This window comes from Bos taurus, chromosome 4, assembly GCF_002263795.3.
Source record: "Bos taurus isolate L1 Dominette 01449 registration number 42190680 breed Hereford chromosome 4, ARS-UCD2.0, whole genome shotgun sequence".
NCBI lineage: Eukaryota > Metazoa > Chordata > Mammalia > Artiodactyla > Bovidae > Bos > Bos taurus.
Genome location: NC_037331.1, coordinates 29,980,232 through 30,224,765, shown reverse-complemented (window position 1 = coordinate 30,224,765; position 244,534 = coordinate 29,980,232). Strand labels below are relative to the sequence as shown.

Below are 244,534 nucleotides of genomic sequence, written 5' to 3'. Positions count from 1 at the left end.
GCCGCCGCCTCCTCGGCTTCAAGCCGCTCCCCGCGGGGCGAGCTCACACCCGGAGCGCTCGGCGATTGAGCGGGCGGCGGCGTGGGGAGGCGGGGTTTGCTGTCCTCCGGGTTTGAATGAACCCGGCTTCTTGGAGCTGCGCCTTCGCCTTTCCTTTCTTTGGTCACCTCCCTAACTCAGGCCTCGCGAGTCAGATCCGAGGCCTGCTTTCCCTAGGAGAAAGATCTTCCATTTTGTTGTCTCTGGCTGGTTGCTGGAGCAAAGCAAAGACCCTCCCTTTAAGGTTGCGTTGCGTCTTGCCAAATAGGACGCGTGGTTGTCGGACTTCTCACTCTGTGAGTCTCAAAAGATTCTCGAGTGGAAGAAAAGCGCAGCTCATTGGGTCAGCCCTGATCACGGTTCTGCATAAGCTTCTGGGCAGGTGAAATTCGTATCTGGCTGCACAAAGCATCTTGTTAAATTAACTTGAACAGCCTCCTGACCCAGCTTTCCTCCAAAGTCCTGAAGTCAAGATGATGCCATGCATTGGAATAATGCCTGATTAAATGTACCAAAGGTGGAAGTGAATCGCTAATATAAACACTGGCCTTGGGACTAGGCGCCCTTACATACCTAGACTCACAGCCACCCACTCCCTCTTTACCTGGGCTTCACACACAGCCTAGAGCATTTTTGTCTCCTGCCTGAGGCTTGACGTGTCACAAGAGTGAGGAGATCCCAGGTGCTTCACTTGACTGGCATTTCCTTTGCTTGTTAAAGTTATTGCAAAACTGGCTGATGACAAAGCCAGCAGTGCAACAAGACAAAGAATTCGAGTAAAGAATTAAATAGTATTGTCTACCTCTTCCTAAAAATGAGCCTAAGATCCTTAAATCACCTGCCTTTCCCCCACCATATACAATTTAGAAAGCACAAAAGTGCTTCTCGAATTTACAGATACATCGTCTATCCTTCAGTCTTTTTTTCCCCCAATTCACTGAGATGAATGAAGGAAGACATTTTGTAATCTTATGAATTAGGGCATTCCTGGTAGTTTTTCTTACCTTGCAAAACCTGCCTCAGAGGGGCAATGTCACTGGCTTTAAATATGAGTTAAATAATTGTTTATCCATTCAGTATAGATCTAAAAAGTGTCCTAAATATTCTGTGCCTAATTAGATAAGTGGTAATGGTAATTCATGAAACATCGTGTAGGGGAAGAAAAATCATTTTCCCCCACCCTTGTTTTCGTAGCTGAAACACAACCCCCGCCCCAAGTAAAAGATTAACAAGAGAAAAACATTGTTATTAACATGTATGCCTCAAGTAAACATGTGAGATCAGTTCAGTTGAGTTCAGTCGCTCAGTCGTGTCTGACTCTTTGCGACCCCATGAATCGCAGCACGCCAGGCCTCCCTGTCCATCACCAACTCCTGGAGTTCACTCAGACTCACGTCCATTGAGTCAGTGATGCCATCCAGCCATCTCATCCCCTGTTGTCCCCTTCTCCTCCTGCCCCCAATCCCTCCCAGCATCAGAGTCTTTTCCAATGAATCAACTCTTTGCATGAGGTGGCCAAAGTACTGGAGTTTCAGCTTCAGCATCATTCCCTCCAAAGAAATCCCAGGGCTGATCTCCTTCAGAATGGACTGGTTGGATCTCCTTGCAGTCCAAGGGACTCTCAAGAGTTTTCTCCAACACCACAGTTCAAAAGCATCAATTCTTCTGCGCTCACCTTTCTTCACAGTCCAACTCTCACATCCATACATGACCACAGGAAAAACCATAGCCTTGACTAGACAGACCTTTGTTGGCAAAGTAATGTCTCTGCTTTTGAATATGCTATCTAGGTTGGTCATAACTTTCCTTCCAAGGAGTAAGCGTCTTTTAATTTCATGGCTGCAGTCACCATCTGCAATGATTTTGGAGCCCCCCAAAATAAAGTCTGACACTGTTTCCACTGTTTCCCCATCTATTTCCCATGAAGTGATGGGACCAGATGCCATGATCTTTGTTTTCTGAATGTTGAGCTTTAAGCCAACTTTTTCACTCTCCTCTTTCACTTTCATCAAGAGGCTTTTGAGTTCCTCTTCATTTTCTGCCATAAGGGTGGTGTCATCTGCATATCTAAGGTTATTGATATTTCTCCTGGCAATCTTGATTCCAGCTTGTGCTTCTTCCAGCCCAGCGTTTCTCATGATATACTCTGCATATAAGTTAAATAAACAGGGTGACAATATACAGCCTTGATATACTCCTTTTCCTATTTGGAACCAGCCTGTTGTTCCATGTCCAGTTCTAACTGTTGCTTCCTGACCTGCACACAAATTTCTCAAGAGGCAGGTCAGGTGGTCTGGTATTCCCATCTCTTGAAGAATTTTCCACAGTTTATTGTGATCCACACAGTCAAAGGCTTTGGCATAGTCAATAAAGCAGAAATAGATGTTTTTCTGGAACTCTCTTGCTTTTTCCAGAAGAAATGGAGTAGCCATGATAGTCAACAAAAGAGTCCAAAATGCAGTAGTTGGATGCAATCTCAAAAACGACAGAATGATCTCTGTTCGTTTCCAAGGCAAACCATTCAATATCACAGTAATCCAAGTCTATGCCCCAACCAGTAACGCTGAAGAAGCTGAACGGTTCTATGAAGACTTACAAGACCTTTTAGAACTAACACCCAAAAAAGATGTCCTTTTCATTATAGGGAACTGGAATGCAAAAGTAGGAAGTTGAGAAATACATGTGAGATACCCAACAGCAAAATGAATACTTACTCAAAGTGTCTAAGAATTCGAACTTAAATGTCATCTTAGCAGGGAAAGGGGAGAGGGAACGTAGACCTCTTAGGGGAGAATAAGTAATTTTTAGGGAAGATGAATGGGCTCATATCGAAATCAGATCAGATCAGATCAGATCAGTCGCTCAGTTGGGTCCAACTCTTTGCGACCCCATGAATCGCAGCACACCAGGCCTCCCTGTCCATCACTAACTCCTGGAGTTCACTCAGACTCACGTCCATCGAGTCAGTGATGCCATCCAGCCATCTCATCCTCTGTCGTCCCCTTCTCCTCCTGCCCCCAATCCCTCCCAGCATCAGAGTCTTTTCCAATCAGTCAGCTCTTTGCATGAGGTGGCCAAAGTACTGGAGTTTCAGCTTTAGCATCATTCCTTCCAAAGAAATCCCAGGGCTGATCTCCTTCAGAATGGACTGGTTGGATCTCCTTGCAGTCCAAGGAACTCTCAAGAATCTTCTCCAACAACACAGTTCAAAAGCATCAATTCTTCGGTGCTCAGCCTTCTTCACAGTCCAACTTTGATATCCATACATGACCACAGGAAAAACCACAGCCTTGACTAGATAGACCTTTGTTGGCAAAGTAATGTCTCTGCTTTGAATATGCTATCTAGGTTGGTCATAACTTTCCTTCCAAGGAGTAAAGATCAAGTAAAATTAATTTTCTTATTATATTCAAATAATTTGAGAATTAAAAACTGACCATGGAGATCTGAAAAATGGATTTGAAGGATGATGAAAAAAAATTGTGAGTTTAATTAACTGAATGTTAACTGAAATTCCAAAAATCTGTACATTCGTTGTTCCAAAATGTCAATAAGGGTCCCTTGGACATTTAAAACAATCATGCTAACAACCTTAAGATAACTAAATGAATCAACTCAAAACCAGATATCTAAGAATTTCTGTCAATGCCAAAGATTTTAGTTTTTAGATTTAGTTTCCTTCTTTCTAATATTGAAGCAATTATCTGCTAAAGCTACTCTCTTTTGTGGTAACACCAAATCCTAAGTCTACTAGCCAAACAGGGCTCAGGGGAACAAATGGCCAGTTTATCTAACAGTGAATTCAAAGTTTAAAAATACAGTATAAACCAAGTTCTTGGGTTGGGAGAATAAATATTGTTAAAATGGCCATACTGTCCACGGCAATCTACAGATTCAATGTAATCCCTATCAAAATACCAAGGGCATTTTTTATAGAACTGAAACAAAAAACTTTAAAATTTGTATGGAAACAAAGGAGACAGCAATAGCCAAAACAATTTTGAGAAAGAAGAACAGAACTGGAGGAATTACATCCCCTGATTTCAGACTATTCTATACTATAATACAAATTTACCGTCATCAAAACACTATGAAACTGGCACAAAAACAGACACATAGGTCAGTGGAACAGGATAGGGAGCCTAGAAATAAACCCATGCACTTATGGTCAATTAATCTACAACAATGGAGACAAGAATATACAATGGAGAAAAGACATTTGCTTCAGTAAGTGGTGTTGGGGAAAATGGACGGCTACATGTAATATAGTGAAACTAGAACATTCTCTGGTATGAAACTATAGCATCCCTGGTATCTCAGCTGGTAAAGAATCCACTTGCAATGCCAGAGACCCCTGTTCGATTCCTGGGTCGGGAAGTTCCCCTAGAGAAGGGATAGGCTACCCACTCCAGTATTCTTGGTTTTCCCTGTTGGCTCAGATGGTGAAGAATCTGCTTGCAATGCAGGAGACCTGGGTTCGATCCCTGGGTTAGGAAGATCTCCTGGAGGAGAGCATGATAATCCACTTCAGTATTCTTTCCTGGAGCATCCCCATGAGCAGAGGAGCCTGGCAGGCTATAGTCCATGGAGTCACAAAGAGTTGGACACGATTGAGTGACTGAACTGAAGTGACTGAGTGTATGAGTATGCGTGTACCTCCCCCGCCACACTACCTACGGGACTGAATGAAGAGTTTGCCCAACACAGGGAAAGGACATAATGGAGATGTGAGGGTCTCTTTGGTAGATACAAGGCAATGTGGAAGATGAGTATGGGGAGAGGCAGGGCAGAGAGAGTAACAAGGCTGAAACCTGCAGGGAAAACACTGTTTGTCTTCTTTCCAAAGGGGATACGCTCCTTTAGCATAGCAGAGGCATGAGCTTTGGGGTGTTTCTCTATCTCTACATTGCTTGAGAACATGATGAGCTTTTAGACAGGACAAAGGGAATACTAGGGAAAACAAAGACAAAGCAAAAGGATTGAGAGGACATTCATGTAGAAAAGAGTATAAATAGCAAATGCGATGAAACAAAGAAAAAACATAATAATTATCCTGTTCAATGAGCTCTTCCCATGAAGTTTTTTTTCCAAATGTTTTAAGTGTCTTGAGAAAACTTAGATTAAGAGTGTGATCATGGAGGGAGTAATGCCCACCATGGGGTGTAGACATGGTGGTGTGTTATATATAAGGATAGCTGCAGATGAGCTGTCTTCCTATGGCACTTGTCTGCAATGTGTAGGAAGCCTTCTTGCTAAGTCTTGACAAATCCACCTCCTAACAGATCATTTGATGTGCATGACATCATCACATGAAGAGTAGAGAGCATCTCTCAGGACACTGAAGTCTGGGGCAGGAAAAATATGAGCACAATATGATTGGGCAGGCTGCAACAGTGACTTAAATATAATAGCAACAATCATTTCCCACAATGATAAATGAATGCAAAGTCCTCAGCAAATAAATAGAGCAAATGAGTTGTTTTGCTCTCTGTCAGTCAAGTCAAACATGGAATACTATTTAAGAAGGATATCCACAACTAGAGGAGAAGGTGATCCAGGATGGAAGAGCTGAGGAATGGTCATAAGCATTGTGATGATTTGGGAAAAGGTCCTGTAACAGCCTTCAAATACTTTCAGACCTGTTAGAGGAAGAGGGATTAGGTTTACTTTATGCGGTTTCAGAGGGCTGAACTTTAATCAATAAGTGCATGTTGTTAGGAGGTAGATTTTGGCACAGTCTAAAAAGAACTTCTGAAGAATTAGAACTGTCTGACATGAAACAAACTCCCTGTGGGGTGGTGAGCTCTTCTTAAGTGGAGATTTTCAAGCACAGGCTGAACTACTCCTCATTGGGAACATTGGAAAAAAGGGTTTACATACCTGAAAGCAACAGAAGCAGATCTAGATTTTGCAAAGCCTAAAGTTTTCAAATTTGGGGAGCTCCTTTTAAGAACAAAGAATACAAAATTATGAATCAGAGTGCCTTTGGAAGGCACATTTATAAATAAGAAATCCTCTAAAACTTAGGCTTCATTAGCTGTGTCATAAATACATGGCAAGGGAGTCAGTTGATATCAGATAAATGTGAGATTTGAATTCGTTTTTAAATAATGAATACTTTTTCTAATTTTAAAAATGGTCATTCTGTTATGTATGGCACAACATGGAGGGAGTAGAAAGAGAGAAGTGAAACTAGATTCACATGGGTTCCTAGCTAGCCTCTGTTTTCATAGCTGGGTAACCTTGGACAAATTACTTAACTTCTTTGAGTCCTAATTCCTTCATCTGTAAAATGGAGGTGATGATCTCTATATTGTTAGGGAAAATCTAAATGAAAATGTATATAAAGCACTGGTATACAGAAGTTGTATACTTAATGACAGCTAATTTGAAGGACTAATAAAATTTGAGTAATCAAAAGGAAAAGGTTTTTAAAATGTCATATGGTGTTATCTGTCATTATCTGAAGATAATAAATGACGTTGTTCCACAATCCCTAATTTAAGGCATAAGGCAACAAGGTTCATGAAATGTTTGCAATATTCACATTAGGTTTATTTCAAACAATTCTTGCTTATGAACAGATAGGAAAAGTCTCCCACAGAACTAACTGACCAAGATAAACACCTTTATCCTCCTAGCCCCCATTTCACTTACACAAAGTTTGAGGTCAGAATCAAGGACTAGGACATTTCTTGTCACCCCACTTCCAAGAAGCAGACTGGCCAAGTTTAAGTGTATAGAGATGGACTACATGGTTGACAGGGGAGTAACTTAGCAGAATTCCTGTGCATCACACAACGCCCGGTCACCAATCATCTAGAAGATTCTTGCTTCTCTAAGTGAGGTTCTAGCCAGCAGCAATGGGATAGCCAGATAGCTTGTTAGAAATGCAGAATTCCAGACCTACCCTTGTATTTTAACAAGATTACTGGGTCATTTGATGCACAGCAAAGCTTGAGAAATGCTGATCAGATTACAGTGTAACTCACTTTCCCACATGGTGCCCTGCAGTTGAGGTTCTTTCCTTTGGGCTCTTGGGATGCATTTTCTTTTATGAGAAAGGTAAAGAATGAGGGATCTGTCTGCTACTCCTTGAGAGAGGGCCCAGTCCACCTAATTCTCATTGATCTTTCATTCTCTGGCTTCTTTTCCTATCATGTAACTCATGAGGACACTTCAAATTTGAGGCAAGTTAAACCTGGCAAAAGGTCCAGCCATCTTTCTCCAACTGCCCCATCTCTTCCTAAGAGGTGGAAGACAAAAGATGGGACCAGGGGTTGTATTGCACTTCAGAGAGAGGCCAAGTTCTCTCTAAACCACTTCTCTCCCTCCTCCTTCCCTTCTCCTCCTGTCTGCCCTTGTCTTCCCATCCCTCTTCTCTATTTGATGTACAAAATACACCAAGGGGCTAATTCTATGGGAATGTCTCCTCTAGCACTAGGGAGATCCAGGCCCAACCAGCATTGGGACTCACTCTTTGCATTTTTTTCTATCTGATTGGTATGTTCAGAATCCACCTTTCCTAGCCTTGACTGTGGCTTTACAGAAAAGGGTAAAGAGGAGGAGAAATCTATTGAAGTGAAAAAATGAAAGTTTGAAAAAATGAAAGTTTTAGTTGCTCAGTCATGTCTGACTCTTTCTGACTCTGGGACCCTACAGACTGCAGCCCACCAACCTCCACTGTCCGCAGAATTCTCCAGGCAAGATTACTAAAGTAGGTTACAATTCCCTTCTCGAGGGGATCTATCTTCCTGACCCAGGGATCAAACCCACATCTTCTGCATTGGCAGGCAGATTCTTTACCATGTGAGCCACTAGGGAAGCCCTTACAGAAAAGGGTAAAGAGGAGAAACCTATTAGGCCTATATTACTTTTAAATCTCTAGCCTAGACAAAATGAGTCTCCATCCATCTCAGAGATGCACTGGCTTTTGGGAAGTTTATCTAGTACCTAATGACATGGCTTTGCTGGCAATGACTCTATGCATATATTAATAGAAAGTAATTATTTAGCGCTCTGAAAGACTAGAGATCTCATCAGGAAAATTTGAGATGCCAAGGGAACACTTTTCCCAAAGATGGGCAAAATAAAGGATATAAATGGTAGAGACCTAGTGGACATTGAAGAGATAAAGAAGAAATGGAAAGAATACATGGAAAAAACTGCATAAAAAAGATCTAAATGGACTAGACTGGATTGCTATGATGGTGTCATCAGCCACCCAGAGCCAGACATTCTGGAGAGCAAAGTGGGCCTTAGGAAACACTGCTGTTAAAAAAGCTTGTGGATGTAACGGAATTCCAGTAGAACTGTTTAAAACTCTAAAGGATGATGCCATCAAGGCGTTGCATTTATTGTATAAGCAAATCTGAAAGACCTAGCAGTGGCCACAGGACTGAAAAAGGTCAATCCTCATCTGGATTCCCAAGAAGGGTAGCACTAAAGAATGTGCTAACCATCAGACAATTGCTCTCATCTCCCATGCTAGTAAGGTCATGCTTAACATCTTGCATGCTAGGCTTCTGCATTATGCAAACTAAGAACCTCCAGATGTCCAAGCTGGATTTAGACAAGAAAGAGGAACCAGAGCTCAAATTGCCAACATTTGCCGGATCACAGAGAAAGCTAGGGAATTCCAGAGAGACATCTACCTCTGTTTCATCAACTAGGCCAAAGCCTTTGACTGTGTGGATCATAACAAACTGTGAAAAGCTCTTAAAGAGATGGGGATACCAGACTATCTTACCTGTCTCCTGAGAAACCTGTATGCGGGTCAAGAAGCAACAGTTAGAACCCAGTATGGAACAACTGACTGGCTCAAGATTGAGAAAGGAGTATGACAGGGCTGTCTGCTGTTACCCTGTTTGTGTAATCTGTATGCTGAGCACATCATGAGAAGTGCCAGACTGGATGAGTTACAAACTGGAATCAAGATAGGCAGGAGAAACATCAATGACCTCAGATATGTGAATGGCAGAAAGTGAAGGAGAACTAAAGAGCCTCTTGATGAGGGTGAAGGAGGAGAGTCAAAGAGCCGGCTTAAAAATAATATTTTAAAAACTAAGATCATGGCATCCGGCCCCACTGCTTCATGGCAAATAGAGGGGCAGGAAAGGTGGAAGTAGTGACAGATTTCCTCTTGGGGTCTAAAATCACTGTGGATGGTGACTGCAGCCATGAAATCAGAAGACATTTGCTTCTTGGCAGGAGAGCTATGACAAACCTAGACAATGTGTTAAAAAGCAGACATTACTCTGCTGACAAAGGTCCATATAGTCAAGGCAATGGTCTTGCCAGTGGTCATGTATGGTTGTGACAGCTGGACTGTAAAGAAGGCGGAGCATCAAAGAATTACTGTATTTGAACTGTGGTGCTGGAGAAGACTCCTGAGAGTCCCTTGGAAATCAAGGAGATCAAACCAGTCAATCTCAAGGGAAATCAACCCTGAATACTCATTGGAAGGACTGATGCTGAAGCTGAAACTCCAGTATTTTGGTCATTTGATGCGAACAGGTGACTCATTGGAAAAGTCCCTGATGCTGGGAAAGACTGAGGGCAGAAGGAAAAGAGGGCATCAGAGGATGAGATGGCTGGATGGCATCACCGGTGCAATGGACATGAACTTGGGCAAACTTTGGGAGATGGTGAGGGACAGAGAGGTCTGGCATGCTGCTGTCCACGGGGTCACAAAGAGCCAGACATGACTGGGAGACTGAACAACAACAATGCTTGGTGTAAGCATTTTACATGTATCAACTCATTTAAGCCCCAGGTAACCTTATAAAGTAGGTACTATAGCCATTCTTATTTTACAGATGTGGAATCAGCAGCACTCAGAGCCGGGAAGTAATTTGCCCAGAAAATAAGTGGTAAAGCTGGGGTTCGTATCCAGGCCACTCCCACCAGAGACGTTGCTCTTAACCTGCCTCTGACACATTTCTTCAAGAACCCTGTAGGGAGGGGTGTGTGTCTGGCTTGGGTGTCCCCACTCCCCCAGCCAGTTACCCTTCTAATCGCATTACCACTCCCTACAGAGCTCCTTTGTCAAAGCCCAGCAACAGACTTTAAACCACAAAATCATGTCTGACTGCGGTTGCTTGTTTAGTAGACCAACCAGATTTACAAATGAGAAAAGGAAGCATATCCTGGGCTCAAGAAGACTTTCCATAGCACTAGGAATTAAAAAAAAAAAAAGAAGGCCACATAAGATAAATAGATAATCCAATCAAAGCGAGACAAAGAGTTACTTTTTCCTGAAGTGAATTTTCTAAGGGTAAGATTTTCAAAACCAAGCCAATACATTTGTTTCCTGTTCTCAACCACAGTTCCCCTTGCTTTGGGTAAAACAAGCATGCTGTTTATAAAGTGCTTTCACAGATGCTTACTCCCTGATCTTTACAGCGCCCCAAAGAGTCGAGTGTCTTGCCTGAAATAACACATAAACTAAGTGGGGGAGTTTAGCCTGCAGCCTGGTCTCCTGACATAGCTAGCAGAACGCCGTAGCCTCACTGCTTGCTCTCTGTTCCTCAGTGACTGGAGTAGAGTGAAAAGCGTTCTGAGAACCTCATACTGTAAGTCTCGAAACTTCTGGTCACTCAGAAATAGCAGTGAGCAGACACTGAGGGCTTTATCATTCACCCAGAGCTGACCTAAGAATGTCACATGGTATAATTTATTTAGTCTCCACAACAAATCAGTGAGAAGCAGGTTACTACAATCCCCATTTTGCAGATAAAGAAACTGAGTGTGGAAGATTTTTACAGATCTTACTCAGATTCACCCTTCTAGGAAGTGGCAGAGCTTGTATCCAAACCCATACATCTGATTCCAGAAGCTATTTGTTCATCCACCAACTTCTCTGGCCTCTGCTAAAAAAGTAAAATTGAATTATTCAACAGAGAACCCAACATATCAGTGTTTAGAAGAATCTGTGAATAGAAAAGGGAAAGTATACAATATTATAGCACTTTCATTATATTAAATAATCATTAGAAGGTAAACAGAACTATCATCTGGGTGTCGGCATAGAATATTAATGATTAACAAATTAAACTATATCAATTTATATGAATAGCTTCTCTGGGTAAGGGTCTGTGTCAGGTAATGTGGGAGCTCCAAAGACAACCAAGCCTGCCCCTGCCTTCACGAAGCCTACAGGGAAGCTAGAGAGACAGCAAGGCACCATCACACACATGTTATATATAGCCCAGAAGGTATAAATACGAGTTCAGTGCAGTCACTGAACAGGGCAGTGAATCTACAGTCAACTACTGCAATAGGAGTTCAAAGCAAGGAAAAACCCCTCCAGGCTGGGGCTGTAAAGGAAAAGTTTGTGGAGGATATAGCTGGATCTTAAAGAATGCCAAAATAGGAAGAGTTCTGGGGAGGGAAGGGTATTTCAGATTCCAAGCAGAGGGAACAGTGTGAGCGTAGGTATGGAGGCAAGAAAATGCTGCAAGAGCACCTTTGGAGCAAGGACAGTAAACATGAAGTCTGACAGGACTTGCCCCTCACCCCTCAGGGCTATTGCTGTGGAGAACTGGAGGTAAAGTGCCCCGGCACTGACCGGTATCCAAGGATCCATGTGTGTGGCACATTCATCCACCCATAGGATGGGCAACTGCTTCCAGCAAGTTTTGTGTTCCTTGCACACCCATGACTGCTATTATCTCTCATGGCGAGTCCTTCAGAAGTATAATCAATCCAAAAGTACAATCCAAGGGATGTCAGCTCTAAGTTTTTGGAAACTTTAAAGCCAGCAAATGTTACCACACCTCCCATCCCTGCCATTGTCTTTGGAGACTTCCAAAAGTGACTTCTTTCAATCATCCACCCTTGCTGTCATGTCTCCAGACTGTTTTGGGCTTCTTACCAATGACCTATGCCTAGTGTTCCAGCAATACCTCTGAGTGCCCACTGGAATGTCATTGCCTGTCAACAACTCCTCAACCTGTGCACACTCTTCCCTCTCTCCCCTTTCCCTGCAGTTGCTCACAAGCTCCACATGGTTACGATCAAGGTCTTTCTCAAAACCCACTGCTATGCTACTGCTACTGCGTTCATGCAAAAAAAAAAAAAAAAACTTTTTTTTTTTTTTTTTTTTATCCTATGCCTCCTATAGAATATAGCAGTGAGCAATGGCCCAAAATTCTACCTTCAGGTAGCTTCTATTCTTGGGAGGGGATTTCTAAGGGGGGAAAAAGGAAACATATGTATAGTTAGATGGTGATGAATGCCATTTAAGAAATGAAGCAGAGGTGGAGAACAGGGACTCCTATAGGAAAAGGCACAGAAGAAGATGAGGAAGGTTAAGCAGAGATTGGAAGAAGATGAGGGAGGCCACAGGGGGAAGAGCTCTCCAGGCACAGCAAAGCAAAGTGCAAAGGCCCAGATGCAGGGACAAGTTAGGTCATGTTGGGCACAGTCAAGAAGCCGGTGTGGCTGGGAACAAATAGTTCAGTGGTAAGACAGGGACTCAAAGCGGAAAGGTAGGCAGGCCAGATAGGGAAGACCAGGGTATAAATACTGGAATTAATCGGAGGGAGGTGGGAAGACAGGGGAGGGTTTTGAAGAGAATAACAAAAATAAGAAATACATTAAAAAAAATTAACCCAGCCATTATGTGAAGAATAGACAACAGAATCAGGGAGACAGGTTCCAGAGCAATCTTCCATTCTTCTGAATGGTCTTCTCCATAAGACTTGGCATCAACTAGGGGAATTTAGTACACACGTGGATGCTCCATTCATTCACTGGCTTCTCAGTTCACTGACTCCCTTGATTCAAAGGTAAAATTAACTTCATTTTCCTAATTAGTCGCTCAGTCCCATGGCTAGGTCTCAATTTTATCATCACCTGGGCTTGATTTGCTTCTGAAATCACAAAATAGCGCATTCTATGCTCAAATCTCAGTTTCCTATCTTTACAACTTTGTTATTTATACCTAGTTGTTCAGTTCAGTTGCTCAGTCGTGTCCGACTCTTTGCGACCCAATGAGCTGGTCTCAAATTCATGGAAAATACCAGTCTGTCTGCTGTTCAGTCCTTCTACAGTCATTATGGCTATTTCTAACATTGTTTATAATCTGCAAACCATCTATCCTCCTATTTGCCCTGTCATTGAATTTGAAAATGAAACCCATCAAATTCCTGCCAACCTCTCCTTCACACCCATCTTTGCTTCTTCTTCCTTCTAATCCCACAGAATGAGGCTAAAACCTTCACCTTGTTCACCTTCTCAGTCTTTCCCACATTAGACATCTAATTCCATAGCTCATCTTTCCAACCAATCCTGGCTCTGGCTTCTTCCCTTCACTGTTTAAATTTGCTCACATCTCTCTTATTTTGGAAACACACACATGTAACAAGCCTATACACTTCCCCCAGTATACACCCCCTCAGCGTCTTGCCTTGTCTTTCTCTCCCTCTTGACAGCCAAGTTTATGGGGAAAGTGTTCTATCTCTTTTCATGTCCACTTCTTAACCCATCATTTAAGGTGGCTCCACCTTACTCAAATCTCTGCATCCACCAGATTCCCTTTCCAGTCCTTGTCTCTCTGCAGCCAACCTTACAGAGGCACAGGTAGGCCAAACTCATACCTGGGATACTCTTGTCTCCACTACACTTCTACTCATCCTGTTTGTTTCAGAAACTGTTCTGGCCTCAGGAAACCTATTTTGAACACAGTCTAACCTCCTATCCCTAAATTACTGAAGAAGTTGCCCTACATGTCAGCAGAGTATCTTGTGCTTAATCTTTATTTACATTTACCACATGTTTGGAAGTTTCTTGTTCACCCATGAGCCCCCTTTGCTAGATCATAACCATTTGAGGTCAAGGTCTATGTTTATATCACAACTTCTCAGTATATACTCTTTTTAATTAAATTTACAGAGAAAGCTGAATTATGAGCAATGGCATGTAGAATCTGGGTTTTCATCTTTGCACTCTAAAGATAATTGAAAGTTGTCAACCAAAGGTGTGACTTGGTCAGGAGGGTAATTTGTAAGAGTCTCTTCCATTTCCCAGTTCTTTTTGCATTTATAAACCTTCTCATTTCATTGGGCTCCAGGAAACCACTGTTCTACTGTATGCAAAATTAAACTATCAAAGGATTTTTTTTTTCATTTTCCAAGATAGGGATAGAGGATGATAAGCTGGATGGAGAAGGAATGATGTTGGACAGCTGAGTTTGGGACATGTGTGGGACAATTATGTAGATATGTCCAGTGAGCAGCTGAAGAATGGGTTGGTGCTCAGGCAAGGACTGAGCTGTGAATATGTATTTTGGTTTCAGCAGAATATACCTACATGGCAGCTGAAACATGAGAGAGTGTGCACTCTCCAAGAGACAGCATGCAGCACAAGAAGAGTAGAGGGCTGGCATGTGGAGCACCTGAGGACATAGACACCTGATGGGTGGACAGTGGAAGAAGGACGGTGAAAGAAAGAAGACAGTGCAGGAATGGTCAGAGAACAAAGAAGCCCAGGAAGAACCTTTGGTGACCAAGGTCTACACCCTGATCTTCAGTCCTTGTGTGCAAGTCCTCCAGCCTGTCCACTCTAGACTTTGAGCTGAAGATTTCTGCTCCTGTAGGCTTATACTTCTGTATATGCTCACAATCCAATTTTAATCATCTTTTCACCACTTGACAGAAATGGTTTGGTATCTTCGGCCAGTTGCTACCATATTTACTCCAACAGCTATCCTAAACCATCACCTTCCCAAGGACTCTAATCATTCTCTCAGTTCAGTTCAGTTCAGTTGCTCAGTCATGTCCGACTCTTTGTGACCCCATGAATCACAGCACGCCAGGCCTCTCTGTCCATCACCAACCCCCGGAGTTCACTCAGATTCACATCCATTGAGTCAGTGATGCCATCCAGCCATCTCATCCTCTGTCATCCCCTTCTCCTCCTGCCCCCAATCCCTCCCAGCATCAGAGAGTCTTTTCCAATGAGTCAACTCTTCGCATGAGGTGGCCAAAGTACTGGAGTTTCAGCTTTAGCATCATTCCTTCCAAAGAAATCCCAGGGCTGATCTCCTTCAGAATGGACTGGTTGGATCTCCTTGCAGTCCAAGGGACTCTCAAGAGTCTTCTCCAACACCTCAGTTCAAAAGCATTAATTCTTTGGCGCTCAGCCTTCTTTACATTCTCTACTCTCACTCTTTTTTTTTTTTCAGCAACAGCTTTATTGAGATATAATCATTCAATTCACCCATTTAAAGTGTATGCTGCTGCTGCTGCTGCTAAGTCGCTTCAGTCGTGTCCAACTCTGTGCGACCCCATAGACGGCAGCCCACCAGACTCCCCCGTCCCTGGGATCCTCCAGGCAAGGATACTGGAGTGGGTTGCTATAATTCAATATTAAAAACATGTATTCACAAAGTTGTACAACTGTCACCAGAATCCATGTTAGAACATTTTCTAACTTCCAGAAGAAATACTGTACCCTTGAACCATCACCACACAAACCCATTCACTAGCACTCCAGTCCTAAAAAACCAATGATCTATTTTCTATCTCTATAAACTTGCCTGTTCAGAACATTACACATAAATGGAACTAGATAATATGTGGGTTTTGTGACAGGCTTCTTTCACTTAGTGTAATGTTTTCAAAATTCATCCACTTCATAGTAGGAATCAGAACTTGATTCCTTTTATGAAGATATATATCTGAAAAATGCTCCACTGTGTGAACATACTACAGTTTTAAATCCATTTATCAGCTGATAGACATTTGGGTGTTTCTATCTTTTGGCTATTGTCAATAATGCTGCCATGAACATTTGTGTATAAGTTTTTGTGTGGACACATGTTTTATTTCTCTTGGGCATATACCTAAGTGGAATTTCAAGGTTATTCATTAACTCCATGTTTAATCATTTGAGGAACTGCCAGACTATTTGTCAAAGTGATTGCCCTATCTTAAATTCTCACCAACAGTATAGGATATGAGGGTTCCAGTTCTCTATATCCTTGCCAACTCCTGTTTTCTGTCTTTTTGATTTTAGACATCGTAGTATATATGAGTGGGCTTCCCAGGTGGCACTAGTTCTAAAGAAGCCACCTGCTAATGGGGGAGACGAGGGTTCAATCTCTGCGTCAGGAAGATCCCCTGGAGGAGGGCATGGCAACCCTCTCTAGTGTTCTTGCCTGGAGAATCCCATGGACAGAGAAGCCTGGTAGATGAAGTGGTTCAGTTGTAAAGAATCTGCCTGGCAATGCAGGAGATGCGAGTTTGATTGCTGTGTCGGAAAGATCCCCTCAAGAATGAAATGGAACCCACTCCAGTATTCTTGCCTGGAAAATCCCACGGACAGAGGAGCCTGGTGGGCTACAGTCCATGGGGTCACAAAGGAGTCGGATATGACTTAGCGACTAAATAACAACAAAAGTATACGTGAAGAGGTACCTCAATGTGATTTTTATTTCTAAGATGATTAATGATATTGAACATCTTTCATGTATTTGTTGGCCATCTATACATCTTCTTTGGAAGATACATGTCCCTTTTATCAGATATATGATTTTAAAATATTTTCTCCCATTCATTTCTTTGTTTTTTCACTTTCTTGATGATGTTCTCTGAAGCACAAAATTTTTCAATTTCTATAAAGTCCAATTTATCTATTTTTTTTGGTTGCTTGTGCTTTTCATGTCATATTTAAAAAATCATCTAATCTGAGGTCATGAAGATTACTCTTGTCTTCTCTTATGAGTTGTTTTACTATCATATTTTGGTACTTAGGAACACCTACTTTAAAGTGCTGAAGCACTGGATTTGAGCCATGAGTTCCCATTTAGCAGTTGTTTAGACAGTTAGCCTTAGGTAAACTGTATTCAACTTTTTCAAGCCTTGTTTCCTCTTCCCTAAAGTGGAATGAGTTGGTAAAAGCAATCTATGCCATAAGGAAAATTTAGGCTCCAATCAATTAGTGTTTGTCCAAGCTCCTAACATAATGTCTGGAGCCTATAAGTGCTCTATAAATGTTAACTGTTAGAGACCATTGATGGGAGCTTCTCAGTGTTTACTCACCTACATCTTAAAACATTTCTGTGTTTTTACCTTCACTTCTATATTAGAGCAAGGGTATAATTGACTTTCACGTTATTTATTTCTAATACTATATAATCACAATTGTACTGTTTAATGTACATTCCGTTATCTAAAATTGTGATTCATACTTTCTAAGATCTAACTTTTGGGTGCATTCCTATATTTGTGTTATGCAGGATGTCATATTATATTGATCATTTTGGCATTACCATACAAGCTGTGTTTTTCACAAAATGTAATTATGGCAATTTTATATTGCATTATATAAATCACAATGTATTACAACTATTAATTTGGATAATAACAACAGACTATTTATACGGAATAGATGAAAAAGGAAAAATCCACCAAAACACTTTGCTTCCATATAATTATACAATCTATTTATTCACAGAATAAATGACCAGTTAACAGTGTAATCTACACTAAAGCTATGGTAATTCTTCATGAACTTGGTTGGGAGTTATCTAAAGTTCTTTTGGGAATTACTCTGAGAAACAATTCCATTTTCTTCTGACAGATCAATAATATGAACCATCATACAGGATATTTCAAGAGTCTGGCTAGTGAACTTCATTTCTAGTCATCTCTGGATTAGCAGTTTTCAAACTTCAGTTGTGTGAGAATTACTTGATGCTGGGACTCTCCCCAGAGTTTCTGCCTCAGTCATCATGGGGTGGGATCTAAGAAGCTCCAGTTCTATAAAGTGCCTAAAGGTTGCTGATGCTGCTGGTTGAGTCCATGCTTTGAGTACATGTTCCAGTACATAATTAATATGCATCGAGGATATAGAGTCTACATTTCTAAGCTGGTCAGAATCCAGGGAATTTCATGGGTCTTCCAAATTCCATCAACTCTACTGGAGCTCCCTAGAGATCCCATGACACTCCAGACATCTCAAAAATCTTTTGGATTTCTACATAAAGATGTAACCATTTGAAAAACTGCAGGGGGTTGAGGGTAGCAATGATTTGGGGTGGGGATAACACTTTCTAATTTCTAGGAAAGCTTCAGGCCCTTGGAGGACCTGCTAACTCTTGAGTCCAGACCATAGGATTTTCCTGCAGTCTAATTATGTGCTTGGTCAAGCTGGTTTTGTTTGACTTATTCTCCTCTAATAGAACAGACCATGTAATAATTAGTGTCCCACCCCTGCCCAATTAGGCCTTCTTCATGTTACAGGTCTACTATGTACACTCCTAAATTCAGTCATTTCAGTGAGTTTGATGATGATTATAATTTGCTTTCTGTTCCCTATCATACGAACATTCTGAGTGACTAGCAAGTTGTCCTTCTTTTGCCCTCGTTCAATAGTTGGTTTTATTTTAGTCTGCCAGCAGAGGTAGGTGTGTGTGTGAGACTTGGACAGTTCCCTTGGTTATGCTTTGGGGTTGCTGTTAGAACCACCTCAAGCAAAAATCTGTGGGGCAAGTTTATCTTGCATATGGATACACAGTATGGAAAAGTATAAATCAAAGTATTATCTCTGCAACATGAACATACAAAGAGATACATACAAAGAGAAGTAGAACCGAGAGAAGAGAACCTGATAACATGTTTAAGGATTAAGTCATGTCCAATAACAGAAATATCCTAGTCTTTCTCAATTATTTCAGCTGACAGATTTCTATTTTAAGTTAGCTAGTTTAATTTAGGTTCCCATCATTACTAAAAAGTCCCAATTACATTATTCCTGAAGTTAACAACTCTATAGGAAAAAAAAAAATTCCGGTATTTCTCCTCTACTCTCAATTCAGTGCTCTAATCATGGAATAGTTTACTTCTGACTCTTCCATTCACCAAATGTATGTGTATTTCTCTCCCATATTAAGCAATTCTCTGGTTCTCCAGACACCATCTCACAATTAAACTGACACTGTCTTCCTGGAGATACCATAAAATCCCACAGATTATGGCTTTAGTCCCACAATACTGTTTCTAATCCCACTTTAGATATCAAACACAAAGCCAGGTTGTCATCTGGGCATCTGACCTTCTGACTGGCTATAACTCTGAGGTTTCCATGACCTACTCTTCAGGTTCAATTATTTCCTAGAATGGCCCACAGAACTCTGAGAAACAGTGTACTTACCATTGTTTATTTTAACAAAAGATACTTCAAAGGCTACAGATGAACATCCTGATGCAAGAGATGCACAGGGCAAAGTATAGGGGAAAGGGTTAAAAGATGCTTTCCCAGGCCAAATTTCAATCAGGCTCCCCTAAACTCTCCATCGAGGCCCATCCTTGTATTTCCTTGCAGAATCCAGTTTCAGTAAGAATCCTGCTAAATCAGTTTAGCAAGAATTCCCACCTTTAATATCCCATCAAACTTCTCATTTTTGCCACCTCCCCCCAGGTGTATCTGATCAGCCTGGCTGCCCTCAGCAAGAATCCTGTTACTCATTTCAGTCAGACTTCCCCAGACTTGTCTCCTTGTAGTAATTTTCCATCTACTGATATCCCACCCAAACTTACTGCTTGGTTATAAATCTATACTTGTTCTGGTTGTATTTGGAATTGATTCTAGCTCTATTCTGTAATCTCTCTGTCCCTACTGTAATATTTTTTAAAAATGTATTATTATTATTTATTTAAAATTAATTTTACTGGAGTATAGTTGACTTAAAATATTGTGTTAGTTTCTACTGAACAGCACAGTGAATCAGCTGTACATACATCCACTCTTTTTTAGATTCTTTTCCCATACAGGAAAAGAGTATTGAGTAGAGTTCCCTGTGCTACACTGTAGGTTTGTAGTAGTAGTAGTAGTGTTAGTCACTCAGTGGTGTCTGACTCTTTGAGACCCTCTGGACTATAGCCTGCCAGGCTCCTCTGTCCATGGAATTTTCTAGGTAAGAATACTGGAGTGGGTTGTCATTTCCTTCTCCAGGATATCTTTGCAAACTGGGGATCAAACCTGGGTCTCCTGAACTGCAGGCAGATTCTTTACCATCTGAGCCACCAGGGAAGCCCTGTAGGTTCTTATTATCTATTTTATACATAGTAGTGTGATAAATTGGGAGACTGGGATTGACAAAGACATACATATGCAATAGTTTTTTGAATAAAATCTATTTTACTGCTTTAACTTACTGTCCTGCTCTGATTCTCTTTTTAGCAAGACATGAAACTCCTATGGTCTATCCAAGCAAACCACCTGTCCAGTACCTTCCATATGTTCAGCATTCCAGAATTCTTTTTTTTAAATAATTGAAATAGAGCCGATATATAATATATATATATATATAATATATATAAGTATAGGGGTATAATACAGTGATTTAAGAATTTTTAAAGCTTATATTCCATTAGCAAATATTAGCTATTTTCCCTGTGCTGCAGAGTGTATCTTTGTAGCTTATTTATTTCATATATAATAATTTTGTACTTTTAATCCCCTATCCCTATCTTACCCCTCCCTGGACTGGTAACCACCAATTTGATTCCTGTATCTGTAAGACTGTTTCTTTTGTTATATTCACTACTTTATTTTACTTTTAATAAGATTCCACATGTAGGTGATAGCATACACTATTTGTCTTCCTATGTCTGACTTATTTCACTTAGCATAATACCCTCCAGATCCATTCATGTTGTCACAAATGGCAAAATTTTTCTTTTATTATGGCTGAGTATATGGGCTTCCTGGTGGCTCAGATGGTAAAGAATCTGCCTGCAATGCAGGATACCTGGTTTTGATCCTTGGGTTGGGAAGATCCCTTGGAGGAGGGCATGGCAACCCACTCCAGTATTCTTGCCTGGAGAATCCCCATGGACAGAGGAGCCTGGCAGACTACAGTCCATGGGGTCACAAAGAGTTGGACATGACTGAGCGACTAAGCACAGCACAGCACAGCACAGGGAGCTAAAATAAGTTACGAGGAACTCTCCTTTCAGTTAACATTTTAAATTATTTTTGCGAGGGAATAAGAAGGGCATGGGAGAAGGCAATGGCACCCCACTCCAGTACTCTTGCCTGGAAAATCCCATGGACGGAGGAGCCTGGTAGGCTGCAGTCCATGGGTTCACTAAGACTCGGGCACGACTGAGCGACTTCATTTTCACTTTCATGCATTGGAGAAGGAAATGGCAACCCACTCCAGTGTTCTTGCCTGGAGAATCCCAGGGACAGGGAAGCCTGGTAGGCTGCCGTCTATGGGGTCCCACAGAGTCGGACACGACTGAAGCGACTTAGCAGCAGCAGCAGCAGCAAGAAGGGCATAAAAATTTTCATGGTGAATACTTCATTAAAAACAAAAGATCACATGGAATATTTACACCCCTGAATAGGAACTTCTCTATAAGTACTGTGTGATTCCTGAGGAGAAGCACTCCCTACAGCAGGTCAGGAAATGCCTTGATCAGCCCAAAATATCTTATATACTAGACTGAGAGTTACTTAAGACATTGATAAAAATGGACCTTCTAGAAGAAAATTTAATATTTTTTACTTACACGTTGCCACAGTGAGGGTACAGAAGAGTAACTAAAGTGGTGTTTGATTGTTATATTGTTGTGATTGTAAAGAATCACTAAGACCTTATTGAAATTCTCAAGTAAACTATAGATGGGGATGATAATTTCTATATGAAATCATCACTGGTATTCCCTCAACTTAATTTCTTCCTTTATTAAATATTTCAATAGAGTTTATTGTGCGAATTCTTTTTCTTTCACATATACATATTTAAATAAATAATTTAAATAAAAGAATCAATTCATTACATGCAGTATTACCTTTGAAGGGTTTATCACAAACTGTATTCACTTCCTTAACTGAAGGAGCCTCTGTGATGTTTTGTACATATAACACTGATTATATTTAATTATTTTAAGTAGCTCTGCAAAATACTTTAGAACTTAATACCATCTGCTATTTTATGATATAGCTGCTAAGCTGCTACTGCTAAGTCGCTTCAGTTGTGTCTGACTCTGTGCGACCCCAGGGACGGCAGCCCACCAGGCTCCCCCGTCCCTGGGATTCTCCAGGCAAGAACACTGGAGTGGGTTGCCATTTCCTTCTCCAATGCATGAAAGTGAAAAGTGAAAGTGAAGTCGCTCAGTCGTGTCCGACTCCTAGTGACCCCTAGGACTGCAGCCTACCGGGCTCCTCCATCCATGGGATTTGCCAGGCAAGAGTACTGGAGTGGGTTGCCATTACCATCTGCTATTTTATGATATAGCTACTTCCTGGGTAATTTTTTTTCTTGCATTTACTAAGACTGGGCTGCTAACTATAATTTTGGCTTATTGTTATTAATTTAAAAATCATAATATATGTCTAGTAGCTACTGTTTGCCTTTTGATAACATTGGTAATTTTCCCGTTTGTCTTAATCCTAAACCCTTAATTTTGGGCCACAAAACAAGAATAATTAATTGAATTATCAATTGGAAAAGAAAAATGCAATGATTTTAGTCATTTAAGTTTCTATTTAATAAATACAATGCTAATTTGGTACTCTTATGACTATTCCTGCTGCTGCTGCTGCTAAGTCGCTTCAGTCGTGTCCGACTCTGTGCGACCCCATAGATGGCAACCCACCAGGCTCCCCCGTCCCTGGGATTCTCCAGGCAAGAACACTGGAGTGGGTTGCCATTTCCTTCTCCAATGAATGAAAGTGAAAAGTGACAGTGAAGTCGCTCAGTCATGTCTGACTCTTAGCGACCCCATGGACTGCAGCCTTCCAAGGCTCCTCCATCCATGGGATTTTCCAGGCAAGAGTACTGGAGTGGGGTGCCATTGCCTTCTCTGTATGACTATTTCTAGCTGTCAATAATACCACCATCTAAACTGAATATTTTGATTCTTTGATGATTTGCTTAGTTCAAATTGAATTTATCCAAGGTACTTTGTGTTTAACAAGTGTGTGAGTTAAAGGTCAAAGAAAGAAAACAGTCCATTCACTCATAGGTACAATAAAACCATAAAATCATTAAGATAAATAAAGCAGGTGCAATGTAAGTAACAACTGAGGTGGCCAACAAGACAATTAGGTGCTAAGAAACACGGTATAATGAAAACTATATAAATTCAGTGCTAAATTTGACCCTGCACTTTGGGAAGAGCCAGTGGAAAATAAAATTGTGATGTGCTATGGGGTCATACCTCTGTATTAAGATGAACAAACTTCTCTACCTTGTACTTGGGAGGTATATAGTCCATCAGATTTTGACTGGCATAATAAAAGCCATTCAAAAGTGTTTCTTAAGGAGAGGACAATTTTATTCCACTAAAATCTTAATCCCACTAATGAACTGCATAAAATGTTGACTTGTGGCTCCATGAAATTTTGGGGAGGAATTAGTTTTATCCAGGTTGACAGATTACCAGTGAATTGTTTTGTACAGGCAAAAAGCTTAGAGAAACTAGGGTACTGGTCCTTAGACATTTTTATTCATGTACATCCTAAAATAATTTGGAAAAATCATATGCCCTTTAAACCTTTAAAAACTAAATCTAAGAATTTCTATGACAAGTTTAAAAAATTTTTAAAGGATATAATTTTTAGCATACTTATCTATGGTATTTTAAAATTAAAGCTTTAACACCATATTTAAAAGCACATTTATGGATCATTTAAACACCACACAGATTTGATAGCATCATTGTCCATTTAAAATACATGAACAGGTTTTCTTTAGTAGCCAGAAATTTTACATTGTTTCTTATTTTCCATGAACTCCTATTTCCATTCTACTTTCACTATAAAATTCTCTTACGGGATGAATTATCATTGATGTAACTACTGGCATTCAATTGCTCCCAACAACCATTTGCATAAATATCTAGAAATTATTTTAATTATAATTGGTAAATATGGCTCTTTCCACCCGTACTTCCCTCCTTCACACTTCCTGCTTTATCATGTATTTTTTCAAATGGTTGTGAGCATTTTTGGGGAACTTGCTAAAAGCAAGTTGAGTTGGGGACACATTTGGTGTGTATCATTGTTTATATATTTATAAGGCTGACAATTACTTCTGTATGTATCTATGTAAGTTAGAAACGTATGAGACCCTGGGTACAGTCTGAATATTTGCATCTCCTCCAAATTCATATATTTAAATCCTAATGTCCACTGTCATCGTATTAAGAGGTGGGACCTTTGGGTGGTGATTATGTCATGACGGTGGAGCCTCTATGTGTGGATTAAAATTCCTAAAAAAAAAGAAACCCTACAAAGTTCTCTAGCCCCATCTAGTATGTAAGGATACAAGCAGAAAGTGCTGGCTATAAACCAGTAAGAGGGCTCTCACCAGGAGTCCCCCATGCTGAAATTTTGATCATGGACTTCCCACCTGATTATGGACTTCCCACTTCTCTAAAACTGTGAGAAATAATTTCTGCTTTTTACAAACTACCCAGTTTGTGGTATTTTAATGAAGATCAGCCAAACTAAGATCAGCACTTGATCAAAATATAATATTTTTAGATTTAGAAATATTTGTGTTATCCCTTGGCATAATAAAATTTGTAATATAATTTGTAATGTAATGTAATATTTAGTTTTTCATGCTAAATATTTACATTCATATATAAATTTGCAAACCTTTTCTTAAAATGCCCCTCCCCTCTCCACAAATTAGATAAGCCTCAAGCCTCATAAAAACTGCCTATACTTTATTTGACCTAATTATGTACATTGTGCTTGAAATTTTGTGTTTTCTGAAAAGAAGGGCAAAAATAATCTATAGTTTTTGTACTAACAAAAGTACAATTATAATTTTCTATTAAAACCAGGATCCATTCTTAAAAAGTAATCAGGGTACACAGTAAGCGGTTCCTGCCCCATCCTACAGTACCTCCCAATCACAAAGTGCACCAAATTAGCAAGTTTTAATACACAAAGTTCCCTCAATGGAAACACGATTAAGTCAAAGAATAAAACATTGTAGAACCTTAATTAGGGATGTTTCATAGACACTAATTGTTTTGGTCTCATGAGTTATTTTTTAACTTTTTAAATTAAAAACTTAAAAGATATGTGAAAGTCACAAGTACAGCACAATAACCATTTTACTTCACCTAGATTAACCAATTGTTAATATTTTACTATGATGGCTTTCTCAAATTAATTATAATAATAGTATTGTTGAAAAAAAATTGAAAACAAGTTGCAGAGTTATATCACTTGACCCACTAGACATCTCTTCAAGAAAATTACAGATACTAAGGGAACATTTCATGCAAAGAGGCGCATAATAAAGGACAGAAACGGTAAGGACAGAAGCAGAAGAATATAAGTAGAGATGGCAAGAATACACAGAAGAATTGTACAAAAAAGGTCTTCGTGACCCAGGTAATCACGATGGTGTGATCACTCATCTAAAACCAGACATCCTGGAATTCAAAATCAAGAGGGCCTTAGGAAGCATTACTATGAACACAGCTAGTAGAGGTGATAGAATTCTAACTGAGCTATTTCAAATGCTAAAAGATGATGCTGTTAAAGTGCTGAACTCAATATGCCAGCAAACTTGGAAAACTCAGCACTGGCCACAGGACTGGAAAGGGTCAGTTTTCATTCTAATCCCAAAGAAGGGGAATGCCAAAGAATGTTCAAACTACCACACAATTGTGCTCATTTCACATGATAGCAAGGTAATGCTTAAAATCCTGCAAGCTGGGCTTCAACAGTACATGAACTGAGAACTACCAAATGTTCAAGCTGAATTTAGAAAAGGCAGAGAAACCAGAGATCAAATTGCCAACATCTGCTGGATCATAGAAAAAGCAAGAGAATTCCAGAAAAACACCTACTTCTGCTTCATTGACTATGCTAAGGCCTTTGACTGTGTGGATCACAACAAACTGTGGAAAACTCTTAAAGAGATGGGAATATCAGACCACCTTACCTGCCTCCTGAGAAACCTGTACACAGGTTGAGAAGCAAGAGTTAGAACCAGACATGGAACAACGGACTGGTTCCAAATTGGGAAAGGAGTACATCAAGGCTGTTTACTGTCACCCTGCTTATTTAACTTATACGCAGAGTACATTATGTGAAATGCAGGGCTGGATGAATCACAAGCTGGAATCAAGACTGCTGGTAGAAATATAAAAAACCTCAGATATGCAGATGATACCACCCTAATGGCAGAAAGTGAAGAGGAACTAAAGAGCCTCTTGAGGAAGGTGAAAACAGAGAGTAAAAAGCTGGCTTAAAACTCAACATTCAATAAACTAAGATCATGGCATCACTTCATGGCAAATAAATGGGGGAAAAAATGGAAACAACTACAGACCTTATTTTCTTGGATTCCAAAATCACTGTGGACAGTAACTGCAGCCATGAAATGAAAAGATGCTTGCTCTTTCAAAGAAAAGTTATGACAAACCTAGACAGTGTATTAAAAAGCAGAGATACCACTTTGTCAACAAAGGCCTGTCTAGTCAAAGCTATCGTTTTTCCTATAGTCATGTACGAATGTGAGAGCTGGACCATAAAGAAGGCTGAGTGCCAAAGAATTGATGTTTTTGAACTGTGGTGTTAGAGAAGACTCTTGAGAGAGTCCCTTGGACACTAAAACCAGTCAATCTTAAAGGAAATCAGTCCTGAATATTTGTTGGAAGGACTAATGCTAAAGCTGAAGCTCCAACACTTTGGCTACCTGATGCAAGAAGCCAATTCTTGGAAAAGCTCTTGATGCTGGAAAAGATTGAGGGCAGGAGGAGAAGAGGGTGACAGAGGATGAGATGACTGTATGGCATCGCTGACTCAATGGATAGAAGTTTGAGCAAACTCTGGGAGATAGTGAAGGGCAGGGAAGCCTGGCATGCTGCAGTCCATTGAGTCACATAGAGCTGGACATTACTGAGCGACTGAACAACCACCACTTGAACAAAACCATAGAAATGAGCTTTATTAGATTAGAGCAAAAGTAATTTTGGTTTCGCATTGTTGAAATTCGTCATTTTAACGTTGGAAAGTTGCAAGTGTTAGCTGCTTAGTTGCATCTGATTCTTTGTGGCCTCATAGACTGTAGCCTATCAGGTTCCTCTGTCCATGGAATTCTCCAGGTAAGAATACTGGAGTGGGCTGGCATTCCCTTCTCCAGGGGACCTTCCCAAGCCAAGGGTTGAACCCAGGTCTCCCATATTGCAGGTAGATTCTTTATCATCTAAGCTACCAGGGAAGCCCATAACCCTTGATATTGGAATACATTCTTAAATAAATGTGATTATGTTGTGGTTGTTCAGTCACTAAGTTGTGCCCAACTCTTGTGACCCTATGGACTGTAGCCTGCTAGGCTCCTCTGTCCGTGGGATTTTCCAGGCAAAAATACTGGAATGGGTTGCCGTTTCCTTCTCCATGGTTATATTATGCATGATTTTAATGTGAGCTTCTCACTTTATGCTTTTTTGCTAATGACTTATTACTTGATGTTTATTTTATATTTATTTTAGATTATGGAAATGATATTAGACCAAAAGCGAATTTTAGCAATTTTCTTATTCAAGTTTAAAATGGGTAGTAAAGCAGGGGAGACAACTCGCAACATTAGAAAGTGCTGTAGAACAGCTGTATGTAGAACATTCAGTGCAGCAGTGGTTCCAAAAGTTTTTCGAAGGAAGTGAGAGCCCTTGAAGATAAGGAGCTCAGTGGATAGCCATCGAAGTTGACAACTATGAATTTAAAGCCACTCTTGAAGATGATCCTCTTACAAATACACAAGAAGTTTCTGAAGAACTCAACATCGACCCTTCTATGAAGGTGAAACAGTTCGATAAGTGTGCACCTCATTGACTGACTGTAAATTTTTTTTAAAAAAAGTCATTTTTAAGTGGTGTCTTCTTTTATTCTAGGCAACAAGAAAAACATCTCGCGATTAGATTGTGACGTGCGATGGAAAGTAGATTTTATACAACAACCGGTAATAAGCAGCTCAGTGGCTGGACTAAGAAGAAGATCCAAAGTTCTTCCCTAAGCCAAACGTGCACTCAAAAAAGGTCATGGTCACTGTTTGGTGGTCTGCTGTTCATATGATCAACTACAGCTTTCTGAATCCTGGTGAGACCATTACATCTGAGAAGTATGTTTAGCAAACAGATGAGATACGCTGAAAACCACAATGCCTGCAGCCAATGTTGGTCAACAGAAAGGGCGCAATTCTCTTCTTCGTGACAATGCCCAACCATAGGTCACACAATCGATGCTTCAAAAGTTGAACAAATTTGGCTACAAAGTTTTGCCTCATATGCCATATTCACCTGACCCCTTGCCAACCAACTACCACTTCTTCAAGCATCTCGATAACTTGTTGCAGGGAAAATGCTTCCACAACTAGCAGGATTCAGCAAATAATATCTAAGAGTTTGTCAAATCCTGAAGCATGGATTTTTACATTACAGGGATTAAAAACTTATTTCACATTAGGAAAAATGTGTTGATTGTAATGGTTCCTATTTTGATTAATGAAGATGTGTTTGAGCTTAGTTATAATGATTTAAAATTCACAAAAAACACCATTATGTTTGCACCAACCTAATACTTGTTTTGTCAAGTGATGAGGAAAGGTTATTATCTTATTTCTCATGTCCTCTGAAAAGCCAGTATACTTAAATGTGAAAAATCAGAACCTTGAATTGCTATTCATCTCTTTGCTCAGCATGCTGAAAATAGGATCAGCATACTTTGATCCCATTCACAATTTTCACAACTTCCCTAAATTATGAATTAATATCTATAGACATATTTTTATCTTCCTGCTCTTCTTTACTGAGAAAGGAGCCTGAGGAGGATTGGCACTTGGGGTGAACTTCCTTTTATTTATGTACTGACATCCTTTCTTGTTCCACATGTCATGGGTACATATGACACTTTCCAATTCATATCATGGTTTTCAAATAAATAATTAAAATAAAACAAAACAAAGCTCTCTTTTCCATTAGCATTGTGAGCTAGGGGATCTGGCAGCCTACAGAATGGGAGAAAATATTTGCAAATGATACAACAAACAAGAGCTTAATTTCCAAAATAAAAACAGCTCATACAACTCAACAAGGAAAAAATGAATAACCCAATTGAAAAATGGGCAGAAGACTTAAATAGACATTTCTTCAAAGAAGACATACAGATAGCCAATAGACACATGAAAAGATGCTCAACATTACTATTATTATAGAAATTCAAATTAAAATAATGAGCTATCACCTCTCACCTGTTAGAATGGCCATGATTAGAAAGTCTACAAATAACAAATGCTGTAGAGGGTGTGGAGAAAAGGGAACCCTCCTATACCACTGGTAGGAATATAAGATGGTGCAGCCATTATGGAAAACAGTATGGAGGTTCCTCTGAAAACTAAAATTTAGAATTATTTTATGATCCAGCAATCCCACTCCTGGGCATACATCCAGACAAAAACTCTAATTCAAAAAGATACATGGGATTTTCCTGGCAGCACAATGGATATGAATCCATCTGCCAATGCAGGGGACAAGGGTTGGATCCCTGGGCTGGGAAGATTCCACATGCTGTGAAGCAACTAAGCAGGTGTGCCACAACTACTGAGCCAACACTCTAGAGCCCACGAGCTGCAACTACTGAGCCCGCGTGCCACAGCTACTGCAGTCTGCAAGCCCACGTGCCGTGAGTCACAACCAGTGAGCCTGTGTGCTGCAACTACCGCCACCTGTATGCCTAGAGCTCCTGCTCCACCACAGGAGAAGCCGCTGCAAGGAGAAGCCCGCAAGCCGAAGAAGAGTAGCTCCCGCTTGCCCCAGCTAGAGAAAGCCTGCCCAATGCAACGGAGACTCAGCTCAGAGAAAAAGAAAGAAAGAAAGAAGATATATGGAGTCCCATGTTCATAGCAGCACTACTCACAATGGTCAAGACACAGAAGCTATCTCAATGTCCACAGACAGGTGAACGGATAAAGAAGATGTGTTGAACATATACAACGAAATACTACTCAGTCATAATAAAGAACAAAACCATGGGTGCAACTAGAGATTATCATACTAAGTGATGCAAGTAAGAAAGAGAAAGACAAATACCGTATGATATCACTTAAATGTGGAATCTAAAATATGACACAGATAAACCTATCTATGAAAGAGAACAGACTCACAGATATAGAGAACAGGCTTATAGTTGTCAAGGAGAAGAGGGGTTGGGGGAGGAATGGAGAGGGAGGCTGGGTTAGTAGACGTAAGCTATTATGTATAAAACAGGTAAACAACTAGGTCCTACTCTATAGCACAGGAAACTATATTCAGTACCCTATGATAAATAATGGAAAATAACATTAAAAAATGTGTATGTATGTATAACTGAATCACTTTGCTATACAGCAGAAATTAGCACAACATTGTAAATTAAGTATACTTCAATAAAAAGAAAATATTTCTTTAAAGATTGAGCATTATTCTCACAGAAATTCCATGACCTGTTTAATAATTGCTGCTTTTGCATATTTTCTAAAAACTGCATTAGTAAGTGTATCTCTGAAAATATTTTCATGTTAGTTTTTAATATCTATTATTTTGCATTTTGGGGGCTTCTCTGCTGGCTCAGATGGTAAAGGACCTGCCTGCAGTGCAGGAGATCCCGGTTTGATCCCTGCATTGGGAAGATCCCTTGGAGGAAGGCATGGCAAGCCACTCTAGTACCCTTGCTTGGAGAATCCCATGGACAGAGGAGCCTGGTGGGCTACAGTCCATAGGATCACAGAGTCAGACATGACTGAAGTGATTTAGCATAGCACAGCACATGTTTTGCATTTTATTTAGTGCCATGGTGCTTTATCCCCAAGTCTCAAAAATGAGCCAGTAGTGCCTCACTGAAGCACAAAAGTAAGATGGCAATAACAACAATCCCAACAACACAGAAGAAAGTAATAACGAAAGGTGAGTAACACAGCCTTTCAGTAAAATCTAAATGTGAGTCTTTCTGGGCAGAGGAAATGAATATAGAGTGGACTGATTTCACATAAGGAACTGCAAAGGAAAAGTGCACATGGCAAGTGCCATTATGGATAACTGAAGGCTGCATTTTACTGTCCAGGCAGTCCATTTACCTCATCCTCTCTAATGAAGCTTGTCAAAAAATAACATGAATTCAGTTTTCCTGAATTCAAAAAAAGTACAGTTTTCCTCAAAAGCTAAAAATTAAGCCAATTTAGTTTCTCCAGAACTGAATAATATTTTCCAACATAAAATTGGTAATTTATATTACTTAAGCCAAAACTAATAAGATCTTCTTCAACATTGAAGACTTCACAGCAAAAACAGGCACAAGTCATACTGTTCCTAACAGGCTGGTAAAACTAGTCATAAAAATTAACAATATACATTTTTCTCAGCAACAAAACAAATTCTGGCAAAAATCTTTGCCAAATGACACTAATGGATATTGTCCAACATAAACAGCATAATTTTTTAAGGAGGTTTGATTTATAATATTACATTAGTTTCAGCTTTACCACATAGTGATTTAAACTTTCATAGACTTTATTACATTCAGCATTATTATAAAACATTGGCTGTATTCTGTGTTATATAGCATACCTTTGTAGCTTATCATTTTATATACACAGTTTGTACCTCATAATCCCCTACCATAACCTTACCCTTTCCTGTTCCTCCTTCCCTCTCCCCACCAGTAACCTCTAGTTTGTGCTGTGAGTCTGTTACTATTTTGTTACATTCATTTATTTACTTTTTAATAGGTCCCACATATAAGTGATAACATACAGTATTTGCCTTTCTCTGTCTGAATTACTTCAGTAAGCATAATAACCTCCAAGTCCATCTGTATTGTTGAAAATGTCAAATTTTAACTATTTTTTATTGCTGAGAAGGCAATGGCAACCCACTCCAGTACTCTTGCCCGGAAAATCTCATGGGCAGAGGAGCCTGGTAGGCTGCCATCTATGGGGTCTGGGGTCGCTAAGAGTCGGACACGACTGAGCAGCTTCACTCTCACTTTTCACTTTCATGCATTGGAGAAGGAAATGGCAACCCACTCCAGTGTTCTTGCCTGGAGAATCCCAGGGACGGGGGAGCCTGGTGGGCTGCCATCTATGGGGTCGCACAGAGTCGGACACGACTGAAGCGACTCAGCAGCAGCAGCAGCAGCAGCAGTATTCCATTTGTGTGTGCATGTGTGCGTATACACCACTTCTTTGTATATTCATCTGTTGGAGCATACTTAGGTCGCTTCCATATCTTGGCAAATACAAATAATGCTGCTATGAACATTAGGGTATGTGTATCTTTTCAAATTTGTGTTTTCTTTTTCTTCATCTGAAGAAATAACTAGGAATGGAATTGCTGGATCAAATTTTTTGGATTTTAGCTTTTTGAGGAAACTCAATACTGTTTTCCATAGTGGCTGCAGTAATTTCCATTCCCAGAACAGGGTTAAAAAGTTCCTCTTTCTCCACATCCTCACCAATGTTTATTATTTGTAGCCTCTTTGATGACAGATGTGAGGAGATATCTCATTGTGGTTTTGATTTCCATTTCTCTGATTATTAACTACGTTGAGCATCTTTTCACGTGCCTTTTGGCCATCTGTATGTATTATTTGAAAAACTGTCTATTCAGGACTTTTGCCTTCCCCCCCGCCCCCCGCCCCATTGGATTGTTTATTTATTTTTGATGCTGAGTTGTATCAGCTCTTTATATATGTTATATGTTAAACCCTTATTTGGAGAAGGCAATGGCACCCCACTCCAGTACCATTGCCTGGAAAATCCCATGGGCGGAGGAGCCTGGTAGGCTGCAGTCCATGGGGTCTCGAAGAGTCGGACGTGACTGAGTGACTTCACTTTCACTTTTCACTTTCATGCACTGGAGAAGGAAATGGCAACCCACTCCGGTGTTCTTACCTGGAGAATCTCAGGGACGGGGGAGCCTGGTGGGCTGCCGTCTCTGGGGTCGCACAGAGTCGGACACGACTGAAGCGACTTAGCAGCAGCAGCAGCAGCAGCAAACCCTTATTGGTCATATCATTTGCCAATATTTACTGTTTTTTCACAGACTGTCATTCCATTTTGTCAGTGGTTTCCTTTGCTGTGCAGAAGCCTGTAAGTTTGATTAGGTCCCATTTGTTTATTTTTGTTTCTATTTCTATTACCTTGGGAGACTAACTTAAGAAACTATTGGTACAGTTTACATCACAGAATGTTTTGCCTATAATCTCTTTTAGGAGATTTATGTTTAGGAGTCATGTTTTATGTTTAAGTTTTTAAGTTTTTGAGTTTGTTTTTTGTATGTTGGGAAGGTGTGTTGACTTCATGCAGCTATTCAACTTTCCCGACACCACTTGCTGAAGAGATTGTCTTTTTCCCACAGTACATTCTTGTCTCTTTGGCCAAGGATTAACTGACTGTAGATGTGTGGGTTTATCTCTTGGCTCTTTATTCTGTTTCATCGATGCATATGTCTGTCTTTATGCCAATACCATGCCATTTTGATTACTGTAGATTTTCAGTATTGTCTGAGGTCTGGAAGGGTTATGACTCCTGATTTGTTCTTTTTCTTCAGGATTGGCAATTCTGGGCTTTTATGTTTCCATATAAATTTTATGATTATTTGTTCTAGTTCTGTGAAAAGTATTCTGGATAATTTGATAGGGTTCACATTAAATCTGTAGACTGCTTTGAGTAGTATGGCCATTTTGACAGTATTATTTCTTCTAACCCAAGGGCACAGGATATCTTTTCATTTCTTTGAATTACCTTCAGTTTTATTAATGTTTTATAGTTCTCAGCATATAAGTCTTTCACCCCTTGGTCAGGTTTATCCCTAAATATTCTATTTTGGGCGGTTCAATTTTAAAAGGCATTTTTTTGACATTCCCATCCTGATTTTTCATTGTCAGTGTAAAGAAATACAACTGATTTCTATATGTTAATCTTGTATCCTTCTCTCTTGCTGAATTCATTTACCAGTTCTAATAGTTTTTCTGCGGAGGAGTCTTCAGGTTTCCTATATATATTGATAATATCATAAATAAATATTTTATATAATTAACCTTATACATAATAGAGTTTTCTTCTGTTTTTCCTTTCATATGGACAGACAAGTTGCAAACCATGTGAGTCAAGTAGAGGTATCATGATTACACTTTAAGAACCTCTGTTCTAGATAAAAATCTGACCTATAGTTTCCAATTCCATTCAGGGGTCATAATTTCCAAATATCTATTTCAATCTCTCCCTTGATTAGGAGTGTATCTTTCTGTACATCTCCTTTTGGATGGTGATATGTGAACGGATCTCATAACTGCACCAGAAATTTCAATGTCCTAAACATGCTCAGCCGATTTGTTTCTGGCAACTATTCAGAAAATTGAGAATTACTTAGAAATTCTTCCTTTTCCTTCATACTTCTCTTACAATCATCTGCCAGATTTGTCAGTTTATCCTCTAAGTATATTGAACCTGACCTTTTCTCTCCATCTTACTGATACTGCTTTTCTAGGATTGTGTAATTTCCTGCTGTACTGCAGTCCTTTTGATATTGGGCTAGCCTTCTTATTCTTCTCCAATTTATGTTCAATTTTGAATACAGGGCAATCTTTTTTAAAACGCAAAGATTATTATGTCTTATCTCTACTTAAAGTCCTTCAAGAGCTTCACACTGTTTTCAGGAAAAATCAAACACCACATGGAAGTTTCATCATGATCTGGCCTTGGTCTACTTCTTTGTCACTTTCTCAACACGAACATAATGGACTTCTGACATCTGTGATTCTTGATATTCTATGCCATCCCTGCTTTTGCACACACTATTCCCTCCAGCATCCTTCTGCCTTTCTCCCAAATCTGATTTTCCTCGGCTGATTCCTTTATACAAGATACAGGTAAAAACTGACGTCTCAGTCAAACAGCTGCCTCGAGATGCCCCGACTTCCACCATATTTCAGTTAGATACTCCCCCCATAACTAATTATATAACTTTATCGTAACATTTTAAATCATTTTTTTTTAGGAAAATATGTTCAATTTTATAAGAAATCAGGAAAACGGCCAAGAAACCTCTAAGATACAGTTTTATACAAATCAGACTGATGAGAGTTAAAAACCTATCCACATGGAACACTGTAAGTGATGGTAATAGCAATTCTCATCCACTGCTGGTGAGAGGTATGAATCACTTTAGAAAACAATATACATTATCAGCAATTCCCCTCCTAGCAATTACCCTCCCAGTAATTCCCCTTCTAAACCTTAAATTCTTACACAGATAGAAATATTCATAGTAGCAACTGTTTCCAGGGACCAAAAATTAGAAACATCTCAAATATTCTTTAATAACAGAATAGATAAATTGAGAATATTCATACAATGAAATGTCACTAAATGGCAGTGAAAAGAACTGAACTACAGTGACATGAATTGTCATGAATGAACCTAAAAAGAAAATGTTCAATCAAAAAAGCAAGCTGCAGAAGAATACATTAAAATCTAAAAAATATATAGTTTATTGAAAAAAATTGCAAAAAACTATAAATAAAAGGTTAACAGAAAACCCAGAAAAATGGTTACAGTGAGATTGGTATCTAAAACTACTGGATTTCAAAAAGATAATAAGCTAATAAGTTGATGAGACTTCCATGTGAATATCAAGTCTAAACCTGAGATTTCAAGATTAATTTAATACTATAATATAAAAGTGAAAGTTGTATAGTTGTGACCAACTCTTTGTGACCTCATGGACTATACAGTCCATAGAATTCTCCAGGTCAGAATACTGGAGTGGGTAGCCTTTCCCTTCTCCAGGGGATCTTCCCAACCCAGGGATTGAACCCAGGTTTCCTGCATTGCCGGTGGATTCTTTACCAGCTGAGCCACCAGGGAAGCCCAAGAATACTGGAATGGGTAGCCTATCCCTTCTCCAGCAGATCTTCCTGATCCAAGATTCAAACCGGGGTCTCCTGCATTGCAGGCAGATTCTTCACCAGCTGAGCTATCAGGGAAGCCCAACTATTTGTCATGTTATTGACTTGGACCTGTTTATCATAACTGTAAGGTATTTTGCTAACTTTAACTGCATAAGATGCTTAGGTGAAAGTGAAGCCACTCAGTTGTGTCTGACTCTTTTTGACCCCATGGACTGTAGCCTGCCAAGCTCCTCAGTCCATGGGATTTTCCAGGAAATAATACTGATGTGAGTTGCCATTTCCTTCTCCTGGGAATTGTCCCAACCCAGGGATCAAACCTGGGTCTCCTGCATTGCAGGCAGACTCCTTATCGTCTAAGCCAACAGGGAAGTCACATAGTCTAAGACATACACTAATTAGCAACTTTTAGGAGAATGCAATGCAGGAGACCTTGGTTCAATTCCAGGGTCAGGAAGATCCCCTGGAGAAGGGGACAGCTACCCACTGCAGTATTCTGGCCTGAAGAATTCCATGGACTGTATAGTCCACAGGGCTGCAAAGAGTCAGACATGACTGAGTGACTTTCACTCACAAGATAAAACATTATGACTAATAACTTCTAGTTAATTCTAGGTGATTTAAACTTCCAAAAGAACCAATATAAAGATCCTAGGGTGAAATCTAATGCCTCAAAGTAATTTGGAAACAACAGGTCTACCCCTTTGTGTGAGATTAGTTCCCAAACATAAAATAGATGCTTTTAAGGTAAAGTGTCTCTTTAAGATCATTCCTTTTTAGTATAGAAGACTATAGATATGACAGATACAGAAGACTATAGATAGGACAGATATGAATACGACTGAAAATACCACTGATTCATTCAGTTATGCATTGTTTACACTTTTTCATCTTTATCTGCACTGACAGACAGGGACCAAATGTATGTAAGTGCTTAATTAAGCTATTAAGTTTTTTTTTGAAAGACTAATCACTCAATTTATCCATCAATTTTTAGACAACATGGTATTTAAATTAATAACTTTTACAAATAAATATCTATACCATTCTTTCAAATTTCTAGTATAGGTTATACAGCATCCCTAAAAAACATTTAGTAAGGCATAATCAGGGTTAATTTTTCCTCAGAAAGGAATATGATGATACTGCAGGATAAAGAACAGTAGTACACAAAAGCCTTGCTATGAACTTATTTTTTAATGGGAATGAAATTCTGTCTCTGTAAAAATAACAAAAAACAGCAACCTTAAAATGGATCAGCCCTAAAGGGATCCTCCTCCTATACAACTCTCAGATGCATTCAATTTACTAACACTTTATTGTAACAAGGGCATTAACTGGGCTAGCAATTTATGATGTATGGAAAATACTTCTATTAGAAACTAAACAATGCTGATCTATTTCCCATAAGCAACTGCACAATAATAAGATGGCAGCTGTCTGGTCACTATTAGCCTTCATGAGACAAATCAATCTCAAAAATAAAATGTCCCATGTCTTGTTACAAGTTTCCTCTCCATTGAGCTGCTGTTCATCTGACAAGGCTTCCTTCCATAAGCAAAAGAATCCACTCCAGTTAAAAATGCTTGTAAAGACTTCAACTAATGAATTCAGGATATCAATTAATTTTCTTAGTAGCTTTTTAAAGTTCACTCTTCACATAATTTTTATTATATGTAAGCAATCCTTAACTCATCTCATCTTCTTTCACTTTTTGATTATTATTTGTTATGCTTTAAGATTATGAAAACGGACAGAAATCTGTTTGCTTTATATTTGTGTGCCTTTAAAAAAAACCAGTAATGACTTTAAGAAAAAGCAATTAAATAAGGAGATTAACTAGATTTGTAATATTTCCCCCTAAACCCAGGATTTCCATTGTCAAGGACTTTACCAAAGACAAATATTTCAATTTGTTACAATTTAAGTTATTAAACATAAATTAGAGGCACTATCTCTTCTTTGTTGCTTAAATTACCTATCCTGAGATGTTATCAGGGTTCAAATCTAAATTTTAAACATTCTAATTCACAGTTTTTAGCTCTGAAGATAATTGCCAAAATGCCAAAAATAAATTAGCATTTTTTTGTGTGTGGTTGGAGATTCCTCAAAAGGAGAGGCAGTTTGGTTTTCATGTTTTAGAAAGGATCCTCAGATGAATTATTTTATAGGAAATATCTTGATATGACAGAATCAAAGTGTTTTAAAAACTGACTTTATGTTATTGAGCCCTGCATAGGAAATATATACAAGTTAAAAAAAAGAAAGCTTGTAGAATAACAAACAGATTACCCATTAGCAAGTTTCAATTCTACAAGAAAGATGAGAGGTAGCTGATGATAAGAACATACAGCAGTATAATCAGGGAGCAAAATTGTACAAGAAACACAGAGAAACTTAATATTAAGTGTTGAATATACTCAGTTTTATGGAGTCTTGTAAATAAGTATTTGCATTAACATTAATATAAGAATAGTCACCTATTCCTATTTTCATGAAGGAAAAGTGACAACCCAACTGATTGAGTCCAGGGCTATATGTGGAGCAATTTTCATTAGGAAACTACCAAGTTATTATTAGCTTTGGCTCTCTTTTGAAGTGCTACCTTGTATCAGGAAGACAAAGGTGAAGGGCATCTCTAAACAATAACTTTGGAAAGAAAGCTACATGTTTAAGGGACATTTTTTCACTTCTTAATTTAATATACATAAATCAGGCTATATTCCCAAAACATTAAATAATTTTACCACTAAAGGGTGCTGAACTTTGTTTAAAAATAAAAATATTTTGACTACTATTTGAATGGTGTGTCTTTAAACCAGACATCTTTATATTTAAAATGAGTTTCTTCTTTTGTCTGATCTACACTCTCTGTGTTTAGACTATTTACTTGTAAAGTATTGACACAGTTAAGTTAAAATCTACCATGTTGCTAATTGTTCTGTCTTTGTTCCATGCCATTTTCTAAAAATGGCACACAGCACTCATTTCACATGCTAGCAAAGTAATGCTCAAAATCCTTCAAGCTAGGCTTCAACAGTATGTGAACCAGGGACTTCCAGATGTACAAGCAGGTTTAGAAAAGGCAGAGGAAAAAGAGATCAAATTGCCAACATATGCTGGATCATAGGAAAAACAAGAGAATTTCAGAAAAACATCTACTTCTGCTTCACTGACTATGCTGAATCATTTGACTGTGTGGATCACAACTGTGGGAAATTCTTAAAGAGATGGGAATACCAGACCACCTTGCCTGCCTCCTGAGAAATCTGTATGCAGATCAAGAAGCAAGTTAGAATGGAACATGAAACAACAGACTGGTTCAAAATTGGGAAAGAGTGCATCAAGATTGTATATTGTAACCCTGTTTATTTAACTTATATGCAGAATATATCATGTGAAATGCTGGACTGGATGAATAACAAGCTTGAATCAAGATTGCTGGGAGAAATATCAAAAACCTCAGATATAGAGATGACACCACCCTTATGGCAGAAAGTGAAGAGGAACTAAAGAGCCTCTTGATGAAGGTGAAAGAGTAGAGTGGAAAAACTAGCAAAGAACTCAACATTCAAAAAACTAAGATCATGGCATCTGGTCCCATCATTTCATGGCATATAGATGGGGAAACAATGGAAACAGTGAAAGACTTAATTTTCTTGGGCTCCAAAATCACTTGGAAGGTGACTGCAGCCATGAAATTAGAACACCCATGCTTCTTGGAAGAAAAGCTATGACAAAACTAGACAGCATATTAAAAGCAGAGACATCACTTTGCCAACAAAGGTCCGTATAGTCAAAGCTATGGTTTTTCCAGTAGTCATGTATGGATATGAGAGTTGGACCATAAAGAAGGCTGAGTGCCGAAGAATCAATGCTTTCAAACTATGGTATTGGAGAAGACTCTTGAGAGTCCTTTGGACAGCAAGATCAAACCAATCAATCCTAAAGGAAACAATCCTGAATATACTTTGGAAGGACTGATGCAGAAGCTGAAGCTTCAATACTTTGGCCACCTGATGCTAACAGCTGACTCACGGGAAAAGACCTTGATGCTGGGAAAGATTGCGGGCAGGAGGAGAAGGGGATGACAGAGGATGAGATGGCTGGATGGCATCACTGCCTCAATAGACATGAGTTTGAGCAAACTCTAGGGGATAGTGAAGGACACAGAAGCCTGGTGTGTTGCAGTCTATGGGGTTGCAGAGTCAGACACAACTGAGCGACTGTACAACAGCATTTTTTAAAAAACATTTTATTCTTTTTTTTGGCTTGTGTTTAGTAGATTTTTATATTCCATTTTTACCTCTACTCTTTACTTATTGTTTCAGTTCAGTTCAGTCACTCAGTCGTGTCTGACTCTTTGCGACCCCATGAATTGCAGCACGCCAGGCCTCCCTGTCCATCACCAACTCCTGGAGTTCACTCAAACTCACATCCATCGAGTCAGTGATGCCATCCAGCCATCTCATCCTCTGTCGTCCCCTTCTCCTCCTGCCCCCAATCCCTCCCAGCATCAGAGTCTTTTCCAATGAGTCAACTCTTCACATGAGGTGGCCAAAGTACTGGAGTTTCAGCTTTAGCATCAGTCCTTCCAAAGAACACCCAGGACTAATCTCCTTTAGGATGGACTGGTTGGATCTCCTTGCAGTCCAAGGGACTCTCAAGAGTCTTCTCCAACACCACAGTTCAAAAGCATCAATTCTTCGGTGTTCAGCTTTCTTCACAGTCCAACTCTCACATCCATACATGACTACTGGAAAAACCATAGCCTTGTCTAGACAAATCTTTGTTGGCAAAGTAACGTCTCTGCTTTTGAATATGCTATCTAGGTTGGTCATAACTTTCCTTCCAAGGAGTAAGCGTCTTTTAATTTCATGGCTGGAATCAACCATCTGCAGTGATTTTGGAGCCCAAAAACATAAAGTCTGACACTGTTTCCACCGTTTCCCCATCTGTTTCCCATGAAGTGATGGGACCAGATGCCATGTTGAGCTTTAAGCCAACTTTTCACTCTCCTCTTTCACTTTCATCAAGAGGCTTTTTAGTTCCTCTTCACTCTCTGCAGTAAGGGTGGTGTCATCTGCACACCTGAGGTTATTGATATTTCTCCCGGCAATCTTGATTCCAGCTTGTGCTTCTTCCAGCCCAGCGTTTCTCATGATGTACTCTTGCATATAAGTTAAATAAGCAGGGTGACAATATACAGCCTTGACGTACTCCTTTTCCTATTTGGAACCAGTCTGTTGTTCCATGTCCAGTTCTAACTGTTGCTTCCTGACCTGCATACAGGTTTTTCAAGGGGCAGGTTAGATGGTCTGGTATTCCCATCTCTTGAAGAATTTTCCCCAGTTTATTGTGATCCACACATTGTTTATATATCCTTAAATTATTTTCTCAGAATTTTTTCTTAGAGTTTATAATATACATTTGCAGTTAATGATTATCTACTTTCAAATAATATTATACTGCTTTGTGTGAGATATAAGAACTTTGTAACAGGAAGCTCCCCATCTTCCTCCCATCTTTTGTGATTTATTGACAATTTACTTTTATATATGCTATAAACTCCAAATACATTACTGTTTCTATTTTTACTTTATGATCATCTTTTAGAGTGATCAAAAATAAATATATAACTGTTATGTTTACCTTTAATTTTTTTGAGAAATAATAATAATAAATAATAAATAACTTCTTTATTTCTTTGCATTAGTCCCCATTTCTGTCTGATCTCATATTCTTTTTATGGAAGAATCTTTTGAATATTTTCTATAGTGCAGGTTTGCTGGTACTGCATGCTGTAAAAATTAATTATCCTTCATTCTGAAATATATATATTTTTCTTAGTATACAAACTAAGTTAATAGTTTTTTCCCTAAAACTTTCTATGTGAGTAGCTATCCTGAATATCTTTATTAGTAAATAAATCAGGTAAATAAATGTTCTATAATATTAGTATATAATTTCTGAAACCCATTATTGGAAATTTGTTCTGTGATGTTACTCAATAAACATTCTACGATAAAATAAATGTGTATAGCTTTGGGGTAAATAAAATTAGTGAATAAAATTAATCAAGTTTTTTTTTTAAATAACCAGACTACTCAGAGCCTTTAACATACTAATACATGTTATAAAACTCATAAAGTAGACTGTAATTTTCAGTGTTTCCTAAATTTATTTAATTGCCAAACGATTCTGGAAATGCTGTACATTTTTAGATAGAAAAAAAGAAAAAATGATGACTAACCACCATGAGCCAGGATGTGTTTGTTAGATTATGGAAATTCTTGTGAACAAATAGGCATGGTCATTGCCCTCACAGAGCAATCATATATTTTAAAATAGATTATATTTCTTAAAAGAAAGCTAGAGAATCACTATTCAAAGACTGCTAGATTCATTGCCATATTTATTGTCATTGTTCAGTTGCTAAGTCGTGTCCAGCTCTTTGTGACCCCTGGATAGTAGCATAGCATGCCAGGCTTTCCTGTCCCTCACTACCTCCCAGAGTTTGCTCAAATCCATGTCCATTGAGTCGGTGATGCTATTTAACCATCTCTTCCTCTGCTGCTCTCTTCTTCTTTTGCCTTCAATCTTTCCCAGCATCAGGGTTTTTTGCAGTGAATCAGCGCTTCACATCTGGTAGCCAAAGTATTGGAGCTTTAGCTTCAGTAACAATCCTTCCAATGAATGCTCAGGGTTGATTTCCATCAGGATTGACTAGTTTGATCTCCTTGCAGTCCAAGGCACTCTCAAGAGTCTTCTCCAACACCACAGTTCAAAGGCATCAATTCTTCACCACTCAGCCTTCTTTATGGTCTAAGTCTCACATCCATACATAACTACTAGAAAAACCATAGCTTTGACTAGATGGACCTTTGTTGGCAAAGTGATGTCTCTGCTTTGTAATCTGCTGTCTAGGTTGTCATTGCTTCTCCTCCAAGGAGCATGAGTGTTCTAATTTCATGGCTGCAGTCACCTTCCACAGTGATTTTGGAGCCTAAGAAAGTCAAGTCTTTCACTGTTTCCACTTTTTTCCCCATCTATTTGCCATAAAGTGATGGGACCAGATGCCATGATCTTAGTTTTTAATGCTGAGTTTTATGACAGTTTTTTTCATTCTCTTCTTTCATCTTCATCAAGAGGCTCTCTAGTTCCTCTTCCCTTTCCACCATTAGAGTGGAACCATCTGCACATCTGAGGTTGTTGATATTTCTACTGGAAATCTTGATTCCAGCTTGTGATCCATCCAGCCTGGCATTTCACATGATGTACTCTTGCATATAAGTTAAATAAGCAGGGTGACAATATACAGCCTTGATGTACTCCTTTCCCAATTTTGAACCAGTCCTTTGTTCCATGTCCAGTTCTATCTGTTGCTTCTTGACCTGCATACAGGTTTCTCAGGAGAAGGTAAGGTGGCTGGTATTCCCATCTCATTAAGAATTTTCTATAGTTTGTTGTGATTCACAGTCAAAGGCTTTCACACAGTGTTTGAAGCAGATGTTTTTCTGGAATTCCCTTGCTTTCTTTGTGTTACTGCCATAACATTTGAAACAAATCATTTTAACGTAAGTATAAAATATAATAATACTAAATAGAAGCAGCAGCTGCAGCTAAGTCGCTTCAGTTCAGTTCAGGTCAGTCGCTCAGTCGTGTCCGACTCTTTGCGACCCCATGAATTGCAGCACGCCAGGCCTCCCTGTCCATCACCAACTCCTGGAGTTCACTCAGACTCATGTCCATTGAGTCAGTGATGCCATCCAGCCATCTCATCCTCTGTCGTCCCCTTCTCCTCCTGCCCCCAATCCCTCCCAGCATCAGAGTCTTTTCCAATGAGTCAACTCTTCACATGAGGTGGCCAAAGTACTGGAATTTCAGCTTTAGCATCATTCCTTCCAAAGAAATCCCAGGGCTGATCTCCTTCAGAAGGGACTGGTTGGATCTCCTTGCAGTCCAAGGGACTCTCAGGAGTCTTCTCCAACACCACAGTTCAAAAGCATCAATTCTTCGGTGCGTAGCCTTCTTCACAGTCCAACTCTCACATCCATACATGACTACTGGAAAAACCATAGCCTTGTCTAGAAAGACCTTTGTTGGCAAAGTAATGTCTCTGCTTTTGAATATGCTGTCTAGGTTGGTCATAACTTTCCTTCCAAGGAGTAAGCGTCTTTTAATTTCATGGCTGCAGTCACCATCTGCACTGATTTTGGAGCCCAGAAAAATAAAGTCTGACACTGTTTTCACTGTTTCATCTATTTCCCATGAAGTGATGGGACCGGATGCCATGATCTTCATTTTCTGAATGTTGAGCTTTAAGCCAACTTCAGTCATGTCCAACTTTGTGTGACTCCATAAATGGCAGCCCACCAGTCTCCTCTGTCCCTGGGACTCTCCAGGCAAGAATACTGGAGTGGGTTGCTAGTTCCTTCTCCAATGCATGAAAGTGAAAAGTGAAAGTGAAGTCGCTCAGTCGTGTCCAACTCCGCAATCCCATGGACTGTAGCCTACCAGGCTCCTCTGTTGATGGGATTTTCTAGGCAAGAGTACTGGACTGGGTTGCCATTTCCTTCTCCATTAAATGGAAGACCAGGTTGTATAAAATGTGAGCACCAGTAGGTTAGTATTATAATATATAAAGAATTAACATGAATTGACAGGATAAACATGAAGCCTTAGTTGTAAATGAACAAAGACTATAAAGAGGTAAAACACATAAGTAAAAATGCAGATAGTGAACAAATGTTAGAAAAAAATCTATTGTCCCTAGTAATCACAGTGACATTTTAGTACCACTTAACACCTATGAATCTGTCCAAATTAAAGAACATCTAAACAAAACAAATACATCCTGACACTGTTGTAACCAAACCAACTCTTTGGAAAACATTAAAGACAATACCTATTAATATCCAAAACTAAGTCCATCTGCTCACTGAGTAATAATATCACTATTGGGAATTTTTTCTAAGGAAAAAAATCCAATAGAACAATAAAACTATGTTCATGATCAAATACATGTTCACTGTGATTTTATTTGATACTAAAAATTGGAAACAGCTCCAATTATAATAGCCAAAGGTAAATTTGAAAATGTGCTAATTTGGAGGATGACCATAATTTCTATTAAGCATCTATCTCAGACTTTCTGAAAACAATAATAAAAATGAAATTAATTAGTTGTGCTGCAGTGGGGTTACAAAATCCTACAATCATTATGAGTAACACTTCGTGCCTATGTGGGAAAAATTATTATTGTATGATTATAGGTGGGTGATGGCTGCCCTTGGGGTTTGATGGTCAGATGAACTAGCTGCCCCTCAATTGCAATCTAAGTATAATTTTTATATATTAACAAGCCAGCTATCTAAATATAATCTTAATAAGTTAATAAGGACATAATGTTTTCTGCTGTAGTATAGATCTAAGGCAAGTTATAAACATTTTGTGACTATAATCTACAAGTAAGATATTGTTACTGTATTGTTAATAGAATGCCTATCAAATAGTGGTCAAGGAGATAGATAATGAACAACATATAAAAAAGATGCTATAACCATGAAGTAGGTACAGAACTCAACTAAGTCTAATTGAAGGCAATTATCAGGATTCCATATGGGTGGTGCAGAATTTCATCTATTTAAATCAGTCTACAAAAAAGTTTTTAAAAATGTGTAAAGGCGAAATTTTAAATATTTTCAGGGAATGTTTTAGAGGGTGTAAAATTATATGGCAGCTAAAAGCATTCTTTTGAATTCCCCTGTTGATATGGCAAGGAACTCAGGATTGCGAAAAGAAGCACAGATCTGATCTCACAATCTAGTCCCCAAATTCAAATCAATTATCCAGATCTGCAGTTCTGAATCTTTACCCAAGGAACGTGGCTCTGCTAGAGACAGTAATCTCTACTCTTGGAGAAATGATTTTGCGAACCTAGAATGTTACACACATAATTATAGCGGTAATGAAGAAGATCTATAGATAGTGTTAATCCTGCAGCAGTCAGTTTATGCAGAATATATTTTAAGTCACAATGATGATTTATGTTCCTTATATGCAGTCCAAGAAAAGCATGTTAGAGAATTTCTGACATGTTAGAGAAACTAATTATTTGTCTTGTTCTTTTAATTAGAAATGCCTAATTGATATTTGTGACAAATTTGACATGAATTAGAGAATGGAATTAATTAAGCTTATTAACAGTTGTTTGAATGCTTACTAAAGTTATAAATTTGATTTGTTATATTTTTAAAAGCTGCCAAGAACTTATAAAAATTGCTTTAGTTTGTAAACTGGCCTCACTGTGAATGTGATGTCTTTAAGAAAAAAAAATTAATTTGCTCACGTAAGTTAAAATGTTTAAGGGGAATTCAGTGAAGTAAGTTTTCTGAATGGGTTTTAATAATGACATGAGATCACCTACTAAATTAAACAGTTAAAATTAATCAAGAAGTAAAAGTGATTGTACTTATTTTTAATAAAATTATGTAATTCATAAATCAACTAGCAAGAATTTTAAGTTGAATTTATTTAAACTGATTATGTTGAAGAAAATTGATTGGTTGAAGAAAAACTCCATCTTTTAATTAATTACCATTACCAATTGCATATTTAGACAACTCTAAGTGATTCATTTTGCATATAAAAGCCCTCCCTTGGACATTAAAATATTCACTGACATGTGAAGCCCAACGATAATTGTCAACTGAACTGTCAATTGTCAAACGACAAATGTGTAAGGCATTCTGCAAAATCCAGCCCATTATACCATTTGCATTTAAATAGGGACATTTCTTGCATTTTAAGTAAACACGATATTTAAAAGTATCATATTTATTATAGAAAGATAGTAAGATAAAGAAAAGTATAAGAAAAAAGTAAACATTACCAGTAATTGACCAAAAGATACCCAGTGCTAATATTTTGGTGTATTAGCTCTCAGTCTTTTTTATATATTTTAATCATTAATTAAAGTGCATTAGCAATGTACCATACATGTAGAACATGTGTTTTTTGGTATGTTGCTTCTAAAATGTTAACTTTTTGGATTTCCCTGGTGGTCCAGTGTTTGAGATTGCCTGCCAATACAGGGGACACGGGTTTGATCCCTGGTCCAGGAAGATTCCACATGCTGTGAGGTAAAGCAGCTAAGCCCGTATACCACAACAACCGAGCCCACGCTTCAGAGCCTGAGTGCAGCAGTTACTGAGCCTGCACGCCCAAGAGCCTGTGCTCCACAACAAGCGAAGCTACTGCAGTGAGAAGCCCATGCACTGCAGCTAGAGAGCAGCCACTGCTAGCCACAGCTAGAGGAAGGCCATACGCAGCAAAGAAGACCCACTGCAGCCATAAATAAACAATATAAAGCAAAACATCTAAGTTCTTTTTTTAAAAAATAGCTTTTTACCATGATGACTCTTGCAGATTTTACATGTCAAGAAGAGAACCAAGAAGCTTTGGTGATGTTTGATGCCAAGTGATGGAGGGAGCATGGAATTTGGTGTTAGAAAGGAGGTTAAATCCTGATTTCAATGTTTATTAGCCAGGAAGACCCTGGTCAAGTTTCTCAACACCCCCTAGCCACAGTTTCCATACTTGTGAAGTAGACATGATAATAACTACCTACTTTGCTTTTTGAGGAAGTGAAGTATCTATATTTAAAGTACATAAAGCAGCATCTGATAGAATCCTAGAGATTGGTTTCAGAGGTGTATTTTAGGTAAATATGTGATCTCAGGTGCCTCTGAGGTTAAGGAACATCAGAGGCGTGGAAGGAGCCTTTACTCTCTCCTTTGCACATATAGCCAAGAGTGTTCATTGTGACTACCAGCAGAGTTGGGAATGTGCTGTAGTAGCTACTCATGGTGAATACAAGCTAACTCATGATAAGAAATTCAAAAACAAGAAACAAAGGAAAAAGGGTAGTAACACCTGGGCTTAAGTAAAAGCATTTGTTCTAACCAATTTTATGCATAGTCAGAGAGAAATAATTGAAAGGGACAAAAACAGGTACTTTGGAATGCTCAGCACTTAGGGCCCTGGGGAGTAATAATTATCAAGGGAAAATACCAGCAGGGTGGCCCACAGATTTCAAAGGGAAACTGGGCTGTATTTGTGTGAGTCCAATTAGTGCAGCTAGTCAAAGCCTGTCAAATTGCAGAATTATAAGTCAATTTTAAAGAAGGAATTATTTATGTAATTCTAACAATAGTCCATGTCCTGTTCAGTCTGGGAGCAATCCTTTCCAAGAATGTTTCTTCTCAGAAGAGAAAGAAACATTTCACTTTCTTTATGACATTCTGTCTTTTTAAAAGAAAAATGAACCTCACAAAAAGATCTCCTAGAAATGACCAGGAGAAGGCAACTTATTTTCCATATATACATTCTGATTTCTAAGTATTCAAAGCCACCACCTTTTCACCTGAGGCTACACTCACCAAACTTTCCTGACAAGCTTTTTGATCTTTCTTATCATTGTGCTGATTTCCAGTGTCAGAACATTGTGGATTGTGCTGGAAACACTATGTAATCACACAGGCTTTCTGTGATCAAAGTTACTGCACCTATTTCATCACTACACTTTTCTAACAAGGGAAAAGAAACTCAAGATACAAGACATCAGTGGGAAATTGGCACTGTATATTGGAGAACCAATGACACTATATTACACTTCAAAATGAAAGGAGGATACTGATGGCAAAATTCACTTGCTTCCACTTTCAAAGGTCAACAGGTAACATCCTGCAAACTGGAGTGATTTTTCAAGTGATCTGTAAATACTTTAAGTGCTTAGAAGTGAATGTTGTAACCTAATCATTTTGGTGACCATAAATTTTCAGACATCACTGCTGTCTTCCCCCTTATATCTGAGCATCTGCACAATGTATATAGGCTTACAGCTAAAGTTGACTAGCATGGGATGTTTCTGTATTTCATCTGATAAAATATTTTAACAATTTTTATCATATACAGATTAAAGAGATTTTAAGAAAATGGAGTTTTGAATACAAATATATTTCTCATTTTAATTGAAAACAGTATTTAGGCTTAAAAAGACTAAAAGTTGTTTTCCATCAATTAGTGTCTTATTTGTAGCAGGGCCAAGTGTTGAAAGAAAAAAGCAGAAATGGCCTTAAAAATTTTAAACAATCTATTTTGGTATCAAATGATATTGTTGAGGTTATCTGATATTTGCACTTTTGAGACTTCTAGATTCAATGTCTTTTCTACTTTGACACACAAAGATTCATGATAGGAATTAGGGAAAAAAATAAAAACACTAATAATGAAGTATATAAGTCATATGATTTTAGTCTTTTAAGCAGATACTGGGATGCTTTAAAACTGTAGCATGATGAGTGACATAACAAAAGTGATAGTTTTTTTATTCTTTTATTTAGCTAAAAATCTATTTGAAATCAAGAGCCTTGTCTTCTGTCACTTCAGCAAAATAATTTTCATTTCATTAGTTAAAGACAGAGGATTGATTATTCTTACTATTATGGCTCTCTCAAAGGTGGTTTACCCAAGTCAGCTCTTAGGTCATCAATTTTGATGGACTAGACTCTGAAGTAAATTAGGGATTCTAATCCTTAAGAGGTCTCAGTAGACTGAGTTAGTTCACTTAAAGGTATCTTCCAAAAATAATATATATTTGCAAATAGGTTCCCTTTTAACAATCTCGGTTTTTTAATTGCCTGAGTTTCTATTTTGAGGAATCAGGTTTGCCTTCAGAGGTTAAGCACTCATCACTGTCTTCTGAAAATGATTAACTCAAGATCAATTGACCTAATTGGTTAGACACAAGTTGTTAGTCAAGGCCAATGGTTCACCCTGTTAAGATCCAATAATCTTGAAAAGAACCGCTCTACTGACAGTCATAGCCTAAGTGCCCTAACACTAGCACCTTCATTTATGCTGCTAGCCACTGAAAAACTAGGGAAAGGAAAGTGAAAATCTGTAGACCCCAGCAGAAAAGGTGAAAACCAGTCCTAGTTTATCCTCTAATGTTTTGGGCTATGTGAAAAGGGTCATATTCATATGCATGGAACAGCATACTCATATTCACAGTTCTAGATCTGCATCATCTGCAAAAACTGGGGGTTTCAGAATGGGCTACATCTAGAAAAAACTGGCCCCAGTGAATGCAAATGTTTTTCTTTCCCCTTGCACACAAGGCAACATTTGACTGCACAGCTTAGTCAAGGAATGAAATAAAGAGCAGCTGCAGCAGCAGCAGAAACAACAGCAAAGATGTAGGAAGGGAAGAAAGAAGCACAGTCAGCTCGACAAATGATCATTTAGCTCAGGGGTCAGCAAACTTAGACTTGAGGGCCAAGTGCATGTTTTTGTAAAATGAAGTTTTCTCAGTTGCAGTAAATTGTATATAAAATGTACCATTTCACCATTTTAAGTGTGCAAGTAGCATTAAATGCATGCACAATATTGTACAGTCATTACCACTATCTATTTCCTGAACTTTTTCATCATCCCATATTTAAACTCTGTACCTATTCCTCCCTTTCCAGAACCTAGATAACGACTATTATTTTCTGTCTCCATGAATTTGCCGATCCTAGTTACCTCATATAAGTGGAACCGTACGGTGTTTGTTCTTTTGTGTCTGGCTTATTTAACTTGCCATAATGTTTCATGTTTCATCCATGTTGTAGCGTGTTTACATAAAGTATTATTGGAACACAGTCAGGCCCATTTGTTTACATGTTATCTATGGCCATGTTTACATTACAGTGGCAGAACTGAGTAGCTCTGGCAGAGACTTTATTACCTGCAAGGCCTAAGGTACTTACTATATGACCCCATACAGAAAAAGTCTAAGCTCTTGGTTTGGATTTAAGAATCATAAGGACCTTGTTTGTTAGAGGACTATTTATATTGTTACTTGTTCATAGCAATTTTGACTTATTTCACTGTCTGATAAAATAGGATTAATGACCTACTTGTCACACTGTTGTCACAAACAAACAGTCCCAAATGTCAAGATTTAAAATTCTTCTTTCCTCAAGCCTGGTTATAATGAGAAGGGCTCATTTTCACATTTTACTGATACACATTTTACATAATGAGTCTGTGTGAGAGAAAGTTGATTAGTGAATCGTGGTGCAGAAAGCACTAAAGCATGATGGACAGTTGCAGCCTATAAAATGCTTAGTATTTTCTTGTCTTTGTCCTCTTTGGTAATCTGAATGAAGGATTACAATGTTTATGCAATGTGCTTTGATAAAAAGCATGTTTTTTTCTTGGAAATCTGAAAAATCATCTTTCGCCCAGACTATTTGGTATACTTCATTATGTTATTGTATTATATTAATTTTTTGGAGTCTCCTAATTAGTGCCACTAAGTTCTACATTGACAAGTACAGGCTAACCTGAAAAAAACACTTTTTCTCTGTCATCAAAGTAAATGAAGTAAGCAGGAAGGCAATTTATTTTGCAGTTGTAAAATACAAATGAAATGATAGATAATGCTACTTCCCATGAGGTCAGGTTTGGGTGATTAGTCCTAGGTTAACAAAATGTATTGTTCTTGGGCAAACATTCCAGATATGATAGCACACAGTTTTATCATATATGATAAAAATGGAAAGATCTGAGGGACACTTTATGGAAACCATCAAGGTAATAAGAGCAAACATTTACAGGTGTTGACTGGGCCAGTCACTATCCTAAGGAATTTTGTGTGTATTAACTTATTGATGCTGAGGCAGACTTACAAAATAGGAACTATTATTATTATCTTCATTCTACAAAAGAGATATCTGAGGTATAGAAATGAATATTTCTAACTTTATTGTTTGTTTGGGGTAGAAGATGGACAATGACTGACTGCTGTGTTTATTCTGTTTCAGCAGCACTTTCTCTATCCAGAAACCCAGAGGACGCAGTTCTTCCAGGGAGGGGCATGTCATGAGGGAAGATCCTCACTTAAGTGACAGGTTGGTGACCTCTTCCTGAGTGCCCCCATTCCTGTATCTGTGCCTCTAGGATTGTCTCTATTGCCTTACAAGGTCGGTGTATTCATAGTGGAAACAGATTCTTCCTTGACCTGTGTCTTTGCCTTTATTCCCTCCCTCAACACATATATCTCACTGCATGCAGATCAAACAACTTGGAGATCCTGAAAAGTGTTTTCCTTACATGATTTTGAAACCACCTTTTATTTGATGTTCTACACTCAACATTCAAAAAACTAAGATAATAGTGTCCAGTCCCATCACTTCATGGCAAATAGACGGGGAAACAATGGAAACAGTGACAGACTATTTTCTTGGGCTCCAAAATCACTGCAGATGGTGACTTCAGCCTTGAAATTAAAAGATGCTTCCTCCTTGGAAGAAAAGCTATGACCAACCTCAACAGCATATTAAAAAGCAGAGACATTATTTTGCCAACAAAAGTCCATGTAGTCAAAGCTATGATTTTTCCAGTAGTCATGTATGGATCTGAGAGTTGGACCATAAACAAGGCTGAGTGCTGAAGAATTGATGCTTTTGAGCTGTGGTGTTGCAGAAGACTTTCGAGGGTCCTTTGGACTGCAAGGAGATTAAATCAGTCAATCCTAAATAATAATTGGGAGGACTGAGGCTGAAGCTGAAGCTCCAACACTCTGGCCACCTGATGAGAAGAGCCAGCTTATTAGAAAAGACCCTGATGCTGGGAAAGACTGAAGGCAGGAGGAGAAGAGGATGATAAAGAACAAGATGGTTGGATGGCATCACTGACTCAATGAACATGAGTTTGAGCAAGCTCCGGGAGATGGGCAAGGACAGGGAAGCCTGGCTTGCTACAGTCCATGGAGTCACAAACAGTCAGACACGAATGAGTGACTGAACAACAACAATACAGTCCTGAGCAAGTTACTCAATTTTTCTCTTTTAAATGACTTCTTTTCTCCCTTTTTAAAACATTTTGGTAAAACACACATAAAATTTATGATTAGTGACATTTAATAAACTTGTCACTTTTACCACTATCTAGTCCCAGGCATTTTCATCACCACAAATAAAAGTCCATACCCATTAGGTGATCATTTTTCATTTCCTGTTCCTGCAGCTCCTGGCAAGAATTAACCTGTGTCCTGTCTCTATGGATTTGCTAACTCTGAACATGTCATAAAATGGGATCATACAATATGTGACCTTTTGTGTCTAGGTTCTTTTACTTAACATAATGTTTTCAAGGCTCTTCCATGTTGTAGCATATATCAGTACTATGTCCTTTTTTATGACTGAAAAATATCCCATTGTATGAATGTAACTATGGACGGAGGTTTGTGACATTGGACAGGAGACAGGGATCAAGACCATCCTATGGAGAAGAAATGCAAAAAAAGAAAAATGGCTGACTGAGGAGGCCCTACAAGTAGTTGTGAAAAGAAGAAAAGTGAAAAGCAAAGGAGAAAAGGGAAGATATTCCCATTTGAATGCAGAGTTCCAAAGAATAACAAGGAGAGATAAGAAAGCCTTCCTCAGTGATCAATGCAAAGAAATAGAGGAAAACAACAGAATGGGAAAGACTAGAGATCTCTTCAAGAAAATCAGAGATACCAGAGATCATTTCATAAAAAGATGGGCTCGATAAAGGACAGAAATGGTATGGACCTAACAGAAGCAGAAAATATTAAGGAGAGGTGGCAGGAATACACAGAAGAACTGTACAAAAAAGATCTTCACAACCCAGATAATCACGATGGTGTGATCACTCACCTAGAGCCAGACATCCTGGAATGTGAAGTCAAGTGGGCCTTAGAAAGCATCACTATGAACAAAGCTAGTGGAGGTGATGGAATTCCAGTTGAGCTGTTTCAAATCCTGAAAGATGATGCTGTAAAAGTGCTGCCCTCAATATGCCAGCAAATTTGGAAAACTCAGCAGTGGCCTCAGGACTGGAAAAGGTCAGTTTTCATTTCAATCCCAAAAAAAGGCAATGCCAAAGAATGCTCAAACTACTGCACAATTGCACTCATCTCCCACGCTAGTAAAGTAATGCTCAAAATTCTCCAAGCCAGGCTTCAGCAATATGTGAACTGTGAACTTCCAGATGTTCAAGCTGGTTTTAGGAAAGGCAGAGGAACCAGAGATCAAATTGCCAACATCCAGTGGATCATGGAAAAAGCAAGAGAGTTCCAGAAAAACATCTATTTCTGCTTTATTGACTATGCCAAAGCCTTTGACTGTGTGGATCACAATAAACTGTGGAAAATTCTTCAAGAGATGGGAATTCCAGACCACCTGATCTGCCTCTTGAGAAACCTATATGCAGGTCAGGAAGCAACAGTTAGAACTGGACATGGAACATCAGACTGGTTCCAAATAGGAAAAGGAGTATGTCAAGGCTGTATATTGTCACCCTGTTTATTTAACTTCTATGCAGAGTACATCATGAGAAACGCTGGGCTGGAAGAAGCACAAGCTGGAGTCAAGATTGCTGGGAGAAATATCAATAACGTCAGATATGCAAAGGACACCACCCTTATGGCAGAAAGTGAAGAGGAACTAAAAAGCCTCTTGATGAAAGTGAAAGATGAGAGTGAAAAAGTTGGCTTAAAGCTCAACAAACTAAGATCATGGCATCTAGTCCCATCACTTCATGGCTAATAGATGGGGAAACAATGGAAACAGTGAAAGACTATTTTTTGGGCTCCAAAATCACTGCAGATGGTGACTGCAGCCATGAAATTGAGACGCTTGTTTCTTGGAAGAAAAGCTATGACCAATCTAGACAGCATATTAAAAAGTAAAGACATTACTTTGCCAACAAAGGTCCATCTAGTCAAAGTTATGGTTTTTCCAGTAGTCATGTATGGATGTGAGAGTTGGATTATAAAAAAAACTGAGTGCCAAAGAACTGATGCTTTTGAACTCTCGTGTTGGAGAAGACTCTTGAGAGTCCCTTGGACTGCAAGGAGATCCAACCAGTCCATCCTAAAGGAAATCAGTCCTGAATATTCACTGGAAGGACTGATGCTGAAGCTGAAACTCCAACACTTTGGCCACCTGATGTGAAGAACCGACTCATCTGAAAAGACCCTGATGCTGGGAAAGATTGAAGGCGGGAGGAGAAGGCGATGACAGAGGATGAGATGGTTGGATGGCATCACCGACTCAGTGGACATGAGTCTGAGTAAACTCTGGGAGTTGGTGATGGACAGGGAGGCCTGGTGTGCTGCAGGTCATGGGTTTGCAAAGAGTCAGATATGACTGAGCGACTGAACTGAACTGAACTGAAAAAGCTAATATTTTCAGGGTATAATGTTGGTATTAAACATGTTGGGAGAAATTTGCTCAATATTGTGAATTCAAGGTACTAAAGAATTTTAAATAAAGACTCATTGGAACTTAAGAAATAAATGAAATTGTACATATCAAATTAATGCACTGAGAGAGGCTTTATATATAATGTGCTTTAAATACTGAGTGCAAGCTCTATGTTGACAAATGTAGGGGGAAAAACCTGCTGATACACTGAACACTTGATATAATTATGCATATCTAGAAAAATTCCATAATATACCTATTTTAATGGGGCTCTTGAGACATCAAATATGGAAAACTTCTGAGAATAAAAAAACTGCAAAGATACTTCCTATGTTAAAATCATTATCCTTGGTTGAGTTAAGGAATAAAGTCAACAGAAGATGGGAGAAAGAAAGCTTTTTGTTATTAAAAACAATGATTTTAAAGCTGTGTAAAGAATATTATCTTCCATTAAATGGGTAGGGACATATAGTGTATAGTGTAATGTATGGAAATTTTACAGTAATACTGACTCAATAATAGAGAATGGGACATCCAGTAAAAATAAGTTATTAAAAAGAACACATTTAAATTTCAAAAAATTAAATATAAAACAAAACTTATCTACTTGATCTTATAGATTTTAGCAGTCTTGAGATTATACTGTCGAGGTACACAGGCTGAAACTTGGTTACAGGAGATTAATAAGACAACACAGTCTGTTCTGAATCCATTCACACTGCTGTGAATACCACAGACTGAGGGGCGTATAAACAACAAAAACTTCTCTCTCACAGTTCCAGAAGCCAGAAGTCTGGAATTAAGGTACCAGCACGTTCTGGTGATATTCCTCTTCAGGGTGGCAGATTTCTTGTTTCCTCACGAGGTAGATAGAGGGTTAGGGATCTCTCTGGGTCCTCTTTTATAAAAGCTAATCCCACTCATGACGGATTAGCTCATGACCTAATCACCTCCCAAAGGGCCCAGCTTCCAACACCATCACTTTGTGCATAAGGATTTCAATATGTGAATTTTAGGTGGACTTTTATGGGGAAACAAATTTAGATCAAAACCCTCAGTATTTGTTAAACTTATTGTATGTACATAAAATGTACACTTTAGCATCTCTATGGTGTTTATGTAGTTTTAGTTTCATATGATCTTTATTTTCTAAGAGGTAGAAAAGACAATTCTTCAACTCTAGTGACTATTTCTTGGGAAATTAATTAGGAAAATTGTAAGTAAATATTGTCTGTTCTGCATGCTTCTACAAGAGAATTCACATTTTTGATGAGTAACTCCAAGTGAAATAAAACGTTCCAGAAACTAAATATTAACTTGGTGCCAATATTGGGGCCAATAGATTAAATGCCATTTTCCCTCAGCCAAGGTTTTCAGACATCTCCTTGCTTTTCCTTAAAATAAATTCCATTCTATGATAAAAGGCTTTAGGATTGTGCAGATCTCCTCATCTTCAAATTATCAAAAGTACCAAATGATGCTATAAATAGCTCAAGTCAACTTAAAGAGCAAATTAAAGAACAGTTTTTGAGATTCTAACAGAATCTCATGTTAGTTATTGTTGGGAAGGTGAATATTATAAGACAAGGATTCTGTTCTTAAAAAGTCTTCAGTCTACTTGAGAAATAAAATTTACACATAAAAAGGGACACACAAAGCAAGAGAATAAATGCTATTTTGTGAATCACACATGTTGTATATAAAATAAGTAAAGAAGGGGAGGAAATGGACAAGAGAGAGAAGACCATTTAGATTTTCATCCTTACCAAGGCCCTTCATTGAAACAAGCCAGCTGGGTTAGAGGGAGTTGGAAGAGGATGCTTCAGCTGACAGGTACACAGAATACCACTCAACCGGGAAGCCAAAGCAGTGGCTGGTGGAGTCCTGATACGTAATCAGATTCAACGTCAGGATTCTTCTAGCAAATGCTCTAGATTAAAGAAAAGGTCTGTGGACTCCTCATTGGTCTGCTTGGGAATATCTTCATGGTGATATTCATGTGGCAAAAATTGTTATCTCCAAATCACATGCAGCTATGAGGGTGCTTCTGTCAGCAGAGGTAGACAGAGGTACGTATGGGAAAGCAAATAATCGAACAGTTGACAGTCATGTAGGAGAGAAAGTCAAGATAGTGGAGAGGGGGTATGCATGGAAAAGTTTTAAGAACAGGGAACCAGAATGCATTGTGATTTGGGTGAAGGTTAACAGAGGCAGGATGTGGCCAAAAATTTGTTCATCTGCCAACAAAGGACAAGTCAGCTAGAAAGGAGAATGTGGCCTAAAAAACCTCAATTAATCCAGGAAGACAAAACACTTCAAATGCAGAGCCTCTACATTTTAGAAGAAAACCATTTTGACCTGGATAATATAGAATGGGTCCAAAAAAAAAAATTAACAAACAAACAAACAAAACCAGAATGGCTTCAAGCATCATGAGAAATTCTCAAGTATTCTCGTTTCAGAGTTAGTAAAGTCACCAGTGGACAAAGGAAAGAGAAAAACATATACAGTGTCAAATAATGACATGAAGAGCAGCAAAATGAGGCTGTGCCTTTGTAAGCTGAGTTCATAGAGTTTATGCCCCAGATAGCTAGACATGAGCAGTGAGAGAATCTGTGATATGTTAAGGACCAACAGATAAATGTTTACACAGAGAAATAAAGGACATCCTGAAAAGGAAAAGTTTCTATTTCCGTAGGGGTAGTATAATGATCGGAGAAGGCAATGGCACCCCACTCCAGTACTCTTGCCTGGAAAATCCCAGGGATGGGGGAGCCTGGTGGGCTGCCGTCTATGGAGTCGCACAGAGTCGGACATGACTGAAGTGACTTAGCAGCAGTAGCAGTATAATGATAGGAAGTTTTTTGACTGGAGATACTTGCCTATTTATTCATTTAATTTGTGTAGAAATTCAATTACCCAAATATGGTCTTTCCCTTTGCTCATATTAGGGTAGTTCTTAAACTACCTGACTCTTTGCATCTCTGACTCTTTGCGACCCCATGGACTGTATCCTTTCAGGCTTCTCAGTCCATAGGATTTTCCAGGCAAGAATACTGGAATAGGTTGCCATTTCCTACTCCAGGGGATCTTCCCAACCCAGCGATCCAATTCGCATCTCTTCTGTCTGTTGCACTGGGAGGTGGATTCTTTACCACTGCGCCATCAGGGGAATTCTGAATTCCAAACAAAACTGGAGACTATGACTAGAAATTTCCTTTATATACCACCTAGGTCTGTGCAGTATAGCTAAGATACACCTTAGATGATTTCTCTGATGCAGGTGTCATGGTTGGGAATGACTGAAGATGATGGAAAAAGCACAGGGTTTAGTATCATGATCTGGATTTGAAGCCAGCACCACAAATCACTAGCTGTGATGCTCTGGATTCATTTCTGAGCTTCATTGAGAAACTGTCTCATTCCTTTTGTATAAAATAAAAATAGCAATATAGTAATATTATTAGATGGTGGTTATTATTAGTGAGAACTTATAGAAAGTGTCAAAGGGAATGCATGATACATATCTAATACTCAATAAGCAATGTCATTTTTAGAAGTGTCTAAAGACTTCTCTTATCACTATAAAACTCATCATCATCATTTTCAAATGTACTAGTCTCTCCTCTCCTAGGAATCAGTGGGAAAAAATTTTTGTCACTCTTCACATTTCTTTCTTCATTGACTCCAAGGTGATATTTCTAAGACAACTTATCATGAGTGCATTTTACTGTTCTCCTGGTATGTTTTTCTTTTTACTTATTCTGGTAGTGCTGAAGCAGGTTGGATTTTATCACTTTTGAGCTTATTTCTACTGGGCAAAGAGGAGCAAATTTCACTCCCTCAACCCGGAATAGAACAATCAACAACCAGTATTGTTCCACTAAGGGTTACTTTAAATCATCCTTTAGGTTCACCTTGGATATAAAGCATAAAGGCAATGAAAAAAGTATCTGAGAATGACAGGTTAGAATTTTCTCTTCCCTGTTCAAAGAACCCTGACTATAAGAAATCTCAGCCATCTAATCCTATTGAAACTTGTCACTCCTATGGTCAAAATGATACATGTCAGTTGCTTCCATTTAATGATGTCCCTACTTTGATCAAGTTTTTCACTTTTAATAAAGTGACTTGTGGCAGAATTTAATGATTTTATGAACCTCTTTTTAGCTTCAAGAAAAGGACTGTCATTTTACACTGGTCATATTTCCCTGTCTGCTTCTTCAGTGACTGAATGATGGTTAGTGTTTAGAGAGAGTTGTTATTTTGAGTGCTGCCTGCAGATTGCAATAATTCACTTGTGAAGTGTTTAAGCAAGGCAGCTGATAAATCACAAAATTCTTCCCTTTCCCCCAGGGATCAGCTCTTGAAACTCATAAGGGAACTGAGGAAATTACTTTCTGATATCTCTTGGAATTATGTGGCATCCTAAGGTGCTGCTCCTGAGTGGAGAAAAACAAAGCTCAATATCTTCAGTGGGATATTAGCAGATCTATGAGCAATCTAGCTAAGAATGCCCTTGACTTACAACTATACACACACACACACATATATATCTTTTAAAAATCTCATAGTACACATATCTAGTTGCCTAACATTGGAGTTTTTCTAGGCGTCAGTCTGCTATACTTTTCAGGCCCCGATAACCTCACTTGGCTTTAAGCAGTCCCACAGATGTGCACAAAATGAATCTGACACTGATTAACCCAGATATTGCAGCCTTCTGTCAAAGAGCTGCTGAAGTGTTTCCATGTCAAGGCTGAGTCTCTTGTAACGGTGGTTAACGACTTTGTGCCCTAACTAGATATGGCCATGGGGTTACTGCTGCTCTGAGAGCAAGAAGGAAACCATAATTTATCTGATGTGGTTTTTTTGCTGAAGTGCATGCTAGCATTGGCAAATGGCAAGCCATTGTGCAAAATCCTAAGTAAGTTTCATGCAACTAAAGAGCCATCACTTCCGCTGTCACATATACCTCTTGTACTGTTTAAAGCAGTGTGGCAAAACACTGAAAATTAGGATGCAATGATGGATCTCTTTATACATGGAGAAAAGTTACTGTATAAACCCTATGATAAATAAATAAAATTAAACTACAGTTGAGTATGGTCAATTTTATTATCTACCCACTCCAGTACTCTTGCCTGGAAAATCCCATGGATGGAGGGGCCTGGTAGGCTGCAGTCCACGGGGTCGCTAAGAGTCGGACACGACTGGGCAACTTCACTTTCACTTTTCACTTTCATGCATTGGAGGAGGAAATGGCAACCCACTCCAGTGTTCTTGCCTGGAGAATCCCAGGGACAGTGGGGCCTGGTGGGCTGCCGTCTATGGGGTCGCACAGAGTCGGACACAACTGAAGCGACTTAGCAGCACATTCATATTATAGGCACTGTAACTATTCTTAATGCTTCCTAATTCATTCATACATTTGGACACGCACACTACAAGTATGTATTAAATCCCTACTATGAGTAAATCATTGCACAAGGAAATATGCAGGGTATAAAGATGAATCAGATATAGTCTCTGACTTCAAGAGCTTGGTAAGACGTTGAAGCAAGAGCTAAAAAAACTTATATACCAAAAACTCTAACAGAAGAGAGCATGTGCTGTAATAGAGCTTTGTAGGTTGTCAGAGATGAAGACCTTGCTGCTGACTACGGTAATGCAGGAAAGCCTGCAGAAGCAGCAGCTGGTGGCAGGATAGGAACCCTGTAGAGAAAGTATAACTTTGATAGTCAGAGATGATTTCAACAGAGAGAGGAATGTGAACAAACGTACAGAGGTGGGCAACAGCCATGCACTCTGGGGGACAAGCAAGAGACTAGCTTGACCAGAAAACATAAAATCTATATAAACTGGAAAGCTACCTTGGTTTCAGATCGTGGAGGGTCCCAACTGTTAGACATTTGTTATTTTTCAAATAATGAAAAACTTTAAGTTTTTAAATTGGAAAGTGACATGATTAAAGAAATGTGTCAGGAAGATTAATTTGGTGGTGACAGGTACAGTGAATTATACATCTTCATTTTTGAGATGAACATGCTAAAGAAGCCCCTGAGGCAATTATCTGCTATTGTCATTATTTTCCAATCTAATGCTCTTCCCTTTAGCTTGAAAAATCAGAGGTGACTATACTACTCACACACAACTACATATTTATCATCCATATTTTTCATTCTTAGAGATTTAATAAGATTTCCTTTCCTTTTTATTGTCTGCCCTCCCTCCTTTCTCAGTGATTCTCAAAATTTTCTGAGTTGAGTACCTTACTATACTTTGATTTCCTACTACTGCCTCTTGATGCTCAAAGATCTGGAATTAAGTATCACATTATTTTAAAACTTTTACAATAACTTCTAGAAACGTGATGATCAGTGCTAGTAATTACTGTTCTCCAAGACATGACAAACCTAGATGTATTAAAAAGCAGAGACATCACTTTGCTGACAATGGTCCGCATAGTCAAAGCTATGTTTTTCCAGTAATCATGCACAGATGTCAGAGTTCGACCATAAAGAAGGCTGAGTGCCAAAAAATTCTTTCAAAGTGTACTGCTGGAGAAGACATCTTGAGAGTCCCTTGGACTGCAAGGAGATCCAACCAGTCCATCCTAAAGGAGATCGGTCCTGGGTGTTCCTTGGAAGGACTGATGCTGAAGCTGAAGCTCTAATACTTTGGCCACCTGATGTGAAGAGCCGACTCACTGGGAAAGACCCTGACGCTGGGAAAGATTGAAGGCAAAAAAAGAGGGCAACTTAGTGACTGAATAACAAGAAATAAGAACAGGATAACTGTTTTTGTGATATTCTTTGGATTGCAAGAAACAAATACTCAAGCTAGCTAAGTCACAGGAGGTAGATGGCATAGGGAAAGAAATGGCAAGTATACATGAGTAACAATAGCAACTGAAGTGTCATGGGATTCCAGAAACAGGATATATACTCAAGCTGAGTTTTAGAAGAGTGGACACTTGATGCACAGCTGCTTTAGGTGCCTTAGAAGGAGTCTGAAGAGTTTCACTCCAGTGCTCTGCTTTTAACATGATCTAGCTTCTCTTGTATGTCAACTAGTTATCCTCTTCTTGTTGAATTACATATTCTTCAAGGTTTCTGATTATTCACAGCTCTACTTTCTGAGAACTTGGGTGTCTCATAATTGCTTATGGCCTTGGCCCTACCTATGGCTCTTCAAGTACATCCTTTCAGCATCAGCTCCTCTACTAAGTGCTTGATTCTTTCTAAGGTTCTAAAACAAAATTCCCAAGAATGAGGATCTAACTGATCAAGCTCATTGTTTTATGCCAAGTATGAGGTCACTGCTCAGACTGGCCAAATCTACTATGTTTGGAGGTCAACAGGACAGAAATGGCAAAATGTCCAGCAAAATTTGTATCCCCTTCCCACAATACAGCACTGCCATTCAAAAGTGCATGTATTTACTTTTTTATCTAGTGTAGCCATGTCACCAGTTCTTGACAACAGATTATGAACAGAATGTGTGTCACTTAAGGCAACTGAAAGGTACTATCTGTTCTAAACTCTTTCTCTTTCTACAGACAATAGAGGAATCACAAGACAAAAAGAGTCTGGGTCACTGAATCACCATGTGGAGGATGGCCACCAATATACCTGGAATATCTACAATAGACTCTAGCTCCTGAGTCTCAAACTTCTACCAGTAAGATTGAAATTTTGAGGTTTATTTGTCAAAACAAAGTACTTAGCACATCTTGACTCTATGTAGTCATAGAAAAGGTTATTATTTTTGTTTCCAAAGAGTGCTATAACATGGCTTCTCTGATAGCTCAGTTGGTAAAGAATCCACCTGCAGTGCAGGAGACCCCGGTTCAATTGCTGGGTTGGGAAGATCCACTGGAGAAGGGATATGCTACCTACTCCAGTATTCTTGGGCTTCCCTTGTGGCTCAGCTGGAAAAGAATCCACCAGCAATGCAGGAGACCTCGATTTGATCCCTCAGTTGGGAAGATCCCCTGGAGAAGGGAAAGGCTACTCACTCTAGTACTCTGGCCTGGAGAATTCCATGGACTGTATAGTTCATGGGGTCACACAGAGTTGGACACAACTGAGCTGCGACCGGCACACTAAGCACGGCCAAGAGGAGATACCCCATGTCCAAGGTCAGGGGCAGAAGCCAGGAGTACCCCATGCCTGAAGGGCGGAGAGCGGCGGCCAAGAGGAGTTACCCCACGTCCGAGGTCAGGGGCAGCGGCCGAGAGTGCCAGACTGCGATGGCGCAGGAACAGCCAAGGTGGCCGAGAAGAGCTACCCCACGTCTGAGGTCAGGGGTGGCGGCCGGGAGGAGCTACCCCACACCCCCACGCCCAAGGCCAGGGGCAGTGGCCGGGAGGAACAAGCCCACGTCCAGGGAGCCGTGGCTGCGCATGCACAGGAGGGCCTAGAGGAGCTATCCCACACTGAAGGTCAGGAAGGGCTGCGGTGAGGAGATACCTGTCGTCCAAGGTAAGGAGCAGTGGCTGCGCTTTGCTGGAGCAGCCGTGAAGAGATTCCCCATGCTCAAGGTAAGAGAAACCCAAGTAAGATGGTAGGTGTTGCAAGAAGGCATCTGAGGGCAGACACACTGAAATCATACTCACAGAAAACTAGTCAATCTAATCACACTACGACCACAGCCTTGTCTAACTCAGTGAAACTAAGCCATGCCCGTGGGGCAACCCAAGATGGGCGGGTCATGGTGGAGAGATTTGACAGAATGTGGTCCACTGGAGAAAGGAATGGCAAACCACTTCAGTATTCTTGCCTTGAGAACCCCATGAACAGTATGAAAAGGCAAAATGATAGGATACTGAAAGAGGAACTCCTCAGGTCAGTAGGTGCCCAATATGCTACTGGAGATCAGTGGAGAAATAACTCCAGAAAGAATGAAGGGATGGAGCCAAAGCAAAAAGAATACCCAGTTGTGGATGTGACTGGTGATAGAAGCAAGGTCCGATGCTGTAAAGAGCAATATTGCATAGGAACCTGGAATGTCAGGTCCATGAATCAAGGCAAATTGGAAGTGGTCAAACAGGAGATGGCAAGAGTGAATGTCAACATTCTAGGAATCAGTGAACTGAAATGGACTGGAATGGGTGAATTTAACTCAGATGACCATTATATCTACTACTGCGGGCAGGAATCCCTCAGAAGAAATAGAGTAGCTATCATGGTCAACAAAAGAGTCCTTAAATGCAGTACTTGGATGCAATCTCAAAAACAACAGAATGATCTCTGTTCATTTCCAAGGCAAACCATTCAGTATTACAGTAATCCAAGTCTATGACCCAACCAGTAATGCTGAAGAAGCTGAAGTTGAATGGTTCTATGAAGACCTACAAGACCTTTTAGAACTAACACCCAAAAAAGATGTCCTTTTCATTATAGGGGACTGGAATGCAAAAGTAGGAAGTCAAGAAACACCTGGAGTAACAGGCAAATTTGGCCTTGGAATAAGGAATGAAGCAGGGCAAAGACTAATAGAGTTTTGCCAAGAAAATGCACTGGTCATAACAAACACCCTCTTCCAACAACACAAGAGAAGACTCTATACATGGACATCACCAGACAGTCAACACCGAAATCAGATTGATCATATTCTTTGCAGCCAAAGATGGAGACGCTCTATACAGTCCGCACAAACAAGACCAGGAGCTGACTGTGGCTCAGACCATGAACTCCTTATTGCCAAATTCAGACTTAAATTGAAGAAAGTAGGGAAAACCACTAGACCATTCAGGTATGACCTCAATCAAGTCCCTTATGATTATACAGTGGAAGTGAGATATAGATTTAAGAGCCTAGATCTGATAGAGTGCCTGATGAATTATGGAATGAGGTTCGTGACATTGTACAGGAGACAGGGATCAAGGCCATTCCCATAGAAAAGAAATGCAAAAAAGCAAAATGGCTGTCTGGGGAGGCCTTACAAATAGCTGTGAAAAGAAGAGAAGCGAAAAGCAAAGGAGAAAAGGAAAGATAGAAACATCTGAATGCAGAGTTCCAAAGAATAGCAAGAAGAGATAAGAAAGCCTTCTTCAGCAATCAATGCAAATAAATAGAGGAAAACAACAGAATGGGAAAGACTAGAGATCTCTTCAAGAAAATCAGAGATACCAAGGGAACATTTCATGCAAAGATGGGCTCGATAAAGGACAGAAATGGTATGGACCTAACAGAAGCAGAAGATATTAAGAAGAGATGGCAAGAATACACAGAAGAAGTGTACAAAAAAGATCTTCACGACCCAGATAAATCACGATGGTGTGATCACTCACCTAGAGCCAGACATCCTGGAATGTGAAGTCAAGTGGGCCTTAGAAAGCATCACTATGAACAAAGCTAGTGGAGGTGATGGAATTCCAGTTGAGCTATTTCAAATCCTGAAAGACGATGCTGTGAAAGTGCTGCCCTCAATATGCCAGCAAATTTGGAAAACTCAGCAGTGGCCACGGGACTGGAAAAGGTCAGTTTTCATTTCAATCCCAAAGAAAGGCAATGCTAAAGAATGCTCAAACTACTGCACAATTGCACTCATCTCACACACTAGTAAAGTAATGCTCAAAATTCTCCAAGCCAGGCTTCAGCAATACGTGAACCATGAACTTCCAGATGTTCAAGCTGGTTTTAGGAAAGGCAGAGGAACCAGAGATCAAATTGCCAACATCTCCTGGATCATCGAAAAAGCAAGAGAGTTCCAGAAGAATATCTATTTCTGCTTTATTGACTATGCCAAAGCTTTTGACTGTGTGGATCATAATAAACTGTGGGAAATTCTGAAACAGATGGGAATTCCAGACCACCTGATCTGCCTCTTGAGAAATTTGTAGGCAGGTCAGGAAGCAACAGTTAGAACTGGACATGGAACAACAGACTGGTTCCAAATAGGAAAAGGAGTACATCAAGGCTGTATATTGTCATCCTGCTTATTTAACTTCTATGCAGAGTACATCATGAGAAACACTGGGCTGGAAGAAGCACAAGCTGGAATCAAGATTGCAAGGAGAAATATCAATAACCTCAGATATGCAGATGACACCAACCTTATGGCAGTGAGTGAAGTGAAGTGAAGTGAGTGAAGTGAAGAAGAACTAAAGAGCCTCTTGATGAAAGTGAAAGAGGAGAGTGAAAAAGTTGGCTTAAAGCTCAACATTCAGAAAACGAAGATTATGGCATCTGGTCCCATCACTTCATGGGAAATAGATGGGGAAACAGTGGAAACAGTGTCAGACTTTATTTTTGGGGGCTCCAAAATCACTGCAGATGGTGACAGCAGCCATGAAATTAAAAGACGCTTACTCCTTGGAAGGAAAGTTATAACCAACCTAGATAGCATATTCAAAAGCAGAGACATTACTTTGACAACAAAGGTTCGTCTAGTCAAGGCTATGGTTTTTCCTGTGGTCATGTATGGATGTGAGAGTTGGACTGTGAAGAAAGCTGAGCGCCGAAGAATTGATGCTTTTGAACTGTGGTGTTGGAGAAGACTCTTGAGAGTCCCTTGGACTGCAAGGAGATCCAACCAGTCCATTCTAAAGGAGATCAGCCCTGGGATTTCTTTGGAAGGTATGATGGTGAAGCTGAAACTCCAGTACTTTGGCCACCTCATGCATAGAGTTGACTCATTGGAAAAGACTCTGATGCTGGGAGGGATTGGGGGCAGGAGGAGAAGGGGACAGAGGATGAGATGGCTGGATGGCATCACTGACTCAGTGGACGTGAGTCTGGGTGAACTCTGGGAGTTGGTGATGGACAGGGAGGCCTGGCGTGCTGTGATTCATGGGGTCGCAAAGAGTGTGACATGACTGAGTGACTGAACTGAACTGAACTGAACTGAGCGACTTTAAAAAATTAAAAGAGTGCTATAACATAGCACCATAAACTAGATGGTTTAAAACAACAGAAATTTATTTACTCATAGTTGTGGAATCTGGAAGTTTGAAGTCAAGGGGGCTGCAGGGACATTTTGCTTCCAAAGGCTCTAGGGAAAAATCTTTCCTTGCCTCTTCCTACTTCCAGTAGTGGCCAGTAATCCTTGCTGTTCCTTGGTGAGCAGCTGCATCACTCACATCCCTGCCTCTGTTGTCACAAGGTCTCTATGTCTGATCTGTCCCTGTGTCTGAATCTCTCTCCCCTTTCTCCTATAAAGACACCAGCTATTGAGTTTGAGGGCCTGTCTTGATCCAGTATGGCATCATCTTAACCAATTATACTTACAAAGACCCTATTTTCAAATAAAGTCACATTGAGTTTCAAAGTGGACATGAGTATTTGCAAGACACTGTTCAATTCAGTATAGTCATCTAGTACAAAATCTGGCTCTGTAGAGTGCTTCTTTAGAAGATAATAAAGGCATATTGTTATTACGATCAACTTATAAATAAAATTGCAAAAAATGTTATCTGTCTAACCTGCTGGAAAAAAAAAAAAGCTTAACACAAGAGTGAAGGTTTTGAGATCCAGTGTGCTATTCTTTGAGTTTCACATGCTTCTGCGCCTCAGTCCCAGGTACCACCACTAAGTTGCAATTAAAAGAAGCTTGCTTTGAACTGAACTCACATAAATCCAATTGTCTCATTTATTTGTTAAAAAAAATTTAAAGGCAGATGAAATTCCTCCCTTTATTGAACTTATAGTTTAGCCAGGAAGTCAGATACCAAACATTAATTATGCAAATAATTATTTAAGTGGCTTCCCTGGGTGGCTCAGATGATAAAGAATCTACCTGCAATGCGGAAGACCCAGGTTCAATCCCTGGGTTGGGAACCCCTGGAGAAGGAAATGGCAAACCACTCCAGTATTCTTGCCTGGGAGAAGCCCATGAACAGAGCCTGATGGGCTGCAAGTCCATGGGGTCTCAAAGTGTGGGATACAACTGAGTGACCAACATTTTCACTTTCAGGATTGTAATACACGCGGTGAAGGAGACTACAGATGTAATATGAGTATGAGATCTAACCAAGCCCTCTACTCTGGGCTGAAACTGAGGAGACATCTGCCGTGTGTGTTTGTACAACACCAGAGGGCATCTTCTACGCTGTAATCTATGTGAATAGTGCTCCTGGATCTTTTGCAGAGCCCAACCGATAAAGCTGAACATGCTGCTGCTGCTGCTAAGTCGCTTCAGTTGTGTCCGACTCTGTGTGACCCCATAGATGGCAGTCCACCAGGCTCCCCCGTCCCTGGGATTCTCCAGGCAAGAACACTGGAGTGGGTTGCCATTTCCTTCTCCAATGCATGAAAGTGAAAAGTGAAAGTGAAGTCGCTCAGTTGTGCCTGACTCTTAGCGACCCCATGGAATGCAGCCCACCAGGCTCCTCCATCCATGTGATTTTCCGGGCAAGAGTACTGAACAGGACAGCCCTGCAAAATATTAGGTAGGAATTACGTGAAGCAACTTAAGCTGGTGGGGGGGTGGGGAGGGTGGGGAGCTAGTGATAGTGCTAAAAGAACGCAGATAGTCATGGAAGAGGGAAGCACATATTACATGACCCAGATGTGGGAAGGTAACAACTATTTTATCGGTGGAACTAATAAAATTAGTTTTATTAATGGGATAATTTCCACTGGCAGAGTTATTGTGAGACACTGATGCTCTGTGAAGAAGCCCAGAGGCCAGCACAGAGGAGTGTTCAGTCTCTGTTTCCTTTTTTTCTTTATTTCCTAGAAACAAAGTGAACTTGGGGTCACCAATGTGACATTTAACGAATAGAAGCTAACTTAATTCACACCTCTACCACCAACATTTAAGGTTCTAGGACTACCAATGATTGCTAAGTAAGGTTTGCTCTCCAGGCAACCTGTGTGAGAAAGGAAGGCCATATCTGGACAAAATGAACACATTCATCTTGAGATGATCAAAAAGAGAACTGAAATTAAGCCACTACCCTCCCTATTGCACAGTCTGCACCCTTCCCCCCACCCACACTCCTGCGATCTTATACCCTACCACATCTGACACTTTGATATTTCAGGAAATAGCTTATGCTGTTCTTTTCCTATGTTCCTACTATACTTTTTCAACATTTTAATCTTCTTTTACCATGATAAAATATACATAACATGAAGTTTACTATTTAAACCACTTTTCAGTGTATAATTCAGTTCAATTAAGTATATTAATGATGCTACGCATTTCCAGAATGTTTTCATTGTCCTGAACAGAAACTCTGTACCCATCAAACAATATCCCCCTCTTTCTTCTTTCCCTCAGCCCCTGGTAAAGTCTATTCTTTCTGTCTCTATGAAATATGCTTATTCTGTTACCTCATATGTGGAATCATACACTGTATGTCCTTTATGTCTGGCTTATTTCCCTTACACAATGTCTTCAATGTTCATCCATGTTGTAGCATGAATCAGAATTGTTTTCCTTTTTATGACACATACCACATTTTGTTATACCACTCTTTCTTGTATAATTACTCTAATGCTATAATTTTCCTGTTTTCACTAGCTTGCGGGCACCATGATGGCAAATGTAGTGGGCAGAATTTCTGCAATGGATCTCCACAAATGTCCTGCCTGAGTCCCTGAGATCTGTGAATATGATGAGCTATCAATCTTGAGATTGTTTTGTTATATGGGAAGACTGGATTAGCCGGGGAGGCCCATTAAAGTACAGAATTTTCTCTAGCTGGTGACTGAAGAGTAAGGCAGAGAGATACAATGCACGAGGGGTATTCAACACTCCATTCAAAGATGGAGAGGTCTTGTGAAAAGAAATGTGGATGACCTGATTGTGAAAAATGCTGACAGAGGCCCTGGAAGAGAGACAGCAAAGAAACTTGGGACCTCAGTTTTATAATGGCAAGGAAATGAATTCTGCCCACAACATGAATGAATCTGGAAATGCATTTGTCCTCAGAATCCGTACCTGAGATCTGAGCCTGGTTAACACCTTGATTTTGGCCTGGTGAGACCCTCCCAGGCTGGACTTTCGACATACAACTGCTGCAAAATTGGGAGCTAATGACTGGGTGTTAGGTTACTAAATTTGCGGTAATTTGTTACCAAGCAATAGAAAGCTACTACAGCAGGCACTCTGCCTTTTTATGTTTAATCCCCAGTGTTTAGCCTAGTGCCTGGAACTGATTAGCTTCCCAATAAATGCTAACCATTTAAACTGAAGGAAGTGGCAAGAGGAAAGGACGATAGAAGGAGGAGATAAAGGAGGAAAAATGAAAAAAGAATGAAAAATAGAGGGGGATGAAGAAAAAAAAATGATCCAAATCACAAGTAGGGGAGAACATCGAAAGCTGATCTTCACTGGAGTGCATGATGGAAATGTGTCTAAAACATATTTGGATTATCCTTTACCTCCTCTAGAAATTCAGATGTCAATATTCTTTTTATTTTTACTAGATGTTTTGATTATTTAATTGTGTAAACTAGCCATTTGTTTAGTGTCCTTTGGCATGACTTGGCTTGAATGAACCGAAATCAAAAACATGATACTATTTGAATTAAAAACAGTTTAGATTTAAGGCTTGAACGTTCATTTTATGATCTCTCATACACCTGGATGGTGAAGAATGACCTGCTGGTAAAAGTCCCCGAGGGCAATAAGTCAAAGGGAATTGGGACATTAATGTGTCCAGATTTTGAAGGAACTTGAAATAAATAATTGTAAATTATTTTTGTGAAATTATATGCCTTATTCTATTCTAAGAAACAAAGAATGAGTTGATCCCTTGCATGACCACTTGTCTGAATTTTAAATAATGTAAACAGATGCCGAAGCTTTTGATATTTAAAATGTCACTTTTAGAGTTCCTCACATAAAAAGGAGGGTAATTTCCTTAACAGAAAATATCTTCCCATCCACATGCTACAGCCCTTGTAATTCTACCATTACACATTACTTTCTTTGGATTAAACACTGATGTTAAATCTTATGAAACACAGTCGTATTACCAGAAGGAGTAAAATGTAAATTCACTGATCTTTAAGTATTAATAAATGTATCCGATTATCTTTCTCTCCTTTGCACATAAGCAATGAAAATCTGTTTGTATAGGGCAATAATGAAGAGAAACTAGCCTCAAAAGCAAGTTTACTTTTATGGAATTATCTGTAGAGCAGGCCCTGGTTGAAAAATGGTGATTGAGTAGGAACTTAGATTTCACAACCTGATCTACTACACGGTTAAAGGTATCCTGAAATGACAAGAAAGGTGGACATAGAGCTTAGAGGCTTCTTTTATCTGATGAGACACATAAAGAGATCATGCCCATCAAGATGTTTATTAAAATGCTTTTTTGCCATCAATGCTATTCCTTTATTTCCTTATTAAAAATGATAAATAATATCTCTCCCCCCTACTTTATTGAGGTATAACTGACAAAGAAGATGTCTATTTTTCACTATGACAGTGTGACAATCTCATCTGGCTGAAGAAAAACAGGAATGTCTTTGGGCGTGTAACTCAAGAACAGAAGAGTACAGACTTCAAACAGAGATGGAAGGCTCTCATGTTCAGTGTTCACAAAAACCTTGGCTTCTCTGTCCTGCTCTCTTTCTTCCTGTCTCTGTCTTTCTCTCTTCTTTTTTTATCCACTCCCCACCCTCTCCAATCTTCTCTCTTTCTTTTTCTCTCTCTCTTTCCCTCCTGTGTACCATGTGTCAAATCTACCTTTCCCTGTGTTGGCTTTATTCTCTGGGAATTTCTTTTCCTTGCTAAAACAGATGGTATCCTACAGTGCTCCGAGGATATATTCTGCTTTATGGCCTATAATTTCAGATAGAAAAGATGCAGCACAAATACTGGGAATGCCTCTGACTAGTCAAAGTTTTGTTGACCTTCCCATCCCTGTACACAGAGATGAGATTGGTCCTCTGTTCTACATATCACAGAGAAGTTCTTTACCAGAAAAAGAAGAGAGAGAAAAATGTTATAGGCAGATGAATCTCAGCTTACACAATCTAACTTCCAAGGTCTAACTGGATTGGTGGGATGAATCAATACATGGCTTCACTTCTTTATGGCTGAGAGCAAAGTTTCTATTTCACATTGATGTTACATAGTTTCAACACTTCTACAGCAGAGGAGAGAGAGGACAAGGACCTGGAGAGCAATACTGAGATTTTTATTATTATCTTTTACTGATGGCATCACTGACTCCATGGAAGTGAGTTTGAGTGAACTCTGGGAGTTGGTGATGGACAGGGAGGCCTGGCGTGCTGCGATTCATGGGGTCGCAAAGAGTCGGACACGACTGAGCGACTGAACTGAACTGAACTGAACTTTACTGTTATTCTCTTTTAAGAATACAACAGCTGGATCACTGCTCTACAAATAATAAACATTTTCAAAAGTATTGAAACTGTGCTGTTTTGATGAAGTTAGATTCCTGAGTTCCAACTTGACTGATGTAATCTGAGTTAAAATGTAGTTCCACCTTGCCAACAATTAAGTGCTGGAATATTTAAAACAAAATGAAGAGTTTTAGGTTTAGGTTTCACTCTACCTTTCTTTCCCATTGAGGTAAAATTGGTATATACTCTTATATAAGTTTCAGGAGTTCAGTTCAGTTCAGTTGCTCAGTCATGTCCAACTCTTTGTGACCCCATGAACTGCAGCACACCAGGCCTCCCTGTCCATCACCAACTCCCGGAGTCCACCCAAACCCACGTCCATTGAGTTGGTGATGTCATCCAACCATCTCATCCTCTGTCGTCCCTTCTCCACCTGCCTTCAATCTTTTCCAGCATCAGGGTCTTTTCCAATGAGTCAGCTCTTCGCATCAGGTGGCCAAAGTATTGGAGTTTCAGCTTCAACATCAGTCCTTCCAATGAACACCCAGGACTGATATCATTTAGGATGGACTGGTTGGATCTTCTTGCAGTTCAAGGAACTCTCAAGAGTCTTCTCTAACACCACAGTTCAAAAGCATCAATCTTTTGGCACTTAGCTTTCTTTATAGTCTAACTCTCACATCCAAACACGACTACTGGAAAAACCATAGCCTTGACTAGATGGACCTTTGTTGGCAAAGTAATGTCTTTGCTTTTTAATACGCTGTCTAGGTTGGTCATAACTTTCCTTCTAAGGAGTAAGCGTCTTTTAATTTCATGGCTGCAATCACCATCTGCAGTGATTTTGGGTTATAATTTAATATCTGTGATTACTTTTGGTGATTACCACTAGAAGTCTAGTTAATGTCAATCAACAGCACAGGAACCGAGAACTTACAAATAAACGAGCTGGATTTAGAGAAGGCAGAAAAACCAGAGATCAAACTGCCAAATCATCAGTTCAGTTCAGTCGCTCAGTTGTGTCCGACTCTTTGTGACTCCATGAATCACAGCACGCCAGGCCTCCCTGTCCATCACCGACTCCCAGAGTTTACCCAAACTCGTGTCCATCAAGTCAGTGATGCCATCCAGCCATCCCATCCTCTGTTGTCCCTTCTCCTCCTGCCCCCAATCCCTCTCAGCATCAGTCTTTTCCAATGAGTCAACTTTTTGCATGAGGTGGCCAAAGTACTGGAGTTTCAGCTTTAGCATCAGTCCTTCCAATGAACACCCAGGACTGATCTCCTTTAGAATGGACTGGTTGGATCTCCTTGCAGTCCAAGGGACTTTCAAGAGTCTTCTCCAACACCGAATCATAGATCATAGAAAAAGCAAGAGATTCCAGAAAACATCTACTTTTGCTTTATTGACTATGCCAAAGCCTTTGACTGTGTGAATCACAGCAAACTGTGGAAAAATTTTAAAGAGATTGGAATACCAGACCACTTCACCTGCCCCCTCAGAAACCTGTATCCAGGTCAAGATGCAATAGTTAGAACTGGACATGGAACGATAGACTGGTTCAAAACCGGGAAAGGAGTATGTCAAGGCTATATATTGTCACCCTGCTTATTTAACTTATATGCAGAGTACATATTGGGCTGGATGAATCACAAGCCAGAATCAAGATTGCCAAGAGAAATATCAGTAACCTCAAATATGCAGATGACACCACCCTAATGGCAGAAAGTCAAGAGGAACTAAAGAGCCTCTTTTCAAGGGTGAATTAGGAAAGTGAAAAAGCTGCCTTAAAACTGAACATTCAAAAAACTAAGATCATGGCATCCAGTCCCATCACTTCATGGCAAATAGATGGGGAAATAATGGAAACAGTGACAGACTTTATTTTCTTGGGCTCCAAAATCACTGTGGAAGATGACTGCAGACATGAAATCAAAAGACGCTTGCTCCTTGGAAGAAGAACTATGACAAACCAAGACGGCATATTAAAAAGTAGAGACATCACTTTGCCAACACAGGTCCATATAGTCAAAGCTATGGTTTTTCAAGTAGTCATGTATGGATGTGAGAGTTGGACCATAAAGAAGGCTGAACGCTCAAGAATTGATGCTTTCAAACTGTGGTGTTGGAGAAGATGCTTGAGAGTCCCTTGGGCAGCAAGGAAATTAAACCAGTCAATCCTAAAGGAAATCAGTCCTGAATATTCATTGGAAGGACTGATGCTGAAGCTAAAGCTCCAGTACTCTGGCCACTTGATACGAAGAAGAGATTCACTGGAAAAGAGCTTGATGCTGGAAAAGACTGAGGGTAGTAGGAAAAGGGAGCAAAAGAGGATGAGATTGTTGGATGGCATCACCGACTCTACGGACACAAGTTTGAGCAAACTCTGGGTGATAGAGAAAGACAGGGAAGACTGATGTGCTGTAATCCATGGGGTCACCAAGAGTTGGATATGACTTAGTGACTGAACTACAACAACCATGCAGTTGATGTCCACTTATTCCCCCCACCCCACAAAACTATTCCCTTCTGGTAACCATGCATCTGTTCTCTGTATTTATGAGTTTGTTTTCTTTGCTCATTTAAGATTTCACAGGTGGGTTATTTCATAGGAATTTTCTTCTCTGTCTGATTTATCTCAATTAATGTAATATCTTCAAGGTATATTTATGTTGCAAAAGCAAGGTATCATTTTTTAAGCTTGAGTAATATTCCATATTGTGTGTGTGTGTGTGCGCGCGTGCGCATGCGCGTATCACATCATCTTTATCCCTTCAACTTTCCACAGACACTTAGGCTGCTTTCATATCTTGGCTATTATGAATAATGCTGTGATGGGGTACATATATTTCTTTTCAAATTAGTGTTTTCATATTATCTGGATAAGTACACAGAAGTGAAATAGCTGGATCACACGGTGGTTCTACTTTTAATTTTTTTAGGAAATCTCCATACTTTTATCCATCGTGGCTATACCAGTTTACATTCCCACCAACAAGGCACAAAAGTTCCCTTTTCTCGGTCTCCTTGTCAACAACTGTTCTTTCCTGTCTTCTTGAAGATAACCATTCTGACAGGTCTAAGGCAATATCTTGTGGTTGGATTTGCATTTTCCTTATGGTAAGTGCTGTTGACCATTTTCACACACGTGTTGGCCATTTGTTTGTCTTCTTTGGAAAAAATGCCTATTAAGCTCCTCTTTCAAAAAATTTGTTTTTTGTTGTTAAGTTGTATTAGTTCTCAATATATTTTGGGTATTAACCCTTTATTGAATACATAATTCAAAATATCTTCCCCCATTCACTAGATTGCTTTTTAATTTTAATGACGGTTTCCTTTGCTGCATAAACGTTTTTTGTTTGGTGTAATTCTGTTTATTGTTGCTTTTGTTTCTCCTGCTTTTGGAGGTAGATACAGAAAAACACTGCCAAGACTGATTTCAAGTAGCTCACCACATACGTTTTCTACCAGGAATTTTATGGTTTGGGGTCTTACATTGAAGCCTTTAATCCATTTTGAGTTAATTTTTTCTAGATGTGAGAGAGTGGTCTAGTTTTATTCTTTTATATATGGATGCCCATACTGGAAAGACTGTTTCCCCCACAATATAATCTTGCCTCCTTTGTGTTACACTGATCATATAAACATAGATTTATTTCTGGGCTCTCTATTCTGTTCCATTCATCTTTGTGCCTTTTTTTTTTTTTGGTGCCCTTACTAAACTGTTTTGATTATCATAACTTTCTAATATGGTCTGAGGTCAGGGAGTATGATACTTTCAGCTTTGTTTTTCTTTCTCATTGCTTTGGCTTCTCAGGATCTTTTGTGTCTCTGTACAAATTTAAGAATTTTGTTCCAGCTCTGTGAAAAATGACATTTAATAAAGACTTCACTGAATCTGTAGACTACTATCAGCAGTATGGACATTTTAACAGTATTAATTTTTCTAATCCATGAGTTGACTATATCTTTCCATTTATTTGTATCTTCTTCAATTTCTTTTAATGATATATTACCATTTTCGGTATATAAGTCTTTCATCTCCTTAAATTTATTCCTAGGTATTTTATCTTTTTTGATGCAGGTGTAAATGGAATTCTTCTCTTAATTTCTCTTTCTGGTAATTAATTATTAGTGTATCAAAATGCTACAGATTTCAGTGTACTGGTTTTATATCTTGTAACTTCACTGAATTAATTTATTATTTCTAACTTTTTTTAAAGTGGAATCTTCAGGGTTTTCTGTATATAGTACAAGTCATACATAAAGTGATGATTTTACTTTTTCCTTTTTTATTTAGATACCTCTTGTTTTATTTTTCTTGCCTAACTGTCATGGCAAGGACTCCCAATATTATGTTAAATAAAAACAGTGAGAGTGGGCATTCTTCTCTTGTCCTAATCTTAGAGAAAAAGCTTTGAACTTTTCACCACTGAATACAGTATGAGTTGTGGGTTTGTCATAAATGATCTTTATTATGTTGAGGATGCTCCCTCTATATCTATTTTGTGGAGAGGTTCTTAACATAAATGGATGTTGAAATGCTTTTTGTGAAATGCTTTTTGTCAATCTACTGAGATCATGTGATTTTTATAATTCATTTTGTTAATGTGGTGTATTGATTCATTTGTTGATGTTATATCATCCTTACATCCTTGGGAAAAATCCCATTTGATCACTGTGTGTGATCCTTGTAATGTATTGTTGAATTTGGCTTACTACTATTTTCTGGAAAATTTTTGCATCTATATTCAGCAAGGCTACTAATCTTGATGATTTTGTGTGTGTGGTGTCCTTGTCTGGTTTTGCTATCAGGATAATGCTGCTGCTACTGCTAAGTCACTTCAGTTGTGTCTGACTCTGTGCGACCCCATAGACGGCAGCTTACCAGGCTCCCCTGTCCCTGGGATTCTCCAGGCAAGAACACTGGAGTGGGTTGCCATTTCCTTCTCCAATGCATGAAAATGAAAGTGAAGTCGCTCAGTCGTATCCGACTCTTAGCGACCCCATGGTCTGTAGCCTACTAAGATCCTCTGTCCATGGGATTTTCCAGGCAAGAGTACTGGAGTGGGGTGCCATTGCCTTCTCCACAGGATAATGCTATCTTTATAAAACGAGTTAGGAAGGATTCCTTCCTCTTCAGTTTTTTCAAAGAGTTTGGGAAGGATAGATATTACATTTTCTTTGAATGTTTGATAGAATTAAACAGTGAAGCTGTCTGGTCTGAGACTTTGTTTTTTGGGAGGTTTTTATTACTGATTGAATTTATTTATATTCAGATTTTCCATCTCTTCATGGTTCAGTCTTGGAAAAGTATATGTTTCTACAAATTTATTCTTTATTCATTTCTTCTATGTTGCCCAAGTTGTGGGCATATAACTGTTTGTAGTACAGTCCTGTGATCTTTTGCATTTCATTGTATCAGTTACAACTTCTCTCTCATTTCTGATTTTTTTGAACTTTTTTTTCCCCTTGGTCAGTCTATCTAAATGTTGCCAATTTTTAAAATCTTTTCAAAGAACTAAGAAGAGCTAGTTGCCTAAATCTAAAGAAACAGATTTTCTCTATTATCTTTTTAGTCTCTATTTTATTTATTTCCACTCTGATGTTTATTATTTTTTCTTTTTCTATTAACTTTGGGCTTTGATTATTTTTTCTAGATATCTGGGCTTCCCTGGTGACTCAGAGGGTAAAGCGTCTGCTTTGGGCTTTGATTATTTTTTTCTAGATATTTAATGAAAAGAAAGATTGTTTATTTAAGGTTTTTATTAATGAGGTGAACCTGTATTACTAGTAACTTCTGTTGTAAAACTTTTGCTGCATTCCATAGGTTTTGGTACATTGTACTTCTGTTTTCATTTGTATCTAGGTATTTTTTTATTTCTCCTTTTATTTCTTCAGTGACCCACTGCATGTTGTTTATCTCCACATTTTTTTTCTAGTTTTCTTCTTGTAACTGATTTCTAGTTTCACACCACTGTGGTTGGAAAAGATGCTTCCCTATCATTATAATGATCTTGAATTTCCTGGGACATTTTTGGGACCTAACGTGTGATCTATCCTAGAGAATGTTCTATGTGCATTTGAGAAGAATGTTTACTCTGCTGCTTTTGGATAGACTGCTTTGTATTTATCTATAAAGTCCATCTGGTGTAATGTGCCATTTTATTGTGATTTTATGTAATGTGATTTTAAATCAATGTTTCCTTACTGATATTGTCTGATCATTGATGCTAAATTCTCCTACTACTATTGTATTGCTGTCAAGTTCTCCCTTTAGGTCCATTAATTTTGTTTTATATATTTTGATGTTCCTATGTTGGATGCATACATATTTTATAAACATCTCATATATTTTATATCTTTCCACAGTACTGACTTTTTATAATTATGTAATGGCCTTTTTTGTCTTTTATTACGATCTTTGTTTTAAAGTATTTTACCTGAGTTACACCAGGCTTTTTGTTTCTGTTTGCATGGACTGTCTTTCTCCATCCTTCACTTTCAGTCTGCGTGTCCTTACTTCTTCTGTCCTTAATTCTTACTTCTGAAATAAAGATGAATATTTGTAATGATGAAAGGTACAGTTCACAAAGAAGATAGACATCATAAACCATCAGACACCTAACAACAAAGAAACAAGGACTCATAAAGCAAAAATCAGAAGAAATATAAGCGAAAAGGAAAAAAATATACAATCATAGTGAGACATAATAACATTTTTCTGAGAATACTTTATCAAGTGCACAAAAAATAAGAATAGAAGCATCTTGAACGATGTCATTGATATTTTCAATATAACATTTCTATTTCTGTTTATATTAATATCATATCCTACACAAATATATTTAAAATTCTGTCATATGTTGTTATTAGGTGTCCATAGCACATTTAGGGAAACTGGCAAAAAGATAACCATTATTAAATTTCAAAAGGTAGAATTATTTTTTTTTTGTAATTCAGTTATACATATACACGTACATTGTTTTTGAAATTCTCCATTATAGGTTATTACAAGATATTGACTATAGTTCCCTGTGCTATGCAGTAAACTTTTGTTGCTTGTTGCCTATTATTTTAAAATAAAAATCTAGCATTCTAGTCATAGTGAGTCAAACAAGTTGAATCAAAATGTCATAAATTTTTTAGTTAGGCAAAAATTTAAAAGCTTCCTAAAATACATATAATATACATATTATTTATATATATTGTATACAAGAGCTTTTCTACTACACTTGATAAAGGCTTGAGAAAGAACATCAAAAAAAAGAAGAGATGGAAAAATTGGAAAACATAACTAAATGAAATGGGAGTACTGAATATGAAATAGAAAAAGTAAACCAAAGCAAATAAAAGTAAAAGATCCTCATATAGTCCAGTGGACTTTAAACAAGACTGCTCATTAGAAACATACCTGGAGCTCTGGCCAAAAAAACAAAACAACAAAACTTGAGCATTTGTATTTTTCAAAAAATTCCAAGATAATTCTGATATGCATATGAATTTTAAAAAGTGATTACAGGTTTTTTTCCTAATAAATGGTAGTTTTGGTGATAATAGAAATCTGTTATTTTTCTGTTGACCAATCATGATACAATGGTATTAAGCGAGTGATATTTATATAATCACAATAGTGAAAGATGTTTATCAGTTTTCACAATTAATAGCCAGACAAAAGAAAAAAAGATAATTACAACTGCACACCAAAATGGGAACATGATTAACCTAACAGTACAAAAATAACCAAAAATAATTACAAACAATTTGGGGGTCAAGCAGAGTGATGTTGTAAGTGGAAGTGCATACACATGCACATGTTTTCATCTGCTCAGCCAGTCTGTTTTTTGCTGGGTGCTTTAATTCATCTGTATCTTTCTTAATTTGGGGGGGTTTATTTCCTATAGGTAGGTGTTTTCCTTTTCTTGTTTCCTGCCTAGAGAAGTTCCTTTAGCATTTGTTGTAAAGCTGGTTTGGTGGTGTTGAATTCTCTTAACTTGTGCTTGTCTGGAAAGCTCTTGATTTCGCCATCAAATCTGAAGGAGAGTCTTGCTGGGTGGAGTATTCTTGGTTGTTCTGCTGTGATTTCTACCATTCTGTCTTCCAGGTTAAGTATCCACTCTTCTCCCTCAGTTATTCTGCTATTGATTCCTTCTAGTGTCTCATTCATCTCTGTTTTTTTGTTCTTTAGTTCTCAGTTCAATTCAGTTCAGTCACTCAGTAAAGTCCAACTCTCTGCAACACCATAGACTGCAGCATGCCAGGCTTCCCTGTCCATCACCAACTCCCAGAGCTTGCTCAAACTCACGTCCATCAAGTCGTTGAAGCTATCTAACCATCTCTTCCTCTGTCATCCCCTTTTCCTCCTGCCTTCAAATGTTCCCAGCATCAGGGTCTGTTCTAATAAGTCAGTTTTTGCATCAGGTGGCCAAAGTACTGGAGCTTCAGCTTCAGCATCAGTCCTTTCAATGAATATTCAGGACTGATTTCCTTTAGGATTGACTGGTTTGATTTCCTTGCAGTCCAAGGGACTCTCAAGAGTCTTCTCCAACACCACACTTCAAAAGCATCACAATTCTTCAGCACTCAGCTTTCTTTATGGTTCAACTCTCACATCCATACATGACTACTGGAAAAAGCCATAGCTTTGACTAGATAGACCTTTTTGGCAAAGTAATGTCTCTGCTTTTTAATATGCTATCTAGGTTTGTCATAGCTTTTCTTCCAAGGAGCAAGTGTCTTTTAATTTCATGGCTGCAGTCAACATCTGCAGTGATTTCAGAGCCCAAGAAAATAGTCTGTCAGTTTCCATTGTTTCCCCGCATATAAGTTAAATAAACAGGGTGACAATATACAGCCTTGACATACTCCTTTTCCAATTTGGAACCGGTCCATTGTTCCATGTCCAACTATAAACATAGCTTCTTGACCTGCATACAGATTTCTCATGAGGCAAGTAAGCTGGTCTGGTATTCCCATTTCTTGAAGAATTTTCCACAGTTTTTTTGTGATCCACACAGTCAAAGGCTTTGGTATAGTCAATAAAGCATAAGTAGATGTTTTTCTCAAACTCTCTTGCTTTTTCGATGATCCGGTGGATGTTGGCATTTTCATCTCTGGTTCCTCTGCCTTTTCTAAATCCAGCTTGGACATCTGGAAGTTATAGGTTCACATAATGTCGAAGCCTAACTTGGAGAATTTTCAGCATTACTTTGCAAGCATGTGAGGTGAGTGCAATTGTGTGATAGTTTGAACATTCTTTGGCATTGCCTTTCTTTGGGATTGGAATGAAAACTGACCCTTTCCAGTCCTGTGGCCATTGCTGAGTTTTCCACATTTGCTGGCACACTGAGTGTTGCACTTTAACAGCATCATCTTTTAGGATTTGCAGTAGCTCAGCTGGAATTTCATCACCTCCACTAGCTCTGTTCATACTGATACTTCCTAAGGCCAACTTGACTTCACATTCTAAAATGTCTGGCTCTAGGTGAGTGATCATACCATCATAGTTATCTAGGTCATTAAGACCTTTTTTGTATAGTTCTTCTGTGTTCTTGCCATCTCTTTTTAATATCTTCTGCTTTTGTTAGGTCCATATCGTTCCTGTCCTTTATTGTGCCCATCTTTGTATGAAATATTGGTGTCTCTTCGGTAAAGATTTCTTGCATCTTCTCAAGCTTTGCCTCCATTCTTTTTCTGAGATTCTGGATCATCTTCACTATCATTATTCTGAATTCTTTTTCTGGAAGGTTGCCTATCTCCACTTCATTTACTTGTTTTTTGGGGTTTTATCTTGTCCTCTCATCTGGGACATAACTTCTGCTTTTTCATGATGATTAACTTTGTGTAGCATGGTTTTTGTTTTAATTGCTGTGGGATTGTGGTTCTTCTTCTGTCTGCCCTCTGATGGAGGACCGTAAGGTTTGTGTAAGCATCCTGGTGGGAAGGACTGGTGGTGGGAAAAGCTGGGTCTTGCTCTGGTGGGCAGGGTCTTGCTCAGTAAAGTTTAATCCAATTATCTAATATGGCTGGGGTTGTGCTCCGTTCTTGGCAATTTTTTGGCCTGAGGCAGACCAGCCCTAGAGTCTGGTTTGGGTTATGTATGGTTGTTTATGACTGGGTTAATGGCAACCTCCAAGAGGTATACACTATGGGGGACCTTCCCAGACTGGTGTCCCCGACCGTGTGGCAAGTTCCTGCCAACTTATATCTCCACAAAAGACCCTCCAACACTAGTAGGTAATAGGTAGTTTTGGTTCAGTCTCCTATGGGGTCACTGCTCCTTTCCTCTGAATCTTGGTGCACATAAGGTTTTATTTGTGCCCTCCATGACTGGAGTCTTTCTTTCTCCTACTCCTGTGGATGTCTTGTAATCAAATCCTGCTGGGCTTCTCAGATTCCCTGGGGATTCCCATTCCCTTTGTTAGATCCCCAGGCTGGGAAGCCTGATCTGGGGTTCAGAACCTTTACAACACTGGGAGAACTTCTTTGGTATTGTTCTTTAGATTGTGGGTCACCCACCCTGCAGTTCGGATAGGACTGAGCGACTAAACAACACCACCCTGCAGCTATGGGATTTGATTTTATCATGACTGTGTCCCTCCTTCTGTCCCACTGTGGCTTCTTCTTCGTCTTTGGACATGAGGTATCTTTTGTTCTGGTAGGTTCCAACATCCTCCTGTTGATGGTTATTCACCAGCTAGCTGTGATTTGGGTGCTCTCACAGGAGATGAGCACACATCCTTCTACTCTGTCATCTTGATCTGGAAGTCTTTGTGTGTCCTTACTTCTGAAGTAAGTCTCTTATAGGTAAAACATAGATGAGTCTTTTTTTTTTTTTTAATCCATTCAGCCATGCTTTGTCTCTTCATTGGAGAATTCAGTGCGATTTTACTTAAAGTAATTATTGATAGGAATGTACTTACTGTCATTTTGTTAACTGTTTTCTCTTTTTGTAGTTCCTCTCTGTTCCTTCTCTTTCTCCCTTCCTGAGTGGTTTGATAGCTTTCTTTAGTATTATGTTGAGGTTACTTTCTCATTTTGTTTTGTTATTTACTATAAATTTCTGTTTTGTTGTTATTGTGAGGTTCACATACAACATCCTATGTATACGATGTTCTAAGTTGGTAACGACTTAAACTTGAACACATTACAGAACTTTACATGTTTATTTCCTCCACACTGAATAAGCTTGATGTTACCTTTTACATATTTATATTTTATGTATTTCTTACCTAAGTAATGTAGTTTTAGTTAACTTCAATACTTTTTTCTTTTAACTTTCATACTGACTTTATAAGTGATTTATTCATTAACTTTATATTTACCTTTTCTAGTAAGATTTTTACTTTGGTATATGTTCTTGTTACTAATTAGTGCCATTTCTCTTCTTATCCACAACAACTGTTACCTATTATTGATAGAAATGCTTCTCTAAAGAAGAACTGCCATTCTTTATAGAAATGATTAGTTATTATTGATATAGACTTATGGGTATTTGTTTTATCTATGGGTTATGATCTTACATTTTAGCTATTCATTTTGTTGCTGAAACTGTTCCAGCTTTGGCCACTGAATGCTCTTTCAGGTTGTCCTGTTCTTACCTCTTATGACTAGGAGTAAAAGAAACGGAGAAGCAATATGTGTTCTGAATACTAGAATCCATCTGATTAAAAAACTTTACATGAATGTGATTCTCACAACAGGTTAGGTAAGCCTTAGTATCCCCAGTACACATGGATTATAGATATAACATTCAGATAGGCTAAGTAGCTTGCCCAAACATACAGAGAAAATTTGAGATTATAAATAGGATTATACTTGGATTTGTCTGACTTCACAGCCTTTTTCTGATATACCACACTGCCTTGCTTTAAAGACTCAGGCTTTGGCTTGGGGCCATGTTCTAGTAACTGATTGCCAGGTACAAGCACTCTCTTTGTGTGTGTGTTAGTTGCTCAGTCATGTCTGACTCTTTGTGACCCCATGAACTGTAGCCTGCCAGGCTTCTCTGTCCAGGGAATTCTCCAGGCAAGAATACTGGAGTGGATTGCCATTCTCTTCTCCAGAGGATCTTCCCAAACCAGGGATTGAATCCTGGTCTCCTGCATCACAGGAAGATTCTTTACCATTTCAGCTATAGGGAAGTCCTCTCTTTGTAGCAATTCCTCCAATTCTAAACTCTTGTTTCCCTTTTCCGGAGTCTCTTTCACTGGTTCCAAATCGGGAAAGAAGTACGTCAAGGCTGTATATTGTCATCCTGCTTATTTAACTTACATGCAGAGTATATCATACGAAGTGCTGGGCTGGATGAAGAACAAACTAGAATCAAGATTGCTGGGAGAAATATCAATAATCTCAGATATGCAGATGACACCACCCTTACAGCAGAAAGCAAAGAAGAACTAAAGAGCCTCTTGATGAAAGTGAAAGAGGAGAGTGAAAAAGCTGGCTTAAAACTCAACGTTCAGAAAACTAAGATCATGCCATCCGGTCCCATCACTTCATGGCAAATAGATGGGGAAACAATGGACACAGTGAGAGACTTTATTTTGGGGGGGTCCAAAATCACTGCAGATGGTGACTGTAGCCATGAAATTAAAAGACGCTTGCTCCTTGGAAGAAAAGCTATGACCAACCTAGACAGCATATTAAAAAGCAGAGACATTACTTTGCCAACAAAGGTCATCTAGTCAAAGCTATGGTTTTTGCAGTAGTCATGTATGGATGTGAGAGTTGGACTATAAAGAAACCTGAGCACAGAAGAATTATTGCCTTTGAACTGTGGTGTTAGAGAAAACTCTTGACAGTCTCTTGGACTGCAAGGAGATCCAACCAGTCAATCCTAAAGGAAATCAGTCCTGAATATTCATTGGAAGGACTGATGCTGAAGCTGAAATTCCAATACTCTGGCCACCTGATGCGAAGAACTGACTCACTGGAAAAGACTTTGATGCTGGGAAAGACTGAAGGCAGGGGGAGAAGGGGATGACAGAGGATGAGATGGTTGGATGGCATCACTGACTCGATGGACATGAGTTTGAGTAAGCTCTGATTAGTGATAGACAGGGAAGCCTCGTGTGCTGCAGTCCATGGGCTCGCAAAGAGTTGGACACAACTGAGCGACTGAACTGTCTCCCTTTTCCTAAGTGTCTTTTCCCTCCTCTCTGTTTCTGATCTTAGAGAAATGCAGTTTGGAAGCTGAAGATTTTCCAGGGCACATAAGAATTACAGAGAAACACCTTTCATTCACATCACTACACCAGCATCCCTGTAAGATTAGGGCCCATAAAAGAATCTTAACACTACGCTTCTTTGAAATAAAGAGTCATGATTTTGCTTAATGGGGGATCAAATGGACCTTTACAACCATCAGAGAGAACTGATACCCTGGAATCTTGGAATCTTTCTACCTATTTGAGTCTAGGAGGTTCCAACTGAATCACCTTTACCAAAACAACTCAAAAAGGAAGAGAAACCAGAGAGAGATGGAAAGTGGGAGGGGAAGAGAGAAGGCTTTCCTGGCAGATAAACATTTGAAGACTTTACTAAATTTTAAGTCATATGTTAAAGCTGTCAAAAGAGAATATTGGTTCTTCTCCTCACCTACCCCCTCAAAAAAACCCCACCAGAATATTTTCTAAAAGCCAACGTTATGATAGAGAATAGAAACTGTATTAACAATGACTGCCTATTTTATCTCAAGGTTTTAGAACTTGGGTGGTGGTGTTTCCTAGTAGCAAAGAATAAACACAGTCAAAGAAAAAGCTCAAGGCTGGCATGATACTCAGCCAGAAACTGAAAGCTGGGAGATAAGCCTAGTGAACTGTGCACAAGTAGCTGCACCGGCCAAAGAAAGGATGGTACCATTTATCGACTGAGCATCTAGGTATTAGTGCAGGGGTTTTACATAATACTGTCATTTACATGACAAAAGTACATGACCATTATCATTATGTTCATTTTGCAGAAGAAGAAGCTGAGGTCAGACAGGCCACGTTACTTGGCTAAAAGTTGCATGGTTTATGTGCCAGCACCACCCAGTGTGACTCAAGCCACACCTAACATGGGAGGTGGATTGTTCCTGGAAGAGGTTGTGCAGTCTCAACCATACAGACAGATTTTGACAGTGGGGTAGAAGGGGAGGCAATGTCCTGAGTTTTGGGGGCTGTTGGTGTTATCAGGAAAGTCTGCCTTCAGTCTACACTAGGCTTGGGTTCAGGGTAAGGCTTGCAGCCTTTAAGGAGAGTGCCAAATCCAGGAAATTATAACATGGTGGATAAAGGCTAGGGCACTTCAGTGAGCCATATTTGAGCTAGAGATACAAATGACAGTGACCTGTGCCCATGGGAAAGGTGCCTGACGCCTCTAAATTGTGACATTCTCATCTGTCAAATGGGAATAACTGTCCTATCTTTCTTAAAGGATTTTATGTAAATTAAGTGAGATATTATGTGTAAAAATAAAAGCAAGCCCCATAATACTGCATATTTCAGATGCAATGCTATTGGCAACTATCTCCTGGGTCCTGGAACTCCAGGCGGCCTGGCTCTGATGCAGGCTGACTGAGATCATTTAATCAGTCTTTCAATAAAGAAATTCACATTTCACAGAGTTGAATTTTGGGGACCCCACTTGTAATCTTACAGTGGGGGTTTAGTCAATGGTGCCTGAAACACAGCAAACCTTATAGTGTACAATGGGAATAGCGATAACAACAAAGGAAAATAAAGACGAAAAAAAGCAAATTTACCAGCAGCCCAGGACCGAGTCCATAAATATTGGCCCAAATTTAAGGAAAAGTCCTCTCGTATTTTCCCTATGCTAAAATTTTAATTCGAGAGAGCCACAAGGCCCAGGTATTAGTACTGGGATATAAAGCTATTTAAATCCTCTTTGCTTTGAGTCAAGAATGGCAGAAGAAGTGCAGCCAGCTGACCCTACCAGGAGAGGAGTCAGTGTCGCCACTGAGGGGAGTTTGAAAACAGACCTAAGAGAGATGAGATGAAGACTGGTAAGTCCATCATTGCTAAAGGCATCTGAAACTAGAGAGACGCTGATAGAGATAAAACTACTCCAAATATCATAGCACAACATGCTCCTGACAATATTTTTGAGGCTCCATGGCAATGGCCCAAGCAGAACTGATACTTGATTGTACATAATATGCCTAATGAACTTTATTTAAATTGTGACAGTTTAAAGTAATTTCCAGTACAAGTGGCTTAGAAGGAGAGCCTTCTTCCATACAGTTAAATTTTGGTTTTAAACTGAATGAAGATGCACTATCAATTAAGCAATTGGCTTGATAAAAAATGCAGCATTTGACTATTTGTTTTCAAGTTTTTTCTTTCTTTCTGATCCTCCACATTTACTTCTATCAATCTAGTGATTAGAAAAGCAAAGTTCTGGTAAAGGATGAAAATGCTGGTACAAAAAGCCATGGAGCAAAACCTGTGTTGTGCCAAATAACGATGCTCTGTTCATTTCAGTGTGTTTGTCAGCAAGTGCACATAGTGATTTTCATTATGAGCTTTTACTAGAAATAAATACGGGCCCACATTTAGGGGAAAGCTGTTGCTTATTTCCTCTTCGTGGGAACCTCATTTGGCTACATCTTCAAATATGTGACTTTTATATTTTGTTGATACTGTTAGAGCCAGAAACCTACGGAGTAATTAGTTGAGGTTTTGTCTACACAGCACCAGTATAAGCAAATGGAAAGTGAAAAATTCAGCCAAATAATTGGGCTTTGTGTGTGGAGGTTCCTGCATGACTTTAAATAGCCAGTTAGCTCTTTTCTGTTCAGTAAAAAGAAAATGCATTTGCACTAATTGGCTCTTTCATCACCATGTGGACCACATTATCAGTAATTGGCCTAGGAGAGTTAAGTAAGTACGTGAGAGTATTCCTTTGTGATGGAATGGGGACGAGAAGGAGGGAGAGGATGGCTGAGAAACAAGGGAAAAGATTAGCAGGTTACACAGAAAGACCAAAGTGAGGGCTGGATTGAAGACAGAAAGGCGACAAGCAAAGTCTACTCGTGATCTACCACGTGTTAGCAGTACTGTCCTCCCTTCTTTATATTTGATTCTGTTTTCCTCCTGAATAAATTTTATAGAGTCGTGGTTCTTGAACTTTAGTATGATCACAGACACCTGGGAAACATGGTCAGACAGAAATTGCTGGGTCCACCCTCAGAGTTTCTGCTACCATAAATATGGGACAGGGCTCAAGAAGTTGCATTTCTAATAGGTTTTCCTGTGATTCTGGTACTGGTGTCCTTGAAACGGCACTCTGATAACCACTAAAGCATTTTTAAACATCAGCACAAAGAGGAACTGGTGGATGCAAGGCTGAGTCACTCGTCCAAGGTCACACATGTACTGAGTAGGGAGTGCAGCCAAGACTGAAACTCATATCCCTCTGATTTCAAGTTCCATGCTGACTCCTCAGAAACAGAGCTCGACAAAGACTTCATAACTAAGGCAAATGGCCTGCAAAAACCTTTGCCTTACTTACTTCTTTATGGCGCAGACAATGCTGATCTTGTTCCTGATATATTACTTCTCTGGTGTTCAAGAGCCCATTCTTATTCCCTATCCACTAGACCTTTAAATATTGGGGTTTCCCAGGACTCTACTTAGCTTGCTTTCTTACTTCAGTAAGATACTATTTTGTATCTTAATAAGACACTGTTTTGGTATATGAATGGTTGTCATTTTTCTGGTATTTGGTGAGTGACCATTGCTGCTGAGAGCTATATTTTAGGGACCTATTGCTTCTTGATGTGCTAGCACAAAAGAACCAAGAAAAAAGTAATCAGATCTTTGGTTGGTGAATTTCAAAAGCCAAGGTTGAAGTGTGAAATTTTAAAAAAAATTCTTGAATATCTACATGACAGGTAGAGTGCTTATTTTATGGTCCTTGCTACATGAAGATGACATAAATCTGTCAGATGGTAGCAGTGGGAAGACAGAGGAGCGACAAAGTGAACTTAACTTGCGATGGAGCCAGGGTTTGAAAGGATCACATGTATTGAGTAGAGGCAATACCTTAGAGGCTCTCCAGCCTCCAATCCAGCAGGTCACAGTGGGGCCTGTGCCAGGGTCAGGAAGCCAAAGAGAGTGAATGAGTGACCCAGTCCACCTGGCACCCATCAGTTGATGGGCTGAAGAAAGTTCCCTATGATCCGCCTGCTAACTAGCAGAGAGAACACCACCTACTGACAGGAGGGGAACATCTCTCATTGGCTTCCCATATTGGACATTTGGTCCCCAAACCTTGCTTAGTCCTCATTCTCCTCTCTAGGAGCCACTCCTTTCTGTGGCCCAGGAAACTTTTAAAAAGCATGATGAAAAGTGTTTTGAGCAGCCAGGGTGTGAATGCTGCTGAACAGAAAGTTATCGATATGGAGTCATTAAGCAGAAATTCTTTATTTATTTATTTGGCTGTGCTGGTCTTTGTTGCTGCAAGGGCTCTTTTCTAGTTGTGGTGAGTGAGGGCTACTCTGTGTTGCAGTATACGGACTTCTCATTGCAGTGGCTTCTCATTGCAGAGTACAGGCTCTAGGGCAGGTGTGCTTCAGAAGTTGTGCTTCCTGGGCTCTAGGTCACAGTCTCAATAGTTGTGGTACAAGGGTTTAGTTGTTCTGTAGCACATGGGATCTTCCCAGACCAGGGACTGGACCTGTGTCCCCTGCATTGGCAGGTGGATGCTTTTATCACTGAGTCACCAGGGAGGAAGCCTCATTAAGCAGAAATTCTGCATTTAATGTTGCAGCTCAAAGAGTCAGAAAGGGTTCCAAAAGTTTGGATGACTGGCTAAAATATGGACCAAAAGGTGGTCTATAGTAAGCAAATTAGAAATGCCAGATCTGCCTTTGTTTAGTGTAGAGGAAGAGATTCAAATGCTTAAAAAGACTGGAATGTTAGAGTGGATTTGTCATTTAAAACCAACTTACCCTGGGAGGGTTCAGAAGGCATACCCTCTCAAGGCACAACTTTGAGAAATAAATTTGTGAGGGGAGTGCTAGCATTCTTGAAGAGCTCTGTGACTGCTCTTCTCTAAAGGTCAGACCTTACAATGGAAACTGCCATCAATGAACTGAGAAATCTAAATGCAATGGTAAGATTGGATCCTGGGATGCAGGGGCCAAGTGGTTATACTCAACTGCCAAAGGCAAGATGGGCATGGTTATCATAATGAACAGAAGAGTCAAAGTAGTAAGAGGAATAGTATGACTCCCATAGACCTATGGGGTGGGCCAGTTCATCATGGTATTCCTAGAAGCAAAACAGAAAGTTTACTATATCCTTAATCTATATGAGCCAAAAGTTCTAGGTCAAGTGAACAAAAGTCTCAACTGAATCAAAAAAAACAAAGTCAAGGTCACTCACTCAATTTCTAGACTTTTGCCAGTTTACAGACCCAGAACCCTTTAAATGAAAAAGAGAGAGGCTTCCTTAAAGAAGTATGCTGCTAAAATATTATACCATTAATCTTTTCCTCAGCATTCCCCCATAGTGACCTATAACCTTTTATTAGGATAAATGTACACTGAGGAAAAAGAAGTACTCAGAATTTTTGGGAACACCTGGATACTAGCTCTGAACTGACACAAATCCTAGGAGACCTGAAAGATCACTGTTGTCCAACAGTCCAAGTAGGAGCTAATGCAGGTCAGCAATCAACGGAGTTTCAGCCCAGGTCCATTTCAAAGTGGACCCAGTGGGTCCTTGCACCTATTCATCATACTACTCAGTGGAACACATAACTGAAATAGACATACTCAGCAAATGGCAGAATCTCATTTGTTCCCTGAGCTTTGGGGTGAGGACTACTATAGTGGGGCCATTATGACCTGTGGAGTAAGGACTATTATAAGGAAAATAGTAGACCAAAATCAATAATCATTCATAGACGGACTGCAGAGATTAATGTCATCATCAAGGACTTAAAGGATGTAAGGGTGGTGATTCCCACCACATTCCCATTAAAGTCCCCTATTTGGCCTGTAAAGAAGACAGAAGGATCTTAGAGAATGAGAGTGGATTCTCATAAGCTTAACCAGCTGGTGACTCCAACTGTGACTGCTGCACCAGATGTGGTTTCATTTCTTTAGCTAATTAATACATCCCAAGGTAAGTGATATATATATTATAGTTTTTGATCTGGTATACCATGTTTTTCTCCATACCTGCTAACAGAGACCACCAGAGCAGTTTCTGTCACAAAGCAAGGCCAAAAATATACTTTCACTGTCCTACCTCAGAGAGATATCAACTCTCCAGGCCTATATCATAACTTAGTTCACAAAGATATTGATTGTCTTTCCCTTTCACAAAATATCACACTGGGTACATTATATTGGTAACATTATGATGACTGGAGCAAGAAGGAGCAAGAAGAAACAACTACTCTAGATTTATTGGTAAATATTTATGTACCAAAGGGTGAGAAATAAATCCAACTAAAATTTAAAAACCTTCTACCTCAGTAAAATTTGTAGGGGTACAGTGGTGTGGGGGGAGAAGGCAATGGCACCCCACTCCAGTACTCTTGCCTGGAAAATCCCATGGATGGAGGAGCCTGGTAGGCTGCAGTCCATGGGGTTGCTAAAAGTTGGACAAGACTGAGCGACTTCACTTTCACTTTTCACTTTCATGCATTGGAGAAGGAAATGGCAACCACTGAACCCCACTCCAGTGTTCTTGACTGGAGAATCCCAGGGACAGGGGTGCCTGGTGGGCTGCTGTCTATGGGATCGCACAGAGTCAGACACGACTGAAGTGACTTAGCAGCAGCAGCAGCAGTGGTGTGGGGCATGTCAAGATATTCCTTCTAACGTAAAGGATAAGTTGTTACATCTGGCTCCTCCTACAACCAAGAAAGGGGCACGATGCCTAGTGGAATTCTTTAAATTTTGGAGACAACATATTCCTCATTTGGGTGTGTTGCTCTGGCCTACTTAAAGTATATGGAGGCTAAACAACATGTTTCTGAATAACCAACAGATCCAGAAGAAATAAAAAAGGACATTAAAATATGCATAGGAACAAATGAAAATAAAAACACAAGGACTCAAAAACCTATGGGATACAATAAAAGCAGTGCTAAGAGGGAGTGTTTGTATTTATAGCAATACAAGCCTACCTCAAGAAACAAGAAAAATATGGAATAGACAACCTAACTTTACACCTAAAGCAACTAGAAAAAGAAGAAAAGAAGAACCCCAAAGTTAGAAGGAAAGAAATTATAAAAATCAGAGCAGAAATAAATGAAAAAGAAATGAAGATGACTATAGCAAAAATCAAAACAAAACTAAAAGCTGGTTCTTTAAGAAGATAAATAAAATAGACAAACCACTAGTCAGACTCATCAAGAATAAAAGAGAGAAGAATCAAATCAATAAAATTAGAAGTGAAAATGGAGAAAACACAACAGACAACACAGAAATACAAAAGATCATAAGAGACTACTATGAACAATTACATGCCAATAAAATGGACAACTTGGAAGAAACGGACAAATTCTTAGAAAAGTATAATCCTCCAAAACTGAACCAAGAAGATATAGAAAATCTTAAAGATCCATCACAAGTATCAAAATTGAAACTGTAATAAAAAATCTTCCAACAAACAAAAGCCCAGGACCAGATGGCTTCAAGGGCAATTCTACTAAAAATTCAGAGAAGAGCTAACACCTATCTTACTCAAGCTGTTCCAGAAAATTGCAGACGAAGATAAACTCCCAAACACATTCTATGAGGCCACTATCACCCTAAAACCAAAACTAGACAAAGATGCCACAAACAAAGAAAACTACAGGCCATTATCACTGTTGAACATAGATGCAAAAATCCTCAACAAAATTCTAGCAAACAGAATATTAAAAAGCATATTCAAAAGATCATATATCATGACCAAGTGGGCTTTATCCCAGGGATGCAAGGATTCTTCAATATTTGCAAAGCAATCAATGTGATACACCATATTAACAAATTGAAAGATAAAAACCATATGATTATTTCAACAGATGCAGAGAAAGCCTTTGACAAAATTCAACACCCATTTATGATCAAAACTCTCCAGAAAGCAGACACAGAAGGAACATACCTCAACATAATAAAAGTCGTATATGATAAACCCACAGCAAACATTATCCTCAAGGGTGAAAACAGAAAGCATTTTCTATAAAATCAGGAATAAGACAAGGATGCCCACTCTCACCACTACCATTCAACATAGTTTTGGAAGTCCTTGCCACAGCAATCAGAGAAGAAAAAAGAAATAAAAGGAATCCAGATTAGAAAATAAGAAGTAAAGCTCTCACTGTTTGCAGATGATATGATCGATCCTTTACATAGAAAACCCTAAAGATATCACCAGAAAATTACTAGAGCTAATCAATGAATATAGTAAAGTTGTATGATATAAAATTAATACACAGAAATGCCTTGCATTCCTATATACTAATGATGAAAAAACAGAAAAAGAAATTAAGGAAACAATCTCATTCACCACTGCAACAAAGAGAATAAAATGTTTAGGAATAAATTTACCTAAACAAACAAAAGACCTATATATAGAAAATTATAAAACACTGATGAAAGAAATCAAAGATGACACAAATAGATGGAGGAATATACCATGTTTGTGGATTGGAAGAATTAATATAGTGGAAATGAGTATACTACCCAAAGCAATCTATAGATTCAACACAATCTCTATCAAGGTACCAATACAGAACTAGAACAAATAATTTCATTTTGAATGGAAACACAAAAAATCCTCAAATAGCCAAAGAAATCTTGAGAAAGAAGAATGCAACTGGAAGAATCAACCTTTCTGACTTCAGACTATACTGCAAAGCTGGTCATCAAGACAGTATGGTACTGGCACAAAGACAGAAATATAGATCAACGGAACAAGATAGAAAGGCAAGAGATAAATCCATGCACCTATGGACACCTTATCTTTGACAAAGGAGGCAAAAATATACAATGGAAAAAAGACAGTCTCTTTAACAAGTGGTGCTGGGAAACCTGGTCAACCATGTGTAAAAGACTGAAACTAGAACATTTTCTAACACCATACACAAAAATAAACTCAAAATGGATTAAAGATCTAAATGCAAGACTAGAAACTATAAAACTCTGAGAGGAAAACATAGGCAGAACATTCTATGACATAAATCACAGCAAGATCCTCTATGAACCACCTCCCAGAATAATGGAAATAAAACCAAAAGTAAACAAATGGGACTTATTTAAATTTAAAATTTTTGCACAACGATGGAAACTATAAGCAGAGTGAAAAGTCAGCCTTTGAAATGGGAGAGAATAATAGCAAATGAAGCAACTGACAAAGAATTACCCTCCAAAATATAAAAGCAGCACAATCAGCTCAATATCAGAAAAAAAGAACTCCCAATAAAAAAGTGGGCCAAAGAACTAAACAGATATTTCTCCAAAGAAGACATACAGATAGCTAATAAATACATGAAAAGATTCTCAACATCACTCATTATTCAGTTCAGTTCAGTTCAGTCGCTCAGTTGTGTCCGACTCTTTGCAACCCCATGAATCACAGCACACCAGGCCTCCCTGTCCATCACCAACTCCCAGAGTTCACCTAGACTCACGTCCATTGAGTCAGTGATGCCATCCAGCCATCTCATCCTCTGTCATCCCCTTCTCCTCCTGCCCACAATCCCTCCCAGCATCAGAGTCTTTTCCAATGAGTCAACTCTTTGCATGAGGTGGCCAAAGTACTGGAGTTTCAGCTTTAGCATCATTCCTTCCAAAGAAATCCCAGGGCTCATCTCCTTCAGAATGGACTGCTTGGATCTCCTTGCAGTCCAAGGGACTCTCAGGAGTCTTCTCCAACACCACAGTTCAAAAGCATCAATTCTTCAGCACTCAGCCTTCTTCACAGTCCAACTCTCACATCCATACATGACCACAGGAAAAACCATAGCCTTGACTAGACGAACTTTTGTTGGCAAAGTAATGTTTCTGCTTTTGAATATGCTATCTAGGTTGGTCATAACTTTCCTTCCAAGGAGTAAGTGTCTTTTAATTTCATGGCTGCGGTCACCATCTGCAGTGATTTTGGAGCCCCCAAAATAAAATCTGACACTGTTTCCACTGTTTCCCCATCTATTTCTCATGAAGTGATGTGACCGGATGCCATGACCTTCGTTTTCTGAATGTTGAGCTTTAAGCCAACTTTTTCACTCTCCACTTTCACTTTCATCAGGAGGCTTTTTAGTTCCTCTTCACTTTCTGCCATAACGATGGTGTCATCTGCATACCTGAGGTTATTGATATTTCTCCCAGCAATCTTGATTCCAGCTTGTGTTTCTTCCAGCCCAGCGTTTCTCATGATGTGCTCTGTATAGAAGTTAAATAAGCAGGGTGACAATATACAGCCTTGACATACTCCTTTTCCTATTTGGAACCAGTCTGTTGTTTCATGTCCAGTTCTAACTGTTGCCTCCTGACCTGCATACAAATTTCTCAAGAGGCAGATCAGGTAGTCTGGTATTCCCATCTCTTTCAGAATTTTCCACAGTGTATTGTGATCCACACAGTCAAAGGCTTTGGCATAGTCAATAAAGCAGAAATAGATATTCTTCTGGAACTCTTTTGCTTTTTCCATGATCCAGCAGATGTTGGCAATTTGATCTCTGGTTCCTCTGCCTTTTCTAAAACCAGCTTGAACATCAGGGAGTTCACGGTTCACATATTGCTGAAGCCTGGCTTGGAGAATTTTGAGCATGACTTTACTAGTGTGTGAGATGAGTGCAATTGTGCGGTAGTTTATGCATTCTTTGGCATTGCCATTATTAGAGAAATGCATATCAAAACCACAATTAGGGATCACGTCACACCAGTCAGAATGGCCACCATCAAAAAGTATACAAACAATAAATGCTGGAGAGGGTGTGGAGAAAAAGAACTCTCTTACACTGTTGGTGGGAATGCAAACTGGGACAGCCGGTGGAGATTCCTTAAAGAACTGGAAAAAGAACTGCCATATGACCCAGCAATCCCACTGCTGGGCATACACACTGAGGAAACCAGATTTGAAAGAGATGCATGTACCCAAATGTTCATTGCAGCACTGTTCACAACAGGTAGGACATGGAAGCAACCAAATGTCCACTGACAGATGAATGGATAAGGAAGTTGTGGTACATATACACAATAGAATATTACTCAGCTATAAAAAAGAACACATTTGAGTCAGTTCTAATGAGGTGGATGAAACTGGAGCCTATTATACAGAGTGAAGTAAGTCAGAAAGAGAAACACCAATATAGTATATTAATGCATATATATGGAGTTTAGACAGTAATGATGATCCTATATGCAAGGCAGCAAAAGAGACACAGATGTAAAGAACAGACTTTTGGACTATGTGAAAGAAGGCAAGGGTAGGATGATATGACAAAATAGCATTGAAATGTATATTACCGTATGTAAAATAGATGACCAATGCAAGTTCAGTGCATGAAGCAGGGCACTCAAAGCTGCTGACAGGGTGGGGAGGGTGCTGGGAGGAGGGTTCAGGATGGGGGACACATGTGCATCCATGGCTGATTCATGTCGATGTATGGCAAAGACCACCACAATATTGAAAAGTAATAACCCTCCAATTAAAATAAATAAATAAATTGAAAAACATAAGTGACCTGAAAAGCTGTGAGTAGAGTCTGGAACAAGAGAAGGCTCTGTAGCAGGTCCAGGCTGCTGTGCCAACTGCTCTGCCACTATGGTCCAACAGATCCAAGGGTGCTTGAAGAGTGTGTAGTAGGTAGGCAGGGATGCTGTTTTGAGCTTTCAGCAGGCAGGCCCGATTGATGATTCACAACACAGACTCTCAGGATTTTGGACTAAAGTCCTGCCATTCTCTGCTGATAACTTCTCTCCTTTTGGGAAAGAGTTCTTGGTCAGCTACTGAGTCTTAGTAGAGACTGAACACTTAACTATGGGCCACCATGGTTACTATGCAACTTGAACTATTCATCATGAATTGATATTGATATCTGATGGAGCAAACCATAAAGTTTGGTATGTACAGCAACATTCCATCATCAAATGGAAGTGGTATATATGTCACCAGGCCCAAGCAGACCCTGAAAGCACAAGTAAGTTACATGATGAAGTGGCCCATGTTGTTTCAAATCCTTATTACAACAAAACAGCAACTGAGAAATCCTGCCTGCTTGTACTGTAATTAGTCTGTCATTCCAAATCTTTGTTACAGTAAGACAAGAACCAAGTGAGAGAAATAAACCAACCTGATACTGTGATCTTATGCTCTGCTGGCCTGGAGGTCTTGGTTCCAAAGGGAAGAATGCTTCCACAGGGAGATACATAATAATTTTACTGAACTGGAAGTTAAGACAGCTGCTCCACCATTTTGGGTTCCTCAAGCCTATGAATCAACAGGCAAATTGAGTTTATGTGCTAGCTGGGGTGGTTGGTCTTGACCACCAAGGAAAATCCTAATACTCCACAATGGAGATAAAGAAAAGTATGTCTTGAATACAGGAGATCTCCTAGGGTATCTCTTAGAATTACTAGGATAGGAGTCACAGGAAAACTGTAACAGCCCAGTCTAGATAGCAGTATTAATGGCCCAGACCCTTCAGGCTCACCCCACTCCATGGAACTGAAACTAGCTGAGGCGCTTGCTAAATGCAAAGGAAATACTGAATGGGTAGTAAAAGAAGACTGTTATAAACACAAGCTAGGTATGACAAGTAAACAGAAACCAAGGACTGTAATTGCTATGAGTTATTTCCTCCTTATTTGTCACGGATATATTTGTGTGAGTATTGGTTTCCTTCCTTTTTTTATTCCTTTATCATGTGATATAAGATGTACAAACTTTATATAACAATATTTAAGTATTTTAAAATATAATTTTACACCATGGTACTTAAGCTGCATAATATCATGAAGAAGAGTCAACACTACTCAAGGACTTTACCTCCTCTTTTGGGGGAGCCATTAGTTTGTGTGTTTGGTTCATTGTTGTATCATCTTAAGCAGAATTATGATCATGTCATTGTCTTCGTTTGGAGATTAAGTATGGTGAAGGAGATGCATATGAGTGCCAAATGACAAGTGGTAGACTTGTGCTGATTAATTGTATTTGTCAATTTGATGACCATGGAGTGGCAAGTATTTGGTCAAACGTAACTCTGGATGTTTATGTGAGGATCTTTTAAGTCAGAAGCCTTTCCTAGTGTGAGGCCATCTTGTATCATTTCCCTTTAGCATGAAAATTGCTTTTGTACTTTTAAATGCAGATCTGCTACTGATGAATTCAGTCTTGTGTATTTGGTTTAACTCAGTTTTGGTTCAGTTTCTATTTATCTGACAATATATTTTATCTTCATTATGAAAGTACTTTCTCCTGGATGTAGAATTCTTAGTGGAAAATAACTTCCTTTAGCACTCTGAATATGTCATTTCACAGTCTTCTGATTGAAATGGCTTCAGATGATACATGAGCCATTAATCTATATAACTTTAATATTACCCGGCTTCCCGTGTAGCTCAGTCAGTAAAGAATCTGCCTGCAGTGAAGGAGACTCAGGTTCAATCCCTGGGTTGGGAAGATCCCCTGGAGAAGGAAATGGCAACCCACTCCAGTATCCTTGCCCGGAAAATCTCATGGACAGAGGAGCCTGGTGGGCTGCAGTCCATGGGGTTGCAAAGAGTCAGGCACGACTTAATCTAACCCAGGGTTCTCCAGTGTCTGGGTCCATGGAAAAGTTGTCTTCCACGAAACCAGTCCCTTGTGCCAGAAAGGCTGGGGACTGCTGATATAATTGTTTCCTGATGGAATGGCTTTTTCTTTTTCTTTTTTTTTTTTTTACTGCTTTTAAGATTTTCTTTTATGCTTGCTTTTGGAAGTTTATAACACTTTTGGGAGCAATTCTATGTTTATTATGTTTTGGTTGAGCATCTCTGACCAATAAATCTGTTTTCTCTATCCAGTTTGGAAGTTTTCAGCCATTTTCCCTCAGTTCTCTCTATGGAATTGCAGTTTTTATATGTTGCACCACTTGCCATGTCTCACAGGTTCTAAGATTGTTCATTTTTCTTTGAACTTTTTTCTCTTTGTTCTTCAAGTTACCTTAACATCAATGAATGGATTCATCATTCTGTTTAATCTACTTTTTTTTATTTACTGTTTTTATTTTTATTTAAAATTGCTTATTGCAGTGTAGTTAATTTGTAATATTGTGTTAGTTTCAGGTATACAAGTGTTCAAAGTGACTCAGCTATATATATATTTTTCATATTATTTTCCATAATAGGTTATTATAAGATAATGAATATAGTTCCCTGTGCTGCACAGTAGATCCTTGCTGCTTATTACTGTTTTTGTTTTAATCTACTATTGATCCCAGATAATGAATTTTTCCATTTGTAAAAATTTTCAGCTTTAGGATTTGTTTTCTGTTGAGATTGCTGTTTACTCATTGATATTACATTTTTACTTAATTCTTTGAACACATGTTACTTTAATTTTTGAATATATAAATGTAGATATTGCTTTTAAGCCTTTAAATCTGAAATCTAGTATCTTGGCTCACTTGAAGTCACTTTCTATAGACTACATTTTTCTTAAATACAGATCTCACATTGCTCTTTGCTTGACTAGTGATTTTTGGTTGAAAATTGGACATGATAAATGACATATTGCTGCAATTCTTATCTTATATTTTTCTAAAGACTTGATTTTTTGATTTAGTAAGCAGTTAACCTGCCTAGACAGTAACTGCAAACCTTATCTTTCCTGTTGTATATAACAAGTTATGTTCCTGCCCTGTCCTTTTGGTCTTCCACCAATGCTTTTTCAGCGTGGCTCCATGAATTCTGCACTGTATCTATATAATTTGGTAATCAGTCAAGGACGGGCAAGGATGGGCTCACCTTTGTGGTTTCCTTGTCTCTTAGACAAGGAATTTCAGGTTTTTCTTCTGGTCCTGTCCTCCTCCTTCTGATACTTTGAGTCTGGCGGGTACACTTCAAATCTGTAAGGCTTCAGCTTTCTACTGCTAGAGCTCTGTTCAGTTGTTATAAAAGAAGAAAGTATCAGACTCACAGGTAAAGTCCTGTGTAAGTCTATTATGGAAGAGTCAATTCTTCTTTGATCTGTTTGATTTTGGGGGCTCTCCTTCCCCCCTGGGTCACTTGAGACACCCATGATGCATAATTATAACTGCCAGCCAGGGATTTTGGCAGTTCATAATCAGAATTTGGGTATTAGTCCTTTTGTAGCTCTCCTGTTGCTTGGGTTTTTCCTTTAACATTCTACCTGGCTTTATAGCCATGAACTTTGATCTCTGACATTTTGAGCTGGTATGATTGCAATTTACACTATTTATGTTTTCCACAATCATTGCTTTGGGGGTTGTTTAGTGCCCACGGACCAGAAAACTGCAAACTGAGAATTATCTTGCCCAAATACAGTTTTTCAAAACTAAATCATCCAATGACTGCTATCTGACTTTGGATGCTCTCTAGTGTCTTAATATTTAAAAATTCAGTTAATTTTTTTTTTAATGTGGAATAGTTTCCACAATCACCATTACTGGAAGTCTAGTGAGTTAGTTAATTTTTTAAAATATGCCTACTAGGGTGCTCTATAAATTCATTCTCTGCATGGAAAACAGATCATCTTTTATTTACAAACCAACAAATTCTGGCACTGCACAAGAAGATTCATAGTATAAAAATATTTCTAAGTTACTTAGAGATACCTCAGAATTAATACTGGTCTTCAATTGAACATTTGAGTCTGATGCTATAGACCTTACAAGAATGCCTACTTTAATACAATAATCTCAATGTGGAGTTTATCAGGAAAATCTACTATTGACCAAGCTCTGTGCAAACTCCATTAAGAATAATTAGTCTTTAGATCACTTAGATTGAAGAAAGTAGGGAAAACCCCTAGACCATTCAGGTATGACCTAAATCAAATACCTTACAATTATACAGTGGAAGTGAGAAACACATTCAAAGGATTAGATCTGATAGAGTGCCTGAAGAACTAGGGACGGAGGTTCATGACACTGTACAGGAGAAAGTGATCAAGACCATCTCCAATGAAAAGAAATAGCAACAGGCAAAATGGTTGTCTGAGGAGACCTTACAATAGCTGAGAAGAGAAGAGAAGCTAAAGGCAAAGGAGAAAAGGAAAAATATACCCATCTGAATGCAGAGTTCCAAAGAATAGCAAGGAGAGATAAGAAAGCCTTCCTCAGTGATCAATGCAAAGAATTAGAGGGAAACAATAGAATAGGAAAGACTAGCGATCTCTTCAAGAAAATTAGTGATATCAAGTGAACATTTCATGCAAAGATGTGCACAATAAAGGACAGAAATGGTATGGACCTATCAGAAGCAGAAGATATTAAGAAGAGGTGGCAAGAATACACAGAAGAACTATATAAAAAAGGACTTAATGACCTGGATAACCACAAAGGTATGACATTTATGCAGAGCCAGACATCCTGGAGGGTGATGTCAAGTGGGCCTTAAAAACATTACTATGATAAGCTAGTGGAGGTGATGGAATTCCAGCTGAACTATTTCAAATCCTAAAAGATGATGCTATTAAAGTGCTACACTCAATGTGCCAGCAAATGTGGAAAACTCAGTAGTGGCTACAGGACTGAAAAAGATCAGTTTTCATTCCAACCCCCCAAAAATGCCCAAGAATGTTGAAACTACTGCACAACTGCACTCATCTCACACGCTAGCAAAGTAATGCTCAAAATTCTCCAAGTGAGGCTTCAACAGTATGTGAATTGTGAAATTCCACATGTTCAAACTGGATTTAGGAAAGGCAGAGGAACCAGAGATCAAATTGCCAACATCCACTGGATCATTGAAAAAGCAAGAGAGTTCCAAAAAACATCTACTTCTGCTTTATTGACTATGCCAAAGCCTTTGACTGTGTGGATAACAACAAACTGTGGAAAATTCTGAAAGAGATGGGAATACCAGACCACCTTACCTGCCTCCTGAGAAGTCTGTATGCAGAAGCACCATTTACAACCAGACATGGAACAGTAGACTGGTTCCAAAATAGGATAGGCATACGTCAAGGCTGTATATTGTCATCCTGCTTAGCTAAACATCATGAGAAATGCTGGGCTGGACAAAGCACAAGCTGGAATCAGGATTGCCGGGAGAAATATCAGTAACCTCAGATATGCAGATAACACCACCCTTATGGCAGAATTTGAAGAGGAACTAAAAAGCCTCCTAATGAAGGGAAAGAGGAGAGTGAAAAAGTTGGCTTAAAACTCAGCATTCAAAAAACTAAGATCATGGCATCCATTCCCATCACTTCATGGCAGTAGATGGGGAAACAGTGGAAACAGTGACAGACTTTATTTTTGGGGGGGCTCCAAAATCACTGCAGATGGTGACTGCAGCCATGAAATTAAAAGATGCTTGCTCCTTGGAAGAAAAGCTATGACAAACCTAGACAGCATATTAAAAAGCAGAGACATTACTTTGCCAATAAAGGTCCGTCTAGTCAAAACTATGGTTTTTTCCAGCGGTAATGTATGAATGTGAGAGTTGGACTTTAAAGAAGTCTGTGTGCCGAAGAATTGATGCTCTTGAACTGTGGTGTTGGAGAAGACTCTTGAGGATCCCATGGACTGCAAAGAGATCAAACCAGTCACTCATAAAAGAAATCAGTCCTGAATATACATTGGAAAGACTAATGCTGAAGTGGAAACTCCAAATACTTTGGCCACCTGATGTGACGAACTGACTCACTGGAAAGACCCTGATGCTTGGAAAGATTGAAGGCAGGAGGAGAAGGAGCAGAAGGCAGGAGATTGAAACTCAACTGATGGACGTGAGTTTGAGTAAGTTCCAGGAGATGGTGATGGACAGGCAGTCCATGGGGTTGCAAAGAGTCAGAGATGACTGAGTGACTGAACTGAACTGAGATCACTTAGATTTTAGAATATAAAACAAAGTATTTATAGGGAGAATCTTTTCTTTTAAAGAGCTGGACTCTTTTTTTACTATCACAACAAAAGTATAAGGTATGCTATTCTTTTTGAAGAATAGCATCTTGGTTTCTTTAGACCATATTTTCTACTAGTGTAAAAACTGACTAAGAAAATAGCCTTTAATAGGCAGACAGGACTAGTCATTTATGACAATGATCTGAATGAAATGGACAAGAAGGCAGATTACTACAGTCAAGGCTAATGCTTTTATAATAATAAGGAAAGTTCTGCATCATTTGAGTATTATTTCCCATTATGCCAAGCTACAACCATCTTAAACCACAGAATTTTTCAGTGCTGCTATTGCTTTATTGTTTAGTTGGTCAGCTGTGTCTGACTGTTTGTGAGCCTGTGGGCTCTAGCATGCCAGAGCTCCCTGTCCTTCACCATCTCCCAGAGTTTGCTCAAGCTCATGTCCGCTGAGTCAGTGATCCCATCCAATCACTTCTTCCTCTGTTGTCCCCTTCTCCTCCTGCCTTCAATCTTTTCCAGCGTCAGGGTCTTTCCTGATGGGCTGGCTCTTCGCATCAGGTGGCCAAAGTATTTGAGCTTTAGCTTCAACATCAGTCCTTGCAATGAATTTTCAGGGTTGATTTTCTTTTGGATTGGCCAGTTTGATCTCCTTGCTGTCCAAGGGACTCTCAAGAGTCTTTTCCAGCAACACAGTTTGAAAGCATCAGTTCATCGGTGCTCAGTCTTCTTTATGGTGCAATTCTCAAATCTGTACATGACTACTAGAAAAACCATAGCTTTGACTATATGGACCTTTGTTGGCAAAGTAATGCCTTTGTTTATTAATATGTTATCTAGATTTGTCATAACTTCTCTTTCTAAAGCTATCGCTTTAGGGTTTTTCAATTTGTAGATGTACAGAACTTGCATAGATCTAGATGTATAGCCTTGTATAGACAATTGTATTTCATTTTCAACTTACTGCACTAAACATCTTGGTATCATCAACTTGAAGTAATTTTGAAACTACTGGTAAAATACTAATTCCATGCCCCCTTCCACTCAGAAATGATGAAGTCAGTTTTGCAACTTACTGTCACTGGAAGCAGCACAAGACGTATCTAAAGCCAGGTTAGTTACATGGATTTTAATAATGACCAAACAGCTGTGTTAATTGTAGTGTATGTCTCCTGGATTGTTTTAAAAACTGAAACTCCAAGTAACCTCAAATGTTCTAGAGTTCAGAGGTCAGCTTTTCCTTTAAGACTTAAACAACAATAATCACAGGCCCTATTCTACAGGTTATCAAGAAGTAGAGGCATGTCTCCAAATGTTTATGAGGATCCCTGGTAGGGGCATAGAAACAACTGATGACACCAGTCTTGGAATATGACTGCACTCGTGGTTCATTAAAGATGATTCAAACAACTATAGGATAGTCTGTACAAAGCTGTCACTGTCTTAGGTATAAAACCAATACAAGTTACTCCTGAGGTATGTCAACTGAAAAACCAGCGTTCATCTCTCACTTACAAAAATACAGAGAAATGGTAGTAAATTACTTCTTAATGAGAAATTTAATTGCCAAGAAAAAAGGCACTACTATGGTAGGCAGAGAAACAACTCTTAGTAGAGATATAATCTGTCTCCAATGAACATTCAAGAAGCTCAAAGAACTCTGCTTCACATCTCTGGGTAGAGAGGAGACTCAGAGAGAGCAAGGTAACCGTGAAGTAGTCATCTTCCTTACCAAAGAGCATGTTTCAGCCCTTTACTCCTAATTTAAATGAGTATTTCTATGAAGAAATGTAATAATAAGTGCCACAATACCCTTGCATTTTGGATTCTTGTGGCCTTATATGACAAGTTTGATTCAGAAATGATTTATTGTAGAGAAAGCAGCACAAGGCAAAACAGTCATTTGTAGCACAGACTCTGGCAGAGGCAACACGACTCCCTAGCTGGCATCTGTGGGGGCTCATCATTTGGGTGTAGTTTTCCTATTGTGGTGGAGAAGGCAATGGCACCCCACTCCAGTACTCTTGCCTGGAAAATCCCATGGACGGAGGAGCCTGGTGGGCTGCAGTCCATGCGGTCCTGAAGAGTCAGACACGACTGAGCAACTTCACTTTCACTTTCCGATTGTGGCAGGCACAACATTCTAGGCAGGCTTGTTGTGGGATGTAGCTCTGTTATCATTCCTCAACACGAATCTCTAGTTTTCTTCTAGAACATCTCCAGTAAGTTTATATTCTATCTATATTCCACAACAAATTCCTTTATTGAAACTAAAAGGGAAGGGATTCTGTTATTTACAACTGAGAATCCAGCTCATTACACTTGCCATCTCTTAGTATATCACCTGAATCTATTCTGCTACTCATTTATAATCCTGACAGATATTATTGGAAATCATATAAACAAGCTTGTCAAAGCAATAAGCATAATATATATCTGTGTATCAAGTTGAGTGACATGTCAGTGTTTCTCTCTTTCAGAAAAAGGGCATGTTTTTTAATATTACTTTTGTAGCTTTACTCTGAAATCTATTAACACTTTAAAAATAGTTCAGGGAACTGATGGCTAAAGATACACAGAAAAAGCAGTAATTACTTTAATAAAATTGGAGACAGAATAGTGAAATATATACACTAAAATCCTCTAGATCTAAGGGGTAAGGAAGTGTTTATATGAAAGAAAAATTGAAAATATCCAAACATATTCTCCAGATTCTAAAATCAAAATATAATTTAAAAGTTATTTCTCACAAAACATATTCTTGTTAAAGAGCATTATTTATATTGTTTATCACAATCATGGTACTGCCCATAAGATAAATTATACATAAATTGGGATATACACTATAGGGTCGATATTAAGACATCATAGTCTGAAGATTCCAAACCCCAAATACACTGGCATCAGTAGCTCATTATAAAACTGCTGCTGCTGCTGCTGCTGCTAAGTCACTTCAGTCGTGTCCAACTCTGTGCGACCCCATGGACGGCAGCCTGCCAGGCTCCCCGTCCCTGGGATTCTCCAAGAACACCGGAGTGGGTCGCCATTTCCTTCTCCAATGCATGAAAGTGAAAAGTGAAAGTGAAGTCGCTCAGTCATGTCCAACTCTTAGCAACCACATGGACTGCAGCCCACCAGGCTCCTCTGTCCATGGGATTTTCCAGGCAAGAGTACTGGAGTGGGGTGCCATTGCCTTCTCCACATTATAAAACTAGCACTGTATAATTACTAATTTCTGACTGAATGTGGAAAGCAGAGTCAACATGGACAAACAGAATATGTGGGCGATATTTAACAATAATTTATTCTATATAAAGTTAATAAAGATTAGGTATGAGTACTAGTATTAAGATGGGTATATATTTCCTTTTCTCCTTTACCTTTTGCTTCTCTTCTTTTCTCAGCTGTTTGTAAGGCCTCAGACAACTATTTTTCCTTTTTGCATTTCTTTTTCTTGGGGATGGTCTTGATCACTGTCTCCTGTACAATGTCTTGAACCTCCATTCATAGTTCCTCAGGCACTATGTCTATCAGATCTAATCCCTTGAGCCTATTTCTCACTTTCACTGTATAATCGTAAGGGATTTGATTTAGGTCATATCTGAATGGTCTAGTGGCTTTCCCTACTTTCTTCAATTTAAGTCTGAATCTGGCAATACAGAGTTCATGATCTGAGCCACAGTCAGCTCCCGGTCTTGTTTTTGCAGATTGTATAGAGCTTCTCCATCTTTGGCTGCAAAGAATATTATCAATCTGGTTTCGGTATTGACCATCTGGTGTTGTCCATGTTAGAGTCTTATCTTGTGTTGTTGGAAGAGGGTTTTGCAATGACCAGTGTGTTCTCTTGGCAAAACTCTGTTAGCCTTTGCCCTCCTTTATTCTGTATTTCAAGGCCAAATTTGCCTGTTACTCAAGGTGTTTCTTGACTTCCTACTTTTGCATTCCAGTCCCTATAATGAAAAGGACATCTTTTTTGGGTGTTAGTTGTAGAAGGTCTTGTTGGTCTTCCTAGAACCATTCAGCTTCAGCTTCTTTCAGCATTCCTGGTCGGGGAATTGACTTGTGGATTACTGTGATATAGAATGGTTTGCCGTGGAAATGAACAGAGATCACTCTGTCATTTTTGAGATTTCAAGGAGAGATAAAAAAGTCTTCCTCAGTGGTCAATGCAAAGAATTAGAGGAAAACAATAGAATGGGAAAGACTAGAGATCTCCTCAAGAAAATCAGAGATACCAAGGGAACTTTTCATGCAAAGATAGGCACAATAAAGGACAGAAATGGTATGGGCCTAACAGAAGCAGAAGATATTAAGAAGAGGTGGCAAGAACACAGAAGAACTATACAAAAAGATCTTCATGACCCAAATAATCATGATGGTGTGATCACTCACCTAGAGCCAGACATCCTGGAAAGTGAAGCCAAGTGGGCCTTAGGAAGCATCACTATGAACAAAGCTAGTGGAGGTGATGGAATTCCAGATGAGCTATTTCAAATCCTAAAAGATGGTGCTGTGAAAGTGCTTCACTCAATATTCCAGGAAATTTGAAAAACTCAGCAGTGGCCACAGGACTGGAAAAGGTCAGTTTTCATTCCAATCCCAAAGAAAGGCAATGCCAAAGAATGCTCAAACTGCCACACAATTGCACTCATCTCACATGCTAGCAAAGTAATGCTTAAAATTCTCCAAACCAGGTTTCAACAGTATGTGAACTGTGAACTCCCAGTTGTCCAAGCTGGATTTAGAAAAGGCAGAGGAACCAGAGATCAAATTGCCAACGTCTGCTGGATCATCAAAAAGCAAGAGAGTTCCAGAAAAAAATCTACTTCTGCTTTATTGACTATGCCAAAGTCTTTGACTATGTGGATCACAATAAACTGTGGAAAATTCTGAAAGAGATGGGAATACCAGACTACCTGACCTGCCTCTTGAGAAACTTGTATGCAGGTCAAGAAGCAACAGTTAGAACTAGACATGGAACAACAGACTGGTTCCAAATTGGGAAAGGAGTGCATCAAGGCTGTATATTGTCACCCTGCTTATTTAACTTATATGCAGAGTACATCATGAAAAATGCTGGACTGGATGAAACACAAGGTGGAATCAAGATTGCTGGGAGAAATATCAATAACCGCAGATATGCAGATGACACCACTCTTATGACAGAAAGTGAAGAAGAACTAAAGAGCCTCTTGAAGAAAGTGAAAGAGGAGAGTGAAAAAGTTGGCTTAAAACTCAACATTCAGAAAACAAAGTTCATGGCATCTGGTTCCATCACTTCATGGCAAATAGATGGGAAAACAATGGAAACAGTGACAGACTTTATTTTTTTGGTCTCCAAAATCACTGCAGATGGTGACAGCAGCCATGAAATTAAAAGATGCTTGCTCCTTGGAAGAAAAATTATGACCAATCTAGACAGCATTTTAAAAAGCAGAGACATTACTTTGCCAAAAAATGTCTGTCTAGTCAAAGCTATGGTTTTTCCAGTGGTCATGTATGGATGTGAGAGTTGGACTATAAAGAAAGCTGAGCACTAAAGAGTTGATGCTTTTGAACTGTGGTGTTGGAGAAGACTCTTGAGAGTTCCTCAGACTGCAAGGAGTTCCAACCAGTCCATCCTAAAGGAAATCAGTCCTGAATATTCACTGGAAGGACTGATGCTGAATCCGAAACTCCCAATACTTTGGCCACCTTTGCAAAGAACTGACTCATTTGAAAAGACCCTGATGCTGGGAAAGTTGAAGGCAGGAGGAGACGGGGACAACAGAGGATGAGATGATTGGATGGCATCATGGACTCTATGAACATGAGTTTGAGTAAGCTCCGGGAGTTGGTGATGGACAGGGAAGCTGGCGTGCTGTAGTCCCTGGGGTTGCAAAGAGCTGGACATGACTGAGTGATTGAACTGAGCTGAACTAGTGTTAAAAACAAAAGGGAGGGCTTCCTTGGTGGCTTAGTGGTAAAAATCTACCTGCCAATGAAGAGACACGAGTTGAATCCCTGATGTGGGTAGATCCCACATGCCATGGAGCAACTAAGTTCGTTTGCCATAACTACTGAGACCATGCTCTAGAGCCTGGGAACTGCAACTGCTGAGCCCCCCTTCTGCGATTACTGAAACTCACGTGCCTTTCAGCCCATGCTCTGCAACACGGAAGGCCACTGCAATAAGAAGCTCACTCACCTCATTTAGAGAGTAGACCCTACACACTGCAGCTAGAGAAAGGATGCACAGCCACGAAGACCCAGCATAACCAAAAGTGAATAAGTGAATTTTTTTTCAAAAAGGGAAATCTTTACTATATAGGATAAATAAAAACAATTTACTTTAAGAAAGTAATACAGATTAATAAATGATACTGTGGAGACTACAGAAATGCTATAGCTAACTCTGTGTAGGTTTCATTCCAGTATTTACTTTGTAGATAGTTTTTAACTATTTATTTTGTTTTATATATAGAAATAAGTACATGAGAATTTTATGAGTTGTTTCTTTGCTTAATTTTATAAGCACATTTTTTATTTTCACACATTCATATAATTTTATAAGTTTATAATATTCCAAGTTAGCACCCAATGGTTTGAGTTATTCCTCTATTCACTATTACCCAAACTGGGTTGTTTTCAGCTTTATGGTAATATAAATAATTATATAACAAACATCTTTGTGCACATAACTATTTTTCAAATTTAGGATTTGTTCTTTAGAAGACATTCACGGAATAGTAATTAGTGAAATCTCTTGATTAAAATTAGCTAAAATCTTTCAAAAACAAATATTCCAAATTACACTCCCTTGGAAGTACCAGGTCTCTTGATTAATAACCCCAAAGAACAAACCAAATCACTGAGAGTGAAATAAGGTGGTGGAGGAGCAACTGTATCACATTGATTTAATCTGAATTTTGTAATTATTAGTGAAATTGAACATTTTTTCCCAGATATTAACTAGTTGAAGCATCTCTTTCACAAATTACACTTTTTGAACATTTATTGACTGAGGTGATGGTGGTAGTTAAAAATTTTTTTTATTAAGATGAAATTTTCATTTGTAACCTTAGACAAGGCCACAGGTAGATGAGGCAGATATAGGTCCCTGAGCCCAAGTAACAGCTGGAGACATATGTGCTGATTAAACAGAAGTCAGAGCAGCAGCATAGACCAAAGAGATGAAGATGTAAGGAATAAAGAAAGATCTATGTCCAAAGCTAGTTTATTGGTATTCCTGTGGCTTCATACATTAAACTGATTAATACTTTGGGGTGCTTCATTTAAAGTGGCACTGTAGTGTGATGGAAACGGTGTTAAAGTTGAGTAAGAATTCTTCAATATACACAAATCAATCAATGTGATACACCATATTCACAAATTGAAAGATAAAAACCATATGATTATCTCAATAGTTTCAGAAAAAAGCCTTTGACAAAATTCAACACCTGTTTATGATCAAAACTCTCCAGAAAGTAGGCATAGAAGGAACATACTTCAACTTAATAAAGGCCATATATGACAAAACCACAGCAAACGTTATCCTCAATGATGAACAACTGAAAGCATTACCTCTAAAATTAGGAATAAGACAAGGGTGCCCACTCTACCACTACTATTCAACATAGTGTCTGAAGTCCTAGTTAGCTACAGCAATCAGAGAAGAAAAAGAGATAAAAGGAATCCAGGTTGGAGAAGAAGTAAAACCCTCACCATTAGCAGATGACGTGATTCTCTACATAGAAAAACCTAAGGATGCCACCAGAAAATTACTAGAGCTAATCACGGAGTATAGTCAAGTCATAGGATATAAAATTAATACACAGAAATGCCTTGAATTCCTATACACTAATAATGAAAATTCAGGAAGAGAAATTAAAGAAACAATCCCATTTACCACTGAAACAAAAAGAACACAATTATCAGGAATAAATTTACCTAAAGAGAGAAAACATCTGTATGCAGAAAACTGTAAGACACTGATGGAAGCAGTCAAAGATAATACAAACAGATGGGGAGATATACCATGTTCTTGGATTGGAGAAATCAATATGGTGAAAATGACTTTACAACCCAAAGCCACCCATAGATTCAGTGCAATCCCTATTAAATTACCAATGATATTCTTCACAGAACTAGAACACTAGAACAAATGATTTCACAATTTGTATGGAAACACAAAGAATCCCGAATATCCAAAGCAATCTGGAGAAAGAAGAATGGAACTGGAAGAATCAACCTTCCTGACTTCAGACTGTACTACAAAGCTACAGTCATCGAGACAGCATGGTACTGGTACAAAAACAAAATTACAGACCAATGGAACAAGATAGAAAGCCAAGAGATAAATCCATGCACCCATGGGCACCTTATCTTGGACAAAGTAGGCAAAAATATACAATGGAAAAAACACAGTCTCTTCAACAAGTGGTGCTGGGAAAACTGGTCAACCATGTGTAAAAGAATGAAATTAGAACGTTTCCTAACATCATACACAAAAATAAACTCAAAATGGATTAAATATCTAAATGTAAGACCAAAAACTATAAAACTCTTAGAGGAAAACAGACAGAACACTCTCTGACACAAATCACAGCAAGATCCTCTATGACCCACCTCCCAGAGTAATGGAAATAAAAACAAAAATAAACAAATGGGACCTAGTTAAACTTAAAATCTTTTGCACAATGAAGGAAACTATAAGCAAGGTGAAAAGACAACCCTCAGAATGTGAGAAAATAACAGGAAATGAAACAACTGACAAAGAATTAATCTCCAAAATAAACAAGCAGCTTACACAGCTCAGTACCAGAAAAATAAGCAATCCAATCAAAGAGTAGGCAGAAGACCTAAACAGACATTTCTCTAAACCAGACATACAGATGGCTAAAAAACATATGAAAAAATGCTTATCATTGCTCATAATTAGAGAAATGCAAATCAAAACTACAATGAGGTATCATCTCACACTGGTCAGAATGGCTAGACCACCATCAAAAAGTCTGCAAATAATAAATGTTGGAGTGTGGAGAAAAGGGAACCCTCCTATACTGTTGATGGGGATACAAATTGATACAGCCACTATGGAGAACAGTATGGAGATCTCTTAAAAAATTAGGAGTGAAACTACTATATGGCCCAGCAATCCCACTATTGGGCATATACCCTGAAGAAACCATAATTGAAAAAGAAACATGTACCCCAATGTTCATTGCAGCACTATTTATAATAGATAGGATGCAGCAGCAATTCTAGATCTCCATTGACAAATGAATGGATAAGGAAGTTGTGGTACATACACACAATGGAATATTACTCAGCTATAAAAATGAGCGCATTTGAGATGTAATGAGGTGGATGAACCTAGAGCCTATTACACACAGTAAAGTAAGTCAGAAAGAGAAAAACAACTATTGCATATTAACACACACATATATATATGGATTCTAGAAAGATAGTACTGATGATCCTACTTGTAGGGCAGTAAAAGAGACACAGATATAAAAAACAGACTTTTGGTCACAGTAGGGGAAGGAGAGGGTGGGGTGATTTGAGAGAATAGCACTGAAACATAAACATTAGCATATGTAAAACAGCCACTGGGAGTTTGATGTATGGTGCAGGGAACTCAAAGCGGGTGCTCTGTGACAACCTAGAGGGGTGCGTGGAGAGGGTGGTGTGAGGGGAGTTCAAGACAGAGTGGACATATGTATACCTATGGCCGATTCATGTTGATGTATGGCAAAAACCATCACATTATTGTTACGTAATTATCCTCTAATTACAAATTTTTAAATGCCAATAAAAAAGTGTGAAAGTTGAAAGACAAAGTCTCAGTTTTATCTTTTAGACAAGGGTCCATATATTGTAGATAGCACAAATGGCAGTGGAGTCTATTTCTACAGTCACAACATATATTGTGTATATATTACAATGTGCTTCTGCACTTCCTTCCATTAGAGGAGTCTATTTTTCTAACAGTTGAATTTGTGGTTCGCCACTTAACTTGCTTTGGCCAATGGCTTATTAGCAAGCATCAGCAAACAAATACAGATGGTGGGCATCACTGTATGTTTTTGAGCAGACTAGAGATGTTTCCTGGAGGAGGAAATGGCAACCCACTCCAGGATTCTTGCCTGGAGAATCCCATGGACAGAGGAGCCTAGTGGGCTGCAGTCCATGGGGTCGCAGGGAGTAGGACATGACTGAGCGACTGAGCATAGAGATGTTTAAACTAGTTTTTAAGGCAACTCTGATAGTAGTATACTATAAAGGAGGGGAAAGATTGGAGGCAGGGGGGCCCATCAGGAGATATTGGAGTTGTAAGTAAAAGGAGTATCTGCAAACAGGCAGTATAGATGGCATTACCTCTGAAGGTAGAGATACAAGTTATTTTAGAGGTAGGATTGATAGGGATTTAGAAATCCATCAGATAGGTGGGGTTAAGGAGAGAAATCAACCCTGAATATTCATTGGGAGGACTGATGCTGAAGCTCCAATACTTCAGGCACCTGATGCGAAGAGCGGACTCATTGGAAAAGACCCTGATGCTGGGAAAGATGGAAATCAAAAGGAAAAAGAGGTGGCAGAGGATAAGAAGGTTAGATAGCACCACTGGCTCATGGATATGAAGTTGAACAACTCTGAGAGAGCAAATTCGTGGAGGACAGAGGAGCCTGGACCATGGGGTTGCAAAGAGTTGGACACGACTTAGCAACTGAACAACAACAACAAGGAGAGAACTGAGTCAAAGACAACATCAGTTTCTTAACAATGGTATGTCCTGGCAGAGCAGTGCTGCAGGGCTGAGGTGCCAGCAGGTCATTCATCTGGAGATAAACAGCAGGCAATGAAGATGATGCTATGGACACATAACAGCCCCAAGGTACACACTTTCTCATTTTCCGGCTGGCTTGCTTGATTTTGCTATGTGCCTGCTTGGTTATTTTATTCTAGGATTCAAACGTTCAAAGGACATTTGTGGGAAAAGAAGCCATCATTATAATTCCAACTTACATTTTAATTTTTTCTATGGTTTTGATATTAGGGCTAATCTATTTTCTTCATTACTGTGTAATATTAACCTAATAATTATATGGGACAATAGAATAAATAAAATTTATGCCATAGAACATATTATTCATTGAGTACCTATGGGAAAGGAAAGACAAGTAAACAGTAATGATCACAGTTAGGGTAGTCAAGATTTACCAAATGAAAGTATAGGACACCAATTAAAAGTGAACTTCAGATAAAAAGTCACATAATTAGTCTACCTACGATAAGTAATTATTCTGTCGCATAGAATATTTGGTGCATACTTATTAATTTCTTTTTTTAATCTGAAATTCAAATTTAACTGAGAGACCTGCATTTCATTTGGTATTGCTACCTGAGATGTCTTTTATGGAACATCTCTCTCTGAAATGCTGATGCATATTAAGTGGAAAAAGTGTTCTATGGACTAAAAATTAGGAAAATGCTGGAAAAAGCAAGATGAAATAGAGTTCCTTTCTTTCAGGACCTCTCAGAACTTTAAATAAACTATTACACATAGTAAGTCTCCTAAAGCAAGAGAGTATTCAGCATTTTTCACCTTTTATTTGACCAGATGTTTTCTTGATGTTTTGCAGATATTGTACAGAGGATAGCTGTTACCCTATTTGTGTCTCCGCCAGTGTAATAGGTGGTGTGATGTGGTCAACATGATAGAGGATACAGATATTTAAAATCTATATTCAAGTCCCAGGCCCATCAATCACTGGATGTTTGAAATGGAGCATATCATCAAACTTGACTGAGTGGCACTTCCTCCTCTAGAGATACCAAAACACCTAATTCAAGAGGAGTCTTCTGAGGTTTGGAAGACACAGCACACGAGAGAGCACTGTGCATACTGAGAAGCCCAATACAGATTGCCAAAAACATTATAACAAGAGGAGAGAAATAAAACAAAGGATCAGACCCAACAAGAAACTTCCCAACAGGGCCTTGAGCTTCCCATTTGCCAGTGCACTGTCCCCGGGGTCACCTGGCCATAAGACGCTGTCTGGCTCACTGCACTCTACTCAGCCAACAGAGCTCTGTCAACATCTGCTACTGCAGGGTGTTTGCAGATTGTGCTGTTTGGAAGGAGCTTCCATCTCATGATTGTGACTGAAAGTTGCTATCTGGTACTGATTTCACCCATTTCTGTCCCTGAACCTGTAGCTACATTTAGGAGGATTGATAAGAACACAAAGGAAGCAGTGTCTCTGATTCTCTGAAAGTCGTTTTAATTTACTTGTTTCCACTAATTATTTATTTCAGTTGACTGCTCATCATTGTCCTAACTATAGTTCTTTCTGCGAGAAACTCAAAACAGAATTTTGAGGGATGGTCAGCTTCTTATAGCAGCTGGAAACTGATGGGAAATAAAAAGAGAGATAAAGCAGAGTCACGGGAGACAGAGGGGCTTACTTAAATATGAGGGATCCTTATGAAACTATTTTTCACCAATAAATTATTATTTGTAATGATTCTTCAAACCTAACATTGGTAAATCAGCTATTTTGTTAATGGCTTTTAGGAAATATCTAGAACCAGACAGAAATATTAACAAAGATTGTTCACAATATGTTTGTTGGAAGTGAGTTTTCTTTTGTTGGAAGGCACCTGAATCATCATTTTGGTTTTATTGAACTTTAAATAAAGTCTTTTTCTAGTTTCCAGAGGAAGCTCCTTGCCCCCAAGATAGAATAAGTGATAGCAGTATATATATGTGTACATTTTTAAGATTTTATGTCATTGCTGCTGCTGCTAAGTCGCTTCAGTCGTGTCCGACTCTGTGCGATCCCAGAGACAGCAGCCCACCAGGCTCCCCCATCCCTGGGATTCTCCAGGCAAGAACACTGGAGTGGGTTGCCATTTCCTTCTCCAATGCATGAAAGTGAAAAGTGAAAGTGAAGTCGCTCAGTTGTGTCCGAATCTCAGCGACCCCATGGACTGTAGCCCACCAGGCTCCTCCATCCATGGGATTCTCCAGACAAGAGTACTGGAGTGGGGTGCCATTGCCTTCTCCAACACCAAATCAGGAAAGAGACAAGACAACACTGATTCCCAAGTACATTTCTAAAGAGAAATGTGGGGATTTCAGGTTTCTTTTGATTATTAAGGTTTATATAGCTTATTTCTGAAAACTTTCACATGGTAACTACACTGCCCTCCCATCATTTAGTTCTGACTCCCAGATGATTTGAGACTGTGAAGGTTCCATTGTCTGTGAAATGATTTCTAATGGTGATACTCAGGGGGATTTCTTCTTCTGAATGCTATTAGTGACCTAACAGAAAAGGGCGTGATTTAACTTGCCAGCTAAATGCGTAACTGTAGCTGCGTAGAACAAATCGAGACAGCATTTGCTACAAGCTGGCATCCATGTGACCTTTAACATTTTCGTGCTATATGGGTGCTGTGAACATAACTGACCTATAGCCGAGAAAAAAGAATTGATCCTCTCTCATCAAGGTATCAGACTCCTAAGAGCATTATCTCACCCAATTTGTTAACAGTAAGAGCTTATTACAGTAAGAACTTGCAAAAGGATGATAGAATGAAAGAGTTTTAATGTATTCTGCCAAAGGGAAATTTACCATCTGGCTGTCTTGATGAATCACATATGCCGAGAATAATATTTTAGAAGATACTGACAACAAGACACAGTAATTTGTAAATGAATATTACTGATGCTGCCCTTTTTAAAGCAATCTGCAGAATAAATCAGTATACAACAACTATAGGATTACAAGTCAAAGACTTGAAATAGGAGAATAATGAAGTATATTACTGTTTTTTTTTTTGTAATTGTAATAAAGATCCCAAATCTTTAAAATGTAATTACTTTGATGCAAATTTCACTGTTTCCATATGCATCCTCTCAATGTGCTCCACAAAATAGGTAGGATAGGAAAATATATCATGAAGCCAAGACTACAAAAAAAGTCTTACTGGCAAACACTGTCAGGCAATTAAAGATCACAGAAATATGTCATTGGTCTGACTTCTCAGAAAGTGTTCCCTACAACACAAGTCTTGAAAGTGTTATTAATGGAAGACTTCAATTTTCAATACATATAGCTAGGTCTAAAGACATGATTTTAACTTTTAGAAAAAGTAAAACATAATTTAAAATTGTGGAAATTCAGTTAGGAATTTGGGGATAAGCAACTATTTTCTAGCAGTAGTCTGACAATATTCTTGCTTTCAGTTCAGTTCAGTTCAGCTGCTCAGTTATGTCCGACTCTTTGCAACCCCATGAATTGCAGCATGCCAGGCCTCCCTGTCCATCACCAACTCCCGGAGCTCACTGAGACTCACGTCCATCGAGTCAGTGATGCCATCCAGCCATCTCATCCTCTGTCATCCCCTTCTCCTCCTGCCCCCATTCCCTCCCAGCATCAGAGTCTTTTCCAATGAGCCAACTCTTCACATGAGGTGGCCAAAGTATTGGAGTTTCAGCTTTAGCATCAGTCCTTCCAAAGAACACCCAGGACTGATCTTCTTTAGAATGGACTGGCTGGATCTCCTTGCAGTCCCAGGGGCTCTCAAGAGTCTTCTCCAACACCACAGTTCAAAAGCATCAATTCTTTGGCGCTCAGCATTCTTCACAGTCCAACTCTCACATCCATACATGACCACAGGAAAAACCATAGCCTTGACTAGACGAATCTTTGTTGGCAAAGCAATGTCTCTGCTTTTCAATATGCTATCTAGGTTGGTCGTAACTTGCCTTTTAGAGATCATAAGTTTAAAATGAAAACTATACATAGTTGATGAAAACTAAGAAATACACATGCTTTTTCTTAAAAATTTGTTTGGAAAATGTATTAAAGAAATGTAAGAAAAGAAGAGTCTCATAGACAGTGACAATTCTTCTATCAAAAATCGGATGATTTAAACCTGATTATATGTGGGCTGAGAATCTAAATTTTAAATGCCTTTCTCTTCTCCATGTCAGTGATGGTTCTAATATTGCCATACTATCCTGTTGGTTGGTAAAGGATCATAACGAAGTTTTTCTAATGATGGAGGGATTACAAGAAAGTCAAGTCTGTGCTCAATGAGGAGGAGGACCATGACAACTGCCACTTTCCAAAACAAGAAGTATATATCTTACTTCTCTGAAAATTAAAAGGAAATTTTCTGCAAAGGAAAAGATACATTCTAGCAATATTTCTGCATATTTTTCTTTTATTTCATTTTTCCATAAGGCTAAGTTTTTTTTTTTTCTTCAAAGAATTGCAGTGTATTAGCTAGATATATTTATCTTGTGAATCTGGCAAAGTCCTATAGTTTCATAATGATCACTATAATATATAGTAGAATATATGGTATATATTTATCATATACTGTATATAATTGTAGCTTCTTTCTGAATATATACATTTGCATGACAATTAAGTGGAACTTTGGGAGCTATTTTGTCTTTTTTTAGTCTCCTGAGGTATAATCTTAAGGGACAAAAAAACTACATTTTCATTCACCTCTATTTTTTTTTTCACAAACTTTAAGAAGGAAAGATAGTTAATAGCACCTGGATATGAAACTGAATCAGTATGAACACCAAGCTGTTAGAAATTCCAAAAGATGTCGAAGGGCCTGTGGATGACTTTCGCTTTTTTCTAAGATTTAAGAAATACTACATGAACGTTTGGGCTTCCCTGGTGGAACAGTGGTAAAGCATCCACCTGCCAGTGCAAGAGACCTGGGACCCATCTCCGGGTCGGGAAGATGCCCTGGCGGAGGAAATGGCAACCCACTCCAGTATTCTTGCCTGGAAAATTTCATGGACAGAGGAGCCTGGCAGGCAACAGTCCATGGGAACACAGTCCGACACGACTCTACATGCAGGCATAAGAATGTTTCAGAAATAATTCAGGGGGAAAAAAAGAAAAAACACTGGCAGAGGTAGGGAAGCACTGTGCTCAGGGAAGAGTGCAATTCTCAAACTACTATCTGAGAGGATAATTAAAAAAAAAAATTGTAGGGGGACTTCCCCAGTGGTCCAGTGGCTAAGACTCTGTGCTCCCAATGTAGGCGGGGCGGGGGGGCTGAGTCTGATTTCTGGTCGAGGAACTAGGTTCCACACGCTCCAACTAAAGATTCCACATGCCGCAAGGAAGATCGAAGATCCTGCATGCTGCAACTAAGACTTGGTGCAGCCAAATAAAAACATATATATATATATTTTTTTAAACTGTAGGAATAGAGCTGTAGGCAGAAGAAATCTGAATATTTAATAACCATTTTCATTTTGTTCATTTCTAGCAAGTGTGGAAATATAGCCAAAAAACACGTAGGAACAGGTTTCTCAAACACATGAGTTGTAGACTAAGCCTGTAGTCCTTAGCCTGGTGAATTATTTGTTCTTATCTAAATTGGAAATGATGAGGAGTAAAGATTATACTTATGACCAACCTAGATAGCATATTCAAAAGCAGAGACATTACTTTGCCAACATCCATCTGGTCAAGGCTATGGTTTTTCCAGTGGTCATGTATGGATGTGAAAGTTGGACTGTGAAGAAAGCTGAACACCGAAGAATTGATGCTTTTGAACTGTGGTGCTGGAGAAAACTCTTGAGAGTCCCTTGGACTGCAAGGAGATCCAACCAGTCCATTCTAAAGAAGATCAGTCCTGGGTGTTCTTTGGAAGGACTGATGCTAAAGCTGAAACTCCAATACTTTGGCCACCTCATGCGAAGACTTGGCTCATTGGAAAAGACTCTGATGCTGGGACGGATTGGGGGCAGGAGGAGAAGGGGATGACAGAGGATGAGATGGCTGGATGGCATCACCAATTCAATGGACATGAGTTTGGGTGAACTCTGGGAGTTGGTTGATGGATAGGGAGGCCTGGCATGCTGCAATTCATGGGGTTGCAAAGAGTCGGACACGACTGAGCGACTGAACTGAACTGAACTATTATACAGAAGAAACACTATTAATCTGGCATGATAAGTATATGAAGAAAAAGTGAAGAAAGAGCAATGTAAAAATAACTGGGACCTAGTATGTTGGTAAGTTACAAGCTATTTATGATTTTTAAAATTAGAAGAGATGACAAGTGGTTCTATTTTAAGCTTTAAAAATATGTGTACCAGTTTCAGGGTAATAAGACTGGATTTTTCTTTAAGTCTGTGTAATAATAAACTGCTTTAACCAACAGTAGCATAGAACATAATATTTAAAGTTTAGAGTTAAGCACAAAGTTATATTTTGATGAATCCATAATAAAACTTGAAGGAAATTTATGTGAATATTTGATTATTTTTATGACCTGGAGGGTGGAAAAGGCTATATGCATACACAAAGAAGAAACCCCCAAATAAAATACAAATGATTTGGCAACAAAGAAGTCTCTTATATATCAGAAGATGCTGTAAGTAAACTTAAATGCAAATAACTAACTGGGAGAGGGGAGAATATATAAATACAAGCTCATGATGAGCTTCATTGATCCAACCTGGTTAATTTGTTTATAAATGCTCCTTATAAGAAGTTTGGTAGGAAAAGAAGTTGACATCATAAAGTAAGTCATATCCACCTGATTATTTGATTAATGACCTTCTTCCTTGCAGCTAGAATCACATGTGACACAAACATTTTTACACTGTGCCCATCATTCCTGTAACCAATTCTCAATTTTGTTCTCTCTAGGTCTATGGCTATTTATCTGAGCCATTAGCTACTGCCAATGATGTATCCAGAAAAACATCTATTTCTGCTTTATTGACTATGCCAAAGCCTTTGACTGTGTGGATCACAATAAACTGGAAAATTCTGAGTACGTCAAGGCTGTATATTGTCACCCCACTTCTTTAATTTATATGCAGAGTACATAATGAGAAATGCTGAACTGGAAGAAACACAAGCTGGAATGAAGATTGCCAGGAGAAATATCAATAACCTCAGATATGCAGATGACACCACCCTTATGGCAGAAAGTGAAGAGGAACTAAAAAGCCTCTTGATGAAAGTGAAAGTGGAGAGTGAAAAAGTTGGCTTAAAGCTCAACATTCAGAAAACGAGGATCATGGCATCTGGTCCCATCACTTCATGGGAGCAGATGGGGAAACAGTGGAAACAGTGTCAGACTTTATTTTTCTGGGCTACAAAATCATTGCAGATGGTCACTACAGCCATGAAATTAAAAGACGCTTACTCCTTGGAAGGAAAGTTATGACCAACCTAGACAGCATATTCAAAAGCAGAGACATTACTTTGCCAACAAAGGTCCGTCTAGTCAAGGCTATGATTTTTCCAGTAATCGTGTATGGATGTGAGAGTTGGCCTGTGAAGAAGGCTGAGCGCCGAAGAATTGATGCTTTTGAACTGTGGTGTTGGAGAAGACTCTTGAGAGTCCCTGGGACTGCAAGGAGATCCAACCAGTCCATTCTGAAGGAGATCAGCCCTGGGATTTCTTTGGAAGGAATGATGCTAAAGCTGAAACTCCAGTACTTTGGCCACCTCATGTGAAGAGTTGACTCATTGGAAAAGACTCTGATGCTGGGAGGGATTGTGGGCAGGAGGAGAAGGGGACGACAGAGGATGAGATGGCTGGATGGCATCACTGACTCAATGGACGTGAGTCTGGGTGAACTCCGGGAGTTGGTGATGGACAGGGAGGCCTGGCGTGCTGCAATTCATGGGGTCGCAAAGAGTCGGACACGACTGAGCGACTGAACTGAACTGAATGATGTATCCCTTAAATGTTGGTAGTTTACGTTTTCGTTTTCATCTAGTTTAAGATATTTTCTAATTTCTCTTGTGATTTCTTTTTTAACTCATGAGTTATTCAGAAATGTATTATTTAACACTCAATTACTTAGGAATTTCCCAAATGTCTTTCTGTTGTTGATTCGTAATTTAATTTGATTATGGTTGGAAAGCATAGTTTGTATGATTTAAACTGCTTTAAATTTATTGATACTTTTCTTTCTTTTTAAAAGTAGCTTAGCACACAGTTTATCTATCCCAGAGAATATTCCATATGTACTTGAAAAGAAGGTGTATTGTACTGTTTCAGACATGTTAGCAGAAAGGTCAACCAATTTATAAAGATTAAAGTGTCTTTTATAAATAGCATATAATTGGATCTGTTGATTTTTAATCCAGTCTACATCTCTGCCTTTTTTCTTTTGGTTGTACCACATGGCTTGTGGGATCATAGTTTACTGATCAGGGATTGAAACTGCATCTTCAGCTATAAAAGCCTGGAGTCCTAAACACTGGACCATCAGGGAATTTCCTCATCTCTGCCTTTTCATTGAAGTGTTTAGCCCATTCAAATTTATTATAATTATTTGATGTGGCTGGATTTGTACATACAATCTTACTGTTGTTTTCTATATATTTCATGTCTTTTGTTTCTCAGTTCCTTCTTTACTCCCCTGTTAATCAGTTTTTTAAAATAATTTATTTATTTATGACTTTGCTGGATCTTCGTTGCTGTGTGCTGGCTTTCTCTAATATTAGAGATGGGAGGGGGCTCCTATTTGCTGTGTTGAGCAGGACTCTCATTGCAGTGACTTCTCCTGTTGCAGAGCACGGGCTCTAGGTACCTGGGCTTCAGTAGCTATGGCATCTGGGCTTAACAGTTGTAGTGCACAGGCTTAGCTGTGTCGAGGAATGTGGAATCTTCCCAAACCAGGGATCAAACTCGCATCCCCTGCATTGGCAGTCAGATTCTTAACCGTTAGACCACTAGTTCAGTTCAGTTCAGTTGCTCAGTCGTGTCCAACTGAACTGTCCCATGAACTGCAGCTCACCAGGCTTCCCTGTCCATCACCAACTCCCGGAGTTCACCCAGACTCATGTCCATTGAGTCAGTGATGCCATCCAGCCATCTCATCCTCTGTCGTCCCCTTCTCCTCCTGCCCTCAATCCCTCCCAGCATCAGAGTCTTTTCCAATGAGTCAACTCTTCGAATGAGGTGGCCAAAGTACTGGAGTTTCAGCTTTAGCATCATTCCTTCCAAAGAAATCCCAGGGCTGATCTCCTTCAGAATGGACTGGTTGGATCTCCTTGCAGTCCAAGGAACTCTCAAGAGTCTTCTCCAACACCACTAGGGAAGACCCCAGATATTTTCTATTAGGCTATTTTACTTCTTCTGTGAAGTTTTTTTAGCTATAATTTTTGTGTTATTTGTGTGTGTGTGGTCTATGGTTATTCTTGGGCTTCTCAGATGGGGTAGTGGTAAAGAACCCGCCTGCCAATGCAGGAGACGCAGGAGTTGTGGGTTCAATCCCTGGGCTAGGAAGGTCCCCTGGAGGAGGAAATGGCAACCCACTCCAGTATTCTTGCCTGGAAAACTGCACAGAGCCTGGAGGTTATAGTCCATGAGGCTGTAAAGAGTTGGACACAACTAAGCTATGGAGCATGTAAATATATATAACATATAGGCATTAACATATGTGATTTGATCTTTGTACAGCCTACTCTTGGTTAGTTCAAATAATTATACTTAGTAAATATTCTTAGTTATTAAGTAAATACTGTAAACTTATTCCAATACAACTCCATTTTTTTCTCATCTTTGTGTTATTACTCCCAAGCACATTACATTTGTACATTTTATAAGCTGAAGAACATAGTCTTACACTTAAAAAACATTGATCCATATATTTACCATTTTTGGGGTTCTTCTGAGTTACCATGTGATGTCATTTCCTTTCAGTCTGAAGGTCGTCTTTGTAAGAAAGATCACTTCCTCTCAGTCTGCAGGTCTTTTCTCAGATGAAAGATCAATTATCAATGAATTCTCTTAGATTTTGTCTACTGGGGATGTCTTAATTTCACTTTCATTTCTGAAAGATAATTTTACTTGATAAAATTCATTGTTGACACTGTGTTTTTTTCCAGCATTTTGAATATGCTCTCTCTCTTGTGACTTCCATTGTTTCCAATGAGAAGTCACCTGTTAATTGTATGTGATGCACTATTTTTGTCTTGCTGCTTTCAACATTTTCTCTTTTCTTTCAACAGTCTGGCAAAATATGTCTGTGTTTAGGTATCTATTTATCCTTCTTGAGATTCAGTGGATTCTGGGATCTGTAATTTTTTTTTTTTTTTTAGCAAACTGGGGAAGTTCTCAGCCACTATTTATTCAAATGTATTTTTAGAACTTCTTTTTTCTTCTCTTGCTTGGATTTTTGTTTTATGTATGTTGGGATGTCTGATAATGTCCCCCATATCTGAGAATGTTTATTTTTGTTTCTTAAATTGGATGATTCCTATTGATTTATCTTCAAGGTCACTTATTCCTTCTGTTATGAAACTCACTTACTTAATTTCTTATTTCAATTATTCTATTTTTCAAGTACTGAATTTTTATGTGGTTCTTTTAATTCTTTCCTCTAATATTTTTTTGGGGGGGACGGATTTTTAGTCTAAAGTCAATGGAAAGCTGCCAATGGACCTTAAGTAGGTTAGTGACGTGATCCAACTCACAGATTCCACCATCTTCCCCTTCATTTTTTTCCTCTACTGGGCAAGGAATATATCTTATAGGGAGTTTATGGTTCTTTTTTGTAGTTTCAATTTATTGAGATAACTCATTCATTGAATTATTGCCATTATATTTAATTCTTTGAACATATTTATAATAGCTGGATTGCATTATATGTCATATTGCTGATAATTTTATAATCTGGGCCCTTTCAAAGTCCACTTCCATTGACTCCCTGTACCCACTCCCAGGTATAGATTATATCTTATTTCTTTCCATGTCTAGTAATTTGGGGTTGAAAAGCGGACATTTTAGATAATATACTGTGGCCACTCTGAGGTTTTTTTTGGAAGTGGGGGGCTTGTTGGTTATTTTTAGTAATGTGCCTGAACATAAACTGCAGAATGTGTCTCTCCTGTATCATTCATCTGCTTATGTTTTTTCAGTGTTTAAATTTTTTTGTTACAGCCTGACTTTCAGGAAGTCATCACTGTGTCAACATAATTTAGTGGTTAGGCCACTAATTTGGGCAGAGTTGTGCCCTGGTAGCTCAGCTGGTAAAGAGTCCACCTGGAATTCAGGAGACCCCAGTTCAATTTCTGGGTCGGGAAGCTCCCCTGGAGAAGGGATGGGCTATTCACTTCAGTATTCTTGGGCTTCCCCAAGAATGGTGGCTCAGATAGTAGAGAATTTGCCTGCAATGTGGGAGAACTGGGTTTGATCCCTGGGTTGGGAAGATCCCCTGGAGGAGGGCATGGCAACCCACTCCGGTATTCTTCCTAGAGAATCCCCATGGACAGAGGAGCCTGGCGGGCTACAGTCCATGAAGTTGCAAAGAGTCGTAAATGACTGAGCAACTAAGCACAGGTGTTCATGTATCTCAAGGTCATAATGCTTCTATCCCGTATTGAAGTGATCTTTGTGTGCACTGGGGGATACTTTAAACTTTGCAGTCAGTTCTCAACTCCCCCTTTCCTAGAACTTTTTGCCATGCATTGCTATATCCCAGTGGCCATGCATTGCCATATCCCAGCGGCCCCTGGATATGTGGAGAGTTTATATCAGGTTATCTATGTATGGCTTTCTTATTTCTAGGATCTCCCTGTTAAGTTTTCTAACTAGTCAACCATCCATCCCAACTGGAATGCAGTCTCGGTCTAGCAAAACCATAATGTTTCCCCTGTTCATTTCCATCCTATACCGCCACTTTTAGCTAAACAGTCATGATATTTTCATCTTTTACTCTAAATCTAGTCCAGACCTCTCTGTAAGCAAAGTTTCCTGTCCTGGGATGGTCATGCTGCATTCTTGCCAACTGAGTCAGTCACAGAAGACACTATATGACTCCACTCATACGAAAGTTCAGAATAGGGAATCTAATAGAGATATAAAGTAGATTAATGGCTGCTTAGGGCTGGGAAGAGACTGGAATATGGAGAGGTGGTATGGGGTGATAGTTGAAAGGTAGAGTTTCTTTTCTGAGGTGATAAAAATATTGAAAAATTGTGGCGATAGTTGTACATTTCTGTAAACATACTAAAAATTACTGTTCAATTTAAACTTGTAAATTCTATGATATGTAAATTATCTCTTCATAAAGACGTTAAAAATAAAAAGGATGAACACAGAGTTGTGGCCAAGACCTATATAAGACAAAAATATCATGATCAGAATACAGACTTCAAAGAGGTAGGGAAGAATTTTGCATAATCCAAATAACGTCTGTAAGAAATTATCAGCAAACTGAATGGAAGTGTAGAATTTTTTTTAACAGAGATCAAGTGCTAAAATTAAGAGATTATAAGTGAAGGAAGGAAAGAATGAATTATGAAGTAGTGTAAAAATTCAGGAGACAGAGGTTATTAAACTCAATTCAAGTTGTATGGTATAGCATTGGGATCTCCTGTTGGCACAATGACTTTTAAAAACAGTTCACTGAATTCCTATGACTCTGATAAAAGCATCCTAAACTTAATTCTTGATCCCATGTTTCAGTCTTAAATATCTTACTGTTGACTTACCATAACTAACCTTCTCCATGTTCTATGTAAAAATCTGTTTCCTTAATAAAATGAACTTTCATACAGGGAAGCTAAATAAATAAGTATAAAGAGTATATAGTCTGACATCTTTGCATTAAAGTAAAAAGAATCTGGGTAATCATAATTCGAAGATGTTTTAAAAGTATCATCCACTTGAAACAAAAAGGTGTAAGAGAATTTTATGAAGCATATAAATAGTATTAGAATGTTCAAGACAACTTGAAATTTTAATTTGTAAATTTAACTTCTTATTTTTAGAAGAGGAAGATTTACTTAAGTTACAACTTTGTCTTGTCAGATATTTGCTATACTTAAAAAGAAACTGTTCATACACTTTAAAATATTTAACTAACTTAATTAAGTTCATAAATGGCTATAATATTTGATTTAATTTGATTTGATTTAATCAAACATTGGTCTATTAAATTTTATTTAATCAAACATTGATCAAAGAATCAATGGAAACAATTTTATACATGTTTTTATATATAATTTTTACATTTCATCACATAAAAACTGGTGTGAATTTGTAGACTAAGACATTTAGAAGAGTAGGATTCAGCCAAGGTGAATACGTGGCTAAATCAGAGTTTTTCTTTCAATGGTAGGGACCAAAAAGACAGAGTATCTATGGAGTACGTTTTGATGCACAGATGGCAAGAGGGGAATGTATAACATTAATACAGTTGCAATAGCAGCAGTGATATAAATAAATAAGAAAGATCACTAGTTACAGATGAGCTTATAATTAAGGCTGAATGTCCATACATTCCATTAGTGGAACTGGAGAAGCTGCAGAGAGCATGAAGATTTCCATGTTGCAGCTAGTATTTCAGTAATGATCCAGTAGAAAATTATCAACTAAAATATCAGGAACAGGCCATAGAGAAAGGTAACTCAACAATAAAAAGGAGAAGATTAAGACCAGGATAAATATTACCTGAATTACTTACTTATGGCTAAGAGCTATACCAATGTGCTGGGAAGGGAGTTAAATCTAACTTCACTATCCCTCTATATCACACATACTTGTAGTATAACTGTACATGATTCATAGTAAGTTCTTATTATTAATTATTAGGCCTTTAAGGGTCAATATTAAAGAAAAAACTTTGAATACCAGGGATATAAGACTCTTTTGTGACTGGACAGAGCTTAGACAAGACACATATGGAATTTCTTCTCTATTGGAAGGAGGAGAAGGGGACAACAGAGGATGAGATGGCTGGATGGCATCACCGACTCGATGGACATGAGTCTGAGTGAACTCCGGGAGTTGGTGATGGACAGGGAAGCCTGGTGTGCTGCGATTCATGGGGTCGCAAAGAGTCGGACACGACTGAGCGACTGAACTGAATTGAACTGATTAGGATGAATCAGAGGAATAGCTTTATAATCTCAATGAAATGAGATTTCACTTCAATCCCAATGAAATGTTGGTGTATGGGATTTCAGGGTCTTTTAAAAAACTGTTTAGGGTATGCTGAAGAACACTGTCACCAATGTTTTTAACCTTGAGAATAGAGAGGCAAGGATGAGGATGTTAAAGCACATGAGGTTGCCTAGAACTCAGTTTTAAGAACTTGGGCAAGTCAACTGATTTCTCTATTTCTCAGAGTCTGTATCTGCAAACTAGCATCAATAATGTTGCCTGCTTAATGAGATTACTTTAATGATCAAATGGTCTAAAGCTTTTTGAGTAAAATATTTACATACAGTAAATGCTAGAAAAAGATTAGTTATTATCATTAATGTAAGAAAACAAAATAATGCATTAGTAAATGTTTGTGGATTATCATCATTATATGTGTGATTTTGTATGGCTTTTTCATTCATCTTATGTAATTTTCATGTTATTGTCCCTTCTGATTCTCTAAGGTATAAAAAGGAACACATCAGAATGCTAAGGAACTGACCTAAAGTATTGACTCAACAATAAAGTATTTGCTTCCAGAGGAGGTTAAGGCAGGGGAAAGGTGTTCAAAAGTCATCTTTCAATTGAAAAGAGCACCATTCAAAATCCTTTAGATACACTATATACTACAATTTAGCATCCTGCCATACCTAACCCCCACCACATCCCAAATTTTTAGGCAGCATTACTGAGTGCAAGCATTTCAATCCTTGTTATACTACTTCCTAGTTATGTGACTGGTATGGATTGAATTGCATGTCCTCAAAAGAGATATGTTGAAGTCCTAACCCTCAGTTCCTCAAAGTATGACCTAATTTGGAAATTTGTTCATTACAGATGTAGTTAGTTCAATGAAGTCATAGTGCAGTAGCTGGGCTACCAATCCAAAATGACTATTGTTCCTATAAGAAGACAGCCATGTGAAGACCCAGAGATACACAGGGAGAAGGCTATGTGGTAGTACTGGGTTGAAAGAAGGATTGAAGTGATGCATCTACAAACTGAGGAACCCTGGGGTTACCAGGAGCTAGGAAGACAAAGAATTCTTTTATAGGCTTCAGATGAAGCATGGCTCTCCGGACACCTTGATTTCAGACTTTCAACCTCAAGAACTGTGTGACAATACATTTCTTACCACCACTAAGCTTGTGGTGCTTTGGTACAGCACCTCTAGGAAACTGATAGAGTGATCTTTTTTTAAAAAAATAATTTTATTTATTTACTTATTTATTTTTGGCTGTGGTGGGTCTTCATTGCTGCATTGACTTTTCTCTAGTTGTGGCAAGCAGGGGCTATTCTCTAGTTAACAGAGTGAGGCTTCTCATTGTGGTGGCTTCTCTTGTTGCGGGGCACAGGTTCTAGAGCACAGGCTCCATAGTTGTGCACTGGCTTAATTGCCCCATGGAATATGGGATCTTCCCAGACAGGGGAGTGAACCCACATCTACTACCTTGGTAGGTGGATTCTTTACCACTGAGCCACCAGGCAAGCCCTAATACAGCGATCTTGACCAATTTAGTTACTTCTCTGTGCCTCAGTCTTCTAACCTTTAAAATAGGAATAACTAGTCTACCTACCTTATAGGGTTGAAGTAACCCATGCAAACACTCAAATACAACACATTCGTTACTCTTCTAAAACTGGGTGTTTAGTGGTTCTTGGCCTACCAAAAAGAAAAATCGACATGACGGTGCAAATATGCTTTTGAGTACAAGTTTGATACCCAGACTTAAAAGCTGGTAAAAAACAATATTCATAATAATAATACAGTAAAATTCTGTGACTATGTGAATTACAATATTATGCAACTGGTGATTGGCTTTCATTCTCTGCCCAGCTTGCTTTTGCAAATTGGGTTTGATAAGCAGGCAACTCCATCTTGGGAAATGCCAGGAAAAGGAGACCACAGCCCTCCAACACTGTTTTTTTTTTTTTGGTCCAATCTCCCTAATCATACAAATGAGTCAGGCACCAGTCATTGGGGGGATTCTTGGAACGATGCTTGAATCCTGGAAGTCCCAGGCAGTCAGAGGAACCAGAATTGTTCTCACTGATATTAAAGCCAGATTAGACAACTGCTGCCAGGTTAATGGCACAAGATTATACCTGAGACCAGGACACTGCTGACTCATGCTGCTGAACTACAACTCTGAACTGGCTATGTGGGCAGGCTTGCTACTTATTCCCTTGAAATAATGCAACTCTGAATTTTATACAACTTGAATGTTTGGACTCCTCTTGCCATTTCCTATTTAGCAAAATCCATCAGTTTATTAAAAGCCTTGAATAGATATTTGCAGTGTATCAATCACATTATCAAATGGGTATTTGGAAATATCTCGTGTGAGTCATTTAGTTGATAGGTTTCTATTTTGAAACAGAAACCAATTATGCCGCTTAGAGATGCGAATATACCTGTGCATGTGCAGCTCTTTAAATATCAACAGATACGCATACTGCACTCAAAATGAGAAAGATTGACACAGGACATTTTTTCCCTCCAAGGAAAATGGAATGCAAATAAATGGTCCATTAGCACACAGATTAGCGTTTCTGATTCATGCACTGTTTCACTCTGAGACATATGATAGATTTCCTTCTCCTCCCCAAACTTACCTGGATGGTTGGACATAACATGGACCTAGCCTTAAAGGGAGATGTTTGACTTGGAATTTAATTCTTAAGGAACAAATTAGCCAGATTATATGTTTCTAAAATAAGACAAATTAAGAGTGACTTGGATCTCCAGCCAAGTGGCAGAATTAGAGGAGGAATAAATAAGTGACCAGGCTATTCTAGTTTCTAGAAGCAGAGACCATAAATGATTAGGTGAAGATCATCTAACAAGGCCCCTATCCTCCTCCTAATGCTACCAGATTCCTTTTATTTTCTAGAGATGTAGAAATTGTAGGCACTTAGCACACATTTAAGAGCTCTAATTTTAGCCATGTGATTGGTATTAGAATCCTGAAAACTTAAGTCTATTCTCAAATGGTTGACAAATGGAAAGAATCAGCAAAGTAAATCACTAACAACTGAAAACATCTGTCTCTGAGTGAGGACTTGGAATCTCTTTGAGGGCATTCCTCAGAGAAGGTTCAAATCGTTGAACTTCACACTGTCACATTCTACTAACATATAAAGCCATGTGGAAATTACACTTCACAAGGAAGGCTTGATCCTTCCTTTTGAAACATGATGAGCAAAAGCACATTTTCTTAAGATTTAAGCAGACACAAGTGAGAGAGCACAAGACTGAACCTTCATAGGTCTGCTGCTTCTAGCCTGCTATACAACAATCCTGAATGTTTAGAGAGGCATTTGAAAAGGAACTGTATCTTGACATACCACTTAACTTTTTACTTATCTTTATATTACAGTGAATCGTCATTGTACTATCAGAGAAAGATAATGATATATACTTTTAATTGGAAGTACATCTCCACATATATATTTCCAAGAGCATATATTGCTTTTCACAAAGTTCACAGCCAAAAACATTCTAGCTGACATTGTGGTCTTTACACAAAGGGAACATCTGGTCATGTGTATACAATGCTGGAAGCATCTTAGTTCAGATATTCTGAAGGTTCATAATTTGAAAAAAACAACATGAAGCTGAACTATATGAAATTACTAGTTCCTACTGTCTGACCTAAAAAATGGTTAGGTATGCGAGTCAATCTAATACTGTTCAAAGGTTGAAGTAGAGAAGGGAAGGGAGGAGTTCACTTACTGATTCTATTTTATTTCCCTTTCTCTTTAATAACATGAAAGCAAAGTGAATGAAATGTTCCGTTTGGTTCAGAACCACATTATGGATTCTAATCATGAAGGTATTTATTCTCCTACCACAATTTAAAAATTTGATAAACTTTATTCTGTTTTAGATGCATTTCTAATCTCTTTGTTGTTCAGTCTCTTGGTCATGTCCGACTCTTTGTGACCCCATAGACTGCAGCTTGCCAGATTCCCTGTCCTTCACTATCTCTCAGTTTGCTCAGACTCATGTCCATTGAGTCAATGATGCCATCCAACCATCTCATCATGTGTAACCCTCTTCTCCTCCTGCTCTCAATATTTCCCAGCATCAGAGTCTATTCCAGTGAGTCGGCTCTTTGCATCATGTGGCCAAAGTATTAGAGCTTCAGCTTCAACATCAGCCTGTCCAATAAATATCAGGGTTGATTTCTTTTAGAATTGACTGGTTTGATCTTCTTACTGTCCAAGGGAATCTCAAGAGTCTTCTCCAATCCCACAGTTCAAAAGCACCAATTCTTCAGTGCTCCAACTCTCACATCTGTACTTGGTTCAACTCTCACATCTGTACATGACTACTGGAAAAACCATAGCTCTGACTACACAGATCTGCATCAGCAAAATGATATTTCTGCTTTTTATTATGCTGTCTAGGTTTGTCATAACTCTTCTTCCAAGAGCAAGTGTCTTTTAATTTCATGGCTGCAGTCACCATCTGCAGTGGTTTTGCAGTCCAGGAAAATAAAGTCTGTCACTCTTTCCATTTTTTCCATCTATTTGCCATGAAGTGATGGAACCAGATGTAATGATCTTAGTCTTTTAAATGTTGAGTTTTAAGCCAGCTTTCTCACTCTCCTCTTTCACCTTCATCAAGAGGTTCTTTAGCTCCTCTTCACTTTCCGCCATAAGGGTGATTATCATCTGAATATCCGAGGTTATTGATATTTCTCCCAGCAATCTTGATTCCAGCTTGAGTTTCATCCAGCCCATTTTAGATGAATTTTCAATTTCTACCTAAACCTAATTTGTAATACTGGACTTTTCAGTCTTACAATTGGTCATCTGTTCTTGTTTTAGAGGCTTTTAACTTCTCAGTGAAAGTACACCAAATACGTTTGAAAAAAAATTTTTTTCTACATCCATTTACATATTAAACTATTTAAATCAATCATAGATTTAAAAAGAAAGAAAAGCCAGGTAATTTGTGCACTTCTTTCCTCTATGTAGCCCCTCTGGCCCTACAGTATATTAAAATATATGTTTTTCTCAACTCTTTTAACTCAGCAAATGCCCCATGGGTCAGCTGTGAATAAGGCATCATTAATGTGCTAAAGGAATTACAAAGCTCTTCCTAGAGGTGACACCCACATTCATAATAAAAAATGATATCTGCTATTTAAAGGACTCCTGTTAAGGATACATTCCTAGATTAAAAATTAAATCACATCTAATCTTTTAGTAAGCTACATTCTCTCCAAAGGCTGTTTCCAATAGAAAGCATTTGATTTGCTAAAGCCATGTAACACTGTTATTTTCTGATAGCTGAAATTAGGACTTTGAGGGAAGTTAGTGGAAGCAAACAGAAGAGAAAAAGGTGAAGAAATTTAAGGTATGCTGTGGAAAACTGTTTCATTGGTTACAATCTATCATATTTTTTTCTTTCATTTTTTCCTTTTAAAATCAACTGGATTCAGAATCAGCAATTCTTAAATATTATTGCTTTGAACTAACGTCCATTTGTCTCTTCTTGTCAAAATGGAGATTCTGTTTATGGAAATACTTACTTTGGAAATTTCAGCTGGAGCATTAGAAAAACTAAACAGGTATTTTAAAACTGGGTTTGATATCTTTAATTTCCACATAAGTTTTAGAAGTTGTTCACTATTGAGGGATGGATGGAGGTTTGTAACACTATACAGGAGGCGGTGGTGACCAAAACCATCCTAAAGAAAAAGAAATGCAAGAAGGCAAAATGATTATCTGAGGAGGGGCTACAAATAGCTGAGAAAAGAGGAGAAGCAAAAGTCGAAGGAGAAAGGAAAAATATACCCAACATAAAGCAGAGTTCCAGAGAATAGCAAGGAGACATAAGAAAACCTTACTAAGTGAGCCATGCAAAGAAATAGAGGAAACAATAGAACAGGTATAACTAGAGATCTCTTTGAGAATATTGCAGATATCAAGGAAACATTTCATGCAAAGAAGGGCATAATAAAGGACAGAAATGGTAGGGACCTAACACTAGCAGAAGAGAATAAGAGGTGGCAAGAAAACACAGAAGAACTAAAGAAAAAAGGACTTAATGACCCATATAACCACAATGGTATGATCACTCACCTAGAGCCAGACATGTCTGGCTTAAGTGGGTCTTAGGAAACATTACCATGAACATTAGTAAATGTTAGCTAATGGAGGTGACAGAATTCCAGCTGAGCTATTTAAAATCCTAAAAGTTGGAAAAATAGGAAAAGGAGTACATCAAGGCTGTATATTGTCACCCTGCTTATTTAACTTAGATGCAGAGTACATCATGAGAAACACTGGGCTGGATGAAGCACAAGCTGGAATCAAGATTGCCAGGAGAAATATCAATAACCTCAGATATGCAGATGACACCACCCTTATGGCAGAAAGTGAAGAAGAACTAAAGAGCCTCTTGATGAAAGTGAAAGAGGAGAGTGAAAAAGTTGGCTTAAAGCTCACCATTCAGAAAACTAAGATCATGGCATCTGGTCCTATCACCTCATGGCAAATAGATGGGGAAACAGTGGAAACAGTGGCAGACTTTATTTTGGGGGGCTCCCAAATCACTGCAGATGGTGACTGCAGCCATGAAATTAAAAGACACTTACTGCTTGGAAGGAAAGTTATGACCAACCTAGACAGCATATTAAAAAGCAGAGACATTACTTTGTCAACAAAGGTCCATCTAGTCAAGGATATGGTTTTTCCAGTAGTGATGTATGGATGTGAGAGTTGGACTATAAAGAAAGCTGGGTGCCTAAGAATTGATGCTTTTGAACTTTGGTGTTGGAGAATACTCTTGAGAGCCCCTTGGACTGCAAGGAGAACCAAAAAGTCCATCCTAAAGGAGATCAGTCCTGGGTGATCATTGGAAGGACTGATGCTGAAGCTGAAACTCCAATACTTTGGCCACCTGATGCAAAGAGCTGACTCATTTGAGAAGACCCTGATGCTGGGAAAGATTGAAGGCAGGAGGAGAAGGGGACGACAGAGGATGAGATGGCTGGATGGCATCACCAACTCAATGGACATGGGTTTGGGTAGACTCTGGCAGTTGGTGATGGACAGGGAGGCCTGACATGCTGCGGTTCATGGGGTCACAAAGACTGGGATACGACTGAACAACTGAACTGAACTGAACTGATGGCTACTAATGGAATGTGTGCTTAAGTGTTCTTGTGTTTTAATTTTTTAAATTTATAATATAGTTAATATAAATAGATATAACCCACTTTGAAGTCCTCAATAATTTTTTAAGAATGTGAAAGTTTCCTGAGACCAAAAAAGAACTTGGCTTTTTTCCTTTGTCATATTTATCCCTTTTAAATAAATAGTGTGCATAGCCCTTTACCATCAGATGGTCTTCTAAACTCATTTACTTATGCCTTTTCCTTAGACTGTTAGCACCATGAGAGCAACGATATTCCCATCCTATTTACTGTTATATTTTATAGTTTCACATAGGGCCTAGTATATAATAATTGTTCAGTAAATGTTTGTTAAATTAATTAATAGGTGAATGAATAAGGGATAAGAAAAAAATTTAAAGATAAAAAGAACTCCAAAGGTGTATGATAATCTTAAATGTTGTTTATCATCAAATAGAAATTTAAATTATTGAAAAGATTTAAATTATTAATTAAGATTTAAATGATAATAAACCATGCTGGTAAGAATATAATGAGTCTAGGTTCTCATTTCCTGCTGATAGGAGTGTCTATTGTTTACTGTTTTTTAAAAGTAATGTGATCCTTAAAAACACATCTATTCTTTTTACAGTCTGTTTATTAAGTCGTGCTGGGAAAACTGGACAGATAACTGCAAAAGAATGAAACTAGAACACTTCCTAGCACCATACACAAAAATAAACTCCAAATGGACTAAAGACTTAAATGTAAGGCCAGAAACTATACAGCTCTTAGAGGAAAACGTAGGCAGTGCACTCTTTGACATCAAGTCACAGCAAGATCCTCTTTCACCCACCTCCTAGAGCAATGGAAATAAAAACAAAAATAATGGAATGGAAATAAAAACAAAAATAAATGGGAACTAATTAAACTTAAAAGCTTTTGCACAGCAAAGGAAACAATAAACTAGATTAAAAGACAACCCTCAGAATGGGAGAAAATAATTGCAAATGAAACAACTGACAAAGGATTAATCTCCAAAACATATAAGCAGTTCATACAGCTCAGTATCAGAAAAACAAACAGTCTGATGAAAAAATGCGCAGAAGAGTTGAACAGACATTTCTCCAAAGAAGATATACAGGTGGCCAATAAACACATGAAAACATGAAATCAAAACTAGAGTAAGATATCACCTCACACCAGTCAGAATGGCCATCATCAAAAAATCCACAAACAATAAACGGTGGAGAGGATGTGGAGAAAAGGAAACTCTCTTGCACTGTTTGTGGGAATGTAAATTGATACAGCCACTATGGAGAACACTATGGAGATTCCTTAAAAAACTAAGAATGAAACTATCACATGACCCAGCCATCCCTGAGAAAACTGAAAAAGATGCAAATATCTCAAAGTTCATAGCAGTGCTATTTACAATAGCTGGGACATGGAAGAAACGTAGATGTCCATTGACAGATGAATGGATAAAGAAGTTGTACATACCTAGAGGAAAAGGACAGATTCTTTGAAATGTTCAAACCTCCAAAGACTGAACCAGGAAGAAACAGAAATTATGAACAAGCCAACTACAAACATTGAAATTTAAACTGTGATCAAAAATCTCCAAAAAAACAAAAGCCCAGGGCCAGACGGCCTCACAGGAGAATTCTATCAAACATTTAGAGAAGAGCCAATGCCTATTTTTCTGAAACTCTTCCAAAAAATTGCAGAGGAAGGAACACTTCAAACTTACTCTATGAGGCCACACTCACTCTGATAGCAAAACCAGGCAAAGACAACACAAAAAAGAAAATTACAGGCCAATATCATTGAGGAATATAGATGCAAAAACCCTCAACACAATTCTGCTGCTGCTGCTGCTGCTAAGTCGCTTCAGTAGTGTCCAACTCTGTGCGACCCCATAGACGGCAGCCCACCAGGCTCCGCCGTCCCTGGGATTCTCGAGGCAAGAACACTGGAGTGGGTTGCCATTTCCTTCTCCAATGCATGAAAGTGAAAAGTGAAAGTGAAGTCGCTCAGTCGTGTCTGACTCCTAGCGACCCGATGGACTGCAGCCCACCAGGCTCCTCTGTCCATGGGATTTTCCAGGTAAGAGTACTGGAGTGGGTTGCCATTGCCTTCTCCAGCACAATTCTAGCAAACAGAATTCAACAACACGTTAAAAAGCTCCTACACCATGATCAAGTTGGGTTTATTCCAGAGATGAAAGGATTCTTCAATATATGCAATCAATCAATGTAATATACCATAGTAACAAAGTGAAAGATAAAAACCATATGATCATTGCAATAGATGCAGAAAAAGCCTTCAAAAAATTCAGCACCCATTTATGATAAAAGCGCTTCAAAAAATGGGTACAGAAGAAAACTACCTCAAAAGAGTAAAGGCCATAAGCCCCCAGCAAACATTATTTTCAATGGCAAAAACTAAAAGCATTCCCTCTAAGACCAGGTACAAGACAAGGGTGTCCACTCTCATCACTATTATTCAACACAGTTTTGGAAGTCCTAGCTATGGCAATTAAAGAAGAAAAAGAAATAAAAGGAATCCAGAGCAGAAAAGAAGTAAAACTCTCACTGTTTGTAGAGGACATGATACTATACAAAGAAAATCCAAAAGAAACTATCAGAAAATTACCAGAGGTAATCAGTGAATTCAGCAAAGTTGCGGAATACAAGGTTAATACACAGAAATCACTTGCATTCCTATATACTAAGAACGAAAAATCAGAAAGAGAAATTAAGAAATAAATCCCACTGCAACAAAAAGAATAAAATATCTAGGAATAAACACACCTAAGGTGACAAAGAACTGTAGATGGAAAATTATAAGACAATGATGAAAGAAATCAAAGACAACATAAACAGATGGAGAGATATTCCATGTTCCTGGGTAGGAAGAATCAATATTGTGAAAATGATTATGCTACCAAATGCAATCTACAGATTTGATGTGATCCCTATCAAATTACCAATAGCATTTTTCACAGAACTAGAACAAAAAATTTCACAGTTCATATGGAAATACAAAAGACCAAGTAGACTGAATATAATACAAAAGACTGAATAAAAAACTGCCAAAGCAGCCCTGAGAAAGAAGAGTGGAGCTGGCAGAATCAACCTTCCTGACTTCAGATTATACTACAAAGCTACAATCATCAAGAGGGTATGGTACTGGCACAGAAACAGAAATATAGACTAATGGAACAAGATAGAGAATCCAGAGATAAATCCATGCACCTACAGGTACCTTATTTTTGATAAAGGAGGCAAGAATATACAATAAGCAAAGATAGCCTCTTCAATAATTAGTGCTGGGAAAACTGGACAGCTACCATGCAAAAGAATGAAATTAGAATACTTCCTAATGCCATAAACAAAGATAAACTTAAAATGGATTAAAGACCTAAATGTAAGACCAGAAACTATTAAACTCTTAGAGGAAAACATAGGCAGAACACTCAATGACATAAATCAAAGCAAGATCCTCTATGACTCACCTCCCAGAGTAATGGAAATGAAAAAAATAAACAAACAAATGGACCTAATTAAACTTAAAATCTTTTGCACAACGAAAGAAATTATAAGCAAGGTGAAAAGACAACCCTCAGAATAGGAGAAAATAACAGGAAATGAAACAACTGACAAAGAATTAATCTCCAAAATAAATAAGCAGCTCATACAACTCAGTACCAGAAAAACAAACAACCCAGTCAAAAAGTGGGAAAAAGATCTAAACAGCCATTTCTCCAAAGAAGACATGCAGATGGCTAACAAACACATGAAAACATGCTCATTATTAGAGAAATGCAAATCAACACTACAATGAGATATCACCTCACACTGGTCAGAATGGCCATCATCAAAAAAGTCTACAAGCAATAAATGCTGGAGAGGGTATGGAGAAAAGGGGGCCCTCTTGCATTGCTGGTGGGAATGTAAATTGATATAGCCACTACGGAAGATGGTATGGAGATTACTTAAAAAATTAGGAATAAAACCACCATATGACTCAGCAATCCCACTCCTAGACATATACCCTGAGGAAACCAAAATTGAAAAAGATACATGTACCCCAGTGGTCACTGCAGCACTATTTACAATAGCTAGAACATGGAAGCTGTAGAAGGCAATGGCACCCCACTCCAGTACTCTTGCCTGGAGAATCCCATGGAGGGAGGAGCCTGGTGGGTTGCAGTCCATGGGGTCGCTGAGGGTTGGACAAGACTGAGTGACTTCACTTTCACTTTTCACTTTCATGCACTGGAGAAGGAAATGACAACCCACTCCAGTATTCTTGCCTGGAGAATCCCAGGGACGGGGGAGCCTGGTTGGCTGCTGTCTCTGGGGTTGCACAGAGTCGGACACGACTGAAGTGACTTAGCAGCAGCAGCAGCAGCAGAACATGGAAGCAACCTAGGTGCCCATCAACAGATGAATGGATAAAGAAGCTGTGGTACATATATACAATGGAATATTACTCAGGCATAAAAAGGAATGCATTTGAGTCAGTTCTAATGAGGTGGATGAACTTAGACCCTATTATACAGAGTGAAGTATAAAAATCACACACTGATGCATAGATATGGAATCTAGAAAGATGTTTCTGATGAATCCATTTTCAGGGCAGCAATGGAGACAGACATAGAGAATAGACCTATGGACATGAGAGGAGGAGAGGAGGGAGAGGGTGAGATGTATGGAGAGAGGAACATGGAAACTTACAATACCATATGTAAAATAGATAGCCAATGGGAATTTGCTGTATGACTCAGGGAACTCAAACAGGGGCTCTGGGACAATCTAGAAGGGTGAGATGGGGAGGGAGGTTCAGGAGGGAAGAGATATGGGTATACCTGTGACTGATTCTTGCTGATGTTTTGACAGAAAACAACAAAATTCTGTAAAGCAATTATCTTTCAATTAAAAAGTAAAATGGCAAAAAAAGTAAATTTAAAAAGTTGTACATATATACAATGGAATATTAGTCATAAAAGGAATGCATTTGAGTCAGTTCTAGTGAGGTGGATGAACCTAGAGCCTGTTATACAGAGTGAAGGAAGTCAGAAAGAGGAAAACAAATATTGTATATTAACACATATATAAGGAATCTAGGAGAGAAGGCAATGGCACCCCACTCCAGTACTCTTGCCTGGAAAATCCCATGGACAGAGGAGGCTGGTAGGCTGCAGTCCATGGGGTCGCTAAGAGTCGGACACGACTGAGCGACTTCACTTTCACTTTTCACTTTCATGCATTGGAGAAGGAAATGGCAACCCACTCCAGCGTTCTTGCCTGGAGAATCCCAGGGACGGCGGAGACTGGTGGGCTGCCATCTCTGGGGTTGCACAGAGTCAGACACGACTGAAGCGACTTAGCAGCAGCAGCAGCAGCAGCAAGGAATCTAGAAAAATTGATGAACCTATTTTCAGGGAAGGAATGGAGACTCAGATATAGAGAATGGACTTGTGGATACAGTGGGGAAGGAGAGAGTGAGACAAATGGAAAGTAGCATCAACATATATACACTACCATGTGTAAAAATAAGTAACTAGTTAAGAAGGTGCTTTACAGCACAGGGAGCCCAGCCTGGTGCTCTGTGATGGCCTAGAAGGGTAGGAAGGGGGGAGGACAGGGAGGCTCCAGAGGGAGGTGATATATGTTTAATTATGGCTGATTTGTGTTGTTGTACAACAGAAACCAATAAAATACGGTAAATTAACTTCCCTCCAATTAAAAATAAATGTAAAAAAAAAAAGCACCTACCCTTTTTGAAGCAATAATTACATTTTTGGTGATATTTTTAAAGGAAGTAACTTAAAATACAAAATGCATTATTTACAGTAGTAAAAAATTGGAAGAAACTAAATGTTCAAAAATGCTTGGTTACATGAATTATACCCATATGAAGTATTTTGCAGCCACTGAAAACAACACTTGTAAATCATATTTAATAGTATGGAGACAGCATTATATTTATAATTTTAATGGAAAAAGCATCATTAAAATGTATAAACACTGATCTCAACTATTAAAAACATGTATTAAAAAATACTGGCACAAAACACATCAAAATTATAATAATGGTTATCACTAGGTGGTAGGATTATGGGTTACTTTTATTTTCTTTATATTTAACAAGTTTTTTTCTTGCAGTAAGCCTTCTTATTATAGTAATAAGAAAGTTATTTTAGATCACAGTATAAATGCTAACAATTTAATAGATAAAATGTTTAATATGTATTTCTATTATTAAACCATCATAGAGAAAAACAGAAGAGGCAAAATAGTATACAAATCAGAAAGAAGGATCATGGGCCAATCTGTTTGTCTAACCTCTGGGCTGGGTGATTTACCAGCAGGGCATTTAAACTCCAAATCTCAATATCTTTACCTATAAAATGAAGTAATAATAGTACCAACCTCAGAGAGTGGCTGCCAGGATTCAATTTGATAATAATAAATATTCATATGTCTTAGTCCAGTATTTGGCACCCGGTAATGCTTGTCTAAACAGTAGTCATTATTATTGTTATTATAGTATTTAACTGCTTTTTCTTCATCCAGATATGTTTCAGCAAAGAAATCTAAGATCTTTTGGCTCAAAGGTTGCTCAACCAATCAATATATACCTACAAGGTCACAGAGGGCTGTTTTTCATCGAGAATTCCCATGTACCTTGAGAAAATAAATCAAAGATAAAAGGAAAAACTCAGAACACAAGTTTATGTGGAAACTGGTAAAAGCTGATAAACAAACACCAATGGGGTGTCATTAGCCTTTAAACTTTGAGTCTTAGAGGTGGTTATAAAAGGTAGGCTCGGTGACAGAATGCTCTTGCAGTCAGAGACCCAGTTCTACGTGGGGCAGTTGGCAACTAGGGGAGAGTTCTCTCACTGCCCTGCCTGGGACACAGTGACAATTCTCTCTTTGTGTTCTGCATGAGCTCCCGTCTTCTCCGGGGCCAAGTGCTGGGGAGGCCCAAGTCAGCAACTTGGGTGCCAGCTTTGACACCTTTCCCTCCCTCTTCCACAATATTCAGTTTACCTCTAAACCCTGCTATTTGACTCCCTAAACATCTCTCTCTAATCTGTTCACTTCTTTCTGTCTTCACTGTCACTACCCTAAAATCACAATCTCCTCTACTGTTTGTTTTCTATCTAGCCCCTCTTCAAGCTATTCTTGTTACTGCAACAGACTCAAACTCTATCTTCTTTTGTCTCTTTACTTGTATGCTATAGACTGAATGTTTGTGTCGGCCACCTCTTGTCCCCCACCCCCTACAAATTCATCTGAAAGCCTCAATATCCAATGTGACTGTACATGAAGATAGGACTTTTAGGAGGTAATTAAGGTTAAATGAAGTCATAAGAATGGGACTCTTATCTGATAGGATTAGTATTTTTATGAGACACCAGAGGGCTCCCCTGCTCCCCTTTCTCTTTTCTATCCACCTCCACCTCCATGTGGGGACACAGCAAAAAGCTGCTATCTACAAACCAGGAAGAAAGCCCTCATTTGACACCAAATTGGCTGGCACCTTGATCTTGGGCTTCCCGGCAGTCAGAAGTATAAGAAACAAATTTCTGTTCCTTGAGCGACTCAGTCTATGGTATTCTGTTATGACAGCTTGAGCTGACTGATACACCACACTCTGAATACCACCACTTACTTCTTTCATCTCAACTTTCAAAATACCTCAACTGAGGCAACTTTTCTGCGGGAAGACTTCCCTAAGTGACCCATCTGGAAATGGTACCCAGTTATGCTCTCAGAGCATCACGTGTTACCATGATTCTCTCATACAATATCATCACATCATGTTTCACATGTGGATTCCCCATTGGACCAGAAACCATGAAGCCAAAGAACCCAACACTGTGCAGACTCAGAATCCTGCACATGTCTGATGCAGTCATGTCTCTGTGGATATTTTATTATATTGATTTGACTGTTTAAAAGGGTAGGCTATTTTCACTCCTGTCTTTCCTAGCAACAAAATATTTGTATAGAAAATTCTGAAAATATACTGAAGGAATGACCAAAATAATAACAACTTTAAGGGAAGTAAGCTGATTTACAAGAGAATGGCCTTCTATACAATTCATAAATATTTATGAGACTAAAACCAAATAAAGGAATTGTAAAAGGATTTCTAAGTCCTTTATAAGTCCTTCATAAATCCTCTATAAGTCACTGCCACTTAGCACATATGTAAACTTAAAAAAACTTAACTTCCTTGCCACCCATTCCTCAGTTGTACATTGAGGAGAATAAGGAGAACCTGGCTTTTAGAACTGTAGGGAACACTGAACAACAACAACAACAACAACACACAGATAAAAGTTCTTAGACTAGCCTTCAGTATTTACTAAATACCTGATAAATGTTACCTCCTTTTAACTTTTTAAATTAGTAAAACAGGTTCAAGAAGAGTCAAACTCTTGGTTCTATTGCTCAATGGGCCCCAGATTAAGGGCTGAGACTAGACTGTTTTATGCACTGTTAAGAATTATTGATTTCCATGGGCTCTCCTTCTGAAGTTGCCATCTCTGACCCATAGTATTTTATTTTATTTATACCCCACTGTATTCCAGAAAGGACTTCCAGGAGCTTACAGATGAACATAAAATACAAGCAATATGAGTTAAAGGCAGAATAAAGAGGAGAGACAAACAAGAATGAGGACTGAGCATGTTAAGGCTTGAGATGAAATACTAAATCAAAAGAAGCCAGAATAAAAACGTTATTTTAATTTCTCTTTCATTCTCTCACTCCTTTCTTCTTTCTTCTCAAGATGATTTAAACGCTATTTTAACTTTTTAAAAAACCCAGATTATTTAAGTTATTATCACATAAAATAATTCTATACTTGCATATCAAAACTGATTTTCCATGTTTTTGTGTGTGAAGCTATATTTCAATATGCAAATAAACAGACTACATATTAACTAAGGGAGATGAAAGAGCTTAATAGTGACTAAGCCCCTATGACCTGCTGGATATCAGTCCAAGCTTTCACTCAAGTTGTTTTTTGATAACACAACCCTATGGAGTAAACATCCATTTTATAGATGGGCCACAGAGAAGTGCAGTGATTTGCTCAAGTACAGAGTAAGAACTCAAGCCTATGTCTGTTTCAGATGCTTGAACTACTATCATCACATCAGGGGCAGAACTTCAAGAGATGAGACATACATTTGCCCACAGACATAATAGTTCTAAAAGGTCCTTGTGAACGCTCAGCTTTTTGGTTTCATTTTCCTACTGAGATTTCTTTTTTGGTAAGGGATGTATGTCATTACTTGGTTTTGTGTACATAATCTGCCATACTGGAAGCAGTGGGGAAATTTAGGGGTGGTTAGAAAAAAAGTCTTAGCAGCTATGCAGAGCAACAGGAGTCACTCAGAAGGTTCCAGGTCATCTCACCCAAGTGTAAAACCAACAAAAACTATGTGTCAGAGAAGCAAATGGATGTTAAGATTCTGGAGTAAGTATGGTGGAAATAAAAGCTTATGGCAGAATCAGAGAAGATCTTTGGAAATGTCCTTGGAGCCAAAGGGGAAACGAAGATCCTAAAGCCTTTACAATCATTTTATTCACACCTGAATGCTAAGAAATGACTGAAACTTGAAGTACAAACATTTCTTCCTCCCATAGGCAACTGAGACTCAAAAAGTACACAGGTAAAATTTAAAATTGAGATACCTCTAGTCATTTCTTGTCATCCTATCACTGTCAGTAAATGGCCATTAATTTATTATTACACAGGAACTGTGTGATTTAGCTTGTGATATATCAGGTCTAACAATATTAACTATGATTAGTTTAACTCTTTGACTAGTCTGTGAATGGTGTGATTAGATCTTTCCTTTTCTTTTTTTCTTTTCTGACCATGTCTCACAGCTTGTGGGACCCTAGTTCCCTAACAAGGGATCAAACCCACGTCCCCTGCAAGGGAAGCATGGAGTTCTAAACAGTGTACTGCCAAGGAATTCCCTTTTTCATGACTGTAACTTTTCATAACTGTACATGACTGTCTTAAGTGTACTGTTCCTCTTCTGCTCCATTATTCTGAAAATTTTTAAAGTATTCTTTAAGTTTAAAGTAGAAAAAAAATCGAACATCCACCACATTTTTTTTAACTACAAATCTCTGGGGTTTAAGGTAAGGCAGGAGTCAACAAATTACAGCCAAATCCAGTTGGCTGCCTGCTTTTGTAAATAAAAATGTGCTGGGCCACAGCCTTGGTCTCGTTTGTCCATGTATTGTCTGTGGCTGCTCTTGTGCTGCACCGGCACTGCTGAGTGACTGTGACAGGGTCCACCTGGTCCACAAAACCCAAAGCATTTACTATCTGGTCATTTACAGAAAGAGTTAGACAAATCCTAGCAGTAGGGAGGAAGCGATTTTCTTTCTTACATTCACACGTCAAAAACAAAACAAAACTAAGGGTGGTGCCTTCTTTCCTGTGTGATGAGGTAATATTCTCTTTACTGTGTTCTGTGAATTTTCTCTAAAAATACATTTTTAATTAAAAAATATTTTAAAAGATTTGACTCAAGTGGTATTTCACCTGTCAAGCCTTCTGTTAGGCCTGCTTCCTCTATGCTTCCACAGAAGTGTTAGATTTTTCTATATTAGTAGTGAGAGAGTCAATTACTAGGTAGGTTGATAAGAAGTCCAGGGTCCCCAGGGAGGAGAAAGGGTCCAGAGCCCTTGAGAAGGAGAAAGGGGTCTGGGGCTCTCAAGGAGAAAAGGACAAACATTTTTCTCTATATTGCTTTGTCTTAGTCAACATAACAATGTAGCTTGCAGGAGGATATGTTTCTCCTTAAGAAGAACCCTCTGACTAATCTTGATATCTTAAGACATATATTGTGGGAGCGGCTCTGGTACGACCTTTCTATTGTTAGTTCTAATCTTGTTAATTTAAGATGTATGTTGTGGCAGTGGGTCTGGTAAAAGTATATAAGGCCTTGATAAGACTAGCAAGTGGGGGCACTCTCCATCCCCCTTCTGATGTCTGTGTCAGAAGCTTTCTCTGTCCCTTTTTGTACTTTAATAAAACTCTGCTACACAAAAGCTCTTGAGTGATCTAGCCTGGTCCCTGGTCCCAAAGCTAAATCTTCGGAGGTCACAAATCCAACACCATTCACCGTAAGCTATCAGTATTTACCGTACTGCACAGCAATTCTTTTTTCTTCTTTTCTCTGAAACAAGCCCGTGAACTTCATAATGATCAAGAGATCCACCTAAGTCTTTTTTTAGGGCCTCAGTCAGAGAACAATGACATTATAGAATGATGAGAGAAAATACTTCCTTACCTTTACAGCTTACAGAGTACAGCAGTCCCCCTTAACTGTGGTTTCACTTTCTGTGGTTTCAGTTCTGCAGTCAACTGAGCTCTGAAAACATTAAATGGAAAATTCCAGAAATAAGTAATTCACACGTTTTAAATTGTGTGCTCTTCTAAGTGGCATTATAAAATCTTATGCCATCCCACTCAGGACTTGCATCTTCCCTTTGTCCAGCTTATCCTGCCCATTGATCACTTTGTTAGTCGGTATGATTATCAGATCCAGTATGGAGACATAGCAGTGCTTGTATTCAAGTCACCCTTATCTTAGGTAATAATGGTCCCAAAGTGCAAGAGTAGTAATGCTGGAGATTCAGATGTTTCAAAGAGAAGCCACAAAGCACTTTCTTCAAGTGAAAGGTGAAAGTTCTTGACTTAAGGAAAGAAAAAAAAATCATATGCTGAGGTTGCTAAGAGCTACAGTAAGGATTAATCCTCTACTCATGAAACTGTCAAGAAGGGAGAAGACATTCATACTAGTTTTGCTTTCACATCTCAGACTGCAAAAGTCACAGCCACAGCGGGTGATAAGTGCTCAGTGAAGATGAAAAAGGTGTTAAATTCGTCCAAAAAGATACTGTGAGAGCCCACTTTGTGTAATTTTTATTACAACATACAGCATACAGTTGTTCTATTTTATTATTGGTTATTGTTGTTAATCTCTTACTGTGAATAATTTAAATTCAACTTTATCATAGGTATGTATGTATAAGAAAAAACATGTAAGACTCGGTACTATCTGAGGTTTCAGACATCCACAGGGGGTCTTGGATCCCTTGGAGAAAGGGGGACACACTTTCATAATGGTTATCTGTCTTCCTGCTGCTACTTTTTCTCAAATATTACCTGTCAGAGAAGGATTCGCTGAACACCCTATATTATAAAAAAACAAAACAAAACAAAACACTATACACTAACCCCTTTACTCAACTTTATTATTTTTATAGTACACATAACTACCTGATATAGCACATGTTTATTACTTTACAGCCCCTCTTCTAGAATGCAAGCTCCCCATGGGTAAATTTTAAGTCTCTATGGTTAACCACTATACTTTCAGTGCCTAGAATATAAGATTGGTAGCGCTATATCTCGGAGAAGGCAATGGCACCCCACTCCAGTATTCTTGCCTGGAAAATCCCATGGACGGAGGAGCGTGGAAGGCTGCAGTCCATGGGGTCGCTGAGGGTTGGACACAACTGGGCGACTTCACTTTCACTTTTCACTTTCATGCATTGGAGACGGAAATGGCAACCCACTCCAGTGTTACTGCTTAGAGAATCCCAGGGACGGGGGAGCCTGGTGGGCTGCCCATCTATGGGGTCGCACAGAGTCGGACACGACTGAACTGACTTAGCAGCAGCAGCAGAGCTATATCTGTTATCATTTTATAGATACTAAGGAAATCAATATGGAAGATGCTGAGTTTTGGTTTTGCTTTTAAGTGGAAGAAGTTATTTTTGATTGATATATATATACATGTACAGTCTTCTTTCTTTCCCTGTAAAAATAAACAGTGGCTTATACATTTGAAATTTCCTACATAAATGTCATTTTTGAAAACAAAATTTGCAAACTATGGCCTCTTTTCTGAAAGATAATCTTTTTTTGTATTTAGTTAATATTTATTTATTATGGTTTTTAGGCAAGTTTTTCCACACTTTTATTGAGATGCTGCTAAGCTGCTAAGTCGCTTCAGTCGTGTCTGACTCTGTGTGACCCCAGAGACAGCAGCCCACCAGGCTCCCCTGTCCCTCGGATTCTCCAGGCAAGAACACTGGAGTGGGTTGCCATTTCCTTCTCCAATGCATGAAAATGAAAAGTGAAAGTGAAGTCCCTCAGTCGTGTCCGACTCTCAGCGACCCCATGGACTGCAGCCTATTAGGCTCCTCCGTCCATGGGATCTTCCAGGAAAGAGTACTGGAGTGGGGTGCCATTGCCTTCTCCTTTATTGAGATAATTGACAAATAAAATTATGATACTGAAAATGTAAAATGGGATGATTTGTATATGTGTACATTGTGAAAGGATTCCCTCAGTGAGTTATCACATCTGTTACTTCACATATTTACTTATTTTGAAGAACTATAATTTGATTGTCTATAGTAACACTGAAGATAACTGTTGGATCAAGAAATAATAAATAGGGACAACAAAATACAAGAAATAGAGAAAGGGGAGACGACAGAAGAAATACACTGATGTTCTTTGAAGACCACGTGTGTCAAGAGAAGCATCTGCCTAAAAGAACAGTAAACAAAACCAACTATATCTCAACAGTAAGGGCAGTGGTTATAATACTAGCAATATTGTTATTTCACAGAGTGTAAGTAGCTATTTGAATGTAAGATGCTCCTCTATTTTATGGAACACTAAGAAAGAAAAATATTTCCAATTAAGCTACGATATGCCATTGATTGGGGCTTCCTGGTAGCTCAGATGGTAAAGAATTTGCCTATAATGCAGGAGACCCAGGTTCAAGCCCTGGGTGGGGAAGATCCCCTAGAGAAGGGAATGGCAATCCATTTTAGTATTCTTGCCTGGAGAATTCCATGGACAGAGGAGCCTGGCAGTCTACAGTCCGTGGGGTTGCAAAGAATCGGACATGACTGAGCAACTAACACATATGCATGCACCATTGATTAGTAGACGCATCTGAATTTCAGTGTTGCTAAAATTGGAAAAACTGTGTTAGAATCAGTGTAATGAAGTTAACCACCTCCTCCTCCAGCCCCTGACCACCGCCAGCAGCTACCATCTCTCAGTTTCCTACTGGCTTTCACAACTGTCCTGGGAGGTTTCAATCCTAATAACAATGTCTGTTTTATATAAGAAGAAACTGAGTCTTGCAGTAGCTAAGTTATTTTCTCAAGATCACAGCACTCATCTAGGATACAGAGTCCATGGCCATTGTGTCTGTGTGATAGAAATCTATCTAGATAGGGGCTTTCCATTAATTTTTTAAAAATTTATTTACAGGTAAGTTATCTTCAAAGACCTGTTTTAAAAACATTATCATAAAATTTTTATCATACCAAAAATTAACAATTACCCATTTATATAATTTGATATTCAATCAAATGCCAAGTCCTTGATTTAAAACATTTTTTAAAATAACAATTTGAGATACAACTCACATATTATAAAATTCATCCTTTGAAGTATACAATCCAATGCTTCTTTTTTAAGTATATTCACAAAATTGTGCAACCATCACTACTATGTAATTTCAGTACATTTTCATCATCCCTAAAAGGCACATGCCATTCCTATTAGCAGTCACTTTCCATTTACCCACTAACTCCCCAGTCCTAGGCAAATATTAACATATATTTTTCATTTTTAAGGATATCCTTATTCTGAACATTTCATATAAGTGACATCATATAATGTCTGGCCTTTAAAAAAAAACTATATATTCATTTATTTTTGGCTGTGCTGGGTCTTCGTCGTTGTGCAGGTTTTCCTCTGTTGTGGCGACACAGGGGTTACTCTCTAGTTGCAGTGCACAGGCTTCTCATTGGGGTGACTTCCTGTGTTACACAGCACAGGCCCAATAGCTGTGGTGCGCAGACTTAGTTGCTACAGGGCATATGGGATCTTCCTGGTTCAGGGATTAAACATGTGTCTCCTGCGTTGGCAGGCAGGTTCTTTACCAATGAGTCACTGGGGAAACCCCAATATCTGGCTTTTTGTATCTGTTTTCTTTCACTTAGCGTGTTTTCAAGGTTCATTCACAGGTTAGCAGGTATCAGTACTTCATTCCTTTTTGTGGCTGAATATTATTCCACTGTACGGATATACTACATTTGATTTATCCATTCATCAGTTGATAGACATCTGAGTGGTTTCTAATTTGGGGCTATTATGAATAATGCTGAATAATGAATATATGCTATGAATGTTTGTGTGAGTTTTACATGGCTATATGTTCTCAATTCTTTTGGGCTAATGCATAGGCATGGAATTGCTGGGTCATATAGTAACACTATGTTTAACTTTTTGAGGAAATGTCAGACTGTTTTATATAGTGTACTATCTTACATTCTGAGCTGCAGTGTATAAGGGCTCCAATTTTTCCACATCTTCACCAAGACTTGTTACTGTTTTCTTTTTTATTATAGCCATCCTAGTGGGTATGGAGCAGTCCCAGTGTGGCTCCATTAACTTTTTTAAAGTATCAGTTTCTAAGTATCATTTCAATATTATATATCAATTATGTGCATATATTAATACACACATATATAAATAAATAACTGATCATTATGATCACAATCTCTGACAATTTGGCAAACAGTCCTTGAAGCTATTTATGTATTCATTCACTTCTATTAAATTCCCAGGGCTCAATTTGCTGTACTTTAACAATACTCCTGTGGAGTAAGTTGGTAGGGAAATCATCTCCAAGAGCTATAAGCTGAGAAAGGCTGTCAGCCAAAAATAAATCATCCTTTTCACAGTCCAGTGCTTTATTACCAGGTCACTCTGCCCATGGATAAGGAATGGGAAAAATGAGTGACACAGAAAAGCCTCACAGATTGTACACTCCATTAGAATATCTAAATTTAAAGCAGAACCTGCACCTACAATATGTCTTTTTATGATTTGTCCCATTCGCTTTTAAAGCCAGGAAAGTGACAATAAAAAGACTTTGTATCATGTAAAATGACATGTTTTATTTTTCACATTCGTTCCCCAAAGAGGTAGCATTACAAAGAAATAGCATCTCTCTGAAAGCCAAAGTACTTCCATCACTTATGAACTCTTCCTGGCAGTGGCAGAAAAGCAAATATTTAAGTTCTCAAAAATCAAGACACAGTTAACTTTTAACACAGTCTTGATATAAATTGTTTATGTACATGTGTATATAGATCTGCTTTATATTAGACAACTCAGCCTTAAGAAGTCACTGTGACTGTCAATCAGAATAAGACTGTAATGTGTATATGAGTTATTTTCCATGAAACAATGGACTAAGGCAAAAGAGAACAAAATATTACCTCCCAAAAACCCAAACTGATTGAACCAAGCACCCATACCCCAATCCTTCAAATATATCTCTGATACCTTCTCTAAGAAGAAAGAAAGACAATGAAAGATCTCAGAGTTTTGCACTGAAAGAATGGAGTTTTGCACAGTGGACCACTGGGAAGTCCCTTAAAGATCTTTTAGGTTGTTAAATCACAACCTTTAAATATGCATTTTATCAAGAAGATATTCTACATATTTAACTTTTTTCCAAATCAATCTGTTGTTATTTTTATATACTGGTTGAATATCTACATAGAGTACTTACCATATGTAAGGCACCAGGCAATACTATCCTTATTTGTCTAGCTAGTATGAGTAGTGAGCATTTCCTTGCTTTTCAGAGACCTGACCAGATAATTGCATCACTCAATCCCTCACTAACTTCGAATATTTTTTCAAAGGCCACTTCGAAGTTGAGGAACACCTTATTTAAAACTGAAAACCTCCCTCCCATACTTCCAGCTCCAACTATTCTCCTCTATATTTCCTCAAAATACTGATTACCTACTCATCTTATTTACTCATTTATTTACTATTTGCTTTCCCTATTATAATGTTTTCTCCACTTTCTTCAATTTCAGTCTGAATTTCACAATAAGGAGTTCATGATCTGAGCCACAGTCAGCTCCTGGTCTTGTTTTTGGTGACTGTATAGAGCTTCTCCATCTTTGGCTGCAAAAAATATAATCAATCGATTTTCGGTGTCGACCATCTGGTGATGCCCATGTATAGAGTCTTCTCTTGAGTTGCTGGAAGAAGGTGTTTGCTATGACCAGTGCGTTCTCTTGGCAAAACTCTATTAGCCTTTGCCCTGCTTCATTCCGTATTCCAAAGCCAAATCTGCCTGTTACTCCAGGTGTTTCTTGACTTCCTACTTTTGCATTCCAGTCCCCTATAATGAAAAGGACATCTTTTTTGGGAGTTAGTTCTAGAAGATCTTGTAGGTATTCATAGAACTGTTCAGCTTCATCTTCTTCAGCGTTACTGGTCGGGGCACAGACTTGGATTACTGTGATATTGAATGGTTTGCCTTGGAAACGAACAGAGATCATTCTGTCGTTTTTGAGACTGCATCCAAGTACTGCATTTCAGACTCTTTTGTTGACTATGATGGGCTACTCCATTTCTTAAGTGAGAAACAGATTTAAGGGACTAGATCTGATAGAGTACCTGATGAACTATGGACGAAGGTTTGTGACATGGTACGGGAGACAGGAATCAAGACCATTCCCAAGAAAAAGAAATGCAAAAAAGCAAAATGGCTGCCTGAGGAGGCCTTACAAATAGCTGTGAAAAGAAGGGAAGCGAAAGCAAAGGAGAAAAGGAAATATATACCCTTTTGAATGTGTATTCAATGAGTTCGAAAGAATACCAAAGAGAGATAAGAAAGCCTTCCTCAGCAATCAATGCAAAGAAACAGAGGACAACAATAGAATGGGAAAGACTAGAGATCTTGTGGGAATGCAAACTAGTACAGCCACTATGGAGAACAGTGTGGAGATTCCTTAAAAAAATGGAAATAGAACTGCCTTATGATCCAGTAATCCCACTGCTGGGCATACACACTGAGGAAACCAGAAGGGAAAGAGACACGTGTACCCCAATGTTCATCGCAGCACTGTTTATAATAGCCAGGACATGGAAGCAACCTAGATGTCCATCAGCAGATGAATGGATAAGAAAGCTATGGTACATATGCACAATGGAGTATTACTCAGCCATTAAAAAGAATACATTTGAATCAGTTCTAATGAGGTGGATGAAACTGGAGCCTATTATACAGAGTGAAGTAAGCCAGAAGGAAAAACATCAATACAGTATACTAACGCATATATATGGAATTTAGAAAGATGGTAACAATAACCCGGTGTACGATACAGCAAAAGAGACACTGATGTATAGAACAGTCTTATGGACTCTGTGGGAGAGGGAGAGGGTGGGAAGATTTGGGAGAATGGCATTGAAACATGTAAAATATCATGTAAGAAACGAGCTACCAGTCCAGGTTCGATGCACGATACTGGATGCTTGGGGCTAGTGCACTGGGACGACCCAGAGGGATGGTATGGGGAGGGAGGAGGGAGGAGGGTTCAGGATGGGGAACTCGGGTATACCTGCGGTGGATTCATTTTGATATTTGGCAAAACTAATACAATTATGTAAAGTTTAAAAATAAAATAAAATTAGAAAAAAAAAAGAAAAAAAAAAAAAAAGAAAATCAGAGATACCAAGGGAACATTTCATGCAAAGATGGGCTCAATAAAGGACAGAAATGGTAGGGACCTAACAGAAGCAGAAGATATTAAGAAGAGGTGGCAAGAATACACAGAAGAACTGTACAAAAAAGACCTTCATGACCCAGATAATCATGATGGTGTGATCACTCACCTAGAGCCAGACATCCTGGAATGTGAAGTCAAGTGGGCCTTAGAAAGCATCACTATGAACAAAGCTAGTGGAGGTGATGGCATTACAGTTGAGCTATTTCAAATCCTGAAAGATGATGCTGTGAAAGTGCTGCACTCAATATGCCAGCAAATTTAGAAAACTCAGCAGTGGCCACAGGACTGGAAAAGGTCAGTTTTCATTCCAATCCCAAAGAAAGGCAATGCCAAAGAATGCTCAAAGTACCACACAATTACACTCATCTCACATGCTAGTAAAATGATGCTTAAAATTTTCCAAGCCAGGCTTCAGCAATACATGAACCGTGAACTTCCAGATGTCCAAGCTGGTTTTAGAAAAGGCAGAGGAATCAGAGATCAAATTGCTAACATCTGTTGGATCATCAAAAAAGCAACAGAGTTCCAGAAAAACATCTATTTCTGCTTTATTGACTATGCCAAAGCCTTTGACTGTGTGTGGATCACAATAAACCGTGGAAAATTCTGAAAGAGATGGGAATACCAGACCACCTGACCTGCCTCTTGAGAAACCTGTACGCAGGTCAGGAAGCAACAGTTAGAACTGGACATGGAACAACAGACGGGATCCAAATAGGAATAGGAGTTCATCAAGGCTGTATATTGTCACCCTGCTTATTTAACTTATATGCAGAGTAAATCATGAGAAACGCTGGTCTGGATGAAGCATAAACTGGAATCAAGATTGCCGGAGGAAATATCAATAACCTCAGATATGCAGATGACACCACCGTTATGGCAAAAAGTGAAGAATTAAAGAGCCTCTTGATGAAAGTGAAAGAGGAGAGTGAAAAAGTTGGCTTAAAGCTCAACATTCAGAAAAGTAAGATCACGGCATCTGGTCCCATCACTTCATGGCAAATAGATGGGGACACAGTGGAAACAGTGGCTGACTTTATTTTTCTGGGCACCAAAATCACTGCAGATGGTGACTGCAGCCATGAAATTAAAAGATGCTTACTCCTTGGAAGGAAGGTTATGACCAACCTAGATAGCATATTAAAAAGCAGAGACATTACTTTGTCAACAAAGGTCTGTCTAGTCAAGGCTGTGGTTTTTCCAGTGGTCATGGATGGATGTGAGACTTGGACTATAAAGAAAGCTGAGTGCCAAAGAATTGATGCTTTTTAACTGTGGTGTTGGAGAAGACTCTTGAGAGTCCCTTGGACTACAAGGAGACCCAACCAGTCCATTCTAAAGGAGATCAGTCCTGGATGTTCATTGGAAGGACTGATGTTGAGGCTGAAACACCAATACTTTGGCCACCTCATGCAAAGAGTTGACTCATTGGAAAAGACCCTGATGCTGGGAAAGATTGAGGGCAGTAGGAGAAGGGGACAACAGAGGATGAGATGGTTGGATGGCATCACCGACTCAGTGGACATGGTTTTGGGTGGACTCTAGGAGCTGGCGATGGACAGGGAGGCCTGGCGTGCTGTCGTTCATGGGGTTGCAAAGAGTCAGACACGACTGAGAGATGGATTATAATGTTAGTTCCATGAAGGCAGAGATATTGGCCTGTTTTCTTTTTTCCCCATTACTTTATTTCCAGGGTGTGAATGAATACTTCTTGAATAGACAAATGAATGAAAATAGCCACATAATGGGTCTTTGTAGTCTTTGATTTTCCAGATGCCTCTGTTTTTTTTTTTAAAGTTCATATTTATCAGCCTTTTCTTAGCTTTGATTTTGACTGAGGATAAATTCCTCATTCTCTGCTTCTGTTTTATGCCTGTGATTTATGAGTCTGTCCCAGAGCCACTTCTCATTTCTATGTTCTCCCTGTTGATGGGTCGTAGCACTTACCTTTTCCTACTCTCCAGTGTCCACAGGCCACCTCTACAACTGAGAATGTCCCCAATAGAAATTATCACCTCCCCACAAACCTGCTGTGGAGTTGGAAGCTCCATGTTGGTGAATAACATCACTAATACCCAGTCTCTTAGGCTAGTGGTATCTGTATCTTCAGTTCCTCTGAAGGTTGATCCTACGAGTGTCAGTTTCTGATAGCCTGGCACCCAGTTTCTTCACATCCACACTGCCACTGTCCTAGCCCACATCCTTACCCCCCTGCCCTGAGGCAACTGCAATCTTCTCTGTACCTGTATGTGGAGAAGTTTAGGAAACTTTAAGGAACTACCACACTTACAGCCACATTTGGAGGAGATAGACTTAGGTCTTTCTGTGGTAACTAACAATGGCTTGAGCAGCATTTGTGGGGTGGAAGCTGCCTCGATACACGATGGATCTATGATCAGACAAAAGCTCAACATAACCATGTGTGTGAGCTGGACATGGGAGGTAAGGGCAATCATTTCCGAGGCAGCCAGTATAAACAAAAAAAGCAGCCCCTGACTTGGGGAACTGACCTGACTCTGACAACTGGATCTGTGTGTGGTTAACAGCTGACCTGGCATTCACAGCTAGGCCCTGGCATCCTCAGAATCTTCCAGAGTCCTACATCTGATGACACCAAACAAACAAAACCAACTTCATAATCTTATCTAAGCCCAGATGAAAACAAGGTCACCATGTAAACCACAAAATGCCAAAAAGTCCCCTCTCCCAGCTAATGTGAATGACTGCTGCTTTTGTAACAATGACAGCCTTAGCCTCATTGTTCTAGTTATAGTCAAGATATGCAGTCATAGAATTACTCCCCTCACTTCCTGAGAGCATTCAGCAAAGCCCTGCTTCCTTGAGCTCTTCCCCAGATCACTCAACAGCAGCTCCCTAAGAAGTCCTTTCTAACATTGTCTTACTGAGCTGCCTCCCAAGTCCCCACCGTGAGCACTCTCCCTTGCTGCAAAGAATGTGAGACCCAGCTGGTCCAACTCAAGGTTTGTACCTGATAGTTGTTGGCTGAAGAGTTTGGACCCTGGTGTGGGAACTCTGCTCTGTATTTGATTGAATCAAGTAAGCCATTTAGAGAGGCAATATTAGATGCTCTACAGGCAAAGATGAGTCAAATTCAGGCAGTAACTCAAATGCTTGAGGATATCTGAATCACACAGTCTTGAGAATCCTAGCCCAGAGTGAAAGCAGGGTTGAAGAAAAGATACTATTTGCCACTTCAGACTTCATGGATTATTAAAATACCCTCAATTTATGCCTTTAGAGAATATGTTCTGAAGTGGAAAAGAGTATGCAATAGCTGGCTATCTTGGATGCTGGTCTGATAGTCTGTCTGTCTTTATTAATTTAAAAAAAATTTCCAAAATGCTCAAATGCTTCAAGCATTTTTCTAAGCATTGCAGATACAGTAATAAACCAAACATACAAACTGTCTCCCTGCTCACTTTGATTTATATTACAACTGGGCATGAAAAACAACAAAAACAAATGTATACATCTGAAAAAACAAGTAGCAAAGTAAAAAATATGTAGCTTGTTAAACAGAGGATGAGATTGTTGGATGGCATCACTGACACAAAGGACATGAGTTTGAGCAGGTGCTGGGAGTTGGTGATGGACAGGGAAGCCTGGCGAGCTGAACTCCCTGGGTCGCAAAGAGTCAGACACAACTGAGCGACTGAACAGAAATTAGAGAAAGTCAACAGTGTGTCTTGACAGTTCCTCTAGATTTGTGGATAGTATCAATAAAGGCCTTTCTCAGGAGGTAGAATTTAAACAGATATCTGAATATTGAGAAAGAGCCAGCCATACTCACATCAGAGAGACATGATTCTAGACAGAGGCCATATACAGCAAAGGCTCTAAGGAACTATAAAGATTGTTTTAGTCAGCTCAGGTTGCTGTAACAAAAGACCATAGACTGGGTAGTTCATACGGAATCCTAAGAATTACAATTATAACAACAAGAAAGACCCCTTTCCCTGGGAGAATGAATATGAGGCTATGTTTAAAGTCAGTGCTAGTGGAAGTAAGTGCTAGTAACAGAGCTGATTTTCATCACAGCTAAAACATGAATATTTAATTGGTATAGATTTAATTTTTTCAATTAAAATGTTCTGAATTGAAGACCAGGAAAATCTTACCTTCTCAGTCTTAAATGTGTACTTTCCCCAGGAGATGGTGGTGGCTGCCACTTAGAACGCTAGCACTCTCACAGTGGTTTGTGAATCTCTCTCAATTTTACCGATGATAATAAGCAAACAGGAAAATGGAATTTCAAAGCAATCAACTTAATTCTGGGATCACCAACCCTGATGTTCATTCTACTTAAATCCTCAAGTCAATTTTACCAGAATGTATTACCTTTAGACTTCTCTTTGCAAAGGGTTTGGATACCACCATGACTATGTCAAAGCTTTTGACTGTGTGTGGATCAAAATAATCTGTGGAAAATTCTGAAAGAGATGGGAATACCAGACCACCTGATCTGCCTCCTGAGAAATCTATATGCAGATCAAGAAGCAACAGTTAGAACTGGACATGGAACAACAGACTGGTTCCAAATAGGAAAAGGAGTACATCAAGGCTATATATCAATAGTCTGCTTATTTAACTTACATGCAGAGTACATCATGAGAAACGCTGGGCTGGATGAAGCACAAGCTGGAATCAAGATTGCTGAGAGAAATATCAAGAACCTAAGATATGCAGATGGCACCACCCTTATGGCAGAAAGTGAAGAATTAAAGAGCCTCTTGATGAAAGTGAAAGAGGAGAGTGAAAAAGTTGGCTTAAAGCTCAACATTCAGAAAACTAAGATCATGGCATCTGGTCCCATCACTTCATGGGAAACAGATGGGGAAACAGTGGAAACAGTGGCAGACTTTATTTTTCTGGACTCCAAAATCACTGCAGATGGTGAATGCAGCCATGAAATTAAAAGACACTTGCTCCTTGGAAGAAAAGCTATGACCAACCTAGACAACATATTAACAAGCAGAGACATTATTTGCCAACAAAGATCCATCTAGTCAAAGCTATGGTCTTTCCAGTAGTCATGTATGGATGTGAGAGTTGGACTATAAAGAAAGCTGAGTACTGAAGAATTGATGCTTTTGAACTGTGGTGTTGGAGAAGACTCTTGAGAGTCCCTTGGACTGTAAGGAGATCCAACCAGTCCATCCTAAAGGAAATCTGTCCTGAATATTCATTGGAAGGACTGATGCTGAAGCTGAAACTCCAATACTTTGGCCACCTCATGCAAAGAACTGACCCAATGGCAAAGACCCTGATGCTGGGAAAGACTGAAGGTGGGAGAAGGGGACGACAGAGTTGGATGGCATCACCGACTCAATAGACATCGACATGAGTTTGAGTAAACTCCAGGAGTTGGTGATGGACAGGGAGGCCTGGCATGCTGCAGTCCATGGGGTCGCAAAGAGTCGGACATGACTGAGCGACTGAGCTGAACTGAACTTATGTATTCAGTAAGCATACAAGAGTGCTGCTACTGCTAAGTCGCTTCAGTCGTGTCCGACTAGCATGACCCAATGGATGGCAGCCCACCAGGCTTCCCCGTCCTCAGATTCTCCAGGCAAGAACACTGGAGTGGGTTGCCATTTCCTTCTCTAATGTATGAAACTGAAAAGTGAAAGTGAAGTCACTCAGTTTTATCCGACTCTTCGCGACCCCATGGACTGCAGCCCACCAGGCTCCTCTGTCCATGGGATTTTCCAGGCAAGACTACTGGAGTGGGGTGCCATTGCCTTTTCCGAGCATACAAGAGTACTGCCAACTATTTGTGGGAAAACTTAGGTGATGCATTACTGATAAATCAGAGGTGAATTGTGGTTGTGCTTTGATAACAATAGTGTTGTTTTTTGTTGTTGCTTAGTCACTAAGTTCATATCCAACTCTTTTGCCAACCCATAGACTGCAGCCTGCCAGGCCCTTCTGTCCATGGGATTTCCCAGGCAAGAATACTGAAGTGATTGCCATTTCTTTCTCCAGGGGATTTTCCCAACCCAGAGATTGAACCAACATCTCTTGTATCTCCTTTATTGGCAGGCATGCTTTTTGTTTACTTGTTTTTTAAATCATTGAGCCACCAGGGAGCCAGTAAGAGTGTACCAAATACAAACTTTATTTCTCTCTACCAGATTCACCAGTGTCTCAGTTCAGTTCAGTTCAGTCGCTCAGTCATGTCTGACTCTTTGCGACCCCATGAATTGCAGCACACCAGGCTTCTCTGTCCATCACCAACTCCTGGAGTTTATGCAAACTCATGTGCATTGAGTTGGTGATGCCATCCAACCATCTCATCCTCTGTTGTCCCCTTCGCCTCCTGCCTCAATCCCTCCCAGCATCAGAGTCTTTTCCAATGAGTCAACTCTTCGCATGAGGTGGCCAAAATATTGGAGTTACAGCTTTAGCATCAGTCCTTCCAATGAACACCCAGGACTGATCCCCTTTAGGATGGACTGGTTGGATCTCCTTGCAGTCCAAGGGACTCTCAAGAGTCTTCTCCAACACCACAGTTCAAAAGCTTCAATTCTTTGGTGCTCAGCTTTCTTCACAGTCCAACTCTCACATCCATACATGACCACTGGAAAAACCATAGCCTTGACTAGACGGACCTTTGTTGGCAAAGTAATGTCTCTGCTTTTTAATATGCTGTCTAGGTTGGTCATAACTTTCCTTCCAAGGAGTAAGTGTCTTTTAATTTGATGGCTGCAGTCACCATCTGCAGTGATTCTGGAGCCTAAAAAAATAAAGTCTGACACTGCTTCCACTATTTCCCCATCTACTTACCATGAAATGACGAGACCAGATGCCATGATCTTAGTTTTCTCAATGTTGAGCTTTAAGCCAACTTTTTCACTCTCCTCTTTCACTTTCATCAAGAGGCTCTTCAGCTCCTCTTCACTTTCTGCCATAAAGGTGGTATCCTCTGCATATATGAGGTTATTGATATTTCTCCCAGCAATCTTGATTCCAGCTTGGGCTTCTTCCAGCCCAGCGTTTCTCATGATGTACTCTGCTGCTGCTAAGTCACTTCAGTTGTGTCCGACTCTGTGTGACTCCATAGACAGCAGCCCACCAGGCTCCCCCGTCCCTCGGATTCTCCAGGCAAGAACACTGGAATGGGTTGCCATTTCCTTCTCCAATGCATGAAAGTGAAAAGTGAAAGTGAAGTCGCTCAGTTGTATCCGACTCTTAGCGACCCCATGGATTGCAGCCTACCAGGCTCCTCCATCCATGGGATTTTCCAGGCAAAAGTACTGGAGTGGGTTGCCATTGCCTTCTCTGATTATGTACTCTACATAGAAGTAAAATAAACAGGGTGACAATATACCACCTTGACGTACTCCTTTTCCTATTTGGAACCAGTCTGTTGCTCCATGTCCAGTTCTAACTGTTGCTTCCTGATCTGCATACAGGTTTCTCAAGAGGCAGGTCAGGTGGTCTGGTATTTCCATCTCTTTCAGAATTTTCCACAGTTTATTGTGATCCACACAGTCACAGGTTTTGGCTAGAGGTGGGCTAATCCACAGCTATGGTCTCATTTCTACAAGGTCTCTTGTAATTTCAAGCTCAATTGAGTCCAGTTTTTCTAAAGAAACCAGGAAATGGGTCTCTCAATGGGGAACACACATCCCATCAATACCTATCTTAAACACTGTCTAAGTGGGCAGCTTCCTAGAGGTTCCTGTGGTAACACGTGAATGGACATCTAGGCCTGATACTACAGAGGCTCTGGGACGATTATCTGAGAAGACAGGTCTTAAGACCATGGATTCCCTGAGAAGATAAGTATAGTTCTACAGAAAGAAGTAAGAGGTAATCCACCAGAAACAAACAATGGCAATGGCTATTATCTCTGTGGAATCATTTCCTAGTGGATTCATCAGGAAAACAGCAGCCATTTTGCAACTTCTGAATACAAAAATCATTTGAGCAGAGAAAACTGCGGCTATAATCAGAGAAGTGTCTTGGGCAAGGGTTTCTTAACCTGAGGAATTTTAAAATTAATTTAATAAATGCACTGTGACTGGTTGAATTATGGCCTCCCAAAGAAGACTCTTGAGAGTCCCTTGGACTGCAAGGAGATCCAACCAGTCCATTCTGAAGGAGATCAGCCCTGGGATTTCTTTGGAGAGAATGATGCTAAAGCTGAAACTCCAGTACTTTGGCCACCTCATGCGAAGAGTTGACTCATTGGAAAAGACACTGATGCTGGGAGGGATTGGGGGCAGGAGGAGAAGGGGACAACAGAGAATGAGATGGCTGGATGGCATCACTGACTCGATGGACGTTGAGTCTGAGTGAACTTCAGGAGTTGGTGATGGACAGGGAGGCCTGGCGTCCTGTGATTCATGAGGTCGCAAAGAGTCGGACACCACTGAGGGACTGAACTGAACTGAAAGACATCCCCACCCAAATCCGCCAACACCTAATGATGTTAGTTTAGGAGCTTTATGGATGTGATTAAGTTAAGGATCTTGAGATGAGGAGATTACCCTGGATTATCTGATGGACCCAACTTAATCATCTAAGAGCAAGGCAGGGAGGTCAGGGGAGAAGAAGGGACTGAAGCAGAAGGCTGAGAGATATGGGGTCATGAGCTGAGAATGTGAACAGCTTCTAGGAGCTGGAAAAGGCAAGGAAATGGATTCTGCTCTGAGCCTCCAGAAGGAACACAATCTGGCTTACTCATTTAGACTTCTGATGGACAGAAGTGTAAGAAAATAAATTTGTGTTGCTTTATCTAAATTTGTGTTATTGAGTTCCAGAAACAGTAGGAAATGAATAGATACTCTTTATTAGATCCCATTTCACAAATCACAAAGGTGATTGGTGTTTATTGCCACAATGAGATAAAACAAAGATAAAAAGGAAAAAATCCCCCAACTTCTCTGTTCAGCACCTCCCAAACCTCACCTCCAGGGCCACCTAAGTTTTTCTACCCACACTCAGTACTGGCAGTTCTAGCTTTTCAGTTAGTCGTTTTTATTTAAAGTATTAAGACCTTTGAATTAACTAACTGCACTGCTAATATATTCTCTCACTAAAAATGGAAGATTACACAAATAGCTCCCAATCAGTCCCTTCTCTCTATGTAGGCCCCTTTGCAAAGTGCCTTGTAGCAATTCCCATCAAAAGGTGGGTTCTAAAAAAAAAAAAAAAAAAAGGTGGGTTCTATTCCCCAAACTATCCCTGGGCTTGTCCAATTGACTTGGTTTGACCAATGGGACAATAGCAAGCATTAACTCAAGCAGAGGCTAGGAATTGTCATGTTTGTGTGAACTAGGCCAAGGCAAGCCAACCTGACTGGAAGAAATTTCTACTCAACTCACAGACTCATATCAAATAACTGTTCATAGCTTAAAGCCACTAAGTTTCAAGGTCATTTGTTATTATAAGTAACTGTTCCACAAATTTGAAGCTACTGACATCTTCTCAGATGTCACCTTCCAAGAGTCTGGATTTTCTCTCTGGTCTGAATTTCTGAAAAGAATGATCTACAGATACAATACATATCAAGCTGAGGCATCATATGGTTCAATCTCAATGAAGAGTCACATCCAAAGACACAATGGTGAAACAAAATAAGCAAATAGGGAAATAAAAGCAACTAAAATCTTTTCTGAAATTTCTTTTATTAATGCACTGAAAATTTCTTAAAATTCTCTTTCTCTGTTTTTCTTGTATCTCCCACACATGCTAGCTACTACTACTACTACTACTACTACTAAGTCACTTCAGTCATGTTCGACTCTGTGCGACCCCAGGGATGGCAGCCCACCAGGCTCCCCCGTCCCTCAGATTCTCCAGGCAAGAACACTGGAGTGGGTTGCCATTTCCTTCTCCAATGCATGAAAGTGAAAAGTGAAAGTGAAGATGCTCAGTCGTGTCTGACTCCTAGCGACCCCATGGACTGCAGCCTACCAGGCTCCTCCGTCCATGGGATTTTCTAGGAAAGAGTACTGGAGTTGGGTGCCATTGCCTGCTCTGCACATGCTAGCTACTACTCACCAAATCCAAAATGTCTCTTCTTCTAAGGTTTCTCTTAAATCTCTAAATCTCTCTTCTCTAAGATCTCCAAAATCTTTTCCATACCATGTCCATGCTCCTGTTTCAGTTCACTTCTTTAACTCTTTCCTTCTAGAGTAACTGCCTGCCTTTTACAATATAAATTAGCAGGCAGGAAAGCAGTTCTCTATTTTCCAACCTACCTATTATTCTGAAGTCAACTTCATATCAACTGACATCAGGAATGGATTTGGAAAGATGGAATAATACTTTTAGGAGTTTGTGTGGGGGCGGGGAGAGGAGCCATGGAAAAGTCCATGAATAGTCTTATAAGGATAAAAATATTTCTGCATCTCACAAGAATCTACAGTGAGTAAAGGCACTGGTAAATTTTATAGTTAAGTTTGAGTAAAGTGGCTGGGAATATTACAGTGAATTAATTTTAAAGCTTTCTGGAAAAATAATAATATAGAGCTAAAATTTCAGATGATCTTAACTGAACACAGGAATCACTCCTGATGGTAGACGAAGGATTAAAATTATCTACTCCTGGGGCAGAGATGACGGTACAAGTCTGGATGTTGTGAAACTAACATGTTTACATTGTTTTGTTAGAAAATTTAAGGAAAAATGATAGATGAACAGAGTAACAGACACAATTTATAAGCCACTAGAATAGGAAAAATCTAAAATAATCCAATCAATCCAGTTCAAGACAAAAACTTATTAACTGAAATAGCATAATCTTAAAAATCAATTTGGGATGAACTGGTGCCTTCCTGTTGTTCAGTCTTTCATGCAGGAAGATCTTTTTATTTATTTTCAAACTCTTTAAAACAGCTTATTTATATAAACTCACATAGTCTTCACAACAAGCTTACTAAGGTAGGCATTACTATTATACCTTTATTACAGAGAGGAAGATATAGACTATCTTCAATAAATTTTCAAAATCTCAGAAAAAAAGGCTTGTAGTTTCCTTCTTATAATAACTGCATGTTTTCTTTTACATTTATTCTACGTGTGCATTGCCATAAACATGAACATAATGTCAGATTTTTATATTTTTAACATTTTTATATTTATTTTAAATAGTGATTAATTTTTCATATTTCTCCATTATTTTAGTAAAATTCTTGATGATACTGAGATTTTCACTGGGTGAATATATAATTTTATTGATTAAAATAATCACTCTCCATTTAAGAGATATCAAGTGTAACTCGGAGAAGGCAATGGCACCTCACTCCAGTATTCTTGCCTGGAAAACCCCATGGATAGAGGAGCCTGGTAGGCTGCAGTCCATGGGGTCGCTAGGAGTCGGATACGACTGAGTGACTTCACTTTCACTTTTCACTTTCATGCACTGGAGAAGGAAATGGCAACCCACTCCAGTGTTCTTGCCTGGAGAACGGGGGAGCCTGGTGGGCTGCCGTCTCTGGGGCTGCACAGAGTCGGACACAACTGAAGCGACTTAGCAGCAGCAACAGCAGCAGCAGCAAGTGTAACTACTGTTGTTTCATGGGGTTAATTTTTGCTTTGTTTTAATAAATCATAACATATTATTCATAAAAGTTTATCTTTTTCTTCTAAAAGGTATATCCCTTATTCCTATTTCATATCTTATGAATTGGTCAGAATATTCAGAAAATGCTATATAATATATGATACAGGACATCTTTTTTAATGGTGATGCTTTTGGTTTTTCACCATTACACAATATGTTGGCTCCTGGCTAAAGAGAGGAACTACTTATTAAAATTGAGGATTTATCCTTTCTTAGTAAAAACTTAAAAAAATTTTAAGTGAATGATTTGTGTATTAAATTTAAAACTATTCTTTGAAACAACTAGCCAACAGACTGAAACATACTTTTAATATAACTTGAACGTGTCCAAAGTCTGACAGAATGTGGTCCACTGGCGAAGGGAATGGCAAACCACTTCAGTATTCTTGCCTTGAGAATCCCATGAACAGTATGAAAAGGCAAAATGATAGAGGAACTGAAAGAGGAACTCTCCAGGTCAGTAGGTGCCCAATATGCTATAGGAGATCAGTGGAGAAATAACTCCAGAAAGAATGAAGGGATGGAGCCAAAGCAAAATCAATACCCAGTTGTGGATGTGACTGGTGATTGAAGCAAGGTCCAATGCTGTAAAGAGCAATATTGCATAGGAACCTGGAATGTTAGGTCCATGAATCAAGGCAAATTGGAAGTGGTCAAACAGGAGATGGCCAGAGTGAACGTTGACACTCTAGGAATCAACAAACTGAAATGTACTGGAATGGGTGAATTTAACTCAGATGACCATTATATCTACTACTGTGGGCAGGAATCCCTTAGAAGAAATGGAGTAGCCATCACGGTCAACAAAAAGAGTCTGAAATGCAGTACTTGGATGCAATCTTAAAAACGACAGAATGATATCGTTTATTTCCAAGGCAAACAATTCAATGTCACAGTAATCCAGGCCCATGCCCCAACCAGTAACGCTGAAGAAGCTGAAGTTGAACAGTTCTATAAAGACCTTCAAGACCTTTTAGAACTAACACCCAAAAAAGATGTCCTTTTCATTATAGGGGACTGGAAGGCAAAAGTAGGAAGTCAAGAAACACCTGGAGTAACAGGCAAATTTGGCCTTGGAGTACAGAATGAAGCAGGGCAAAGGCTAATAAAGGTTTGCCAAGAGAACGCACTGGTCATGCAAACACCCTCTTCCAACAACACAAGAGAAGACTCTACAAATGGACATCACCAGATGGTCAACACCGAAATCAGACTGATTATATTCTTTGCAGCCAAAGATGGAGAAGCTCTATAAAGTCAGCAAAAACAAGACTGGGAGCTGACTGTGGCTCAGACCATGAACTCCTTATTGCCAAACTCAGACTTCAATTGAAGAAAGTGGAGAAAACCACTAGACCATTCAGGTATGACCTAAATCAAATCCCGTATAACTAAGAAATAGATGTAAGGGACTAGATCTGATAAGATAGAGAACCTGATGAACCATGGACGGAGGTTCATGACATTGTACAGGAGACAGGGATCAAGAAAAAGAAATGCAAAAAATCAAAATGGCTTTCTGAGGAGGCCTTACAAATAGCTGTGAAAAGAAGGGAAGCGAAAAGCAAAGGAGAAAAGGAAATATATACCCATTTGAATGCGTATTCAATGAGTTCCAAAGAACAGCAAGGAGAGATAAGAAAGCCTTCCTCAGCGATCAGTGCAAAGAAATAGAGGAAAACAATAGAATGGGAAAGACTAGAGATCTCTTCCAGAAAATCAGAGATACCAAGGGAACATTTCATGCAAAGATGGGCTTTGCATTTCATGCAAAGATGTACAGAAGTACTGTACAAAAAAGATCTTCACAACCCAGATAATCACAATGGTGTGAACACTCACCTAGATCCAGACATCCTGGAATGTGAAGTCAAGTGGACCTTAGCAAGCATCACTACAAACAAAGCTAGTGGAGGTGATGGAATTGCAGTTGAGCTATTTCAAATCCTGAAAGATGATGCTGTGAAAGTGCTGCACTCAATATGCCAGCAAATTTGGAAAACTCAGCAGTAGCCACAGGACTGGAAAAGTTCAGTTTTCATTCCAATCTCAAAGAATGTGAACGTGAATGTGAAGTCACTCAGTCGTGTCTGACTCTTTGCGTCCCCATGGACTGTAGCCTACCAGGTTCCTCTGTCCATGGGATTTTCCAGGCAATAGTACTGGAGTGAGTTGCCATTTCCTTCTCCAGCGGATCTTCCCAACCCAGGGATCGAGCCCAGGTCTCCCACGTTGTAGACAGACGTTTTACCGTCTGAGCCACCAGGGAAGTCCAATCCCAAAGAAAAGCAATGACAAAGAATGCTCAAACTACCGCACAATTGCACTCATCTCACATGCTAGTAAAGCAATGCTCAAAATTCTCCAAGCCAGGCTTCAGCAACATGTGAACTGTGAACTTCCAGATGTTCAAGCTAGATTTAGAAAAGGCAGAGGAACCAGAGATCAAATTGCCAACATCCACTGGATCATGGAAAAAGCAAGAGAGTTCCAGAAAAACATCTATTTCTGCTTTATTGACTATGCCAAAGCCTTTGACTGTGTGTGGATCACAATAAACTGTGCAAAATTCTGAAAGAGATGGGAATACCAGATCACCTGATCTGCCTCTTGAGAAACCTGTACGCAGGTCAGGAAGCAACAGTTAGAACTGGACATGGAACAACAGACTGGTTCCAAATAGGAAGAGGAGTACGTCAAGGCTGTATATTGTCACCCTGCTTATTTAACTTATATGCAGAGTCCATCATGAGAAACACTGGGCTGGAAGAAGCACAAGCTGGAATCAAGATTGCTGAGAGAAATATCAATAACCTCAGATATGCAGATGATACCACCGTTATGGCAGAAAGCGAAGAAGAACTAAAGAGCCTCTTGATGAAAATGAAAGAGGAGAGTTAAAAAGTTGGCTTAAAGCTCAACATTCAGAAAACTAAGATCACGGCATCTGGTCCCATCATTTCATGGGAAACAGATGGGGAAGCAGAGGAAACAGTGGCAGACTTTATTTTTCTGGGCTTCAAAATCACTGCAGATGGTGAATGCAGCCATGAAATTAAAAGACGCTTACTCCTTGGAAGGAAAATTATGACCAACCTAGACAGTGTATTAAGAAGCAGAGACATTACTTTGCCAACAAAGGTCCGTCTAGTCAAGGCTATGGTTTTTCCAGTGGTCATGTATGGATGTGAGAGTTGGGCTGTGAAGAAAGCTGAACACCGAAGAGTTGATGCTTTTGAACTGTGGTGTTGGAGAAGACTCTTGAGAGTTCCTTGGACTGCAAGGAGATCCAACCAGTCCATCCTAAAGGAGATCTGTCCTGGGTGTTCATTGGAAGGACTGATGCTAAAGCTGAAACTCCAATACTTTGGCCACCTCATGTGAAGAGTTGACTCATTGGAAAAGACCCTGATGCTGGGAGGGATTGAGGGCAGGAGGAGAAGGGGAGGACAGAGGATGAGATGGCTGGATGGCATCACTGACTTGATGCACATGAGTTTGAGTGAACTCCAGCATTGGTGATGGACAGGGAGGCCTGGCTTACTGCGATTCATGGGGTCGCAAAGAGTCAGACACGGCTGAGCGACTGAACTGAACTGAGCTGAACATGTCCAATTAGATTAAAACTCCTTCATAAGTAATACACAGCTTAATGTCTCTACAACATGTAGAAAATTTGTGACAAACAAAAGTGTGTAAATATAATTTGGTCTTCCTAACTCTTTTTCTCTTCATTTAATCTTATGTAATAACTCAAATTCTAGCTTTTTTACATATGGTTATTCAATTATTTTTGAGTTTCTGCTACATAAGTTTTCCCCTGTAGGTTGTAATACATCAAATTTGACAAATGTGGAAAGCTCTGACAGATATTTTAGTAAGCTGATTTGTACTTCTTAATGTTTGATATTTATATGGTTAGTTGACACCCTGGCTAAGGCAATAAAATACTGAGGAATACAGTACAAGCTTAATCTTAGTTAACATATGTTTTTTTTTGTATCAGCACCATAAAATTCTGCATTTATAAATTTTGTTCATATGCTGTTGATTTACTGGAAGGAAATTTCTATAGACAGTTAAGCAGAGATGTTGAGTAGGGGGTTGGATTATCTGCATCCAGACCTAGATTTTTAAATTTGTAGTTATCAGCATATAGAAGATAGTTAAAACCAGGTTTCAAATCCTAATCTTTGTACCATGGATGATTCACAGAATGTAGACATTAAGGCACAAAATCAAAAATATAAAAATGTCTAAGCTAAACAGATTCAGAATTATTCTCTGGCAGGAACACTGAGGCCACAGTTACAGGACTGCGTAGTGTTGTGGGTATGTGTACAGGTATTGCCTTACATCCTAACAGTAACATGCTAACGTTACAGTCATGCTAAAAATTCATGATGAAATTTTACCCACAATCCCATCCATAAGTCTCAAGTGTTCATTTTTCAGGTTGTCTTCTATATCCTGTCCATTTACTTAATAATAAGAGGCTATAACTGTCACTTTGATGGCTATATAGTCTATTGAGCTGGCATACCATAATTTCCTTATGTAATAGCAGTTCACACACTTCGCTAAAAAGTGTTCTTAAAATTATATAAAAATAAGAAACCAGGCTTGTGGGAAGAAGATAGAAAAGAAATGCACTAAATGTATCATGTCCTCCTTCCTGTAGTACATTTAACTTCCTCTGGGAAGTCCCCTGGACACCCCAGCTGGGTTGGGTGCAATTCTGAGATTGGACACCTTATCTTCCTGTCACACTGTGTAGTGTGGACCCGCGGGGGTTGTCTCTCCTAAACACCGTCGGGCTGTGCGCTGGCTCACTGCTGCCTGCCTGACACTAAGTACTCCTCTGCATGACTGCATACAGGATGTCTGGATGCTATGCTCTGACTGGAAAGTAGAACACAGCCATCTCAAAACGTGTGTTCCTAGTTCCCAAATTTCCTTTCCTTACACATCTTGGAATATTTAAAATCGTTCTCATGTGGACAGGAATGTGCAAAAGACAAGAGTCTGAAGAACATAGAATCTTGAAGAGGCTTTTTTTTCCCTCTAAAACGCAAAAACTTTCCAGGTAGCACCGGCAATGAGTGGGGCATGCTGACTCTATCCAGCTTTCTGCTCCACTGGGACAAGGCTTTCTGGCCCTCTTGTGGTGGGTAGGAAAAGGCCCTCTTACTTGTTCCTATGAAAGAGCTGTAAAAACAGTCACTTCCAGACTGGAATAATGATGCTGGGAGCCCCTGTAGAGCTTGCTTTTCCTCAGACACAGTGACCAGAATGTTCCAGATAGCGGCTTTTCTGTCAGCCAGGTCTCAGCATGAGAACCACATGAAGCAGTCCTTAGGCAAATGGAGATGACATATCCTATGAGTGAGCAATGAACCTCTGTATTGTGCAGTTGTTGAGATTTAGGTATTGTCTGGTACAATACTAGCCTACCCTGATCAACACTTTATGGGAAAAATTTTGCTTCATTACACTTTAAAAATGGACCATCACTGAGCTCTAGAAATTTGAAAATGAAAATGAAGCACAGGAAAATTAACATCTCTCTTAAGACAGTAAAATTTAAATGCTAAAACATTAGAAGAGGAAGCATGTCTGCTTAGCAACCACAGTACCAAGGTGGAAAACCTAGGCATTTCTTCTGTGGCTTTTATCTGGCTTACAGATAAGCTAGTGGGACTTCCCTCGTGGCTCAGACGGTAAAGCATCTGCCTACAATGTGGGAGACCCGGGTTTAATCCCTGGGTCGGGAAGATCCTCTGGAGGAGGAAACGGCAACCCACTCCAGTACTCTTGCCTGGAAAATCCCATGGATGGAGGAGTCTGGTAGGCTATAGTCCATGGGGTCGCAAAGAGTCGGACACGACTAAGCAACTTACCTTCACTTCACAGGGCTAGTTAGACCAATAGTTGTAAGTAACTAGATGCAGTTCTTAACTGTGACACTAGGGCCTTCTGAGCATCTTCTATGTAAATCCAGGGATTGCTATATTGACCAAAAAAAAAAAAAGAACACGGTACATTGGAGTACTTCAGGATATTTTCTAGCCCTAAATGTTGGTAGCTTGACTGGTCCTTATCATGTTCTGAAATACAGGCAGGAAAAGTAAGCGTTATACATGTCAGTTTTGATGTGTGTTTTAGTACCTTTAGTGCCTCATCCACAGTGAAGGAGAAACCTCTTAATATGGAATTCCTTGGCCTTATCCAGGGCACTGTGAGGATCTGCATTCATTGGTAGCTTTGGAAAAGCCATGGGGGAAAGTAGCTCCAGAATTATTGAAAAAGTACAGAGCATAGATTCAAAGGACCTGTATCTGAACACCAGCTCTGTCACTCTGAGTTATAATATCATATGAACTTTTAAAGCTTGGCCAAATGTCATAATGCCAGATTATGAGGATTCCTGTGAAAAGTACATGTAATGAAGTTTGTAATCAGGCTACCTAGGTTCCAAGGGGTTAACTTCTTTACTAAGGTTTATTTCATTGACCGTGTTTCTGACTAAGAACGGGAGTAGCTGGAGATGCATCCAGAGAGACCTTGCTGCTGAATTAACTGTTTTTAAATCCCAAAGAGTGCCTATTAATCAAGTACTATTTTTGGTGTAGGCTCAAGGATTTCTCCTACAAATAAATGGAAAATGACCATTACAGAAGTGGATAACCAATTGGTATTCATGGTCAAGCTTCAGACCAGGTGCTATGGGGATTTCCGCCATACTATGCAATTTAGACAAATTCTCATCAGTACCTCTGTCTCTGAGAGTTGTTTACACTCAGTCTTACTGTGCGGCAACTGGAATTACAACTGCACACATCAGAAGCAATTCCACACCCTGGATGCTCAGAAGAACAACACTGATGTTTTAGCTAAAAGCTCTGGCTCTACCTGCTAACAATGGGTTTGGGAACTAATAATCTCAAATTCTGACAGTCACTGAGCTGGGCCAGCTAATAGAGGAGCCTTATGTCTGAAACAGAAATTGTTTTGAGGAACAGACTTGGAATTAGTATCTTGGTACTGGCTGTAGACAGTTCAGAGCTTGGGTGACAGAACGTGAGTTTTAGTACCTATTTCAAATCTTCATAATTTAGTATTTAGAGACATTAGAAGAAAAAGGATGTCAAGGAAGGAATTTGTAGTTTATTTTGTCCTCCTGCCTCCTTTCTCCCACAACTTTATTGAACTGGATGGCAGAAAACAAATTTCTATTCAAACATACTTAAGAAAGGTACTCATTTCAAGTTTCCTTCATGTGTCACTCAAGATAAGGAGACTTGGAATTTCCAATGTCCTTAGAAGCCTAGTATTTAGATGGGAGTTTGTCTTTATAACAACGTAGGACACACTTTTCTCACTCCATTTCACCTTAAGGCCCCCAATCAAGCAGTAATGGGACACTTTCTTCCCAAATATACTGAAAACTTACTATTTGCCAGGCTCATTGCATATGCCATTTTTCAAACCACTCTGTGAGGTAGATGCCTTTCTTTATTTTGTTGATAAGAAAAATGTAGCCTGAGGAAATTAAGTAATACCTAAGGGCACCCTGTTGGTAAATAATATAGTCAAGATTTAAACTCTGGGCATCGCACTCCTGAGTTTTAACTATGTCTCTCAGTGGCAGTGGTAAGGGGCAAGTTCAGAAGTCCTGGAAAATGGATATGGGTCATTTTTCTGGAATGAGTGAAGAGGAAAGGGGTCAACAACAACAAGGAAACAGTGATACTTAAAACAAGAAAAAGAAAAAAAAAAACACCTCAGAATGGTTTAAGGTCTACCTGTACAGACCAAGGAATACTGTTTTGGAACTAGAGTTTCCCTTTCTGGAAATTCTTCTTTTCTGAAACTGAGAGTTGCTCACCAATGAAGAATGGTTAAATGGTTCATATAGTAGAATACTTTAAGGCCTTTAAAAAGTCAAAGGGTCAAGATATAAGCTCTGTGTGTCACCCAATAGTTAATCTCCTCTTTCTTCTACTAAATGAGGAAACAATATTACCTACTTGAGAGGGATACTATGAGAATTAATGCAATAATTCATGTAAAATGCTTAGAAGGGCGCCTAGTGCATGGTGAATTTAGCAATAAGGAGTTCATGATCTGAACCACAGTCAGCTCCTGGTCTTGTTTTTGCTGACTGTATAGAGCTTTTCCATCTTTGGCTGTAAAGAATATAATCAATCTGATTTCGGTATTGACCATCTGGTGATGTCCATGTGTAGAGTCTTCTCTTGTGTTGTTGGAAAAGGGTGTTTGCTATGACCAGTATGTTCTCTTGGCAAAACTCTACTAGTATTTGCCCTGCTTCATTCCATACTCCAAGGCCAGATGGTGATTGCAGCCATGAAATTAAAAGACGCTTACTCCTTGGAAGCAAAGTTATGACCAACCTAGACAGCATATTCAAAAGCAGAGACATTACTTTGCCAACAAAGGTTCGTCTAGTCAAGGCTATGGTTTTTCCTGTGGTCATGTATGGATGTGAGAGTTGGACTGTGAAGAAAGCTGAATGCCGAAGAATTGATACTTTTGAACTGTGGTGTTGGAGAAGACTCTTGAGAGTTCCTTGGACTGCAAGGAGATCCAACCAGTCCATCCTAAAGGAGATCAGTCCTGGGTGTTCATTGGAAGGACTGATGCTAAAGCTGAAACTCTAATACTTTGGCCACCCCATGTGAAGAGTTGACTCATTGGAAAAGACCCTGATGCTGGGAGGGATTGGGGGCAGGAGGAGAAGGGGATGACAGAGGATGAGATGGCTGGATGGCATCACTGACTCGATGGACATGAGTTTGGGTAAACTCCAGGAGTTGGTGATGGACAGGGAGGCCTGGCGTGCTGCAATTCATGGGGTCGCAAAGAGTCAGACACGACTGAGCAACTGAACTGAACTGAACTGAGTGCATGGTGAGCACTCAGCGGATGTTAGCTTTTATTATCAATATGATGTGAAAAGGTGTTCATGATATACTGTAATGTGAATAGAAGAGGCTATGAAACAGGGTATATATTGTGATCCCATTTTTTCAAAAAATATGTACACATCCAGGGGAAATATCTGGAAACACATATATCATAGTGTTACGAGTATTAACTGCTTCAACTGTATGTGAACTGAGAACTCCCAGATCTTCAATCTGGGTTTAGAAGAGGCAGAGAAACAAGAGATCAAATTGCCAACATCCACTGGATCATCGAAAAAGCAAGAGAATTAAAAAAAAAAAATCTACTTCTACTTCACTGACTGTGCTAAAGTATTTGACTGTGTGGATCACAACAAACTATGGAAAATTCTTAAAGAGATGAGAATACTAGACCACCTGACCTGCCTCCTGAAAAATCTGTATGCAGGTCAAGAAGCAATAGTTAGAACCAGACATGGAACAATGGACTGGTTCAATAATGGGAAAGGAGTACATCAAGGCTGTATATTGTCACCCTGCTTATTTAGCTTATATGCAGAGTATATCATGAGAAGTGCTAGGCTGGATAAAGCACAAGCTGGAATGCAGATTGACGGGAGAAATACCAACAACCTCAGATATGCAGATGACACCAGCCTAATCAGAGAAAATGAAGAGGAACTAAAGAGCCTCTTGATGAAGGTGAAAGAGGACACTGAAAAATCTGGCTTAAAACTCAATATTCAAAGAATAAAGATCATGGCATCTGGTCGCATCACTTCATGGCACACAAATGGGAAACAATGGAGACAGTGACAGACTTTTATTTTCTTGAGCTCCAAAATCACTGCAGATGGTAACTGCAGCCATGAAATTAAAAGATACTTGATCCTTGGAAGAAAAGCTATTTCAAACCTAGACAGCATATTAAAAAGCAGAGACATTACTTAGCCAGCAAAGGTCCATCTAGTCAAAGCTATGGTTTTCCAGTAGTCATGTTTGGATGTGAGAGTTGAACCATAAAGAAGGCTGAGCACCGAAGTATTGATGCTTTTGAACTGTGGTGTTGGAGAAGACTCGTGAGAGTCCCTTGGACTGCAAGGAGATCAAACCAGTCCATCCTAAAGGAAATCAACTTCGAATATTCATTGGAAGGACTGATGTTGAAGTTCTAATACTTTGACCATCTGATGCAAAGGGCCAACTCATTCAAAAAGACCCTGATGCTGGGAAAGATTGAAGGCAGGAAGAGAAGGGGATGACAGAGGATGAGATAGTTGGATGGCATCACCGACTCAACAGACATGAGTTTGAGCAAGCTCTGGGAGATGGTGAAGGACAGGGAAGCCTGCTGCTGCTGCTGCTGCTAAGTCGCTTCAGTTGTGTCTGACTCTGTGCGACCCCACAGACGGCAGCCCACCAGGTTCCCCAGTCCCTGGGATTCTCCAGGCAAGAATACTGGAGTGGGTTGCCATTTCCTTCTCCAATGCATGAAGCCTGGCGTGCTGCAGTCCATGGGATCACAAAGAGCCAGACACGACTGAGTGACTGAACTACAACAACAACTAATTGCTGTGGTTGGGAGATCCTTATTTCCTATAAACATAGGTGATTTTTATAATTGCAAAAATTTGGTTTCCATTTTGACAAAAACAATAAAAATAAACAAATGACCCTTGGGGGATCCACAACTCTATCTTCTTTCTTGGTTTCTCCAATTCCAGGACAAGATAATGAAGAACATGTGGATGAGATCTAGGTCTCAGTTCTGTTATCATAGCCAAGTGATTTAACCCGGGTCTCAATATCTTGTAGGGTTATTATAGAAAACCAAGTGAGAGAATATGTGAAAGCATTTAAGCCCTCATAAGGAATTATTATTACTCATGTTCTCTTTTGCAGGCTTTAGAAGAGCATTTTGTTTCTAGGGCTTAGAATTGTAACAACCAGAGTTTTGCAAATAAGAACAATGACAAAATACTATCCAAACTTCAATGGCTCTTCCTTATTTTAAACAAACTGTATATGCAAGAATCTCAGTGCTTTTGAACTCTTCTAAATAAATAATATTATCTCCCACTACTAAGATAATGAGAGGCTATTCAGTGCCCACACCTATGGTATCTGCACAAAGAAACAAACCATGAACTAATCATACAATCTCCAAACACAGGTTCCAGAATTTCCTCTGTATAATCTGTACAATAATCTGTATTATTAAGCACACTATTCACCAATAAAACCATACTAGATGCGTTTGGAATGAGTAAGACAGAGTGAGACAGAGGTGAGCAAGAAAACAAAATCTTTCTTTTCTTAACCTCCTTTCCCTCCTTCTTCCATGCTACCCCCCAATTTGTCTCTGTCTTTGACTCTCTCCAAAAGAAGTTGTCCTAAAGTCAGTATTGATTAAAAAATATTGATGTCCTAAGGCATCTCAAATCAAAACAAATCTTGCTTTATGACTAAAAATAAATATTACAATGGAAAAACTGAGTGTGAGGGTGTTCAGAGAGTAGAAATTAGAATTGTTCACCCTTTAATAGTTTTTACTCAAAATGTTTGAGGTCTTAACCTTCTCAATGTGAAGTCATGACTTATTTCATTCAACTTGTAGACACAAAAAGAAATGTAATTTAAATAGATATTTTACTTAAAATCCAACGATACCAATAAATTTATTTACTTCAAATCTGTTAGACTAAAAGCTGACTGCCCTCTGGTGGGCTGTTTCTAAAATATTTAGCACCTCTTTAACTTTGCTTTATAAATATTGCAAGTATCATAGGACTATTTTACAATTCAATCCATGTAAATAACACTAATATTTGGGAAAAGGAGAAAAGTCAGTTAAATACTCTTTATTAAATGTAAAAGCAAATTAAAACAAGTTTAGCTATTTCTAATTTTTAAAACGTGTTTTTCCTTGAAATGTACATTTATTTTAGTTTCAAGCTTCAATTACAGTAGTGGAAGCAAAGCAAAAAGTTCTGTGAACTTTATTTTCATTTTCTACACATTTGCATTTTAATAATTGTGTTGTTTTTTCACTGTTAAGCAATAACAACAAAAAAAGTGTTTATCACACTTAGGTTCTGTTCTCTGTCCCTAAGTGTTAATTTTACTATTTGAAAAAAGAAATCAAAATGAGATAATTATATTTTTAATTAAAAAAACATATTATATTGCTTTGGGGGGAAAAAAGCTAAAAAAAATACCACATCAATGTATAAGAGCTAAGATGGGTAAAATAGGAAACATGTTTAAGGACTATGGATAAAACCCTTTGGAATCTTAACAAAGTCCGGTACATTGTCAATCCAATAGGATCTCATTCTCCTGTTTGCAATTCTTCCTAATAAAGAGGTTCTAGTGAGCTGATATCTCAGGTATGCTAACTGAATTTTTCAGTTTTCATTCAGCTATTTAGGCTGTGTACATCAAATTCTGAAGCATCACCAGCCCCATTAGTAAGATCATTGTCAATGAGAATTTCAACTCACATTTTAAATTATTTCCTCAGCATATGTCCCATCCTTATGCAAACAAATCTTGTGAAAATTTGAATTCACATTAACAAAGTTATTTCAAATAGAAAAAGATTGGGTTTTTTAAAGAAGTCAAGAAAAACTTCCTAAAGAAAGACTCCTTAAAGCTTTAAGTAAACTACTTAAAAACAAAAAACCACCCTCTTAGCCTCTCTGTAAGAAAAATGAAAAGTGTTACTGAGTAATTTATCCGATCAATTTCATCAATACTGATAACATATCTAGAAAATCCAATTTAACATACCCCCTTTCTTTTCTTGGTAGCACTGTCTTCTGGCAATAGCATAAAGATTAATTTATTAAGTCTCAATTTCATTTGGCATTTCCAAATAGAACCTCAGCAGGGGGGGGGGGGGTGGAAATCTCTCTGTTTCTAACAGTGGAATTGAAGACTGCAATCAAATTCCTACATAAGGTTAATTTTGTGGTTGCAGATACTCAGATTTAAGCACAAGAGCAGCTTACAGCTTTGTATATCTAAAATACACAAAGATCACCCACATTCAGTCTCTTAGAAGATATTTGAAACATGCGGTAGCAATGTAAGTGTCTTTATCCAAAAGAGGCAAGGAAGTCACACAAATTCAAATGCTTCCTATATTTGGTGCAAGTTAACATTTTTTCAAGTTTGCTTTTAAACTAATTAACATGCGAAACGGATTTAAAATAGAAAGCTGTCACTTCTGTGAGATTTGATTACAACCCCCCTCCACCTTCCAATTCAAAGTAAATGGAAATATAGAAATGAAGAAAGAAAAAGTGAAAGACTGTGAAAAGTGAAAGCATCAGTGAAAGACTGCTTTAAAACTGCAATAAAATTTACTGTTTTATAAGGGCTCACTAGAACGTCATTTGAAAGCCATTAACAGCAAACCAGGTTATCCATTTTTCTCACCCTGCAGAGACAGCGCTGGAGGCTGCTCTCCTCGATTTTGCTTTCTGTCTAAACACCCCCACCCTTCCTTGAGCCTGAGGGAATTAGAAATTTCCCTATTCATTTGAGTTGTTTGTTACAGTTTTTCACTTTAAAATTATTTAAATTATAGACCCTGAGCATTTGGGATTATTATTCATGCCAAGTTTTCAATTCAGCTTCAGAAATAATTGAATGGAAGCACAGTGTGTGTAGGTAAATCAGTATCTTCGCAGAATAAAAAGAAATCATCTTACCTAGCATTTCCAGCTATGTAGAAAGTGAAAAATAAGCTGTGTGTGTGTAAATAGATATGATTCTACAACTGCCTCTGAACTCTCTGAATTTGCAACAGTTTTGCTCTATCAGTACCCATTAAATCAATATTTTTATAGCTTAAAATGCGATTTTTTTCCCATTACAAATGTGTACCAGCTAATCGCAGCTTTGCGACTTATCAGAAAGCTTCTCCATGTGTCCTGCACTGAGCATTGTTTTTTCCATCAACAGAGGGCAGTCTATCGTTTGCCAAGGAACTCAGCTCCGGTGAGGGGGCTGAGGGCTGGGAGTGCTGCATCTGACAGACGAGGTTTGCAAAGAGTTTGCTCCAGTAACAGGCAGAAGCTCTTCCAACTGGTCAGTGTGTAATTCATTGGAAATGCTACTGATCGTTGAAACAACATACCTGAGTGAAAGAGAACCCCGTGATTTATAAAAGTCTGATGCAAGTGACTTTTAAGCCAGTGGTGTGTTATTATTTGAGTATCAGTCTAAGGGTTAGTATAGGAAATCATCATTTGCATAACACCCAGATGCATGCTCAAATCCGAGCTCGCCTTGTAGAGGTAGTGACAGCCTTATTTATGTTGCCTGCCCTCACACTGTGTGCGGGAGTGTCTTCAGTGTGACTGTTTTAGTACAACTTAAATATATTATAGCTGTTTTATATTTGATCCAAGAAAAATGAAATAATTCTTCATATGGTAATCTATCAGGGTCATAATTGACACATCAGAGAGATCTAGCTTTTTTTCTCTGTTACCGGGAATAAAGAAAATTTCAGGTGCTGGGGCTATTAATTTTTCATCAGTCAAAGGCATTAAATTTAAACTGAAAATCTGAAAGAATGGAAAAAGATGCACTTTAAGAAAATTAGATCTTCTCGGAGTATTCGTCCAAGATCTACATTTACTGATATGTAATTTATTAGACATTTCAACACAGCAAAGTCATAATCTGGTAGTACGGGGACTGCATTTTACTCTGTGGCAGAAAAGTTTTACAAATGTCTCAAAGCTATTGTAAAAGCGGCAGTGAGAAATCCTAATAGACACCAGAATCAACATATCTGAAGTGTGTGCATTATCATGGCCCATTATTTTAAATAAGAGTGTTCTACCTCAAGAACTGGAATGATACCACAAATAACAGAATAAATGGGAATGTAAAAGTCAAACAGCATGACAGAAACTGCTCAGACTTAGAGAAAAAGCTTTTTAGAATACAGATGTGTTCTAAAAATCCTCCTGTAAAAAAGTGTGTTCCGTTATCACAGAAGGAAAGAAACTCAAGGTTTTTCTTATGTTTAGGGTATATTTATGTGATATTAAGGATGATGAAGCAAATATTTAGCAGCTAGGGTACTGCGCGCAGCTAACAATAATTCCTTTATCATTTACCCAACAAGAAGATAAGTGCCGTTTTCCTTCTTTTGCAAATATATTTGCCAGCAGCTGTTTCAACATTTATAAAGACCATTTCCACTGATTGCCAAATAACCATAAATTCATTTACACATATTTCTGAGTTGGAGGCATAAAAATAATTACATGTCTGATTAAATCCACTTATGCCTTCATGTCTTACTAAATCTATAATAGACATGAATTGTTACGATGTATTACATCTAAGTGCATAAATAATACAATGCAGACGTAGAGTCCAGTTTTTCTACAACAGAACGTGTGGAGATAATTTACACAAATATAGTTGGGATACAGTATAAAAAACAACTTATTTTAGAAATTGTTATGACACAGAAAATGTCTGACACAGAAAAGTGGGACTTCAGCTAGAAAACTAAAGAAACTATCCTTGTTTATCACTGCCTCACTGTCTTGAAATACATATTAAATAGTTATCTTAATAAGCTTGTCATTAGAGGAGAATAATTAAGCTGAAAACTCCTTTTCTTAATATGCAAACTACAGAAAATTATACACACACTTACAACTTGCTGAATTCTTGAGGTATGCTCTGTTGCTCCTCCCCCACCTACCTCCCACCCCACAACCGCATCATTCCACCCACCCTCCCCTACCTCCTCTGCCACTTGGCACCAAGGTGATTTAAATGGTTATAGTACATAGTATGTGGGAAAATACTTTCGGCGACTGTTCAAAGTTAAGAATCACAGTGCTTAGAAAGAGCAGATTACCCTCTTAACTCCCTATAAGAGACATGAAATTTTGCTTTCTTTTGACTGAGACTCAGGCCAGAATACTGGAGCGGGTAGCCTTTCCCTTCTCCAGGGGATCCTTCCAACCCAGGGATTGAACCCAGGTCTCCTGCATTGCAGGCAGATTCTTTACCAGCTGAGCCACAAGGGAAGCCCTATAATAACTTTAATCACACAATATTTAACCATATTTGTTATACCACAACACTTGGTAACACTTCATTTTGAGTGTCCCAGCATTATTAATTCATTTGGTATTCACTGTAATAACACTGATCATCATGAACTTATTCGGTATGCATGTGGATGTCATAAGTATTTCCATAGGAATTCTATTGCATTTCAGCATTAATTAAATGCACTCCCTAATTTTCTTAGGAAAACAGGAATATACTGTAATTCTTAAATACTATGTCTTTCAATAGCACATACATAGGCTGATTATTAAGCCATATGTAGAATTATTTGTACCACCTTATGAACATATTTTATATGCAAAACAGCTAACAAAATGAGTGTCTAGGTTTTTGTGGATCATGATATATTTTCTTAATATCAGCATTTCATGAACACAGAAGTGACATTTACAATCACATTTCTCAAGCAAAGAAGAAAATCACCCTACATCAATTTCCAGAATCTAAGACAGAAAATGTCTTTCTTTAAAAACAAACATACAAATAATAAACACCTAGAGAATGAAAGCCACCTAACCAGGAGTTTGCATGTTCGTGTTCTTTCCTTCCTGCTTTCCCAGATCCTAGAGGTACCCATGGCTCTGTGGATGTAGTGCCTTTTATCTGCTATTGGGGTATGCCAGTTCTGTGATGTCATTCACGCAGCAAGAAAAAATACCAGCCACCCCCACTGGTATCCTGAGATGGCAAAATGAAGTGGCTTATCAAAGGATAGCAGAAAACTGTCTAAAAGAGAGATCTGCTAAAATCTACTAATCTTCAATCACATCAAGGTTTCTAAAGTTATACAGGCTTTTTCACGTGTTCATAAAAGGAGCTGATCCCATTCTCTTTTCTGCCAACAGAGATCACATTCGTCAGCCCTATCATATCCCTTCTGCTATAGGAAAGTAATGATACCATATTTGAGAGTGTGTGAGATTCTCTCCTGAATTTCAGCTTCAAACACCAGGGGGTTCCTATCTTAATGCAAGGGAGTGTTTTTCATTTATATTTGATTTTTTATTAAAAAAATTTTTTTTTTTTTTTTTTTTTACTTACCGCTATTCTGGAAACTAAAATCAGGCAGCAGTATTAGCAAGTAAATCTTAAAGGACTTAAATCTTATTTAAAATTATAGGAAGTAAATATTTCCCCCCCCCCACTTGATTTTGTAATTTCAAGGTGGGGGGAGGATAATTATTTAATTCTTAAAGTTTCTGAATGTGTCTTAAAATGGGAATCTGTAAACACTGGTTAAACCTTAGCATTATTTGTTCATTATTTCTCAGTCGTAACATGAATAGACAAACATACCTAAAAGAATGACACCTTTACTGGGGAAACATGTTTTCTCAAAGCAGTGATAAGACTCACAAGTTCTCACACTTTATGTAACAAATATAATTTTTAAAATATTTAAAAATAACACTAGTATTGTACTATTCCAAAACAGAAAATGAAAAGGAGTTTGCAGTTAAAATATTTATTTTTCCAGTACATTTAGTGATAACACAGTTATTTTTAATGAAACCCATGCAGAAAGAATAGAAAATCCAGTTCATAATTGTAATGTAGGGAGGAGACAGAGCTGGACTTTTTCTCTTACGGTCTGTACTCCGGATTCATTTACTAGGCACTGCACCTCAAGGCGTGCGGACAGCGGTGGATTCCTATTCTGTAGCTTAGAGAATTACCCACTCCTCAGAGGATAGATTTAAAATGTTGCTGCCTGTGAATTCTAGGCTTTTGTTCATTTCAACATTTAAGGCAGATCTCCCATGCACAAAAAGTACTTCAAAGGTATTCATTTATTTTTTGTTTGTTTAGGTTTGTAGTCCTTTCTCTGAGAATTGTTCTTATTAATCTTTGCACTGAAATATTTTTAGGAACCAATGCCAGTTACCTTGATGTTGCCTATTTAACAGTGGCAGAATTCTGTTTTGCTACTGGTGGCAAACAATTTAATTAGGAACACAAAATAGCCGCCTGCTTTATTTCCCTCTGCAAGTATCTGTTCCTTGTCTAAGAATAAGAAACTACCACTATAAAAATCTCTTTGAGCTCTTGCTAATGAAACTTCCTGATTCCACTTGTTTAACCAAGCTCTCTCTGCAACAATTTATTCTTTCTTTCTAAACAGACCTTTAGGTATGCAAGGCCGTTTGTAAATTATATGGTGCTGGCAATATCATGAAATATCATGACTGCAGTTTATGGGCAGATGAAGGGGGATGAGTTGTAACAAGAATAAATTACACAAAATACATTGGGGGAGAAATGGCAAAGTGTTGGTGCCAGCAAAATTATTAAACTTTAGAGTGGTACTTAATAAGGGCACTAAATTAAGTGACCTTATGATTGGATGGACATAGCAAATGGGATTCTCAGGGAATTATCTTCCATTAACTTACAAAGAAATAAGGAGATATAGTATCATAAACCAAGATAAGAAAAGTATAGGTGAACTGAATATTAACAAATAAAGCAGTTCACTGAAAACAACTATCCCTTTAGAGACATCCTGAACATACTACCTAAAATCACATGCTGGTGAAAACACTATAGTTTATGGCTTAGGACCATATATTTTATATTTAATTTTGTCTTTTTTTACAAATGTGTCTAGCCACAAGCATAAAAGCTCACATTGTCTAACTAATATAAAGTTATGAAGAATGTTGGGAACTAGAAAGTCAGTCATGCACTATGGATTTCTTTACCTTGCTTAATTCATCTGTGAAATGGAGTCATAATTCTGACTGACCTATAGAAGCTCAGTGAGGAATCATTAATATATGGCTTAAATATAAATTAGAAAATGTTGGCCTACATGTATGTGTATGCACATGCATTTTGCTCTCAGGTACCCTTTTTTAAACTGAAGTAGAATTAACAAGCATTAAAGTACACAAATCTTACATGCAGAGCTCAATGAGGTTTTGCATGTATATGTGTGTGTGTGTATATATATATATATATATATATGCCCTTGTGACCACTTCAGTTCAGTGCTAAGCTTCAAACATGTCCAACTCTTTGCAATCCTATAGACTGTAACCCGCCAGGATCCTCTATCCATGAGATTTCCCAGGCAAGAATACTGAAGTGGATTGCCATTTCCTACTCCAGGCGATCTTTCCGACCCAGGGATCAAACCCACATCTCTTGTGTCCCCTCAACTGGCAGGCAGGTTCTTTACCACTAGTGCCACCTGGGAAGCCCTTGTGACCAATATCCAGATATTTTCACTCACCCTAGAAAGTTTCCTTCTTTCCATACTCCCCCATTTCTCCCCAGAGTTAACCACTGCTATGACTTTTGTCAACATAGATTAGTTTAAAATGTTCTTGAACTCATAGATTTATACTCTTTTCTGTTTGAAATCTTTCAACCTCGTTGTAGTTTTTGACTCTGTCATTAGACTCCATTATTAGGGATTAGTAAACTTGAAAGCATCAATCAGCCTTCTCCTTTTTTTCCTCTTCTTCTCTGTTCTGCATCCTCAGTGGTTAACAATGTGGTCTCTGCCATCTCTCAGGCTCAGATCAGTTCAGTCGCTCAGTCATGTCTGACTCTGAGACCCCACGAACTGCAGCATGCCAGGCTTCCCTGTCCATCACCAACTCCCAGAGCTTACTCAAACTCATGTCCATTGAGTCCGTGATGCCATCCAACTATCTCATCCTCTGTCATCACCTTCTCTTCCTGCCTTCAATCTTTCCTAGCATCAGGGTCTTGTCCAGTGAGTCAATTCTTCTCATCATGTGGCCAAAGTATTGGAGTTTCAGCTTAAATATCTGTCCATCCAATGAATATTCAGGACTGATTTCCTTTAGGATGGACTGGTTGGATCTCCTTGCAGTCCAAAGGACTCTCAAGAGTCTTCTCCAACACCATGATTCAAAAGCATCAATTCTTCAGCACTCAGCTTTCTTTGTAGTTCAACTCTCACATCCACACATGACTACTGGAAAAACCATGGCCTTGACTATACAGGTCTTTCTTGGCAAAGTAATGTCTCTGCTTTTTAATATGCTGTCTAGGTTGCTCTCCCAGGCTAGGAATTAATTTTAGCTCCATCACTACCACTGTACACACCTGGGTAACTTACTTTAAATCTCCTAGTTTTCTACTCAAATGAATGAGATTAGTAACTGCCTCTTACAGTAGTTGGGAAGGCTAAATAGGATGATCCACATCAAGTACACAGTATAGTTTCTGGCTACTAAACAACAATTATTAAAGCTAGTCTGGAATACTCTAAGTGAAAAAAGAAGAGCTCTTTGTTGGATTGTTCTTGAGGACAGCAGGCAGAAGGATCAAGACTTCTAGGCTCTGATTTTCATTTTTTAGAAAATCAGTTCTCAATTAGCCTTAGCACATATCAAGGCAAAAAAAGATGCTGACAGGTGTTCTTCCATAAGTAAACCTGTGTCATTATTGGTCATTTTGAATGAAGGAAACACTCTTGGTAAAAATGTATTTACGTACATTTCAGAGTCACCAATGCAGCATATTTGTTTACTTTGAGACAAAGGCCAGGAGGAATGGATAGATTTTAGTACTAGAAGGATTCTTATGAATTATTCAGTTTATCCTTATTTTATAACTGAGGAAATTGAGGCAAATCAGGTCATTTGTTTAAGGTCAGTGAAGAAGCCAAGATGTCTGCCACACAGTCTAGGGCAACAGTTCTCAAAGTGTGGTTCCCTAGTCATTAACTACAATAACACCTAATGCTGATGTATCTTGTTAGAGATGCACATTTTCAGGTCACATCCAATGGCATCCACCCATTCAACTACTGTAAGAACTACTAGATGGAAACTCTGGGGACAGGGTCCAGTGTGCATGCCCTCATGGTATGTTACCTGCTAAAGCTGGAACCTTAGTCTATGACCCTGCTACCCTAAGTACGGTCTGCGGACTAGCAGAATTCACGCTATCCAGAAGTTACTTAGAACTGTAGACTCTTGGGCTCCAGATCTACTAAATACTACACTTTAATAAGATTCCTAGGTGTTATGTATGCCACTAAAGCTACGAATCATCAATACACACTAGCAGCCATGGTCAGAACTATTTGAGCTTCAATTGTCCACTAGAATCTGTGCTGTTTTATGCCATCAGAGCTGACTGACCCTATTCCCTTTCCCAGAGGATCTGCCAAAACAACTATCATAATACTGAAAACTAGCTTCCCCTATGTGCCAGATCCTGTACTAAGCAACCTCTGTAGAGCCAATTACGCTTCAAAATTCTTTAATACAGAAATAACTATGCCCATTTTACGAGTAGGAGAACAGTGTTAAAGAATTCCTTCTCAACTAGGGCCATGCCATTAGTAGCTGGAGGAACTGGATAAAATTTTGGTTCTTATGGATTTTTTCCATGATACCATGAGACATCAGCTCCCTAGTCCCCCTAGACTAAGCACTATGGTAATTATTTAAACCAGGACTGGTTTATTTGCACTTACACTAGTTTTAATTTACAGGAATCATAAAAACTATAAGAGTGCCCATGGATATGACATCTTTATTATAACCACGTATAGTTTTTGAAAGCTTTTGAACTGTGGTGCTAGAGAAGACTCTTGAGAGTCCCTTGAACAGCAAGGTGATCAAACCAGTCAATCTTAAAGGAAATCAGTCCTGAATATTCATTGGAAGGACTGATGATGAAGCTGAAGCTCCAATACTTGGGCCACCTGATGCAAAGAGCTGACTTATTAGGAAAGACCCTGATGCTGGGAAACACTGAAGCCAAGAGGAGAAGGGGACGACAGAGGATGAGATGGTTGGATGGTACCACCTACTCAATGGACATGAATTTGAGGAAACTCCAGGAGATAGTGAAGGACAGGGAAGCCTGGCATGCTGCACTTCATGGGGTCGCAAATAGTCGGATATGACTTAGTGACTGAAAACAACTAGAATAATAAACCAGGTCACTGCTTCTCAGACTGCCTTTAGTGAAGGATGACTCTCCCCCAACTCTACTCTGCCATACATCAATTATTTTGCAACATATAATAAAATGAATTTATGGAAAAATAAATGTAAAAGAAAAAATACAAGACAACTTTTAAAAAGATTCAATAGATGTAAATTTACACTGTCAAGTTGCTGCTAGCATTTCTAAATGCTTACTCTTAATTTCTGTACTTACATTGTCACAGACCAGTGACAGAGAGCTTGCAGACTAGTATTGTTCTAGAAGTATACTTTGAAGAGCAAGAAACTAGACAATTTGCAAATTAAGTTGAGGTACAGTACCAACCAGTTTTAAACTACTATAAAATAGGTCACACAAATTCTGACTTCATTTCTTCATCCCTAGAAAGATCTGGAAGGCCACTGATACTTTCTCCAGAGTCAGTCCTAGGAAAACTAGCAACGTTTCTTTCTTTCTTTTTTTTTTTTTCGTGCTTTTATTCATTCATCCAACCAATATTTAATGATAATTGATTATATACAATTTTCCTAAAGGAAATCAGTCCTGAATATTCACTGGAAGGACTGATGCTGAAGCTGAAACTCCAATACTTTGGCCACCAGATGCGAATAACTGACTCATTTGAAAAGACCCTGATGCTGGGAAAGATTGAAGGTGGGAGGAGAAGGGGACAACAGAGGATGAGACAGTTGGATGGCATCACCGACTCTAGGGACGTAAGTTTGAGTAAGCTCCGGTACTTGGTGATGGACAGGGAAGCCTGGTGTGCTGCAGTCCATGAGGTTGCAAAGAGTTGGACACAACTGAGAGACTGAACTGATTATGTATAAGATTCTTGGGATTCTAAACTGATTTAAGAATGGTCCCTTTGTATATATATATCTGCCACATGTTCTTTATCCAATCATCTGTCAGTGGGCATTTAGGTTGTGTCCACGGCTTGGCTATTGTGAATAGCGCTGCTATAAACATAGGGGTGCATGTATCTTCTTAAATTATAGTTCTGTCTGGATACTACTCAGCCATTAAAAAAAAAATGCCATTGGCAGCAACATGTATACAACTAGAGATTAGACTATAATATTAGACTATAATATTAAGTGAAGTAAATCAGAAAGACAAATACTATATGATATCACTTAAACATGGAATCTAAACTATGACACAATTGAACTTATCCATTAAACAGAAACAGACTCACAGACATCGAGAATAGACTGGTGATTGCCAAGGGAGAGAGGGTTGGTGGAGGGGTGGAGTGGGTGGTGGGGGTTAGCAGATATAAAGTTTTACACATAGAATAAATAAGCAACAAGGTCCTACTGTGTAGAATAGAGAACTATATTCAATAATCTTAAAATAAGCCATAATGAAAAAGAATATAAAAAAAGAACTGGGTGTGTATGCGTGTGTGTGTGTGTGTGCGTATATATATATACGTGTGTGTGTATATATATATATATGTGTATATATATATAAAAAAATAACTGAATCACTGTGCTCTACAGGACTGTGCTCCATAGGAGAAATAAATGTAATATTGTAAATCAACTATACCTCAATAAAAATAATGATAAAAAGCAAAAAAATACAGTCCCTGTTTTTAGGCATGGACATGGTAGTGGATAATAGCAATAATTTCTTTCATGTGTATTGTATATACTTCCAGTCATACATCTGTAATCTTTCTCTTAAAAACTAATTTGAAGTAGCTTACTTTACAGTATAATGAGAAAGATAAAACTGATAAAATATAGCTTTTTATTAGCCTCTCACTCTAATCTTGACTTTTCACATTATGCTGTAGTGTGATTAGAATAAGTGTTAATGTATCATTTTTAAAGATAGGAAAACAAGCTCAGAAGGACTGTCTCATGTGCTTAAAATCATACAGCTTGTGCAGAACATAGCAGGGCATCAAACTTAGCCTTGTTGCTTTCAAGCCCAATACCACGTTCACAGTAGCCTAGCCATAGTTGTTTTCTTTCACAATTCTTCAGCCATTTCATCTTTGGATTCTTTTTGGATAACCATCCACTCCCAAGCATCATGACCTGGTGACCCTCCTAGAGATGGCAAGCCTCTGACCTGGGCTTCTACCTACATTTCTTTAGAGATAGCAGTCTTTTATTTTTCCTTTATCCAAATTCAGACTTAGCTGACTTATATTCTATTCATTCTTGAGTTTACTATATGCTGGATGACAGCACATCTAAAAAATCTGAATATATGATTCTATTTAATAGTAACTAATGGCCAACTACCTCCCTTCGGTCTGGGGGAAACCTAGTTAAGACCACAAGACAGGGAAGGTTTATCTTCATGACTTCTCCTCTCCTGGTTCCGTGTCCTCATCCCCAAATCAGTGACCTACCCAGGAATACATTTTTTTGTTTAGTAAAATAGTCTCTCAGAGCATGCATTCATGTAAAAGTATAACGGTGGCCAACAACACAAAGCATTAGCTACGTAGAGGCATTTTTGTGTTCTGTTCTCTTCACTATTGTGTTGCCATAGCCTAGCAACACATCTCTCACATGGTTAGGTGCTCAGTACACATTTACTGAATGAATGTTAAATGAATTTGTAATCTGCAAAGAACAGGAACAGAAACCAATACAGAAGTTTCCATCATTTGCCTTCACCGTATTCAGTGCTCCTATGCTTTTTATTTAATTCATCCTTATCTAATTTATCTCATTGCCTCTGGTTTCCCTTCAAATCTGTCCTCTGCATATCTGTCTGAATGATGACTCTGAAATTCATATGTGATTATGCCACTTCCTTGCCTTAAATGCCTTCTGTATATCTCTACTATCTTCAGTATGTAATTCAAAAACATCAGTTAATACTAAAGGTGGTAACAGTAAAAGCAGGAAGAAGTCACCAAATACAGGGCTACTTAGAAGATGCAGTTGATAGGAACTGAGATGGAGCTGGATGAGAAGTTGAGAGGAAGGCAAGCATTGGCAAGGATGTTAAAGAAAAGGCTGGCAGGGGGGAAGTTCAGGAACAACCTATGTGAGAATGCCTGCTTATTTCTCTGGTCCCAATCCCCCTCCCCCTACTCGACTCAAAATGTACAAAATCCAGAGAAACTCCCTTGGACTTGCCTTACAATATGGTAAGGAATTCAGGGATTATAAAACACAATTTTAAGACCTTAGTAATATATCTTTAAAATATGTATTTTAATATTAAATGCAGTAATTTTATTAAATATAGTATGACATCTATTTATTAAACATAATAATATATATATATTTTTAAAAAGTTGGTTACTTTCTCCATGTTAGTCCGTTTTAGATATCTGGTTTTCTCATTATGAAGGCAATAAATTCCTTAAAACTATATAGCCTACACACTTATGTTCTGTATAAGAAGAGGAATAGTGGGAAAAAAAGTTAAAAGGTATCTCACTTCTTTGTAGATGTTGATTGTGAACAAAAGCCCAGAACAGAATGGGTTGTGGAAGCTATCAAGAACAGAAGAAAGATCTTGGGGGACTGTCTCAGTCCAGGTAAAAGGCATAGAGAAGAAGAGACTGTAGGATTTTAATAATATGAGATCTGGCATCAAATCTAGTGAGGTCCTTTTTTCCACATATTTATTAATTGAATGATCTTAGACAAGTTACTTAACCCCTTCAAGTTCCACTATGTATAAAATGAGTTATAATAGCACCTAACTCATACACCAATGGCTTAAATAAGTTTTTTCTCAACACAATGCTTAGCTTTAGAATGCTCAATAAATATTAATTCTTATTGTAGTGATTAACTACTATGAGTTAACAATAAAAACAACAACAGCATGGTGCTCTCTATGGCATATGAGCGGAGGATGCCCAAAAGGCTTTGCCATCTAGAAAGCACATATTTTCCAAGATTTCCACATGGAGTTTGTGTTCATTATGGTGTTTGCCTCACATTGGTATAAGTAAGGGAAAACTGATACAATTAACATTCCTTTCCAATAGCAGAAAAAGCCTTTCTCTTCTACTACAATAATCAATAATACAGAACAGACTTCTGGGATGGTGAGAAACCAAAACTAATTTATGAACTGTGATTGTGAAGATATACCACAGAATGGAGACTATTCCTCAGCCTGTTTCCTCCTGCTCCAGACAGACAATCTTATGATACCAGGACATGGAAATAGAGTTTACTGGAATCTAAAAGGGCTTATTTGACACATTCCAATTCTTATAACCACTGAGACAATAGCTTCAGTCTATGAACAGTGGGCTCCAGACTTGAACCTTCATCAGAATCCCTGGAAAGCTTGTAAAATTTGCAGATTTTGGGGCCTCAACTCAGTTTATTTTTAACAAGTTCCCAAAAGTGATGCCCATGATACTGGTATGGGACCACACACTAATAATCACTGCTTTAGAACTGAGAGGTCATTCTCCACCTAACAAGAGATTCAGACCATAAGCTATTCTTGACAATAACATTAGCATTATTTAAAAAAGGTTCTTTGTGGCTTACTAGGTAGCGTCAGTGGTAAAGAACCCGCTTGCAAATGCAAGAGACATAAAAAAGTTTCTTCTTGGAACACACCCTATTTATGGTCCCTGACATTTCAGTGCACATTATCAACTTTCTCTTGCATCACCACTCTCTTTCTAGAAATCTTGCCAACACATTTTGGTTCGTGCTTCAGCATGCTTTGTATTACATTTTTCCTGCTCTATCTGTATTGTTAAATTCTGCCTGTTGTATACTTGGAATCTTCCTTTTGATTTCACCTCTGGCCTAACAGTTTCTCTCAAAGTTTTTGCCTCTTTTTTTTTTTTTTTTTTAATACAAAACATAAATATATCTACTAGAACTAACTATAATAGCATACTTCATCAGAATGTGCTTAACACCCAGCATATATTATTTTTAACCAAAAGCAAAACTAAAACTAAAATATCAGTACTTGGAACTGGTCCTTTAGATATGTATAATGGATTGACTTCTTTATCAATGTTACCAAAGATTTTGCTACTGAGTGTGCTTAAATCAAGGGATACTTGGGCTAAAAAACCTACTGAAACTATCATTGGCTTTTTTCATACTTTTAAATTAATTTTTTGTTTTGGTTTTAGTGTAAACCTTAATTTTAGAGCCTGTTATTGTTGCAGGAAGGGGGAACCCTTCCAGTGTCCAAAACTGGGCTCTTGTCTAATACTCGGAAATGAACTATCCGAGGAGACACATATGCTGACAAAGCAAGAGATTTTATTGTGAAAGGGCACCCAGGTGGACAGCAGTAGGGTAAGAGAACCCAGGAGAACAGCTCTGCTACATGGCTTGCAGTCTCAGGTTTTATGGTGATGGGATTAGCTTCTGGGTTGTCTTTAGCCAATCATTCTGACTCAGAGTCCTTTCTGGCGGTGTATGCCTTGTTCAGCCAAGATGGATGCCAGAGAGAAGGATTCTGGGATGTGGTCTGACATGTGGTAACCCCTTTTGACCTTTCCCGAACTCTCCCGGTTGGTGGTGGCTTATTAGTTCCATGTTCATTACCAGGACCTCCTGTCATAAAACAACTCATGCAAGTGGTTACTATGTTGCCTGGCCAGGGTGGGCAGTTTCAGTCAGTGTGTTTCCCCTAACATTATGGCCAACTATGGGCTTCCCGGTAGCTCAGCTGCTAAAGAATCTGTCTGCAATGCAGGAGATCCTGGTTTGCTTCCTGGGTCAGTAAGATCTCCTGGAGAAAGGCATGGCAACCCACTCCAGTATCCTTGCCTGGAGAATCCCCATGGACAGAGGAGCCTGGTGGGCTACAGTCCATGGGGTCACAAAGAGTCAGATGCAACTAAGCACAGCATCAGCATGGCTAACTATAATATTTAAGCATTAATCTGCAACACTATCTCAATTGGACCTCCCATTGTGCCCAATTTTGCATTTTAATTTTTAGAATGGCCAAATATAATTTTTTAATGTTCCTCAAATATAAATACATGGCCAAGTATATGAATCTTAGTGAAGTTTTAGCTTTAACTTATTTATATTCTCTCTCATTTGAGAAGACGAAATGGATATTTGGATTTTACTTGTTAACAACTGTCTTCTTACAGCTGTGAAAAAATGAACAGGTTGCCATATTCATCAAAGAGAAACCACTGCACATGTGTGTTTGTGTGTATCTTTAAAAAGCACTGCCTCTGCACTATTTGTATTTAACCACAATGACAGTGACTACCATATAATAAAAGACTTCATTAATTTGTGCTCTGCTTTGGAAAAGAGCATTTAAGTCAGCTCTGCAGATTCAGGGGATAGGTTTCTTTCCTAAGAAAGCAGAAAAGGAAATAAATAAAAACTCAGATCTAAAGGAAAATTAGTATAGAAGATGATCTGGTAAACTGGTTAAAAGAAAAGGCAAAAATGTCCTGTCTCCTATTAGTTGAATTTGCCCTCAAATTCCAAAGACATTTGGTTTTATCCAGTCACTATACTTCGAACAACCACACTTAGGAAAAAATAACTGTCAAGTAAACGATCTCTTTATTACGAAAGAAAAGGTGGGAGAGCAGTGAGTAAAGACTAGCCAGTACAGAATGGATTTAGAGCTGGGGGAAAAAGGAAGTGGGGAAAGATTTCACATTCTTCTTTCCTCTGTTTTGATGTGTGCATACTCTATAAAGAAAAATTTTTAATTTTTTTTTTTTTTTGCAGTCAATAAGAAATTTACTTGTTTTAAAAAAATCCAAATTCTGGCATTGTCCAGAAAAATTTAACAGGTTTATTTATAACTGTTATAAAGTTGAACTGCTGAAACTTGTTCACTGAAACATTTTGACTTTCATTAATGCTTTATGTCCCTGCATTTATATTAAAAATTCACACACAAATGAAAATGGAAAAACTGCCAATACCTGATTTCTGTCCCCTATTTTCCACTTGTAATCATATACTTAGGTACCTTTTGACCCCATGGAAAAAAAATATCTAACGTTCAGAACTACCAATAACAGGAAGAAGAGAATTTTTTTTTAAGAATGAAATGTTTCCCATCATAGTGGATTCTTAAGCACGTTCTCCACATTTGCGGCATGCTAGCTGAATGTCTTTTGGCATAATTGTTACACGTTTGGCACAGATAGCACACAGGTTGGTGTCTTCAAAAAGGCCAACCAGGTAGGCCTCACTTGCCTCCAGCAAAGCACCAATAGCTGCACTCTGGAAGCGCAGATCTGTTTTGAAGTCCTGAGCAATTTCCCGCACCAGACTCTGGAAGGGAAGTTTGCGAATCAGAAGTTCAGTGGACTTCTGATAACGTCTAATTTCACGGAGTGCCACAGTACCAGGCCTGTAACGATGAGGTTTCTTCACCCGTCCAGTAGAGGGCGCACTCTTGCGAGCGGCTTTTGTAGCGAGTTGCTTCCTCGGTGCTTTACCACTGGTCGATTTGCGGGCAGTCTGCTTTGTACGAGCCATGGTATATAGACCTCCTTACTTACCCTCCTTCTCCTTCGGCTGGAGCTCGGCAAGCTAGAGGCGGCGCTGGCGTTGGAGAGCGACAGCGGCGCAGCGGCGGCTGCGAACACCTAAATTCCTTTTTTGATGAGTGTTAAACCATTTCAGATTATGTCACTCATCAAAGTTAGCTCAGATGTTCTAAATAAGAACATTTTCACATTAAAAACAAGTTTTTCAGATACCTATCTTGAAAAAATAAGAGCTATTCCATAGTTTATAGTATATGGGAATATCCTGTAACCTTTATATTTGGTAAAAATTAAATTTTGGTAACATGTTCTCTGGTGAGAATGTGAAAATTCAGGCACACTTATGTTGGTGGCATATAAATTGGTATAACACCTAAGGAAATTGGTTTGCAATATCTGTTAAGAGAAAAACATACATAACCTTTGACCTAGCAATTTCTCTTCTGTGAATTCAAGCTGCATACATAATTTCACATTTGTGGAAAGATACATGTGCCAATGATAAGCATTTGAGATATCATTTGTAATAACATTTATTTATCAATATGTGACTGATTATAAATTACATTCTATCCATCTAATGGGATTCTATGCAGCTATTAAAATAAATGCAATATGTATTGATATGGGATAGTCTCAAAGACATTAAATAAGAAAATTGCATGTTCATATTCAATATTTGCTTTGCATATAACACTTCTGAAATGATACAGAAGAAGTTGGTATAAGTGCATGGATTGGGGAAAGTGTTAAGTAGAGCAGGGAGCCCAGGGTAGGAAGGATACTTCACTATACTCTCTTTGGGACTTCCTGAATTTTATATTCTGAGCATATTTCCTAGTCAAAATTAATTCAAAAATTTAGAAGCCAATGGAACCTCAAGATGCAAAAGTCTGAAACAACTGAGTTAGTCAACCTTATTTCAAGTTCAACTTAAAATTTTAGTTCCCAAGAACAAAAAGTCTAAATCTTTTACTTCTGAATGTAATTAAACTTATTATATACAGAAGGCAACAGTCTTATCATAGGCCATGCAAACTTAGGACCAAAAAAGTACTTTTTAACAACATATTTCTTAAACAGGCATTTGTAAAACTAAAACACATCCATTCTTTGCTTTTCCTGACATGCCAAGTTAGTTCAGCTTAAAGCCTGTCTCTGTAAGGTAAAATAAAGGAAGCTTTGTAGCCATCATTAAATGTCTTCACTGTAAGATTTATTGCCATAATTGTGACAGAGCAAATGATTTTTTTTCTTGGCAGCAAAAATAGTCTTAAAAAGAAACTAGGTATTGTTTTTTTCCAAGCAAAGTATAGATACCCCAAAAATTACATGGTGTCACAGAGCATGCCATAGTTAAAAAAAATGATGCACTGCCTTCTCTGTCTTATTAAGAAAATTACACAGTTAACTCTTAGTACCTTTGAAGGATGTCTCTGTCTGATGAATTTTGTTATTAGAACAACATTCAGCTGCAAATTGTGTATTGAAACTAACCCATTCTGGACTTAATGAAGTAGATTCTGAATAAAACAGAGATGTCATAGTAACAGATACAAATTCTACACTACAAATGTGGCCGAACATTCCCAGGTTTTTTATGTAGCTATTTGTGAGAGAACAATAAGAAATGTAAAGGATCCATATTCTAGCAAATAACTGACAAGTAGGTTATTAACGTACTAGAGGAAGGAACCATGCAGTTTTCTGCATTACTATTTGCAGAGATTTAATATCATGGGGTTCAAGCTACTCACTCACTCATTTTTTTCTGATTTGGTCAATGAGTCACCTCCTACTGGTCTCATTGCTAGGTGCTGGGAAATCCAAAAGTAAATGAAATACAGTTTATCTTACAGGTTAGTAATAAGGAGGTTGGGAGGAAGTGAACACACAAAAAGATAAACGTAATGAAGGTTAGGAAGGGCAGTGGTGAGGAGATACCCCTCGTCCAAGATAAGGAGCAATGGCTGCGCTTTGCTGGAGCAGCCGTGAAGAGATACCCCACGCCCAAGGTAAGAGAAACCCAAGTAAGACGGTAGGTGTTGCAAGAGGGCATCAGAGGGCAAACAAACTGAAACCATACTCACAGAAAACTAGTCAATCTAATCACACTAGGACCACAGCCTTGTCTAACTCAATGAAACTAAGCCATGCCCGTGGGGCAACCCAAGACGGGTGGGTCATGATGGAGAGATTTGACAGAATGTGGTCCACTGGAGAAGGGAATGGCAAACTACTTCAGTATTCTTGCCTTGAGAACCCCATGAACAGTATGAAAAGGCAAAATGATAGGATACTGAAAGAGAAACTCCCCAGGTCAGTAGGTGCCCAAAATGCTACTGGAGATCAGTGGAGAAATAACTCCAGAAAGAATGAAGGGATGGAGCCAAAGCAAAAAGAATACCCAGCTGTGGATGTGACTGGTGATAGAAGCAAGGTCTGATGCTATAAAGAGCAATATTGCATAGGAACCTGGAATGTCAGGTCCATGAATCAAGGCAAATTGGAAGTGGTCAAACAAGAGATGGCAAGAGTGAATGTCGACATTCTAGGAATCAGCGAGCTGAAATGGACTGGAATGGGTGAATTTAACTCAGATGACCATTATATCTACTACTGTGGGCAGGAATCCCTCAGAAGAAATGGAGTGGCCATCATGGTCAACAAAAGAGTCCGAAATGCAGTACTTGGTGCAATCTCAAAAACGACAGAATGATCTCTGTTCGTTTCCAAGGCAAACCACTCAATATCACAGTAATCCAAGTCTATGCCCCAACCAGTAACGCTGAAGAAGCTGAAGTTGAATGGTTCTATGAAGACCTACAAGACCTTTTAGAACTAACACCCAAAAAAGATGTCCTTTTCATTATAGGGGACTGGAATGCAAAAGTAGGAAGTCAAGAAACACCTGGAGTAACAGGCAAATTTGTCCTTGGAATATGGAATGAAGTAGGGCAAAGACTAATAGAGTTTTGCCAAGAAAATACACTGGTCATAATAGACACCCTCTTCCAACAACACAAGAGAAGACTCTATACATGGACATCACCAGATGATCAACACCGAAATCAGATTGATTACATTCTTGCAGCCAGAGATGGCGAAGCTCTATACAGTCAGCAAAAACAAGACCAGGAGCTGACTGTGGCTCAGACCATGAACTCCTTATTGCCAAATTCAGACTTAAATTGAACAAAGTAGGGAAAACCAGTAGACCATTCAGGTATGACCTAAATCAAATCCCTTATGATTATACAGTGGAAGTGAGAAATAGATTTAAGGGCCTAGATCTGATAGATAAGAGTGCCTGACGAACTATGTAATGAGGTTCGTGACATTGTATAGGAGACAGGGATCAAGACCATTCCCATAGAAAAGAAATGCAAAAAAGCAAAATGGCTGTCTGGGGAGGCCTTACAAATAGCTGTGACAAGAAGAGAAGCGAAAAGCAAAGGAGAAAAGGAAAGATAGAAACATCTGAATGCAGAGTTCCAAAGAATAGCAAGAAGAGATAAGAAAGCCTTCTTCAGTGATCAATGCAAAGAAATAGAGGAAAACAACAGAATGGGAAAGACTAGGGATCTCTTCAAGAAAATCAGAGATACCAAAGGAACATTTCATGCAAAGATGAGCTCGATAAAGGACAGAAATGGTATGGACCTAACAGAAGCAGAAGATATTAAGAAGAGATGGCAAGAATACACAGAAGAACTGTATTAAAAAGATCTTCACGACCCAGATAATCACGATGGTGTGATCACTGACCGAGAGCCAGACATCCTGGAATGTGAAGTCAAGTGGGCCTTAGAAAGCATCACTATGAACAAAGCTAGTGGAGGTGATGGAATTCCAGTTGAACTATTTCAAATCCTGAAAGTTGATGCTGTGAAAGTGCTGCACTCAATTTGCCAGCAAATTTGGAAAACTCAGCAGTGGCCACAGGACTGGAAAAGGTTAGTTTTCATTCCAATCCCAAAGAAAGGCAATGCCAAAGAATGCTCAAACTACCGCACAATTGCACTCATCTCACACGCTAGTAAAGTAATGCTCAAAATTCTCCAAGCCAGGCTTCAGCAATATGTGAACCGTGAACTTCCTGATGTTCAAGCTGGTTTTAGAAAAGGCAGAGGAACCAGAGATCAAATTGCCAACGTCCGCTGGATCATGGAAAAAGCAAGAGAGTTCCAGAAAAACGTCTATTTCTGCTTTATTGACTATGCCAAAGCCTTTGACTGTGTGGATCACAATACACTGTGGAAAATTCTGAAAGAGATGGGAATACCAGACCACCTGACCTGCCTCTTGAGAAATTTGCATGCAGGCCGGGAAGCAACAGTTAGAACTGGACATGGAACAACAGACTGGTTCCAAATAGGAAAAGGAGTTCATCAAGGCTGTATATTGTCACCCTGTTTATTTAACTTATATGCAGAGTACATCATGAGAAATACTGGACTGGAAGCAACACAAGCTGGAATCAAGATTGCTGGGAGAAATATCAATAACCTCAGATATGCAGAGGATACCACCCTTATGGCACAAAGTGAAGAGGAACTCAAAAGCCTCTTGATGAAAGTGAAAGTGGAGAGTGAAAAAGTTGGCTTAAAGCTCAACATTCAGAAAACGAAGATCATGGCATCTGGTCCCACCACTTCATGGGAAATAGATGGGGAAACAGTGGAAACAGTGTCAGACTTTATTTTGGGGGGCTCCAAAATCACTGCAGATGTTGACTGCAGCCATGAAATTAAAAGACACTTACTCCTTGGAAGGAAAGTTATGACCAACCTAGATAGCATATTCAAAAGCAGAGACATTACTTTGCGAACAAAGATCCGTCTAGTCAAAGCTATGGTTTTTCCTGTGGTCATGTATGGATGTGAGAGTTCGACTGTGAAGAAGGCTGAGCGCTGAAGAATTGATGCTTTTGAACTGTCGTTGGAGAAGACTCTTGAGAGTCCCTTGGACTGCAAGGAGATCCAACCAGTCCATTCTGAAGGGGATAAGCCCTGGGATTTCTTTGGAAGGACTGATGCTAAAGCTGAAACTCCAATACTTTGGCCACCTCATGCGAAGAGTTGACTCATTGGAAAAGACTCTCTGATGCTGGGAGGGATTGGGGGCAGGAGGAGAAGGGGACGACAGAGGATGAGATGGCTGGATGGCATCACTGACTCGATGGACGTGAGTCTGAGTGAACTCCGGGAGTTGGTGATGGACAGGGAGGCCTGGCGTGCTGCGATTCATGGGGTCGCAAAGAGTCGGAAACGACTGAGAGACTGAACTGAACTGAACTGAATGCCATATAAGAAGTGTAATAAGAAAAGAAAACAAAAGCGTTAGGAGCCTGGAGGAAAGTCATCTAATTCAGCTTGAAGCATGCATGGGTTTGTGAGTCTAGATGAGATTGAGTGGACAGGATCAAGGAACATTACTGGGAAGTGGTGATAGTAGAAGGGAGTTTTAGTGAAATGCTGAAGTCTGTGTGTGTGTTTGTGTGTGTGTGTGCAGCAAAGCAAAATTGCAGGGGGAGGCAGGGAAATACAACCCTAAAAAGGTACAGAGGTGAGAAATATCAAGGTGAGGGATGGGGGTTGAGGACAGCTTTAAGTAGCTGTGTCCCTAGAACACACTGTAAGGGCAAGAGGGAGAGAAAATGAGTATGAGAGATTCATACAGAATATTCCAGAAACAAAATGCTTGAATAAGGATTGACTAAAAGAAAAATGCAGCAAGAATCATATACTTGGTCCTCCTTGAATCTATTTACTTCAGAAATGGAAACTTTAGATATTAACTATATAATTTGGATTGAGGGGACAACTAGCATAATAGAGACTGGTAGTAATCGGGTTCTAGGAGTCGGACAGACTGAGTGACTTCACTTTCACTTTTCACTTTCATGCATTGGAGAAGGAAATGGCAACCCACTCCAGGGTTCTTGCCTGGAGAATCCCAGGGACGGGGAAGCCTGGTGGGCTGCTGTCTCTGGGGTTGCACAGAGTCGGACACAACTGAAGCGACTTAGCAGCAGCAGCAGTAATGGGTTATTTTGCTAATTAACTGGAACTTTTACAAAAAACATTTCCTTAATAGAAAATACTGTGTGGAATGTTGCAAACCCACAGTTTGCAACTGGCAAGCACACTTCACTGGTCCTTAGGGAGCTTAAGTTTGAAGTCTGAGGGCATTACTGCTAGATAAAGCTTTTCATTTGAAAACCCTTAAAAAATCTGGATTTCTAAAAAAATTTTTTTAAATACTGAGCAAACTATAAGAAGAAAAAATCATTATCAATACTAAAAGTAACTGTGATAAGGCAGGATAAAGCAAGATGAAGTGATTTTTTAGAACAGACATTTGTTCTATCAATATATATTCTTTTTTATTGTGGTAAAATATATTGTGGTCTCAAGCAAGATAACTTAGGCTTCCTTACAGCACGGTGGCTGTGTTCTAAGAGTGCAAAAACCTAGACTGCCAGGCTTCTTCAGTCCAAGGCCCAGAAAATACCTTCTGCTGATTTTTATTGGTCAAAGCAAGTCACAAGTGAGCTTAATATAAAAGTTGGGGAAATAGAGTCCACCTCTTGGTGGGGGAAATGTGACAAAGCAATTGTGGTCATCTTCAATCTACCACAGTATTTATATTCAAAATTATGAATTTATATACCTAAAACAAAACAAACAACAAACCAAAAACCCCTTTGTCTCTATTAGATTTTCTGTAAGGACCACATGCTTTGGTTGCTTTAAGTTATCTTTTTATGGGGCTGAAGGTAAAGGGTTAAGGGGAAATAGTAACTTACTGGTGTGTACTGTCATAACTGGCATGTTTATTTCTGTGTTCTTTTTTTTTATAGATCTGAAAAGGAATTTGCATCCAGAATATATATTACAAACTTTTACACTGATGCCAAAGACACTATAAGAAAATAACAAACATCCTTTATGAATATTGACATAAAAATCCTGGACAAAATACCAGCAAATCAAAGTAGTACATTAAAAGGGTTATATACCATGACCAAGTGGGACCTACTTCTGGAATTTCAGAATGGGTCAACAGACAAAAATTAATCAAGGTAATATTTCACATCAGTAGAATGCAGGAAAAAAACCGAATCATCTCAGTTGATGCAATAAAAGAATTTGACAAAGTTCAACATCCTTTCATGACAAAAAACACTTAGTAAAACAGAAATAGAAGTTAACTTCCACACCACAATAAAGGCTATACATGAAAAACCCACTGCCAACAACACAGTGGCAAAAGACAGAAAGCCTGCCTGCCCAGAACAAGGAACAATGCCCACTTTTGCCACTTCCAGTCAACATTATATGAGACGTTCTAGCCAGAGCAAGCAGGCAAGAAAAAGAAAGAAAAGGCATTCAAATTAGGAAGAAGCAACACTATCCCTATTCACAGCTGACATGACCTTGTATCTGAGAAAACCCCAAAGATTACACATACAAAGTTAGAGCTAAAATTTAGCAAGGTTCTGTGGTCTTATTTTAAACTTTCTGATGATACTGTTGTCTTTGTTTTCTCTCTTCTACCGGTTATACGATTGTTGCTCTATTGGTATCTTTTGCAGTTAACAGTAGTGGGGAATTCTGAATTAACTCTATAGCAATCTAGATATATTAAATTTAGCTATATCTCTTTAATTCTTAAGGTCATAAAAGTAAATTTTGATTCTACTCCCTTATAATATACGGCCAAAAATTCAGTGTCCCGTTAATTTTCCATGGTCTGTCTTTACTACAAAGTTTTTATTTCATTTAGGGTTATAGATACAGCTCATTTTTATACATCATTTTTTGTCACTTGACTCTACTTTTTCACCCAATAGTTCTAGGATTTCTCATTGAATTCTTCAATTATATCTATAATAGCTTATTAATAATTATCTAGATTTTACACTGTTTCCAGAAACCCACCAGTTTTTTTGACACTTGCTGGATCTATCTTCAAGTATTCTTCTTGGGAAGGACACATAGTGATATATCCTTTAATCCTTGCCTGACTGAGACTCTTGCCATAGATATGTCATCTAGATTTTATAATGTAATTCTTGCTTCTCAATCTTTTTATGCCTTGAAATTTTATAGATAACATTCTTTTGTTTTTCTTTCATTAAAAAAAAGAAACGAGCATTCTTATTGCTGCGTATTTCTGAAAAGTGATTATATAATGTTCCTTTTTGTTCCTGAATTTAAGTTTTAAAAATTATTACTGTTCATTTAGATGTGGTTGCTTAGTTGACCAGTCATGTCCAACTCTTTGTAACCCCATGGACTATAGCCCACCAGGCCCTTCTGTCAATGGGATTTCCCAGGCAAGAATACTGGAGTGGGTTGCCATTTCCTACTCCAGATTTAGATGTAGGTTCTTCTAACTAATTTTGCCTAGACCCTGGTAATTCACTTTGAGTCATGATTTTTCTTTACTCAGAAAAGTTTTGTCTGTTAGATCCATGACTATTGCTTCCCTCATACTGCCCTGGTTTCTGAATTTGGAAAATTACTATCCAAGTCTGACTTCGCATATAAGCCTTTCATATTTTTTATTACCTCTGCATTTTTTACTCTGCTTCTGAATGGGTATCTCCTGTGTCTTTCATAGTATAGATATGAATTTAGAAGTTATTTATGCTGTCTATAATCAATATCAAAGCAAATTTACATTTTTATATTATATTTTTTCTTATACTATTTCCTTATTTTAGCTATATTTGTATCTGACTTTATCTCAGCTTTGATTTTTTTTCTATGCTTGCTTGCTCTTTATTCAAAGAAGCTCTTTAACTTTTCCTTTTTGAATCTTTTTGAGAAACCAAGCAGAAATTTTTTCTCATTTTTACCAGCTTCCTATAGGATAAGTCAGGCTTTTCTGAGGCTTTGGGGTAATAAACTCTTTCCCTTAAGTAGCAATATTATTAGCCTTCTTTTTTATAAAAATGGTTTCCCAGATGACTAAAATGCAGCAAAAGGAATATTAACTAGAGGTAGAAAAAGGAAAAATAAGGAGAACGACCTTAAATAAATCTAGGGATCAACCAATATAAAATGCCTAGCCTGTAGGCATTTGGTATTTGTGGATGGCTATTTGGACTATGTCTGTAAGGAGCAAAGGGCGATACACCAGCCACGGTATCCATAAGGCAAATCCTTAAGAAAAAAGAGCAATTGTTAGGAGAAGCTCAGATACTAAGATAAGGTAGAAAGTGTCCTTGAGGTTGCATATACAAGGGATTCTCTGTACTGTAATTGCTCAATATCCTCAATAATACTTGAGAGATAACATGATCAATTTCATATGGCTAATGAAATGGACTAAGACTTTACCCCAAATGCAATTCAATAGGAAGATATTTAGAGTGTGTCCAAGTGTATGTGAATTTCATTCATATTCTTTGAGTGGTCCCCCATAAGCTCTGCTTCCTTCAGGTAGGCTTTTGCTGTGTTTTGGATAACTTGATTTTGAAATTATTCTCTTTGGCAATTATTTGGAATATAATTTCTTTTTCAGTGCTATTTAAAACTGTATCTTAATGAAATGTCAAACTAGATACCCTCCCCCTTGTGAAAGTACTAGAGCCTAGCAAAAAACACATGACTGAAAAAAATGAACATAAAGCTGGTCTATTTCCATGCAGAGGATTACCAGAAGTCAAGGCATTACCAATGAGCAGAATGAAAATTCTTTTTAGAAAATAATTTATATCTATCTTAATTCATGGACAACTAAAGCCCCAAAGTTCTTCTTCTAGACTTTGACTACAACAATTTTAGCATGGAAATCTTTACTGTAAGTATACTCAAATACTCAACTGTATGCATAACACCAACCCAATAAAGTATTCGGAATGTATTGTTTTGAGCAATGCTATCTTCTATTGTGTTCTCTAAAACACTGTCACCTAAATAAAGCAACTAAAGCAACACAAAGCAACTAAATGAGTTGATTATTGCGCTATGCTTAGTCACTCAGTCATGTCCAACTCCTTGTGACTCCATGGACTGTAGCCCGCCAGGCTACTCTGTCCATAGAATTCTGCAGGCAAGAATACTGGAGTGGGTTGCCATGCCCTTCTCCTGGGAATCTTCCCAACCCAGGGATTGAATCGGGGTCTCCTGTATTGCAGGCAGATTCTTTACCAGCTGAGCCACCAGGGAAGCCCAGAGTTTATTATTAAGTATACATAAATTAAAATTTGGGGCAATATTACAAAAGTAAGTTTTTGGCTTTGAAAGTCAGGTATCCATCATCATGCTTTGATCAAAAAATGAGGTCATATCTCATATATTTGAAAATTCTTTTTTGTCTATAGGATATTTTTTCCCCATCACACTAAACAACTGCTGAAATGGTCTCACCTAAATCTTTGAAGGGCTTTTGATGAGTTTTTCTTTTTAACTTAGTGTTCTCTTTGGGATAGGGGTAGTGAACTGACAAAAAATTACAAATCAGAAATACCACAAAATCTCACTGACTGGATCATTAACCTCTGTAACATTTTTATATATTTTTGGTTATGTGTTCTTGGGCAACTTTTCTCCAAAAAAATTACAAGATCATCTGTGAAAGTGTTTTTTTTTCTCAAAAACTGCCTGAGAATGCCTATTTGTCAATAGGCAGAACTGTCTCTCCTGGAGATCGAGACCGAGACAATCCCGCCTGGAAGAGGTCAGTGGGAATATCATTCTGTGTGCTTTCTCCCACAGTTCCCCTCTCCCTAAAAGACAGATAAGAGTAGAGAGAGGATAAAATGAGTTTCACTGTGTGGCTTGAAGGTATGAAGAAATCTTAAGGGGCTCCGTGCAGCCTGAGGGGGCAGTGGCAACGGGGTTAGGCTTGACGGAATGAGTACATGTGGCCCTACTGGCAGCTTCCCTGAGTCTCTATAGAGCTAAGAGCAGAGAGGTGGCTTTCCCAAAAGGGGAGCCTAAGCTGTGTCCCTCTGGGCTGTCAATTTGCACCTTCATGAATTCCTTGACTATATGTTACCACAATGATTCAACTACAGCTGTCCTCATGGCAAACAACAAAACTGTTTCCCCCATAGAAATGGAGCGTGTGTATGTCTGCATGTATATATTGGGGAGGGGGGGAGGGATCCTTAAAGAATATAATACCAAATTTTTCAAGTGTCAGTGTAAAATATGGTAAAAAGCACCCACATGAAAACCAATTATCCCTCTGCTGCTCCAAAAGAAAGACTGTTCTAGTGAGGAACTGACCCTTGTGACAAACCAGAATGAAATGGCGCATTTTAAGGAGAATCTTTTCATTGGGAGTGCCTGGAGGGGCTGATGAGGGCCACAGTATGGAGACCGCTCCCATACCCATAGATGCTGCTGCTTAAGGCTGTATTTCAACACGATGAACGTCATTACTGTTATATGACAAGATGACAAATACTACCCCATGAACCACAGCACATAAAAGGGAAAAATAACATTTTCTCACCTTGGGAGGGCTTGAAAGGTCCATCGAGCTGCAGATGCTGGTTTATATTATTTTGCCAAGAAGGTTTCAACCTAGAGATGGTTCAAAGAGAAGAATTTTAACTAAGGAGGAGCCTGAGATAAAACAAGGATTGAGCAAGAAGTCAGTCTGGCAATGCAAGATGAACTTTGATGAAATATTCTAAATCTAACTTTCTAAAGGGGTCTCTGATTTCTCTTCTTTACATCTTTACATTTGAATAGGTGAATATGATCCCCCCAAAGCAGACTATCCCAAAATAAGAGAAAACAAAGCAGTGCTCTAATAAACATAGACTTCCAAACATTCAGTTTCTAGTTCTCACCTTGATTGGATATCACTTACGAGTAGATAATTTCTTTTCATTGCTTCTCCAGGCTGGAACTAGATAAAAACTTATCCATACGATCAACAGTCATTTTGTTAGTCAGCTCCACTAACAGATGCAGGCTCACACATCAAATCTGCTGTCATTCAATTGAGCTGTCCCCTTAAATATGCAGGCTTGATTGAGTGATTCAATTTTTCACACCCTGATCAAACAAATATCATCCAGAATGGCTATTTTTTCTCACTCTGGGTTGTTTAAGTTCAACAAGTGTCAGGGGAATTGAATGGGCCACAGTAGTAGGAAAATCATCTGAGAGATTCTTTGAAGTCCCTGTTCTTACAAGGGAATGATAATGGGCATTTGTAGATTTCACCCAAAGCACTGCCAAAGAATGTTCAAACTACTGCACAATTGCACTCATCTCACATACTAGTAAAGTAAGGCTCAAAATTCTCCAAGCCAGGCTTATACAGTATGTGAATCATGAACTTCCAGATGTTCAAGCTAGATTTAGAAAAGGCAGAGGAACCAGAGATCAAATTGCCAACATCTGTTGGATCACAGAAAAAGCAAGAGTTCCAGAAAAACATCTACTTCTGCTTTATTGACTACGCCAAAGCCTTTGACTGTATGGATCACAATAAACCGTGGAAAATTATTCAAGAGATGGGAATACCAGACCATCTGACCTGCCTCCTGAGAAATCCGTATGCAGGTCAAGAAGCAACAGTTAGAACAGGACATGGAACAACAGACTGGTTCCAAATTGGGAAAGGAGTACATCAAGGCTATATATTGTCATCCTGCTTATTTAACTTATCTGAAGAGTATATCATATGAAATGCTGGGCTGGACAAAGCACAATCTGGAATCAAGACTGTCAGGAGACATACAGATGGCTAACAAACACATGAAAAGATGCTCAACATCACTCATTATCAGAGAAATGCAAATCAAAACCACTATGAGGTACCATCTCACGCTGGTCAGAATGGCTGCTATCCAAAAGTCTACAAGCAATAAATGCTGGAGAGGGTGTGGAGAAAAGTGAACCCTCTTAAACTGTTGGTGGGAATGCAAACTAGTACAGCCACTATGGAGAACAGTGTGGAGATTCCAGCAATCCCACTGCTGGGCATACACGCTGAGGAAACCAGAATCGAAAGAGACACGTGTACCCCAATGTTCATTGCAGCACTGTTTATAATAGCCAGGACATGGAAGCAACCTAGATGTCCATCAGCAGATGAATGGATAAGAAAGCTGTGGTACATATACACAATGGAGTATTACTCAGTCATTAAAAAGAATACATTTGAATCAGTTCTAATGAGGTGGATGAAACTGGAGCCTATTAAACAGAGTGAAGTAAGCCAGAAAGAAAAACACCAATACAGTATACTAACGCATATATATGGAATTTAGAAAGATGGTAACAATAACCCTGTGTACGAGACAGCAAAAGAGACACTGATGTATAGAACAGTCTTTTGGACTCTGTGGGAGAAGGCGAGGGGGGATGATTTTGAGAGAATAGCATTGAAACATATATATTATCATACGTGAAACAGATTACCAGTCCAGGTTTGATGCATGAGACAGGGTGCTCAGGGCTGGTACGCTGGGATGACCCAGATGGATGGGATAGGGAGGGAGGCGGGAGAGGGGTTCAGGATGGGGAACACATGTACACCCATGGCTGATTCATGTCAATGTATGGCAAAACCACTACAATATTGTAAAGTAATTAGCCTCCAATTAAAATAAATTAATTAAAAAAAAAAAAGCAAGAATGAAAAAAAAAAAAGACACAGATGACAGCACCCTTATGGCATAAAGCAAAGAAGAACTACAGAGCCTCTTGATGAAAGTGAAAGAGGAGAGTGAAAAAGTTGGCTTTAAAACTCAACATTCAGAAAACTAAGATCATGGCATCTGGTACCATCACTTCATGGCAAATAGATGGGGAAACAATGGCAACAGTGACAGACTTTATTTTTTTGGACTCCAAAATCACTGCAGATTGTGACAGTAGCCATGAAATTAAAAGATGCTTGCTCCTTGGAAGAAAAGCTATGACAAACCTAGACAGCATATTAAAAAGCAGAGACACTACTTTGTCAACAATGGTCCATCTAGTCAAAGGTATGGTCTTTTCAGTAGTGATGTATGGATGTGAGAGTTGGACTATAAAGAAAGCTGAGTGTCAAAGAATTGATGCTTTTGAACTGTGGTGTCAGAGAAGACTCTTGAGAGTCCCTGGACTGCAAGGAGATCCAACCAATCCATCCTAAAGGAAATCAGTCCTGAATGTTTATTGGAAGGACTGATGTTGAAGCTGAAACTCCAATACTTTGGCCACCTAATGCAAAGAACTGACTCACTGGAAAAGACCCTGATGCTGGGAAAGATCGAAGGCAGGAGGAGAAGGGGATGACAGAGGATGAGATGGTTGGATGGCATCACCATTGTGATCGACATGAGTTTGAGCAAGCTCTGGGAGTTGGTGATGGACAGGGAAGCCTGGCGTGCTGCAGTCCACGGGTTGCAAAGAGTTGGACACGACTGAGCAACTGAACTGAAGTGAGATTTCAAAATAAGTTTGTGGGCACAAGGATGGTCAAATTGCATTCTTGTAAAAACGCAGTACTGTTTAGGAGCTGTGATTTTAAAATTTATTATTTTAGCTCCTAGGTAACCTCCACCTCTGAAGACAATTTATTTACAGCCTATTAGTGGAATGATTAGGTCTTGGCTGTTTGGATGGTGGTGGCAGGGGACACAGGATTGACAGTGAGCTTTAGAGGTATGTGTCACAAGCAAAATCAAGTTCATATAAGGGGTGAGAACAAAGATTCACATTTCAGAGCATCAGATTTTGCTGACATATTTGTAGAAAATTCAGGTGTCTTCTCTATATAGCTTTTATTGTTGCCTCTGTATTACCTCTTCATGATAGGTTATCAAAATCTACAAAATAATTGGGAATTTCAAGGATAAAAATAAATGGTGCAGAGAAGTCCTAATTAAGTGTCTAGGCTCTGGACTACCTGTCATGTTCATATCCCGCATGCACTCATCATCTAGCAGCCATTTGACCACGGATGAGCGAGTTCCTCTGAACCTCAGTGTTTGCAGCTGTGAAAAGGGGATAAGACCAGCAATACCTGACAGCACTGGAATGAGGATTAACTGACCCTGTGCACACACAGCTTTTAGCACGGTGCCTGTAACATCACATCCATTTAATAAATGATCATCACCATTTTGAGATGTGACAAAAGTAATCTTCGGGAAGGTAGCACTTGCTGAAGAGGTACTTTTTTCATGTGAACCAAGTAAAACCAACTTGATTAAGGGTTTGACTACCAGATTTCCACATTTTCCCTTGCTTGGCTTTCCTTTCATTTTCCATCCATTCACCATTACAACTTCATAATTCTGAATACAACCCAGTTCAGGAAAATTCTGCTAGAAGAGAGGAGAGTGGGAAGATGATGGGTGTTGGGGCGCTCCCCATGAAAATGAACAGAATGAACAAATAAAAAGAAACCAGTCATCTACCACTCAGTGTAGGCAGCTTAGTACAGGAACTGGTATAAGCTATCTGTTGAAACACATTGTTACACAATGTGAGATATATCAATTAGCATGATTTTCTTGGCTACCATTAATATGGAGTACCAAGGGGTGAAGACAGGTATGTTTGTGCAATGCATGACCCTCCGTGCATGCATACATATATATTTATGCTCACAAAAATGCAAATTACCTTTTGACATTAATCCTCTTACATTTACAATAAATTCTGTCCTCAACTCTGCATGACATTGCTGGCAAAAGACACAGTTGCTGGATAAGCATTTGATGCACTGACAGCAGCCCCTGGACTCAAACACTGATTTGCTGGTGTTCTGCCATCTTCTATAAAGTAAAGATCATGTCCTCCGCATCAATGATAGAGAAATCTTCAAAAAAGGGGTTGGTTAAAAATGAGCATTTTAGTAAAAAATATTTGCTATTCCTCTGTCACTGCCTGAGATAGGAAGATGTGGAGTCAATTTAGTGAGCTTCAATTGCAGCTGACTTTGGAAGGAATAATATACTCATGTCTCTATGGATGCATATCGAATAGGGAGTTCTTTCCAGAGCTGTGATTTTGTAGATTGCAACCTGATCAGACTTCCAAACATAGAGTCTCCCCTTAAAACAGGGAGTGGTAAAGCGCTAGATCATGCAAGACCAGTGATTCAAGGGCTTCCCAATTCATTTCTAAAACATATATGGGAAGTTCTCCATTTTATTTACTTTCTTGTCACGCTTGACATCAGGAAGATGTCTATAAAGGGGCTAAGCATTATAGATAAGCAAGATCAGGAACTGCCTTTACGAGACCTCAGAGGTCTAAGAAAGGGCTCTCGCCCCTTACAGCCCATACACAAACCCTATGATGTCTAAAATGCCACATAAAACCTGCATGCTAAAGTCATTTTCTTTGAAGCTGCAAGTTTGGTAGGGAGGCATTAAAAGTAGCTGAGGTGGTGAGTATCTGAGGAAGGGACAGTGCAGTCAAAGGTCTTCCTCTGTGCTGTCATGCTGTTTTGTGCAGCACCAGCTTCAGAGGTGGTAACAGTGAGTGACCTTCAGGGACTGAGACTATAATGAACTGCTGAGTGGATGCAATTAAAATGAGCACAAAATTGAAAAGCAGCAATGTGACAAAGTAAACTGGCTCTATTTTGGGGAGACCTTTTGAAAAATACCCCACATGTAACCTGAGATGCCAACACTACCACATAATGATTTTACTTTCTCAGAGGAAGCGTACACAAAAAACAGTGAGGATCTCAAGCAGGGCATCCCAGGGTATCTCTTCTATACAATGAGTTGTCTGTTGGTGAGAAAAAAGAATGTGTAAAACCATTAAACATTCTAGTAAAAGCCCATCTTCTTCTTGAAATCTCACATTTTGCCTTTTACATTTCTATAAAATAATAAGCAGACACTCATCCATTGATGTTCTAAGTGAGACATGAAAACATAGTGTTTGGCCATTAACATGGTCTTTATTCCTGTCTTAAGTTAGACAAAAAGAGATGGGAAAATTTTCCTCTCCTTTGTAATGTTTATCCAGCACTGACAGCAAAAGCTTGGCTGTAAGTCCTGAGCAAAATTCTTTGGGATTCAGCAGCATGGTTATGTGTCCTATGAGAAGCTTTGATGCCCATGAATGTTCAGATAGCTGAAGACAACCACTTCCAGACAGAGGGCAGGAGGTTTCAGGAACACTTGGCTTTGCAACTGGTAAGGAATGAAGAGAGAATAAAATCCCTGAACTAGTTTCTTCTTGGCCTCATGTGTCTTATTAGAAAGCAAGGATAATCTAGAAACCCTGCATGCTAGGTGAGTCTAGAAAGGAGCCATCTTGGCAGCTTTGGTCAGGGTACTAGGGAATAGTTGGCAGGTAAAAAAAGGCAAAACCACAATGGTAACCATGATGGTGTGATCACTCACCTAGAGCCAGACAACCTAGAATGCAAAGTCAAGTGGGCCTTAGGAAGTATCACTACAAACAAAGCTAGTGGAGGTAATGGGATTCCAGGTAAGCTATTTGAAATCCTAAAAGATGATGCTGTGAAAGTGCCACACTCAATATGCCAGCAAATTTGGAAAACTCAGCAGTGGCCACGGGACTGTAAAAGGTCAATTTTCATCCCAATCCCAAAGACAGGCAATGCCAAAGAATGTTCAAACTATTGCACAATTGTACTCATCTCACATACTAGCAAAGGCAGGCTCAAAATTCTCCAAGTAACAGTACGTGAACCTTGACTTTCCAGAAATTCAAGCTGGATTTAGAAAAGGGAGAGGAACCAGAGATCAAATTGCCAACACCCATTGGATCATGGCACCCCACTCCAGTACTCTTGCCTGGAAAATCCCATGGACGGAGGAGCCTGGTAGGCTGCAGTCCATGGGGTTGCAAAGAGTCGGACATGACTGAGCGACTTCACTTTCACTTTTCACTTTCATACACTGGAGAAGAAAATGGCAACCCACTCCAGTGTTCTTTCCTGGAGAATCCCAGGGATGGGGGAGCCCGGTGGGCTGCCTTCTCTGGGGTCGCAAAGAGTCGGACACGACTGAAGCGACTTAGCAGCAGCAGCATTGGATCATTGAAAAAGCAAGAGAATTCTAGAAAAACATCTACTTCTGATTGACTATACTAAAACCTTTCATTATGTAGATCATAACAAACTGTGGGAAATTCTTAGAGATGGGAATACCAGACCTGCCTCCTGAGAAATCTGTACACAGGTCAAGAAGCAAGAGATAGAACTGGACGTGGAACAATGGGCTGGTTCCAAATTGGGAAAGGACTACGTCAAGGCTATATATCGCCACCCTGCTCATTCAACTTCTATGCAGAGTACATCATGCAAAATGCCAGGCTGGATGAAGCACAAGCTGGAATCAAGACTGATGGGAGAAACATCAATAACCTCAGATCTGCAATGATAGCAACCTTATGGCAGAAACAAAAGAGGAATGAAAGAGACTCGATGAAAGGGAAAGAGTAGAGTAAAAAAGCTGGCTTAAAACTCAACATTCAAAAAATGAAGATTATGGCATCTGGCCCCATCACTTCATTCCAAATAGATGGAAAACAATGGAAATAGTGAGAGATTTTCCTTTTCTTGGGTTCCCAAATCACTGCAGATGGTGACTGCAGCCATGAAATTAAAAGATGCAGTTCTATTTCCAGTTTTTTTAAGGAATCTCCACACTGTTCTCCACAGTGGCTGTACTAGTTTGCATTCCCACCAACGGTGTAAGAGGGTTCCCTTTTCTCCACACCCTCTCCAGCATTTATTGCTTGTAGACTTTTGGATCGCAGCCATTCTGACTGGCGTGAAATGGTACCTCATAGTGGTTTTGATTTGCATTTCTCTGATAATGAGTGATGTTGAACATTTTTTCATGTGTTTGTTAGCCATCTGTATGTCTTCTTTGGAGAAATGTCTATTTAGTTCTTTGGCCCATTTTTTGATTGGGTCATTTATTTTTCTGGAGTTGAGCTGGAGGAGTTGCTTGTATGTTTTTGAGATTAGTTGTTTGTCAGTTGCTTCATTTGCTATTATTTTCTCCCATTCTGAAGGCTGTATTTTCACCTTGCTTATAGTTTCCTTTGATATGCAGAAGCTTTTAAGTTTAATTAGGTCCCATTTGTTTATTTTTGGTTTTATTTCCAATATTCTGGGAGGTGGGTCATAGAGGATCCTGCTGTGATGTATGTCAGAGAGTGTTTTGCCTATGTTCTCCTCTAGGAGTTTTATAGTTTCTGGTCTTACGTTTAGATCTTTAATCCATTTTGAGTTTATTTTTGTGTATGGTGTTAGAAAGTGCCTTAAGATCCAGCAATCCCACTGCTGTGCTTACACACTGAGGAAACCAGAATTGAAAGAGACACATGTACCCCAATGTTCATCACAGCACTGTTTATAATAGCCAGGACACAGAAGCAATCTAGATGTCCATCAGCAGATGAATGGATAAGAAAGCTGTGGTACATATACACAATGGAGTATTATTCAGCCATTAAAAATAATACATTTGAATCAGTTCTAATGAGGTGGATGAAACTGGAGCCTATTATACAGAGTGAAGTAAGCCAGAAAGAAAAACACCAATACAGTATACTAACACATATATATGGAATTTAGAAAGACGGTAACAATAACCCTGTATACGAGACAGTAAAAGAGACACTGATATATAGAACAGTCTTTTGGACTCTGTGGGAGAGGGAGAGGGTGGGATGATTTGGGAGAATGGCATTGAAATATGTATAATATCATATATGAAATGAGTCGCCAGTATACTGGATGCTTGGGGCTGGTGCACTGGGACGACCCAGAGGGATGGTATGGGGAGGGAGGAGGGAGGAGGGTTCAGGATGGGGAACACATGTATACCTGTGGCAGATTCGTTTTGATATATGGCAAAACCAATACAATATTGTAAAGTTAAATAAAATAAAATTTAAAAAAAATAAAAAAATAGGACATGAAAAAAAAAATAAATAAAAGACGCTTGCTCCTTGGAAGAAAAGCAATAACAAACTGAGACAGCATATTAAATAGCAGAGACATTACTTTGCCAACAAAAATCCATATAGTCAAAGCTATGGTTTTACCAGTAGTCATTTATGGATGTGACAGTTGGGCAATAAAGAAGGCTGACTGCCGAAGAATTGATGCTTTTGAACTACGGTGTTGGATAAGACTTTTGAGAGTCTTTTGGACTGCAAGGAGATCAAAACCAGTCAATCCTAAAGGAAATCAGTCCTGAAAATTCATTGGGAGGACTGATGCTGAAGCTGAAGCTCTAATACTTTGGCCACCTGATGAAAACAGCTGACTCATTAGAAAAGACCCCAATGCTGGGAAAGATTGAAGGCGGGAAGAGAAGGGGACAACAGAGGACGAGATGGTTGAATGGTATCACCAACTCAATGGACATGAGTTTGAGCAGGCTCTGCGAGATGGTGAAGGACAAGGAAGCCTGGCATGCTGCAGTTCTTGGGGTCAGAAAGAGGTGGACACAACTGAGCGACTGAAAAACAACAACAAAAATGCATAACTCAGGGATGTGGAAATTCACCTTTTTATCATGAACATTCCTCAAATGTAAGTCCATTGAATAATACAAATGTAAGACACTATGTACATGTTAAGAAGAAATGGTAGAAATGTCATGCTGGGTACTGGACTCATGAATAAGAATAGCTAGTAGTATACCTCAAAAAGAAGCAAATTGCTCATCATGATTAAGCATCAATTTGTGAATGGTCACTGAACTCTGCTGCTTTCAAAGTTCTTTCAATCTGTCTAGCTGAGTGTACAGTTTTTTTTTTTTTTTAAATACAGTTTTATGTCTCGTGTATTTACAGGAGAAGGTTCTAATGTTTGTATCTCCATTCATCTTCATATTTCTTCAATTTAATCATTTAGAGCTTAACTATACCTTGTGCCGGAGAAGGCAATGGCAACCCACTCCAGTACTCTTGCCTGGAAAATCCCACAGATGGAGGAGCCTGGTGAGTTGCAGTCCATGGGGTCACTAAGAGTCGGATACGACTGAGCGACTTCACTTTCACTTTTTCACTTTCATGCATTGGAGAAGGAAATGGCAACCCACTCCAGTGTTCTTGCCTGGAGAATCCCAGGGGCAGGACAGCCTGGTGGGCTCATGTCTATGGGGTCACACAGAGTCGGACACGACTGAAGCGACTAAGCAGCAGCAGCATACCTTGTGCCAGGCACTGTCCAACTGCAGGGGCTTCTGTGATAAAATAAATTCAGTTTCATCTCTGTCCTCATAGAACATTCCAGAAGATGCGATAGGCATTAATAAAATCATCATACTAATGTAAAATTCCATCTTTAGTGATAGGAAGGAAAGGTTAATTATGTTGTGAGAACAGAAGCTGGGTTGGTAGACATGGTCTGTGGGGTAAGGAAAGTGTACTGTAAAAAAACAAAGACACAGATGACACCTAAATTATGAACTGGATGATTTAGGTAAAGAGGTCGGGGGAAGAGAATTCCAGGCAGAAGGAATAGTATTTTCAAATGCCTTGTGGCAGGAAAAATCGGGGCATATCCAAGGGATTAAAGAGGCCTGAGCTGCAGAGAGTAAGGGAACATGGCAGGAATGAGGTTGGTGAGGCAGGTCTGGATCTCATAGGGCATTGTAGGCCACTTTAAAGATATTGTTTGTCCTTAGATTATTGGGAGGCCTAGAAATATCAGGTTTTTAAAAATTGGTAGTGCTGTAAAACAGGATATTCTTGTTTATTTTTAATGTTGAAGACTTTCATACAATGCAGTGTTTCTAGAAAACAGGGTATTTCTGAGGGCTGTCACATGTGACTCCTTGGGTTGCATATTGCATTTTCACATCTTTCTTAACTATTGTGACTGAATAGACTTCAGGGAAGCCTTGGTTAGACATTCTCTGATCAGCAAACATGACACATTTCTCTAAATGGAGAATCAAAAGACACACTTCAAAGTGAAAGTTGTGGGAAAGGAATCTAAATTGGTTAAGTGTCAGATACATCCATGATGTCTCCTTTATATCTCATTGTTGAAAAAGCTAACACTCCTCTATTAGTTGTCTTTGTGGGTATGAGGGGTGTGTGTGTGTAAATTTTCCAAGGCAAGGAGATTGGAATTCATTACCTTATATCCCCTAGCACACAGTAAAGTCAGAAATACTTGACCTACAAAAATGCAAACTTCATGCCATGCACCAGGTAAAGTCTCTATTAATTTCTATTTTATTATATAAGCAATTCATATTCACTGTAGAAGCAGTAGGAAAGCTCTACAACCAAAAAGAAAAAAAACTGAAAACTCCCAATTCTATTAATATTACCATTTGGTATTTATACAGTGATATATATATAGATCTTTAATCCAGATATATATATATATATTTTATATATATATATTTCTCTGTGTGTGTACAGACTTGTGCCTTTAAAATTTCTAAAGATGAGGATGAAAGTATATTATGAAGAAAAGTAAGCTAACATCTTTAGATATCAAAAAGAAGTCAACCAGAGGTACTTCCATGGTGGTTCAGTGGTTGAGACTTCGCTTTCCAATGCAGGGTGTGTGGGTTAAACTTCTGGTTGGGGAGCTAGGATCTCACATACCTTGAGGCCAAAAAACCAAAAAAATAAAAATACAGAGGCAAAACTGTAACAAATTCAATAAAAGGGCTTCCGGTTCAAGATGGTAGAGCAGAAGGATGTGTGCTCTTCTCCTCTTGTGAGAACACCATAACTGCAACTAGCTGTTGACCAACCATTGACAGGAGGATGTTGGAACCCACCAAAAAAAGATACCCCACATCCAAAAACAAAGAAAAAGCTGCAGTGAGACAATAGAAGGGGTGCAGTCATGACAAAAATCAAATACCATACCTGCCGGGTGGGTGATCCACAATCTAGAGAACAATAATACCAAAGAAATTCTCCCATTGTTGTGAAGGTTCTGAACTCCACATCAGGCTTGCCAGCCTGGGGATCTGAAAAAGGGACTGGGAATCCCCAGGGAATCTGACCTTGAAGGCTAGCAGGATTTGATTACAGGACTTCCACAGGACTGAGGGAAACAGACTCTAGTCATGGAGGCACACAAACAAAATCTTGCATGCACCAAGACCCAGAGGAAAGGAGCAGCGACCCACAGGAGACTGAACCAAAACTATGCACTAGTGTTGGGAGGGTCTCCTGTGGAGGTGTGGGTTGGCAGGGGTTCACCACAGGGACTGGGGCACTGGCAGCAGCAGTCTGAGAAGGTCTCCCTTGGTAACCCTCCCTTAGTAACCCTCTTGGAGGTCATCATTAACCCTACCATAGAGCCCACAGACCCCAGGGCTGGCTCGCCTCAGTACAAACAACTACCAAGGAGGGAGCACAACCCCACTCATCATTAGATAACTGGATTAAAGCTTTACTAAGCAAGACCCTGCCCACCAGAGCAAGACACAGCTTTTCCCACTCTCAGTCTCTCCCATTAGGAAGCTTACACAAGCTTCTTAGCCTCCTCCAACAGAGGGTAGACAGAAGAAGCAAGAAGAACCACAGTCCCACAGTGGCTAAAACAAAAACCGCATTAAAGAAAGTTAATCAGCATGAAAATGCAGAAAGTTATGTCCCAGATGAAAGGACAAGAAAAAGTTCCAGAAAAACAACTAAATGAAGTGGAGATAGGCAACCTTCCAGAAAATTAATTCAGAATAATTATAGTAAAGATGATGCATGATCTTGGGTAAACAATGAAGAAGATGCAAGAAATGTTTATGAAAGACCTACAAGAACTAAAGAACAAACAAATAGAGATGAATAATACACTAGAAGGAATCCATAGCAGAATAACTGAGGCAGAACAATGGATAAATGACCTGGAGGACAAAATGGTGGAAATCACTGCTGCAGAACAGAATATAGAAAAAAGAATGAAAACAGTCATATGAAGTCATATGAAGAAAAAAGAATGAAAAAGTCATATGAAGACAGTCTAAGAGACCTCTGGGACAACATTAAAAGGACCAACATTCACATTATAGGGGTCCCAGAAGGAGGAGAGAGAAAGAAACTACCTGAGAAAATATTTGAAAAGATAATAGCCAAAAACTTCCCTAACATGAGAAAGGCAACAGTCAACCAAGTCCTGGAAGCACAGAGAGTTCCAGGCAGGATAAACCCAAGAAGGAACACACCAAGACACATAGCAATCAAACTGACAAAAATTAAAGACAAAGATATGGCACCATATATTTAAAGCGATGAAAGGGAAGAACCTTCAACCAAATCTATGCAGAAAGATTCTATTTCAGATTTGATGGAGAAATTATAAAGCTTTCCAGACAAGCGAAAGTTAAAAGAATTCAGCACCACCAAACCAGCTTTACAACAAATGCTAAAGGAACTTCTCTAGGCAAGAAACACAAGAAAAGGCAAAGTCTTACAGAAAATAAACCCAAAACAATTAAGAAAACGGTAATAGGATCAAATGCACCAACCAAAAGACACAGAAGGACTGGATAGATGAAAACATATGCATGTATGCACTTCTGCTTACCACATCATTCTGCTTGACCACCCAAATTGTATGTAATTATATCCTATTGTTGGGCTTCCCTGGTGGCTCAGCTTGTAAAGAACCTGCCTGCAATGCAGGAGACCTGGGTTCGATCCCTGGGTTGGGAAGATCTCCTGGAGAAAGGAACCAGAAGATTTCCTGGAGAATGGAATTCTCCAGGATTCCCTTCCTGGAGCAGGGAATACTGGAGGGTACCCACTCCAGTATTCTGGCCTAGAGAATTCCATGGACTACATGTAGTCTATGGGGTTGCAAAGAGTCGGCCACGACTGAGCAACTGTCACTTTCACTTGTCATTTTATATTGTTAGATTAATCATGTTTCCATAATGGCTTGCAACTGTAATTATCTTTTACTTTTTGTCTGGCTATTGATTGTGAAACTGGTAAACATTTTTTACTATTGTGATTATGTAATTATCACTCACTTAATACCACTGTAGCATGATTGGTCAAGCAAAAAATAATAGAATGTTATATCACCAAAATTACCATTTAATAGAAAAACCTGTTCAGTTCAGTTCAGTCGCTCAGTCGTGTCCAACTCTTTGTGACCCCATGGACTGCAGCACGCCAGACTTCCCTATCACCAACTCCCAGAGCCTACTGAAACTCATGTCCATCGTGTTGGTGATGCCATCCAACCATCTCATCCTCTGTCGTCCCCTTCTCCTCCTGCCCTAAATCTTTCCCAGCATCAGAGTCTTTTCCAATGAGTTGGTTCTTTGCATCAGGTGGTCAAAGTATTGGAGTTTCAGCTTCAGCATCAGTCCTTTCAATGAATATTCAGGATGGATTTCCTTTAAGATTAACTTGTTTTGATCTCTTTGCAGTCCAAGGGGCTCTGAAGAGTCTTCTCCAACACCAAAGTTCAAAGCACCAATTTTTTGGCGCTCAGCTTTCCTTATAGTCCAACTCTCACATCCATACATGACTACTGGAAAAACCATAGCTTTGACTGGCAGACTTTGTTGGTAAAGTGACGTCTCTGCTTTTTAATATGCTGTCTAGGTTGGTCATAGCTTTTCTTCCAAGGAGAAAGTGTCTTTTAATTCCATGCCTGCAGTCACCATCTGCAGTGATTTTGGAGGCCCACAAAATAAAGTCTGTCACTGTTACCATTGTTTCCCCATCTATTTGCCATGAAGTGATGGAACCAGATGTCATGATTTTAATTTTCTGAATGTTGAGTTGTAAGCCAACTTTTTCACTCTCCTCTTTCACTTTATCAAGAGGCTCTTTAGTTCTTCTTCACTTTCTGCCATAAAGGTGCTGTCATCTGCGTATTCGGGGTTATTGATATTTCTCCAGGAAATCTTGATACCAGCTTCTGCTTCATCCAGTCCAGCATTTCACATGATGTACTCTGCATATAAGTTAAATAAGCAGGGTGACAATATACAGCCTTGATGTACTCCTTTCCCGATTTGTAACCAGTCTGTTGTTCCATGTTTAGTTCTAACTGTTGCTTCTTGACCTACATACAGATTTCTCAAGAGGCAAGTCAGGTGGTCTGGTATTCTCATCTCTTTAAGAATTTTCAACCTTTTAAAATCCAGATGCATATCAATATTATCTTGAAATTTTTGGAAAAATACAAATGCCCAGGTCTTGCTGTTTTCTCTCCAGAGCTCCAGATATGTCTGTAATGAGCAGCCATGTTTAATAACAACTGGACTATATGAGGATCTTTTATTTTTATCTAGTTTGTTTTACTTTCTCTATTTCATATTCAGTGCTCCCATTTCATTTAGTCTGTTTTCCAATTCCTCCATTTCTTTTTTTTATGCTCTTTCTCAAGCTTTTATCAACTGTAGGAGAAAAGCTTTTAATACATATATGTAAATAATATGTATAATATATGTATTTTAGAAAATGTGAATTTTTTGCCTAAAACATTTATGACATTTTGATTCTACTTGTTTGACTTAGTATGAAAAGAATGCTAGATTTCTAATTTTTTAAAAAAGATATGCAACAAGCAACAAAGATTTACTGTATAGCACAGGGAATTATAGTCAATATCTTGAAATAACTTATAATGGAAAATAATTTCAAAAATAATATATGTGTATAACTGAATCACTGTTCTGTGCATCTAAAACATCGTAAGTCAACTATATTTCAATAAAATATATACATTAAGAAAAAACCAAATTCAATGAAAGACTTTTGAAAAAATGGTCCACATTAAAAAAAAAGAAGTCACCAGATACCCACCCCACAGTTTTCCACCTATGTTTCTAGTGGTGTAAGTCCCGGCTTATGTTGACTTTTTTTACACCAGAAAACAAGCTTAAGTATGGTTTTACAGATTTTATATGTACTGCAGGTATTTATATCCTGGGGCTTCCATAACAGATTATCAATGCACTGCTGCTAAGTCGCTTCAGTCGTGTCCGACTCTGTGCGACCCCATAGACGGCAGCCCACCAGGCTCTCCCGTCCCTGGGATTCTCCAGGCAAGAATACTAGAGTGGGTTGCCATAGGTGGCTTTAAAAAAATTATTCTTTTACAAATTATGAGGCCAGAAGTGCAACAATCAAAGTGTCAACAAAATTGGTTCCTTCTGGAAACTCTGAGGGGAGAATCTGGTCCATGCCTTAGTCCTAACTTCTGGTGGTGGCCAGCACTCCTTGGTGTTCTTTAGCTTATAGTTGCATCGTTCCTGTCTCTGGCTCAGTTGCCACATGGCCTTCTTCCCTGTGTGCGTCCTCAGGTCTCTGAATCCAAACCTCTCTCTCCTTTCTCTTATAAATTAAGACACTAGTTGATGAACAACAAATGCTGGAGCAGGTATGGAGAAAAGGGAACTTTCCTACACTGTTGGTGGAAACATAAGTTGGTGAAGCCAGTGTGAAGAACAGTATGGAGGTTCCTCAAAAAGCTAACAAAAGAGTTGCCATATGATCCAGCAATCCCACTCCTGGGCATTTATCCAGACAAAAATCCTAATTCAAAAAGATATATGCACCCCGATGTTCACAGCAGCACTACTCACAATAGCCAAGACATGCATGCTAAGTCACTTCAGTCATGTCTGACTCTTTGCAACCCTATGGACTGTAGGTTGCCAGGCCCCACTGTTCATGGGATTTTCAAGGCAAGAATAAGTAGGTTGCCATTTCCTTCTCCAGGGGATCTTCCTGACCCAGGGATTGAACCCACATCTCCTACATCTGCATTGGCAGGTGGGTTCTTTACTACTAGCAACACCTGGGAAGCCAAAGACATGGAAACAACCTAAATGTCCATTGACAGATGAATGGATAAAGAAGATGTAGATATATACAATGGAATATTACTCAGCCATAAAAAGAATGAAATAATGCTATCTGCAGCAACATGAATGGACCTAGAGACAATGATACTAAGTGGGGCAAGAGAGAGAAAGGCAAATACCATATGATACCACTTATATGTGGAATCTAACTATTACACAAATGAACTTATCTACAAAACAGAAACACTCACAGACATAGAGGTCAGACTTAATAGCTGCCATGGGAAGGAGGGTGTGTGTTGGGGGGGATAAAGGAGGACTTTGGGGTTAGCAGACACAAGCTAATATATAGAAGGTCCTACTATACAGCACAGGCAACTAACTATTATTCAATATCCTTTGATAAATCACAATGGAAAATATAAAAAAAGCATATATAACTGAATCACTTTACTATATAGCAAGAACTTAAGTAAATCAACTATACTTCAATTTTTAAAAATTCCTAAAAAAAAAAAGACATCAGTTGTTGGATTTAAGGCCCATCTCAATCCACTATGATTTCATCCTAGGACACATTGTTAAAAGGCCCTATTTAATAAGTAAGGTCAGATTCAGAAATATCTGGAATTAGGACTTAAATGTATCTTTTTTGGGGGGCACAATCCAATGACAATGCATATTATGAAACTCAGCATATAATAATTCATCTAATTAATAACTAGCAGCATTATGTGAAAGCTAAAATTGCAAAGCAGTTTTCTTTTCATTAATGATACAAGGATCCTACTTGAAATTCTCTGCTTTGTACCAAAAATACTAAATTCTCAGAACAAAACAAAACAAATACTTTCCTTTAGCACATTTTGGAAAGAACCTATGATAGCATCAAACTAAATTTGTAAAATAGAAGAGGAGAGAGCAGATTCCTGAGTCCTAAGAATATTGTCCCTACATATTAATTTGAGGAAGTATTCATACATTAATTTAAAGATGAAAAATTCAAAAGTATCCCATAGTGAGGGAGATTTAATCCTTCATATAAGAAATACATAAAAATAAATCAAAACAAATGAGTCACTCTACTATTTTAATAGAACTGAAAATTTAAAAAGTGTTAGTTGCTCAGTCCTGTCCAACTCTTTGCAACCCCATGGACTGTAGCCCATTAGGCTCCCCGGTCAATGAAATTCTCCAGGCAAGAATACTGGAGTGGGTAGCCATTCTCTTCTCCAGGGGACTTTCCTGACCCAGGAATCCAATCCATGTCCCTCGCATTGCAGGAATATTCTTTACCATCCGAGCCACAGGGAAACTCCTAATAGAATTGAGACAGTCTATTTGGAAAACAGGGTATGACAAAGTTCAGCTTCATTGTAGGCAGGATGCTTTAATATAAAATCTTTTTTCTGAGACTAGGACATAAAGTAATTGTTGTGAGCACAAATCCAAGAAATTATATTAGAGAACTGTCATTATTGTTCAGTTGCTCAGTCGTGTCTGACTGTTTGCAACCCCATGGACTGCAGCAAGCCAGGCTTCCCTGTCCTTCACAATCTCCCACAGTTTGCCCAAACTCATTTCCATTGAGTTGGTGATGCATCCAACCATCTCATCCTCTGTCATCCCCTTCTCTTCTTGTCTTCAATCTTTCCCAGCATCAGGGTCTTTTCTAACGAGTCAGTTCTTCGTATCAGGTGGCCAAAGTATCGGAGCTTCAGCATCAGTCCTTCTAATGAATATTCAGGGTTGTTTTCCTTTAGGAGTGACTGGTTTGATCTTGTTGTCCGCGAGACTCTCAAGTCTTCTCCAGCACCGTAGTTCAAAAGCATCAATTCTTTGGTGCTCAGCCTATTATTTTATATTAAATTACATTCAGATTTGTCTTAATCATACTGAAAACCTCATGATGAATTTTCCTATAATTTTTATGTAAAATATTTTTAGAAATCAAAGACTTTCTGTAAAACAGAGTTCTACGAATTATACTACATTTACCCCACGATTCACACTGTTTGACATGAAATGCTAAATTATGACAACTGTCATAATTAGGGGACATGATACAAAGGGAAGGAGGACCTGGGTACTCTCAGTGGATTTCCTCAAAGGCTCTGCTTCTCCAGCCTCCAGCCTGTAAGTCTATCACAAACCCTGCACTCTTCTACTTACCCTAGACTCCAGGCCCACTGCAGCAGTTATTCTATTCTACCATTTTTGAAGAAACCTAACCAGCTCTTTCAACCTAGAGCTGAAAAGTGCTGCAGGGGATAAAAATCACCCAAACAAGTGCCCAAAATGGATGGATGGCCCAACAAGCCCAAGGTTCCCACCTTCCTCTGGGACGTCCACGTTGACCTAGTATGCCTCTGAATCCTGCCTTTGGCCAGGATTCTCCTTTATTCTACTCTTGTGTCTAGTGGAGGCATCCATTTTCTTCAACACAGAATTTCAGAAGGATTCACCTGAGGGATTACAGGATTCCTTCCCTAATTCCGGGGATATTAAAGTAGCTTAAAAAGCTTTAGAATCTACATTCACTGCTTTTAATCATGATACAATTTGTGGGGAGAGCACTGCAGTAGTAGAGAAGAATAGCAGAGAAAAACAGCTGGTAAATTCTGTCATGTACAAAATTCAGTAAAATGACAATCCTATCCTTATTTTGTGGTCATGAATTGCTTATTAAAATGGACCTGAACACAAAAGTACTAAAGAGCTGTATTTTAATTAAAGTATCTGCTTACTGATGTTTAAAAGTGGCCTATGGTTAGACTTGAAATTTGCCCTGGGGCCTTACTGCTGTCTTTATAAACAGTGATGTGTGTGAAAGAGAATGCATGCCATGGACCTGTTTAAACACAGGCACTCTGGGTTCCTTCCCTTTCCTGATGGGTACAGAGAAAATTACTTCCATTGCTGGCAGTTGAGGTGTCATGGTGGCTCCCCCCACACAAACCATTAATAATTTTTTTGTTAGATTACATAATTTATAGTATCAGTTTTGAATGCATAATGTAATACTGTATACTGAACGGTAGTTAGTCTTTCTTCAAATAGGTTACTGAAAATGAAATAAATACCTAGATTAAATTTCCATACTAGGGAGAGAGAAATGAAATAATTTGCTGAGTTGCAAAAATATGTAATAGACATTGTGGAGATAATCTAAATTCTAAAAAAAAAAAGATTACTTCATTGTTCTGGTCATCTCAGATAGTTTTATCATAAAAGCAATTCCTGAGAAAACACTGCTGTGATTATTGGACAAAAATTAGTATTTTTAAAGTAAATGAGTTAAAAAATCATCTCTACATAAATATTAATAAAGTTTAATTAATAATAATAGAGAAGGAAATGGCAATGCACTCCAGTGTTCTTGCCTGGAGAATCCCATGGACTGAGGAGCCCTCGAAGGCTACAATCCATGGGGTCGCAAAACATCAGACATGACTGAGTGACTAAGCAATTAATAATAAAGGCTAGCTGGGAAGCCCAGGTGGCTCAGAGGTAACGAATCTGCCTGCCAGTGCAGGAGACACAGGTTGGATCCCTGGGTCAGGAAGATACCCTGAAGAAAGAAATGGCAACCCACTGCAATATTCTTGCCTGGGAAATCCCATGGACAGATTAGCCTAGCAAGCTACAGTCCATGGGGTCGCAAAGAGTTGTATGTGACTGAGCACACACTGTAATATAGAACACTGACCATATTTATTTTAGTGTCTCTGGTTTTTGTGAATGAAGGGGTAATAGAACATTTAATAAATATATTAAATATATGATCTTTCAGCAGAGCTGGGAAATTTTTGCTATCTTTACATCTAACCCTAGTCTTTAAAATAAAAATTACTGGAGTTATGTTTCTAGAAACTTGCTGGCATTCCTAGAGATTTATTTGCAGATTTTCTGTGGTTTTTAAGAAATGCAATTTATATTCTGTATTAAGAGGTATCTACTAAAATTACAAGGCATATTTTTTCCAAACTACCATCCCTTCTTTGGGTCTACTATAAATCAATTAATATGGAGCCCTTCTCCTTTTGCTGCTGCTGCTGCTAAGTCGCTTCAGTCGTGTCCGACTCTGTGCAACCCCATAGATGGCAGCACACCAGTCTCCCTCGTCCCTGGGATTCTCCAGGCAAGAACACTGGAGCGGGTTGCCATTTCCTTCTCCAATGCGTGAAAGTGAAAAGTGAAAAATGAAAGTGGAGTCGCTCAGTCGTGTCCGACTCTTCGAGACCCCATGGACTGCAGCCCACCAGGCTCCTCCGTTCCATGGGATTTTCCAGGCAAGAGTACTGGAGTAGGGTGCCATTTCCTTCTCTGTCTCCTTTTGCTATTATTACCATTATTTTTCATGGATTCAAACCCCTTATTTTCCTAAGCTTTGCCTTCCTGAGAAACTATCAAACTTCAGCTGTGGGATTGGTACTAGACCCTGTGGGAATTTCAAATAGAATTTTAATTTTCTCTGGGCATTGGGCACCATTTGTTGTTTATTCCTCTGAAATGGTGTTATTTTTGTCATGATAATAGGATTGTGTTCATCAGGACATGTGTCATTTCCCTTAGTGTAACCTCACTTTTCTCCTTTGGAAAGGACGCAAAACAGAAGTAAAGGAAAGACATGGGAAGATTAAATATAGCCAGTGGTGAAGTTAAAAGATTAATTAGTGACTCTGAGATGCTTTTAAAACAAGTACATACCAAAACCTTAGGGGAAATCTAATTTGTAAAAATAAGTTTTGATAATGTATAAAAATGAAATGTTCCATAAAATTCTCTTTAGAGTTATTTTTGAGGTTGTTTTTAATATATATATATGTTTTACTTTTAAAATATACATTTTTACATAATGTTTTAATACTTCCATGTATTAGTAAATGCTCTTAAATATACAGAATAATTGTGCCTAGACTGTTTATTTACCATGAGTTGTAAAAACTCTAAATCACAAATTATTTGTTAGTTTAACATTTATCGCTATTTTGTAAATAACATCAATATCATAATAATTAACACCCTTTAGGATGATGGAACTCTAGAGAAAAAATTAAATGCTGAATTTATCTTTTTAACTTTCTTCCTAAACATCAAGTTGGTTTACAAAAGCTTAGTGATTTTGCTAATGCTCGTCCACATCTATGAATTCCCTACATTTAAATTCTTTACAAACATGATTAAAATATTTTTTCATTTGTTCCCCTCATCTTGTTTGGGTTGTGCACAAAATAAAGGGACTTACACACTCAAGCCAGAGAAATCATACATAAGCTTGATAAGCTTCATAATGCTAATGCTGTTTTGATAGAGAAAACCACAAGTAATGCAAATAGCAGCCTCTACTCTGCAGTACAGGTGTATAATAAGCACATATAATTAAGCCAAAGATATATAATGGTTTGTTGTTGGATACGCATTTACAACAGCTGACTACGCTCTTAATGTGTGGTTCATGAGTTAGGTAATTTTCTTATGTCTCCACTCCTTGAACAGAATATTCCTCATGGACTCATATACAAAACGAGTCTGTGCTTTTTTATCCAGCAGATTCCCACTGCTGCCTGTAATTTAGTGTCTTTGCCATATCAGCATTACCTAAAGATGATTAAAAAGATCATGCAAATTCACAAACAAGTCATTTTATTCTTCAACTTAAATAATTTAGAAATGTCCCCCAAAAGGAAAGTTATCAAAATGTAAACCTTTTGACATGGTTTCCATCTTTGTGAAATATATCAACCGTGTATTTAATCACTGTTATGCATAAAATATGGTTTATGGCTCTGCTCTATATATCACATAAACTTCTTTGTATATTATGAATTTGAGTCCTTTAAAGGGCATAAAGTAAATATTAAAACTAGTAAAGGTTTTTAAAAATTGGTATAAAAACAGGCAGCAGTGTATAAACTATTTTCAGTTATTTTTAATTCTATACTTTCATTGGTAATTTTTTTACCTCAAAATGCATATACTCACATATATATACAGTCTTTGAATTTTGAATTGGGCACATAAAAGAATGAAGCTATATAAAAAGTATTTGAATGTATTTTAAATACCTTAAATCCTTTCTCCCTTTCCATCATAAGACTGCTAAACATTTTGATAGTGTAAGAAATATCATCAGATATGCACAACTGAGATGAAGCATGTCTGTTAACAGAGATGGTCAAGAATCTATCCACTAAGGTTGATAACATGGAGAAAAATAGGTAATGCAAATTCGGTTTGTTTAAGGTGATATCGTACACATGTATTGAACTATACTATGTATAATATCTGAGCTTAATAGCATTTTCCCATAAATTACTGTGTAGGTACCATTAATCATTGTATTCAACTGCTGTGCATTGCCTGCTTAATTCAGCTGTTTCTGATTTATACATCATTATAAAGAATGCAAAGGAAACTGAAGTTAAAAGTTTTACTTTCCATATTAGCTACAAAGCTCATCCCCTTCCAGTCCTATCTCAGGACAGGCACTAAATAATCAACCTGCTTCCTTCGGTTGACATTTTTAAATTTTTCTTTTTGGTTGCACTGGGTCTTCACTGCTGTACGCAGGCTTTTGCTAGTTGTGGTGAGCGGGGACTACTCTTCGATAACGTGTGCAGGCTTCTCATTTTAGTGGCTTCTCTTGCTGAGGAGCACAGGTTCTGTGCCATATGGGTTTCAGTAGTTGTAGCTTGGGGGTTCCAGAGTACCAGGCTCAGTTGCCCTGAGGCACGTGGGATTTTCTCAGACCAGGGGATTGAACTGGTGTCCCTTGTTTTGCAAGGTGGATTCTTAACCACTGGACCACCAGGGAAGCCCTCCTAATGGTAGATTTTTTAAAGCCTTGTCTGCAACTAATTTGGGGCAAAAACTATCTTGAGTCTTTAGAATGGACTTTACGGAATCAAATTCAGTCCTGATATCATCAATAGGGTCGACTTAAAAAAATGCATAATGTGAGAATTGCAAGTTAAGCTTTATTTGAGGCAAAATGTGGACCACTCCGGGAGAGAGTACCTCAAGTAGCTCTGAGAAACTGCTCCAAAGAGGCAGGGGGTAAAGGTCACCATATATGTGATTTTGGTGAAGGAAAAATACATGCAGTCAAGCCCATATTTTTCCAGGTTTCTACTAGTCTTATGAAGCTTATTGCTAGTCACGAGGAACAATCTTCACCAAAAAAGATGTTAGTGCTTTTCTAGACATAGTGCTAGTCGCTCAGTTGTGTCTGCTCTGCAACCCCATGGCTAGCCCACCAAGCTCCTCTGTCCATGGGATTCTCCAGGCAAGAATACTGGACTGGGTTTCCATTCCCTCCTCCAGATATGGGGAGATACAAGAATTGGGCTCATAAAATTGGCTCCTGAAAATATCTATATGAAGACCTGTTCTGCCAGTCCCCTCACCCCTCCTCACAACACAGAATGCCTCATACTTCTGCTCTCTACCTTGAACTCATCTCAGGGGGTTAATGAAGGTCAGCAGCTGCAGCAGCACAATTTAATTTGTGTAGAGGTAGATACCAAGTGCCCATGGTAAGTGCCAATTTGTAGTTGGCAACAGTCACTCCTATGGTTGCTGCTGTTATAAATATTTGATTCCTCATGAAATAAGCCAGTCATTTCTCCCTCTATCTTCTTCTCTATGACCTTGACCATGTTGATTTTGTGTGTGTGTGTGTGTGTGTGTGTGTGTGTGTGTGTGTGTGTGTTAAAGGAGGGTAGTTTGTCCTTGGCCTATGAATTTGGTTAATATAAAAGTCTTCGGGTGTTAAATTTCTGTTTGTCAAAAATAGAAATCACCAGAAGGGAATTCCTTCATCTTCTCATCTGTAAAACCCACCTCTGATTCCAACCTCATTTTCCCTCCTCTTTTCAAAGACCAGTGAGTTGAGATGTGCTCTAGTTCTCCTTCCTTCTCTTTTCTCAGAGATCTCACAGTAGAGTTCAGCACTTAGTAGCTCAGTCGTGTATGACTGGCCCCATAGACTGTAGCCCACAAGGCTCCTCTGTCCATGGGATTTCCCAGGCAAGAATACTGGAGTGGGTTACCCTTTCCTTCTCCAGGGGATCTTTCTGACGCAGGGATAGAACCCGCATCTCCTGTGTCTCCTGCCTGGCAGGCAGATTCTTTACCACTGAGCCACCTGGGAAGCCCAGAGACTTCACACCGCTGGTTATTCTCATAGTCTCATGAGCTCTAGCAACCGCCTTGTGTTTCAAACTTTCTTTTTCCAAAGGACTCTATTTTCACAGTTTTGTACTTGGTTGGGTAGTACAGATAAGAGTCCAGAACAAGGCTAACTAAATTAGTGAGAAAGACAGGAGTTGCCCCAGTCTTTTCCACAGCTTACTAATTATTTGTATAGACTTCGAAAATGAGAACCTGCTATTTAACATCTGGGGAGCAACTGTTGAGAGCTAAGGACACATCAGCTACCAGGAGATCTTAAGAACATTTCTTCTTAACCCTCTTCCTCTCATTTTGCAGATGCTACTGGGTTGATAAATTTAAATAATAATCATTTCAACAAGTAATATTTTGACAGATAGCTTTCATATTTGGAGAATAATTTCAACTTTTTTCTTGTCTTCCTGTTAGAGAGGATCAGACATAAAGAAACATCTCTTACACTGTTGGTGGGAATGCAAACTAGTACAGCCACTATGGAGAACAGTGTGGAGATTCCTTAAAAAACTGGAAATAGAACTGTCTTATGACCCAGCAATCCTACTGCTGGGCATACACACTAAGGAAACCAGAATTGAAAGGCACACATGTACCCCAATGTTCATCGCAGCACTGTTTATAATAGCCAGGACATGGAAGCAACCTAGATGTCCATCAGCAGATGAATGGATAAGAAAGCTATGGTACATATACACAATGGAGTATTACTCAGCCATTAAAAAGAATACATTTGAATCAGTTCTAATGAGGTGGATGCAACTGGAGCCTATTATACAGAGTGAAGTAAGCCAGAAAGAAAAACACCAATACAGTATACTAATGCATGTATATGGAATTTAGAAAGATGGTAATGATAACCCTGTATATGAGACAGCAAAAGAGATACTGATGTATAGAACAGTCTTTTGGACTCTGTGGGAGAGGGTGAGGGTGGGATGATTTGGGAGAATGGCATTGAAACATGTATAATATCATGTATGAAACGAGCCGCCAGTCCAGGTTCGGTGCACGATACTGGATGCTTGGGGCTGGTGCACTGGGACGACCCAGAGGGATGGTACAGGGAGGGAGGAGGGAGGAGGGTTCAGGATGGGGAGCGCATGTATACCTGTGGCGGATTCATTTTGATATATGGCAAAACCAATACAATATTGTAAAGTTAAAAAATAAAATAAAATAAAAAAAAGAAACATCTCACTTCTCTCTCAGCCCAGTTGCTGCATCACAATTTTTCAGACAATTCAGTCTGTCTAAACATAAAACTGTCTATTGCTGAGAATTTTCAGTGTGTACAAAGACAAAAAAAAGTTTTCAAAGGGGAAAAGTGTCCTTTTGAACATCAATTACTGCTCCTTGTTTGAAAAGAACAAAACAGCAAAAAAAGATGGGGTTAGGGCTTCAGTTTTGAGTATCAGTCACTCAGGGCTTCAGTTAGTTGATTTTAAAAGTTTGATTTCTTAAAAGAAAAATGCTAGAAACTTTTATATGAAGTGTTATACAAAGTGTTTTTTTTCTTTTTGTTTCTGAAATTTCTCTGTGTACTTAAGTGCCACATGAGAAAGAAAACTGAGTGTTCAGTTCAGTAGCTCAGTCACGTCCGACTCTTTGCGACCCCATGAATCGCAGCACGCCAGGCCTCCCTGTCCAGCCCCAACTCCCAGAGTTCACTGAGACTCACGTCCATCGAGTCAGTGATGCCATCCAGCCATCTCATCCTCTGTTGTCCCCTTCTCCTCCTGCCCCCAATCCCTCCCAGCATCAGAGGCTTTTCCAATGAGTCAACTCTTTGCATGAGGTGGCCAAAGTACTGGAGTTTCAGCTTTAGCATCATTCCTTACAAGGAACACCCAGGGCTGATCCCCTTTAGAATGTACTGGTTGGATCTCCTTGCAGTCCAAGGGACTCTCAAGAGTCTTCTCCAACACCACAGTTCAAAAGCATCAATTCTTCGGCGCTCAGCCTTCTTCACAGTCCAACTCTCACATCCATACATGACTACTGGAAAAACCATAGCCTGAATGTTACACATGCAAAAAATCCATGAGTTCTATGGTGATATATAACAATATGTAAATAAAAATTGTATTTTCAAACACAGGTAGTGGTTTTCAAACACAGGTTCATGCCAAGTTGAAGACTTAAAGCAAATAAATGACTTCTGGATATTGGACAATACATATTATGCATACACCTAAATATACTGAAAAAAAAATCAATGCTACTCTCTTTTGCCAATCTGTATTTTAAGTTTATATTTTGTTGGATATGCCTTATACCTACCATTGGAAATAGTTGTGTGGAAGCAGTGTTACATTTAAGAAACCTGGGATTGAAGAGCAAAAATCAGAATGCCATCAGTGCTGAAGAACTTCAGTGGGTCATCTGGTTTACTTCTCAGCCTCTGAATATGCAAATTCTTGATCCTTCAAGAGAGTTAATTTGCCTGTTCTTAAATTGCCTCCATCTCTAGGGATGGAGGCATCATGGACTGTTTTAGTAGACTAATATATTGCTGTTTCCATATGTTGAGGGAGTATGGAAAGAAAAGCCTTGGAGAAATGACAGTTTTCTTCAAATACAGTTCTCTGCCTTTCTAGGGGAATTTGAAATAGCTTCCCTTTATCTCCAAAGGCAATTCTCCTCAATTAAAAATTAATCAGGAATTAGACAAGTTCAAATAGTGAATTGTGTACTTCTCTTATTGCCACACAGAAGCACCACTTTAGCCAGAAAACTAGAATAAATACCAACCTTTTCTGGAGAAGGAAATGGCAATCCATTCCAGTACTCTTGCCTGGAAAATTCCATGGATGGAGGAGCCTGGTAGGCTACAGTCCAGGGGGTCGCAAAGAGTTGGAGACGACTAAGCGACTTCACTTTCTTTCTTTCTATAGTTTCTTTTGGAGAGGGAAATGGCAAGCCACTGCAGTGTTCTTGCCTGGAGAATCCCATGGATGGAGGGGCCTGGTGGGCTGCGGTCTATGGGGTTGCAAAGAGTCGGACATGACTAAGCAACTAACACACACACACATACCAACCTTTTCAGAATTGGCCTCAGTTTTCATGAATTTCGAATATGCAAGGTCCTTGGGAATGCATTCCTCACAAGAAATGGGACTTAGTTGGTCTGAAGTGCTGTCATGTGAAGGAATATTGTGTCTGTTGGGCATTGCTCCAAAGAGTAGGCTAGGAGCAGTGGAAATAAATCATAAGAAGGCATATTTTGACATATGGTAAAGATGTAATAACAAAGCTGCCTAAAACTTAAACAGGCCGTCTAAAAATCCAGTGGCTTCTTGGTCTCTGAAATTGTTTAAGCAAAGACAGAATGATCACGCACAGAGGGTACTGTGAGTCCTCACTAGTTAAAAGGTTCGGTGGATAGCACGTAAGGTACCTCCTGCTCTAAGCTTTCATGACTAAATGGTTCAAATACTTTAATCTTTTCTGATGAAAGCTATCTTGTTTTTCTTCAACAATCTTGGTTGTCACTTATGAATTTTTCCAAATTATTTACATATATTAATTTTAAATATACATATGCCACTGATAAGCAACATTTATCTACCTGTCTATACCTGTGCATATCCTTTAATTCAAAGACTTAAAATATTTGACAAAATAGCCAGGAATATACAACAAAGACAAGTATTTATTCAATAAACAGGGCTAGGAAAACTGGATATTCACATGTAGAAGAATAAAACTAGATCTCTATCTTACACCACTCATAAAAATTAAATCAAAGCTATCTTGAGAAAGAATAATGGAACTGGAGGAATCAACCTACCTGACTTCAGGCTCTACTACAAAGCCACAGTTATTAAGACAGTATGGTACTGGCACAAAGACAGAAATATAGATCAATGGAACAAAATAGAAAGCCCAGAGATAAATCCACGCACATATGGACACTTTATCTATGACAAAGGAAGCAAGAATATACAATGGATTAAAGACAATCTCTTTAACAAGTGGTGCTGGGAAATCTGGTCAACCACTTGTAAAAGAATGAAACTAGAACACTTTCTAACACCATACACAAAAATAAACTCAAAATGGATTAAAGATCTAAACGTAAGACCAGAAACTATAAAACTCCTAGAGGAGAACATAGGCAAAACACTCTCTGACATACATCACAGCAGGATCCTCTATGACCCACCTCCCAGAATATTGGAAATAAAAGCAAAAATAAACAAATGGGACCTAATTAAACTTAAAAGCTTCTGCACATCAAAGGAAACTATTAGCAAGGTGAAAAGGCAGCCTTCAGAATGGGAGAAAATAATAGCAAATGAAGCAACTGACAAACAACTAATCTCAAAAATATACAAGCAACTCCTCCAGCTCAACTCCAGAAAAATAAATGACCCAATCAAAAAATGGGCCAAAGAACTAAATAGACATTTCTCCAAAGAAGACAAACACATGAAAAGATGCTCAACATCACTCATTATCAGAGAAATGCAAATCAAAACCACAATGAGGTACCATTTCACGCCAGTCAGAATGGCTGCGATCCAAAAGTCTACAAGCAATAAATGCTGGAGAGGGTGTGGAGAAAAGGGAACCCTCTTACACTGTTGGTGGGAATGCAAACTAGTACAGCCACTATGGAGACCAGTGTGGAGATTCCTTAAAAAACTGGAAATAGAACTGTCTTATGACCCAGCAATCCCACTGCTGGGCATACACACTGAGGAAACCAGAAGGGAAAGAGACACGTGTACCCCAATGTGCATCACAGCACTGTTTATAATAGCCAGGACATGGAAGCAACCTAGATGTCCATCAGCAGATGAATGGATAAGAAAGCTATGGTACATATGCACAATGGAGTATTACTCAGCCATTAAAAAGAATACATTTGAATCAGTTCTAATGAGGTGGATGAAACTGGAGCCTATTATACAGAGTGAAGTAAGCCAGAAAGAAAAACACCAATACAGTATACTAACGCATATATATGGAATTTAGAAAGATGGTAACAATAACCCTGTGTATGAGACAGCAAAAGAGACACTGATGTATAGAACAGTCTTATGGACTCTGTGGGAGAGGGAGAGGGTGGGAAGATTTGGGAGAATGACATTGAAACATGTATAATATCATGTATGAAACGAGTCGCCAGTCCAGGTTCGAAGCACGATACTTGATGCTTGGGGCTGTTGCACTGGGACGACCCAGAGGGATGGTATGGGGAGGGAGGAGGGAGGAGGGTTCAGGATGGGGAACACATGTATACCTGAGGCGGATTCATTTCGATATTTGGCAAAACTAATATTGTAAAGTTTAAAAATAAAATAAAATTAAAAAAAATTAAATCAAATGGTTACTTTAAATGTAACACTGGAAACCATAAAACACCTGGAAGAAAACAGGGAAAGTGTCTTGGCAATGAATTTTTGGTAATGACACCTAAAGAAAAAACCAAACTGATATCAGTTTTGATTTCTCTTTTCCTCCTGCTCCATAGGTTATAAATTCCATTGCTTATTGCTCTGCAATATCTCTTCAATACACCCTCCCCCTTTCTCTTTGCACTGCTGTCTCTAATTCCTCCCTTAATATTGATCACCCAGACTACGACAATTGTGCCCTGTCCTGTCACACTCATTTGTTCATTTGACAAATATGTGATGGGCGCCTGCTATGTTCTACTTGAGGCTACAGCAGCAAGACACTGCCCTAAGAACCTCCATGCTTGTACAGAGAGAGACAACCCCTTCTCATACAGCGCTTTCTCTTTCAATCTGCCCTGTACCCAGGAATCACCTTCTTAAAAATCATAATGATAATTACATCACCACTTATAAACCTTTGGTGAGTTTGCACTCTGAAATTTAAGATGCTTCATGGACTTAATCTAAAATCCCTTTCCAGGCCAATATTCCCCAGTCACCTCCATTTTTTGATTCAGTTGAGAAAACTAACACATTCAGTTCAGTTCAGTCGCTCAATTGTGTCCGCCTCTGCGACCCCATGGACTGCAGCATGCCAACCTTCCCTGTCCATCACCAACTCCCGGAACTTGATCAAACTCATGTCCACTGAGTTGGTGATGTCATCCAACCATCTCATCCTCTGTCGTCCCCTTCTCCCGCCTTCAATCATTCCCAGCATCAAGGTCTTTTCAAATGAATCTATTCTTTGCATGATGTGGCCAAAGTATTGGAGTTTTAGCTTCAGCATCAACCCTTCCAATGAATATTCAGGACTGATTTCCTTTAGGATGGACTGGTTGGATCTCCTTGCAGTCCAAGGGACTCTCAAGAGTCTTCTTCAACACCACAGTTCAAAAGCATCAATTCTTTGACGCTCAGCTTTCTTTATAGTCCAACTCTCACACCCATACATGACTACTGGAAAAACCAAAGCTTTGATTAGACGGACCTTTGTTGGCAAAGTAATGTCTCTGCTTTTTAATACGCTGTCTAGGTTGGTCATAACTTTTCTACCTGTTCACAAACATCCTTAATGCTTCCTTCCTAGCCCCTTCCTTTCTTTTTCTCAAAAACTGTTCTTTCTACAGTACCATGCCAGATGGTTCCCAGATGCTCATCTCTTGAATACATACTTGTACAGCCCCCTCCACCTCACAGAACCTGTGAATATGCTGGGATGTCACTCCTGTGGTTGGTTAGGTTAGTCATCAGTTGACTCTGAGCTAATCAATAGGGAGATAGATCATCTTGGTGGAGCTGACGTAATCAGGTGAGTGCTTAGGAGGGGCTGGGCCATTCTTAAGCACACCTTGATGGTCTTGAAGGGGCAAATTCATGTTGAAGAGGAAACCACATGGCAGAGAATGGTGAGTAGCCTCTAAGAGATGAGGAGCACCCTCAGTTGGCAGCCAGTGAGAGAGCAGAGAATAAGTCCTTTAACTGCAAGGAGTTGAATTCTGCCAACAACCTGCCTGAGCTAAAGGACCCAAGCCTCAGATGAGACTCAAGCCCAGGCTAACACCTTGATTTCAGCTTAGTGTGATTCTGAACTAAGGACTCAGCTAACCCTGGTCCTAACCCACAGAAACTGTGGGCTAATAAACTGGTCATGCTATAAGCAGCTAAATCTATGGTAATTTGTTAGGCTCCTATAGAAAGAAATATCCACCCAACTACTGAGACCCAGTTTAAATGTTTATCTTTTTGGTGTTTGCCCTTACTTCACCAACCAAAAAGTGATCTTTCTCTAAATTCCTATAGGATCTTGCTTCCCTCCTATGGAACTTCCTACTTTTATTGTAGCTGTTTGTGTATGTCTTACTTCTCCTGAACTGTGGGTTCCTTGAGAGCAGACATGGCTTTCCTTATATACATATGCATATGTTCCATACAATCACTGAACCCAGTATTCACTTAGGCCATGTAGGAAATACTTCTCAGGGAGCTAAGAATTAACAAAGCTTCAGTCTTCAGCTTCACATTCACTTGTTTTGTGCTTATGAGTAACTTCATGTGACTTAGCACAAGTACAGATCTTTGTGACCTGACTCTCCCTAAAACTGTCATGCAAAAGACTAATCCTTTTGTTAAAGGGTAAACAGCATGCAAGTTCAACGTATTTAAAATCCAGAGTTGAAGGTCATTAAAAACAGATTTATGAGTTAGGAAATTTGCAGATAAGCAAGGTAGCACTTAGAGCTACCCAGACACCGTGATGCTTGCTGCCCAGAGGCGAGGTCTGGGGGAGTGGCTGTCATCCATACATGTCACTTCCTTTCTCTAACCTCACAGTTCCTTTCACCTGCGGATACCCAGGTGGGTTGAAATAAGAAATAATGAGGAACCCAGGCTCAGAAAAGAGCTTCCCCTGGCAGTGGAAGCATTACGTCCAGAGTTGGTTAATTGAAATCATGCATCGAACTAAGTTGCCACTTTGATGCGATCTGACAAAAATGATCATAGGATAAAATTGCCTCTTGCTGATCCCCACCTATCTTACATTTCAACTTGCAGCAAGATTGAAGCAAACTGCTCCAATTTACTGCTCCCGACCTGCTGATAATGGACACTTTGCCGTGCACTCTCCCTTCATTACTGCTCAGGTCAGGGCTGTTAACAGGGACTCTTGCCACTTTTGACAGATAGTCACTACCAAGATGAATGGCGGTAGCCACATGACCACTTAGGACCAGGCCTTCCCTCTCCAGTACCTTCAAAATGCCTTTAAAAAAATAAAAATAAAAGTCCACACTTCACTGTTTAACTCTTTATTAACTAGGAGAATCAACAGAAACCAGGCAACTGTGACCTCCTATTCCTTTACTGTAAAGCAAAAACTATTTCAAAGAAATAATTTAACAACATTTTAAAAAGAAACTTTCTAGCAAGTCTGCCTTTGTACATTCTGTTCTACTGGGGAATGGAAACCGGCTGTAAACTGAGTTTCATGGGGCAAGGAAGCAGTTATTCACCCAAAGTCTCAGCTGTGCTAAATATTATGAAGAACTGGCTCTGTTTCTGAGTTTAAATGGACTTATTTAAGAACAATAAAAAAATGTTTTTAGAGAAAATTAGCTATTTTTAATATCACACAGATGAATAGAACTCATCAACAGCCTGGTATTCCATCATTTCAATTATTCATAAACAGCCTCTCACGAAGAACTTTTTACCACCAATATTTCTAAGTTATTCTACTTATAGTTAAAAAGGAAAAAAAAAAGATGAGAGGGATGCATGTATCTTTCTGGGCTTTCTTCTTTAGCAGACACCATAGATTAGATAGTAAGTGCTTAATAAATAAGTTCTAAGAGCAAGCTAAAGCAGAACAGTGTCTTACATTTCTCAAGGCTTCTAACTTAAAACTGTATATAAAGTGTATAGTGTTTGTATAGAATGCTTTAGTTTTTTATCCAATTCCTGACACACACATTCATATTTGCACTTGACAGTCAAATGAGCTCTCACAACTCTTATTAGATTTACACTGCATTGTCTAATTCACTTTGCCTCATGAAATTAGATGAACTATTAAATACCATAATCTGTTATCCACCATTAAAATTAATTGATTTTCATGTCACTTTATAACTAATGAATTACCTGGAGATAGTCTCATAAACTACAAAGCATAGTGGGAAAGCTCTTTTATTCCCCATCATTTCTAGTAAGGTTGAACAGTCCTATGCTTTGCTAGTTTGTCTCTCAGCAGAAATCTCACAAACAAAGCTGTATTCAATAATTACACTTCATGGATAAGAATCACATTTATGAAAAAGTTTCTGAAGATGTGGATAATATGATGCCTAATATTGCTCCAGGAGGGGGTTTGTCATATGGAAATTTCCAGACACAGTATGGTGTTGCCACAAGTATTATATAATTGAAATGGACATGCTATTAAACAGGAATAAAACCCTAGCAAATAGTCCTAAAAATAAATACATGGGTAGCATTTTATTGTGTTGCCTGAAATAAATCTTATTTGATATTTCAGTTCAAAGACTGCATAGCTGTATTACAGTAATAATGTGTGGTTATAGAAAATTTATTATGTGCCAGGCACTGTGCCAAGCATTTTTAACACGGATTGTTTTATTTAATCCTTACATGCTCCCATGATAGGAGCTTTATCTTTATCCTCATCTAACAGGTAGGGAAACTGAGACTGAGAGAGAATAAGCAACTTGTTCAAATTCACATAATCAATAACAAAGTAACTGGGACATGAATCAAAAGCAATCTTACTCCAAAGTCAAGCTCCTAACTGTTATGCACTGGGGTCTTTTACTGTAACATCACTGTATCACTTGGCATGGATGGTATGTTGGGTCATTAATTGCTCACAATTTGTATCCATTAATGTTTATTAAGATAATCCTCTCAAAAATTGGTTCATTCAAGGAAAACAAAAATCTTGCTTTTTAAATGATCTTTCAGTATTAATAAATTGCTCCATGTGAATTTTAACAAACTTAACAAAACTCTGTGTTTATTTTCCCCACTGCAATATTAAAAGTGGGTAGGAGGGACACTGTACATCTACATATACTGAAGAAACCTTGAGAGCTGGGTTCAAAGGAGGACTCAAAGCTTCTCTGGCTGAATGAGGGGACGGACCATGCGCTCTGTTTTGCCTGGGACCGTCCTGGTTTTTGCTAGTTTTCCTGACATAATCATTAACAGAACGCCTTTTTATTCTCAATATGGTCCCAGTTCGGATAATAAATTAATGAGTTACTTTCATCTTAAGGGAGAAGCTTTTCTGCTTATTAATAAATTCAACTGTAAAGCACCTCCATCAGTCTCATGCAGTTGAACAGGTTGCTACCCCAGTGCGCTTTAAGCATTTCCTATCTGCATGCTAGGGCATCAAAGGAGTAGATGGACTTGCTACCTCTGACTTCTTCCTCACCCTTTTCTATTATTTCCTCGCTTCAGTGGGTCACTGGTGGTCTTTTTATAGTGTGTCAACTTGGCTAGGCTATCGCTCCCACGGTTATTCAATCAAACACTAATCCAGGTGTTGTTTTGTAGGTGTTTATACATGTGATTTAAATCCTTAACCAGTTGACTTTAAGAAAGATTCTATAAAATCTGAGTGGGCCTGATTCAATCAGCTAAAATGCCTTAAGAGCAGAGGCTTCTCTGAAGAAGAAATTTCACCTGTGGACCTAAGAGCTCCAGCCTGACCATCTGCCCTAAGAATTTCAGGCTTGTCCCTCCCAACCCCTACACCTGCATAAGTCAATTCCTTGCAGTAAACTTCATACTATATATATATATATATATCTCCTACTGGGTTTGCTTCTCTTTGAATTCTGACTGATACAGTCCCTTAGTGCTTGTTGAGTTCTGCTTCAAATCCTCCGCATGGTCTTCCAGGCTCCTTTAACTTTATTCCCACATAATTCCCATGGCTCCCTGCCTCTGCTCTCTAGTTCTAACAAATGCACCTAGAGCACTGCTGCTGCTGCTGCTAAGTCGCTTCAGTCGTGTCCGACTCTGTGCGACCCCAGAGACGGCAGCCCACTAGGCTCCCCTGTCCCTGGGATTCTCCAGGTAAGAACACTGGAGTGGGTTGCCATTTCCTTCTCCAATGCATGAAAGTGAAAAGTGGAAGTGAAGTCGCTCAGTCGTGTCCGACTCCTAGCGACCCCATGGACTGCAGCCCACCAGGCTCCTCCGTCCATGGGATTTGCCAGGCAAGAGTACTGGAGTGGGGTGCCATTGCCTTCTCCAGCCTAGAGCACTACTTTCCTCCTTTAGAATCTAATCTTTATCAAGGGCTGATATGCCCTAGGCACTCCGCTAGACAGAGGATACAAAGATGAAGAGAGTATAGTCTCTGTTTCCCAAGGTCTCACCGGCATGTCGCTGCCCAGCACAAAACTCGCAAAGCCCCCTCCAGTGCCTGAAGGACAAGGGACACGACTCCCGCGGCAAAGCCGACCTTGTTGACTTTCATCTGCCTCACAGGACTCAGAGCCCACAAGCACCTAAAGCGGGAGACGGGCTGGTCCTTGAGGCCTCCAACACGGTGCACGTTTCCTGTGGTTTTGTTTTAAGTTCAAGTTTTGCTGCGGGGAACAAAACCTGGCTATTTAAAGCAGGATATTTAAAGCAGAATTCAGGGAATTAATTACTTACAAAACTGCTGTAAGGGCTGGAGACAGGGGCTTCCCACTGGTTGTTCAGGAATGGCTCTCAGAAACACACCTCAAAAACTGCCCATTAGGGGCCTGCTCTGCCGCAGTCAGGAAGGTGGAGAATCCACTGAATTTATTAACTGGAACTTTTAGCTCAGGGTCAGGAAACGGTTGCTTGCCACCACTATTGCATTTTCCTCTCAGCATTCATAATGCTAGCGGCTGGTCACTGAAAAACCGCTACAGGAAAACCAACATCTCCAGGACGGCACTTGCCGCGGAGAAACCAGTAAAGCTGTAGGAAAATGGCTCCCTCTGCCGGCTGCCTCCCCCAAGTCTCGGGGGAGAGCGTCTAGTCCGCACGCAGGCGTCCAGCAGCAAGGGATTCTGGGAAGCAAGGCATCTAATCTCCCAGCTGCTGGTAGTACAAAAAGGCTTAGGACTCACTATGGGGCATATAGCCTGAGAAAACTATGATTGGAAAACACACATGTACACCAGTGTTTATTGCAGTACTATTTACAGTAGCCAAGACGTGGAAACAACTTGGATGTCCATCTATAAATGAATGGATAAAGAAGTTGTGGTACAAATATATAATAGAATATTACTCATCCATAAAAAGGAACAAATTTGAGTCAGTTCTAGTAAGGTGGATGAACCTAGAGCCTGTTGTACAGAGTCAAGTAAATAAAAAAGAGAAAAACAGTTATAATATTGTATATTAATGCATATAGATGCAATCTAGAAAAATGACACTGATGAAGCTATTTTCAGGGCAGGAATAAAGACTCAGACATGGAGAACAGACTTATGGACACAGCAGGGCCAGGACAGGGTGGGATGAATTGAAAGAGTATCACAGAAATATATACATTACCATATGTAAAATAGATAGTTAATGGGAAGTTTCTGTATAATACAGGGAGCTCAGCCTGGTGCTCTGTGACCACCTAGAGGGGTGGGATGGGGTGGGAGGTGGGAGGGAGGTTCGAGACGGAGGGAATATCTGTGTGCGTATGGCTGATTCATATTGATGTATGGCAGAAACCAACAGAACATTGTAAAGCAATTATCCTCCAATTAAAAATAAATAATTTTTTTAAAAAGGCTCAGCAGAAGGAGGTTAAAATGGATGCTGAGTGCCAGCCACATTTTCCATCACAGCTGGTTTTCATCTAACCTGGAAAGTTATTATGCCTCTCCTACTTGCTACTGCTGCTAAGTCGCTTCAGTCGTGTCCGACTCTGTGCGACCCCAGAGACGGCAGCCCACTAGGCTCCCCCGTCCCTGGGATTCTCCAGGCAAGAACACTGGAGTGGGTTGCCATTTCCTTCTCCAATGCATGAAAGTGAAAAGTGAAAGTGAAGTCGCTCAGTCGAGTTCAACTCCTAGCGACCCCATGGACTGCAGCCTACCAGGCTCCTCCGTCCATGGGATTTGCCAGGCAAGAGTACTGGAGTGGGGTGCCATTGCCTCCTCCGGCCTATCCTACTTAAATAAGGATTACTGACTTGAATTAAAAGTCTTGGTGTCCTTAGCACTTAGCATAATTTCTAGTACATAGAGGTACTTCACATATACATTGAATGGATGGATGAGTGAAACAAAATAGTGACATTGACACAATCACAATTTTAAATTGTGATTTGTGTTATAGG

General features: G+C 39.0%; 1 protein-coding gene and 1 long non-coding RNA gene across 3 annotated transcripts; both read right to left on the bottom strand.

Annotated features, from left to right (window-relative positions):
- Positions 1-10,700: 10,700 nt before the first annotated feature.
- LOC104971984 (uncharacterized) lies at positions 10,701-243,221 on the bottom strand. Of its 2 annotated transcripts, none has more exons than XR_003034310.2 (5): positions 242,875-243,221; positions 206,833-206,903; positions 146,972-147,052; positions 78,967-79,070; positions 10,701-10,910 (listed from the first exon to the last, which is right to left on the bottom strand). It is a non-coding gene; the product is annotated as an uncharacterized lncRNA (long non-coding RNA). The 2 variants fall into 2 exon arrangements; XR_009494198.1 differs by having other exon boundaries at positions 10,701-10,907.
- LOC613345 (H3 histone, family 3A-like) lies at positions 194,918-195,443 on the bottom strand. The gene has a single exon (XM_005205253.5). The coding sequence runs from the start codon at positions 195,341-195,343 to the stop codon at positions 194,933-194,935; it is 411 nt and encodes a 136-aa protein (XP_005205310.2). The 5' UTR covers positions 195,344-195,443; the 3' UTR covers positions 194,918-194,932.
- Positions 243,222-244,534: the final 1,313 nt, after the last annotated feature.

Coding starts and splice junctions, on each gene's coding strand:
- LOC613345 (XM_005205253.5), bottom strand. CDS start 195,343: ATGGCTCGTACAAAGCAGACTGCCCGCAAATCGACCAGTGGTAAAGCA.